We start from the raw sequence: 288,358 nt of genomic DNA on the forward strand, positions 1-288,358 counted from the left end.
ATCCTTGGGATGATTTATGACTGCAGAGCTATGTGCAAGAAATGTATTTGGAAGCGGAGCAAAGAAAGATGAGCTAGTGTCTCAATAAGTGCTTGTAATCCTCTGAGAAATAGCTAAGTCCTTTTAAAATTTATAACAAATATATGAACATTGCGGATCTTGTTTACCTTTTGGAAATGAGTACGTACTGTGACTGAAAAGATAGGATGGGGATACATGCAACCAGAATTATGGTGGTTTTCAATTAATAGCATTCCTTTGACAATTTATCTTTTATTTCTGAAACTTATTTGGCTAGGCATTATATCAACTAAGAACTCTACAAGTTGACTATATGGTATAATCACAGAACTACATTCTAATAACTATTCATCTGCACAGCAGTCAAAAGGGCTGCTTTGCACGTACGTGGCAAAAGAGATCAATATGAGAAAGAAGAAAAAGCAACAAAAGGGAAAGAAGAGTCAATGGGAGGAAGGAAGGGAGGGAGGAAGAAAGGGAGGGAGGAAGGGAGGAAGAAAAAAGTTTTTTAAGTTAAGCAAATTGTTAACTTATTCCATCTCCAAATTTGAAAAAGATCAGACAGTGACTAAAATAAACAATTTCTCCCCAACTCTATTTTGGTTCTTCTTTTTTGAATTTTTTTTCCTCTATTGCTTTAGTAAGTTGTACCTTTTGTTTCTATACTTTTAGTGGTTACCCTAGAAATATAATACCATACCCATGCTTATGAAAGACTAAAGTGAATGAAAATCTTTACCATGTTCTCTGATGATACAAAGCTTAAATTGTGCTAAATTAACAAAACCTATGAAAAGAGAGAAGGGAAGAAAATAAAGAAGGAAGAAAGGAAAGTGGGAGGAGGAGAACACAAGAATCGAGAGAGAAATTTTCTGAAAAGATGTTTTAAAGAATGGCCTTAAGAAGGCAGACATCAAAGTCCTACAGATAGGGCAGAATAAAATGGGAGCTCAAAAAGAGAAAGTGGTTTGCCCAACATCACACAGATAGGAACAGAGCCAGTACTTGAACAAAATCTAGTACCATTTCCCGTAATCTCATGCTGCATCACTAGAAACTGCTACTCAGTGCATGTGGCTTCCAAAGAAGTCCCAAAGGCAGGCTGGGCACGGTGGCTCACACCTATAATCCCAGCACTTTGGGAGGCCGAGGCAGGCGGATCACCTGAGATTGGGAGTTCGAGACCAGCCTGACCAACATGGAAAAACCCTGTCTCTACTAAAAATACAAAATTAGCCGGGTGTGGTGGTGCATACCTGTAATCCCAGTTACTTGGGAGCCTGAGGCAGGAGAACTGCTTGAACCGGGCGGCAGAGGTTGTGGTGAGCCGAGATCTCACCATTGCACTCCAGCCTGGGCAATAAGAGAGAAATTCCATCTCAAAAACAAAACAATAAAGAAGTCTCAAAAGCTACTGCTAAAACCCCTTTGCAGGTCAAGGTTTGCAACGTTTCCCCCCACTCCCACCTCCACTCCACCCCCAAAAGAATGACAGCATTGGCAAATTGATCAAATAGATGTATTTGCAACCAAACAGAACTAAGACTTTCATTCCTAAATAATAACCCTGGGGGAAAAGAGTCTACATGACTGATGGCCGTTTGGAAAACTTAGTTTTTCTTTTCTGTATAAATAAACATCATTAAGTATTTGCATGGTACATCCAGTGCAAATCGAACATAGGTGATGCCAATGAGCCCTCTTAAAAATGCCTTTTTCTGCTTTACCCATCCTTCTTTATATAATCAGCTCCTTGGGAAATCCAAGTATAATCCAGCTCCTTGGGATATGGCATAATGAGCCATACCTTGGCCTTCCACTTCATTTCTTTATCCCTAACATGAAATGCATGCTATCAATTTTAACAGTTCTAAAATTTTCCTACCTGTAAGATGTTATTGCATTACAGTTGTACATTGTACATTACAGTGAAATGTACATTACAGTGAAATAAAAAGGAGCTTTTGAAAATGTCTGGATGCTTTTATGGACATTGCTTCACGAGGATTTGAACTAATTTGGTCATGGGAGAAACTGTTTTAAGGTAATATGCAAAATATGTCTGTATTTTAAATATTAAATTTTACAAAAAATTGGCAGCATGTTTGCCTTGTAGTTTGGGTTTATTTTTCCATTAAATGTGTACAAGGAAACAGAGTAAATTAATCCTTTGAATTAAAAAAAAATTCATTTTGTTTCAAAATTGAGCCCAAAAAAAGATTCCAGAATCTGATTTATTAGCTAAAGTTTTAAGGGATTAGATACAGTTCTACTCAAAAATCAGGGGAAAAGTACCACCGTAATGAAATCACCTTGTATGAAATAATCTATATTACATAAAACTCTACCAGTGAATAAGCATCAGGAAAAACATTACACAGTCATTAGGGTCACAAAGCTAAGGGGAAATAATGGTAAATTCAAATGTTTTATAGTTTGAACTTAGTCACACTGGGATTCATGAAAAGTGCTAAGTAAAACAACTGAGCCCCCATGTCTGAGAGTCTAATAATAACTATTACGTTGCCATTTACAAAGTGCTTACTATGCTAAGTACCTTACACACATTATCCCATTTAATCTTCACAATAACTTATGAAGTGGGTAATATTTTTATTTCATTTTTATAGATGTCTAACTAAAGCTTAGAGAGATGGTCCACAGTCACTCAGATGATAAACAGAAAAACTCCTGCGTCAAACCACGTCTGACTCCAGGATATGAATTCTTCATTATTATACAATGTGAACTTTCTATTAAAGAAATCCATTGTTCATTCATTCAAACAAACACTTCTGTTGATCAAACAGCCAGCAGAAGTTTTAAAAAGTAATCAGATTTGTTTTTTATAAAGCTTTGCAATGGAGTAACAAATGGACTATGTGGAGGAAGAGATTGGTATCAGGGACACTGCTAGGATGCTACTGCAGAAGTCTGAGCAAAACGTGAGGAAAACCCCTACTTAAGCAGGGGCAGTGGAGATGGAAAAAAGGAATCAACTTTAAATATATTTTATAATAATATGAGTAAGTGTAGATGAGAAACTTCATAGTAAGGGGTGAAGGAAAAGGAGTTATTAAGGATGACCCTGTGTCTTCTGGCTTGGAGCCTGAGTGATGCCACTGATGGAAGGGAGAGTACAGGACGACAAAAAGGCTGAGAACAAGCTCTTGAGGCCAGTGGAGATGATGAATTCAGTTTTGGTGCCTGGGGTCAATCATTTATGTGCACAGCTAATGATAGTCGTAAGAGTCATTACCATGTGGATAGAGGTTAAAATCAAGGGAACAAGTGAAATCACTCAGGGAGGGTTTATAGAGTTAGAAGAGGAAAAAAAAAAATGTAGTAGCTGGAAGAACCCTGTGGAATACCAGCTTTTAAGGCCTGGGCAGAGAAAGAGGAGTAGGCAGCAGATTCATAGAAACAAGACTGAGTGGTGGGAGAAATGGAAAGTGCTATACTCAGGAAGCAAAAGGAGGCAGTTCAAGAAGGAAATGTACAGGGAAGCCAAGCAAAAGAGGATCCAATATAGCTCTTTGGATTTAGGCATTAAAAAGCCATTAGCAGAGTAGATACGGAACAATGGAAGTCAATGTCATCTCAGAGTCATCAGAGCCTGTTTGGGATTAGAAATAAACTACTTTTGTTCTGGAAGAAGGCTGTCAGAGTCTTACTATGGCTCTTAAAAATATATAGGCCAGACGTTTGGTGTTCCTACAAATTCAGAACTATGTGGTTAGCTGATTCCAGACACTGGCATTGCTTGATCTGTTTCTTTTTAAAATTTTAATTCAAAGTCTTAAAGTGAGACATCTTAGATAATAAATGCTTGATATCCCATAGTTGTTTTTATATAAGCCATAGGAGCATGTTATATACAAAGAATATATGTCCAGACACCTTGACTAATTTAGTACTCACATTAGGTCAAAAGCTCCATCATTCAGAACTAGTCCTGATGGGACAGAGAACGTATTTTTGTTTATCAGCTAAAATGAAGCCACCACATGCCATGAAAGAGTATCAATGACCCACTGGGTCTGCCAGTTTTTAAATCATGTGATTTGTGATTAATGTTTAATTTGGGGATTCTCATGATCTGAAATTTTGTGCATTAAAGAAAGTTTATTTTTATACCACACAATTTTAAATTGAAATAATTAAAATTCACATAAAATGCACCCATAGTGTTTAAATTCATGTTACTTTACATGTTAAATGCTTAGAAAGGCTTTTTAGAAGTTAGTATTTGACAAATTTAAGAGAGAACATATTTTTACTTTACTATATTACTTTAAAAATAAGATTTTTTGTTGTTGTTTTGGTTTGGGTTTTTTTTGTTTATTTGTTTGTTTTTTAGACAGAGTCTTGGCTGTTGTCGGCCGAGGCTGGAGTGCAATGGCGCAATCTCAGCTCACTGCAGCCTCGGCCTCCCAGGTTCCAGCAACTCTCCTGCCTCAACCTCCCAAGTAGCTGAGATTACAGGCACCCGCCACCATGCCAGGCTAATTTTTGTATTTTTTAGTAGAGACAAGGTTTCACCATGTGGGCCAGGCTGGTCTCCAACTCCTGACCTCAGATGATCCACCCGCCTCAGCCTCCCAAAGTACTGGGATTACAGGAGTGAGCCACTGCACCTGGCCAAAAACAAGTTTTATGCAAATGTAAGACGTATTAGTACTATCTTTAATCAAAATGTTGAAGTCACTTAATAACACCTTACTATTTGATATACTCTTTTAAGCTGATAGAACTTGGAAGGCGTTTGTGTTACTTTGAGCTAATCTTCACTTTGACTGAACTGCCTAGCCCGATCCTGTGTTTTATGTGAAGGACATAAATTATGCTGTTTTACAGTTGAGACACTCGGTCTCTGAGAAACTGAAAAGAACAACTTGAGTTATGGGCAAGTTAGAGATTAAATCAGACAAAGAATGGACAGATTTTTGTGCTTCCAGCTCTATTATTTCCTTCTTTGTTACGCCACAAATAGGCTGCTCTCTACCCATAACCAGCTCTACCAATTTGATGGAAATGAGTTGTTTATATATAAAAAGAAGTCCTCATTTTGTCATTTTCACTTGCAGCAACTAGGAAGATAACTATCTTACAAAATCTACATCTAGAAGTATCTATTACCTCAAAATTACATACACCAATGACGTGTAATAGGTCAATATTAACATGTTAATGAAGTTAACATTGATGTCAACTGGAAATAAAATGGCCACATGAAGCAAGTCCAGATGCTAACAATCTGTAGTCACACAAAATAGGAGGGCTCTTTAAAGCTGGAAAGCCATTTAGTTTGAAGGCCTCAGAGGAGATGACTTCAACAACAGCGTTGAAACAGAAGGAAAAAAAACCCTTTTCATTCACGTTCCAATTCTGCAAAGACTGAATTCTAACTGATTAGAGGGCATGTGACAGCCAAATGAGTTTGAACAATAGAACAGAGTGTGGTGGAGGGATTCAAGTTTAGGGCTAGAAAGCCGGAGTCTTGAATTTTCTTTAAGGCTTTGCCAATGACTTGCAGCCTGGCTTTACCCTAATTATTTATGCCCCCTCTTTCCCTCCAATGTTACAATCCCTTTGTCTATAGAAATCACAGGGAAAATTATTTGTAGCATGCTTTGTACAATGTATGCTGAGATAGCAAACTATGATAAAGAATTCTGTTCGTCCTAGCTGGAGACAAATGGACAGGCTAGACCACCCAGAGGTAACTTGGAACACTGGTAAATTTTTAACAAGTAATTATCTTCCTTCCCTGTTTTACATTTTATTGTGAAAAAATTGGAAAGTACAAAAAATAAAACTAGATAAATAGATAAAAATTCACCCATCATCCCTGCTGATATTTGGTATATGTCCCTTCAGTCTGTGTGCTGTGTGTGTGTGTGCATGTGCTTGTGACACACTATTAATACACTCTTAAAGAGAAAAAAATGTGTTTAGTAAATTACAATCATACTCCACATTGTACTTTCTAGCTTGTATTTTTCACTTAATAGATAATATCAACATTTAAAAAAAATAATCTTTCATGACTTTTTGGTGGCTGCCATATTAATATGCTAAATGTACATAATATTATTTAATCAATCCTATCTTGTTAGATATTTAGGTTTATTTTCAACTATTTGTTATTTTAAAAAAAAACCTGTATTAAATATCTTTAAATGTGAATCTGTGTTTCTAATTGATTACATGATTAAGAGAAGTTTTGGTTACTAAAATCACGGAATGAAAGGATATGAATATTCTGGGCTCTTAATATATATTATCTGATGGCTTTCCAGAAAGGTTATACCAAATTACATTTTAGTCAGTATTGTATGAGATTATACAATTCCCTAAACTTTCTCAAATAATGTTGTTTTCCTCTTTTTCATCTTTAATATTTGATAGGTGTTTTAAAGCATTTTTAAAAATTTATTTTATTATTACTGAGCAATCTTATTGAATTGGGAATTAGGATAAGTGTATGTGAATTTTTCACTGAAGCTCATATTTTTCAACCTAGAAGACAAGATCTTTTATCTCACCAAAAGAGTGTCTTGGAAGAGCAAACTTCTGGCTTATACTTAAAGAAGAAAACAGGAACTGAAAGCCCCTGAGGATACTCAGATTTCTGCCAATGGTCTGGAACAGGGATGGCAAGTTTATGCAAATATATAATGCCTTTGTTCTCCCTCCTTTCCCTCTGTTAACTGGCAGACATCACTAATTAATTATGACACTATTTTCTCAGTGAGCCTAGATGTATTCTCAGAATTCTTCCCCACACTACTACTGCTGATATTAGCTATTATCTCTCTTAGATGGCACTTAAGATGAAACCAATTTGCCTTCCTGGCCCAGAGAGCAACCTACATGTCCACAGGAAAAGATAAATGCAGGGAACAGTACAATGTTACATGGCTGCTAGTCTCTTCCTCTGATCTATTTCTCTCCCAAATATACATTATAAAAATGCAGTATTAGCTACACATAAATTTTTCCCATTGTGTATCTTCCATTAATGTATACAATGTGCTTAGGAAAGTTCTCACTCCTTTTCCATGTCCTCCTTAATTTCTGAGATACTACTCCTTGAAGATAATAAATACCTGTGGCTATTTAACAATGTAATTGTCAGGATTCTATGCTCTTATTAAGTCTAGTTCTCTTCAAAACCCATATAAATCTTTCCTCCAAAGTTTGCCCTCACTAGCCATCATTCAGTTATGCTTATTCTCCCTTCCAATCCCTTTCTATTTTAATGTCCCCTTTTATGCTTTGTTACCATTCCCTAAAAAGGTACAATTCCATGGGATTTGGAATGGCCATGCCTGAGGCAAGTCCATTAAATAAGCATGCAAGAGGGTGAGTGCTGCGTAAAGCATCTTTAGACAGAAATAAAATCATTCTTACATAGACTATCTATCTTGGAGAAATGGTGCTCTTTCATTTTGCTACAAAAGAAGAGAGCAGCTGGTAAATAGTAGATAATAAGAGCTGCACTTTCAATGAACAACAGAAAAGACCAAGGTCAGAGGAACTGATGAGGAACGGCTAGTCAGCCTTTCTTATAACAGAGCTTAGCCTGACTCCTATTCTTTGCCTCTCTCTTCTTCCAGTAGCCTGTGTTACCTATGACCAATCCTGAGCTTACGCAAGAAGAATTTTAAGATGTTTCTGTACCACTTGAAATTAGTGCATCTGGTTCTGACCTTGGGCATAACTGATCATGAAACTTCCCATGTATTCAATGTCATTCATGTACTTAACATTTTTGAGCACCCATTATGTGCCAGACACAGCAGTAAACAAGATAGACATAATGCCTGCTAGAGGCAATACAAGAGATAGTTTCGGGAGGCCTTAGACATACCATAATCTCCATTAGCCCCTTCCTCAACCCAAATAAACTCCTAGTCCTTCTTTGTCTCTGTTTCTGTTTTCTGAGACAGGGTCTCACTTTGTCACCCAGGCTGGAGTGCAGTGGCACGAACATAGCTCACTGCAGCCTTGACCTCCCCTGCCCAAGCGATCCTCCTGCCTCAAACCCCCAAGTAGCCAGGACTACAGATGTGTGCCACTATGCCTGGCTTATTTATGTCTTTTTTGTAGAGATGAGGTTTCACCATGTTGCCCAATCTGGTTTTGAACTCCTGAGCTCAAGCAGTCCACCTGCGTTGGGCTCCCAAAGTGCTGGAATTACAGGTGTGAGCCACCATGCCTGGCCACTCCTAGCCCTTCTTTTCACTAGATTGACACTCAAATTCTCTCCTGTAGAGACATTGGAACTACCACTGATCTCATTCTTGTACTCACGGAACTTAGATTTAGTGGGTCAAGCACCAACAAGTAAGCAGTCATGACAACCCCGTACTGCACAAGCTCTGACTATGGCATTACATGGCGCTGTGAATGCTCAAGAAGGACATCAAGTCCAAGTGTCGGAGAAATGACATCCAAAATGAGGCCCGTGTTGGTTAATTTTGTGCAACTCGGTTAGGTTAAGCAATGCCCAGATAGCTGGTAAAACATTATTTCTCAGTGCATCCTATCAGGGTGTTTCTGGAAGAGATTAGCATTTGAATCAGTAGAGTAAGTAAAGAAGAGCCGCCCTCATCCATGTGGGTGGATATCATCTGACCCAGTGAAGGCCTGAATAGAACAAGAAGGAAGTGGAAGAGTGAATTCTCTCTCTCTTCTTGAGCTGAGGAATCTATTTTCTCCTGCCCTTGAACATTAGATCACCTGGTTCTCAGGCCTTTGGATTCCAGAACTTGCAGCAGCAGCTCCCTCAGTTCCCTCCTTTGGCCTTGGATTTGGACTTACACCGTCAGCTTCTGTGTTTCTCAGGCCTTTGAACTTGGGCCAAATTACTCCATCAGCTTTCCTGGTTCTCCAACTTGGAGATGGAAGATGGTGGCACGTCTCAGCCTCCATAATTGCATGAACCAGTTCCCATAATAAATCTCCTCTTACAAATCTATCTCCTCTCTCCATCTCTCCATCCATCTAACCTATTGTTTGTTTATCTGGAAAGCACTGATAGATACAAGACCTAAAGCATGGTATGACTTACGTAGCAAAAGAGGCAGGGGAAAAGACTCCTAAGCAAGGTCAGAAGGAAAGAAAATATGACATATTCTAAAAACTGTCAGTTTTGGGGGGTAGAATGTGAGGAGTGAAGGGTAAGAGAAAGAGAGTAAATCTCAAGAGATGAGGATGGGGAAGTGGCAAGGGCCAGTCCAAAGAGAGCCATAAGCCATGCTATGCAGTTTGGACTCTATCCTAAGCTAGACAAATGGGAAGTGAAACCAAGTTTGAAACAAGCAAATAAACTGATCAGTTTGTGTTTAAAACACTACTCTGGCCACAGAAGTGAGAATGGAGAGGAGTCAGTCAGAGATTTTGGGGAGGAATTCATCAGGAAGCTGCCTCAGAAGGTCATATGACTGGAGCCAGGATAGTGGCAATGGGGAAGGGAAGAAGTACAGGGGTTGTATTGGTTTGCGAGGGCTGCAGTAACAAAGTGCCATAAATTGGGTGGCTTAAAACAACAGAAATGTACAATCTCACAGTTCTGGAGGCTGGGAGCTTGAAACTGAGATGTCGGCAGGGTTATGCATCCTCTGACAATTCTGGGGTGAACCTTTCCTTGCCTCTTCTGGCTTCCAGTGTTTGCCAGCCGTCCTTGTTTCTCCCGGGCTTGCAAGTGCACCACTCCATTCACACGGCTGTCTCCTCCCTATGTGTCTTCACCTCCACCTTCCCTCCATGTGTCTGTCTCTGTATCTAAATTTCTCCCTTTTATAAGGACACCAGTTATACTGAATTTGAGCTCACCCTAATGACCTCAGTTTAGCTTGATTACCACTGTAATCTTACGCTTACCTTCGAGGTCCTGGGGATTAGGACTCCAACATATCTCTTGGGGGGACAAAATTCAACCCATAACAGGAGTTCTTTTTTACTCCAAGCCCCATTTTTCCCCTGATGCTCTGGGTCAGATGGATGCTTTGTCGCCTGGGCCTGAGCCCTTGTCCTCCGTGATATGGCACTGCCTGGTTCTTCACAGCCCTTCTTCCAAAGGCTAGAGATGGGATCCTTGGGACTTTCCTACTTCACTGCTTGCCAGTTCAGCTCTCAAAATATTCTCTGTATCTGAAATCCTCAGCCAAGGCTCTGTCCAGCCCCCACAATGCCCCATTCCCAGGATGTGACATACCTGTTGCCAACTGATTTTCCTATCAACTGTCACCTATTTTGCAACCCACTAGATCAGTATTTCTCAAAGTGTGATCCAGAGACCGCCTGCAGCAGAATCACCCTGGAGTGCTGTTTATAATGTGGTTTATTTTGATCCACATAACCCCACTGAATCAGAATCTCTCTCTAGCTGTGGGGTCTGGGAATTCATGTTTGTAACATGCTGTGCTAGTGGTTTTCGTGAGCACTCCAGGTTATGCATTCTGTTTACCTGGCTTCCTCCCAGCACCGCTGCGGGGTCTGCCTCCCAGGGTTAGCACTGCATCTGGAAGTAAGGTTCATCCTAGGCCCACCTCCCTTTCTAGTCTTTCCCATGCTGTCCTGGTTAAGCTTAGCCATTCCAAATCACCAACGTGGATCTCACAACAAGAGGAGGAAGAATAGTCTTGAAATAAACTATTCTTATGAAGAAAAGACTCAAGTATTGGAATTTCACTTGGCCTGATGAGGGCAGGTAATTACACACAACTGATGAAAATTCAGTGAGAATAAAGTTATTTATTAATAGGCTCTAAGAATGCCCAGAAACACAGTGGCTCACGCCTGTAATCCCAGCACTTTGGTAGGCCAAGGCAGGCAGATCACAAGGTCAGGAGATCGAGACTATCCTGGCTAACACAGTGAAATCCCATCTCTACTAAAAATACAAAAAAATTAGCCGGGCGTGGTGGCAGGCACCTGTAGTTCCAGCTACTCGGGAGGCTGAGGCAGGAGAATGGTGTGAACCTGGGAGGTGGAGCTTGCAGTGAGCCGAGATCACACCACTGCACTCCAGCCTGGGTGACAGAGCGAGACTCCACCTCAAAAAAAAAAAAAGAATGCTCAGAAACATTTAAAACTCAATAAAGTATCAACAGCAGAGTCATATAATGATTATGTATATATAATATATATATAACATACTATGATATATAACATATATCGGCCGGGCACGATGGCTCACGCCTGTAATCCCAGCACTTTGGGAGGCTGAGGCGGGCGGATCACGAGGTCAGGAGATCGAGACCATCCTGGTGAACACAGTGAAACCCCATCTCTACTAAAAATACAAAAAAAATTAGCCGGGCATGGTGGCGGGCCCCTGTAGTCCCAGCTTCTCGGGAGGCTGAGGCAGGAGAATGGCGTGAACCTGGGAGGCAGCGGAGCTTTCAGTGAGCTGAGATCGTGCCATGGCACTCCAGCCTGGGCGACAGAACAAGACTCCGTCTCAAAAAAAAAAAAAAAAAATATATATATATATATATGTGTATACATATATACACACACATATCTTATACATGTATAAAAACATAAAATTGATAGTGGAGATAGACTATCCAGAGCCCTGATTGCTTCTGTCAACCCTGAACATTCATCACCACTCTAATTCAAAAGAATCATAGTCTGAAAATTCTCAATCATCTGATATTTAAACAAGGAAATCTACCTTCCGATGGTTTTAAGGATTTAGAGTTTTGAGTTTGACTCCAGTATAAGTGTGTGTATAATAGAAGTATGCAAAAATGCTCATTTTTAAAGCTCAGTTCACACATAAATTTTTAGTTTTTGTTTGAGGGATTGAAGTTTCAACTCTATTTAACCCCCAGAAGAGAGCAGGCAGCAATCCCAGTGCTGAAGCAGCACTCCTATGGGTGCCAATAAATATTTGATGATGTTGATCATTTTCTTGCCCAAGGCTGAGAGAGTATCATCAACGGAGATATAGGTGCACATCTCCTCAATGGTTTGCTCTTATTTATACATAAAACTCATCTCAGACTTTTACTTGTTAATAATGTTATATGTTGTAATGGTAGAGGGTTTTCTAAGTGCAGATGCCTACCAGTTGTATATAAGTGAATCCTTCAGTATGGAGAATAGAGTTGGGAAACTCCAGAACAATGCATGGGTTGACAGAATGATTGATTTCACATTTAAATCGATGGAAGAACTAATGTAATTATTCAAACGGATTAAGCCAAAATAAACCAATTTGGTCTACAATTATATGTCCTGAATACTTCAGTTAAATTGGGCTGTTATTCATTTCATTTGCCCATTTTATAAAGATGAACCCACCATAATTACACTGTTTAAAGAAAAAGATGCTTCCGTGCAATCTTAATTCACCAAACTTGCATTTCTAATAGCAGCAACCACCAACCTATATGCAAGCAGCATTTGCTATGCATTGTTAATCTGCTTTTAAACCTACCTTCATAATTTAAAACAAAACAAAACAAAACCTTTCTTGATGTTTATTCTGCCTTCTTTAAACAGTCAATGCTAAGGTGAAGGTGTTTTATAGTAACAGACAAAACCAGAGATTGTTGAACCTCTGATACCATCAGAGCCTTGGCAAAATTTACTGGAATAAGAGGAAGTTTGTCTTTCCTGCCTTCTCACCTCTTTTTTGACCCTGGGCCTACCATCTACACAACACTTTCTATACTGAGCTTCAAGTAATCCTCCATTGTACAAAACCTCTTATTGAAACCCCATTGAGGTTTCACACCCTACCACCCTCTCCAAGTATCCTATAAAATAATTTATATAAAATACTGCCATTCTCATTTTCCCTACTCCATTTCAAAAATATTTTCCTTAGCTAGAAATGAATAAAATCTAGCTGATGAAAGTCATCCACATTAATGTTATACTGTAAAAGAGTATTCGATTAAATACGGAAGAAAAAGAATAAAATAGGCTTCTCAGTGGTCCTCTCCATGGTAATCTACTTTTTCATGACAGATAAACAGGAAGAACAACTGTGCACCCCTCCTTTGAAAGAATGCCTCCCCACCTTCCTGTTTACTGCATACTTTGCAATACGCTTTCTAACTGGTTAATCTTAGCCTTTCTAATATAAATGTGACTGTGCTTTGATGATCTTATATGTAGACCTCAAAAAGAGTTGCTCTTTCATCTATTCCCATGAAATGGTCCCTCTGAAACCCAAACAGAATGTAAAAAAGCTTTGATTTTTTACTTCATTTTGTCTACTCTTATACATATAATAATCTTTCTGGTTTTAGATATTGTAGGTAATTTGGGAATCCCAAACTATGTAAATAACCACACCCTTCTCTAAGTTTAAAATATCCACAAATTACTTCCATAAAAGACCTTTTGGAAAGGAAAGGCCAGCACTGAAAATGTGTGCTGTTTTTTCATTGATCTCAATTTAAAAATAGCCCCATACCATGTTGTTAGTATTTGTTTTTCATGTGCAGCAATAAAATAATTAACTGGGGCAAACAAAAGTTGAGTTTTAAAAGACCAAGGCAAGGCTGGACCTGGTGGCTCATCTCTATAATACCAGCCCTTTGGGAGGCTGAGGCAGGAGGATCCCTCAGGCCCAGGAGTTTGAGGCTGCAGTGAGCTATGATGGTACCACTGGACTTCAACCTAGATGCAGAGTGAGACCCTGTCTCTAAAAAAAAAAAAAAAAGAAAAGAAAAAGAAAAGGTTGGGGAGGCAAGGTAATTCTTTTTTTTTTTTTCTTTTTTTTTAGTGTTGCAAACTTTATACATTTAAAAATTGTGCTGGTCAGGTGCGGTGGCTCACACCTGTAATCCCAGCACTTTGGGAGGCCAACACGTGTGGATCACCTGAGGTCAGGAGTTCAAGACCAGCCTGGCCAACATGGTAGAAAGCTGTCTCTACTAAAAATACAAAAAATTAGCTGGGCATGGTAACACATGTCTGTAATCCCAGCTACTCAGGAGGCTGAGGCAGGAGAACCACTTGAAGCCAGGAGGCAGAGGTTGCAGTGAGCTGAGATTGTGCCACTGCACTCCAGCCTGAGTGACAGAGCGAGATTCCATCTTAAAAAAAAAAACAAAAAACAAAATGTGATCTTGTGTCCTTTAGATTTCTTCTTTCTTTTTCAATGAGATACATTGGGTTAGGTCCTATTTTAAAGTGTGTCTATGTCTGAGCCTATACAAAAGAATTAAAAACAAAAGGCAAGGATACTGGTTGCAGGCAAATTTTAAACTCTAAGAGCAAAAGTTACCAAACTGGCTCAACTTAGTGTCAGGCCAAACTCAGTTTAGGGACAGGGCCATGATACAAAACAATAACTGCACAAATAATATTTAACAAAGTAGCATTTGAGTGTAAATCTGAATTACTGTGGGAAGAAAAGTTTATAGCCTTTTTTTCTCCATGTTGAGGTTTATCAGCAGAGTTTCACAATGGGAAAAAGAATGTAACTGTCATATGATAAACTGCATTTATACAGAAGAAATAAAGAATTTCATCCTGAAGATAAACAGTTCAATACATAAGCATTTCAAGCTGATAAAACAAGGGTAGATTAAGAGCAATCCACAGCTAAGCACTCAAGAGACCACAGGTAGGAATGCAGCCTGACCCCAATGCTGAAGAAGAAGAACATTTGAAGTATTCCCACTACTATGCAATGCTAGAAGCCTGTAGGAAGCCTTTATCTTAGTAGTTGTGGTAGTTAGAATAGAGCCCAAAATACTGTAACAAAGAGACCCCCAAATCCAGTGCCTTAAGTAAGATGGGAGTTTGCTTTTTTCACAGATTACTGCCCAGAGGTATAATAGTTGAGCATTCTGGGGCAAGTAGGTGGCTCTGTTTCAAGGACAGACAGGGAAACAGGTTTGCTTTTATTTTGTTGCTCCACCTTCTGTTAAGGTGTTGTCCTCAGCCTCATGACTGATGGTGGTTCATTAGCAGCACCAGACCAAGTTCCAGCTCTCAGAAGCAGGGAATGAAAAAGGAGAGGGCAACCAACCTCTTTTTCAAGGACATGCTCTGGAAACTGCATACATCGCATATGCTCACAGCTAGACACCAAGGAGCTGGGAAATGTCATTCTGACACTGAACAGTCAGGTGTCCATCTAAAATGTAAGCATTTCCCTGCTCAAAGGAGACTGGATTTGGGGATTTAGTTAGCATTCTCTCCCATAATAGTTAAGGATGACAAGCATCAGAATGTGTGTGTGTGTGTGTGTGTGTGTGTACATAGTCATACACAAACATTCTTAAGACATATTAGGGGCTTATATGTAAGGCAGTATTCCTTAATGGCTAAGATGGATCGAAGGTAGACTTTGAGGCTAGGAAGACTTGAGTTTGAGTTGATCCTGCATCTCTAACTAAGTCTATACATTTTGGAAGCATTCATTTTCTTACCTATAAAACAAAGATAATTCTTACCTCATAAACTGGTATGAGGGGCACATTAAATAATGTGTATTGTTGTACAATAAAGAATTTGTCCTAGATTCCTGGCAGGAAGCTCCTAAAATTCTTGGAATTTCCCCAGTGGTCATACTGTCTTTGTTATTTTCATGAGCCCCTCGGGTCACACCTGAGTTTATGCTAATGAGACAGAGAAGATCCAAGATGGGTACTGGTTATCAGAAAGACCAACCATGTAGTTAGATGCTTGGGGCTTTGAGCCCTGTGATATCAACCAGTCTCCTGATCTCTGGGGATAGGAGAGGGCTGGATATTGAGTTCAGTTGTGTGTCCAATGATTCAATATGTAATGAAACCTCAGTTAAAAAAAAAACTAGACACTGAAGCTCAGTGGATCTTCCTGGTTGATGAACACATGGATGTGCCAGGAGGGTGACACATCCTGATCCCAGAAGGAGAACGCATGGAAGCTCTGCATTCGAGACCCTCCCAGACCTTGCCCTGTGTGTCTTCTTTGAGCTAGTCTTGATTTCCATTCTTTATAATGAAACTCTAATCATAAGTGTAGTGCTTTTCTGAGTTGTGGGAGTTGTTCTCATGAATTATCAAACCTGAAGGGATTATGAGAATCTCTGAATTTGTAGCCAGTCAGTCAGAAGTGTGGGTATCCCAGGGACCCTTGAAGTGTGGCTGGCATCTGCAGTGAGGGTAGTCTTGTGGAGGGCTGAGCCCTCAACTTGTGGGGTCTGCATCAACTTTAGGAGGTTAATACCAGAACTGAATCTTGTTAATTCCTCTTTGACATAAAGCACATGCCTTGGCTAGCCAGGCAAAGGCAACTTTGTGAGTCCAGAGCCTACTCTTCTACTCTTCCTCATGGTGGCAGCCCTCAGAATATAGGCACAAGGTCACCTCTGGCTTGAATAGAACCCCTCCTTCTCCAGTCACTTCAGATTCAGAAGGGGTCATAAGCCTGTGTATTTTGTAAGGGCACTTGTGCAAGAGCCTTTAAATTGGAGGCAATAGACCAGATGATCTTGGAATATGTATACGATACTTAAAAAAGTACCTGATATGGCTGGGTGCGGTGGCTCACGCCTGTAATCCCAGCACTTTGGGAGGCCGAGGCGGGCGGATCACGAGGTCAGGAGATCGAGACCATCCTGGCTAACATGGTGAAACCCTGTCTCTACTAAAAATACAAAAAACTAGCCAGGTGCGGTGGCGGGCGCCTGTAGTCCCAGCTACTCGGGAGGCTGAGGCAGGAGAATGGCGTGAACCCGGGAGGCGGAGCTTGCAGTGAGCCGAGATCGCGCCACTGTACTCCAGCCTGGGTGCCAGAGCGAGACTCTGACTCAAAAAAAAAAAAAAAAAAAAAAAAAAAAAAAAAAGAGTACCTGACATGTGGTAAGAGTTCAATAAAAACTATGTGCGAATATTGCTTAAAAATATTTTTTAAATTTTGTTTAGAGGCAGGGTCTTGTTCTGCCCAGGCTGAAATGCAGCAGCACAATCATAGCTGACTGTAGCCTCCAACTTCTGGCCTCAAGCAATCCTCCCACCTCTGCCTCCCAAGTAGCTGGGATAACAGCTACTGCACATGGCTAATTGTTTTGTTTGTTTTTTTTAAGAAATGTAGTCTTGCTGTGTTACCCAGTCTGGTCTCGAACTCCTGGCTTTAAGCAATTCTCCTACCTCACCCTCCCAAAGTACTAGGATTACAGGCATGAGCCAGCATGCCCAGCCTATTGCTTTTAATTACTATTATTATTAGGGTTATCATTACTTGATTGAATTACTGAAATAAACCATTGAAATAATATTTAACTATTTTTCTGTAATCCTTTCATCAGAGTTTTGTAAGGGTCTTCCTCAACATGTGGCTATCTGTAAGCTTCTTTCTAGAAACAGAAAGTTGAAATGAGGGCCTTGTGTCTCTACCAAGTTAGCAAAGAAAACCCAGTACACCAGCAGGCCTTGCCTCAGATGAGTAACAACCATCAGCAGCCTCCAATTTAAAGGCTCCTACACAAGTGCCCTTACAAAATACACAGACTTATGACCCCTTCTGAATCTGAAGTGACTGGAGAAGGAGGGGTTCTATTCAAGCCAGAGGTGACCTTGTGCCTATATTCTGAGGGCTGCCACCATGAGGAAGCGTAGGCTCTGGATTCACAAAGTTGCCTTTGCCTGGCTAGCCAAGGCATGTGCTTTATGTCAAAGAGGAATTAACAAGATCTAGGCAAGAAAGTTATAGGGAAGATTTTTAAAACACATATGTATGATAGGAAAAACATGTGATTTACAGTTTGGCAGGACTGTGTTCAAATCTAGTCTTTGCCACCAACCAGCTTTATAACTTGAGGCACATTTTTTAATCTCTCTGAATGTGTTTCCCTCTTATATAAAACTGGATAATAATGAGGCACTCATGAGGTTGTTGGAGGGAAGCAATGAAATGATGCACGCAGAATGTTTACCATAGAGCCTGGCCTGGAGTAAGTGATTGAATGCATGTTACTTCCCATCCCTTTCCCTTCATGGGGGCACGGTGAGAGGAAAATCTGTCTACTCGCTTACTATTTAAAAAGCCCAGTACAGAAAGCTTTCTAAGATCAGATTACCAGTTACTCTTTTCCTGAAAGGCAAGTCTTAGGTTACAGTTTTACTGTAAACATCTCCAAAACACTGCAGGCAGAAAAATCAAGGAGATTTGCAGTTCCTAGAAGGATTCATGATATCCCATGAAAGTTCATATTTCAAGGCTGATCTACTACTGGTTGATGGGATTCTGTCATCAGGGGTTTTCTTTCTCCATGTGGCTTCTTAGAAGATAATCTGACCTTCACAGTTTATTCCCCACAATTTGTCCCTTTGCACAGATATTGTTTTCTATCACATGAGCATTTAGAGACTATTCCTGTTCAGTATTTGCTGCAGGGAATGGAATTGGACTCTTCCACTAATGAAAAATCTTTTTATTTAGTCAGAACTTTTAACTCTTCTTTCCTCCTCTCCCCAGTGCTAAAATCCTGCCTGCCAATATTACCAAGGTAGGAATGACTGCAAAGTTCAAAACTGCTTTCAACAGATACCTATTTGTATGGTGCCACGGAGAGGTAGGATACAGATCCTTCAAAGGCATGTGCTTTATGTCATGCATGGTCTGCAAGTTGCTGGGCGAGGAAACATCATTAGACTAATACTAATCAACCAAAAATTATGTATTTGTAATTAAGCATGGTTGCAAACAGTAACTATAAAAATGTTCACTCTAGTATTTTTTAGTGTTTCTACTTCATAAAAAAGGTAGAAACAAATTAATGCACAGCCCCTAAGGAATTGGTTAACTTAGTTACTGAATTTATGTGTAATAATAGATTGCTATTTAGCTATTAAAAATGAAGTTGTAGAAATACATTTATTAACATATTTACATATTAGCAGTCTAGATGTGCCGAAAAGAATAAAATTATGTTGTACAGTCTCATTTTTGTAAAAAAAGTTTATATATTATATATACACAATGAATATGCCAAGGAAAATATCTAAAAGGATATGCACTAAAATGCAAGTGATAGAATTACAGTCGAGTTTTATTTTCTTTTTTCTACAATATAATTTCAGTTATTTCTATCATGAATATGTATTATTTGCATATATTTTAAAAGCTATTATAAGAGTAATTAGTTCCTGATCACCTCACTAGGCTCAGTGAGATGTAAGAAAAGCATAATAAGGCTTCACAGTAAAAAGAGTTTACGTGCTAGAACAGGCAATATATTAGAAGCCTCAGCCAAATACTAGGATGCTTACCTCCATACTAAACTCTCTCATGTGCAAGATAACCATGGACAAGCCATATCCCATTTCTGTACCTCACTCTTTCCATATGGAAAAGCACAGTGACATTCCACACCTCGATATGATATCACTGAGATTGGGTGTATACCTCTTACATGCTCTGGGTCACAGGAAAAACCCACATACTGTCAGCACTCTGGATTTCCATTAGTGATATCTGCCATGGGTTTGTCGGCATATTTATTTAGTATTTCTATTTATTTTGCTATTATTAGATTATGTCCTGGAAATTTTTCCATGCATCATGGAGAGAGGCTTCTCGGTGGGAAATCTTAAATTGGTAATCATTTCCATCAGGAGCAAAGAAGATGTTTTGCTTTTTGCTTCTCTGTTAAGGTTGAGGAGATCTTTTATACATCTCTGTATTGTTTGGTTTTGCAGTGCAGGCTTTTCTAAAGCAAAATTTCACAGATAGTATGGCCTCTGATCAGAGAGCAGGGTAATTCAGCAAAAGGGAAATTAAGAGTTTGCAATGGCTATTTAGACAGTGTGCAGGCCACTAAAAAGAAAGTAGATTATAAAATAGAGAAATATCTAAAGTTGCAGGTTGATCTTCAGCTTTTATAAACAGTCTTTATAACTGCTACATGAGATTCCATGGTTCATACTCTTGAACCTTTGCAATGTCTAATGATACGGAAAAAAATGCTTATCTAATCATTTAAGAAGAGCAGAGAAAAGGGTGATCGCTACCAATTGTTTCTTGAAATTAACAGAATAAATCCGAAATTGGGTATTAAAAACTGAATAAATAACAATGTTAATAAGCTTTAAATGGGTTTCTGAGACTCTTCCTGATTAACTGTATCATGCACACTTCTACATCTGGCAGAAAACTGAAGTACTGAAAATCTTACTCTGAGGTTGTAGATGATCAGTGTCAGGTACTTAATTATGATTCATTTTCAATTCCAATTTACCCATTAATTAAAGTAGGTAGCCTTGACTTGACATTCAGTGCAAGAAAAGCTCAAAAAGCAAATGTATTACACAATTCTGAAAAGCCACTGCCTGGCTCCTTTATATGTGTTGCTCACGGTAGCTATAGTAACCGGCGTTTAAGACAAAAACACACAAAATCAAAGTCTTAGGCTGATGTGACAGTTCTCAAATGGCTTTGTTCTGTGTCTAAGATTTCCCTTCCTCCTCTTGCATCATATTTCACCCCAAAGCCTTGAATGACTAACACACCACTTGGGGATGGGCAGACCAATGTTCACAGGAACAAAGGGGAAAAGCGTGGGCTGGAGACAGGCTGTATTAGGACCACCTGTCCTTTCAGAGAAACTAAAATGTAGATGTCCAGGGCAGCTAGTGAGACTCAGTCCCCTCCGTGTTCTGCTGGGAAAGAAAGAGACTGTTCTGCAACAGCTGTTGCATTGTGTGGGCAGGGCCTGTCCATCCCCCTCCAGGAGCATAGATAGGGTCAGCCCCTGCATTGCTCAGCCACAAACTCACCGTAACCTTGCCTGGGCTGAGCATGGGGTGGGAGGGTGGTTTCTATTTCTAGACTAAAAAAGAACAGATGACTTTTCATGTTTAGTTCTAAGCAAATAAAGAGGAAGGGAACAGGGTGGGAGAGGGAGCTAGAATTAATACTCTGAGCATTTATAGAAAAGAAATTGGGGTAGTGATTTTTATTTGGGCGTAAACACTTTAGTGTATTTCATTTACTATTATAGCAGATGTGGGCCACACGTTCACACAGAAAAGTGGTAAATAGAAACTATTCCATTTGGGCATTCATGTTTTCAACATAAAGGGACATTGACTATTGTATCCAATACTAGCCTACAATGCTAAAGGCACACTTTTCTAATATTCTATTAATTGAGAAAAATTAGGCCACCTCCAAAATATGGGAAATTATAGACCCTGAATATCCCTTTTGGAAAACTACATCTGACATTACATTGCAGGGCATATTATCATGGTTGGAATATTTTTACACATGTAAGCCCTTAATTGAATGACAAACTAATAATTCTCAAGAATTTCTTTAAAGGAAGTTTAATATTTTGGTTGGCAAATGTGCCCAGAGGAAGTATTACATTAATAATACTTGCTTTTAACACAGTTCATTTCTTTATATAGTCAGAATGCTTTATGGTGGATTAAATCCACAAATTGAATAGAGAATGAATGCACTTGAGCTTTATGACTTATTCTGTCTAAAGAATACTCTTAAGAAGCGCAAAAATAAAACCTTGTCTCATGCCTGAGGGTAAGGTTAAATGATTAATGGCTTGAAAAAAATAGAGAAAGTTACAATATATGTAAGGAAACAATCCATTAATCAGCTATGAGGAGAATATACAATATGGTTTTGCTAATGAAGATCATAACTGTAGTCGAGCCTTGGACCTACTCAAATTAAGTCGGACCTACATTCAATGATGTGGGGATAAAAAAATATTAAAAATTATGATCCATAACACAAATGCTCCATTTCCTCGGGCTCCTGGGTTCAATCACATATGTTGGATGGGTTCTTTGACAATGCTAAGTGGAGAAATGGCTTGTAGAAAAGAGTTCTAGAATTTTCCTAGATGTCTGAAGTGCTGCACATGACATTTATGCCAGAAAAGTTTATTTATTAGCTTAGATCCATGTTCAGTGCCCATGTCAATAGCAGGTGAGGTGAGGGAACTATGAGTCTCATTCTGTTGATCTTACCTGCATTTTTAGTATCAAATCCAAAGGAAAAGCAGCAGCATTTTAAGAGATACAGCTTCTGGAAATGCTTTATTTCAGTCAATTGGCAGACAAGTATAATGTGATTACTTAATGCAAAGGGACAGATGCCTCTTAATGTAGCCATTAGCAAAAGAAGGGTGTATCTTATCAATTGCTATAGCTAATAATCATGCTGATAAATACAAAGTTGGCATTTATAAGGCATTATGCCTTGAGCAGTTCAGATATTCACAAGGGGGGAAACAGAACCAAATCAGGGTTTCCACTACAAGTGACTTAGGCTGCTTGCCTGGCTCTTCTGACAGAGTTGGTCTAGAAGCAGAGCAACATTCTAAATAAAAAGTACATAAGGGCACTAAGTGCAGGCACAAGGGACTTGGGTGAGCTGTTGGGGTACCAAAAGTCCCACCAAAATGAACGTCCTTCCTGTCTTGATCCACCGACAAGCATAGGCTTGGGGTCCAAAGAGATCTGATGTTAAAACATAATTGTGTGAACTGGCACAAATTACTCAATCTCTCTAAACCTCAACTTCTCATCTATAAATTAATGGATTTTTTGAGAAATAACAGATAAAGTATACAAATTGCTTACTTAGCACAGTGCCAAATACATATTAAGCCTTTTCTCTCTCTCATCAATTTAATTCCCTTGTTATTTACATCACTGTGTTTTGTTTTGTTTTGTTTTTTGTTTTTGTTTTTTGAGATGGAGTCTCACTCTGTTGCCCAGGCTGGAGTGCAGTGGAAAGATCTCAGCTCACTGCAACATCCGCCTCCCAGGTTCAAGCTATTCTCCTGCCTCAGCCTCCCCAGTAGCTGGGACTACAGGCGCCCGCCACCACACCTGGCTAATTTTCATATTTTTAGTAGAGAGGGGGTTTCACTGTGTTAGCCAGGATAGTCTGGATCTCCTGACCTCGTGATCCGCCCTCCTTGGCCTCCCAAAGTGCTGGGATTACAGGCATGAGCCACTGCACCCAGCCTACATCTCTGCTTTAGGTTTAAAGCAGAGATTACATGGCAATATAAAGGCTGTTCATTTGCATATCAATACATTCACTTACTCAACATTTCATCAGTTGTTTGTCTTTTCTTCCCATATTTCCACATTTGAAGGCAAACCATGAAAAAAGCAGAAAGGCATGGAGTTATTGTAAGGATAAAAATAGGTAATGCATATAAAGTGCATGGTGGAGGTGAGCATTCATACATCCATTTTCTCCACTAACAATTACTGAGTACTGGCAATATGTATGTGACTATGCCATACATAGTGGGGCACAAAGGAGAGCTAGAATTGGGTCCCTACATTCAAGCAGTTCACAATCTATGTGGAGCACTAATGGAGATATATTAAAGTATTGCAGCAGAGTAGGACACCAAAAACGCTATCCAAAAAGAGGCAATGCTCGAGTTGAATCTTGAGAGAAAGACCAATCAACCAGATTAGGAGTAGGGGAGAGTGGAAAGTGTGTTAAGGAGTTGGGTAGGGGTGGGAAGGGAAGAAGTGCCGGGTAAATACAACATACCTAGACCTTCTAAAGCACCTTTCAGTTCCCTGCTCTCAAACGTAAGCACCCAGGGATTGCCACCCTCTGGGGGAAGCTCCCAACATGAAAGACGGAGCCCCAAACATAGAAACATACCAAAAAAAAAAAAAAAAAAAACCAAAAACAAAACAAAACCAAAGAGCAAAAAACAACTTTAAGGAAATACAAATAGGACAAAGAGAACTCTTTAAAAATCATGATTAATATTATGATTGCGATTATGGAAGATACCATACCCATGAAACAAGAACAGAAGGCTATAAAAATTTTAGAGAATGGCCGGGCGTGGTGGCTCACACCTGTAACCCCAGTGCTTTGGGAGGCCGAGGCGGGTGGATCACAAGGTCAGAAAGATTGAGATCATCCTGGCTAACACGGTGAAACCCCGTCTCTACTAAAAATACAAAAAACTAGCCAGGTGCGGTGGTGGGCGCCTGTAGTCCCAGCTACTTGGGAGGCTGAGGCAGGAGAATGGCGTGAGCCCGGGAGGCGGAGCTTGCAGAGAGCTGAGGTTGCGCCACTGCACTCCAGCCTGGGTGACAGAGCGAAACTCTGTGTCAAAAACAAAACAAAACAAAACAAAAAAATTTAGAGAACAACAACAAAAGAGCCTTTGGAAATTAGAATCTTAAGAGCAAAGCCAAGAGAGTTGAGACATGAAGAGAAAAAAACTAAGGAGACAAAATAATCTTACTTTTAAGATGGACAAAACTGAAATATGTTACTATGTTAAAAATTTTAATTTCCCTTTTAAAGGTTTATAGACAGGAATTATTTCCAGTACCAAAAGTAGCTGATTGTGAGGTAATTAATTATCCCCTTCGGAAGAGGAGGTGCTGAAAAGAATGAAAAGATAAAAATGAATTTTTATTCTGCAGTTTACAAAAATTATTGTTTCCCATCCTGTGAGTGCTGTCAGTGCACAAAAATCATATGACATAAAGTGGGGAGACTCTATTCCTAGTGTTGTATGTGTTAAAGAATATGTATATATTGGAGACAGGGTCTTGCCCTCTCACTCAGGCTGGAGTACAGTGGTGCAATCATGGCTCACTCACCTCCCAGGCTCAAGCAATCCTCCCAGCTCAGCCTCCCAAGTAGCTAGGATTATAGGCACACATCATGACATCTGGCCATTTTTTTTTTTTTTTTTTTTTTAATAGAGATGGGATCTTACTATGTTGCCTAGGCTGGTGTCAAACAATCCATCCATCTCAGTCTTCCAGAGTGCTAAGATTATAGGCATGAGCCACAGCACCTGACCGAGAATAATTTTTGAAAGAAGATAAAGTCGGCTGGGTGCAGTGGCTTACACCTGTAATCTCAGCACTTTGGGAGGCCAAGGCAGGTGGATCACCTGAGGTCGAGAGTTCGAGATCAGCCTGACCAACATGGAGAAACCCCGTCTCTACTAAAAAGTACAAAATTAGCTGGGCGTGGTGGCACACGCCTGTCATCCCAGCTACTAGGGAGGCTGAGACATGAGAATCACTTGAACCCGGAAAGCAGAGGTCACAGTGAGCCAAGATCATGCCATTGCACTCCAGCCTGGGCAACAAGAGCGAAACTCCGTCAAAAAAAAAAAAAAAAGAAAAAGAAAAGAAAAGTAAAAACAAACAGAAAGAAAGAAGGAAAGGGGAGGGGAAGAAAAGGGAAGAGAAGGGAAGGGTGGAAGAAAGAAGGAAGATAAAAAATCATGACTTCCAAAGAACTATAAAATTAACACTTATTTTTTATTTATTTATTTATTTATTTTTATTGAGACCAAGTCTCGCTCTGTTGTCCAGGCTGGAGTGCAGTGGCGCCATCTCCGCTCACCACAAGCACTGCCTCCAGGATTCAAGCCATTCTCCTGCCTCAGGCTTCCGAGTAGCTGGGACTACTTTTTTTTTTTTTTTTTTTAGTAGAGACGGGGTTTCACCGTGTTAGCCGGGATAGTCTTGATTTCCTGACCTTGTAATCTGCCCGCCTCGGCCTCCCAAAGTGCTGGGATTACAGGCGTGAGCCACTGTGCCCAGCCTAAAAAATTGTATTCAACTCATTAAGAGTCAACCAATAAGTGAGTACAACTAATTCAGAGACAATTTAAAGTACCACACATTAACAGTGAGGTATGGAATGCTGAAATGATTTTGAAAAACAAAACTTGGCAAGTGGATTTTGTTTGCCTTGATTTATAACACCTGAATCTTAAATGAAGCTATAAAGTATGCTAAAATTGTATTAGTGTTTGGACTTACAATAGAGCTGTGATTCTTAATTGTATTACCTCTATGTTTATTTTTAAACTCATTATTGTCTGTATTAGTCAGGACTCATCAGAGAAACAGAACCAATAGGCTATATACACACATACACATCTGTATAGAAAGAGATTTATTATAAGGAGTTCGCTCACACAATTATAGAGGCTGAGAAGCCCCACAACCTGTGGTCTGCAAGCTAGAGACACAGGAGAGCTGCTGGTAGAGTTCGAGTCCAAATCCAAAGGTCTAAGAACTAGGAGAATCCACGGTGTAAGTTCCAGGCTGAGTGTAGGAGAAGATTAATGTCCTAGCTCAAAAACAGTCAGGCTGAAAGAATGAATTTGCCTTTACCCCACCTTTTATTTTATTCAGGTCTCCAATAAATTGAATGAGGCCCACCCACATTTGGGAAGGGAATTTGTTTTATTCAGTCTATCAATTCAAATGTTAATCTCATCCAAAAATATCTTCACAGACACACAAAATAATGTTTAACCAAGTACTTGGGCACCTCATGGCCTGCTCCAGTTGACACATACAATTAACCATCATATTCACTTCAATTAAGTAGATAATCAAGGGTTGTTTTTCAAGTATTCATGATCCCATCTTAATTGAAAAGCCAGGGCCAGGCACAGTGGCTCACACCTGTAATGCTAGCACTCTGGGAGGTTGAGGTGGCAGATCGCTTGAGCACAGGAGTTCAAGACCAGCCTGGGCAACATAACTCTACTAAAAATATGAAAATTAGTTGGATGTGGTGGTGCATGCCTATAGTTCCAGCTATTCGAGAGGCTGATATGGGAGGATCACCTGAGCCTGGGGAAGTCAAGGCTGCAGTGAGCCATGATTTCACCACTGCACTCCAGCTGGGTGACAGAGTAAGACGGAAAGAAGAAAGAAAGAAAGAAGGAAAGAAAGAAAGGAAGGAAGGAAGGAAAGAAAGAAAAGAAAGAAAGAAAGAAAGAAAGAAAGAAAGAAAGAAAGAAAGAAAGAAAGAAAGAAAGAAAGAAAGAAAGAAAGAAAGAAAGAAAAGAAAGAAAAGGCAAATCTCCTTCGACAACTTTCTGATTTTTGCCTTCCCCCAAAATGGATAAGCCCTTGATAAGGCTGTCAATTAGGTAAATTATTCTTCAGCTCCTTCTTGTCATATCCTAATTTGTATTTTTTTCTAGTGTCACAGCCCCTCTCAAAGACCCAACACCAGAACGTGCACTGCTAATTGCCCAAGGTATTCCTTTAGCCAAGCAAAACCAAATGCTAAAGATTTTCTTCTCATCCATCAAACCCATCTATCCTGTGTCTCCTTTCCTAGAATTTTTTATCTTTTAATCTGAAACCTATTTCATGTTACAGAATTATGTCCTTTCCCAGGTATCATTTGCATTTTAACAGTGAAAACATAAGATATATTTAAATATTGACTACGTATTGAGTACCATTTTATGTTCAGCATTATGCTATACCTCCGTCGTCATACATGGTCAATTTCTGGATTCAGAAAGCTTACATTCTATTATATTAATAATTGCTATGGTAACATTATATATATAAAGTCTCTTCAGGGTGTAGTGGCTCATATCTATAATCCCAGCACTTTGGGAGGTCAAGGCAAAAGGATTGCTTGAGGCCAGGAGTTCAAGACCAGCCTGGGCAGCATAGTGTGGCCCCTTCTCTACAAACAAAACAAAAAATGAAAATTAGCTGAGCATAGTGGTATGCACCTGTAGTCCTAGCTACTCGGGAGGCGGAGGTGGGAGGATCACTTGAGCTCAGGAGTTACAGGCTGCAGTGAGCCAAAATCATGCCACAGCACTCCAGCCTGGGCAACAGAGCAAGATCCTGTCTCTACAAAAAAAAAAAAAAAAAATTAAAGTCTCAGAACTCCTTGCTATTCAATTGATTTTAACAATGGTGTCAAGACAGTTCAATGGGGGAAATAATAGTGTTATCAATAAATGGTACTAGGACAACTGAATATTCACATTCAGAAGAATGAAATTGGACCCCTACCTCACACCACACACAAAAATTAACTAAAAATTAATCAAAGACCTAAATTAAGAGCTAACGCTATAAAACTCTTAGAAGAAACCATGAAGTAAATCTTAATTACCTTGTGTTATAGACTTAATTGTGTTCCCCTCTAACTTTGTATGTTGGAGCCTTGATTCCCAACATGACTATATTTGGAGATAGGGTCTTGAAGGAGGTAATTAAGGATAAATGAAGTCATGAAGGTAGGGCCCTTATCTAATACGACTGACGTCTTTATAAGAAGAAGAAAGGGCATGAGAGCTATCTCTCTCATCACACACACAGAGGAAAGGTCATATGAGAAGGTAGTCATCTGGAAGTCCAAAAGAGAGGTCTTACCAGAAAACAATTCTGCTGGCACTTTAGTCTTGGACTTTTAGCCTCCAGAACTGTGGAAAACATACATTTCTGTTGTTTAAGCCACAGAGTTTATAGTATTTTGTTGTGTCAGCCAGAGCAGAGTAATATATACCTTGGGTTAAGCAATGATTTCTTAGATATACAACAACAGAAGCATATGCAACCAAAGAAAAATAGGTAAATTGGACTTCACCAAAATTAAATATTTTTGTGCTTCAAAAAATGCCATCAGGAAAGTGAAAGATAACCCAAGCAATGGGAGGAAATATTTGAAAATCATGAATCTGAGAAGGGACTTGTATCCAGAATATATAAAGAACTTTTGAATAGACATTTCTCCAAAGAAGACATACAAATGGCCATTAAATATAAGAAAAGATGCTTAACCTTCTTAAACCATTAGGAAAATGCAAATCAAAACCCGAATGAGATACCTTATCACACAATCTAGGATAGCTACAATTTTAAAAATACAATTTAAAAAAATTGTTATTTAAAAATAATATAAACAACAACTGTTGGGGAGGATATGGAAAAATTAGAACCCTCATACACTGCTGATAGGAGTATAAAATGGTACAGTCACTTTGGAAAACAGTTTGACGCTTAAGCATAGAATGACTATATGACCCAGAAATTCCATCTTTAAAAGAATTGAAAACATATGTCTACACACAAACTTGTACATAAGTGTTCATACCAGCATTGTTTTTTGTTTGTTTGTTTGTTTTGTTTGAAACAGATCTTGCTCTGTTGCCCAAGCTGAAGTACAGTGGTGCAATTTCAGCTCACTGCAGCCTCTGCCTCCCAGATTCAAGCAATTCTCCTGCCTTAGCCTCTGGAGTAGCTGGGATTACAGGTGTGCATCACCATGCCCGGCTAATTTTTGTATTTTTAGTAGAGATGGGGTTTCCCTATATTGTCCAGGCTGATCTTGAACTCCTGACCTCAGGTGATCTTCCTGTCTCGGCCTCCCAAAGTGCTGGGATTATAGATGTGAGCCACTACGCCTGGCCCAAGCATTGTTCATAATAGTTAAAAAGTAGAAACCTCCCCAATGTCCAGCAACTGATGAGTGGATAAAAGTAATGTAGTATATCCATACAGCAGAATATTATTCAGCCATAAAAAGGGATAAAGTATTGATACATGCTAAAATATGGATGAACCTTGAAAACATTATACTAAATGAAAGAAGCCAGTCACAAAGACCACATATTGTATGTTTCCATTTATGTGAAATGTCCAGAAGAGCCAAAACTGTAGACAAAAAAAGTAAATTAGTAGTTGCCAGGGGTTAAGGGGAATGGAGAATGGGGACTGACTGCTAAGGGGTATAGGGTATTCTTTAGGAGTGATCAAATGTTCTAAAATTAGCTTGTGGTGAGAGCTGCATAACTAGGAATATACTAAAAGTCACTGAATGATACACTTTAAGTGGATGAGTTTTAAGGTATGCAAAATCTATCTCAATAAAGCTAAATATATGTACATACAACATGTATAATATGTGTGTATATATGTGTGTATATACATGTACATATACACACATACATATACACATATATAGAAACACACACATTTCTTTTTTCTTTTTTTTTTTTTTGAGACAGAGTCTCGCTCTGTCACCAGGCTGGAGTGTAGTGGCGCAATCTTGGCTCACTGCAACCTCCACCTCCTGGGTTCAAGTGATTCTCCTTCCTCAGCCTCCTGAGTAGCTGGGACTACAGGTGTGTGCCACCATGTCCAGCTAATTTTTGTATTTTTAGTAGAGATGGGGTTTCACCATGTTGGCCAGGCTGGTCTCGATCTCCTGACCTCGTGATCCACCCGTCTTGGCCTCCGAAAGTGCTAGGATTACAGGCATGAGCCACCACATCTGGCTTTTAACTTTTTATTTTCTTGAGACAGAGTCTCACTCTGTCACCTAGGCTGGAGTGCAGTGGTGTGATCTCAGCTCACTGCAACTCTGCCTCCCGGTTCACGCCATTCTCCTGCCTCAGCCTCCCGAGTAGCTAGGACTACAGGCGCCCGCCACCGCGCCCGGCTAATTTTTTGTATTTTTAGTAGAGACGGGGTTTCACCGTGTTAGCCAGGATGGTCTCGATCTCCTGACCTCGTGATCCACCTGCCTCGGCCTCCCAAAGTGCTGGGATTACAGGCGTGAGCCACCGCGCCGGCCTTTAACATTTTTTTATAATAAAAATGCACTTTGAGATAAGAAATAAAAGTTCTTTAAAATAAAAGAAAGCAGAAAATATTATGGAACTATATTAATATTTAAATACCTAAACATTAAAAAATATATAGATATAACAAAACTTCCAGAAACAAAGTTAAAAGAGGAGTCAAACTGGAAAGATATCCATAAATTATGTGTCAGTGGGTAAAAAGAAAAAGAATACCCCAATATAAAAGCTGGCTAAAGTAATGAACTGTGATATATAAAAGAAGAAATGTGAATGTATTTTTGAATAGAAAAAAATACTTAACCTTGCCAGTACTCAAAGACATGAAAAAATTAAAGTAATTTACACTTTGTACTTGTTGGATAAGCAAAGATTAAAGTGAATAATCCAGAGTTGTGTCAGAGTCTGGAAAATGGATTATTTATCATGGTTTTGACAAGATAAATACAGTATAACAGTTAGAAAATTTGGGGATGGAAATTTCCAACTATATTCTGAAACCCTTAAAATATAGCCTTTGACCAGTTGAGAATTTTTTTCTAAGAATATAATCAGATAATTGTATGTAGTGTATGTTTAGCTAACAAAGATTCAAAAGATGCTTCCCTACACTACTAATCTGAGAAACTCCAATCAAAACAATATGCTATCTTTCATCCATAAGACTGTCAAAAATTTTAAGTTTTTGCAATGTCAAGCACTGGCAAGATTCTGAAAACACAGATCTATTTTGGTGTTTGAAAGCTAAATTGGTATACAGTAGTCCCCCTTTATCTGTGAGGGATACGTTCCAAGACCCTCAGTGGATGCCTGAAACTTTTGATCACACCAAATCCTGTATATACTGCTTTTTCCTCTATGTACATACTATACAGCACAGATACACTGGACAAAAAGACGATTCATGTCCCAGGTGGGAAGGAGTGGAACAGTGCAAGATTTTATCATGCTACTCAGAACGATGCACAATTTAAAACTTAGGAATTATTTCTGGAATTTTCCATTTAATATTTTCAGACTGAGGTTGACTGTGGGTAACTGAAACCACAGAAAATGAAACCACAGATAAGGGGGGATGACTGTACTCACTTTGGAAGACAAATTTGACACTGCCTATTTAAAAAAATCCTAAATATACTCTATGACTCAATAATTGTACTTTTGGGTGTCTAACCTAGAAAAAATATACACATTCACAAAGAAAAACATATAAACACATGCATGTTCATGTATTATTTGTAATAGAAAAAAAACAGGGGGCAGCCTAAATTTCCACATGTAAGAGACAGATCAATAAGAGATACAAAGTCATACGATAAAGGAATGAATTACATATATGTATAACTACATGGGAATGGATCTCAAAAAAATTTCTGAACAAGAAAAGCAAATTGCAGAATCATATTTGCAGAACAACATTACTTATGTAAAAAACACAAGGCATTAGTAAATGTTTTTGATACATATATAATATAAATGTATAAAAGTGGGTTGCATTATGTGGCAACTCAGTTATTTCCTCTGAAGAGAGAAGGGAGGGGATGAGAATAGCAAGTGGTGGCCACAGGGAATTTTCATTTTACCTGGAACAGTCTCACCTTTTTAAAAAAAAAGAAAAAAGAAAAAATATTTGTATATTTTTGTATTTTTAAAAAGAAGGATATTTATATATTTATATATATGAAAATGCTGGGAAATGATGCATTGAAACATTAGCAGTCTATGAATTAGTAATTCTGGGTAGTGGAAATTGAGTGTTATTAGTTTCTGCTTCTGCATTTTTGTTTGTTAAAAATCCAAGCTCATCACCCAAAGAGATGCATATGAAAAATCTTTACCACAGCCTTGTTAATAAAAAGAAAATAAGGCCATATGCAGTGGCTCACACCTATAATTCCAGCACTTTTGCTTGAGCCCAGGGGTTCGAGACCTGTCTGGGCAACACAGCAAGAACCTGTCTGTATTTAAAAAAAAAAAAAAAAATAGAAAAATTTAAAACAACTTAAAAGTTCCAAAATAGTATGTTAATTAAATTATGTTATACCATAGAAGAAACTATTATTAAATATAATAGGCGAGGCGCAGTGGCTCATGCCTCTAATCCCTGCACTTTGGGAGACTGAGGTGGTGGATCACGAGGTCAGGAGATCGAGACCAGCCTGGCCAACATGGTGAAACCCTGTCTCTACTAAAATACAAAAAAATTAGCCTGGCATGGTGGTGCGCGCCTGTAGTCCCAGCTACATGGGAGGTTGAGGCCGGGAAATTGCTTGAACCCGGGAGGCGGAAGTTGCAGTGAGCCAAGATTGCACCTCTGCACTCCAGCCTGGGCGACAGAGCAAGACTCCGTCTCAAAAATAAATAAATAATAATAGGGATGCAGACATTTAAAAACTAAAGCAAAGTTTAACATAATTATAAGTTTTAAAAAGCAAGTGCAAACAGAATTTATGTTACAAATCCATTTTTGTGAAAAAGAAGCAAACATTTCCAAGTGATGAGTCCGTGGGTAACTTCCTTTTTGCACATACTTGCAGCACATCTCAGTTCAGACTAGCCACATTTCAAGTGCTTCTCTAAAGAGATCTTTACTAATTAAGTAATAAAGTTAATCAAAGAAATAAATAGTCTATTGAGAATAGGAGAAAAAAGATAAGTCAATATTAAACCTAGTATCACCCCAGGTGATATTCAATGTTTTAATTTAGCTTCTATAAATTCCTTTCATTATCATTTTAAAAACCTGTCTAGCAGTGGTGTTTCCCATGGAGACACAGAATTTCATGTTGCCAAATGAAACTTTCTAATGAGCAAAAATAATTTGAGACAAAATTTCCTACTAAAATGCAAGTGATTTGTTGTGCTACCTCCTCATATAAGACAACTGACAACACAGAGCAACAAGTTCCAGGTATAGGAACCTGAGTTCTGGTCCTCACCAGTTATTTCTAAATGATAGAGAGCCAGACCTCCTTCCCCGGAATGACCTAGAGTGCTTGTTAAAAATAAAGCTCCACCCGGGGCCTGACTCTTAGGATGTGCTAGGCCCTATTACGCACAGATTCCTATGCACACTAAAATTTGAAAATTTGTGCCAAAGACTCATCTCAAATTGCTGTGATTTTTTTTAAAGAAACTTTGATTCTTCACTAAAGTGCTGATCCTAACTAATTGTTATGAGGAGGATACACAGTAGAACCCTTGAGCTGGCTTTAAAAAATCCAACCACCAGTGGAAGCTATTGTTATCAGTCATACTGTTTCAGAGGTGGAATTTCATTTTAAAGAGGACCAGAGACTGAAGGAAATGCTTCCAGCGTGGATCATCTTTAAGTAGTCCTAGATAGGAAAGATAATATGGGTGAGGGGATTTCTCTGCATCCAAACCACAGAGGAGACTGTGTAAAAAGCCAGGCCCAGGCCCATCAAATGGTGATGAACATGCCAGGACATGGATCAAACTCCCTAGAATGCAGAGAATGCCTCTGATCCACCAAAAAGAAAGTCTGCTTCTGACACAGGACCCTCTTCAGTCTTATGCACCTTAAGATGATAACAAGCATTGCTCAACGGCCTTTATGAAGACGTTTTAAACAGTTTTCCTGGCCTGGCGTGGTGGCTCACAACTGTAACTCCAGCACTTTGGGAGGCCAAGACAGGTGGATCACCTGAGGTCAGGAGTTTAAGACCAGCCTGACCAATATGATGAAACCCCATCTCTACTAAAAATACAAAAATTAGCCAGGCATGGTGGTATGCGCCTGTAATCCCAGCTACTACGGAGGCTGAGACAGGAGAATGACTTGAACCCAGGAGGCCGAGGTTGCAGTTAGCCAAGATCGTGCCATTACACTCCAGTCTGGGTAACAAGAGTGAAACTCCATCTCAAAAAAAAAAAAAAAAAAGAGGTTTTCACTATCCCTTTCCTGCCTGCAGCCAATTTCTGGCTATAGGAGGTGGCAATAGAACAAGAAACCGAAGTGCTCCATCCTCAGTAAATGTGAGCAGTGGTACACATGGAGCACCCTCTGGGGTGGAATGTTCTAGACTTGCATTGCTCCCTCTGGTACTCATTGGCCACATGAAGTTATTGGGTACTTGAAATGTGGCTGGTCTGAACTGATATGTGCTACGAGTATAAAAAACAAACTGATGTTAAAGACTTAGTTAAAAAAAAAGTGTAAATGATTTCATTATTTTAAAATTGTGTGTTGAAGTAATATTTTTTATATATCTGGTTAAATATATTATTAAAATAGATTTCTTCTGTTTGTACTTTTTAAACATGACTACTAGAGAATCTTGACATACACATGTGGCGGCTTGTATTATATGTCTGACAACAATCCTCTCGACTGAAAAGTAAGCAGGTGCTGCCTAGCAAAAAAAATATAATAGACAGTGGCCACTCCATTGCCATTTAACTTAGCCCAAACAGAAACATGGTTTCCTTTTGAAAATGTCTCAGTCTGACTTGCACTGAAGTTGCTAAGAGATTTCCCTCCTTTTCTCTGCTGAAGTCTTCTGTGGTGAAATGAGAGATGCACTCTTGTTTTCAGTCTCTCAGTTCCTCAAGATCAGGGACCATGTTGTACTCTATGTGTTCGTTGCATGGCTGCTCAGCCACTATGCCTGCAAGATAAAGATCTGCCATACATCAGAGATGAACCACGTGATCACCATCAGTGCATACTCTCTTCTATTGGTTCCGCCAGATGGTTGCTCATCAGTATTTGTGGTTTTTCACTAGTGTTCACATTTGTAGATGAAGAATTATTGCTAGTTGATGAGCATTTATTACTAATGAGTAAATCTCATCTACAGATGGTACTAGAATTCTGGTTAATGCCGAACAATAATGCTCATGGCAATTCAAGCACCAAAAGACACCTGTTTTGTAGAAAACTTGGGGAATAAGAATATATATATATATTCGAGACAGAGTTTCGCTCTTGTTGCCCAAGCTGGAGTGCAATGGTGCAATCTTGGCTCACTGCAACCTCTGCCTCCCGGGTTCAAGCGATTCTCCTGCCTCAGCCTCACAAGTATCTGGGATTACAGGCACGTGCCACCACACCTGGCTAATTTTTTGTATTTTTAATAGAAACAGGGTTTCGCCATGTTAGCCAAGCTGGTTTCAAACTCCTGACCTCAGGTGATCTGCCTGCTTCAGCCTTTTAAAATGTTGGGATTACAGGCATAAGCCACTGCACCAGCCAGAATATATTTAACTAGAAAAAAAGAAGCAATGAGATTAGAACTATAAATAGAATATACATTCAGTAATCATAGAGGGAAGACCTTGATCTAGGAAAGTAATAGCTGGACAGAAAGAATTTCAGATGTGAGTATGGATTTTAGAGCTAAGACGTATCTTCCAAACTGGGGAAAGCCAGAAGCCATTGTAACTCTGTGTGTTTAATTATATATTGAGCACTTCTTATAAAATGATAAATAGCTTGCGCATGTATCCATACATCTGCAACATACCCCAGCACATACATGTGCACATGTGCACTCACACACACACACAGGTAGAGTTCACCTGACATCACCCTCCTTATATGGCTGGAGGCTTTACCATTTCCATAAGAACCCCTTATGGGAAATGTGAAGTTTTTCAAGTATGAATCTGAAAAAGTTTAGAGGATTGTAATGTTTAATCTTGAGACATTTGTTTTTCTGTGGCTGCTTGTACCAGTGAGCAATTATCAAAACAAGGATTAGCTAAAATCCAGCTTTTGCCAGTTCAGGAAAATCTGTAGGTCAAAGGGAGGAGTTTTTGAAAATCACAAACACTTTTTGAGGGATTAAGCAATTCATTACCAGTGTGCCTCTCTGTGGGACCTGCCCTGTTCTTCTGTATTCCAATATTCTTTGCTCCCAAACTCTTACTCTGTCTTGTGTGTGTGTGTTTTTTAATTTCATAATATACTGCCAATTGGAGATAACCTGAATTATAAGATTCCTAAAAATAAAAATTGTTCTGTGAATTTAGGGGCTATGCTATCAGTCCTTCACATAATTCTGTAAGTCTGTTCAATAACACCTGAGATGCTGTGTTGGAAAAATAAATGGATGGGCTGACTGCGGGGAGAAGGGAGCAAGTAATTTTTGGAATTTGTAGCACTTTAGGAGTTCAGACAGACCTGTAAAGGTGCCACGGTGGAGAATACAGAGTGCCAGGAGGGAATGAGGGCCTTGTGAGAAGTCATAGCCGCTGCTGAGAGCAAGGCATAAAGGGAGGTGAGGGGAATGTTGAGGACAAACTCCACCTGGTTCCAGTTTTCCTAGGGTACCATACATTGGCTTAGAAGAAGGATAATGTATGCTGTTTCCTCCCTCATGCCTCTCATTCCTGCAAGGACTTCTCCCTTCCCCAACCATTCAGACCTCAGGCAAACAAGATCAATGCTATGACTCAACTCTTTTCTGGGATGCATTTACTTTTGTTTTCTAGCCTGGGACCTTGATCACCATCTGTAACACTAATCTTTTTTTTAAGAAAAAAGAGATATTCCCTAATGCAAGTGGGGGAAGTGGGCATAAAATGGACTTTTAAGACAAAATAATTCTTAAGATATAAACAACCCATATACAGTCATAGATCATTTAACGACAATATATGTCCTGAGAAATACATTAGACGATTTCGTTGTGTGAACATCATAGAGTGTACTTATACAAACCTAGATGGTTTCACCCACTACACACCTAGGCTATGTGGTATAGCCTATTGCTTCTAGGCATTAGGAGCATGTGACTGTGCTGTGCAGCATGTTATGGTACTGAATACCACAGGCAATTGTAATACAACAGTATTTGTGTATCTAAACACATCTAAACAGAGAAGGTACAGTATTATAATCTTCTGGGATGGTATTATAATCTTATGTGATCACCATATATGGACTGTCATATAAAGTATGGTATTATAATCTTATGGGACCATCATATATGTGGTCCTTTGTTATGTGGCACATGGCTGTATATAATTTGCATCCTCTTAATAGCCTCAGGCTTCTAATAAAGTAGTTTTGTAAGTCTTGACATAATTAACCTATGATCCCAGAATATAGTTCTTTATATAAAAACATTTCATTTCATAAAAAAATTCTCTACATTGTCTTTTTAAGGTTATTTTCATCATTATTTTGCAGATTGATGAAAATGTTTTTAAGAATAGCATGTAGGGTGCTGTGTGGTCAGGCAGCCTCAGTGCTAGTGCCGCCATTCGGAATTTTCTCTGCTTTCCATCTGATACCTACACCAGTCCCAGGCTGACTTCCTTTTCTTCCTGGTTCAAAACCACTACCCACTGCAAAACCTATCACCAAATGCCTCTTTCCTGTTTGAGGGAAAATGCTCAGCTCCTGAACCCACTAAGGAACTGGGCTCCTCTCAGCTCATGATACAATGTCCCCCTTACTTTTGCCCAAGTTGAGTACAATGACACACACTTAGCATCTCCATTTCTAGAACCCAACAGCAAAATGAAATCACAAGGGAAAAATGCAGAGCATTGCATAGCAGTTAGAGGAGGGTTATTCTCTTCTATTACAAATGTAGCAAACCTGCACCTGTATCCCCTGCATCTAAAATAAAAGTTGAAATTATTTAAACAAACAAACAAACAAAAAACAAATACAAGGGGATGGGGATGCCAGTAAGTATTTAACAACTGGATCTGTGAGGGAAGCCCTAATTTGTAGCATTTGCAGATTTCTGTGTTGGAAATACTCCCATTATGATTGATGTCTTGCCACCAGTGTGACATCACTGAATGTGAGGTTGGGGAGAGATGTACAGCAGCACATCATGACAGTACTTCCAGCACCCAGATTCAGAGGGACCACAAGAACACAAACAATAGTAAAATGAGTAACAATTAACAAGTGATGAGCTTAGAGTATTTATTACCTTTGTTTTCAATATAATTTAATTATGTTTATACCATTTAATTTTTAATATCAGCTGTGTTTAACAACTGGCTCACAAAATTTCTGAAATTTGACAATGGGTTTTGTGAGGCAGGGCCATGGGTTCCCAGCACACCACCGATGTGCATCCACCTTGAGCAGGAAACTCTTCACCTGCACGTTAAGTAGGGATGTGCCTTGTGACAAGGCTTTCTGAAATGATGGCTGTAAGGATCTGCCACAAGTGAATTGGGACACAATCAAACACTTAAAATCCTATGTTCATCTCTGATACATCTGGGTTTTTGTTAGAGATTCCCACCCTAGCATTGACCTTACTCAAAGCTTCTCAACTTGCAAATTCTAGCGGGCTTGTATCCAGAGATAGTGTAGCTTCAAGTATAGTTAACTTACATGCATAAGTCAAGAGGGAGTTGACCCTGTTATTTCAGAATCACTGTTACACGTGTGTGAAAAGTAATGGGGTTATATTTTGCTTGCATTAACTATGTTTAGATTTAAATGAGTATAATTTTCTAAAACAATAACATAAATCCCAGAGAAGAAAACCTGTTACTTGCAGGAAAGCAAAGCCAGAAACAAGCATTCCACTATCTCCCTTTCCCCTTTAGCTGGGTGGTTAGTCTTCTGACAACCTAAAATATTATTTTAGGAGCTTGAGACACGGAGAGGGCACAGACAACCTGAGAGAAAAGGTTACAATCACAGTTTGGTGAAGAGAAAATACTCTCAAAGATAATATGCCGTGACATATTGTATTGAAGTGTGGCTTTCCATGAGAAATTCCACATCACAAGGTTCTCATGTAATACAGGACTAAAGTCGCCCCTAATCTTCAAATCCAGTGTCTAAGTGCTAGCACAACCTGCTGTGAAACAAGCCTCTTATGTAAATCCTACACGCTGTAATATTTCTGCCACGAAACAGAACACATTTGCCAGGATAATTCCCAGCAAAGAAAGTTACAGAAACCAAAAGAGTAAACAGAATTCCTTCTCTCCACTCACCCCATCTTTTACTTGTAGACAAGGTTTTGCCACACAGGGACTGCCCATTTTAGGGTTAAAGAGCCCATGCAGAGATTTGACCTTTAAAGAGAAAAAGAAAATGAAAATTGTATGACACCCTCAATAGGGGATATTTTGAAAGCTAACTTGGGATAGTTTGTCTAAAATGTACGACCAGGGAATTTTTACCAATGGAAGGTCGGTAGAGTCTTCATCTGAGAATTCCTGATCAAGAGTGACAGGGCTGGATACCTAGAGGCAAGACCTCAGCCGTCACACCCCAAAACAGCACCACAGCCTCCACATAACTCAGGAAGCACCCTCTGTTTTTTGTTTCCATTATTTTTGAAAAGGTTCAGGTTGCTATGTTCAGTTTTTTGATCCTACCTATATTTCCTAATGAGATGTTCAACAGCTTTAACATCTATGTGACTATGACATAGATGTTATGTCTAAAACACCGGTGCTGAGGCCTAGAAAGCCAGTTTTCCCTTATTTCTGTTAACCGAGTATTATGGGTTGAGGTGTATTCCCCCACACTCAATTCATATATTGACCCATATGCTAAAGTCTTAACCCCCGGGATCTGAGAGTGTATCTTTATTTGGAAATAGGGTCTCTACAGAGGCGGTCAAATTAAAGTGAGGTCATCAGGGTGGGTCTTTTGTTGTTTATTTGTTTTTTGTTTTTTGTTTTTTGTTTTAAGATGGGGTTTTACTGCGTCACCCAGGCTGGAGTGCAGTGGCATGATCTCAGCTCACTGCAGCCTCAACCTCCCAGGCTCAGGTGATCCTCCCATCTCAGTCTCCCAAATAGCTGGGACCACAGGCATGACCACCAAACCTGGCTAATTTTTGTATTTTTTGTAGAAATGGGATCTTGCTGTTGCCTAGGCTGGTCTTGAATTTCTGAACTCAAGCAATTCTTCTGCCTCAGCCTCGCAAAGCACTGGGACTACAGGCATGGACCACTGCCCCTGGACAGGATGGGTCTTAATCCAATATGACTGGTATCTTTATAAAAAGGGGAAATTTGGTCACAGAGATAGGCATGCATAGAAGGAGGATAATAGAAAGCAGATGGCCATCTATAAGCCAAGGAGAGAGGCCTGGAACACATCCTTCCTTGATAGCACTCAGAAGGAACCAACCCTGCAGACAGGGCTTGATTTTGGACTTGTAGCCCCCAGAACAGTGAGACAATACATTTCTGTGGTACTTTGTTATAGCAGCCCTAGCAAACCAATACACCTAACATATGCTATAGAGCCACATTGTTCTTCCACAGCACAGTGGATGGCAAGCCCTGGGGCCACATCTCCTTCCTTGAGCTGTTTGCAGACAGAGTTCCAAAGATAGCAGACAACTTTTGTACTCTGACTATTATGGGTCAAATTGTATTCCCCCACACCCAATTCATATGTTGACTCATATACTGGAGTCCTAACCCCCCAGATCTTTGAGCACTGGAGAGGAAAGAAGTATTCCTGCTTTCACAGAATTATTCCAGGGGTTTTATGCCAGCATGGTGACTTCACATGCCTTAGTGGTACTGACACAAGTTCATCTATGGGGAAAAATTTGAGGATGAGAACTTCATCCTAACACATACAGGTCCTGGCATCTTGTCCATAGCAAATTCTGAACCCAACATAAATGGTTCCAGTCTATCATCTGCACAGCTGGGCCTGAGTGATTGGATGGCAAGCATGTGGTTTTTTGGCAAGGTAAAGAGGGAAGGAATATCTTGGAAGGCACAGAGTGCTTTGGGTCCAGAAATGGCAAGACCAACAAGAAGATGGCCATTGCCAGCTGTGGACAAGTCTAATAAATTTGGCTTGTGTTTTATCTTAACCACCACACTGTTCTTTCTGTAGCTCAAGAGACGATCCCTCCATCCCATCTGCTTGCAATGTCCATTATCTTTGTGCTCTTGTTGCAATTCTTTGGGTTCCATATTTTCCTTATTCCCCTCTAAGTCTAGCTAGATCACAGAGTTAAGTTTATAATTATGAAATAAAAGCTAAATAACAAGAACAAACGCTTATCTCCCCAAAATAAAATATCACGAAGCAATCAAAATGCTAATGATGTAAAAACATCCAACGAGAGGGAAGATGGCGGGGAGTGGAGGGAGAAATGTTAATATTTCTCCCTCGTTTGTTGGCTCATGGGTGATTTTTATGGCCTTAAGTAGCAATATTTTCTAAATTCTTTACAAAAGACATGAATAACCATTATAATTAGAAAAATATTAAAAAAAAAAAAACTTGGGTACCAGAATACATGAAACAATTTCTTAAGGGAATGATCTTGAGATAATTTGGCCTAGTTTTTAATTCATATAAATATTTTATTTTAATAAGTATATATATAAGTGGACACAAATCTTAAGTGTACAGCATAAATTTTCGCAAAATAAAGTAGCCACATAAACAGCACCCAGATAAAAAATTGAGCAACACCAGCATCCCAGAGACCTCTCATGCTCTCTTCTATTACTATCCCCTAAAGATAACTGTTACTGTCTTCTAACGCTATCAATGGCTTTACCTTTTTAAAAAATGTTATGTAAGTGGAATCATACAGTATACACTCTTTTTACTCAATGTTTTTGGTGCGGTTCCTCCAAATTTTCACATGTAGACATAACTTGTTAATTCTCATAGCCAGATAGCATGGGTTGGCAAACTGTGGCTTACAGGCTTACAGGCCAGCTGACTATTTTGTAAATAAAGCTTTATTGGAACACAGCCATACTCATTCCTTTATGTCTACGACTGCTTTCATGCTACAATGGCAGCATTGAGTAATTGTAACAGAGATCATATGGCCCTCAAAGCCTAAAATATTTACTATCTGGCCCCTTACAGAAAACAGTTTGCCAACCCCTGCGATATAGTATTATGTGCCTATGCCACAATCTATTTATCCACTATACCGTTGATGAGCAACTGTGTTGATTTTAGTTTGGGGCTATCATGGAGTTGCCAGATTTAGCAAACAAAAATACCTAATGTCTGCTTAAATTTGAATTTAGACAAATAATAAATAATACTTTTAGTGTAAGTATATCCCAGATATTGCATGGCAACCCTAGGCTATGTGAATATATATATATAAATATATAAATAGCATAACTATGAACATTTGAATAGGTGTCTTTTGGTGAACGCGTATACACAACTCTGTTGGGTATATTGCTAGCAGTGAAATTGCTCAGCCATGAAGGATGTGTATGCTCATGCTTAGCAAATATTAACAAAGATTTTTCCAAAGCAGTTTTACCAGTTTACAGTTTCACTAGCAGTGTAAGACTTCTTATCTTTGGCAATCCTTAGTATAGTTGGTCCTTTTAATTTTAACCAACGTGACGGGTATGTAGTCGTATCCCATTATAGTCTTAATTTATATATTCCTGCTGACTCATGAATTTAAGCATTAGTTGGGCTGTCTTTTTCATGGTGACCAGTGATTTATTATATGTTCTAACTTCAGTCAGTGAACTAGAACAATTATATATCCTTTCTCTTTGTCTCTTCATTTTCTCTCTCTTTGGAATTTGACTTGGGGAAGAAGAGGAAAAGAAAGTGGGTTTCAGCATGAAAGAATCTAAACAGTCATTAGTGAAAGAGTGTGTAGCAGTGCTGTTCAATAGAACTTTCCGAAGAAGTAATGGGAATACTCTGTATCTGTGATGTCCTGTATGGTAGCCACTGGCCTCACACAGCCCTTGAGCACTTGAAATGTGGCTACTGTGACTGAGTAATTGAGTTTTAAATTTTTATTAATTTTAATTAATTGAAATGTAAGTAGCCACATGAGGCCAGTGACTACAGAATTGAACAGCACATGTCTCACAGATGGGCTGAGCAAAGTTATGAAGAAGCTGATACAGGAAGACTTGCTAAAATATGTCAACGGAGGGTTTCTCTTTCTGAACTCTGAGGAGCTGTTCAAAAAAGATTGATCTGGAGAGAGTTTTGGGGGGCTGGAGGTATTTTCACCCCTCCTCTTACTGTGCCTAACCTTACTATTGCTGTCATTCTCACATTTCTGTATTATTCCATCTCCCTTGTTCTGTTCCGATGCTGGTTTTTCAGTTTTTCTGAGCTCTCAATTAAACACAGTGAAATGAATCTCTTCCAAGTGCCTTTTTAGTGACTAAATTGAATAGTTGGCTCAGAATGCTACAAAGTCCTCTCCCTCAGGAAGAACCAAGTTTTACCGTTAAGATCCTGACAGATTTACCAGCTTTACCTGACACCTCTTGGGGTGGCCTCCAGGTTCACACCTTCTCCTTTTTGGGAAGACTCCCAGACACACGGGGATAGGTCCTGAGTGATCATATTTGAACCACACAATCTTGTTATGCTTGCTGTAGATCCGTGGTTCAAAAACTTTTAAGTGTGTCTGAATCAGTTGACGGACTTGTGAAGACACAGGTGGTGGGGACCCACCCCTAAAGCTTCTTTTCCAGTAGGTGTGTAGGTGTGGCCCAACTATCTGCATATCTAACAAGTTCTCAGGTGATACTGATGTTGCTGGTCTGGGGATTGTACTTTAAGAACCACAGCTGTAGATAATGAAGTCAGGGACTGTTGCCCGATATAGGACAATAAGCTTCTCTCAGGAATTTGAAATTTGGAACACAGAGCTCGGAGTCCAAGTGTTGTAGACCAGTGCTCTGGAGAGAAGGTCTGAAAACTACCACTGCTTAGGTTCCTAGTTTGTCAGGTTCCTGTTTGTCTTGAGCCTTGATTGTTTAATCCTTCCAATAAATCCCATTACATTCTTTGTTGTGCATAAACTGGCCATAGAAAGTTTTTGTTGTCTGCCCCTAAAAGAACTTTAAAGCATGAGTATGTCAGTTAAAATGTTCCACCAAAAAACCAGAAACGATCCTAAGAAGTATTTAAAACAGAGATAATGTGGTCCAGAGAACTGGCCATACTGTGATAGAAGATCTTCGAAGCCAAACACCCAACGCAGAGATTAGCAAGAGCAGGAAGCTATCTCTATTGCTAGGCAGGAGGGACAAAGGGAGAAGGTGGTGTTAGTAGGCCAGGGTGACCTGAAAGAAGCTGGAACCACAACAGACCAGTCCAACAAGGAAAATGCTGCCAGAAACATCACCCAATGCACCTCTGAGGAAGTGAAGAAATTCCCTAGCTTCTCCCTTCCTCCTGCCTCCAATCCCCCTAGCAGTGCCTCTCCATGCTGGGAAGCTTGGGAAAAGCTCCCTACGTTACTGAGGACGCAGGGGGATCCTGAAGAACAACATACAGATCTGAGAACAAGTCAAGGACTGGCACTGTTCAACCCTGAATTTCTCATTTTAGTCTACAAAGTACATTTTGCCTACTTACCAATTAGAGTGAGATAATATGTGCATGCTATATTCTTTCCAATAGTCTCTGTTAATAAGAATTTTTAATTTAAATGGGTTTTTATTACCTTGTCCCATAATTAGGCATGACATTTCTGAGATAATCTTTTAGGAAAAATTGCAAATGATATCAAGAACTAACATTTGTATAGTGCTTTTCAGTTTGAAAAATATTTTTACATGCCTCATTTAATTTAATCCTCAGAAACCTCATGAAATATATATTGTTAACCTTATTTTATAAATAAGGAAACAGTCTCAGACAGAATAAATAACACAAATATGCAAAGTAACATGGATCACAAATAATGGAATGGCACAATCCCAAACCTGGACTTAGCACACAACCTTGATTGTTGCAAAACACCAAGCTATTGCATGAAAGTACACGCAATGCTACAAACTTTCAATTCTTTCTCTCTGTTGATACCTCATTTCCTCCCTTATCTAAAATTCAATATCTAGAGTAAAACCTTGTAACCAGCACTGACAGAGGTGATTTTAAAAGATCATCGCTTCCTGGCGCCTTCTCCTCATCCTCTACCTGTATAGACTGTCAATTAAATCTATTCTTAGTGGTCTCACAGGTTCCTAATTAACAGGCCACGATTATGGGATGAGGCAGGGCTTTTCATAAGGTCTTCAGAACAGCAGCAGTTGTGTAAAATGAAAAGATAGAAAGTAAAGAAACCCATTTTGACTGATAATATCAATTAGCTAGACAGAGTGCGTGTCTTTGATGATTTATGAGACTACTTGGCCGCCTATAAAAAATTAAATGCAAACATATACAATGATTGTGTATGAAAGTGAGTGAGAGTGTGTGTGAGTTCCCTTCTGTCTCCATAGAAGTGGTTAAGCTTCCTCTGCTACTAGTTCTACAGACTGTATTTCTCATGTTAAAGAGCCGTCTTTGTTTCCCTTGGTTGCCAATGAAACTGTGCAGGGATCAGTTCAAATCTACCACCACTTGCAGAGAATTTTTCCAAACACAATGCCCTCTTTCTATATCTATTATCTATATTTATAGCTATTTGATAGGAAGAGCAGTTCACATGTGCACTTCTCCACATTTATGTGCTTACAGTCTATTGTGTATGCTGTCCTTTATACGCAGATGACTATGTCACATGGCACATCCCTATAATATTGTTAAAGAAAATGGAATTTTTGTTTTCAGACAGACTGCATCTTCTCTTTCATTACTGAAGAGCTAAGAGAACTTGTTGTAAGGTGATTTCTCCATTAAAATTACTCCTCAGAGTGTGCCTCAATAACATACTTTTATCTACAAGGATAAGCCCCGTCTTAACAGAAAGGCTCCACATTCAATTTATTGACTCAATAAATTTCAGGCTCACTGATTATGTTTCAATCTAAAAGCTTTACACAGTTATAAAACTGGAGGAGCCTTTAGAATCATCCCAGGTCAAGTTTCTCTCTGAATATTTTTCCACTATGAACTGCATTACATTAAGTCTACCCATTAGTTAGAATATCAGTGATTATACCCCTGATCTGATGGCCAGGGGAATATTTATATCGTCAGGGTTCATTTTAGATAATACTTGAAATGGACGAAATAGCTGAGGACAGAAGAGCAACATTCAAAGCTATCTGCTTTCAGGGGAGGAAAGTGGGTCTTGTCTATAAAGAACAGGCTTGTTAAAAGAAAATCAGAATTCATCACTAAACATCTCTGAGCAAAACAAAGCATTTCCTCTCCCCTGAGATCCTCAACTAGTTTCATAAATATTTTTTCACTTGAACCCAACTTAGTGTTGCAGAATGAAAAGAGAAAATGAGTAAGAAGAATTTCACCAACACTTCAGTAGGGAGTTGTCTGAAATCTTAATTGTGAACCTTTTTTTCACAAGATGCACAGTCTTCTACAGATATTGCTAGTGGAACGGGTATGTGAGCTGATCCTTATATGGAATTGAGAAACATCAAATGCCATTAAAATTTACATTTACAACTCGCGTAACCAAATGCATTGATTCTTTTCATATTAAAAGACACTTGGTATTCACTGAATAATGAAAAATGCCACGGAAAAAATTATTTATTTACAACCCGCCTAAAGTCAGAATTCTGCTACACACCTTTTGCTTACCTTTAAACAAACATTTAGTTGTGTTAAGAGCAGGGCAATTCTTGAACGGCACGATGCTGTTTGGTTTAATGTCTTTATAAAAATATTTGAAAAGAAAGGTATGGAAAATGAAGGGACAGTGTTGTGGATTTAAAAACATGTGTACACATAGATACACAATTTATTCAAACTTTAGACGTTTTCTTCCTGGGAGTGGAGAGTCACCAGGGCGGGAAGTCCGCTGCAGGGATGAACAAAAGCATGGCTGCGCGATAGTATTATCTTTGCAGCAGCAGCAGCAGCAGCGCCCTGACGGAGGGTTGCGGCGACTGTCTAGTCTATCACACCGCATTTCTGGTAGTGACAACCTCCGTTATTCTGTCAGCTCAGCCTACTAAGTGGTTCCCTGCGTTCTGACTGGTCACCTTGTCTCCGTTAAACGGGTAGGAGAAAAGATAAAGGTGAATTGAGCCAAGTGGGATACAAGGAGATTCCTCCGCTTTGGGACCGGCGTCGCCCCATCCTCTGGGAAGTGTTGAGCGGGGAGAATTCAAGGACCGTACTTAACCCAGAAAACACTAAGTCCTCTGAATTAGCTGCTACGCCTGGGGAAGGCAGAAAAGTCTTAATCGTCCCTTCCCAGCAGGGACCAAGAAAGACCAGTTAGAGCGAGCCTGGCCGGATCACGCGAGCCCCGGATCCCTCCGATCCTTCAGAGCCCGCGCCGGGCAGACTAGAGGTCAAGTCAACAGGCTCGACCGCAGGGCAGCCCTCCCACTCTCCCGTGCGGTCCGCAGTTCGGATTCGGAACGACCACCGCTAACACTGCAAGGCTGTAAGGCTGGGAGGGGGCGGGTCCTGAAGGGGGAGGGAAAAGGGGCGGGGCAGAAGAGCCGAGGAGTATGTCGGGAGGTGTAGCTCCACGAGTCCCAACAGCAAAGCTGTCCCGGCCCCGCTAATAGATTGGGACTACTACTCCCAGGAGTCTGCGCGCCCTACCGGAGCGTCCATGCGCAGTGGGAGCCACTTTGTAGCCTATCAGGCGAGGAGAGGGTGATGTCACCTGTGAGTTAGTAACCTACGAGCGGCTGTGAAGGAAACTGTTTAACCGGATCCCATTGTACCCAGAGTGCAGAGCCGCCTTTCCAGCATGCAGGGGCTGCTCAGGTAAGGGGGACGCGCCTCCTTGCCCGCCGCACTCATTCATTAAGTGGTACCGCTCAGTGGTGCGGGGGTGGGCGTGCTTCCGTGGGCCGGGCACTGAGTTCGCGGCGCGCTCTCCCGCTGCCTTCCCGGAGCTCCCGGGCCAGTAGGTAAATATTAAACCCGTCCTTCAGGTTGGGTCTGGGTGGGAACGGGACCGAGACAGCTCTCGGCTGCCTAGCTGGGGGTGGGAAAATGGCTGCAGCGCAACGCAAACCGAGGCGGCAGGGAGGAAGACGCCCCCAAGGACGGGGGTCCCTCCCTTCTTTCTTTCTAAGGCGTCCGGCTGGCCGGGGAGCCGGCGGGGTAACACTCGCTGCCTTGCTGCAGGCTCCCCGGGGCTGGGGCCGCGGGTACTGCAGCGGCGTCCAGGAGCTCCCGGCCCGGCGGCTCCGAGAGGGAGAACCCCGAGGCAGGTTTGGTGGACACGGCGGTGGCGACAGGGAAGGAGGGACTCGTGTAATCGTTCGCGTCCGAGCAGAGCCCCCAGTACCCCTGGCACCCTCACTTCCAGTCCCATTCGAAAGGGACGGAGCGCCTGTAATTCAGACTAAGTTGGACCTAAATGTTTCAAAACAGAGAGAAGGGCGATCGGGCTTTGCGGAGGGAGAGCGGGGTGTTGGCGGCCGGGGAAGCTGCGCCGCCTGCGAACCCGGTTGTGAGGCACCGCAGAGGACTCCTGCCGCCCGTCCCTCTCGAGAGGGCACATCTCAGTCTCCACGGTCCCTTGGCATAGAGCACCTGGGCTGGGGCGAAGCGCCTGCCCTGAAGCCCTGGGCCAGGAGGTAGTGGCGCGGGGGTGGGGGTGTCGGATAATCTAATGATTAGGCTCGCTGTGGAGCAGAAGGGCTGGATAATCGGGTTTACCCAGCTGGTGCTGAAAGCCAACTGCTTGTGATCGGCTTGCCCTCTGACTGGAGATGTGCACGAGGCCCAGAGCTCTCAGTCCTCTGGATGTTCTTTCCCTTTCCCTAGTACCTTCATTTGTTCGTTTACTCATTCATCAAACCCTGCTAAGGTCTCAAGTTGTTCACGGCCTGGCTTTGCGGAGCTACCTCTCGCCCCATAACATATTTAGTGATGCCTGAACTCCATATCCCTCTCCTTCATTTCCACTTTCTGGAGGGCATCAAGAGCAAATGCCACCCGTGACCGTTTTTGCTCTCGTAGAGCTGGTAGTTTCTTGAGATTCGAGCAGGACCTAGTGAATTGAAGCGGAGTTGCCTGCAAGATGAATCCCGTTGCCATGGCGACTCCTGCCTTCGGAATCTTAGCTGCTGCCACTGCTGTTTCGATTCGATGTGGCTCTGCGGGCAGCTGGGAGGGAGTGGCTAGTGGGTGTGGTCAAACGCTTGCCCTGGCCCAGCTGCTCTCTCTTCCTCGCCCCTTTCACAGCCTGGGACTCTCTCCTTTCTCTCCTAAATAGCTTGCACTCAGTTCTAGACCCCTTTCCCTTCCCCGTGCCACACCTCAGCACACCACCTCCCTCCCTGAAACTAATTGTTTGGCGCCTTTTTCCTGAGGCAAACTCTGAAAATTGTAATTTGAAAAATCTCTCCCCCCTTTCGGGCTAGCTCCATCATTTCCCCAATAAGGTAGTTTATGGTGTTGGAGGCAGCTTTGTCATGAAAGGCGCCCTTTCCTGTTCTGCATAAAGAGAGTTCCCTGGTCACCAGTAAAGGCTCTCAATTTGCTCTAGGTGCAGCTGATTGGAAGTGATTAGGGACAATTAATAACGGTTGGAAGTCACTGCAGTCCCTTGTGGTTCTCATAAAATCTAAAGCCAGGCTAGAGGGTGCAGGTCCTTGAGGGCGAAGCATGCAGGGCCATAACCAGGAGCCTTGGGTCCTACTCTGGCTCTTTCAGTCACTAGCTACTCCACGCTGGGGTTAACCCTTGACCTCCGGACCTCAGTCTTCTCTTTGGTAATGTGGGGAAAGGCTATAGAGGGTTTCCTAACGTTATTCTAGGTGCAATAGCCTATGATTCTAAGATAGACTTGGTCATTGTCCTTTTTCTTCCCCCTTTCTCCCCCTCAAAGTTATCTGAAGTTAAGGGTTTAAACCTAGCTTCTGATACTGTGCCATTGGGTTATATGGGCAAGGCAGCTATGTGACTATTTGTAATACTGTTTATACTACTACTACTATTATTCCAGTATCTGGACCCTTCTAATTATACTTTAGTATTATAAATAATTGTTTAGGTTTTGCCTTTTTATAGATTCCTAATGAATGCAGTTATTTCTAATTGCATTAAGTGTAATTGACTTATACAAGTATTTTGTTTCCCCTCTGCTTGCATTTTATACCAATGTGCATTATCACAGATGTTGCAATTCGGGGGGAAGGTGTGTATATGAGAGTGTCTATGCATGTGTATCTGTAGTCAGGTAAATGCTTGGGATTGCTGTGTGCTTGGTGGTTGACACTATCTTATTTTAAGTAGGTAGCTACATCCCCATGAGGAAACAGGATCAGAAGTTGTCACTTTTTTTTTCCTGGAACTTATCATTAAATGAAAATTTCCTTCATTCTTCTGCTTGTCTACCCTACTAGATTATAAGCTCCTTGAGGGTAGGGTCTTTGTTTTGTCCTTTTCTATCTCCCCAGCATGTTTAGAGCAGTTCGTGGATTTGTAGGTCTTTAATAAATATTTGTTAAGTAAATATTAACTAGCAGAACTATGATTGGAGATCCAAGGTGTGTATTATTTCCACTGATAGTTCTGTCATCTGTGGTAATATTCCCCTTAGCTTTCTATCAAGCAGTTTCATTTCATCATAAACCAAAACTTGTCAGCATAAAAGGCTTTCTGTGCATTTGAAATAGACATATTTCCTAATTATTTGCTTTTAGAATACATTCACTCACATAGACTGTTTCTTTCTAGTTACAATTTCTTATTACCCTTGAACTAGGCATTTCTAGATTTCTCTCAGTTGCACTATCCTTGGCCCAGATAATCTTCCCAGGAGGTGTATGACACGTGATTAAGGAGAGGCACCAAGAGAAAGATACCTAGAAGCTTTTGCCAGGCCACCAGTGTCTCTCAGCTCTTCTGGCAGACAATAGTCCTCTCACCTGAGGTGAAGCCGTTCTGTAAACAGGATCAGTTGTTTCAGGCTGGTTGATGTGAAAGAAATGCCAAAGAACATTTGCCTAATATTTGTAACATGTTATCATCCAGTAGTTGGATTCTATGGGTTTTCAGGAGCATAAATTAGTAAATTAGTGAGGAGATGTGATAATGAAGAGGGTGTGGTCGGTCACATCCTTGGGTGGTGCTTACAGGAGCACCATGAGTAGGTGCTAAGGAATTTGAATCCTGGTTTTCTTGTTTTGTGGACATGTTCTGCGTGTTAAGGGGTGTGTGTGTGTGTGGTTTTGAGCTACTTTGTTTAAAAGGCTGCTTTTAGTGTTGGCACTATGGTCCTTAAAACAAATAAGGTGTTTACAAACAAAACAGTTCTGATTGAAAGTGTTTCATTTTGTAAATGTTTGGGAGATGGCATAAAGAGAAGCTTGAGGTCTTCTGTGAAAACACTTTAAAGTTGCAGCTGTTGGACCAGAGGAAACATGCTTTTCCAACAAAGCTTGTTACCCTTGAGTGCCTTAGGTGTTTGGTTCAGGAAATAATCACAGAGCTTGTAACTGCTGTGGGGCCCTGCCTGGCTTCAAGCCGTGCTCTGGTATTTCCAGTGTTAAGTCTATCCTTATATTGCCCGAAACAAAGCAAGGTGTCCAACGTGGGTTAGCAAACTTGTTTTCTCTCTAGAGGGGACACCAGTCAAAATGAAAGTTCTATATTCTGTTGTGATTTTTTTCTCTTTGGATGAGGAATATGGTGACTTATTTTGGTATTACAATTTCTAACTTGGTGATAGAGGTAATCTTCTAAATGAATACCTATCTTAAATATGCACAGCATCTGTTGTGGTTTCAAGACCTCAAAGTTTAGAGAAAATTGATTGCACAGGTACTACTTAAGAAATTGGTACTGAGAGCATTTTCTGTATTTCTGTATGTGGCTTGGAGGTAATGTCTGGTTGACAGATCAGGCTAGGGTGGATGATACCCCTCTTGAAGATGCATTCACTTAGCAAGTGTACTGTCTTTTATGTAGATTGTATTATTTAGAGTGGCGGAGGCTGCTGATAGAGACCAGCGTTGAAGCGTGGATCTGAATCATACCCCCTTTCTCTGAGCTGTCACCTTGTTTGTAGCCCCACTGAAACAGGGACAGACGAGCATGAGATTGAAGTTGATTTTAGTGACCTGTATTTCACTCCAGCAGATTTTTTTTTTTTTTTTTTCAGAAATAAAAGGTTACCTTTTAATTTTTTAGTATCCTTTCCACTGTTCCAGGAGCAGGGGGAGAACAGAGCATTTCAGGGAGAGTTCGCGTTCATAGTCCACAAGTTTGCATACATAGAACATGTGTGTAAAAAGGAACTGAATGTGAAGTCCTAGAAGTACAGCAACAAGTGTACAGAGCCTTCCCCATCCCTCCCAATTAATCTGGGGTTGCCAAATACACCTTCAGCTTTGGGGAGCTTGTTTTCCTCATGGATGTTTAAGCGTTCCTGGTTTTTACTCTGTGACTTTCTACAGTAATGGCTGTCCACGTCTGCAGTGTGCATCCCTCTGAGTGTCTGGATTCTCTTGTGCTTTCATATCTAGCTCAGGTGCCACAGCTTCCAGGAAGCTTTCCCTGCCCTTCCTCCTTAACGCACTTAGCCTGACCACACAACACTTACAGCTAATTTGATACTGATATTGTATGTGGGGTGCCTACCTCATGCCAAGCCCTTTCTAATACTTTCCATGGGCTATGTTATTGACTCCACAAAATTATACAAGATAGATACTTTTATTGCCATGTTCTAGATGAGGAAACTGAGGCACAGAGAAGTTAAAGAACTTGCCCAGCTTAGGCCACACAGCCTGTAAGTGGCAGACCAGGTTAGGGACCCAAGCAGTCTAGTTCTTTGTACATCCTGATGTTGTCCGGTTTCTGACTTTCTGGCATGTTATTCTCTTCTCTGCAACTGGATTTTGGGGAATCACAGCTTCCTTTGAGTCTCTTAATTCTCAGACAGTGCTGGGTCAGTAAGTCCTGGGTTAATTGAGAGTACAATGACTTCTTCATGTCATGGGTTCTTACAGCCTGATTTTCTGGAACAGAAAATGTGTGAGATTAAAAATGTTGCTTTTGAGTATTTAAATGATAAAACTTTGGAGCTGTTTTTTGCTGTGCAAACGATAGACAAATTATTTGAAAAAGGAAATGCTCTTATATTACAGCTCTAAATCTGTTTGGAGCCTGTCCAGCATTAGACCCTATTTGTTAAGTGAGATAACTTTTCACTGGGTTGAATCCCTCATCTGATAAAAGATCTTCTCACTCAGAACAGGGCCACAGAAGCCTGCATTGAGAGTTAAGAGGGCCCATAATTTCTCAGCTTCCCTCTTCCCTGTAGTCTTTTAACATAAATTGTGAAAGCTCTTTTGAAAAGAAAATAATGAACACTTGAGCAGTAGTCAAACATGTAATCTAATATCGGATAGCCTTAGATATTAAAATAAACTTTCCCCCCCACCTCAGAAGAGATACTTTTATTTATTTTTACAGTGGAGCAAATTTGGTGCCAAATAAACAATTTCTATTCTTTTAAACCATAACCACAGTTGTGAATTAAATGGGGAAAACTAGGGAAGCAAGTTCAATTTCCAATGCAGTTGGTGCGATTTCCTGACTTACAATAGATCTTTTCCTTTTGGCTTAAAACTAGATATTGTGCCACTTAGACAATATTTAATGAAGACAATCGACTAAAACACAAGGAAATAATAGGAAAGCTATGCCTTAACAGCATATTGCCAGGAAGGGAAACATGAAAACAAAAGCCTTGTTAGCCATTAGGCTATACAATCATAAAATTTTTTGAACAGACATTGATTTCAGAAGATTTTTTTTTCTTAATCATTCATCTTGTTATACTTTTTTTTTTTCTTTGAGACAGAGTCTTGCTCTGTTGCCCAGGCTGGAGTGCAGTGGCACGATCTTGGCTCACTGCAAGCTCTGCCTCCAGGATTCACGCCATTCACCTGCCTCAGCCTTCCGAGTAGCTGGGACTACAGGCATCCGCCACCATGCCTGGCTAATTTTTTGTATTTTTAGTAGAGACCTCGTGATCCACCTGCCTCAGCCTCCTAAAGTGCTGGGATTATAGGCGTGAGCCACTGCGCCTGGCCTCATCTTGTTATACTTTTAAAGTATGTCATTCACCTTTAGTAATAACCTGGGTTTATTCTGTTCTATAAATTACGCCAGGATTGGGGTTTTAAGGCTACCTGTATTTCTGCTGGCACACAATTAAGGTCACCTATTAAACTGGTCTTTGTCATTTTTATGTCTAAAAAAATACCTGCAGTGTGATTGGAAAATGTTGCCCATCTGATAGACTTCCTGAATTTAGGGAGTAGATAGCCCAGATCCTAGCTTTGGGCATTGTTGGGGTAATACAGATGCCCATCTTTTATTTTCTGAGCTGGGGTCTTATATTCTGGCTTGTTGGCTAAGCTCAATTTGTTAGTGACATACAAACCAGGTCAAGGGCATGGGTTAGCTTTGCCTTGTTTTGGAGCCACAAACTGTACCTGTAATTCTAGTCAGATTTTTTCTGTTTCTTTTTTTTTTTTTTTAATGAATCATGCTTTTGGGGACTAGAGTGTACATTGTGGACATATCAGGGCACAGCTATCACTACGAAGGGCAAAAAAAAGTGCCATGTTTTAAAGTGAACTGGTAGAGAAATGCTGTAAGTGAGAGGCAAGACTGCCAGCAGCCTGCTAAGGAACCGTATGCTTCTGACAGTTGTCCCCCTGTGAAGATTAGGTCAGGACTAGGGGCAGCTTCCTAAAAATTTGCCAAAGCCAATGGCCTTGATCTTTTTCCTTTCTTGGCAGAATGACAGATGCCATCAATGTGTGTTTGGTGCTACTTGTGGGCTTACTCTTCGATAAAGTTCTGGATTTTTGTGCCCAAGAAGAAGAGTGGAGGATGGTGGTCAACATTATTCACTAGATGAGATAGATTGTTCATATGTGCCTAAGCTTAAATTTGTTATTAGTTTCATAGAGATTTGGTAAAACCAAACAGTGAAATGTTTAGACACAAGTTAGAACCCGCGGTTCTGTAACAAGAGGTTTAGATCAGAGACCCTTCTAAATCCCCAGAATTTATTACAAAATTAATTGTAAGAAATTGGCCAGGCATGGTGGCTCACGCCTGTAATCCCAGCACTTTGGGAGGCCAAGGTGGGTGGATCACGAGGTCAGGAGATCGAGACCATTCTGGCTAACACGGTGAAACCCCATCTCTACTAAAATTACAAAAAATTAGTCGGGCGTGGTGGCGGGCGCCTGTAGTCCCAGCTACTCGAGAGGCTGAGGCAGGAGAATGGTGTGAGCCTGGGAAGCAGAGCTTGCAGTTAGCCGAGATCGCTCCACTGCACTCCAGACTGGGTGACAGAGGGAGATTCTGTCTTAAAAAACAAAAACAAAAACAAACAAACAAAAAAACTAATTGTAAGAAATTAAAGGAAATGAAACAGACAACTTAAACTATTGGAAGAATATTGCTGCATTCTCTATTCTTGAAAGTTGGTGAAATTGTGAATATAGAGAATGTCATACATTTCTGTTCAAGGCAACCCATTTGGAGTTATTTTTTCAAATGCAGCTATGGTTAACCCATTATTAGTGGCTGCTATTTGATTTAGGCTGATGGTGGAAAAGAAAGAACAATGCCATTTCTGTTTGGTTTCCCCATCCTGTTTGTGTGGCAATCATTTCTGCGTTAGAGGTACTTTGCTCAGCACTGTCAGTAATGTGAACTAAAAGTCAGAGGACATGCGATAAATAAATGCTGGAATTGAAGCCAGGGGCTGAGACTGACTGCACCATGTTCTCAGAAGTTTCAGTGAACAGGCCTGCTATTATATTTTTCGTATTTTAAAAATCAAGAATAGAGATTGAACTGGAAATACTCTATGACCCATTTAGGGCTTGAGATTTTGTGAGTAGGTGACACTTCCAACTATAGAAGTTCTAGGAACTGTGGCAGGAAACTGCCTTGCCTATGATATTTTCTGCTAAGGGCTGGTTAAAATTTTTTTAAAAATGTATATAGTTTTACATTTAACCCAATTTCTTTTCAGGCTGTGACTGAAGTTACGTTTCTTCCATACCTTTCCTTTTCCTTCTCTACTCCCTGCATTGCAGCTTGACAGTTCTGCGCTTGTGGCTTCTCTGTGGGCAGGGTGAGATGGCTGTTTCCAGTCTGCCAAGTGCCATATCTTGGGAGCCCCATCACTGACCTTACAGAAAAGCATGTCTTCCCCCCTTAACCCTCTAACTTAGAATGAGAGCTGTGAGGCAGCTGGGAGAGGAAGGCTTAGATTGTAATTCTCTCAAGCTCAGATTGTTTTTCGGACGAACAAGTTGAGGGAAGTAGGTAGAGGGGAGGACAGAGAGAGTTACTGGCTTTCACCTCTCTTATCATTTGTTTCCTGCTGGATGGCCTTTGTTTATGCTGTCTCTTCAGGCCAGGAATTCCTCCAACAGAAAGTATGCGTACACTCGGGGACATTCATATCGGGGCTTCCTTCTTCTTGCATTTCCATTTGCTGATTGTCTGTCTTTTTTTTTAAGGCGTAGTCTTGCACTGTTGCCCAGACTGGAGTACAGTGGCGCAATCTCGGCTCACGGCAACCGCCTCCTGGGTTCAAATTATTTTCCTGCCTCAGCCTCCCGAGTAGCTGGGATTACAGGCACCTGCCACCATGCCCAGCTAGTAGAAACGGGGTTTCACCATGTTGATCAGGCTGGTCTCGAACTCCTGACCTCGTGATCCGCCTGCCTCGGCTTCCCAAAGTGCTAGGATTACAGGTGTGAGCCACCGTGCCTGGCACCATTTGCTGATTTGCCTTTCTTCTCTACAGCCTGATCTGAAAGGAGGGGTGGAGATACTTAACCTGCTTTTAATGCTTCTGTTAGGGGATAAAGAGATTTTAAAATAGTGATCTGGGACAAACGTGGATGACTTTTCTAATGAGGAAAGAGGATAATGCTGAGTAAATGTAGATTTAATTTACATGTAACTTCTGTTTGGTAGAGAGTTTAATCACACATGTTTGACACCTTGAATGAAATCTCTTCACCTGTCTCTTGGTGCTTTGCAATTGCACAGAGGGAAAAGACACACTGTTTGATTTTTAGGTTCAGTTTGGGTAATCGTGGCAATTCCTTTAAACTCTCTGGGCCTCTCTTTTCTCATTCACAGTGTATTCACATAGAATAAGCTATTTTCTGGATAAAATTTCTAAATTTTTGGAAAGACAGTATCCTCTTAAAATAATGACCTCACTTATGTGGCATTGTGTAATTGTCAAAGTAATATCCATTGAGTTTCCCTAAAATGGAGATCAGTGAGGGAGAACTCCGATTTTTCGCCTCCAGTTTTCAACCTTGGCCACCCCTGCCTTGGCACAGTGTCCTGAGATCCTGTTCTTGGCTGGAGCTAATCCCGCATGATCTGATCCCCAGTCTCTTCTCAACTGCACAGCTCAGGAGTTCTGTAGGATATAAGGGATGAAACTCAACAGGCTCTTTTGGTGATCATACAGTTCTGTTTAAATTGATCATCACTTTATTTTTTTGGTTTCTACTTAATTTTTTTAAAATTTGACATGAGGTCTTGAACTCCTGGCCTCAAGTAATCTTCGCGCTTCAGCCTCCCGAGTTGCTGGGATTACAGGCGTGTGCAACTGTGCCGGGCTGATCCTCTCTTTAAACTGGAGTCTGACCACCAGGGGGTCCACAGAGTGAATGTAGCCGGCTGTCCATGTTTTGCTAGGCCAGCACAGCATTATTTTTAAAAAGGAGTGATATTTTAGTGAGCGTTTATATTCTGATTTGTCACAGACCTTACCACCCTCTAGTGCCTAATGCACAGCCACTTAGTTTATGTGATATTTATCTCCTTGGCCCTTGAAGGCATTGACTTTGTGATTCCTATTTTCAACTAAATTAAATTGGGATAAATGTCTCTTCAAAGGTTTATCTAGCAGTGGGCTGGCAGATGACCCATTTTTGTATTCTAACCCAGAGTTTCCCAACATGAGCACTCTTGAAACTTGAAACTGGATAATTATTCGTTGTGAGGCAGATTGTGCTGTGCACTGTAGGATGTTTAACAGCGTCCCTGGCCTCTACCCACTAGATGCCAGTAACATCCTCTCCTCCAGTTGTGACAGCCCAAAATGTCTCCAGACATTGCCAAAATCACCCCTGGTTGAGAGCTGTTTGACAGAGTTTTGGATGGTCTGAAGACTTTAATCATTGAACCAAACCTGGATGTTTAGGGATAAATTGGAATTCATCTGGGAAACTGTGCCACCCTGCTGTTTTTATTTATTTGGGCAGTTGGTTAGAGCAAAGTAAAGGTCAGTGGATTAGACCCTTTAGGGTCACTTCTCCATTCTTCCATGACCACAGCCTGGGAGGCCAGCCACATTTTAAGGACGTGTCTTTGGTCACAACAGGAGACTTTGTGAGACACTGATGCTGGGTCAGGGTAAGCCCGGCAATTCTAGTAGGCAAACAGCTTTGAAGCCCATGGCCTGTGTTGGTAGGTCAGTAATGCTATCTGTGGGTAAGGAGGAAGAGGCTTTGGGGAAAGGGAAGGCCAACTCTGTCATTATTGTCAAACACCAAAATGCTTTAGAAAAAAAACCTTAAGCTTTAAAAATGACAGCTTATCTCAAGTCAGCAGTGTGGGAAGGGTTCTGAAGAGGTGATGTTCCATTCTTTTTCCTCCCTCAAACAAGAATGTTTTTTAAACTTGACTAAAACTTGGGCTTTGGTAACACTGAAACTTGCCTTGCCTTTCAGAAAAAAACCTTGATAAGATTTTCAGGATACAAAACGAAAATGTTATAAGGTTTTAAAAACCAACCCAAGTTCCTTTCTTGAGCAACTAATGCAAACATAATGCCTAAGGAAGCATATATTTTCATATAAAATGTAAAACAACGTTCCTTCGCAGTTGGATAGGTGGGACTTCTGAGGATATCCAAGCCTCTTCTGCTCTGTCTGGTCTTGTAGTTCTCGGCCCTGGATACACATCAGAATGTTCGCAGTTAATTTTAAAAAAGTTTAGGGATGCTGACTCAGTAAATGTGGAGTTGGGGCCCATTCTACAGGATTCTGAAAGATCTCCAGGTAGTCAGGGCGCGGTGGCTATGCACTTTGGGAGGTGGGCAGATCACGAGGTCAGGAGATCGAGATCATCCTGGCTAACACGGTGAAACCCCATCTCCACTAAAAATACAAAAAATTAGCCGAGCGTGGTGGCAGGCGCCTGTAGTCCCAGCTACTCGGGAGGCTGAAGCAGGAAAATGGCGTGAACCCGGGAGGCGGAGCTTGCAGTGAGCAGAGATTGCGCAACTGCACTGAGACTCCGTCTCAAAAAAGAAAAAGAAAAAAAAAATCCCCAGGTAATTCTGACATTCAACAAAAGGGGAAAATAGGTGAGAAGAGTGAAAGATCTTGGGTTCGGGAAATGGAGTTATAGTTGCAGATGTGGGCTGGGTCTGGCTGCCTAGCTGGTTAAGTGCACAGCTTTGTTTTTAAAAATTCCATGTCCGGCTGGGCATGGTGGCTCATGCCTGTAATCCCAGTACCTTGGGAGGCTGAGGTGGGTGGACTACCTGAGATCAGGAGCTGGAGAACAGCCTGGTCAACATGGTGAAACCCTGTCTCTACTAAAAATTAGTTGGGTGTGGTGGTGGGTGCCTGTAATCCCAGCTACTCGGGAGGCTGAGGCAGGAGAATTCGCTTGAACCCAGGAGGTGGAGGTTGCAGTGAGCCAAGATTGTGCTTCTGCACTCCAGCCTGGGCAACAGAGCAAGACTCCATCTCTGTGCTCTGCCCCCCTCCAAAAAAAAAAAGTAGCTGGGCTTGGTGGTACACATCTGTAGTCTCAGCTACTCAGGAGGCTGAGGCAAAAATCACTTGAACCCAGGAGGCGGAGGTTGCAGTGAGCCAAGATGGTATCACTGCACTCCAGCCTGGGCGACAGTGCCAGATTCTGTCTCAAAAAAAAAAAGAAAAAATCATGTCCATTTAGGTGTGACTATTTAAAAAGCATTTTTTAGAATTTTGAATTTGTGAAAAGGAAAGGTCTTCTACCTGTCATATAGTGTGCACTACCTAATACACTGAACCTAGTGCTTCTGATAATGTTGAAGCTCTATTATATTTTGGCAGGTTTAACTGAAAAACCTCTAAATCTGTAGATGAATCAATTTACATTTTAATCTACTGTGTAAAAGAAGGAAATAAACTACCCATTCACAAATAGTCAATACCATCAGCATCCTTGAGATAAAAATTGAGTGGGAGAGTAGTAGTAAATGCTCTTCTTAGCCTTCCTTCTAGAGAAGGATCTAAAATAATCTAGAAAGGATCTAGGTTCTTTCACAGCTACCTCTGTGAGCTTTCTGTGAGACCCTCCTCTGGCTTCATAGAAGTGGGCAGGTCTGTTTCAAGTTTCCCTCCTTCGTCTGTTCCATGTTGCCAGCACTACATCTCATGGAGGACCTTGTCTTTGGCCCAGAGTTATAATGACCCAAGCGGGTGGGAGATCAAATAAAATGGCTTTAAAAAACATTCAGACAGAATTTCAGATCCAGGCTTCTAGCAAGCATAGCAGAAGCAAGGAAAATGGCTGATTTTTAGGGGAAAATATACTTGGCAATTTATGGACTATCCCATAAACCATAAAAGCAACACCTTAAAACATCATTCATTTGTTAACTTGCTATTTAAAAAATGTTTTTAGTGTTGAGCATATACATTTCAGAATGCTGTATGTTCTTAGAAAAATCCCCAACTTTTTCCTTTGTAGTACAGGGGTCTTGTTTTACTTGACTAAAGCTCAGATCATCCTCTGTCTTCAGCTTCTGAAATAAACATTACCTGTGCAATAGGTGAAGAGTTTCCCCAATGAAATGCTCTTTGCTTTCCCTGGCAGGTGCTTTCTTGCTTTGCTTATTTGGGGCATGTTCATTTTTTTTTTTTTCCCAAAGGAATATTTACAGCATAAGTTATGGAAGTTCTACAATCCCAAATCAGTTTTTAAGATATTTGTTATGCCTATGGTCAAATCTTCTACCTCCTGTTCTTTTCTTTCCTAAATGTTGATTTTGAGTCTTGAATGCCCAAGGTTTTCTGCCACTAGGGAAATGTGTTAGCATGACATAGTATTAAAGAAAGAAGGACAGTTAAAGACAGAGCATGAGCTTTCTTTTTTTTTTTTTTTTTTTTGAGATGGAGCCTCGCTCTGTCACCCAGGCTGGAGTGCAGTGGTGTGATCTCTGCTCACTGCAAGCTCTGCCTCCCGGGTTCACACCATTCTCCTGCCTCAGCCTCCCAAGTAGCTGGGACTACAGGTGCCCGCCACCACTTCTGGGTAATTTTTTTTTTGTATTTTTAGGGGAGACGGAGTTTCACATTAGCCAGGATGGTCTCGATCTCCTGACCTCGTGATCCGCCCACCTCGGCCTCCCAAAGTGCTGGGATTACAGGCATGAATAGCTTTCTTTTGGAGATGATGAAGATGTTCTAAAAATAGTGGTAGTAGTGACACATTTATGAATCTCCTAAAACCCACCAAATTGTACAGTGTATATGGATGAATTTTATGGTACACAAACTATATCTCAAAATAAAGCTATTATTGAAAAACATTTAAAAGAATCAGACTAAGTAGAATCTTAGTTTTTTAGGCCTTAGGGATAATATTACTTTCCCATTTGTTATCTTCATGTACATCTCATTTTTTTTCCTGTAAATAAACAGTATGACATGCACCAAGGGTAGTTGTGGCAATTCCTTAATATTTATGGACCACTTGAGATATGGGAATCTTTGTTATAAAGAAATTTTTGTTATAGTGGAATCTGATCCATGTTTTTCTCATACATCCTAATCATGAGTGAGGGTATTAGAGGATAAAAAGCTTTGTTATACTTTATACCTGCTGTGATGACAAGCTAAGATTTTGGTGATGCCTTTGGCTTGGTCACAATGTGCTTTAAATGTGTTCATTTGATTATTTTGCAGCATGTTTCTGCTGTAGAAGTCTTCATATTGTAAAAAGCATTCAAGTATGAACTCTTGCCTATAAAACTAACTGTGTTGGATAAGAAATATTTTATTTAACAGGGATTATGTAGCTCAAGGTTTCTCAAATTTGGATTCACCATCCTCTGTGAAACACTGTATCAAAAATTAAATTGCCAAATGTTTGTGTACTCACTTGGTGTTGATGGGATCATAAACCCATGTGCAAAGGTAGGCCTTGAGATACTGTGGTGTTATTTGGTTATAAAATGCTTATGAAGGTCTATTAGTTTTATTACTGCGTAATAAATTACCACAAACTTAATGGCTTAGTAGTCTGTACATGCTATGGCTAGATTCTCTGCCCAGGGTCTTAGCAGGCAAAAATCCAGGTGTCAGCCAACACACTGTAGTCTTCAGCTGGGGCTCAGGGGCTTATTCCAAGCTCATGAATTGTCAGAATTTATTTCCTGTGACCATAGGACTGAGGACCACTAGCTGTGGGCCAGGGACTGCTTTTAGCTTCTAGAGGCCACCCATATTCCCTTCCACATGGCCCACATTGACAGTTCACAGTGTGGATGTTTGCTTTCTTCCAGGCCAGGTGGAGAACATCTCTGATTTTTTTCCGTGTAATCAGCTGGAGAAAAGACTGATATTAAAGGGCTCACCTGATTAGGCCAAGTCCACCCAGGGTAATCTACTTTTGACCATATAATGAAACATAATCATGAGAGTGGTATCTTGTCATAGTGACTGGTTCCATCCACATTTAAAGTGGGGAAGGAGATTATATGAGGGCAAGGGTAATGGGGTATCATTTAAAGTTCTGCCTGTCGTATCAGGTAACATACATTTATGCCATTATACTCTTGATGATTATTAAAATGAAAACACAAAATCTAAAAAATCATCAGAATGGGGCTGGTGCGGTGGCTCACACCTGTAATTCCAGCACTTTGGGAGGCCAAGGCAGGCGGATCACTTGAGGTCAGGAGTTCGAGACCAGCCTGGCCAATATGGTGAAACCTCTCTCTTAAAAATAAATAAATAAATAAATAAAAATAAAAATGAATGGCAACTCACAAATATGCTTCACAACTCCCTCTGTCTTCCTGAAATGATCCCCTCATCAGATTTATTGCTTCCTGTTGCTACTTTTTTTGTTTTATGTGGAGTGAAAATGAAGATTTTTAAAATGTTTTATTTTTATTTATTTATTTATTTATTTATTTATTTATTTTTGAGATGGAGTCTTGCTCTGTTGCCCAGGCTGGAGTGCAGTGGCACGATCTCTGCTCACTGCAAGCTCCGCCTCCTGGGTTCACGCCATTCTCCAGCCTCAGCCTCCTAAGTAACTGGGACTACGGGCGCCCGCCACCACGCCCGGCTAATTTTTTGTATTTTTACTAGAGACGGGGTTTCACCATGTTAGCCAGGATGGTCTCTATTTCCTGATCTTGTGATCCGCCCGCCTCGGCCTCCCAAAGTGCTGGGACTACAAGTGTGAGCCACTATGCCTGGCCACGTTTTATTATTGAATGCTTCCTACACATATACATAGAGAAACTAATATAACTAGTATGAGAATCCTCTGTGTTATTTTGTCCTGTAGAATTTTCCACAGTCTGGAACTCTTGTTACAGCATGATTTTCTGTTTCCTCTAGTTCCTATAAATTGGTTAAAGTGAAAGTAATTGATGTCTTATACTATCTGGTTACTAGAGGTAGAAAAACTATGTGATAAAAAACATAGTTTTTTTATCACAAAAAACTATGTGATAAAAAACATAGTTTTTTTATCACAAAAAACTATGTGATAAAAAACATAGTTTTTTTATCACAAAAAACTATGTGATAAACTATGTGATAAACATAGATAAACATTTAGCAGTAAAGCAAATGTCAGGTTTTCCAGATTCCTATTATTGAGAGCAGTTTAAATTTGTATATATTTACACTGTATTAGTTAGTTCAAAGTTCTTACAGAAAATAGATAACATATTGTAAGTATATTAAGTGATGTTTGGATTTGCTGAGATCTTTGACCTGAGTGTGTTTGTTGAGTCAGGTTTTAGCTTCTTTAAAAGAAAAAAAAAATTCTTAAAGGAGAAAGACATTTGAGTTTTGAGTTTTGGAAAATGACCAGATTTAAAAATTGAGGTCATGAAATAATTACTTTTTTACAGTGAGCCTTTGCTAGTTATTTCATATCTGTAGGCTCTCCAAAGACATGTCTTGTCCTTAAAGACATGATATGCTATATTTAAATTCTTTACCATTGGAATATTCTATTTTTAAAAATGCAACACTTTATATTGTGTTAAGAGAATAATTTTATATGGTTGTCACTAAAGGAAAATAGAAGACGTTATCTAACTTAAACTTCATTTTGTAGGAAAAGACAGCCTTGGGATGAGATAAACAATAATACAGTAGGTTAAAAGAGAGGATGACCAACTTTTTCTGTAAAGGATCAGGTATTTTTGTTTGTTTGTTTATTTGTTTTTGTTTTTTTGAGACAGGGTTCAGGGTAGACCTCCCTGAGCTCAGGTGATCCTCCCACCTCAGCCTCTGAGTAGCTGGGACTACTATGCCTGCCTAAATTTTGAAAATTTTTCATAAAGGCAGGATCTCACTATGTTGCCCAGACTGGTCTTGAACTCCTGGGCTCAAGCAGTTCTCCCACTGTGGCCTCCCAAAGTGCTGGGATTACCGGCATGAGCTACTGCACCTGGCCTTCAAAGTGTTCTAAACTATGTGCAAATGGAGAACCTGAAGAGATTTTTGCTTAACCTCTCTTGATACATGTAAGTGTAGTTCACTTGATCATTCTGGGGCTCAGGTATTTTTTTTTTTTTTTTTTTTTTTGAGACGGAGTCTTGCTCTGTCATTCAGCTTGGAGTGCAGTGGTGTGATCTTGGCTCACTGCAAGCTTCGCCTCCTGGGTTCGTGCCATTCTCCTGCCTCAGCCTCCTGAGTAGCTGGGACTACAGGCACGGCTAATGTTTTGTATTTTTAGTAGAGACAGGATTTCACTGTGTTAGCCAGGATGGTCTTGATCTCCTTACCTTGTGATCTGCCCGCCTCGGCCTCCCAAAGTGCTGGGATTACTGGCATAAGCCTCCGAGCCCAGCCAGATATTTCATCTATAAAATAAGATATATTTATCCCACTCTTATTCCAATATTTAAGATTAATTGGAGAAAAGATTAGAGCTCTAGAATGCAGGGTGTTAACAATAGAAACTCATTAGGATCAAACTACTTTGAGGAGAAAACTAGTAAGAAATACTGAAAATCAAGTCTACTTTTCCGAAGTTTTGACAAATCGGTTTGTATTATCTTCAGCTACATTTAGCAAAAAATACTGTAGTAGATTTAGGAAGTAAAGTAGAGTCTTGACTGAGTTTGTTTTGTTGAATTAGTAAAACTTATTTATCATAGCTTACATTTGTTTTAAAACATATTTTGATTAATTATTAGTTTATTTTTAATTAGTGTTGTGGCCTGTATGCAGGAACTGATCTATTGGTAGGTAGTTGGTGCTAAAGAATAATTCTCAAAGATTTAAAAAATAAGATTCTCAAAGTTATAAACACATGCCAACAATTTAAATTCATTAATTAATGAGGGAACCATTAAGATGTTAAGGGTCGTTCACAGGAGAATTTGAAGAACAGGTATCTATATGTCTGTCTGTGTATCTGTCGTCCATCCACAATCAGAAATGCTGAAATAAATTTGCTAGTCTATACAACACTGGTTAATATTTTCAAGGGCGGTAAAATGTAATGTTTGCTTATCTTTTCTATAGGCATGTAAGGCAATTGTAACACTCCCAGACAAAATTCATTTGCTTTGCTATGGACAAGAGGCATTACATTACTGTATGTTTTTTGCAAGTGAGTTTCTGCCTCTACAGAGCTGTGAGATAGACTGGTCCAACAGGTTGTCAAACTTTTCGATTTCAGGACCCTTTGACTCTGTTAAAAATTGAAGATCCCAAAGAGATTTTACTGTGTAATGTATTTATCATGTTAGAAATTAGAATTAAGAAGCTTTAAAACTATTCATTTCATTTAAAACATATCAATAATGAAACCTATTTCATGTTATGTGAATGATGACTTCATCATGGCTATTAAAGCTCCTAGAAAATTCTACTCTATGCTTGTTGAGAGAATAAGAGTGAAAATGACAACATCCTAGTGTTATAATGAAATTAGTTTTGAACTCACAAACACACTGAAAAGTTCTCTGGCTCTCCAGAACTCCTCAGATCATACTTTGAGAACCACTGACCTAATTACCAACCAAAAAATCAAAAATCATCCCTGGAGGGCCTCTTAGACCACAAATCGCACTCCATTGAGAGGATACCCAGTAATCTCTTGCCCACTTCCAAATCTTGGGTTTTTTCCTGACAGTACTCCCTTCTCTGAGAAATGTTGCCCTGCCCAGTATGGGGAATTTTCAAGGCCATTCTGAAACTATTAAGTCAGAAACTTATTTTTTGGTTATAATATTAATTTAGGTTCACTGTGGGGAAAAAATCAAAACATAGAAAACTACATAGAAATAGATAAAAATCTTAATGAAGTTTTAAAAATGCTTTTCATTATACATTACCTGCGTTCTTTTGCATTCTTCCCCCAATTAAATGTTGTCATAAGCATTTTTCACGTAATTAAAACTCTTAATAAAATTCTTAGATGGCTGCATTTATTTTCATTTTATACATGGTACTGAGAAATAAAAATAAAATCCTAAGCCTCCTAACTGACTGAACAGACACCCTGTTGGTCAAGGGGACTCCCAGAGAAACCTTAAAAATTGAATCCCTGGCCATGATGAATGGGAGGTTTGATGCATCTTAGTATGCCCTTTATGAGCCTTTAACCAGCATTCCTTCCTATGGAGTAAGCAGAAGCTAACTCTAGAAAACAAGAAACAAATGAGTCATAACTTTATCGCTTTCAGCCAATCATCTGAGGCCATGGCCGGACTTCCCATCTTTGCAGTTTCTATGTGGCAGCTCACCAGTTTCATGGTGCACCCCTTCCTAAAAACTGACCACCATCTCTAGGCAGGTTTTGGCCAACTCTCCCAGGAGGTCCAGTGAGGGTTTTCACGTCCTCTGCTTTGCCTTTTGACATCAGAGGGCCAAAAACTTAACCCTCAGATCATGCTAATGTCACCGTTTTTTGAACATATGACCCATGAATAGGCATCAGTATCGTTTGGGTGTTTGTCTGCTCCAGATCTCATGTTGAAATGTAATCCCCAATTTTGGATGTGGGGCCTGGTGGGAGGTGTTTGGGTCATGGGGGCAGATCCCTCATGAATGGCTCAGCACCATCCCCTTGGTGACGAGTGGGTTCTCGCTCAGTTCAGGCAAGATCTGGTTGGTTAAAAGAGTTTAGGACCTTCCCCATCTTTCTCTTGCTCCCTCTCTGGCCATGTGATGTCCCGGCTTCCCCCTTCACCTTCTGCCATGATTGTAAGCTTCCTGGGCCTCACCAGAAGTCCAGCACTGTTGGTGCCATGCATGTACAGCCTGCAGAACCATGAGCAAATTAAACCTCTCTTCTTTATACATTACCCAGCCTCAGATATTTCTTAATAAAGCATAAAAAAAGTGCCAATACAGGCATGAAGAATAGTTATGCATGTGCATGTTTCTCCTTTCATAAATATTCAGGACTCCTCCTATATATAATCTGTTAAATACTTACATTTGACCATTGCTCTCGGCATACATTTCTGTTCCCTTTACTCCTCCCTCCAAGTGCTTGCAGGATGGCCAGCCTGCAGGCTGTTATCTTTTATGAGAAATAAAGCTCTCCTTTCCAAATTTATGAACTTATGACTCTTCAGTTCACAGTACAAGATAATCATTTTCGCTTTTCCATTAAAATTATGAATATATTTTCCATGTTTTAGATTATTTTCTTAGGATAAATTCATAGAAATAAATGAGACAAAAGATATGTAATTTTTGTTTTTTTAAAAGGACAGATGGTCCCCGACTTACAATGGTTCCACTTGAAGTTTTTTGATATTACCACAGTGGGAAAGCCATATGCATTCAGTAGAAACTGTGCTTTGAATACCCATACAAATATTCTATTTTTCACTTTCAGTATAGTATCTAATAAATTCCATGAGATATCCCACACTTTATTATACAGTAGGCTTTGTGTTAGGTAATTTTGCCCAATTGTAGGGTAATGTAAGTGTTTTGAGCATGTTTAAGGTAGGCTAGGCTACGCTATAGTATTCAGCAGGTTGGTGTATTAAATGTATTTTCAACTTACAGTATTATCAACGTACAATGGCTTTATCAAGATGTAACCCTGTTGTAAGTCAAGGAACATCTGTACGACCAAATTATCCTCAAGGAAGATTTTGCAGGGGCCAGGCGCAGTGACTCATGTCTGTAATTACAACACTTTGGGAGGCCAAGTCAGGAGGATCACTTCAGCCCATGGTTTTAGACTAGCCTGGGCAACATAGGGAGACCCCCATCTCTACAAAAATTTTTTAAAAAATAGGAAAAAAAGTAAATGGACATGGTGGTACATGCCTGTAGTCCCAGCTATGTGGGGTGTGTGGGCTGAGGTGGGGGGATTGCTTGCGCCCAGGAATTTGAGGCTGCAGTGAGCTATGATACAGCCAGTGTGCTCCAGCACAAGGGTCTGAATGAGACCCTGTCTCTAAAACAAAAAGACAACCAAAACCAAAACAAAGTTTTGATGCTCTTGACAGTAAAAGAGCATTAAAGCATTTTTCACTTCACCATTGCCTACAATGAGTATTATTATATTACAGTTATCTGTGATTGGACAGCTAGCAAAAGCTATCACATTGTATTTTTGTATTTTAACAGTTCATTAAATATAACTTTCCTCCCTAAGTCATTTATATTTTTCCTTTCTTAAATGGCCTGTTTGCGAATTTATCTATTTAAATCTCAATATTTTTGGAATGACCAGAAATGGGAATAAGTAGCAATGCACATAAGCCAACACTTTCATAAATAAGCAATCATTAAACCCTTTGGAAGGAAGCTTATATCTCCAGGTACATTTTAAATGATCTAAAATATTTCTCTGTGATTAAGGGTCTCTGGCTTTAGTTTTGCATAATTTGCATAATCTTAACATACCCTCTCCTCATTATCTGGAGGGAAACCTCAGGCTAGGTTCTGTCATTTTATTGCCAATTTGCATTTCCTGGAGTTTGCCTTAGTGTTTTCTTAATCTTAGTAGTTTTCTGCTGATCGTGTGAATGCTACAAAGAAGGCTTTTCTGAAGGCATAAAAACCAGGGAAATGATACATAGTTTTTCCATTGGACTAAACTTGTTTGGAAAATAAGGAGGTAGAACAATGAAATAATCCAAATATTATGAGGAGAGAGGGAGAAGTTTATATTATAATGATTTATGTGATAAAAGAAATGTTATGCCCAGTACATTTTGTTTATACATGGTGTTGTAAAACAGGTTCAAATACTTGGCTAAAATATTTACAGCATTTCTTGTACAGCACCTAAATTTTACAAAATGCTGTACTTATGGTCCAATTGCCTTTTTGTCAATATATCATAAACCAATATTGTAGGAGAAATGGGTTTTCTTTTAAGTGCTTTAGGCTTGGTAAAGCACTTTAGGTTTGCTTTAGGTAATTTAAACAGAGAAATAAATCTTCTTCCAAGCATAGAGAGCTTCATGTTTAAAATTTTAGATGGTTATAATAATTCCAGTAATAGAATATAATGCAGTGTTTCCCAGCATACTTTAGAGAAGACATATTGAGTATTATGGTTCTGTTCAGATTTTATTTTCTGGGACTCTATTTTAAAGTGCTCCATCTGTCTTTAAGAAATAAAACACATGCACGCACATACATCCTGTGGAACTCTCTGGAAGGGCAGGTGTTGGTAGGTAGGTCCCTGTGCATTTGTTTGGGGAACATGTTTGACCGAGTGGTGCAATGGTTGTTAAAAGAGGATTCTCTGGAGTAAGGATGCTGCTGCAGAGGAAGAAGTCACGTTTGCCTTCTCCCAAAACATCAACTCATTGTCTTCCTAGCTTGCAAAAATGAATGTTTCTCCCCAGTTGATTTGTTCGTTTCTTGTATCCTTCAAATGCCAGATGGTTGAACTCTATACAATTGACCGAAGGAACAGAATTTCCAAGAGTGCCAGTCGCCTTTCTGAGTAAAATAATCAGACACTTCACTCATATTCTATGAATAAATAACACCGCCAGTGTAAAATGGATTATGAGATGTTTTATCTTAATTTTCTATATTTTCTTGACTTTGCACTGAAAAACATCTTGTGAAAAATCTTTAACACAGAATAATGATTTTAAACAGCTCTCCCCTGCTATGGATAGTAAAGTTGTGGACTAAAAATATTCAAACATATTTTTCTCATTAATGGTGAGGCGTTCCATATTATTTTATGAACTTCTCAAAGATAAATTTTAAGAAATACAAAACACTCCTGTTATTTTCTGATTTAGCCATTCCTTGTTAATTCTTATTTTAAGCGAAATATGTGATTGCTAGATTGACATTTTGGAACTTTCTTTATGTAGGTTTCATTTTTTAATGGGGCTGATCCTAAGTGGATAAAACTTTGATCCATAGTCTCTAAAATAAAGCATCATTCATTTTTACCACGACTGGTAGCTATTATTGGCTTGTGTTTACTGAGATTCTCATGTTTCTACTATTTAGGCTTAAAAATATATAACAAAGTATATGATTGTAATAATGCCATAATTCATTTAGTATAGTCAGCTGGTTGGGAGGTATAAACTTTTTTGAAGTCAGACTTATTTTTTTTTTTTAAATAGTATTAAATGGGAAGTTCTTATACTATCAGTTGTCACAAGGTGAACAAATATAAGTAATTAAGTCAAAGTTTCGAAGCACATATTATGGCTTATGCTGTTGAAAACTCTCCAGTGTTTTAGTGTAATGTCCGAGTCAAGTTAGAACTCAGGTCTCTGCTAATTGTCATATCTTAGATGATTGTCTGATAAAAATGATTGACGTAGCTTGGAGCACCAAGTACAGGAGACATGCCCTTCCCCCACTTCCTATTCCCTCCACTGCCATGCTAGACACTGCTTATCAAATGTGACATTCTTTCCTACCCAGCTTGGACATGCCTCATAATCCTGCTGAAGCAACATTCTAATAGCCACAGCTAGTAAACAAGGGATCTAACTAGTTTGTCAGTGTAGGTAGTAGAATCTTAAAAAAATTTTTTTAAAGGCCATTGTTTGTGTTTTTAAGAGATCAATTTACAACATTTATTTCAAATGGAATATTGTTTATTTCTCTGTAGCAGTGGCTCCCAATCTTTTAGAATGTTCCTTTTTAATAAAAAAGGATCAGATTCTCACTAGACCTTGAATTTATTTAACACTTTAAATGAATTTTACTTTTATCAATCGCAGCATATAAATTCATTGGAAAAATTGGCATATGTATATGTGCCAGACATTCATATGCTTATGAATGAAGGACCCCTTGTAATACTTCTGCCCCCGCCCCTGATTCCACACACCACCCCCTCCCCAGGAGTAGGGATTAGAAACCGTTAGTCTTTCCATTTTGTCTTCTGTGGTTTCAGTTAAAGTTCTAAAGAAGTGTTTTACTAAGACTGGAATTGAGTTTTTGTATTCAGGGGAACTTGTCAGTGGTTTTCATATTATGTGTGGTGGAGTCCCAGGATTCCAGAAGATGCCTCAAGGGAGACCCCTCCCTTCCCCCATATCCCTCCCAGCTTTAAGCAGCCTGTCTGCTTCAAGCTCTTATATATATTGAGATTTCCATGAGATTTCATTTGTATAAATGATTTCACAGCCTCCAAAAAAAAAAAAAAGGAAAGAGAAAACCACTTATAATCCCACCTTGTTTCACACATGATTAAATGTAATGCCTGGAGTATTTTGGGGTTATCCTGTTAGTTAACGTTGAAGCCAGGTTGAGGACTCTGATTGTCTGACTTGCAGGCCACTATCCCTCTACCCACTGCTATTCCTAAAACTAAAGGAGGATGTAAACTGACACCACCGCCAGCTGTGAGTGCAGCATGTACTTATATGGAAAGAAAAATTGTTTACGTTGTAATACCAGGGGACTCAAATCTGTTTCAGCCCTTAAATAAAGGGTTGCAGGGTATACATATATGTAAATGCTTGTCTTGCCTATGTGTGGCCTTCTCTCACTATTTACGGTGGGTGGAGGGAAGGTGAAGCTTACTTTTATAAATTTTATTTTAAAACACTGAAGAGCTGATGCTGCAGTCAGAAGACAGTTTATTTTTCTCCCAGAGCTGTACCCCTTCCCTGTTGTGTTTGTGACATACTTTGCCTTGTCCTGATATTAAGCATTGGGCAAGCAGAATCTGCCATCTTTCCTGGATTTCACCGTCTATCAAAGGGCAACCTCAGAGCTCATTTCTCAGCAGTGGTCACCTATTTCCATTATTAAATCAACTTGCTACCAAGATATCAGGCAGATATCACGCTTAACATACCTGGTTTGATTTGGCCTGCCTTTTTTCTTCTGAGGCATTAGCACAAAGCTAAATTTCCCTTTGAAGTTCACTGTGATTCCGAGGATCTTTGCTTCAGTTTACTTTGGAAGATTGGGGCTGTAGGTGATTCAAGATAACTGGAGCAGGTGTCTGGTGACAGTCTGCAAAGGGTGCTGTGTAGACCTCAGTTCTGTGCCTGGCCTGGGAAGCCTCTTTGTCTTTCTTGTATACATTGGTTTAAGTTCATGTGGATCACTATGAGGGATGTTAAATGTTTGGCATTTAGATTCTTCCAAGTTGGCAGGTGCAAAGCAGGCCTGGCTGCTACTGCAGACTCCTGACATGCTGCTTTCTTCCTTGCTCTCCTCAGGAAGGTCATCCTATTTGTAGATACTTTTCTGTTAACTGTGGAAAAGCCAGATATCTCACTTTAGACAATAGTTTCAACTTTGTTTCTTCCCATGTAGTTTAACAGATCAACTTCAGCCCTTATCCAGACAACCACTAATCTGCTTTCTGTCTGTATGGATCAACCAATTCTGGACATTTAATATAAATGAAGTCGTATAATATGTGGTCTTTTTTGACTGACTTCTCTCATGTAGTTTAATGTTTTCAAATCTTCATCCATGTCATGGCATGTATTGGTACTTCATTCTTTTTTATTGCAAAATAGTATTCCATTTTATAGATATACCACATTTTTAAAAAATTCATGGACATTTGGATTGTTTTCACTCTTCAGCTATCATGAATAATGCTGCCATCAACACTTGTGTTTAAATATTTGTGCGAACATGTGTTTTCACTTCTTTTGAGTAAATACCTAAATATGGAGTTGCTGGGTCATACGGAGGAGACTTGGTGTTTAACATTTTGAGGAAATGCCAAACAGTTTTCTAAAGTTGACTGCACTATTTTATATTTCCACCAACAATGAGTGAAAGTTCAGGTTTCTCCATATCTCATGTGTTTTTTAAACACTATATTCTGTTGTGTTTACAAAATGTTTCCTCTTGTCTTCATAGGTGAGGGAGTCAGGGACCTGAATGATAATTTTGGAGGAAATGAAACAGATGAAAGTGAAATGAATTATTTTCATGTTGGCTCAGTGTAGCTGTGGAAACCTTTCAGCCCTGAGCCTACAAACCTTCCTGTTTGACTGGATATGACATTACCAGGAGTTTTACTTTCCTGCCATTATTTTCCCTGGAGAGAAAAAAGAAATATGTCTTTTCCGCAGCTAGACATGGAAAGTTCAAACAAATATAAAGGACCCCTGAGTTATTAACAATTCCATGGGAACATGTGCTTGGTGTATGTCCAGAATAGTTCCTTTCAAATGATTCTCTTGGTGCTTCTGCACTGTTCTTCACCAGAGTGTAACATAAGAGCTGAATCAAGGCTTGTTCAGTCAGTGTTTGGAAAATAAGTGGTGGCTGGATGCTGGTCAATTGGCTTGGGGCTGTTGGCAAGCTCGCCACTGACCATGCTTTCTGCAGGCGGCAGCCGCTGCAGGCTTGTTAAAGGCCTGCACCAGGCCGAGGTGTTTGCATTTGTCCTGTTTGAGCTCAGGATAACAAGGCCTTTCATAATCCACCACAGTAGTAAGCAGGCAAGTCTGGTGGCTCTGAAAATGTCCCAGTACACCAGCCAAAGGCAAAATCCCAGCTCCTTTGCCCTGTGTCACAGCCGTGGGGAGTAGGCTAGGGTGGGAGTTGAGGTAGGTAAGGAAGGAACCACCAAGGAATGTCATTTGTGTTACATAAATTGATAACTCCAAGTGCCTTCTGGCTGCAATTGATTGCTTTGGGTCATATATTGACAGTAAGCAATTTCATTATTTGTCTGCTGAAATGACACTATAGCGTGAGAGGTCGGCCTCTTAGGACAGCCTTTCTCATGTTCCTCCCATTTTTATTCTTGCTGATCGGGACCATATGAATGACAGGCTTGTTTGCAAGGGTAGATTTCTTCCATTCGATTCACGCACGCTTGCAGACCCAGTCACTCTTCTTGTGGGTGGAGTTTGCTACACACAGGTGGGGTCTAGAAGGTGACCTCCCATCCCTGTTTGAGCTGATTTTCTCTTCTTTGAGTCTCGTCTGGCCATACCTCTTCTGACTTCCCAGGGTCCCTCCCTAAAATGCCTTACTCACATGAGGAGAGGACCCCACATTCTGACCTCCTCTCCATTAATGCTGCCTGTCTCAGGCACAGTTTTTCAATGTCCTGTGTTATTTCTGTATTTCTGTCAAGTCAATATCATGTTTTTATTAAAATGACTTTGTGTGCATGTGTGATATTTTTGGACAGCTGCCTGTTTATTATACTCATGCACATTGTCTGTATTCATAGAGTAGGCAAAAAAAGGATTCTAATCAATTTCAAGAGTCAATTTCAGGCTGGATGCAGTGGTTCATGCCTGTAATACCAGCACTTTGGGAGGCCGAAGCAGGCGAATCACTGGAAGTCAGGAGTTCGAAACCAGCCTGGCCAACATGGTGAAAGTCCTTTTCTACTAAAAGTCCAAAAACTAATTGGGCGTGGTGGCATGTGCCTGTAATCCCAGCTATTTGGGAGGCTGAGGCCAGAGAATAGCTTGAACCTGGTAGGCAGAGGTTGCAGTGAGCTGATATTGCGCCACTACACTCCAGCCTGAGGGACAGAGCGAGACACTGTCTCAAAAAAAAAAAAAAAAAAAAAAGTCAATTTCATATTACCATGAAGTATTGGAATTTTTTAAAATTAGAGTAACACTTGATGTGTTTCCTGTTGACTAATCCTTTGTGTGATTTCTGTCGTAATTAAGGTATTTGGCTTAGTGACTTCAATTGAAACTATAAAGAACTGAATTTTAAGTATATACTATATGTATGTATATATAGTTTTTTTTTTTACTTGTTTGTGGCCCAGCGATGCTTGAAAGTTGAGAGAGAATACCTCCCCAAACACCCCAACATAGGAGTTTCCAGCAGTTTTTAGTTTTTTAAAACAGATATTTGATCCACGTTTGTTTGTCTTGCATTGTGTTTGACCTGGTCTTGGGAGACAAAAAAAAAACAACTGTCTGAAATGGGCTGGTTTTCATGGAGGCGGGGGTGAGGTATAGTAAGCTGGTTCTTCCTAATCTGAATCTGGGCCTTTTTTGTTACTGACCACAGTGGGCTTGGAGAGGCAGCCTGCTTGTCCTGCCAAGCCTTAGGACTGCTCCTTCTGTGTCTGTGACTGATTCCTTAAGGGCAGTCAGGATTTAGAATTTATCAAGCACCATCACCATAACACTTCATGTACCCACCTTCAACCTGAGTACTGTGAATAGATTATCTGCATTACAGTTTTACTACTGAAGGTCTTCCTTTTGTGTCTTTTGAGATTTTCACTCTTGATGGACTTATGGTTATATCAGTGTGGTTTGTAACCAGAGTTGATAAAAGTTTGACATTTGATTTTTTAAAATTTAACATGTCCTATGCTGTTGTTATGGTATTGATTAGCCGTATATAGCTATTTAAATTATAATTAATTAAAGTTAAAGGCTAGGTATGGTGGCTCATGCCTGTAATCCCAGCACTTTGGGAGGCCGAGGAAGGAGGATTGCTTGAGGCCAGAAGTTTGAGAACAACCTGGGCAACATAGTGAGACCCTGTCTCTACAAAGAATACAAAAATGAGCCAGGCACAGTGGCTCATGCCTGTAATCCCAGCACTTTGGGAGGCCAAGGTGGGCGGATCACAAGGTCAGGAGTTTGAGACCAGCCTGGCCAATATGGTGAAACCCTGTCTCTACTAAAAAAAACAAAAACAGAAAACAAAAACAAAAAACAAAAACAAAAATTATCTGTGTGTGGTGGTGGGCACTTGTAGTCCCAGCTACTCGGGAGACTGAGGCAGGAAAATCACTTGAACCCAGGAGGCGGAGGTTGCGTGCCACTGCACTCCAGCCTGGGTGACACAGCAAGGTCCCGTCTCAAAATTTAAAAAAAAAAGAATCAGGTATACTGGCATGTGCATGTATTCCCAGGTATTCAGGAGGCTGAGGAAGGAGCATCACTGGAGCCCAGGAGTTGGAGGCTGCAGTGAGCTATGATTGGGCCACTGTACTTCAGCCTGGACAATTCTGACTATAAACTTTTTTCTGCCCCAGAGGGTCCAAGCAAGACATTAATCACAGCAAAATAGAAACTTTGCTTAGATGAGTTCAGGTACTGGAAAATTGCTGCTGCCTGTTCCTAGCCTAGAGAGAGATAAATAGATGTGCCATTTTGCTCGAATTTTCTCTGAGTAGTGTTTCCTTACTGTGATTTCATTTGTTTCTAAAGGACTGTGAATATTCAGTAATGAGACTTGCTCATATTCAAATGCAAGTTAAATAATCTGAAACCAGTATGTAAATAGTTATTATCTACCATTCCTTAACATTAGAACTGATACTTCCATGTCCAAGAGAGAAATCAAGATAAATTAAAATTACACTAAGATTAGATTATCACTGTTATTTGCTAATGGCACACACATGTATGAGTTTCATCTTATGTAGGCTTTGTCCTTTGGTAGAGCTAGAGTTTATTTTGGCTTTAATGTCTGTCCGTTGGTTTCTAATTCTTTGGAGATATTTTTAAGTCTCGGCATTTGTTAGCTATCTTTACCTTGAAATTTGAATTCACAAGTTATAAATTTATAAATAGAAGAATGGAGCACAAATATTCCCTTCCCCCAGCCCTCCACACGTGACTGCCAAGCTATTAATGTTCTTATATGACTGATATGCAAGGGCTGGGACTGTATTACAAGCCGTATGATGGACACATAACCTGTTAGTGCTCTAGGAAGTTTCAGGTGAAAGGACAGAGGAGTGGCAGTTATTGGAAAGACCCTTTCTAGTCTGTGTGAGCATTCTTTCTTTCATTTCCATTAACTTGAATAATTCTCAATGGCTTGGGAATGTTTACCTGTGTTCCTTCTAATGTTGGCATTTGATGGTGATGGTGTCTACACTGAAATTTCATCTAAGGTCTTCCCCAAACTTAAGCCTGTTGGACAACCAGTTTGTAATACCGAAGAGGAACTTGCTACCTTCCCACCACCACCCCATCACCAGCCTATCCTCAGAAACTTTGTAGGCTAAGTTGTGTGGGTTTTTTTCTTTTTTAAAAATAGTCTTTTCAGGAGGGCTAGGAAAACTTACTTTATGATAATTTTGTGCATAAGTCTTTGGGGGGACATCAGCATGCTGTAGTCAGTATCCTGATTCTTGTTCCCTGGTTTCTTCTGGGTATAACAAGAACACTTTTTATTCTTGGCATAGCACTTCAAGAGGTGGCTTATACATTCTTTCCTTTATATTATTTATTCGTTTGTTTAATACCTGCTTATAATTGGTGGTGCTTTTTTCTTAGTCCACGGTGAATTTGTATGTAGACTATTATATGGTACTCTTTCCTCCAAGAGTAAAGTCTAGAAAACTGGAATTTCTGCTTTCTAGAATTGGATCTTAGATATAGTCAAGACTTAGTGACAATGTCTTTCATATGTTCATAAACATCATATAAACATGCAATACTTGATTTGAACATGAGCTTGACCACCCTGTGTTCTGAGTCCTTCAGCCCTTCCTTACTCCTTGTCTTCTTACTGTAGAATCCTCCTTGTCTAATATCCCTTTGGTGTCAGCTCCTTTGCCTTGAGAACTTTGGTGCCATTCCTGGAAATGCCTTTATTCATTCTTAGCTGTGGTCCAACATCTTGCTTCAAAAGCTCACATTTACCTTGTTTGGGTGCCAGCTATAGATTGTGTTTGAATTCAAGAGTGGTTCCTGCTATGGAGCTATTTGTTTTGAAAAATACAGATTTTTTTTTTTTTTTTTTTTTTTTTTTTTCCAGGATGGCATCCATTGCCTGTCACTGAACTACAGTGAAAAGTGTTGTTTTGGCTTCAGTTCTTGATTTTAAGCATTTGACCACATTTCAAGGTCTCTCATCCTGAGATTTTGTTTTGCCAGAAGCTTCTGGCAGGAAATAGAATGATAAAGGAAGAGATACACAGAAGTCAGAGAATTGGCAGCTCCATTCTCAGGTGTAATGGATAACTTTAAGCTCCTAAAAGGCAAGGGTGATATATTTTACTTTGTTACCTACACTTAACCTATAAGTGGCACATTGATTAACTCTAGAGGAAACATGCTCAGTGTTTGCTGAGTGGATTGTTGTTTGGTCTTATTTTTGCCAACATTTAAGGGAGGTAGAAGTTAAATATTCTGTATTAGAAATAAGTTTTGCCTAGTTTTGAAGAAGGAACTGGCTTATGACATGGATTCCTCAATAGCCACAACTATTGCCCCAACAATACTTACTTTATTAGTCTTGGTTTTCTCAAGGAAACAGGACCAATAGGAAATCTATCAGGGGAATTTATTGTGGGAAAGCCAAGGAGTCCCACCATCTGCCATCTGCAAGCTGGAGAACCAGGGAAGGTGATGGTGTAATTTAGCCTGAGGCCAAAGGCCTGAGGACCAGGAGAGCCAATAGCTAATGGTGGTGCTGGCGGAGGGGGACAGGAATGACTTACTGCTGGTGTGAGTACCAGAGCCAAAGACCTAAGAACTAGGGGAGCTCCAATGTGCAATGGTAGGAGAAGATGGATGTTTCAGCTCTAGGAGAGTGAATTCACCCTTCCTCTGCCTTTTTGTTCTACCTGGGCCCTAAACAGATTGAATGATTCCCAAGCACATTGGTGAGACAGGATCCTTCCTGAATCTACAGATTAAATGCTAATCTCTTCTAGAAACACTCTCACAGACACATCCACAAATAATGTTTTACCAACTATCTGGGTGTCCTTTAACCCAGTCAAATTACACAAGTCTACCCCTTGTCAACTTAACATCCATACGCATCCCCTTAAACCATACTTAATCGCCAAATAAAGACAATGGCAAGGTCATAATTCCACCTAACAAGGTACAACGATCCTGTGTACAACTGAAAGTGTACTAATCCCTTCTCTAGAAGAGGAGGTAAAGTCCTTGAGTGATGTTTACTCCTCTCCCGAGACTGTAAGTTAAATAGTATAATAGAAAATTATCATTACTGAAATACTGACATAGTTGTTAATATCTTATATGATAAGGGAATAAGAGAGGAAGGAAAACAAAGATATTTACTTAATATAGGTCTATATACACACAAACGTATTCATAACAAAACAGGGAGGAAATATGGTAATTACAGTCTTCCTTCCTGTAACTGGTCGCACGGTCACAGCTGGTATTCATAACTAGCTTCTACTACCCATTCTGTATTCCCTTTGCCTTCAGCTGGTTATGATTCTTTATCTGGTCAAATGGCTTAAACCTTCATTTCTGAAGGGTCTGGATCATTGGCAGTTCTGCCTGGATTGGGTTGTTGTCATTTTTCATTGACCTTAGTTGCTGGGCATGGTAATACTAAGAAAAGTTCTAAATTATCTCTGGTATTCCAGACATACTTTTCCTTACCTCCACTGTGGAGTAGTAGTCCAACTTCTCCTTGGTAATCTGGATGGGTCACTCCTTTCTTGGCCTGCTGACTCAGAGGCATGAAGAGCCCAAAGTGGCCTGGTGTTCTTAACTTGCAGTTCAATGGAATCATTGTTGTGTCTCCTGCTGGAAGCATTCTTCCCTCCAGAATGAAGGCCAGCAGAGCATAAGTTGTGGGAATAGGAAGCCAAAATTTACCAGTGACCCACTAGGCATAATGGTGAGTGGTGCCACCCACTCCCATTTCTACCCCTGATTCCTGTACCTGTGAATCTTGGCTCTTGGAGAAACCGTACCATATAGCGGATGCTGACAGAGCATATACAGTCTTCTGGAGAACCTTGCTTCAAGCCCTGCAAGGTGTTGTCAGCTACGTAGCATGTAACTGAGTCTTCAGAAGGTTGTTCCATTGTACAATCAAATCAGCTACTTCAGGATGGTGCTTTATGATGGCAGGGAACATGATAAGACTAGTGAATTCCATGAGTTTGGGTCCATTTCCTCATTTTGTGGTCTGTGAAGTGAGTTGTTTGGTCAGAAGCAATGCTTCTTACTTACCATGATGGTGAATAAGGCATTCTGGAAGTCCATGGTTGGTAGTTTTGGCAGAAGCATTACATGCAGGAAAAGCAAGTAATTTACTCTGTAAATTGCTTTGTATTTACTCTGTAAATTACTTTGTATTTACTCTGGAGATTTGCTCATGTCCAGAGTAAATATCCATTCCAGTAAGGATAAAACACTGTGCCTTCCTTGATGGAAGAGGTCCAGTGTAATCAACCTGCCACCAGGTAGCTGGCTGATGACCCTGGGGATTGGTGCCATATTGGGGACTCAGTGTTGGTCTCTGCTGCTGGCAGATTGGGCACTCAGCAGTGGCTCTAGCCAGGTCAGCCTTGGTGAGTTGAAGTCTGTGTTGCTGAGCCCATGCCTAACCTCCATCCCTGCCACCATGGCCACTTTGTTCATGAGCCACTGGGTGATGACAGGTGGCTGGGAAAAGAGGCTGACTGGCATCCACAAAAGGGGTCATTCTGTCCACAAAATCCTCCTCTGCTGAGGTCACTCTTTGGTAAGCATTCACATGGGAAACTAATATCTTCATGTTTTTAGCCCATTCAGAATGGTCTGTCAACATACCTCTCCCCCAGATTTCTTTGTGACCGATTTTCCAATCATGTCTGTGGACATCCAGCCAAACCATTGGCTACAGCCCATGAATGGGTATATAATTGCATGTCTGGTTACTTCTTTCAAGCAAAGTGCACAACCAGGTGCACTGCTGAAGTTCTGCCCACTGGGAGGATTTCCCTCCACCACTGTCCTTTGAGGATGTCACAGGGAATGGCTGTAATACTGCAGCTGTTCACTTTCTGGTGGTGCCTGCATATAGTGCAGAATCATCTGCAAACTAGGCCCGAGTCTTCTCTTCCTGTGTCAACTGATTGTAGGGAATTGCCCATGAGGCCATAGGTGCAGGCTGGGACTAGAGAAGACGATGTGGCAGGAGTGGGGACTGTGGGCATTTGGGCCATGATGACATGTAACTTACTTGTGCCTTCAGGATCTGCTTTGGCCTGATCGTGTATATACCACTTCCATTTGATGATGGAGTGCTGCTGTGCATGCCCAACTTTGTGTCTTGGTTGATCATATAATACCCAATTTGTGATGGGCAGTTTGTGTCATATGGTAATTTGGTAGCCCATGATTAAGTGCTCAGTTTCTACCAAGGCCCAGCCCAAGAGCTGTCTCTCAGAAGGAGAGTAGTCATCTGTAGGTGATGGCAACAACTTATTGTAAAATCCTAAAGGCCAGTGCTGCAGTTCATTTGTAGGATCCTGCTGAAGAATCTAAATGGCATCTCTGTCTGCCACTGATAGTCACTTCAGGCAGTGTTGGAATCTGCTGGGTCATATGGCCCCAGTGGAAGAGCAACTTGCATGGAAGCCTGGATCTATTGCAGAGCCTTATCCCATTCTGGGCCTCATTCTTCAAAACTAGCAGCCCTTTGGGTCACTCAGTAAGTGAGCTAGAGTAACACACCCAAATGAGGAATATGTTGCTTCCAGAATCCAAATGGGTCCACTAGTCATTGCACTTCTTGATGGTAGGAGGGGCCAAATGTAACAACTTGTCCTTCATCTTGGAAGGGATATGTCAACATGCCCCACAGGCATTTCACTGAGGTGGAAGGCCCCTGCATTTTAGTCAGATTTGTTTCCCGCACTCTAACACATAAATGTCTTACCAGTAAGTCTGGAGTAGTTGCTGCTTCTCACTCACTAGATTCAGTCAGCATAATGTTGTCAACGTAACGGTCCAGTGTGATGTCTTGTGGAAGGGAAAGGTGACCAAGATCCCTGCACACTAAATTATGATGTGGGGCTGGAAAGTTGATGTACCCCTGAGGCAGGGTGGTAAAAGTTGTATTATTGGCCTTGTCAGGTGACAGCAAACTGATTTTGGCTGGCCTTATGGACAGGTATGGAGAAAAGGGCACTTGCTAGATCAATAGTGGCATACCAGGTACCAGGTGATATGCTGATTGGCTTAAGCAGAGACCCCATCTGATACAGCAGCTGCAGTTGGAATCACTGGTTTGTTAAGCTTATGATAGTCCACTGTCCTTCTCCAAGATCTGTTTGTCTTCTGCACAGGCCAAATGGGAGAGCTGAATTGGAAGATATGGTGGGAATCATCACTCTTGCAACTTTCAAATCCTTGATAGTGACACATCTCTGTAAACCCTCTAGGAATGCAGTATTGCTTTGGATTTACTGTTTTCCTAGGTAGAGGCAGTTCTAATGTCCATTTGGCCTTTCCCACTGTAATACTTTGGAAGCACATAACTTGTTTGATTTCACAGGCTCACAGCTGGAAGGGAATTTGCCTCAAACAAATCATACATTTGGGTCTTCCCTGTATCTGATTTAGATGGCATTTAGATGAGACTATGGACTTTAGACTTTTGAGTTGGTATTGGACTGAGTTAAGACTTTTGGGGCTATTGAGATGGAATTAATGTGTTTTGCACGTGAGAAAACATGAATTTTGGAGGGGGAGGGGCAGAATGCCATGGTCTGAATTTATTTTCCCAAATTTGTATGTTAAATCTTAATCAAGAAGGTGATGCTATTAGAAAGTGGTGTCTTTAGGAGGTAATTGGGCCCTCATGAATGGGATTAGTGTACTTCCTTGCCCCTTCCACTGTGTAAGGGGACAATGAGAAGGCACCATTTCCATGAACCAGAAAGCAGCCCCATACCAGATATCGAGTATACTGGCACCTTCAGCTCATACTTCTCAACCTCTACAACCTCTATAACTGTAAGAAATAAATCTGTGTTTTTTTTTTTTTTTTTTTTTTTTTGAGACGGAGTCTCCTCCTGTCACCTGGCTGGAGCGTGGTGGCATAATCTCGGCCCACTGCAACCTCTGCCTCCTGAATTCAAGTGATTCTCCTGCCTCAGCCTCCTGAGTAGCTGGGACTACAGGTGCTCCCCATGCCCAGCTGATTTTTGTATTTTTAGTAGAGACGGGGTTTCACCATGTTGGACAGGATGGTCTCGATCTCTTGACCTCGTGATCCGCCCACCTCTGCCTCCCAAAGTGCTGGGATTACAGGTGTGAACCACCGCGTCCAGCCATAAATTTGTGTTTTTTAAAAGTTACCCAGTCTAAGGTAATTTGTTGTAGCAGCCTTAATGGCCTAAGACTATGAATCTGTTGATGATATAGTTAATAGCTCTCACAATGAAGCCAAAAACAAATGTGATTAGTGAGGCAACACTGAAGAAAGTGTTTCTCCCTCTAAAGCAAGCTGGGACTTGAGCCTCCTCTTTCTGTGCCTTTGATTTGCCTCTCCTCCGACCTACTCCATGGATTTGTTTAGTACCACTTCTTCCATTAGCTGGAGAGGACGCCTGAGGCTAGGTACAACGTGGGCTCTGGGATTCTGGATTTGTCAGGGTGGTGCAGTAGTGTGCTCACAGAGATCTGGCAGACAGAGATCTTGATTTGAGGCTTTCCTTGGGCCAGCTTTAGCCCTGCTAGTACTAATTCTGGGCAAGGTTTGATCCAGTTTCCATTTTTGTAAAGTATTAAGATGCCTGTTGTCCTTGACTACTGAGAGGGTGCTTGTGTAGATAAAAGGAGAGATAGTAAATGGAATCACTTTGCATAGCACTATAAAATATAAGATCCTGCTATTAAAAATAGTAATATGTTGCCCATGTATATCTATGAATTGATATTTATGCTAATTGAACCCTGTTACTGATGTGGCAAGAAACTCAAGCCCCACAGCACTGGGGCAACTAAGAACAACTCTAAGGAGTTTAATGCAACATATGCTCAAAATGTGTTTCAGTTGCCTGATGATAATTTTCTTTTTTTTATATTTGAATAGTTAACCTGAGACTTCTTATTATTTTCAAGTAGTTTCAGACTGGAACTCAGGGTGCTTTTCACTGGAATGCATTTGGTAGAATGTCCCCTGGGACTTTCAGCTCGATGGAGGGGTATTGTAACAGATACCTGCTTCCTTAGTGTATTGCTCTCTTTGCTGACTTGATTTGTACCTCTGTAAGAACATAGAATAGGCACCAAGTAGCATCAAAGGGGATATTTCTTTGTTCTTTTCCTTTTAGTTGATATATCAGAATTATTTTGGTTGCAAGCAAGAGAAACTAAATTTCAGACAAACACACACACACACGTACATAGCAGAAGAATATGGGGTAGTCTTTGTATCCGTAAGGAAAACTGGAAAGCACAGGAGACTTTGGGCATTTAGGGTTCCAGGAAGAAAGTCCATTTCTCCCATCTTAGGTCTGCTCAACATCACATTTCTAGCAGGATTGGGGGTGGGATGGGCCTGACATGATACCAAGAGTGCAAGGAATGGAGGTGGGTCGTTCCTTGTAAAGTCAATCTCTGTGTGCTAGGCAGGGAAAAATAACAACAGATTTCAGTAGGATTCTCAGTTGTCTGAAACTAGAGGCAATTTAACATGCTTATTTACTAGCATGGGTTAAGCTGCCTTTTCATTTTTGCTTAAGTAGAAGTTCAGAAAGATGGAAGAGGGAAGGATCATCACTAGATTGGGAAGCATTTGCTCTTCAAATACAATAGGAGGGCCCTTTCATTAGAATCTGGGAATGGACTGGGACACTAAGTAGCATCCCTGTACTATTTAAAGTGCTGTGGATGGCTACATAGGCTGGCATTGCCCAATTCCAGTCACATAAAGTGCAGCATGAATAGTGCCCCTGGAGTTGTAGAAGTTATAGTTTCTCCCTTTCCGTGTCTCTGACTGTGTTTGTCAGATTTCCCCCCACCTTGTTTTGTACTTTAATTAAAATGCCTAGTATACATCTATAGAATTTCCAGTAAAACTAATGACTGTTTTGAATTAAAATATTGAGTTGCCCAGAATAAAATGATTATATGGTATACCTTTAAAGTACTTATTTTACATTCCAATTTAAGCTTCTGGTTCTTTACACAGACTCCCTTACAAATACTATTGGTGCTTTCATAAAGTGACTTGCTATACAGAAATGGGCTTACATGTGAACAAGGATGGTGTGAACAAGGATGGTGTGGTGTACCTTTTCATTGCCTTTTCTTTGCCCCTTACTCCTGAAAGTGTGCTTTCAGGGAAGAGGAAGGAAGAAGTCTCTGGTTCCCCATTACAGACTGACTATGTGGGTCACCTTCTTGTTATCTTACATAGTTTCACTGAGACAGCTGGCCATGAGATTGTGAGACCTGTATTTGTGTGAAGGTCCTGAAGGACTTGTTTGGGATGGCCAGGTACTAGAAGTATGATTTGCAAGTTGAATTTGTTCCAGCACCTAATATTCCTATAGTGTTCATCTTGTGCTGCATAAAATATGCAGAAAAATGGGAGGATTCACATATAGGCCTGGATTCTTCCCACGTCTCGTTATCTCGATTATCTGTAACCTCATGCTTGTTCCACTTTTTCCAGTTTTCCAGACCAGATGTGGTGCTCCAGAACATGATTAGGAGAAGCTGTTCACATTGTAAGCTCTTTCACGAAACTTGATTCTTTTGACGGTAGGGATAGGTTGTGTTTACATCAGTGCTGGGCACACAGAGGACGCGTAGTCCAAATGTGTTTGAGTTCAATAGAGCACCCATAGGGGCACCCAGGACTAATGAATGGATGGTACTCCCTGTTCCACAGGCATGCTGTCCCAGTGAGACCTGGGGACTTCTTACCCCTAATTGTTGCTACCAGTTTGTATCTCTGCCACATACTGAAACAGTTGAGGCAGGAATCTTCTAGAAAAGGTTTACCTGCAACTGAAGACAACTTGGAGCATAGAACTTGGTTACTAGTAGAAACCCTTTGAACTTTTTTGAAGAAGTGCAGGAATTACAACATGTTTCAACTCACAAGTTGTTTTTTCTTACCACTTTTTTTTTTTCTTCTAAATCTTAAGGGAAGAAAAAACCTCCTAGGCTGTAATAATGAAATCTTTTAAATTTGTGGCATGATGGGAAAATGTAATCACAGTGTCAACATTCTGTCATTCTCTATTCATCTTTCTTTATGGAAAAAAAATAATTATGCTGGTTTTCACTGACAAAGTTCCAAAGATCTAATGGTTTCCTATGACATAGTTAGATGTTAAAGATGTATAACCTACAGATAATATCAGCTTCTCAGAAAATTTAGAAATGATACTCTTGCCCAGTATTGTGTCTCCCTCCGCTCCCCAACTTCCAAGAAAAAAACTAAAGGAAGGGGAAATTGTATTTTTACTATTGGTTGAAAATGGTTCAGAGTATCACTTGACTTTTATCAAAATCTGGAAACTCACTTAACTCCAACTGCTTTGTCTTCCCACACATTTCGAATGAATGTTAAAAGGAAAATACCTCTGTAGAAACAGAGGGCTATTTTTAGATTTCACTCATATATTTGGGTTTCATCACTCAGATTCTTTTCCCTCAGGGCCAGAGAGTCATATTTGTGTGTTCTGTACTTGATGGCTTTTTCTTATTCTCTACTCAGAACCACCTGGAGGCCAGCACACTCAGTCCACATGTCCATTTATAATCTGAATAAATCATGTATTTTCCTTGCCTACCTTTTCCCTCTGCCTTTCCCCCAAGTGTTGTAGATCAAAAGGTTACTTTGTTTTGGACTTAGCTATGGTTTTAAATAATTTATTTCACCTAGATTCTAGTGGCAGTCCGTTGGTAGAATGAATACTGTTTCCATCTTTTCCCTGAGTTCTTCAATTTTTGATTGACTTTTAAAAGTTATATTATATTTAAAAAATGTTAGAGAAAGGCCGGGCGCGGTGGCTCACGCCTGTAATCCCAGCACTTTGGGAGGCCGAGGCGGGCGGATCACAAGGTCAGGAGATCGAGACCACGGTGAAACCCCGTCTCTACTAAAAATACAAAAAATTAGCCTGGCGCGGTGGTGGGTGCCTGTAGTCCCAGCTACTCAGGAAGCTGAAGCCGGAGAATGGCGTGAACCTGGGAGGCGGAGCTTGCAGTGAGCCGAGATCGCACCACTGCACTCCAGCCTGGGCGACAGAATTCCTTTTAATGACGATTTGGTTATCAATATTGTAGTTCTGATTAGCAAGCAAGTATTAAAACTAAAAAGCATTTAATGGGCTAATTTTGAAGACTCCTCACAGGGTGTTTCTTCCATGTGTGCCATTTTGCCCAGCCCTACATGTCAGCAGTGGAAGACATTGATTTAGTATGTTTTTACCAAAGACACTCCCACTTTTCATTGAGCGAATGATGCATTTTGTAGTGTGTTTTTCATTATGGTTAGAGGAGATCTTCTTTGAGGCCTGTTTGTCATTTGGCTTTTGATTTTTGTGAGTTGTTACCTCTTTAGTCCTAAACTGTAACTTCATCGTGCAAGCATTTAACCCTAAGCATCACCCTAAATGAGGTAGCATTGCATGTCAGGTATTTACTAATTTGTCTTTATGACATACTGATACCTTTTAAAAGCCTATATAATACCCTTGATTTATATATTCACTTCACATTGCTCTTTAGAGAAGGTGTAGATAGAACCAAGAATAAACATGCAAACAAGATTAAAATGAAGACCTACATTGACTTACTATCTGTCCTGTCCCTTTGTGTATTTGTTCTACTCTCATTTTTGCAGTAAATCCAGAAGAAAGATTTCTTCTTTCTTTACCTCCTAAGAGATGGCCAACAGTGGAGTCCTAAGTTCTAAAAACATGGTAAGAGTAAATAAAGTAGTGTAAAACCTGGTTGATTAAACTTATTGGTTGAAATTAAATGGAAGGAGGCTTAATCCCACCTTGTAGGTTAGTTTCTGCTTTTAGCAAGCCCTCAGAGGCACTTCAGTGAAGGCATGGCTCTGGCTGGTGGTTTCCATCCTGATAGGTGGCCATGGCTATTTTCCTGTCTATAAATAACTGTTCACTGGGTTGAAATGAATGTCAAATAAGCTCCCACCACCACCCATCTTAATAGTAGAATGTTTGAGATAATGGAACAGTGATAAGGGTAAATAAATTTAGCACTGTCAACCTACCAGCATAAACCTTAGCTGATGTTAAATTTAAGTCCCACTATTAACTCTCTTACCCTTGCAAATGGAATTTCAGCTATGATGTAATTGAGACAAACTGCACAACAGATCCATCATTTCTCTTTGTGAAACAGCAGGTACCTGGGTGTGCTTCTTACCACTTCCTTACAAATGGGTCCCCTCAGGTGGCTGCAGTGGAACTAGACTTCCAGGAACCTTTGTTACTTGGAAGTCTGATTGGGGAAACACAGAGACTCCTGTAACTGGAAGCAAACACTGCAGCGGAGGGGGTGATGCTTAGAGGCTTTTCTGACAAGCTAGGATTCACTTACCCAGGAGGCAGTGGTGTGCCGTGGGGGTAACATGGAGCTGCTTCCTGGGCTGGGTTTCTTTCTATCCAAACAAATTAAATACTTAAAAAATATAACAGATATTAATTAAATTCACCAGAGACTACTAAGTTATGTGAATGTAAAAAGCATTATTCATTGCAAGTTCTCACTTATTTGTGGGATCTAAAAATCAAAACAGTTGAACTCATGGACTTAGAAAGTAGTAGAAGGATGATTACCAGAGGCTGGGAAGGGTAGTCGGGGGGCTTGGTGGGAGTGGAGAAAGTTAATGGGTACAGAAAAACTCAGAATGAATGAGACCTACTATTTGACAGCATAACAGGGTGACTGTAGTCAATAATAACTTAATTGTACATTTTAAAATAACTGAAAGAATGTAATTGGATTGTTTGTAACACAAAGGATAAATGGTTGAGGGGAGGGGTACTCCATCTTCATGATGTGATTATTTCACAGTGCATGCCTGTATCAAAATATCTAATGCACCTCACAAATATGTACACCTGTGTACCCGCAAAAATTAAAAATAAAAAGTTTGTAAGCATTATTATATGGCATGTGGGATTCCTTCCATTATCCTTGTTGCCAGAATTTAAAGTGTTCTCTGTTGAACAACTGTGCACTTGCTGTCAGTGTCTTTTGCTGCTTAAAATTATGTAGACACTAAGACAGATCAAATTCAGATATTTCAAGCAGGCAGGTGATGTACTGAGCATGGGAAGGAAAGTACATATCACTTTGTCTGTTAAACACACAAGAATATATTCATTTCCACTTCCTTTCTCTTCAAACATATGGCACAGCATATTATTTTCCCACTTAAATTAATATTTTTAATTGACAAATCCTAATTGTATATACTTATGGGGTACAGTGTGATGTTTTGATATATGTATACAATGTAGAATGATTATATCAAATTAACATGTGGCATACCATCTTTTATTTCCCCACCTTTGATACAAATGCAAGCACAATAAATATTTTACTTCTAATTTTTCTAAGTAGGAGAAGTGCAAGCAATAATGATGAAAAATGGTGAATGACCTCTAGCCTTGAGGTTAAGAAAGGGTAAGGAGTAGTGGGGACCATGGCAAACTCAGCATCAGATTTGTTGATGCTTGGGAATGAAAGTCTAGCTATTTGGCAATCAATAAAACCACATTTAAAAACACATTATTATTTTTTAAGGGAAGTGTTTTGTCTAGTGATTAAGAGGTTGACTCTAGAGTCAGACAGTCAGGGTTCAGATCTCAGTTGTACAATTTATTATCTGTGCAACCTTGGCAGTATACTTAATTTTGGGCCTCAGATCCTCACTGTATAACATGCCAGTAATACAAATCACATCACTGGCTTGTAGTTAGAACTTGATGAGGTAATCCATTAGAAGATCTCAGTGCCTGGCATATAGTACACGCTTAACAAACTTTAGCTACTGTATTGTTGGTCAACACCGAGCAAGTCTACCAAAGCATGTAAATGGACCTCTGCAGTGGACTAAATGTGTCCTTTCAAAATGCCTGTGTCAAAATCCTAATCCCAGTGTGATGGTATTTGGAGGTGGAGTCTTCGGGAGGTAATTTTATGAGGACTCAGCATGTGATGTGGTGGGTGCCTTTGAGAAATATACTATTTATTGAGAACTTAGTAAAGTATGCTCCGGCCTGAGGGGTAGTACTATTTTATCCCCACTTTACAGAGAGAAAACAGATAGCAAGTTAATTCTCTTGGGAAGTTGTGTGCTGGATTTCTCCAGCAGTGCTGCTGCTTAAAGGTTGGCACTTCAGCATATTTCTCACATTGTTTTTCTATAGCCTGTTCAAGTCTGGTTATAAACACCCATACCTATCACCACACAGCATTTACCGTGAGGAGAGCTTGTTCTGCAGACCCAAGCATTGTCAAGTCTTAGTGAAGGCCAGTTTAATGTCACACCTCCAGAGAATATCGTAACTACTGCTTCTTCCTAAATGTATGCTGGTCACTGAGCGTCATGGTTTTATCAGAGAACCTCTGTCTTCGCCTTCCTGCAGAAGACCTTTGACTTCCTTTATTCTTGAATCTAAAAATGTAAAGTTGTCTTTTCAGACTTGTAAATCCCCTAAAACCTCAGAGGGGTAAGGACATTAACAAAGGAGATGGATATGGTGGCTGTTACCAACATGTTGAAAATCTGTACCCTGAAACAGTCCCCTGTTTAGTTTGGAATGATAAAATAAGCCACGTAGTATATCTCTACAGGCTTTAGAGGAATATATTGCATTTTTTTCTTTTTTCAAAATATTCTTTTCTTTTCTTTTTTTTTTTTTAAGTTCTGGGATGCATGTGCAGAATGTACAGGCTTGTTACATAGGTATACATGTGCCATGGTGGTTTACTGCACCTATCAACCCATCATCTAGGTGTTGAGTTCTGCATGCACTAGTATTTGTCCAAATGCTCTCCCTCCCCTTACCCCTCACCCCACAACAGGCCCTGGTGTATGTTGTTCCCCTCCCCGTGTCATGTGTTCTCATTGTTCAGTTCCCACTTATGAGTGAGAACATGTGGTGGTCGGTTTTCTGTTCCTGTGTTAGTTTGTTGAGGATGATGGCTTCTGGCTTCATCCATGTCCCTGCAAAGGACATGAGCTCATTCATTTTTACGGCTGCATGGTATTCCATGGTGTGTATGTACCACATTTTCTTTATCCAGTCTATTATTGATGGGCAATAGGGTTGGTTCCATGCCTTTGGTACTGTAAATGGTGCTGCAGTAAACATATGTGTGCATGTGTCTTTATAGTAGAATGATTTATATTCCTTTGGGTATATACCCATTAATGAGATTGCTGGGTCAAATGGTATTTCTGGTTCTAGATCCTTGAGGAATCGCCATGCTGTATTCCACAATGGTTGAACTAATTTATATTCCCACCAATAGTGTAAAAGCGTTCCTATTTCTCCTCAGCCTTGCCAGCATCTATTTGTTTCCTGATTTTTTAATAATCGCCATTTTAACTGGCATGAGGTGGTATCTCATTGTGGGTTTGATTTGCATTTCTCTAATGATCAGTGATGATGAGATTTTTTTCCTATGTTTGTTGGCTGCATCAATGTCTTCTTTTGAGAAGTGTCTGTTCATATCCTTTGCCGACTTTTTGATGGGGTCATTTGTGTTTTTCTTGTAAATTTGTTTAAGTTCCTTGTAGATTCTGGATATTAGACCTTTGTCAAATGGGTAGATTGCAAACATTTTCTCCCATTCTGTAGGTTGCCAGTTCATTCTGAGGCTAGTTTCTTTTGCTATGCAGAAACTCTTTAGTTTAATTAGATCCCATTTATCAATTTTGGCTTTTGTTGCAATTGCTTTGGGTGTTTTAGTCATGAAGTCTGCTCATGCCTATGTCCTGAATGATATTGCCTAGGTTTTCTTCTAGGGTTTTTATGGTTTTGAGTTTTACAGTTAAGTCTTTTCTCCATCTTAATTTTTGTATAAGATGTAAGAAAGGGATCTAGTTTCAGTTTTCTGCATATGGCTAGCCATTTTTCCCAGCACAATTTATTAAATAGAGAATCCTTTTCCCATTGCTTGTTTTTGTCAGGTTTGTTGAAGATCAGATGGTTGTAGATGTGTGGCATTATTTCTGAGGTCTGTTCTGTTCCATTGGTCTATATGTCTGCTTTGGTACCAGTACCGTGCTGTTTTGGTTACTGTAGCCTTGAAATATAGTTTGAGGTCAGGTAGTGTGATGCCTCTAGCTTTGTTCTTCTTGCTTAGGATTGTCTTGGCTATATGGGCTCTTTTTTGGTTCCGTATGAAATTTAAATTAGTTTTCTTCTAATTCTGTGAAGAATGTCAATGGTAGTTTGATGGGAATAGCATTGAATCTGTAAATTACTTTTTCATGATACTGATTCTTCCTATCCATGAGCCTGGAATGTTTTCCCAGTTGTTTGTGTCCTCTTATTTCCTTGAGCAGTGGTTTGTAGTTCTCCTTGAAGAAGTCCTTCACGTCCTTTGTAAGCTGTATTCCTAGGTATTTTATTCTATTTGTAGCAGTTTTGAATGGCAGTTTATTCATGATTTGGCTCTCTGTTTGTCTATTGGTGAATAGGAATGCTTGTGATTTTTGCACATTGATTTTGTATCCTGAGGCTTTGCTGAAGTTGCTTATCAGCTTGAGGAGTTTTTGGGCTGAGGTGGTGGGGTTTTCTAAATATACAATCCTGTCATCTGCAAACAGAGACAATTTGACTTCCTATCTTCCCATTTGAATACCCTTTATTTCTTTCTCTTGCCTGATTGCCGTGGCCAGAACTTCCAATACTGTGTTAAATGATGAGAGAGGGCATCCTTGTCTTGTGCCAGTTTTCAAAGGGATGCTTCCAGCTTTTGCCCATTGGGTATGATATTGGTATGGGTTTGTCATAAATAGCTGTTATTATTTTGAGATCTGTTCCATCAATACCTAGTTTATTGAGAGTTTTTAGCTTTATTGAGAGTTTTTAGCATGAATGGATGTTGAATTTTATCAGAGGCCTTTTCTGCATCTATTGAGATAATCATGTGGTTTTTTTAAATTGGTTCTGTTTATGAGATGAGTTACATTTATTGATTTGTGTATGTTGAACCAACCTTGCATCCCAGGGATGAAGTCAACTTGATCATGATGGATAAGCTTTTTGATGTGCTGCTGGATTCAGTCTGCCAGTATTTTATTGAGGATTTTTGTATCAATGCTCATCAGGGATATTGGCCTGAAGTTTTCTTTTTTTGTGTCTCTGCCAGGTTTTGGTATCAGGATGATGTGGGCCTCATAGAATGAGTTAGGGAGGAGTCCCTCCTTTTCAGTTGTTTGGAATAGTTTCAGAGGAATGACACCAGCTCCTCTTTGTACCTCTGGTAGAATTCAGCTGTGAATCCATCTGGTCCTGGGCTTTTTTTGGTTGGTAGGCTATTAATTACTACCTCAATTTCAGAACTTGTTACTGGTCTATTCAGGGATTTCCCTTCTTCCTGGTTTAGTCTTGGGAGGGTGTATGTCCAGGAATTTATCCATTTCTTCTAGGTTTTCCAGTTTATTTGCGTAGAGGTGTTTATAGTATTCTCTAATGGTAGTTTGTATTTCTGTGGGATCAGTGGTGATATCCCCTTTATCACTTTTTGTGTGTATTTGATTCTTCTCTCTTCTTTATTAGTCTAGCTAGTGGTCTATCTATATTTTTATTTTTTTCAAAAAACCAGCTCCTGGGTTCATTGATGTTTTTTGAAGGGTTTTTCATGTCTCTGTCTCCTTCAGTTTTGCTTTGATCTTAGTTATTTCTTGTTTTCTGCTAGTTTTTGAATTTCTTTGCTCTTGCTTCTCTAGTTCTTTTAATTGTGATGTTAGGGTGTTGATTTGAGATTTTTCCAGCTTTCTGATGTGAACATTTAGTTATGTAAATTTCCCTTTTAACACTGCTTTAGCTGAGTCCCAAAGATTCTGGTATGTGAATATATTGCATTTCATCCAAACCAGCCAACTGCTTTGAAAGTGTTATGATGGAACACGCACGCAGCTGGTGCACAGAGGTGGAGCGGAGACAGACCTCACTTTGTCAAATGAATAGTTTGGTATACTTAGGAAAATAGGCTTGATAGGCTTAATAATGGTAAATTCCCTTTCTTAAAAAAAAAATCCCATTTTAAATGATTACTCCATGGCTTTATAATGAGAAGAGCCCTAACTTTTGTTCCCCTGAACCCACTTTATTTATTTATTTATTTATTTGTTTGTTTATTTATTTATTTATTTATTTTTGGAGAATTGCCTCTTTAGTATGAGGTGTCATTTAACAGTGTTCTTTCTTGAGCTGCTAGGCTTTTGAAGCTTCAGGTAGTTTTTAGTAGATCAAAGGGAAGAAGTTGTAGCAAAGTGACTAGTTTTCTATCTTGTAGGTGTAATGTTTTGTTTTTTTTAATAACTAAGGACCTGAAGATGGGAAATCATTAGAATTATAATGCTCTCTGCTACTTATCACACATGGTCTGGCTCTTGTTAGCCTTGTGACCTGGCTTCTTGCCTCTTCCTCTTGTCCACTCTGCTTCAGGTACATTCGCCACCTTTTTGTTTTTGAGCATACCTCACCTTTTCTCCCTTCAAGCATTTGCTGTCTGGCTGGAACACTCTTTTCTTAGATTTTTGCATGGCTGTCTTCTTGTTGTCATTTAAATATTATTTCAGTGGCATCTTCCCAGATGTTATCTTCATGACTTTGCATTTTCTAAAGAATCACTCCTCCTTTAGCATCTCTGGCCAATCTCTCTAAATATCCTGTTTTATCCATCTGAAATTAAGAGTGATTATCTTTGTCTCCTCTCACTAAACTGTGACCTCTGTGATGACTCAGGGTGGGGGACGCTCATCTGTCTGGTTCATTACTGGGCCTCCAACACCTAGAACAGTGCCCAAAGGTGTTTGGTGTATGTTTGTAGAATAAATAAATTTATTTGTAATGTAAGTGGTTTTGAAAACTTTCCCAAACTTCTCTTGTTTCATGTACTTAGTGGAGAGCAGGGATCAGCAATTTTTTTCTGTAAGGGGCTATAAAGTACATTTATTAGGCTTTGGGGGCTAAAAGATCTCTGAGACAACTACTCGGAAAGCAGCCACAGACAATATGTAAACAGGAGGCTAGCTGTTATCCAATAAAACTGTATTTACAAAAACTGTTGGTGAGGGGGCACTTGGCATTTAGCCCTTGGGCCACAATTTGCACACCCCTAGTGTAGAGTCAGTTTTAACCTACACATCGTGGAATATATGTGGAAAGGGTGGATTGGAAGAGTGGTTATCTTGATTACAAGCTCAGTTCATTTAGTTTTCAGCTAGGGAAATGTGAACATCTATTCTTGTTCTGTCAGAAGAGAATGTGTAGTGAAAACTATTTGTAGCATGATGGAGATAGAAACATTCCAAAAGAGAGACATCCCGCAGGTGGTGGAATACATATTAGGGGCTGTTGAAAAATTAAATACTGATCAAGCACTTAAGTCCTGTAGGATTGTGGAAATACCAATGAGAAATAGTTTTAAGAACTGAAAAATTGAAAAAGTGTATTTTGATCACCCCTGAGCAAGCTAAGCAAGGTCAGCCTCTTCTTATCTTCTTGATTTTTGAAAGGCACACAGTATAGCTTATTCAATTTTGTATTCCTGATCCTTCACGTATAACCCCTGACATATAGTGGTTTACTGACTGTTCGGATGAACAGAGTGAGTAAAGCTGTAACTGACCTAATGAAACACTATAATATTACTTTTGAATGATTTTTGTTTTGCTTCTCTAGACACCTCCTGGAAGTATAATGTATTGTTCTTAAAACCATTAAATGTATTGCTGACACATGGTAATCATTTATTTCAAACATACTTTGAATGGTATTCTTACATCAGAGACTTTCAGAGAAGGAGCCTAAGGCTAACCTTTATTAGATAATTCTAAGATGGGCTGGCTGTCAGGCAATGCAGAATATCAAAAAAAGGACAGCATGAATTTGTCCCTGCTCTGCTGCTTAGGAGTGGGTGATCCTATGGAGGTCACATAAGTGCTCAGATAGTTACTCAGCTGTAAAGTAGAAATAAAAGCAATATCTGATTGCCTGTGCCTGTCTCTTTTTCTCTCAGGGTTGTTGGGAAAATAAAATGATACTGTGCATACAAAAGTACTTAGAAACCCATAAATTACTTTATGAAGGTAATATACTATTATGCTGTTGTGAAATAGGGTAATGCCCTATGGTGCTAACACTTACTTTTTTTGTGGTTATGTAAAATAAGTAATCCAAGCTATAATTAGGACAATTGGCTGTTACCCAAATAGGGCCTCAAGTTCCACCTGTCACACCCAAATCTTGCAAAAAATGATTATAATGCTTAAACACAGTCTCTTTATTGTCACGCTAGTTTTTTTCTAGATGGAAAAAGAGAGAGGTGTAGCTAGTGAATTTTAAGTCAAGAGCATTATACTCAGTTTTATTTGCCACGCTCTTACCTAGTCCAGGTTCTCCATCGGTTTCTTCCATCCCTGCCCCAGCTAGCCTGATTGTTTTACCTGTGCCCTTTTTCTTTGACAGGTTCAATGGTAGAATTTTTAGATTCTTGACATTTTCTTACATTGTGTTTTGTTGTATGCTTCCCCTCTGCGCCCCCACCCCCATTCTTGTTATATTCCTTCCCTACCACAGAGCCTGTCTCCCTCAAATTCTGCTGTGGATGGAGTTGGACATGAATGGCTGAAGTTTCAGATTATGGCCATCTTTGAGAAAATGACGGGGGGTCGGGGGGGCCAGGATGGGTAGTAATGTTATTTCTGAAAGCTCCCTGCTCAGCAACAATAATGACTTTTACATTCTAGCAACTTCTTTATCTTTTTAGCACCATACATACCGAGACTTGAATTACTTCCAAGCTCCAAGGAATGATTCCCCCATAGGCTTATTTAAGACTCCTGGAAAGTCAGTCTGGCAAAATTTGTTTCCAAAGTGGGAACTCTTTGAGAAAGGAGGTGTTACATTACTCGTGTCAATTTGTGAACAGTAAAACCAATACAGCCTTCTGTAAAACAAGACATTTGTGTTTGGATTTATGGCTCGATTTTTCAGTTCACTGTTAATTTGATTCTTAGAAAATAATAATGCTGTAGCTTGAAAGATGTGAGATTGTGGCCAGAGGGGGGTATGGCTTGAGATGAGACAGGTAGGGTTTATGTCCTTGCTGACTGCTCCTAGTGCTATGGATTTTTGTTATGACTTCATCTCTCGTGATGTTTCTTTGTTGTGAAACTATAGTGTCTTCCTAGCATGAGTATGCAAATTAGCGGAAATGATGTTGGTGGAAGGCCCCACATAGTCTCTGACCTTTGAGAGGTACTTAGTCAGTGTTAGTTCCCATCTCATTTAGTCGAGTGGACCATGAATCAGGGTTCTTCAAATCTGTATGGGACAGAAATCCCACTGAAATTGGCTTAAAGGGGAAAAAAGTTCATTGAATCACTCAATGGAAAGTTCAAGGGGTATTTGACCGAGGCCCAGTATATCTAGTAGTTAAATGATGTCGTCAAAACCTCCTCACCTCCCCATCTCCCTTGTCCCATCTCTCAGTTCTGCTTTTATCTATGCTGGCTTCATTTTGGGGTAGCCTCTAACACATGGTGGAAAAAGCAACTATTGTAAATTTCTGGTGTTGTATGGTGCTTATATGTCATGATTCCAGGCAAAAAAGAGGCACCCTCTCATCTGTAGCATCCAGCCACATAAAGACCTCTGGTTGTCTCTGTGTTGTGTGCCATCCCTAGATCAGTCTCTGTCCAGGGGATGGAGTGACTTGACTGGCGAAGCCAATGCCATGTGCCCCTCTCTAGATGGAGAGGAAGAACCACCTGGTTAACCACTTTATTAGAATCACATGGTGAAGGAGATGGACTAGTTCCCATAGGTATGTGAAGTAGGCAACTAGGTAAGAGACATGTCCATTAGAGCTAGTGATCGGAGTTCCCAAAGACAGATACAGCTGGCTGTAACATTTTACTGTGTGTGTGTATATGTGTGTACATGCATATGTACTTCAAGGACGTCTTCAGTATGTTATGGTTATGTATTACTTTAATCTCAGTGTGCTTCTGCTGAGGCCTGTGGTGTATTGCAGGGGAAATGAGAACTTCCTGAAATCATATACAGCATTTTGTATGTATGTACGGGAAAGAATTTTTTTGAGTTAATGTTATACAACATGTTCTCTCCAATAAAATTACTAGGGGATTTTTACTTTATAAAATTCTGCAAGGTCTGGCTTGTCTTCTGCAAAGTGTTGGGAAAACTTTAGAAAAGGTCCTTTCACAACTGTTTTTGGAACATCAGCCGTATGGTTCAGATATTTTCTATTTCTTCCGGTGGGACCTCTTGAACTAAGTAGAGTGAAAAGGAAAACATTGGTTTTTGAGACTTGGCTAAAATTGTCTGTGTTTTTTAAAGTTTGAACTAATTACTTTTGTGGGAGCTTTTGTGTTTGTAGTTGATAGCTTACCAGTTGTGGTGCGTGCTAGTATAAACAAAGGGTAGGAGAAACTAGCTGTTCTCATATTTCCTGTTATTTCTTCTGCATAAGGAACTTCTACTGTGTACTGCCATTTTGCCCCTTAGTTCTGCTTTACTGCATCCAATTCAAACATCAGAAGCAGAAGGAAGAGCTTCCCTATGTCTTCTAATTATATTATTTAACTTATCAAGGATCAAAATGGTTTACTCAGCAGTGGATAGAAACAATTGGGCTATGGCATTCTTTGTTTTAAGAGGGATAAGTCATGTGACCTTCATTCTAGACTTGGGAATTACATGTAGACTTTTATACTAATCTTAGATCTGAGGCTTATTTCTTCTGGCTTTCTTAAATCACAAACTCTCTCTCTCTCTCTCTTTTCCCCCTCTTCCTCAAAATTAATTGTTATTTATACAAGGATTTGATGCTGTAAGGATGAAATTGCTCAAATCAAGGCAGGAACAATATGCTTCTAAAATGGATTATCTTTTATTTCATTAGGTGTTAGAACTGGAAGAGACCTTGAAGATTCTCATCCTGCCTCTTTAAGGATAAATAGGTTCAAACAGGCTATGTATCTTAACTAAAGTCACAGAGCTACTAAGAGGAACAGAGTTGGGACTAGAGCCTAGGTTTCCCTTTAGACTAGTAATATTTTTTTTCCAGCTATCCCACATTTTCTTGGGAAAAAATTTAACATATTATCCCAAAAGCTTTCTTTTCTTTATGATAGATCTCAAATATAATCTCTCTGAAGGCAAGAACCAAATTGGTCTTTTCCATTATTATATGCCCAGTAGCAGTGTTAGAAGCAGCAGCAGGAGTAGAGTAATAATAGTAACAACAACAACAGACACTTATAGAAGAGCTTACTATGGCCAGACATTATTATTTGTACTTTACAGAGATTTATTTAATCTGAACAAAAACCCTGTGTGCAGGGTACTATTATTATTTTCATTTTATAGATGAGAAAATTGGGCTGCCAGAATATAGAACCTAGAAATATATGTAGAAGGTACTCAGTAAATATTTGGCAAAAGAATGAATCCGTGAAGTTCAGAGCACTTTCATATTCATTATATAATGTGATGACAATAAGGGATGGTATTTTCCTGAGGAAACCACAGCTCAGAGAGCTTAAGGAGACTCACCAAGGTTAGGGGGATAGTTAGTGGTAGGGCTGGGAGCTACTTTGATCCTGGGCTCTGACCCAGTTAGTGTCATCGGTGGATTCCTATAAAAGCACATCCAAAAGGTGAGTGGCTAGGGAAATTCAGAGGCCAGGCAGTATCTGATTTTGTATTTACCCACAGATCAGTCATTCCAGCCTTCTTCACTGCTTTCTGTAGGTCCAGATTTCTGTTTGGTCTTTATTTCTTTCTGCCTAAAGAACTTTAAAGAGTGTTGAACTTTGTTCTGGTGCACAGATCCTTTTGAGGCTGCTTTTAAGCTTTTTCTAGAGCAGCCTGAGTCTAGGACCCTTTTGAATACTCTTCCTGATGTTTATGTATTACAAGGTTCTTCTACTCAGGCTGGTGGGAATGCCAGTCATTTCCAGCCCTGTGTGAGCCCCACATCCAATGTGCAGATCAGTACTCAGCCTATAATTTGAGGCGACTCCTTTACAGATATCAAGAGCTATGGCTGCCTCTGATTCTTGAACTTTTATCTCTGATCCCTCAATTCAACAAGACCCTTGAACTTGGTTTGGATTTCCTTTTTCTGCACAACAGCCTGGTGTAAGGGCAATCCTAAGGCTTGCCTTACTGGATGTTTCCTTTCTCTCAGCAATCACTGGTCTGTAATACCTTTGTCCAGTGACTGAATACAGCTGTTTCATATATTTTGCCTATTTATTAATTATTTGTAGTGGGAGAGCAATTCCTATAGTAATTAATCCTTCATGGACTGGAAATGGAAGTCTGGCATCTTGCTTAAAGTTCCACACATTAGTATCCCAGGGATACCTCTATGTCCCTGTTTCTCAAGAGCACAAATATCACCCTCTGCTTCCTTTTACTTCTTTCTATTTGATGCTCCCTATTTAAGGGAACATGGAAGTTACTGGTAGACTAAATTGCTATTTGATATGGTTTGGCTGTGTCCCCACTCAAATCTCATCTTGAATTGTAGCTCCCATAGTTCCCATGTGTTGGGGGAGGGTCCTGATGGGAGATAGTTGAATCATGGGGGTGGTTTCCCCTTTCGCTTGGCTCTCTAATTCTCTCTTGCCTGCCACCATGTAAGATATGCCTTTCGTCTTCTGCCCTGATTGTGAGGCCTCCCCAGCCATGTGGAATTGTGAGTCCATTAAACCTCTTTTTTTTTTTTTAAATATATTGCCCAGTCTTGGTTATATCTTTATCAGCAGCCAGAAGACAGACTAGTACAGTATTTGAAGCAAGCAGAATATTTGCTCTTGCTTGTTGAAGATGAGATGGAAAAACAGACCACCCCCTTTACAACATACAATCATTCCTACACTGTTTCTTTTCTCACATAGCACCTGGAATGCTGAGATGACTTGAGAAGCCAAGGGTGTATGTGGATGTGAACTCATTATAAGCTCTGTGAGGGCAAAGCACACATCTCTTTTGTTTATCCTTATATCCCAAGAATGAACAGGGGAGTGGACACCACTGGCTTCTTCAATGAATGGATGGAAATATACAAATTAGTACACACATGCAGAATTGTGAATCTGGGAGTGTGTGTTGGGGGCAGGAAGAGATTCTTAGCTGCCTGCCAACGCTTTGAGGAAAAACCAGTTTGACAGCTGTGTGAATGTGTACGTGTGGTGTGTGTGTGTATTTAGGTTGGTGAAGTATCTGGCATCACTGTCCTGGTTGCTTTTCCAGTATGAGCAAGTACAGTTGTAAACAGCATGTTTTTCCACAAAGGGACTGGCTTTTATGTAACACTACCCAGTGAGGTGGGGCAGTGTTTTTAAGAGGAGTATCCATAAAGGCTAATAGCCAGGTTAGCAAGAACATTTATCACAGCTCTGCTTGCTGGTGATGAGTAGGAGAAGACCCAGTGAAGAACAACTGTCCTGGTTGATGATTTTTGTGGAAAGGAAAGTGGCACCTGTAAGATAACTGATGATCTCGGAAGGGAAAAGGACAGGGTACCCAGGGGAAAGGTGATGTATGTAGAAATCATGAAATGAATGTGTAGGAGTTAAGCATTTTTTCTACTGTGACTTCATGCAGGTCAAATGCATCCTTGAAATGCAAAGACTAATTTTCCTCCCTTTGTTATTTTGAGATCTCTTTTAATGTCATATCACCTCTTATTAACTTTCATGTCCTTTGCCTTCATTGTTTGTGATCAGCTGCTGTGTTTCCATTTGGTGCCCTTTTGTAATTTATACTTTCATTACTGTATTGCTTACTTGTTTAAGTTTGGGTCAGAAGCCATGAATGTGACAGGATACAATGTGTTGCTATTTCAGTAGCTTTAGAATCTGCCTTTAGAAAACAGGACCTTGAGATTACCAAGTGAATTTATTCCTGTGGAGTCAAACTTTCTAATAAATATCCAACAAAATATTCCCTAATTAGACACTTTCAGTCTTTTATATAATATTCCTGGGGCCACCACCCAGAAAGTAGATGTTCTAAGGATAAAGATAATAATATCTACTTCTGTAGCAAAAAAAATTACAATGGATTTAAGAAAATTCTAAATTATACCATTTAGGTGAAAGTGAGCAGCTAGCATTCTGTCACTAAGCAATGAATTGGGGTGACACTGATGTACAGAATTGTCTCTAGTGAATGGTTTGGTAGCTTTTCCCCCATCACCCCATTGTAAATTGATGACAAATTTAAAAGAAGAAAGTCATTGCTCGTATTAGTGTTGTACAGTTGAACAGATTGTTTTCATTTTGAGGACTAACAATTGGAGAGTTGAGTGTAGTAAACTGGAAAATTGCAGAAATGAAAGCATTCTATAAACCATTCTTTAATTACTTTCAGAGCGTAGCTATTCATTGACAGTGGTCCGTGTTTCTAGAAAGACAAAATGAGACGCTGAAGAACTCATTGCTTATCTCTGATTAATTGAGATAATTAATGGACTTAAAGTGCATTGAAAGTGCCTAGAATGTTGAAGAGGGTTGATAAATTAAAGTTATTTAAATTATTTTTCAAATTTACCATTTAGCCATTTTTATGTGTACAGTTCAAAGCATATTCACATTGTTGTGAAACATACCTTGAGAATTTTTCATCTTGCAGAACTGAAACTACATACCCACTAAACAAAAACTCCCTATTTCCTGCTCCCCGATCCCCTGGTAACCACCACTCTGCTTTGTTTCTATGAATTTGACTACTTTAGATACCTCATATAAATGGAGTCATACAGTATTTGTCTTTTTGTGTCTGGCTTATTTCACTCAGCATAATGTCTTCAACATTTACCCATGTAGCATGTGACAAGATTTCCTTCCTTTTTAAGGCTGAATAATATCCCATTGTATGTATATACCACATTTTATTTATTTATCTATTGATGACATTTGGGTTCCTTTCACCTCTCTGCTGTTGTGAATAATGCTGTAATAAACATGGCCATGCAAATATCTCTTCAAAACCCTGCTTTTAATTCTTTTGGATATATTCCCAGAAGTATGATTGCTGGACCATGCAGAATTATATTTTTAATTTTTTGAGAAACCACCATACTGTTTTCCATAATGGTTGTTCCACTTCATAATCCCACCAACCGTACAGGGTTCCAGTTTCTCCACATCCTTGCCAACGCTTGTTATTTTCTGTTTTTTTGTTTTGATAGTAGTCATCTTAATGGATGTGAGATGATGTATTATTGTGGTTTTGATTTGCATTGCTGTAATGATTAGTAATGCTGAGTATCTTTTTATATGCATGTTGGTCATTTGTATGTCATCTTTGGAGAAATGTCTATTCAAGTCCTTTGCCCATTTTTTAATGGAGTTATTTGTTTTTTTGTTGTTGGATTGTAAGAGTTCTGGATATTAATTTCGTAGCAGAAATAATTTTCAAATCCAATGTCATAAAATTTTTATTTATATTTTCTTCCGTAAGTTTTATAGTTTGGGGTCTTATGTTTAAGTCTTTAATCCATTTTAAGTTAATTTTTATGTATGGTATAAGATAAGGGTCCAGCCTCATTCTTTTGCATGCGGATATTCAGGTTTCCCAGTCATTCGTTTAAGAGACCCCTTTCCCCATTAAATGGTCTAGGCTCCCTTAATCATATATTTGAGAGTTTATTTCTGGGCTGTCTGTTCTATTCCATTGGTCTCTGTGTCTGTCTTTATGCTAGTACCATGCTGTTTTGATTACTGTACTTTTGTACTGTTTTGAAATCAGAAAGTACAAGACCTCCAGCTTTGTTCTTCTTTTTCAAGATTGTTTTGGCTATTCAAAATCCTTGAGATTCCATATGGCTTCTTGGATGGATTTTTCTATATCTGCCAAAGATGCCATTGGGATTTTGATAGGGATTGCTTTCAGTCTGTAGATTGCTTTAGATAGTGTTGTCATCATAACAATATTGTTTTCCAGTCTGTGAACATGGGATGTTATTTGTGTCTTCTTTAATTACTTTCAGAAATGTTTTTTAGTTTTCAGTGTACAAGCTTTTCACCCTCTTGGTCGAAAGTTAATTTTTAAAAAGAGTAGTTTACAAACAAATATTAGCTAAACCACTCAACTTTCAGAGACAGGTTGATAATTAAGGAGAAAAAATGTAATCCAAGCTCACGTTAAAAAAAAAACAACGGAATTACAATGAAAGCAATCTCCATTTCCTTCTCTAGAAGGAGCCACTCTTAATGGGTTTTGGTGTCTTATTTTATCACATGCTAAATAATGTCTTTGCATGTTTAAATAAGTCTATACATTTTACATTTATCATATACCATGTTATGCAACTTGGACTGTTTTTTAATATTGTTACTCCTCTAACATACCAGAAAAGATTTTTTAATTGAGTGTACCCTAAATCATTTAAGCAGTACTGTATTGAAAGCTTCCCGTATTTAGCCACTGACGACTTTTGTCTGTTTAACAATATTCCTCAGAATCTGAAGTCTAAATATTAACTTCTATCCAAATACTCCGGCTTGGTAAGTGAGTAGGAGTAATAATTTAAAATGGAACTTTCCATGTTATTTCACTTAGAAAAAATTTTGCAAGAGAGGCAGTCTCTTTAGTGTTTAGTTGTCTCGAATTATCCAATAAAGCAATTAGTGTTCACACCTAATTATTTAGAAAATTACAGTTGGGTGGAGAGGACACATTGGGTAGTATCAACTTCCTTCACATTTCCCTCTTGATGACTATGGAATGACTTTTTGTTTTGTTTTGTTTTGTTTTGTTTGACTCAGGCTTAAATAAAGAGTGTGGTAATCCACTTACAGTAATTAAAATTCAGTAAAGATCTTTCTTTGCTTATTGTTTGGCTCCTGCAGCTCCAGAAGTGTTTGTTTAGCTATGTGAATAACTTCCCAAGGATATTTAGCACATGGAGAGGAATCCCCAGTGAGAAAACACACTCTTTCTTGCTGCTGCTGGTAATTTCTATTTTGGTTGATGATTAGCTTTGTTTAATGAAAAGAGATTATATATGTGACCAGTTTACCCACTCAACACATGTGCTTTTGTGTTCTTGGCTGCTAGTCTTATAACTTTCCTCTACCCCTTCTCCATCCTCAAGGTCTGTGTGTTATTTTTATTTTGTATAGAGTAGGCAGGTTTAAAGTGAATATTAAAAGGAAACGCCTTTGTTTTCCTGAAAGTACATCCCTCATTTGTTTTGTTTTGTTTGTTTTGTTTTGTTTTGTTTTGAGATGGAGTCTCACTCTTTTGCCAGGCTGGAGTGCAGTGGCATAGTCTCTGCTCACTGCAACCTCCGCCTGCCTCCTGGGTTCACGCCATTCTCCTGCCTCAGCCTCCCAAGTAGCTGGGACTATAGGCGCCCGCCACCTTGCCCGGCTAATTTTTTGTATTTTTAGTAGAGATAGGGTTTCACCATGTTAGCCAGGATGGTCTCGATCTCCTGACCTCGTGACCGCCCGCCTTGGCCTCCCAAAGTGCTGGGATTACAGGCCTGAGCAACCACGCCTGGCCCATCCCTCAGTTTTGTATTTCTTCAAGGATCTGCTTTCGTGTGACTTCCTTCTACCTGGAAATGACATCATTACTCAGTTCTTCCTAGGTCATTCCAGAAGTCACTTGGAATTCAATTGCCAAAGGAGCCTATTAACACAGCAGAACAAATTCCTGGCATCTTAGGCATTTTCCCAAAGCTTGGTAGACATGTTCCATTGGCATCCTTGTCCTGGGAGCCCTGTGTACTTATGTTCTAGAAGTTTGTAACAGTTTCAGAAAACTCCATTGTTCTTTTTCAGTGGATATTTGCTTCCAAAATAATGTCAATTTTATTTCACTGGGACTGATACCATGAAACTGCTAATATTTTGCTGTTCTCAAAATCATTGATTTCCTTTCCAACTGTCTGTAATGAATATTAAGTGCCCATATTTGAGGGAATTAGGTTGCAACTACATAAAGTTGGAAAGTGTATTCAGGAGGTAATTAGAGATCTTATAGGACTATTGTTAGCATTCAGACCTCAATTTCATATTTCTTGATAAAAATCATAAGTTCCTTCTCATTCTCAAATACCATCTCTTTCCCCTTGTAAATTCAGTTACCATTTTTCATTTTATTCTATAAACAGTGTGATGACTTTTTTATTCATTGATAAGGAGAACTTCAAACATTTTACCCTTTAAAGATAGAACTTTAGGAGCATGTACTTGAGAAAATTACTGGGAACCCGCTTTAAAATTGCTGCAGCCACACATTCAGTGTCTAAGTAGGATAAAATGTGGCTTATATGCACTCTTTTTTACAGTACCTGGAAGTAGAGGAGAGTTTTGGAAATTATACTGAATTCAGTCCTATAAAAATATAAATTTTAAATACATTTGATTGCATCTTTAAAATGTGCCAGGTAGTAAGTTTCATTCGTTTATGAACATACTAAAATCTCTTATTCTTGGGTATATTTGTGATACCCTTGTGATTTCTGATCCACAAATAGAACTATAATTGAAACAAAGTCCAATAAAAGGAAAAAATTAGTAGAACTCCCCATGTTCTCTTCTAACTGGCCCTGAGACTGTTTGAAGAACTTCTGACATAATGGCTTTAGTGAACCAGAGAGTCTCTTAAAATTACATCTTGGAACATACAGAATTTAAAACAAAACAAATCATTGTTTAAAAGTCTGTCCCATTGTTATCCCTGTAGCTGGTGCCTGCAACCTTGGGAACATTCTTCCTCTCTGTATTTCCTCAAGTTTGCATCTAACATTACATTGAAGTGTTTAAATTTGTTGGCTAACATAGAAAAACTTTTAAATGGACCATTTTGGTGGATTTACAAATGAGTAAAATACTGACAGTGAAACTGTCTGCATTTATGGGCATGGGTTTCAAGTATGCACAAAAAGCAAGCTGTAATTTTAAACAAAAGAGTCAATATAACAACTAAGGAGTTGTTGAGGTGTATACTTAGAGTTTTAATGGGGTTATTGAGAAGGCTTGCAAATACCCTTTTTTCAGTAGGATGCTGTCACCTGCATTATGCACTCAGGAGAGTTCCTTAGCCACTTGAAACTCCATATAGATTCCACAGAGACAAACTTAGGTACACATGGAAATAATAGCCAACATTTATTGAGCATCTTGTGTGTGGGGGCTAAGCACTTGGTTAAATACTTTAGTTGTCTTTCAGTTAATACTTGAAACAGTTCTGGAACTATATACATCCTATATATAGGTATGTACATACATATTGCTGCAAATACAGTTTTTAAACATAATGGTGCTACATATATATTGTTATAAACCTTTCTTTCTTCTTCTCTGTCTTTTCTTCTGAATATGTTCATTTTTTTCATGTCAGTCCTGTGGACCTAGTATGTTCTTTGTAACCCTGGGCATAGGGTTCTTTAGCACTATTTCTCAAACTTTGCTGCACATTGGAATCACCTGTGGGGCTTGGAAAAACACTCATGCCTGGGCCCCAACACCAGAGATTCCAATTTTATTGGTGTGTGGTACAGCATTGTTGTTGAAGAATGAGATAACATTTATTAAAACATTCCCCTACTAAAAGACACGTGATTCTCTATTACAAGTTAGGAAACCTGTTTTCTATTTCAAGGTTGTAATGAACACCTTTGTTGATACGTCTTGGTGCCTGTGTATGAATATATCTGTAGGTCAACTTCTTAGATAAGCAATCTAGAAAGTTTGCTTTCATGTAGCTAGAAAGTGTAAGATGTGGATCAAAGGGCCAGTGCATTAACATAATAACAGACACTGTCAGGTTGCCTTCCACTGAGGTGATACAATTGACTTTCCCATCCACAGTTACGAGATTGCCTACTGTGGGTCTGAGGTTCTTCCCTCTTTCACTCTGTAGCGTTTTGTTTTTTTTTTCCTTTAAGTTTGTTGTATATTTGGAGGGTTGTATATCTAAATGCTTATGAAAGTTCCCAACATGAAGGGAGGTTGGGGAAGTTCTGTGTCAAGGCGTTATTTCTCTAAGTCTTTTTAATGTTGTGTCTTTGGAATGAAATTTTATAGGCTGACATACCAACTTAATGCCTTTACTTTAATCATCAGAGAAGATGTGTAGCAATACCTCCCAGAGCCACACAACACCTGAAACAGGACAGCATTAGAGGCAGCTGTCCTCTCCACTGCCTTATTTCTATACTTCATCTTGCATACAGTTGAAGCGTTCATCATCTTTCCATATGCCTCTTATGAACATCCATTATGTAAAATTTGGAAGTAGGATTTTTACGAAGAGCAGGGTGCTGTTTTTGAAGGGAGTTCCAGTTTTTATAATGTGACTCTGTCATTGTTTCTGGGTGGCTTCTCCTTGCCGCATCATCAGCAGGATGCATTAAGAAAAGCTGGAACCGAGGTGTGGTATAGTGCTGGCCATGATGCAAAGCTCAGCGCGCTGCCCCAAATGAGCCCCTCTGAGCAGCAGGCATTGTGGAGAGACTCAAGCTCTAATAAACAGCTTGCCACACTGTGATTTTCAACTCAGGAATCACCATATACTTAGCTCTCTCTAAACATTTTTTACATTTGTAATGGCAAATTGTGGCAGTGTCCACATGTGTTCAGAATGATCTTTCTGAGGAAAAAGTGTGAAAGCCAGTGGCCCTGGGTGCTTATATCTTGAGGGTTTGCGGTAGATTTTCTATCTTGGTAATCAGTTCACAATCGCTTCTTGGCCAGAGAAGATACCTTCAGACTTAGAAAGTAGAAGGATAAGTAGATGTGATCAGTGACTCAGGATATCAAGGGGAATCATATCAATATTGCAAATATCAATGTCCTTGCAGTAACTAAATTGGGTATGCAAATGTGAGAATTTTTGTACAATTGGTTGGATTGGAATATTAAACCTGCTGAATTCTTCAAAATATATAGGAAAACTTTTTAAAAAAAATGCCTTTTCCATCCTGCTCCAGAAACCCTGAGAGAATTTCCCACAATTTGAAGATAAGCTGACCAACCTGCAGAGCCCTTGATTTAGTGATGACAACTGCCCTATAGAGATTAAACCAGTCCCATGCCAAGAATTTACTCTGCTGATACACACAGGAATGTCAGAGAAAGGAATCTGGTTAACATATTTCCACCAAACAGTAGTTAACAAATAAATCCTTGTCCCCAACTTTTTAATGTAGTTCCCACTTCCCTTTATAGTGTCCACTTAAAAGCCATCAGACATTTCTTGAGTACTTCGGGGTGCTAGATGGTGTGAGGAGACAGAGCATCTCATTTAGCTTTTAGACTACGCCTGTGAATAGTTTCTGCCTGGGCTAAGAAGTAATCTTCCCCTTGGCATGAAACATGAATTGGCATGTTTAATTAGTGGGTAAGAGCTACATGATCCATCCATTTTCTTTTTTTGCATGGGTTGCTTGGAAGCTCACACCAAAGTGTTGTGCTCTAGCTTTCCTACTCTTAGATTTTTTTCATGTACAGCCCCCTGGGTTTCTCCCACCTTGACTTTCTGTGTTTCATTCTGTGTTAAAAGTTTGGTCTCATTGTGTTTTCATTGTAAACCATCTTAAATTCACTTTCTTACAACAGAGGGGAGGCAAAAATATGTACAACTTCATTTTTACAGATGATAAAACTGAGTTTCAGAGGATGTAAGTCTGTTTCCTAAAGTCATTCCAAGAAAGAAGTGGTGGAGCTGTTATTTGAACCTGTGTTGCAATTCTGCGGCTGCCCATGTGATATTGTGTCTATCAGTTTTTCCCTAACTGGAAAGCACAGGCATCTGCATGAGAAAGTTGGAGGTTTCTTAATTGTTACCAGAGAGTGAGGCTAATTTTAAGCAAGAGTCTTTGTTCTTTGTGATGTTTCATTTTCTCCTGTTGCAATTGTATTAAAGTAATCTTGGCATAAAAGTAGAAGAACATAAAAAGAGGAAGGTAATTAGTGAGTTTTAAAATTTGCTTTCAGTATAAACATGAACATATAAAGTCCCCTGGGCAAAATTTTATTTCTTTATTTTCAGTTCAGTAAACTGTCATTTACCAAGTATGCCAAGAGCCATTTTTCTCCACAGAAGCCTATGCAGAAATAAAAATTATACCTTCTTGGCAATAAAATGCCTCCATGATAAAATATAGTTACAATGTTTGAGAAGGAACAAGATTGAACAGCATCTGGTTTGGGGCTGTGAGGACTGGGAGCAGTACTCACTTCCCCAGGGGACCCTGTCTAGGCCTCACCAGGGAGAGAGACTTAGTGTGACTATGATCCCTCAGCCCAGAGTACCTCCAGTATCTTCTTTAATCCATAGTAAACTTTGCTTCAAGTTATGGTAAACATAATTGTTGAAATTAAGTATACGTACGTTCAACTTCGCATCTCAAAATTCGCCTGCATTATTTCAGTTGTGAGGAAGTTAAAAAATGCCTAATAATATATTTCTTTTTGAAACAATGTCTTTTAACATTATTTGCGTTTTCTATGTGGATGGCATCAAAGGGTTGACTGCTTGTTTGGGAAGATCTGAAGCCTTAAATACCAAAAGTGTGGTCATTGTGGTGGGGGGACATTTTCAGAGGCAGCCACATTCACCTATATTTGTGAAGACTGACTTTAGGGATCATGCACTTGGAGCAGTGTGTGTAGAGTACAGGTGACTGCCGGTATCTTGCAACATACAAGTATTCTTTTCCATGACTGATGGCCTTACTCTCAGATTTTTGAAAGAGCTGCTGGTGATTCAGGAAAGTTGCATTCTTTTGTACATTTGTAAAGAACAAAACTTGGCCTCTTAGATCAGAGGGAGAGCTTTGATATGACAAAGCTGGCAGTGGAGTTGTAATGTTTTATGTTTTTGTAGCCCCCACAATTTAAATTTGTCTTTGTACAGTATCTGAGCGGATCCCTTAGAGGCAGATTGGAACCCAGAGGGAGAAAATTATTTGCATTTCTTTTGACTTCAGCTTACAGTTGTTTATTGACTTAACTCACAGACTAGCAACAGGTCAGCAGGGGGAGGGCACAGCTCTCTGTGAGCTGTGATGTCTTCAGGGTGCTCCAAGGACACTTTGGATTTGGCTCCTCTCCCAGATGATCTAGACGAGATGTCTTGGCTTCCACACTCTGGTTTCTGTCACGTGAACAGCACAAACTTCCTAACTCAAGAACCTTGTTATATTGGCTTTAGGGATTTATACCCTAAACCCATGGTTATGGTATTACGTGACACAGAACAGTTGTTGCCAGCTTTTTAGGATCAAAACTTGGAGGTCCTCTTCTTTGCTGTTTACATGCGGGGTTGGGCATAGTGTTTCTGGTAGGGCTTGGAAAAGGACTGTTAATTACATGCTGGTTGAGGCTTGGTCTGGCCTGAGGGTATGCATGGACTTCACCTGGGTGCCCTCCTCCCTTATCTAGGGAGAAAGTGGGGAAGGGAGTGGGCAGTTCTGGCTTCCACTCTGTGTCCCCTGCCTATGCTGAGGCAGAGAGAGCAGACAGAAGTAGAAAGTGTTTTCAGGGTGCTAATGGCTTTTTTGAACATTTGCATATTGGTTTCCCTGTCCATAGATGCTCTCATTGTTTTCTTCTTGCCTCAGAAAAGTTACTGGGTCTAGAGGATCGACTGCTGGGTGAAGTTCCAGGAGCCACTCCAAGAAGTGCCCTATTAGAACATCCTTTTGGGACCAAGTGTATGGGCAGGGCTGTCCCTCCACTGACACACTGACTGAGAAACGCCCTTTCCGTTTCCTGATGGAGAGGATGTTGAAACCTGCAGGGAAAACACAATTCCCTTTCAGACGTTTCTCCTATAAGCTTTAGACTACAACTCGTGATTTTTTTTTTTTAAGCTCCAAATAGTATTTGGCATCTGGTGTATTTGCAAAATGAAACCAGACATGAGGAATGTGAGAGAGGAGAGGGATGGCCAAGGAGAGAAGCAAAGCAATTTTTTTCCTTTCACATTTTTCTTGATAAGACAATTTGGGTTAACATTATTGTGTTGTTGCAACGCAAATTACACATCAGGGCCCTTTGGAAAACTGCAAAATGTGAGGTAAACTGCAGTTCTGAAAACATGGGTGTGGCAACTAACGTGGAGGGTCCCCCAACCTTTCTCTTTAAAGTTGCTCTTATTGCATAACTCTGTTTTCTTGTCCTTCTTTTTATGGTTGTGACATGAATTCTATTGTTTCAGAAATTCCAGAGACCATTTATAGTACCAGAACAATGACTATATTTTAGTGTTGGCATTATAATTCTTAGGAAAATTCAATGTCAGATGCTGTCCATCTTGATTCATGTAATAGAAGTGGGGAAGAACAATTATGGTTCCCACTGCCCTTTGCAAGTGGATGTAAAAACTCTCACAACTTCAACCAAGCTGGTGGCTCTCAGGAACTCATTGTCCCTCCCTCCCTTCCTCCAGCATATCTTGACTGCCATTTCCCCTAAACCCCTCCAGCTAGAGGAAAACCTTGGCAATTGGATTCCTCAGTCTGGACAGTCATCTTATAAATGTGTGGCAGAAGTCCTGATGAACCAATTAAGAGTCTGCATATCAGCGAAAATCTGTTTTGTTATGACAACCTTAACATTTCACTCATGTATTAAATACTGATTGTGTCTTGCTTTGTGGAAAACAAACTTTACATATCACATATATTATGACTTGGCATTATCAAAGGAAAGTGTTAGGGAGGGTTTTCTTGTGGACTATAGGTTGTTTTCCAATGTTTTACCGTCATAATTATCATCATCCACATTCCCTAAAATTTGGCCTCAGTTTTTGACTGTTGCTACATTGAGAGTCTTGCTTGTTTTGTTAAAGAGCAGTACAAATGACTCTGACTTCTAGCTAGGCCACAGATGGATTGGATTTCTTGCTCTTTGCTAAGGAAAATGCACCTGCTCCAGAATCTTAAGAAGCTTTTTTAATTGTTTCCTTGTGCACAGCATAGCAATAGTCATCTGTAATGTTACAGATGGATTGCAGTTTGGATGTCCCAGAGGTGACTTCTTCCTCTGCAGCAATGCCAGAAGCTGAGATTAGAAGATGTGCTCTGGTTCAGGGCCCAGCTGTCATGGTGGAATTAGTCCTCTTCCTCAGGCTGATCTGATTAAAAAGAGACCGATGTGGAAACCTAGGTCCCTAGTTTCAGGAACTATGCATTTCCTCTTCATCGGACAGGAAAAGGACCAACTCCCCTCCCTGCTGTATGTCTGCACTAGTCTATTATCTCCCCAAATGGCATTTTGAGTTTTCTTAATCTGTGTCTCCAGTACCTAACACTCTGTGGGTATATTGAGGAAGTTCAGATCATGATGGCTGAGTAAGTGAATGTTTTCTTGGGCAAAATGTTGACTGAATATAAGATATTGGGGAAATGTCTAAAAGATTTTATCAGTGAGTCTCTTTTCAATGGCACTTACTTGGGAATGAGTTGAAAAACTACGCACCAGCTAGTTTGGCCAGAAACTCCTCACTCTTGGGAAGCTGGAAAGCTGCAAATATCCCAAGGATGGAATTCGTTTATGAGACTTCTGTCAGCATGAGAAAGCTTGACAAGTGCCTAAGGAGAACTCAACGATCGGATTGGCTTCAAATGTCTTGGTGGGTTTGAAAACAGATCTGCAGACAACTATGGGAAGAACACCCAGTCACATTTCTCTGACATTCAGAGGTAAGACCATCTGTTCACTTAGGCATTTATACTTTTGCATTCAACAAACATTTGTTGAGAATATACTACGTGCCAGGGATTGACTAAAACTTAGTCCCTGCCTTCAGGATCTCATAGACTAGTAGGGGAAATGGACATTTAAAAAAAAAAAAAAAAAAAAAAAGACACTGAAGTATGTATATCATGCTAGATGTGTAGAAAGAAATGTGTAACAGTTCTGGGAAACTGAAGGCCTACAAAGCAGCAGTATTTGAGCAGAATCTTGAATGCTGAGTGGAAGAGTCAGATAAGGAAGACACCCCAGGCTGAGGACACTGTAGATGTGTGGGCTAAGAAGTGCGACCATTGCCGAGGTCTGATGAGGGCATGCGGATGCCTGCGTATGAGGCATGTTTAGGGTATTGGGAGATGTTGGCTGGAAAATAAAGTTGGCAAGGGCCAGGGCAGAGACCACCTTCTAGCATGTGGCTCCTCTGGTCTGGGCCCCGCCATCTTCAGCCTCTTCCTTCCTAGCACCCCCACGACTCAGCATCCACCATGGCTCATTAGGCTTCAGCCACATTGGTCTTCCCTAGTGACTGAAATGTGCCAGCTCCCCACCTGCCCTGGTCTTCACACATACCTCCTTTAACCTGGAATCGTCTTCCCCAGCACTTTGCAAGACTGGTCCCATTTTATCCATCAGGTCTCCGCTTAAATGCCTGTGATCAGGAGAGGCCCTCCCTGATCATACTATCTGAAGGAGCTGCCCTCCCACCACTACCACCATTGCCCTTCACTTTCTTCTTTGCATCCCCTGTAACATGAGCCAACTTCAGAAATAACGTTTTAGTTTTCTTGATTTTTTTTTCCTGCCTTCCCCAAAGCACACAGGCATCTTTTTCTCATTTTCATCTCTTTTCCCTTAGTGCCCAGCACAGTGTTTGGAATATTTGGCTCATAATTTTTACTTGATAAACATTTGACTTAATGATGAAATGGATGGATATGATGGGCTAGGGAAGCTGTTGTTACTTTTATGATGTATGGGCTTCTCTGCATAAACATCTCTACCAGCAAATCAAGTGTGTAAGGGCATGGGCAGCATTCAGGGTATTGGGAGATGGGGGCTGGAAAATCAAGTTGTTAAGGGCCAGTGCAGAGACCTCTCTCCAGTGTGTGGCCCCTCAAACTTCTGTCTTCCTGATGGCCTACCTCCTTCCATCTTAAGTCTCACCTGTGAAATGGGGATGATGAAATGAAGTGATGGGTGCAAATATGCGTATTAAATCATATATACAGGGCAGTTGTTGGGATCACTCGTCAGTGAAGTGCTAGGGCAGTTAAGGTGGGCAGGTGCTTCTGAGGGGTCCAGTGGAATGATTCCTTTTGTTTCCTGTTTTGGTCTATATCTAAGAGACTAGGCTCGGAATAGTGGAGCTCCATATATGGGGAAAAGTGGATGCCTGTTGAAAATCTCCAACACATGCCATCATCTAGAGTTTAGGGATGAGTTTAGGAAAGGACTTTGTATTTGGGGATCCGTGGAGGAGTCAGCATAAAAACTTGGCCTTTGGGTTTCACTGAGGCTTCCATATACAAATTACCATCAAAGGCAGTATTTTGGTGCTTATTGAAAGGATTTCAATTAGGTTCTTAAATGTAGTAGACCCTGTGTCTTACTACCCATCTTTGAAACTAGCCAAGAACTTCATATTCTTTTGTTTATAAAACTGTTGGGATTTTCTTTTTAAGACTTGAAAATGCTTTGGACTGATTTTTAGATCTTAACATTACCCACTACTTCTCGCCCCTCCTCAGTACAGCCAGAATGTACTATAACTTGGGTTTAAGTGAAACTTGTAACATGCAAAAGGAAAACTGTTGCTATGTTTGTTTATTCTGTAAATACTTTGATTGTACCCCTATGTGCAAAACACTAAATGACATGTGCCATGTCACTTTTCCTCATGAGTTGATTCTTCAGTGAGGAAATAAAGACCCAGACCTCTATTTGCAGTAACTGTTGGCTGTACATGATGGAGGTCACAAAATGCTAAGAGAGCCCAGACCATATCTAGTTAAGCAGATTAGCAAGACTGCCTGAAAGAGATGGCTGGAAATGAGCTTTGAAGTCTGAATGTGGGCCATAGGACCCTCCATGAGCTGGCCCTTGCCTATTTTAGCCTACTTTATTTTCTTGCCCTCATTTTCCAGTAGCCTGAACACTGCCTTCCTGCCCTGTCTTCCTGGGCAACACTTCCCCATCTCCCACAGTCATACAGACCTTGTTGGTAGTCCCAGAATGATCTCTCTTTAGTTTACCGAGGATAAGATATGTGACACTGGCCTGGCTTCCGAGTGGGTTGTAGGCCCAGCTCTGAGGACACATACCAGAGACAAATATTAACAGTTATATTTTAATGAGATAGGTCATGACTCCCATGTCCTAATGTACATCAGCACTGCTGTTGCCTACCTGTGTTGGGTACAATAATTGAGATTAGGTTGGGCACAGTGGCTCACGCCTGTAATCCTAGCACTTTGGGAAGCCAAGGCCGGTGGATCACGAGGTCGGGAGACCGAGACCATCCTGGCTAACATGGTGAAACCCCATCTCTACTAAAAATACAAAAAATTAGCTGGACGTGGCAGCGGGCGCCTGTGGTCCCAGCCACTCGGGAGGCCGAGGCAGGAGAATGGCATGAACCTGGGAGACAGAGGTTGCAGTGAGCCGAGATCACACCACTGTACTCCAGTCTGGGCAACAGAGTGAGACTCTGTCTCAAAAAAAAAAAAAAAAAAAAAAAAAGAATTGAGATTAAGCATGTAAACTTTTATAGCAATTTGACATTGCTGAGATCTTTCAGTTTATAACAGATTGGATGAAAACAACTAGTTCTTTACCACAGATAGTTTGAAAGCTGGTATGTAGATTAACCTAACTTGGATATTTTTGATAGGAACATTTTTGCATACTCATACTCATCTCCGTCTCTAATGTAAGCAGATAATCATATCAATGGGTTTTTAAAATCTCACTTTATTTATTGTGAAAGTAGTATGTCTTCAATATGCCAACTTAGGAAGTGCAGAAGAATCTTTTTGTTTGTTAAAACAAACAAGGTAATCTCTACATTTGTCACAGAACTAACTGCTGCCTGCATTTTATTTATTTTGTCCTTTTTGCCTGCTCATATATGTAAATTTTTTCTCACAAAAATGGGACACTGTATTGTTTATTCTTTACGTGTTTGCATGTCATTAAATATTCTTTTACGAAGGGCTGCTTGGTAGTCTGTTATCTAGTTGTACCATAATTTATTTACCTTTTCTGTATGGTTCTTCATTACAAGCACTTATCCTGTGCCCTTATTTGCTCTTATAGATAATGCTTTGGAAACTGCTGTGAAAACATTTTTGATAATGTCTCTGAATATTTCCTAAGCATACATTTTCAGAAGTAGAAATACTAGGTCAAAATGTGTGACCACTTTAAGACTTTGATAAATTGCCCTTCGGAAATGCAGAACTGAATTTCAGCTATCAGCAGCAGTGGGTGTACTCTCAGGATTGGTACTTTCAGGGTGGGAGGATGTTGCTAGACAAAGGCAAGAGCGAGAAGGAATGAGTGGTCTACTTGGGTGGAAGGTGAGAGGAGTGCAAGATGTTTACAGGGCATCGAAAATGCCTGTTGAGTAACGTGTGGGATATTTTTGAGGAATTAGGAAAGACAAAAGTTGAGCTGAAATCCACTGAAAGCCAATTTAGAATGGTATTGGGGAGCCATTGGCAGATTTTCAGCAGGGAGATGAGAGCCAGAGCTCTGCTCTGAGAAGATGGTGGTATATACAGCACAGTCTGTACCATACCACTCATTCCCTGTATCCTTCATGCTTCTTCCTACCCCATGCCTTTGCTTGTACTCTTCCCTCTGCCTAAAGACCCTGTTTTCCATATTCTGTCAAAACTCCACTCATCCGTCAGGGACCACCCCCAGATTCTTAGGTAATTCCTGCTCAGTTTACATGGCACTTACTGGCATATTACCTTTATTATAACTATCTGGTGAACTACTGTCTCTCACTAGATTATGAGCTTCTAGTGAGTGACCTGTTCATTTCCATATGCTTAGGCGACTACTGTCATTCCTGGTACATAGTAGGTATTAATGCACATTTGCCAAAGGAATCCCAATTATGACATATGTCTCAGTGTGACCTTGCACGAGTACACCCTAGGCCAGAAGACATATGCTTCCAGAGAACAGGACATTGGATGTTTGACTTAGTCTTTGTTTAAGAGCCACTTACAGCATCATTGTGGACTCTGTGATAGACACACTGCTTTTGTCCTTTCCCTCCCTCTCCATCACAGACCCTCCCAGTTCCTAACGGTAGAGACCACTTTCACTTCAAGTCAGCTAAGGACTAGACTGTAGAAGTCTCTGGAAATTATAGTTGTTTATGAGTGCTTTTACTTATTTACATAGTAGTATTAATTACAAAATCAAGAAATTGGCTACACATTTTGGAGTTGGATTATCTGATTTGGAAGATGCCGTAAGTCAATGGGTTGGAGTTTACTTTTAAAACTTAAGAACAAAAAAAAAAATTCAAAGAAGGCATCTGTTTTCTCACTGTCCAGATTTGTTAAATGTTGACAAACTTGACCCTAGTCTTTCTTCTATGTGTATACTTCTATATTTAAGTGTATAAATAATGCATTCACAGCCTTGTTCTATCACCTTCCCTGACCAAGATACGTTTCTCCTCCCCTGCCCTTCCATCTCTTGAAGGACCAATTCTCATCCTACCTTTTTTTTTTTCTTTTAACCTCATCTCTTTTTAAACATTGAAGACTTATAACAGTTATACATCTAAATGTGTCCACTATTCTTGAAAAAGCATGAAAAGAACATTCTTTTTATTGCCTTCTAATCTTAGTCCACTCTCAGAAGAGAGGAATTAGGGATTTGTTGTCTATCCTTTTGGACCATTTGGTGGAAATAAATGTATATGTATGGCTTTTTGTATGACGTTTTTAAAAAGACACAATGGCATCATGCTATGCCTATTGTTCTTCTTTGACGTGGTTTTTTTCAATAGACAGTATCAACTGGAAATCTTTCCAAGGCAATATATACAGTTGTAACTTAAAACATACCGTCTATCATCATTAAAAACATATTTTTGTCGTGAAAATTTGGATTCAAAAGGGTAAAAGTGAAAATAAGTAGTTCTCCAACCCTCTGTTTTTATTTTGAGATCTTCTAGGGGGCAAGGAAGAGAAGGTCATTCTTTCAAGAAGAGTAACAAGAACAAATTAGGTCGGCAGGAAAGGGAATGTGATGTACAAAGAACAGACAGTAGCTCAGTGTAATTAGAGTGTATGTTGTCGGGAGAGTGGCTGGAGTTGTCCTGTTTGCTCAGCAGTTATTGCAGGAAACAGTCAACAAATGAATAGAAGGGTGTGTGTTCTCTGCCCAGGTGGACTCTAAACCCACTCGGTGTTGTTCTTTCTGTGCCCTGCAGGGTGCACACAATGTCGCCAGCACACGGAGCTCTTTCTTGAGTTGGTCTGGGCTTTTAAAAACCATTTTGTCTGTTCCTGTACTCTTAACCAAGTCATATCCTCTTTTTGCAGAGTTTAGTCACATCAAGAAATAGAACAGAATTCAACCATGGCCCCACGAAAGAGAGGTGGACGAGGTATTTCATTCATCTTTTGCTGTTTCCGAAATAATGATCACCCAGAAATCACGTATCGGCTGCGAAACGATAGCAACTTTGCGCTTCAGACCATGGAGCCAGCATTGCCCATGCCCCCTGTGGAGGAGCTGGATGTCATGTTCAGTGAACTGGTGGTGAGTCCTAATTTTCTATCCTGGCATTGGTGGGGAGCCAGGGAAGGAGAAGAGGAGAGGATGTGAATGAGTTGGTTTGGTTTGACACGGACTTTTCCTTTTCAGTGAAATGGCCCCCATTCACCTTTATGTTTTGCACCCTCACGTCAGCACTAAATCTGTGGAGAAGGAAGAGTTAGAAGAGGGTAGTATTACCACATCCAAGTGCTTTGCTGGCGCTTTAAGTGGGTGGAGGGATTTAGACCTTCAGTTCTTCAAATATGTGGCAGTACTGCATCTTAAGTTGCCCTTCTTAATTTGTCTCCATCCCAATCCTTAGTCTATACATGTATGCATATCCTTCGTTTACTTCACACCTATCGGGATTCCCTAGTGCTCCCCTACCCCCACACCGAATATACAGTATTAATGTATTTTTTAAAATAGTCATACTTCCCATCCTGTTGTTGATCCTTTGGTGAAAGACATTATTACTTAAGTACAGCATCGTTATTTAGCCTAGTGATAGGATTAGAATAATAACTGTTGTGGGAATCTTTTTATAGATACTATCATATTTTAGAATCAAGAGTACTGAAATGAAGGATGTATCTAGTGCAGGACCCATTCGTCAAGAGATGTATGTACATTCTCCAGCTTAGCTTTTCAAGCATCAGTTGGTGTTTCTATTCTGTATTTCAGAAGATATTATGGCATAGTTTAAAGGAAGTTAGCATAGGAATTAGGAAGACTTCGGTTCAAATCACTGCTCTGACTTTATTTTCATAATTGTAAAAAATCATGTTATTTTTCTGATCCTGTTTTCTGAAGGAAGAAAACATCATCTTCTAGGTTTGATATAAGGTTTCAGTGAGAACAGTACACACTGGGAGTGGCCCAGTGCCTGGCCTTTAAACTTGCTTAATAAATGTTACATGAATACTGTATCCTGCCTTGATCACCACTGGCATTTTGTAATGGAGTTAGTTCTTCTTTCTTTCTTTTCTTCAACTTTTATTTTAAGTTCTGGGGTACATGTGCAGGATGTGCAGGTTTGTTACACAGGTGAACATGTGCCATGGTGGTTTGCTGCACAGATCATCCATCCTGTCACCTAGGTATTAAGCCCGCTATCCATTAGCTGTTCTTCCTGATACTCTCCCCACTCCACCATCCTCCTGCCCCCTGCCACATGCCCCAGTGTGTGTTGTCCCCCTATGTGTCCATGTGTTCTCACCATTCAGCTCCCACTTATTAGTGAGAACATGTGGTGTTTGGTGTTCTGTTCATGCATTAGTTTGCTGAGGATAACAGCTTCCAGTTCCATCCATGTTCCTGTAAAGGATGTGATCTCATTTGTAATGGAGTTAGTTCGAAACGGACCATTTATATTGTTCAACAGACACTAGAGAATACTATTCATTTTGCATGATTCTTTGGTCAAGAACATACTGTAGGCTGCTTTAGTGTTCTCCTTGGGTAATATCTGAACTGACCATGTCACTCCAACTCTTACAACCAGAATTCACTTATAAAGCAGAAAGATAAACCAATATGAGATTGGTTATGAAGCTGATGTTTGATTTCTGGTCTGCATGGAGCGATGGGCCTATTGCCAACCAGAGTTGGTCGGGAAAAAGAAAAGATGACTCCTACCAGTGTACTTGCATTTTATGATCTTGAATATTTTCCATGTTTAAGGAATCTCTCCCTTCTCTGAATCTCCACTGCATGAATAATTCTGTTGCAGGTGTGAACAAGGAAGTTTGAAATAGAAAGCCAGAACCTGCCCCCCCAAAGATCTGACAGTAGTAAAAGGAGATCCATTATGAAGAAGATATGATGGCACCAAAAGAATAATCACAAATTACCTGGGTGTGTAATATGTGTTGTGTGGTGTAAGTCAAGGAGGTGAGGAAGGTGGTTAGGGAAGACTTTCTGGAGGAAGTGAGCTGTCAGCAGGAATTGAAGGTGAGAAGAAAAGTTGGGGGGATTCATGTTAATGACTGTCTCAGTCATCTTAAACTAGGTTATGCTGTGATAGCAAAACCCCAGTGGTTACAACAGCAGAGGCTTATTGCTTGCTGTGCTGTGTGTCCACTGTGGGTCTGCTGTAGTTTTGCTCCTTCCTGTTTTCTGTCCAATACCCAGGCAGGGTAGAAGAGGAAAGGCAAACCTGGCAAACCACTCATAGGCTCTGAGCTTATGCTTGGAAATAACAGATGTCACTTGTGCCCACATTTCACTGGCCAGTGCAGATCACATGGCCACATCTGAGTTTGCATGTGAGGAGGCATCATTCTTCTGTAGAGACTGGCACCACAAGTCATGTGGCCAAGCCTGAGGTCATGGGGCAGGCAGATGACACACAGTCCTCTTCTAGGGAGGGCAGTGAATCATCTACCAAGATAGCAATCAAGAAGGGCAATAATGATGCACTGACAGGCAGGGTTTTATTTCCCACTTAAAATGTTTTAAAACTGAAAGTCTCTGGTTCAAGTTGGTGTTTGGATTAAAAAAAGGGAAAAAAAAGTCAACCAAAGGACGTAGGTGTTGCTGATAGCTAACGACTGCCCTCAGTGGTAGTGGAGCTGGTAGGCAGAGCTGGCATCCTCAAAGCATTCCAGGTCTACAGTCCTTTCAGTCATATTCTGTCAGTCTCCCAAAATGAGAGCGAGGAGCCCATGTGGTGGCAGCTTCATGTACATCTTGAAGACAGCTCATTGTTCTGTGTTCATAAGGGAGAAAATTCCACTCTCTGCCTTATTGATGTCTCTATTCTGTGTGAAAATTGCCTACAGCTGCTAGTTGTGAGAAAGCCAATTCCAAACCAGAACTTTAAGCTGAAACCATTGGAAAACAAATTATCTTGAGGTTTGTATCTGTCCTGGTGAGTGAAGGATGAATTTTTGTCTACTCTTGACTTCAGGGACTAAGACCACAAATCTATCCAATTGTCAGGGGTGGCCTGGCCAGGAGAGGTAGGCTCAAAGCTGCAGCAAGCCTCTGCCCCAGGTTCTCTTGAGTAGTAGCTGAAGCAGTTCTGCCTCTGGTCTGGTACAGCAGAGGGAGGCCACATGTGGTGGTGGACAGTGCCCGGACTCTGGAGTCAAACACTTTCCCCAAATGCCCACTCTGTAGCCTAGGAAATCTTTTAAGATGATTTCTGTTTGAATTTTAATTGTTTACTTACCTATAAAATGGAGATAATACCATCTTGCTGTTAGGGTTGGTGTAGAGGTGAAAGAAGATAACCTTTAAAAAGTCTGGAACCTAATAAGTGCTTTACACCCCACAGACTAATACTGCAAGAGGGATGAGAGAGAATTCTAGTGTCTTCTAGACACAACACTCTAAGCAAATATTTCAGCTTCTTCTTTTCTTGAAAGTAAATCTGCCCTGGTGTGAGCGGGCCAATGTGGATCTAACCTATCTGTTAGAAAGCATGTCATCAGAGTTGGTTGTTGTAAGCTAGTTTCCTTTGCCTCATCTGATGAGTCACTCATTTGATGTTTTTAAAAGTGATACCAAGTAGAGTTCTTTCAGAATTGCTTACTGAAACCGTATCACCTCATTAATAAAGCAAGCCTCAATAGGAGGTCAGCTGTATGAATCTTTGAAGAAGGTGGGCAGCATGGAGCACCTTGTTCTGTAGTAGGCTCCCTGCTGTAGCCAGGGGAATCAGAATTAGTCCTACCTCAGGACTTAGCATTGTCTTCCTAGTCTCATCCTGCTTAACTTAAAAAAACAAAACAAAACAGGTTTATTGAGAAATAATTCACTTATGTAAAGTGTGCAATTCAGTGGCTTTCAGCATATTAATAGAATTGTGCATCCATTGCCAAAATCACTTTTAGCAATCACCCTAGCATGTAACCTTGAAATCCATAAATCATCACTCCTCATTCATGCCTAATCCCAGCATCCCCTAACAAACATTAATCTTCTTTGTGTCTCTGAGAATTTGCCCACTCTGGATAGCTCATATAAATGGAATTATACAATATGTGGTCCTCTGTGACTTGCTTCTTTGACTTCACGTAGTGTTTTCAAGATTCACCTTATAGCATGTACCAGTACCTCATTCCTTTTACTTGTCTAATAACATTCCATTATGTGGATATACCACTTTTTTTTTTTTTTTTTTGAGACAGAGTCTCATTCTGTTACCCAGTCTGGAGTGCAGTGGTGCAATCTCAGCTCACTGCAACCTCCACTTCCTGGGTTCAAGCAATTCTTTTGCATCAGCCTCCCAAGTAGCCGGGATTACAAGCATGCACCACTGCGCCCAGCTATTTTTGCATTTTTTTTAGGAGATGGGGTTTCATCATGTTGGTCAGGCTGGTCTCGAACTCCTGACCTCGTGATCCGCCCGCTTCAGCCTCCCAAAGTGCTGGGATGACTGGTGTGAGCCACCGCGCCTGGCCCCTACCACATTTTTTATATCCATTCATCATTGATGGACATTTGGGCTGTTGCCAATTTTTGGCCCTTGTGAATAAAGCTACTATAAATATCCATATGTAAGTTTTTGCATAGATACATGTTTTAATTCTTGTGAGTATATATGTAGGAGCGGGATTAACTGGGTCATATGGTAACACTGTGTTGAACTTTTGAGAAACTTTCAGACTGTTTCAAAGGGACTGCACCATTTTACATCTCCACCAGCAATGTATGCGGGTTCCAGTTTCTCCAGATCTTTGCCAACACTTGTTCTTATTCACCCCCTACCAACTGATAAGCCAACTGCTTTTAAAGCTGTTCTGTAGCTCCTAAAGAACTGAGGACAAAATAACTCAGGAATTGTGTGTGTGAGAGTTGTCAAATAGAATTAAAGTCTCCCTGCTCACAGTTTTTAAGTTATTTGGGATATTTACAAATAAAACTAAGAGTCTGTTTAATCTCTGCTAACCATACATTTTATACCTTTTGAGAATCAATTCTTTTTTACTTTTTCCTCTCCCTCTCACCTCTACCTCCTCCCCTCTCCCAGTCCTCCTCTTTGCTCTCTGCCTCAGTCAAAATAAAGAAATATAACCAGTATGAGGTTTAACACTCACCTATTAAAATAAGATTCAGTGATATTCTTTTCTACAGATTTTTAAAGGTCTTAAATTATCTCAAGCAACCTATCCGAAGAGTCGTAAGTGTGACAACTCTATAAATCATCCTTATTCAAGTAACTTTTTTCATCTCAATATTAGCAATAGACCATTTACCTTGGAGTGAACAGAAGAATGAGTCATTAGTCGACTGATGGTTTATTTTGATGTGTGCATCAAAATTAAGAGACAGTTAAGAGACTGTCTCTGCTGATCCTGAGGTAACTGGTGAGCAAAAGACACATGGTCCTATCCTTGATGTTGTAGAGCTGAAGGTCTAGCAGAAGAGAAAGGCAGCTAAATGTGCAATCTTTTCAAAGTGATCAAGTGCTATGGGAGTGCTGCTCAAGCAGTACATTTTGTCTGGGAGGAAGCTTTATTCCCTTGCTGGGGAAGGAGGGTGCTGTTGACTCACACCTACCCCCATGATTACCTAACCCAGTGTGAAGAGTCTTGGAAGGCTTCCTGGGGAAAGTGACTTAATGTGAGGTGTGAAAAACAAGAAGGAATCATTCAGGCACAGAGGAAAGAAAAGAGTGTTACAGACAGTGAGAACAGCATGTGTAAGTGCTAGAGAGTGAGAGAAGGCATGGAAGGCTCAGGTAACTGAAAGAAGTTCAGTTTGGATGGCACATAAAAAACAGGAAGCTACAGGGTTTGGAGATTCTGAGAGACAAGCCTGGGAAAGGTGTGTTGGGGATGATTATATTGTTGACTTAAACATATATATCAAATTCTTCCTGGAACCAGAGAAAAATGCCTCTGTTTGCTTACAGATTTTTTCAGTGAACCAAATATAATGAGGTACATCAAAATATTTTGCTGTCTGGTTAAATTTACAAAAATAACCATGGTTCTGTTTGGTATTTGTGAGGTGTTGGTAAGTTTAATGATAGGTGTCATGTATCCCTGGGTAGATTCTTATCTTAATCCATTTTATGTTGCTATAAAGAGAATACCTCAGGCTGGGTAATTTATAAAGAAAAAAAATTATGACTCATGGTTCTCATGGTTAGAAGGCTCAAGATTGAGCATCTGCATCTGGTGAGGGCCTCAGCCTGTTTCCACTCATGGTGGAGGCGAAGAAGAGCCTGCATGTGCAGATATCAGGTGGCCAGAGAAGCAATGGGGGTGGGGTAGCAGGTGCTAGGCTCCTTTTAACAACTAGCTCTCCAGGGAATTAATGGAGCTAGAACTCAGTAACCCTGAGGGAGGAAATTAATCTATTCATGAAGGATCCTCTCCCATGACCCAAACACTTCCCATTAGGCCCCACTTCCAACATTGGGGATCAGATTTCAATATGAGATTTGGAGGGGAACAAACATCCAAACCATAGCAATTCTGAATATGTTTTCCTTTGAGCTCAATAGTTGACGTGAGGTGCCTCTTTGTTACAACACGCACCTCCTTTGGCTACTTTAATTTTGAAGTAGAAAAGGACAAAGAGAATTACCAGGAGTCCCCCTGCAATAGACTTCTGCATACCCCAAGAATAAGGGTTTCCTACAGAATATTTCATAGCAACAGTAGTATTGGAATTGGGGTGTCTTTCTCACAGTTTGTTTCTGTGACCCTCAGCTTTTTTAATGAGTGAAACATGCAAAATGTCCAACTGCTTTTCCTGTGTGAGATTTTAGGTAAGAAATCCAGGTTTAAAACAAGTCTGGTTATTATTCTTGAAGTGTATTGTAGTCAGTCTCACCTCTTACAACACACATATTTGGAATCCATTTCATAGTTTTAGAGGAGAGCTTTCATTTCTAATAGACTACATCACTGTAAATTTATGGCTAGTTGGAAATAATATGCAGTATGAACCCAAGTTTTTCTAAGCCTGAAATGTTTCCAATTCCATTTTATACTATTTTCTGGTTAATCTGCCTTCTTTCAAATCCAATTCTTAGACTTCCATTTATTAGGCCAGTGGGTCTGATGTTTGAGGATAATAGAGTGCTGTGCCTTCCAGGAAATGTAAAATATTTTAAACTTGTTGTGAAATTCATCACTGGTCACAAAACCACCATTTATACTACCAAGAAAATTTAAAAGGAAAACTGAAATCGCAATGAGAAGGTAGTGATGGTGGATACTGTAGGATGATGATAAGATGTGTTCCATCAAAATATAATCATAAATATAATTACTATAGGCCTATGTTATTAAGTACTGAGGACATTCTCAGGATTAGTCATCAGCATAGAATTTGAGAAATGAAGATAGTAGAAATGAAAGAATTTAGATGATATTATCAGATTTAGATAAATTCACAGTCAAGGTAAGTTGTGCCAAATGAATTCACTTGGGAGCCTACATCAGTAATCTTTTCATTTTTCATATATTCTGAAGTCACTTTGGTATGAAAGGAGCTACAGGAACCCAAGTTAGTCCTAAGGATTTACCAGGGTACACATTTTGTTCTTCTACCAGCCTTGTGAATTGTTACTCCTTTTCTCAGGCTGTCAGCATAATTTCTGTTATGACTGAGGCTTATTTTAAGCTCTCTTAAATAATAAAGTACTTCTATTGTTACCAAAATCAATGAAAATTTCAACATTTTTTATCTTTTTATTTTTAAAACTTGCCTTATATGTGAAGACCATGACTAACAATAGAAAGTAACCTATAGGAGCTATTCAGTTCCCAGTCCCCAAGAAAGATGAAAAAAATTGCATGGTAGGAACATTCCATTTTAAACTGATAGAAGGAAAAAGAAATTGGTTGTAAAGAGTCATAGTTTTAATCTATTGTTTCTTTATTAGAGTGTAAAGGATGGCTCTGTAATTATGCAGAGAAAATCTGACCATATAAGACTTCAAAGATATATGTCTACAATAGCGTCAAAGTATTCAGTTATCTGGAAGCCAAAATTCAGAATCTAATGAGGGAATTGATATTAAAATTGTTCTGTTTCCATGAGATTAAAAGTTGATTTTATTTGACAAACCTATAAAGCTTAAAAAGAGAAAATTTTTGTTTAGCTAAAGGAAATAATCAGTTGACAGAGAATTAAAATATATTGGCCGGGTGCAGTGACTCGGGGGGTACAGTGACTGGCGGGGCACAGTGGCTCACACCTGTAATCCCAGCACTTTGGGAGACTGAGGCAGGCAGATCACTTGAGGCCAGGAGTTCGAGACCAGCCTGGCCAACATGGTGAAACCCCATCTTTACTGTTAATAAAATTAGCCAGACATGGTGGCGCATGCTTGTAACCCCAGCTACTCAGGAGGCTGAGGCATGAGAATTGTTTGAACCTTGGGAGTCGGAGGTTGCAGTGATCCGAGATTGGGCCACTGCACTCCAGCCTGGGCAGCAGAGCAAGACTGCCTCAAAAAAAAAAAAAAATATATATATATATATGTATGTATATACACACACACACATATATATGTATGTATATATGTATATGTGTGTGTATATATGTATGTATATATGTAGAAGAGAGAGAGGGAGGGAGGGAGAGAGATCTTCCTTTGACAGTGGGGCATTTCTTGGTGACTTTGGTTCCATAGGAAAATGCTCAGAATAGTATGAAGATATGCTGTATGTCACAAACAGAAGTTGGAATGTAGATATGGGCTTAAATGTGTACAGTGCTAAAATTCCTATGGAGTAAATGTGAACTGCTGCCAAGATACAGTCAATTTAAAGGTGATGGAAAATGATCTCATATCTAGGACTTGATCAGTTATTTTGGCCCTGAGAACAACTGATGGTTTATGATATAGGCTGATGTTGACATAAGTGGTTTTGCTTGCTGATATCTGCTGTACTTCTGAATAGAACATTGCTTTGTTCGTAAAACAGTAGGGTTGGCAGTAGACTCTCATTTCAGTGGCATTATACGTTTCTTTGTACTGGTTGAAGTCCTCTCTGCTTAGAGACAGTAAGATGGTCAAAATGATTTCTTAAGTTTCCTTCTAATCCTCTGATTCATTAAACACATCCACTAAAGCTTAAGGTACAACCTTAAAACCATTTTATTCCTTCTAATTCTAAATTTATATTTTATCTTACCAAGATCATTCCAAATATCCTTTCCCACAAGCTGTTAAATTTGGACTTCGACTTCATATTATTTTGTTACCATTTCAATTATTTATTTATGGATGCTTCTTCTATCTTAATATTAGATCAAGGAGACTGAAGTGAGTGGGCATGAAGAGATGGAGGAAAGAAACATGAAAACGTTGTATTTAAATAGAAATACGGTACTATAAAACCATCTCTGAATTAATAATGCTGTTGACAAAATGGCTATGGATCCTCTTGGTCCTGATGATTTTCATTAAAATGAATCCCAAAGAGACCCTGAATAGTATGGACCTACTTAGCTTTTGGCTACAATTTAAAATCTGACTATTTAACTTAGTCCTTATACTACCATGTGCAAATTATACAAAGTTGATATAGTATACTGACATTCTCATTCTCTATATGTCCTCATATAAGCCAATATAAGTGTCAAAAGGCTGAAAGAATAATTTGATCTTCACAAGTAGTGTGGTTTAGGTAAGCTTTTAAACGTAATTTTAAAAATGTGTTTCAGTAATGGCTAGAAGGATCTGGTAGTTTGTGCAATTAACTGTACATAAGAATATATCTTGATGCTCTGGGAATTATCTAGTCACCATCGTTTGCTCTCAGAAAACACATGTGACATGGCCTTTGGGAGGTAATTGCTCAATACCATGGATGGTGTTTTTCAGGTCTGAACTGTCCTTGAATATTTTTACTCGCTGTGTCTGGAATCCTCCCCACCCCAACCTTCAATTCCCAGAATTCTTCTGGAATTTCAAGCTGTTCTTGGTTCATGTTACAAGAGCTCATTGACCAGCTATATCTTTTAGTTATGATTTTCTGGCTTATGGGTGAAGAACTAGAAGTTTTGTTCCTTGGCAAACCAGATTCCTAAAAAAGTTGCAATATTTTTTCTTGTGTTCAGTTTTAAATGAATTTGTTGGCAAGATCTGAAAGCTGCTAGCTGTTTATTTCATTACTCAGTGCAATATTTAAGAACTAAATTAAACCAATAACTGAAAACTCAGAATATATATATGACATGTATATATATATATTTGATATATATATTTATGTTATATATATAATATGTATATGACTTGTTTTCAGGAAAAATGGGCATTTCTTGGATTAGAAGGAAAAGTCAGAATTTTTTGCCATCTTTTCAACAATCAGATAGTTTTTTTTTTTATATGAATAACTCATTGTATTAATCCACTATATATATGCACCTTTGCACCTTCAGAGAGCAGAATGGATTGGGTGTTATATCTGACTTTTTCATGCTCAGGATCCTGGGGACCTAGGGCAGTGCTTGGTTCAGAGTAGGTGCTCAATGAATGTTTTGGGCCTGAATGAATGGACGCATAACTAATTATGGAAACATAACACATGAGATGCACAATAAGTATTTGAGTGAATGTATGCATGCATGCATGAATTAATAACTGCTAAATCCTGCAGCAGTTGGGTTTGTATTTTAATATTCTCATAGTGGTGATAAGTTTGGGCTGGTGTTATACTCTGCCTGCACCCTATCCACCTGCTGTCATCCTGTTTTACACTTCCTCCTCATTAAAATGTTAGTTACAATGGGGACACCAAAGTGGCTGGCATGAAAGTTAGCAGATTAAAAGGATAAGGATGATAATGTTTAAGAAACATTCTTTCTCTTTAAAAGTCTCTCTACTGTATATTACGTGGTAAAATAAATAGCTCCAATGTGGGAAGACTTCTTGTGCTAGATTGTCTTTTGACTCAATTAAAGCTTTAAAGTGTCAGATGAGCAGCCAAACAAGCCTCTTGAGGGTGTGGGAGGGCCCTGGGCCGGCAAGAGCAGTGTTGGTGCTATCAAAGGAGGTGGCCATGTGTGGAACTTGGCTTCATGGCTGGTTGCCCACAGGGACTTAGGGTACCTTTCTTGTCTGTCACTCACTTTACAGCTGGTACTATATCCCCAGAGATGAAGTACTTCCATTCAATTAGGAAAACACTGCTTAGAAATTCTCTCTTTCAGGAACAACAGACACTGGGGCCCATCAGAGGGTCGAGGGTAGGAGGAGGGAGAGGATCAGAAAAAATAACTATGGGTACTAGGTTTAATAGCTGGGTGATGAAATAATCTGCACAGCAAACCCCTGTAACACAAGTTTACCTATACAACAAACCTGCATATGTACCCCTGAACTTAAAAGTTTTAAAAAAATTTAGTAAGACTTGTCAACTGAAGTTGTACTAGATTATAAGTGTAAATACTGGAAATTTGGGTGGATATTGGGAGATGATTCTAACATGTTTAGAAGCAAGTTTATTTTAGATTACCAGAAAACTGCTGATGATGCAGACTATTAAAACTTAAAGTCACTCTAATGAGTTTCTAGTTGAACAGTAAAAAAGCTGAACAAAAAGCCTATGTGTTTAGCTGCAGACTTTGTCTAGCCAACTGAATATAGTTTGCATTGCTTGCTATTAAGAGAAAAAAGGAAATAGTGTAAAACACTTAACCCCTGGTAGTAAGAAACTGGAAATTATTTCTATTAGTCAGCCTTTGCTTGCGGTGTTTCTCACTTCTTATTTTTATGTATCGAATGAAAACATGTCTATCAGACACAGAGACTATTACTGTGTAGGTGGTGGTGAGTCATATTGTGGTATTTCATATAATGACTAAGAATATTGGCAGAAATTTTGCAGGCTGAAAACCTCCAAGGTTTGTTCTCTGTGTTTACCAATCCCTTTTAGAGCTTAAAGCTCTCTCTTGTTTTCCATTTCTGTTTTTCCTGACTGATTAGGAGCAGGTAATAATTCACTGAATGCACCTCTATGGAAACTGACAAAAATCTTATCTAGCTTTCAGATTTCTAACCACCATCATACTAAAATATTATTCTCAAGGTCATTGTGGTTAAATTTTAAGTGCTTCGTTGGCAATTCATGACTCCCAGATGAGATGGTCATTTGCTGTAATGGGGCTGGATGTGTATATATTTAATGAATTATCATAGCTTTATAGTACATTTTCTCCATGCATTTTATAAAAATGTTTTCTGTTTGTTTGCTGCCAAAGCATCACCCTTCAATCTGCCATTAGCTTCTTCCTCTTGAGGTTGTACTTATCACCATGTCATGTGTCTTTAGGTCACAGCTTCTTCCCCTTGATGATGTATTATCACCATGTCATGTGTCTTTAGGTCACAGCTTCTTCCCCTTGATGATGTACTATCACCACGTCATGTGACTTGAGGTCTGCCCAGGTGCCTCTCCAGGAGCTTAACTTATTTCTGGTAGTGTTGAGTTGTGGGGTGGGAGGAGAGGGTTAAACTCAGAAAAGGCACTGCTAATGTTGAGTGTATCCATGAAATGAACAGTAGGCTTGCAGCCTGCTGGGCTTGTGGGAAACCCTTTCTGGGTGGAGTTGGGATAGGTGAATTGGGCCTGTTTATTCTGGACAAATATCTGAGGTATCTAATTTGAAAAGTACAAGTTAGACCTATCTGAGTAAGAAAATGGTTGGTAATTCTGTGAACTCTGTACATTGAGTCAGATGGACAGGTGCCTTATCAAGGACCATTAAAAAGCAAAACAAAAGAAAAAACAAAAAACAAAACCCCCAAACACAACTACATACAAATAATGAGTTGATTGGCAGGCTAACCTCAAGGGCCTGTCTTAGCTTCTTTCTCTCGTTTTTCTTAGTCCTCCCGCCCATTCCCCCACCTCAAGCATTATTTGAATGTCCTCAGACCTTCTCTAAATGTATATTTATATGTATGTAAAGAGTTAGTTAACTTATTAGAAATAGATATCCTGAATTTCTTGGTGACTTCTCTTATTAGCCAAAAACTTGTATGTTATCTCATTGAAATCTAATGATTAGGTAGGTTTTCAAATAATAAATGCTTTAGATATTGCTTTAGAGATTTTATAAATGATCCCATATTTCAGTTTAGCTAAAATCTCTGAAAAGAGCTTTTTGTTCCAGAGTATTAGTCTTTCAACTCATTCAAGACCCTTATTGTATATTATTTCAAAATTCCTTCCCTTGCTTTATCTAGCAAATCAATCCATTTCCTTCGATTGATTTGTACCATGCCAATTGTTTTCTGATTTATGTAGGTTTCTCTATAGAACTGCCTGCTTATTCTACAGTGTGGAATTGGTGAGGTTTCTTTGTACAGAATCTCTTAGAAGTGGGGCTTAATAATGCACTTTGTTACGGATGAAGCCTAGAACTTTAGTTCCCACAGCTGGGCTTCCCTCAGAGGTCCTTTCTTCTTAATAATAAAAAAAAAAATCTTTTCTCCAAAATATTATAAATATGTAAAACATATAAATATATAAAAGCACAATTAATATCATCTCCAAGAAGAAAAGCCTTTTAATCTGTTGGTTTTAGTTTTTGAGAAACTAAAACTTTCTCTGGAGATGCATGATGTTTGATGCAAAGGCTTCTCCTTTTACCACTTGCTAAATCATTTTCCTTTGACTTTTAAAACTCTATCCATAGAGCATAACATGAAAAAAAAATTCTGTGACCAATGAAAGGAGCTAGGCCACCCAAGTCTAAGATATAGTAAGATCTAGATTCTATACTCAACGAAGGTGCTTCCTGGGGTTTGAGTAGTTATATCTGTTTGTAGTCATAGTGAAAAACCTGGCTGTTAACTCACAGATGATCTGGTACAGTAGTCCTCCCTTACCAGCAGGGGATATGGTCCATCTAAAACCCTCCCCTCCCCCGTGGATGCCTGAAACCACACATAGTACTGAACTCTATATATACTATGTTTTTTCCTATACATACATATCTATGTTAAACTTTAATTTATACATTAGGCATAGTAAGGGATTAACAACAATAACTAATAATAAAATAGAACAGTTGTAACAATAGGTTGTAATAAACGTTAATGTGAATGTAGTCTCCTCCTCTCTTAAAATATCTTACTGTACTCACCCTTCTTTGGGTGATGATGTGAAGTGATAAAATGCCTGTGTGATCAGATGAAGTGAGGTGAATGACATAGGCATCAAGAGGTAGTGTTAGCCTACTACTGACCTTGAGATGAAATGTCAGGAGGAGGATCATCTGCTGCGGTGAACCTGGATCTTCGAACCATGAGGATGCTAATGGTTAGATATTCATGACTAACGAGCAAGGATTGTATGCAGCCTGAATATGCTGGATGAAAGGTGATTCATGGCCTGTGCAGGACCACGTGAGATTTCATCACAATACCCAGAATGGCACACAGTTTTAAACCTAGGAATTTTTTATTTCTGGAATTTTTTTTTTTTTTTTTTTTAAGAATTCTTAATTTATACTTTTGGACCACAGTTGGCTGGAGGTAACTGAAATGGCAGAAAGCGAATTCAGAATTTAGAGAATAAGAAAGCACTACTATACTCTTCTGTAGTGCCAGTATTAGGGGGGAAAACAGAAAAAACTGAAAAGGTTCTTAAGGACTTCTTGTTAATATTAACATCACTTAATTACTAAGGGACCTTGGGGGAAACATTGCCTGTTGCTTGGCCTAAATGGAATACACACTAATAGAATTTATGTAACTTTCAAATAAAGGATAAGGATATTTTAAGGAAGTGATCTTTGATTTCAAAGGAATGCTGTGTCTGAAATTGTAACATTTCCCAGATTGAGCTACTTACTTTAAAAGGGGTACACAGTTTTCTTTCCTCCTTCTTCATATGCTTCTTTCCAAATCAGTTTCTCTTTTAAACCAACTCCTTGGTTTATCTAATGTTCAAACAGAGTTTTCTTTTGTTACTATCTATACAAGGCTGTATTTTTTCTACTTTGTCTACATAGAATTTTTTGTTTGTTTTCCTGGGGCTCCAACAAGCAGGCCTGAATTTTTTTTTTTTTTTTTTTGACAGCTTTATTGAGGGATAATTTATATGTTATAGAATTCACCTCTTGTAATTGTACAGTTTGAGTTTTAATAAATGTTTATAGTTGTTAACCATCACCACCATAGTTTAGAACACTTCCAGCACCCCATCTCCCCTTGTGCCTGTTTGCTGTCATCCTTGCCTTTGCCGTAGCCCTAATCATCTGCTTTCTGCCTCTATACATCTACTTTTTCTAAGAAATTCATGTAAAGAGATACTGTTGAGATATAGTGATACTAATTGCTTTATTTTTCATGAATGCTTCCTTTAGTATTTAATTATCAAAATGTAAAATCTCCTGAAATATTACCTTGAAGTAATTTGAAGAATGATTTTCAAATTGTTTCGTATCTGTTATTTTTTTCTTCTCCCATCAACTTTGCTTTCATTGCCCTCCTTGCCTGGCAACCTATCTAAATAAATATGCATAGTTAGAAGAGACAAGGCAAAAACAATCCAGCTGTTTTGTAACTAAAGAAATACTGGGTGTTATCCAGAAGAAGGGTCTGTGAGAGGGACTGGAGATTCAAACATAGAAGCTAAAACTAAAACCGTACAGCTTCCAGAAAAAAACATACAATTTTTTTTTTAACCTGTAAGGTGTAGAATTTCTTAGAGAAGATTTACAATCATTAACTATATTTTAAAAATGGATAAATTAGACTTCATTAAAATTAAAAAAAAACACGTGGTGATCAAAATACATCATTAACAAAATGAGAAGGCAAGCCACAGGCTAGGAGAAATATTCTCAATATATACCTCTAACAAAGGACATGTTTCCAGGATATATAAAGACTTCCTTTAAATCAGTAAAAATAAGACAGGCAACTCAATAAAAATGGCCAAAAGATTCAAACAGATATTTCACAAAGAACATGTATGAATGGCCAGTAAACATGTGAAAAGTTATGTTTAGCACCAGTTGTCATTAGGAAAATGTAAACTGAAAGTACATTGAGATCATACTTAACAGAAACTAGAAGAGCTAAAATTTAAAAAAAAAAAAAAACAGCACCAAATGTTGATGAGAATGTGGAGTATCTGGAACTGCCATGTATTGTTGACATGAGTATAAGATGGTACCACTAGATTCTGAGATGTTAAGTGTTACAACCGCTTCAACGTATACCTTTGCCAAACTCAGAAACTGTATACTTAACATTTGTACATTTCATTGTATGTGCATTTTACTTCAAATAATAGGCTTTAATCTTTAAAATGCACTGGGCGTGTGCCGTGGCCCATGACTGTAATCTCAGCACTTTGGGAGACTGAGGCTGGAGGATGGCTTGAGCACAGGAGGTCAAGGGTACAGTGAACTATGATCACACCACTGCACTCCAGCCTGGATGACAGAGAGAGACCCTATCTCTAAACAATAAAGTAATCAAGTAATCATCATCACTATATCTTACAATATCCCTTCCCTTCCTCCCTCCCAGCTTCCCCATGTTCTCTACTTTCTGCACACCTTCCTTTTTTTTTTTTTTTTTTTTTCCCCCCATTTCTGCTACATCAGATTACTTTAGGTACTGGCAACTAATGCAAAGATTAATAGAACAAATTGAGTTTGTGTCTGTTGGGAATGAATTCACAATGAGAGTCAGATATACCAATAACATAGCTATAGCACTGTGATAATGCCACAAAGCACAGAGGAGCTGCTCATCCCCAGAAAGGCAGGATAGGCTACCTGGAGGGAATAACTGATGCCCTGTAAAAGCTTGGATGAATGGGATTGCCTCTTAGACATGGTGGGAAGGGCTCCTTGGAAAAGGGGAACAGCATGTGCAAACTTTCAGAAGTTGGTAACTTGTGATCAGAGGTACTAGTTTTAAGTGCTATCATGTTTTTCTAAGAAAAAGGGAATGAGTTACGTTTTTTTTTTTTCTCTCCTCCTCTCCTCTTTCCCTCTCTTCCCTGTTTCCTATTAGCCATTCAGAATGCAAATATAACCTGTCACCTTCCCCTCACCAGATATTTCCTGCAGGACGAGTTCTTCTTACTTTCTGTCCCAAGACAGATTTCTCCGCAAGAGTTGACAGTTGACTTGCAAACCAAAACACACCCGCTATGGAATGTTCACCTCTAGGGAATAGCCTTAGATCTTTCACCCTCTGGGGATTGCCTCAGGACTTTCATCTACCAGGAGGACATATCAAAAGCATGCCAGCTTGGCCACTTTTACAACTTAATTCTGCTCAGAAAGGCACCAACTCAACTGTTCAGTAGATAAGACACCAGCCTAGCAGGGGGACCCCTTGCCCTTGCTCACTACCCCTTTACCTTATAAAGGTGTCCGCTTTCTGCTCCAAAGGTGAAGTGGCATATTTAAAGGCAGGATGCTTTGTGCCCCTTCCCCAAGCTAGCTATGGAGTAAATTCACTTGCCTTCTATGAGACCTCACTCTTGTTAATTGGACTTTACATGCAGTGAGCAATTAACCTGCTTTTCAGATACACTAGAAGGTGCTGCTGTTGGAGGAGGAGGGGAGGTGGGAAGTTCAGCAAAAGCCCTGAAGCGGCCTTTACCTGCTAAGGAATTTGGACTTTATCTTGAAAAGAATGGGAACCTGTAAAGCTTTCTATCATCGTGTCTTCCTAACTAGATTATAAATTCCTTGAAATCAGGGATCTGTTATTCATCTTTGTGTTCTTTATAATGTCTGGCCCTGGTCCTGGAATGGGTAGGACAGTGAGTAAGTGTTGATTGATCTCATAAGGCTGTGATAGTCTCTTAAAGTGTTGCATGCTTGATTCAGCCATATTATGAAATCAAAATGAGTCAAAGCAGAGATACTTTTGGAATGGAGGGGTAGGGGTCTTATTATTACATCCTGGTCATTGTGCCTAGGTTCTTCCAGTTATTGTCGAATTTAATCTGTGTCACTCTCCTCACTTAGAATCCACCAATCCAGATTGCTCTTAGGATAAAATTAAGTCCACAGTGGCTTTCAAGGCTGCTGTTCATTGTCTGCAGTGCTTTCTACCTCTTTACTTCCTATTTACCTCTAAGCTCTGTACATTTCCTGGGGAAACTCTTCACTGTCCCACCTTTCCCCATAACAAGTGGGTTCTCAGAACTAAACTTAGTGTGTAACATGTTCCCTCATAATGGAATTTTCTGTAAAAAACCCTCATGGCTTCCCTGATTGTTCATTGTGTTGATCATTCTTGAGTTAGTGTGACTATTTGCTTTCCCCTCTGTCTGAATGAGGATTGAACTCCATGATACTTTCTTGAACCCTGCACCTATCACAATGCCTGGAATTTAATAGATAGATACCCAACAACTTTTTTTTTGATAGATGACTATCAGGAATATATGACTATTCTGTCTTTAGATGAAGAAATTGAAGTTCAGAGGCTGAGTCACTTGTGCAAGGTTACATAAGCCATAAAGCCAGATGTGGAACTCAGGGATATCTGACAACAAACCCCCACTCTTTTTGCTAAGAGACACTCAGTAGATGGATGCATTTTCATGTTTGTATCAGTGTCATGATTTTACCTACCTGTGTTGACAGAATGAACGGTGTGGTGGTTAAGAACACAGGCTGTGTAACCAGACAGTCTAGACTCAAGTTCTTCCTCCACTGTTTACCAGTTTTGTTGCCTTGAGCAAGCTACTTAATCCACTCTGACTCAGTTTTCTAGAAAATCGTATAATAATATGACCTACTTCATAGGATTGTTATAAGGATACAGTATATTAATCAATATAAAACACTACTATTTAGAAAATAGAAAGTGCTCAATAATTGTTAGCTATTACTATTAGCAGTACCCATTTATTCCTTTCCATTTTCTTACGTAATCAAAAATTATATGCAGAGACCCTACAGTAATTTTTTTTTTTTGCTCAATGAAAATTATCTTCTTGCATGAAATCACCTGCCCCTAATTCCTAGTTTGTATGTGTTCTTTCAATTCACAATTGGTCATTTCTGCATCTCAGCAGAAGCAGAAGTTATCTACCTGTAACAGCAAAACATAGTTACATTAAAACCCTTCGCTTTGAGAGGCCGAGACGGGCAGATCACGAGGTCAGGAGATTGAGACCATCCCGGCTGACATGGTGAAACCCCGTCTCTACTAAAAAATACAAAAAAACTAGCCGGGCGAGGTGGCAGGCGCCTGTAGTCCCAGCTACTCGGGAGGCTGAGGCAGGAGAATGGCGTAAACCCTGGAGGCGGAGCTTGCAGTGAGCCGACATCCGGCCACTGCACTGCAGCCTGGGCGACAGAGCGAGACTCTGTCTCAAAAAAAAAAAAAAAAAAAACCTTTGCTTTGAATTTCTAGGTTTTAGGAATCACATGTTTCTTCACACCTCTGCTCAGTTAACAAAAACTGTGCTGTAGTGTAGTAAAGGATGCACTATTAATAGTACAGTTCCCTCTCACACAAACCAAACGTTACCCCCAAACTAAGCAAGTTACTATTAGCTGTTTGAATAATTGACCTGATTGTTGAGAAGTGATTTATGTCACCATTATTTTCCCTTTCATCAATAGTTAAGAGCAGGTATGAATAACAGGAAATTAAAAAGGAAGAAAAATAATTACTTCACATATATAATAGCTGTATGCCAAAATTCTAACATTTTTAACATGTTCCCTCATAATGGAATTTTCTGTAAAAATCCCTCATTACTTCTCTGGTTGTTCATTGTGTTTAAATTCTTAATAGCTAGTTTTTGTGGTTAGGGAGTAATACTGTCTGTGTGTGTTTTAGTGACATAACTGTTTACCTTGCCCTTGAAAGTAGCAATTGATTTGTGTTTAAATGATGAAATAACAGCAGTACAGTTGCCACCTCTGTGTCAGGCATTACTGCATGCTTAGTTGATTTTGCCAATCCTCACAACAGCCTTGCAAGAGAAATTATGTACCTCTCCTGGAGATGAGGATGTAGAGGCTTAAAAAGATCATGAACTTCCCAAGGTAACTAGCATATTTTAGGCCATAGGTAGGCACTGGAGGTGTGGGTGTTAACAAGATACTGTGTAAGGTGATAACTAGAAGCAAGCCTGGCAAAGTCAGTTGGGGTTGTAAATGGAAGACTTCAAAGGCAGGCTGAGGAGTGGAGAATTAATTTGGTAGGCAATGTGGAACTAATAAAGTTTTTTGAACTGGGAGCTCAAAACAGCACAGGTGCTCCATTTTTAAGGCTGTGGTTCTAAAATGTGGTCTTAGGACCAGCAGCAACACCTGGAAACTTACTGAAAATGCAGTTTCTTGTACCTTTTCCTCCCTTTTCAATCCTAAGTGCTGGATGATAAGTGATTTAAGGAACCTTTCTGATGATTCTGATGCTTGCTCATGTTTGAAAACCACTTCTTTAGGAGAAATCTGGCCATGTTCAGCAGGAAGGATTGGAAAGACAAAGAGGAACACCGGGAGGCTGTAGCCAGAAGCCAAGGAGAGGTTATTAGGACATAAGTGTTGGTGGTTTCCGTGAGAATGAAACAAAGGGAAAATCAAAGGGGAAAAAAATGAGGTTTTTCAAGGAAGGAATAACAGGACTTGATGACTAAATAGCGGTAGGAATATAAGATGTGAAGTCAGTATCCTAAGCCTACATGTCCATGAGTATTATAGAACTGCAGATATATACAAGAGCCATTCAGAGGGGGACTTTTAAAATATTCCTTGGAGATCTAAATCTTCCTGTTTCATTTACATACTTTATTGAAATGGCTAAAATGTAGACTTTCAGAATCTGATGGCAGGGAAGCTCATTTGGATATAAGAGAAGGTTGAAACCCAATCCAAGGAAAATAGTCAAATGATCCTGGAGTTGAAAGATGAAATAACCATTTTTAAGAAAGAACCAAACTGAACTTCTGGAAATGAAAAAATCACTACAGGAATTTCAAAATACAATTGGAAGCATTAACAACAGAATAGACCAATTTGAGGAAGGAATCTCAGAGCTTGAATACCATTCCTTCCAAGTAACACAGGCAGACAAAAATAAAAAAGAATGAAAGAATGTAAAAAAAAGAATGAAACCTCAAAGATATGGGATTATGTGAATGCCTATATTTATTGGCATTTCAGAAAGAAAGAGAGATCAAGCTACTTGGAAAATATATTTGAGGATATAGGCAACAAAAATTTCCCCAGACTCACTAGAGGGGTTGACATGCAAATTCAAGAAATTCAGAGAACTCCTATGAGAAACTGCAAAGTAACCATCCCTAAGACACATAGTCATCAGATTCTCCAAGGTCAATGCAAAAGAAAAAATCTTAAAGGCAGCAAGAGAGAAGGGGAAGGTCACTTACAAAGAGAACCCCATCAGGCTAACAGTGGACCTTTCAGCAGAAACTTTATAAGCCAGAAGAGATTCAGGGACTATTTTCAATATCCTTAAAGAAAAGAAATTCCAACTAAAAATTTCATATCCTGCCAAACTAAGCTTCATAAAGTGAAGGAGAAACAAAATCCTTTTCAGACAGGCAAATGCTAAGGGAACTCATTACAATTAGACCTGCCTTACAAGATCTCCTAAAGGGAGTGCTAAATATGGAAATAAAAGAACAATACCTGCCATGATAATGAAGTCTATATATGCACATACAATCAAGTCTACATAACAACCATCTAACAACACAATGAAAGGATAAAATCCTCACATATTAATATGGATTCTGAATGTAGACAGGCTAAATGTCCCACTCAAAAGGCATGGAATAGCACTTTGGATAAAGAAGCAAGACCCACTGTCTGCTGCCTTCAAGAGACCCATCTCACAAGTAATGGTGCTGATAGGCTCAAAGTAAAAGAAGTGTCAGGAAAGTGGAAAACAAAAAAGAACAGGGGTTGCTATTCTTGTATCTGATAAAACAGATTTTAAAGCAACAATGACCAAAAAGGACAAAGAAAGGCATTAACATAGTGATAAAGGGCCCAATCCAACAAGAAGACTTAACTATCCTGAATATATACATACCTAATATTGGAGCACCCAGATTCATAAAACAGGATTTTAGAGACCTACAAAGAGATTTAGAGAACCAAACAGTGATACTAGGGGACTTCAACACCCTACCAACAGTGTTAAACAGATCATTGAGGCAGAAAACTAACAGATATTCTAGACTTAAACTCAATGCTTGGCCAATTGGACCTAATAGACATCTACAGAACACTCCACCCAGCAACAACAGAATATATATTCTGCTCATCTCACATGGCACATACTCTTTAGATGAATGGCATGTTCAGCTATAAAACAAATCTCAGCAAATTCAGAAAAATCAAAATCATACCAATCACACTCTTTGACCACAGTGGAATAAAAATGGAAATCAATACCAACAAGATTTATCGAAACCATAAAAACACATGGAAGTTAAACAACCTGCTCCTGAAAGACTTTTTGATAAAGAATGAAATTAAGGCAAAAATTTTAAAAAATCCTTGAAATTAATGACAACGAAGACAAAATATACTAGAATTTTTGGGACAGAGCTAAAGCAGTGTTAAGAAGAAAATGTGTTGTGCTAAATGCCTACATCAAAAAGTTAGATCTCAAGTTAACCTAATAATGCACCTACAGGAACTAGAAAAACAAGAGCAAGCCAACTCCAAAGCTAGCAGAAGAAAAGAAATAACCAAAATCAGAGCTGAACTGAATGAAATTGAGATGTGAAAATTCATACAAAAAATCAACAAAGTCAAAAGTTGATTCTTGGAAAGATTAAACGAGATTTATAGACTGCTAGCTAGATGAATAAAGGAAGAGGCAGAGAAAATCCAAATAAACACAATCAGAAACAACAAAGGTAACATTACAACTGACCCCCATGGAAACAAACAAAAAAATCCTTAGAGACTGTTACAGACACCTCTGTGCACAAAGAAATGGATACATTCCTAGAAACACACAGCCTCCCAAGATTGAACCAGGAAGAAATTTAAATCATGAACAGACCAATAATGAGTTCTGAAATTAAATCAGTAATACAAAAAAATACCTACTGACCAAAAAAAAAAAAAAAGCCCCGGACTAGATAGATTCATAGCTGAATTCTACCAGCTATATGAAGAAGAGCTAGTACCAATCCTACTGAAATTATTCCAAAAATTCAAGGAGGAGGGACTCCTCCCTGACTCTCTGAAACCAGCATCACCCTAATACCAAAGACTGGCAGAGACTCAAGAAAAAAAAAGAAAACTTCAGGTTCATATCTCTGATGAACATAGATGCAAGAATCCTCAGCAAAGTACTAGCAAACCAAATCCAGCAGCACATCAAAAAGTTAATTCACCACAATCAAGTAGGCTTTATTCCTGGTATGCAAAGTTGGTCTAACATATGCCAGTCAATAAATGTGATTCACCACATAAACAATAATAAAAACTTTATGATCATCTCTATAGATGCAGAAGAGGCCTTTGATAAAATTCAGCATCCCTTCATGTTAAAAAATCCTCAACAAATTAGGCTTCAAAGGAATATACCTCAAAATAGCAAGAGCCATCTATGACACACCCACAGCCAGCATCATACTGAATGGACAAAAGCTAGAAGCCTTCCATTTGAGAACTGGAATAAGACAAGAATGCCCATTCTCACCACTTCTATGCAACATGCTACTGGAATTGCTAGCCAGAGCAAATAAACAAGAGAAAGAAATAAAAGGCATCAAAATAAGAGAGGAAGTCAAACTGTCTCTCTTTATGATATGTTTCTATACCTAGAAAACCCCATAGACTCTGCCAGAAGGTTTCTAGAACTGATAAACAACTTTAGTACAGTTACAGGATGCAAAACCAATGTGAAAAAATCAGTAGCATTTCTATACACCAATAACATTCAAGTTCAGATCTGCATACGGAACAAAATTCCACATACAATAGCTTCGAAAAGAATAAAATGCCTAGGAATATGCTTATCAAGGGAGTGAAAGATCTCTACAATGAGAATTACACTGCAGGAAAAAATCAGAGCCAACATAAACAAATGGAAAAACATTCCATGCTCATGGATAGGAAGAATCAATATTGTTAAAATGACCATACTGCCCAAAGCAATTTACAGAGTCAATGCTATTCCTGTCAAACTGCCAATGTCATTTTTCACAGAATTAGAAAAAAGTAACCTAAAATTCGTATAGAACCAGAAAGGAGCATGGACCATCAAAGCAATCCTAAGCAAAAAGAACAAAGCCAGAGACATCACACCAGCCAACTTCAAACTATACAGCAAGGCTACAAAAACCAAAACATCATGGTACTGGTACAAAAACAGACACATAAACCAATGGAACAGCATGGAGAACCCCAGAAATGAAGCCCCACACCTGCAACCACCTGAGCTCTAACGAAGTTGACAATAACAAACAGTAGAGAAAAGACATCCTGTTCAATAAACGGTGGTAGGATAACTGGCTAGCCATAGGCAGAAGATTGAAACTGGGCCCCTTTCTTTCACATAAGGAAAAATTAACTCAAGATAGATTAAAGACTTAACTCTAAGACCTAAAACAATAAAAACCCTAGAGGAAAACCTAGGAAATATGATTCTGCACATCAGCTTTGGCAGAGAATTTCTGACTAAGTCTCTAAAAAAAAGGGGAACAAAAGCAGAAATTGACAAGTGGGACTTGATTAAACAGTTTCTCCACAGCAAAAGAAACTATCAAGAGAGTAAATAGACACCCTACAGAATGAGAGAAAATATTTGCAAAGTATGCATCTGACAAAGGTCTAATATCCAGAATCTATAAGAAATCGGCAAGCAAAAAACAACCCAATGAAAAAATGGGCAAAAGACATTAAGAGACACTTCTGAAAAGAAGACATGCATGCAGCCAATATGAAAAAATGCTAATCACTGTACTACTCTGTTTTCACACTGCTGCAAAGAACTACCTGAGACTGGGCAATTTACTAAGAAAAGAGGTTTAATTGACTCACAGTTCTGCAGGCTTAACAGGAAGCGTGACTGGGAGGCCTCAGGAAACTTACAATCACGGCAGAAGGGGAAGCAAGCATGTTTTCCTATGGTAGCAGGAGAGACAGAGAGAGAGCACGCACAAAGCGGGGAGTACCACACACTGTTTTTTTTTTCTTTTTCTTTTTCTTTTTCTTTTGAGATGGAGCCTTGCTCTGTCACACAGGCTGGAGTGCAGTGGCACGATCTCGGCTCACTGCAACCTCCATCTCCCGGGTTCAAGTGATTCTCCTGCCTCAGCCTCCTGAGTAGCTGGGACTACAGGCATATGCCACCACACCCGGCTAATCTTTTGTATTTTTAGTAGAGACAGAGTTTCACCATGTTGTCCAGGTTGGTCTCGATCTCCTGACCCCATGATCTGCCCGCCTTGGCCTCCTAAAGTGCTGGGATTGAGCCACCACGTCTGGCCCAACCACATACTTTTAAACCATCAAATCTAATAGGAACTCACTCGCTAATCACAAAAACAGTGAGGGGGAATCTGCCCTCATAATCCAATAACCTCCCACCAGGCCCCTTCCCTGACACATGGAGATTACAATTCAACATGAGATTTGGGTGGGGATGCAGAGCCCAATCATATCAGTTACTAATTATTAGAGAAATGCCAATCAAAACCACAATGAGATATTATACCAGTCAGAATGGCTATTATTTAAGTCAAAGAACATCATATGCTGGTGAGGTTACAGAGAAGAGGAAACAGTTATATGCTGCTGGTAAAAATGTAAATTAGTTCAGCTACTGTGGAAAGCAGTGTGAAGATTTCTCAAAGAATTTAAAATAGAACTAGCATTTGACCCAACAATCCCACTATTGGATATATATATGAAGCAAAATAAATTGTTCTCCCAAAAAGACATATGCACTTCTTTGTTCACTGCAGCACTGTTCACAATAGCAAAGACATGGAATCAACCAAGATGTTCATCAACAGTGGACTGGATCAAGAAAATGTAGTGTATATAATGGAATACTATGCAACCATAAAAAGAACAAGAGCATGTCGCTTGTAGCAACGCGTATGCTGCTGGAGGCCAGCATCCTTAGTGAACCATCCCAGGAACAGAAAACTAAATATCACATGTTTTGACTTATAAGTAGGAGCTAAACTTTGAAGACACATGGACACAAAGATGGGAACAATAGAACCTGGAGACTTGAACGGGAAGGTGGTGGGGGTGTTGGCAGGAATGCTACCTTTCAGGTACTGTGCTCACCACCTTGGTGATGGGATCATTTGTACACAAAGCCTCAGTGACATACAAGTTACCTATGTAACCTGCACGTGTACTGCTGGACCTAAAGTAAAAGTAGAAAAAAAATAACAGACTGTGGGTCAAGTTCTTATTAAACACCAATAACTTTTTTCTAAGCTCTTCATATTCATGATTCCGTTATTGTTATCCATTACTTATTAACATTTATAAATTGCCTTCCTTTAGGGTTCAGTCTAAGCAGTACATAACTATAAAGTTAATGTTTCCAAACACTGATCTGAAAGGCTAAACATCTGGACTCTGGAGTTAAACAGTTCTAAGCTTAAAACACAACTCCACTATTTGCTAGGTGTGCAGTCTTGAATAACTGGTGTGGCCAATCTTCAGCCTAAACTTTTGCAAGCTATATCAGTGTGGATGTAGCAATGAGTGGACCACTTGGGGTGGTTGTGAGAACTACAGTAAATGAGAACATGCCTGCACATAATGTACTGAGTAAATATCAGTTGGTGTTTATGCAATGAGGGAGTCACTGCCTCGTCCAAAACTTCATTGTCTCAATTCATTCAAGAAAATAACCTCCTTAGTCTGGCATTTAAAGCTTTCCGCTATTCACTCCCTACCTCTCCAACCTTTAAACTGCTGATCCTTTGCAGAAACCCAGTACTTCCGTTAAACTGACCATTGTCCCACATACACACTGTCTGTTACCACACCCAGCCTTTGTCTGTTTCTCCCCTCCTCATGTCCAAGTCCTTCAGGGCCCAGCCTGTTAGTGTTTGTGAAGCCATCCCAGCAAACCTTCATCTTTAACGTGACCAATATTTCTAAACTCTGGAAGTTTGACACCTTTTGCTGCTCAATGGACATAGTCAGCAGTAGACAGTAGCTCAGGATAATTCTGCCCATGCTTGGTCCACTCTCCCCTGACCTTTGGTGACTGTAGGGCTTTGCCTTATCCCTCTTGCTGTGCCACATGCCTAGCCCCCTGCCAGAGACATGCTTTCTTCATGATGGAAAAACATACCTAACTTAGCTTCTTGATCTTTTTCAAGTTCATTTAAATATGTGTTAGTGTTTTCGATTTTTTTTCTTCTTTGATGATACTGATAACATTCCCTACAGGAATAACGTTTAACCTATGAAACACTAATTATTTTCTTTCTTCTCAGGATGAACTGGACCTCACAGACAAACACAGAGAAGCCATGTTTGCACTTCCAGCTGAGAAAAAATGGCAAATATACTGTAGCAAGAAAAAGGTAAGATTTTCATTGTGATTATGGTTAATTGGAAAATAATCATTGATTCCATTTGCTTTTCCATTTCACCACTAGAATTGGACAACTCTTTGTAATGTGAAAACCAGATTGAATGTGTTATGTTGTGGCTATGGTGCTACATGTAGCCAGTGTCAATTCTCTGGATGTTGTTTTTGTCAACACTTCATTGGACTCTTTTCCACCTGTAACCATCATTCATAGTCATATGTAACTGAGACCCAAAATGATGTTTCCTTACACAAGGCAAATTCCCCCCACCCCTGCTCTTAACACAGCAGTCTGTATACAGGTGGTCTAGGACCAGGTATGGGGGTCACAGCCTCTACATCCACCTTCTGACAACTTTCCATTTCATCATCTCTCTGGTGTGGCCCCATCCCATGCGCCAAGGTGACTCTCCAGCCCCTTCATGTTCCAAACCAATGATGGAAGGAAGGAAAGGAGGCACAGGCTCCCCCGCTCCCTTTTGAGGGACACATTCCTGGAGTTATACGCCTAACTCTCTCGTATCCCACTGCTAGTTGCATGGCCACATCCACTGAAAGGACCAAAGTCTTTATTCTGGGCAGTCACTTCCCATTTAAGATCTGGGGGTTCTATTACCTCAAGAGATGGGGAGAATGGGTATAGGGGACAGTGAAACACCAAAACTCTTCTTAATTCCCTAGTATCTGTGGCACCAGGCATCACTCCATGGTGACTGTATCTCCTGAAATAGAGTGCACTTTGCCATCTTTTAAACCCTGTAGCAGATTCTGAGGATATCCCTATACCCATTTTTGGGACTAATTCTGTTCATGGCCACCTTTTGCCATTTTCCCTTCTGTTCCAACAGAGACTTAAACCAGGATGGGGTAGTGGGAAGGGCAGGGCTAGCACCTAACTCTCCAACAGGCGTTGGACACTTTGATGACTCACTCCCGACCCAGGGAAACAGGAACAAACTATACAATAATCCAATATTTTTTTCAAGACACCACTGTCAGGGAAACCTTGGGACCTCCATTGTCCCATGTGGCATCTATCAGCACGCCTGCCCCCTTTGCTACCTTGTGTAACTGCCCTGTGCCACTCTCCTGGGAGCATCTTACATTACTCAATAAAGGGATTCTCTCTCTAGCAGTGAGCCTATGTGAATGGCTCTCCACCTGACTTTATGCCTCTGATGAAAAGGCACCATGTCTTATCCATCTTTGTAACTCCAGCATCTGACACTTTGAAATGAATGCATGATGACTGAACCACTGCATTGTCGTTAGTTATACTGAATACTGTCAAAAAATGTAAAGCACATTAATTTTCCACCTGAGCAATTGTAATTGGTAGAATTGTGTGTCAGATTCAGTTCTGGTGGCCTTTTCTGAGAACTGTGGTCAGCCATGACCCCTCAGTATGATCTCTGAACCTCTATCAGGTTATTTCCAAACTGAAGCCTTAAGAGTTCTTAATCCAGTAGTAACCAGTAAAATGTCATTGTGAAATAAATGTCTTCCTCTCCTCTTCTGCTGTTTCTCTTTATATACATTGAACCAACTAGAAAACCTCTTTTTTTATTGAACTGATTGTCATGGCTCAAGAAACATATAATACACTGAGAAAGAATTTTAAAATGGAATAAAATGTGCTCAGTTCTGAAACTGGTATTATATAGCCTTTGGAAACAAGGGAACTTTTCGCACTGTCATCTTAAAAACCTGCTGCTATTCCGTGGTGTGTATGTGCCACATTTTCTTCATCCAGTCTGTCATTGATGGAAATTTGGGTTGGTTCCAAGTCTTTGCTATTGTGAATAGTGCCGCAGTAAACATACGTGTGCATGTGTCTTTATAGCAGCATGATTTATAATCCTTTGGGTATATAGCCAGTAATGGGATGGCTGGGTCAAATGGTATTTCTAGTTCTAGATCCTTGAGGAATCGCCATACTGTCTTCCACAATGGTTGAACTAATTTACAGTCCCACCAACAGTGTGAAAGTGTTCCTATTTCTTCATATCCTATCCAGCACCTGTTGTTTCCTGACTTTTTAATGATTGACGTTCTAACTGGTGTAGGAACATGGATGAAGCTGGAAACCATCATTCTCAGCAAACTGTTGCCAGGACGAAAAAGCAAACACCACATATTCTCACTCATAGGTGGGAATTGAACAATGAGCACACTTGGACACAGGAAGGGGAATATCACACGCCGGGGCCTGTCGTGGGGTGAGGGGAGGAGGGGAGGGATAGCATTAGGAAATATACCTAATATAAATGACGAGTTAATGTGTGCAGCACACCAACATGGCACGTGTATACATATGTAACAAACCTGCACGTTGTGCACATGTACCCTAGAACTGAAAGTATAATAAAAAATAAATAAATAAATAACCTGCTGCTAGAACTGAGAAAGATAAATCCTCAAGTTGCGGGTATACACAGAGGACATTGTCTATTTTGGCTCATTCTAGTGTAGATTTTTTCTGAAAATTAGGAAACAATACAAAGGAGGGATTGAGAATGTTCATTAGAGGAAAGAAAAGGGCAGGAAAATGGGAGCAGCTTACTGAGGGGAAAGTTTTCTTCTTTCCCAGATTTTATTACACCCTTGACAGCAATAGAAAGTTAATCATGGAAACTACTGCCCCTTAGATTAGAAAAGGCAAACCCTGGAGAATATAATGACCTTAGGCTTGCAGCTGCTGCTCATTTTTCAATTTCCACACCTATCGAATCCCCTTGAAAACCTCATCTCAAGTGTGCATGATGGGGGGGTTTGCTTCTTGTAGGAGGATGGATATGGATGTGGCCACTGGCCTCAGAATCCCACTTTTTGACAGATGGGCCTTTCTTATTAGTACCTGGCTGGATTGCACAAACCTTTGAGAATGCACTTCTACTAGCTTCATTCCAACAGCTTGGCTTCCTTATATGACTTAGCAACCAGTGGGAAAGCCATTTTAACTCTTTAGGGAATCCCATGGGTTCTAGATTTGCCTCACTTTAAAATGGATGATAGCATTGCTTGACTAAAGATTTTCTTAATTTGAGCTTCTAACACTGTTAAAACTCTACTGTGCCTTTGGTCTGAAACTGAACTTTTTGGGCACTGCAATAAATTGGGAAATACACAATGAATATGAGAACATGAAAACTGAACCAGGAGAAGGATATTATGTTTACCTCTCTTCAGAGAATGTAATTTCCTGAAGGACAGGTTGCCCATTCTCAGAATAGAGCCCCGTGGTGGCCATCCTTAATATTAAGAACAGATTATTTTCCTTGGAACATCTCTCGCATAGCCTTTTCAAATCAGGCTTATCACCAGCAAGCCAAGCCACATCCATTTCTCAGACTGGAGGAAGGCTACACTCCCGGGGCTCTGTCACATTTCCCATCTTTCAAGATTAGAACACAGGGCATTACAGACATTCTCACACATAGTAAAGTCATAGAGTAAGGGGCCTCTGAAGCCAACCGAAACAGATGGCGTGAGTTGGTGAAAAGCAAACTTTCCATGTAAAAATGAACAGAAGTTGTGAAGGCCAATGAGCCTGGGACCTAAAGACAGGGCCAACCTTGGCTCAGCCAAGTGTCTGTTTCCCTGTCCAACAGTGACTTGAGTCCCGGCAGCAGCTATCTGCTTATCAAGCTCAGTGTTCATTTATGAAACTTCTCTATCTATGTCTCTGGTTGAAAACCTATTTCCAGAGCCAAAATCAAAGCAGAAAATATTTCTCAGACTAAAACAATTCAAAAGAAGTTAATTGGAATTTTGTCTAATTGAGTAATCTGGGGGAGCATAAGAGATGGATGTTGAGGCCTTGTTGAAAGTCCAAACAAATCTAAAATGTACCACACTGGTTCGTCATCCTTGCTTTGTCATAGACTCAAATCCACTGTCTTTTTTTTTTTTAACTTTCATGAAAGGTCCAAAAAGGGTTCTGTTAGTTGGGATGGGGTATTTTCAAATAGGAAATGTTTGTGTTTCTTATCTTTAAAGGTAATTCCCTTTTTAGTTCCAATCACAACATACTCTTTTGTTTAAATGAGGTTTTTCTCGGTCTCTAGCCAGAAACTGCATCTGTTAACAATCTTTTGGATTTTAAACTGAAGCTTTTTAAACAATGAACCATCTGACCACAAAAGGCATCTGGCCATGCTGTATTTGCTTATTGTTAACATGATTTTTAAATCCTGGGAACAGTAAGGAATAAGTCTTCAGAGAGGAGAAAATAAAGTGGGTGTATACATGTATTATGCTGACAGCAATCTTATCAGCACAGGAAGAAATCATCTTTAATTGCTATTCTGCCCAGAAGCAAATGTACAAGTTGTATCACTTAACCAGTCCTTATTAGTATCCAGAAAATGCTTGTACCCCTTCTTGGGCTTCAGAGTTTGCCAAGTAAGTAAATGGGGATGTAGACACTGCTAGCTGTGATGACAGCAGATATTTGAGGCAAAGATCAAGATTTGATGATTGTGCCTAATTTTTCCTGCTTTATTTCTGATCTCTAAAGCCAAGGCCTAAGTAAATGGTATTAGATTGGTCATATTACATTTCTGTATGTTTTGAGGTCTACTTTGGGGAAGGTGAATTTTTACTCTGCTGCCGAGTGTGTGTTTGATTCTAGCCTAATTAAATCCTTCAGTAATCTTGCCTATCCTGGCTGCAGCTCAGCTATCATGATTTCTGCAAACTGTTGATCTGGTTCTAGGTACATACTGAAGACATCTAGGGAAAGTGGCTGAAAGTTCAGCTAGTACTTTTCATTTATTCCTTAATTTGGTTTGTATACCCTGACTGGATCAATTCCTGACTCTTAACCACAAAAAGGAATTCGTTCACCACATGCACAAAAAGATTAAAGTTGTATTGTATGTGGCCATTGGGATGCAGTTCTTTCAGTTCCTGGAGAGCTGAAGCCCTCCTGGTGTTTGCAGTGCTAGAGAGGCAGTAGCTTGATCAAAACACAGATTTACACAGATTTAAAGAGACATATGTTAAAGTAGTGGAATTAAAGACAAAAGAAACCATCCGTTTTCTACACAAAGTAGCTGGAAAATGAGGAGACGAGATGAGACATTGGTCTTCTAGTTCTTTGCAATATCCTAATGAGAAAAGGGGTAAACTGGGAAGGGAGGCAATGGCTGGGCACTGGGCCTAAAGATGTGAGAGGAAAGATAAGTTAGATGTCCTCTTTTTTCTTTTACTGTGGTTGATTAAATATACAGTAGAGTGAGCATAGGATTTCTAGGTGCCCATTTTGCTAGGTGTTAAGATTTGGGAGAGGGAACCAGTAAAAGGGAAAAAACTAGACTTCAGTGACAATATTACTAGACTTATTCAGAAGTACCTGGTTTGGTCTTCTGCAATTGCGTTTTTAACTCCAGTGATGGGTTCAAACTGGCATTTGTACTCTTACGTGATAAGAGCTTATAGAAAGTGGCAGAAGTAGCAGTGATTAGAAAGAAATTTGTCTGCCTTTTCTCCCTACCTCTCTAAAGACTATATAAGGGAAGCACAGTAGCTGCAGGACAACCAGCATTCTAAACTCTACAGGCTCTGAAATTCTCTGTCTTATCTACATAGTCCCTGGCATTGAGAGATGAGGATTTGTGTATAAGCCCAGATTGAAACAGTAAGAAGTAACAAGTTTCGAGTATCTGGTGTTTACTCACCGAAGCAATGCAGTTGGTAAAGGGTAAGGCAAATTTGTGTGTGATTTGTTTGATGTGTATTGAGTATCTTTTCTGGGGCGGAGAAAACTAGACAGAGAATCTAGACTCTTGGCTAGATTTTGAGGATTATTTAAAAAAATAATAAGCCAAATTTCTTGGAGTGGATGGTCTTGGTAGGAGAAGCAGATAGAATCAAATAATAAAGTGTTGTCATAAGCTCCATAAAAGGGTAAGCAGACAGGCTCTGGGGCACAGAGGAAGGAGAAACCAACCTCTAGGGGTGTGTGTGACTAAGACAACCATTCCTTTACCACTTTGACCCATTGGTTACAGCAGTGAGAGTTGATGTTGTGCTTTGATCCCATCATCTAGAAACCGGCTCCTTTTTCAACATTTGAGCTGTGTTCACATGTACTGCACACTTTCCCTTTTGATTTCTATCTTGTTCTCTGTCCCTTTTGCCATTGCTTCAAAGGTCAAATTTGGACTATTGACCGAATCTAATATTTACTAAACACAATTTGTAGAGCCGGTTAGGAAATCTGTAAAAGGCTTGAACTTTTGAACAATGAAGTCAGTGCAGGGGAAGACTAAAATAATTGAAGCTTGTTTATTCTGAGAAAGAGAGAGTCAGATGGAAACTCCATCCACTGGTTTAGTGGATATGCTCCAGTGAAACTGTATTATTGGTCAAAATATTACCAAATTCCACTTGGTCAACAGGAGCTGCCCCAAGCCCTCCCAGTAAAAAACACCTTGCCAATCTGGCCCTTCTCCCAAGGGCCCACCAGTCTTCCCCCAGGATTCTAAGGACTGAAGGGCTAACTCCCAGCATGGCATAGCCGGGAACTTCGCTGCCCTGTTCCCACACAGCATCACTGGTCTTATTATTCATGGATCCCCTTGTTATACTGGTTGACCAACATTTTGAATATTGACCTGCAGATGTTGGCCAAAGACATTTGGTAATGTGTGTCCAGAGCTTGGGACATTCCTCTTCTAGAAAGTGATAAGAGATGCAGAAAAGGAATTATGTATGAGAAAGTTTTTGGCAATGTTGTCTCTAAAAGCCAATGACTGTAAGCAACTTAGAGAAGTATAGCTACACTATAGCCATAGTCATACTATGCATGCAGACAGCAGAGTATCTTGTAGCCAGTGAAAAGTCATGTTTCTAAAGAAATTTTAATGACATGGGAATCTGCTCAGTGTATAATGGCAAGATTTTTAAAAAGATACAGTAGTCTCATCCCCTCCCATCTGTGGTTTTGCTTTCCATAGTTTCACTTACCTGCAATCAACTGAGGTCCAAAAATAGGTGACTACAGGACAGTAAGATATTTTGACAAAGAGAAAGGGAGACCACACTCACATAACTTTTGTTACAGTCTATTGTCATTGTTGTTCTCTTTTATTATTATTCTTGATAATCTCTTACTGTGCCTAATTTACAAATTAAGCTTTATCATAGGTATGTATGTATGGAAAAAAGTGTATATAGGGTTCATATCCAATATGAAGTTTCAGGCATCTACTGGGGGTCTTAGAATGTGTCCCCCACAGATAAGGGGGGACTAATGTGTAAAACTTTGTAATTAGTATAATCAAATGTCTGCCAAAGTGTATATAAAGAGGTAGGTGGACAGAAAAATAATTGTGAGCTTAGATTATGGGTGATTCCAAATTTTATGAAACATATGATTCTCCTTCTTACCTTAAAGTAGTTTTTCCTGGTTGCAAAAAATAAAATTTCTCTGTTTAAAAATGTATGCAATGTATTTTATGTTAGGTTTTAGCCAGAGAAGTGGGACCACTGGGACATGGTCTGTTTCTCTCTGTCTCAATGGATGTGTTTCAGCTTAGCCAGCTTGATCCTTACAAAGCCACCACATATTTCCATTAAAATTAGGAGGAAAAAATAAATATTTAAAATGCAGCCAATGCTTGTGTTGTCAAGACAATGTTGGCATATTTTTTCTTTGTCCAGTTCAATCTCTCTCTCTCATTGTCTCTCACTTTTTACTCTTCCCCAGAGAGAGTAAAACAAAGATTAATCCATAAACCACCCAGTTTTTTAGCACCATTTACCTATTTAGGCAGTGACTCTGAAAACGTAGTGATGTGGTCCTAATGAGATGCCCTCGGTTTTCTGCCCAGAAACCCATTGAGGCCATGTTTCTCATTGCCCTTGCATTCCTAAGTGCTATAATCTCAAAGCTAGTGACCCATTTCCTTTATTCCCTCTTTATTGCAAAAGTCAGCACTATTAAAATGAACACCAAATTTTAGATATGAAGTGTGAAATACTGTTCAAAGATTCTCTGCCTCTGACAGTCAAAAGAGTAAAAAGTTATAGTCTAACAAAAGGCAATTGGTTTTTGAATATTTATTTGCCTCCTTCCTCTAATTCCTTTGTTTAATGATACCAGTGTTGGGCATTATTTTTGTTTTCCTGTCGGCTTTACCACTTGTGTCATTCCAGCTGTGTCCCTACAACCACCCCTGCCTTGTGTATCCAGAATGGTCCTGGGCTCACAATGTGTGCATTTTCATAAATGTTGCTTCTCAGTAGATGCTCATTCTCCTTAACAAAGCAGCAGTAAGTGAATGTACTCATAGGCTGAACCAATAGATTAGCTGTCTTTTCTCTTTGGTGCATGGAGAATTGAATAAATCTGCAAAATTGTGGACAAACTTTTGGAGCCATCTGTTGGGGTATAATATTCTGGTTCTGTAACGTCCTTTTTGGGGATGGATCTTCTCCAAAAACCTTTCAATCCAGGGATCCTCATGTAGCTTTCCTGAATTACATTTGTCCCTCATAATTATTCCAAACTATAGTATGATGTATGTGTAATACAATTTTTTCTTTTTTTTTTTTTTTTTTTTTTTTTTTGGAGACGGGGTCTCGCTTTGTCGCCCAGGCTGGAGTGCAGTGGCGCGATCTGGGCTCACTGCAAGCTCCGCCTCCCGGGTTCACGCCATTCTCCTGCCTCAGCCTCCAAGTAGCTGGGACTACAGGCGCCCGCCACCTCGCCCGGTTAGGTTTTTTGTTGTATTTTTAGTAGAGACGGGGTTTCACCGTGTTAGCCAGGATGGTCTCAATCTCCCGACCTCGTGATCCACCCGCCTTGGCCTCCCAAAGTGCTGGGATTACAGGAGTGAGCCACCGCGCCGGCCAATACAATTTTTTCTAAGATAAATAGAAGCCAAATAAATACTTCACATAGTTAAAAGCCTTCTAAAAAGTAATCTTTGAAGGGAGGATACATCCATTTACTAGTTGCATGACCTGGGGCATGTTAACCTCTCTAATTTCTCACTCCTCTGTAAAATGAGATTAACTTTACGGGATTGTAGTGAAAATTAAATGAGATAATATGATTTAGTACTTATCAGAGAGCTTGGAGGCATGGTAACATTAGCTATTGTCATAGTCAATGGTAACAATGATGACTATGCTTGTAATAGTAGTATGAACTGAGTTTCTGCTTATTCACCCATATACTGACCTGGGATTAATCTCCATTTTCTTGAGTGATGTTGATGTCTGGTTTTCTCAGAACAATAGTGATAATTTCAAAAGTGTTAAACTGCAGGATATTTCAGAGGCAGAAATAGTAAGTTAGGAGGTTCTGTTATAGATGAGGGAAGAGACCGAGCAAGTCACTATGCTCAGCACCAGAAGTTGGTAAAAGGAGGACTCATTTGGCAAAAGTTCTAGGGCAGTGGTGAACAAAATGCAGTCCGTTGGCTTTTGGGTGGGACCCTGGACCTGATTTCCAGAATTAAGGAACACCCTTAATTTGTGTTAGGGAAGTCTCCGGTCCAGAGAAAGTCAGCTTGCACTGAATTTTTTTTCCTCTTAGCCACGTGCCCTCCACAGTTCTTCAGCATACTACTTTTTTTTTTTTTTTTTTTGAGACGGAGTCTCGCTCTGTCGCCCAGGCTGGAGTGCAGTGGCGCAATCTCGGCTCACTGCAAGCTCCGCCTCCCGGGTTCACGCCATTCTCCTCAGCATACTACTGACCAGGTGTAGCCCATGGAGGAACTCACATGAGTGGGTTTGCTTGGCAGGCAGTTGTCAACACCAACTGAAGTCAAGTCTGGAAAGTGGGTATGTGTGAGTTTGGCTACTTTTTAAATAAAATTTAAATTCCACTCTGCTGTCTAGAAAAGGTAGGTGGTTGATGAATATCTTCAGTTTTGAAATAAAAGTATTTTTTGATGAAAACATTGCTGCTGCTGCTGTTTGCAATGGGGGAAAATCCCTTTATAGGACCGACACAAAAATATTTCATTAAGTAAGCCAATTTTTACACATAAGTTATTAGGTTGGAGTGAGCCAGATTTACAAATGCCCTGTTAAGCCACAAAATTTGCTCAGAGTTGCAGCATTGTAATTCAATAGTACATTCTAGCTGTGTTATTTCTGAAGTGAACAAAACAAAACTTCAGTGTTGGGAAGATAATAAAATAAAATTTCAGCACATTTGGAGATAATGTTGTTATTAGAAGTCTTAAACCTAATTACCAGAGCAACTAATCAAGGTTCCAATAAATTGACACTCTGAAAATTTCTAAAAGAAAAAACTAACCTCTGATAATTTTCCTCTCAATTCATGAGATAAACTATTGCTTTCTGTTTATTTTTTATTGTGAAAACGTTAAATGTACAAAAAAGTACAGAATATAATAAATACCCATATTTAACAAATACTAATCATATTTTACCATATTCACCTCAGATTTTTTTTAAAAAAGAAATAAAACATAAATATAGTTGAAGCCCAAAGGTGACTGCTCTTCTGAAGGTGGTTTTTGTTTCTGTCTTTTACTTATCCATATATTTATAGCCTAACTCCATGTGCATTTATTCCTAAACAATATATGCTATTTCTCCATTTTAACTGCTGTATAGTATTCCATTTTATGAACATGCCACAGTTTAATTATTTTTATCCCCATTAGACCATGCTTGTTTTCAGTTTTTCTTACTATTTAAAAAATACTGTGATGAACATGTTTGTGCATATGTTCAAGAGTTTATCTGGAATAGACACTTAAACATGTAGTTACTGAGTTGTTTGATATGAACATTTTCACCTTTAATTGCTCTTCAAAATGGCTATAACTTACACCTGCAGTGAATTAGTTGTCAGCCATGTGAAGAGTTGATACTGTCTGAGGGAAGGAAACTAATATCTCATTGCTCTGATCAATCATTTTATGAAAGTTTAAATGTTTCCAGTATAAGAAACTATCATTAAAGTTTTTCAGTTTTTCCCCATAAGTCTCACAAATCAAATTGATGTAAAAATTACTGTAATATAAAGTGCTCATTAAAAACAAAAACTCAAGGTTTAGAAAATGACAAGTATTCTATTCAAATACGTACAAAGCCATACAAAAGTACAAAATATTAGAAGTATATTGAGGTCTAGACGAGTGAACCCTACACAGAGCAAACCAAATAAATATTGAGCGAATTGTTCATATTGTTCAAATGAACAATTCGCTCAATATTTATTTGGTTTGTTCTGTGTACAGTTTACTCTTCCTTTCATCTAGACCTCTTTGCACCCTGATTTCCAGACCAGGCAAATTGTGTTTCCATCTTTAGCAAGCTCTTGACTGATATTTGCCATCACTGAACACAGGAAGTTCCTCTGAGGCATTTGCCACTTCCCTGGTTGGTGACTAAAGTGCAGGTGCAGAATCAGCACATCTGCACAAGCAAGCAGATGGACTGTTGCTGGACTCACGTAATCGGCCCCTTCTTCCTCTAGCCAGAGCAACTTTATGTTGAGCATTTCTTTATAAAAATTTTGAGACTCTCTCCTCTTCCTTGATTCCTTTGGATATTCAGAAGTTGAGAGGTCTAACTTGCTGTCTATCCCCCATTCCTAAATTTTGAGCTCATTTCTACAGACAAGTCAATTTGTGGATTTGGGGGTTGTTGATTCCTTAGCCTGTAAATACTTTGTTCTTCACAGAATTGTAAAACGAGTGAAAATGTGTCTGCTTTCTGGATCCATCTCTCCTTGTGCTTTCTACTACAGGTTGAGTATCCCATATCTGAAACTTTAAAATCTAAAACATTTAAAGAGAGTGCCAACATGACTCTCAAAAGAAATGCTCATTGGAGCATTTTGGATTTAAGATTTTCAGATTTTTGGATTAGGAAAGATGAACAGGTAGGTATACTGCAAATACTCCAAAATCTGAAAGAAAAAAATCCAAAATTTGAAACAATTCCAAAATATCCAAGCACTTTAGTTAACCCAAACTTGCATTTCTTTAGTGAGTAACACCCCTTCACTCAAGGTCTTGCATTCCCTGTAACTGAGGAACACCAGGCTGGAAGAGAATGGAAGAGAATGTCCTTGTGTTTGTGTTCACTTGTAGTCCAACCATAACAAAAATAAGTTAGCAATATACAGCTGAGAAAAAGTAAGACAGATTGGTTGGACAACCCAATTAATGGGGAGTCATGGGGAGCATGAGGGTAGTTTGTCCTGTGGAGCTCTCCTTTTCCCTCTCAAGTGGGGGCTAGAGAAGCCACTCCCTCAGCATTCACTCAGGGCTTGTCACTCATGCCCGCACTGGTATTGTACCGTGGGAAGAATGCTCCTGTCTTGGCTCCAATTCCTGGAGGAGACTTGGAACATAAGCTCTGAATGGCAGTCCTGGAGGACAGTGGTTCTTGACTGCCACAGAACAGCAATCTTTGGCCCCCAAGTTATTCTTTTTTTTTTTTTTTTTTTGAGATGGAGTCTCACTCTGTCACCCATGCTGGAGTGCAATGGCGCAATCTTGGCTCACTGGAAACTCTGCCTTCTGGGTTCATGTAGTTATCCTGCCTCAGCCTCCTGAGTAGTTGGGATTACAGGTGTCCACCACCATGCCTGGCAAATTTTTATATTTTTAGTAGATATAGGGTTTCACCATGTTGGTCAGGCTGGTCTCAAACTCCTGACCTCAGGTGATCCACCCACCTTGGCCTCCCAAAGTGCTAGGACTACAGGCGTGAGCCACCATGCCCAGCCAGCCCCTAAGTTATTCTTAAGCAGGTTCCTTTTAACAGCTCTGGTGCAGGACAAATTTGGCTGTGTGTCAGTTGCCGAGGTAGGAGTCCGTGACTGTCTTGGAACCATCCATGGTTGTCACAGAATGCTTATCAACAGTGCTCTGGTGGAACCAAAATTCTAAATGTGACTGTGCAAGGCCCTTTGAACACCTTGCCTGTGCGTGTTGAGGAACAAGGGCATAGCTCCATCTTATTTCCAAAATTCTTCAATCTGCAAGTGCAGAATTTCACTAGGCATGAAAATGAACTCCTGTAGTGTCCTGTGGAACTCAGAGTGAGTTTCTTTAGAGAGTCTGAGCAAATAGTTTCAGTCATCTGAGTAAATAGTCTCTGATGTATATCTCACATCTGAGAACCCACAAGTAGCTGTTCATTCTGGTTACCACCACCCCAGTGGTCCCTCGAGGGACATACAGCACAGTAGACGTGCTAGATTGATGCACACCTTTTGTTACAGCATTCCTTAGAACTGTGGCTTCCTGCCCTGGTTAGCAATGGAGTACTAATAACCTCAAGCAAAACTGGCATAAAGGTTTATTTTGATTGCTAGCTCTGAACAACTGGGGGTGGATGCCTGGAGCACTTTGGGAAGCATTCAGAGGTTATGAATGATCTCAGTAAGAATACCGCCAGGTGTGATGGCTCACGTCTGTAATCCCAGCACTTTGGGAGGCTGAGGCGGGTGGATCAGTTGAGGTCAGGAGTTCGAAACCAGCCTGGCCAATCTCTACTAAAAATACAAAAATTAGCTGGGCATGGTGGCGTGTGCCTGTAATCCCAGCTACTCGTGAGGCTGAGGCACGGGAATTGCTTGAACCCAGGAGGCGGAGGAGGTTGAAGTGAGCCAAAATTGCACCACTGTACTCCAGCCTAGGTGACAGAGTGAAACTGTGTCTCTAAAATAAAATGAAATAAATAGCAGCATCTGCCATGACAGATGGTGGAGAATGTGGCTTATGTGGGAAATATTTGCTATCCCTGTCCTTGAAAGCTCCTCTTGCCACTAGATTATAATCAGATTCAAGTAGCATATTCCATGCTGTCTTTCCTTTGAGCTTCTCTCTGGTTCTCAGCTGACTCTCCAAGTGGTATGGCCCATACTTTCACAGAAAGACTGCCCCAAGGCTGCCTAACTTCACCAACTCCAATTCTAGGAGATAGGATTATGAAAGACATCAATATGGAAAGAAATAGCCCCTTTAGAAGGTATATCAAAGAGGAACAAAAACACTTTTCCTGTATCTTTCCTATATATATTTATTTTTTCACTAATAGCTCCAGCACGCCTAATACTATTGAATCATTTCATTCTTGATGCATTTCAGAATTTCTTCTCTTTGTAGAGTAGGGAGGAGCTTTGAGCTTCTTGTATATTAGAATGTGCCACTAATAATTTGGGATTCTCAAAATTCCTTATACTTTAGGAACCTGGTAACTTGTGGCACTAGAAATGGTTACAGTAGCGTTTACCAAAGAATAACCACCCTTAAGTTACAGTCTTAAATTCTGTTATTCTTCAGTGTGGTACAGAGCAACATTGAGTTGTGCAGTATCGTTTTATCTGTCCCCATACATAAGGAAAAGCATTTTGTTTTATCAATTTCTAAGAGGTACTTCCCTATGTCTCCATATTGAGATGTTTCTGATACAGTGGTATCTTCTAACTAGTGCTTTTCTTTCTTTCTTTTGCCACAAATGCTATCATTAATTCAGGAGTACATTGTAGAGTTTACAGTGGTCTAAAATCAGAAATACCATTCTGGGGCCGGGCGCGGTGGCTCAAGCCTGTAATCCTAGCACTTTGGGAGGCCGAGACGAGTGGATCACTAGGTCAGGAGATCGAGACCATCCTGGCTAACACGGTGAAACCCCGTCTCTACTAAAAATACAAAAAACTCGCCGGGCGAGGTGGCGGGCGCCTGTAGTCCCAGCTACTCGGGAGGCTGAGGCAGGAGAATGGCGTGAACCCGGGAGGCGGAGCTTGCAGTGAGCGGAGATCCGGCCACTGCACTCCAGCCTGGGCGACAGAGCGAGACTCTGTCTCAAAAAAAAAAAAAAAAAAAAAGAAATACCATTCTGACTGTCCTCGGGGTTTGCATCAGCACTTTTTTCTCATTCTGAGGATGCATCCCTGAATGGAATATGCCCTTATGTGCTTACTGTTAACCCCTTATTCTCCTTTTAGCTTAATTACTCTTTTCCAAAGGGTTCTCTCTTGTTATAGCCTTGTGTTAAACATTATATTGCAAATCATAAACACACTTTGATTGTTTTCCCATGGGCTGGTTCCAGAACATCAAAACCTGCTTTATGACATTCTGAAAGGTGGGTTTGGTAGCTACAAATGTGGTAGCAAGATGTGAGGCAGCAAAGGCCATTGACACCACTGATTGAATTTGCACACTACATAAGGGTTTAGCAATGTGTGTCCAAATACGTTAATTTACAAACCAACTGGACCACATTGTACCTGGGTCTGTAGCACTCCATGGTGACACATGTGGATCAAAGATTTGGCTCTTAAGCTATGTAGGAATAATTTGTTTTATGTCATTGCACACTGTTGTGTCATAGGCACAGTGCCTGCCTGCAGGGAAATGTGGGGTTGTATCATTTCTGAAAATAATAATTGGAGAATATTTCTTTTTCTTTGCCATGAAACTGAGGGGGAGTTGTCATACAAATTGGTTTCAGATGTTGGAGTTGTACTGATTGAGAATTTTAGGCTTCAGTCATATGCCATGCTGTGAAGTGCTTTGCCAAAGTAATGACTTGTTAAAATAAATAAAGTAAGTGTCTCATAGTTTGGGAAGTGGACTGTAAAATCTCAGTTCTTAGTTCTAGGTAAGGCTTGTGGCTGCTTTCTTAGATGTACCAGGTGCACATAAAATGTATTCCCCCACATCCCCTCTAACCACCCCGCAACTCCTTGTAAAATCAGCTGAGGCTTGTTCAGGAAAGAAGGTGTTGGAGCAGAGGGCTCCTGAACTCTTACAGAAATGCGGTGATATTGTTGCTCTTCTGTTTGCTGCTTTTCCCCACAGGGTGACTAGGTCTCTGTAAAGTGGCACTCTTTTCTTTCTTTTCTGGGTGTGTGATTTTGGGGAGAACAAAAATAATAGCTATGTGCTATTTCATTCAGGCCATTCAGAAACTCCGATGATTTTTACCAGTGTAAATAAAGTTTGTGATATATGGAAAATATTAATGTGACATTTTGTGCTATCAGGGAAATGTCTCAAAGGATTTTTCCCAGGGGAGTTCAGGAATGCTTGCACTGTATCTTTACTTTGAAGTTAGAAGATCCATTGGTAAAAACCAGGGCTTAGTAAAAAGACAGGAGAGTTAACAAACACTTTACTGTTTTTTGTTTTTTGTTTTTTTTAACATGATGACCAGAGAGAGTGAAGTATTTAAATAGGCATACTTTTTTGTAGCTATACTTGCAAAGACTTAGAATCTATTGTCGGAGTCAACTTGGAATCTTCTCAGAACCTCTCAACTCTAGAGTTCAGAAATGTGTAAGTCTAGGAACTGCTAAGTCTGTCTCAGGGATCACTCACAAGGAAAGCAGGGAACTTTGTTCTTTTATTCATGTATTCCAACACCCAGAATAGTGCTTAGCTCATTATATAATAGAATTCAATAAATATTTGTTAGATGAGTAAAGGAATGAGAAGGAAAGCAAATACCATTTTAGATTCCACTCAGCATTGTAGATATGAGCTTAGTGAAAACAGTTCTGCTCCTATCCTGCCCTTGAGAAGCCCTATGTTTAGCAGTATAGTATTAATGCTGCCACAGAGTTTGGCTGTCTACACAAGTATTTAGATTTTAAAATTCTGCCATGTCTTTGGGAGGTTTAGTAGACTGTGTGTTACTCTAACGTGGCATCCAGCTCTAGACCAAACTGTTAGGGAGCAGCAGTTGAGTACAGCCTCTTTTCTGGCTGGAGGGTCTAACCTCACTGAGTTCACAGCCTTTTTTTTTTTTTTTTTTAAAAGGAAGACTTAGTAATACCCCAAATACTTAACCAACAAATTCCTGAGGAGGATAGAGGACCAAGTGCTCCCTTCCAAGGGAGATGGAATGGAATGGTCAGGAGCTCAGTGGTCTCAAGTTTGAGACTCAGTGATGCACAGATAGAAACCATACCATGCAGCCTAGGCAGGGCAACAGAAATAGACAGAATTGACGTGTAATGGTCAGAATGGGATAGATGTTCTTGAGCAAGAGCTTTGGGCAAGCCTGGGCATTTAGGTAATTTAGATGCGAGGAGTCTAGAGCAGAGTGTTAGTTATGCAGTGTGGCCTCTACATTATACCTTTATAGATTGTGTTTTCTTCAACCAGGAAGTACTAGTCATGCATCTTTTATTTTGCTAAGCTGCAGTTATAGTGAAATGGAGTAAATATCAGACAGACGAAATATCCTGTCTATAGCACTCTTCAGAGTCATCTCTACTTTTGTCTCAAGCTTATTTCACAAGTCTGTCAATTATTGTTTAAAAACCTGATAGCACTTCCAATGGTTCTTATCCATGATAGGCAAATTGAGTCTGATACAATTGACTGTTGCCCTCTTGGCCAGTTTTGCATCTGTTTGTAAACTCTTTCAAATATCATGATGCTTATCATAAGTCTACTCTTTGGGTTCTCCTTTGAACCAGTAGTAACATCTTCCTAGTTCTCTCATTTATTAGCAAGTTTAGTAAAATATTTGACATGGATTCATGCTATGCTTTAAAAAAATTATTCTTTACCAATACAGAATTTTAAACTTAGAGAATTGATAAAGAGGGAGCTAACTGATTCTAAGTGATCTGAAATCCTCAAGTATATTTTATTTTTGAATATGTGATATGGTATCAAGAGGCTTTCTCTGGGCAAACATGGCATTTTTTATTGGCTCAACTAGTCTTTCTACGTGCATAAACCAAAAAAAAGGAAGGAGCAGAGCCCTGAGGGTCAGAGGAAGTATCAGGTTTCATATGCATACGTGGAAGAAATTCCTATGACATGTGAACGGATGGTTATACAGGAGAATAGCGGAGATAGCAAAAGTCATCCAGAGGTGTTAAAAACAATGCTCTAAAGGGACTTAAACGTCCCTCCAAATTTCTTGACAGCTGGTGAGTCAAGGTCTTAGTCATGTAGTTTCAATTTTGTTAACTTAGATTTATATTTTAGAGGTAAAGCATCCTCAGTCTTATAATGAGAAAACCCATTTTGCTATTTAGTTTATGGCCAACTTTGTTAAAATATGTATACTTAATAAAGCAAGGACTATACATGTTTCCCTCCACTTAATATGACGTGTCTTTTATTCTAAATCATAAATGTTGTCTGTGAGGATTATCAGGAGAGTGAGAGCTTGTTCTGTTCTTCTTGGAGAGACATTTTGGATAGAAATCTTCCCTCTCAGTAGAGTTTGTATAGAACTGTGAATACTATACAAATATGTGAAAATAGTCCTTTTATAGGAGCTTAGTTATATTTGTTAAAGTTATCCCTGCAAATAATGGACATGAGGGTATGATGAATTCATGGAAATTTTGAGATTTGTTTATGAATTGAGGAAGATAAACTTGTGTTATACAGCCAGTAGAGAATTTCTGGCTTGTAAAAGGGAAGATTTGGGAAGGATATAATCACTTTATTCAAATTGTTTAAGTATTTGCTGGGTCATTGTTCATAGGAGAGATTAGACTTATTCCATGCAGTTCCCAAGGACCAAACTAAGGCCAACAAGTGCTTGAAGTTACAAGGAGACATCTGTCAATTCAGTGTCGGGTGAATTTTTTCACAGTTCATGCGAGTGCTAGTCCCAGAAGATTGTGGACCTCTGGAAGCCTTCTCAAGAGCAGATGATGGATCACCTGCTGGTAACCTTATAAGGGACCCCTGTGAGAGGAAACTCAGCCCAGGTTGTCTCTAAGGTCAAAGACCAGTTGTATAATCCTATGATGGCTTTGCTTAAAAACATGCATATGTTTTATTAAAACATTAGGAATAATGGAGAAGGTTTACTCTTTCTTCCATGATTTCTCCTGCTACACATGAAAGCCACTGTTATTGCAAGTCATCATTCAGTCTTTCCAGAAAAATGACTGACATTCTGAGGCTTAGGAGGAGGTGTTGGATTTCCTGGCAGATGAAGAAGCCACTGTTCTGTAATCATTCTTTGTGTGGGCCCAACCGGATTTTGGCAACAGACGTACTTGATATATAATTGTGGCAGTAGCCAAAAAATGTAACCAGGATTGGCAGTCCCAGGGACCACATGGCTATCTTGGAATGTGACAACACAGGAATTATTTTCTGAAACCAATTGCCCTTCTTTTGGCGAACTCCAGATATAGAATATAGTGTTGCCCACTACCAGGGGTTAAAGTTAGGTATTGAAGGGAGTGAGGAAAGCAACAGTCTCCAAACTCCAAGTTTTAAATCTCCTACTACTTTTTTGCCCCAAAAAGGAAGAGTAAGATGGAAAGAGTTGGGGGCAAATGTCAGGATTTAAAGAACCTAATGATGCTATACTGTTTTCAAAAAGTAGGATTAAATATAGATTCAAGGAGCAGTGAGCTTGGCAAGAAGGTATTGCACTTCACAGGCATTGTAGCTCACTGCTTCTCTAGAAAAAGTTCAGGTTACTGGGCAAATTCCAAACACTTTATGAGCTTATCTTAATTTATAGCTGCAGCTTGATGCATGAAAAATAGTTGGTGACCAAGTTAGGATTTTGATATAATCCAGCCCTCTTGAGAGCCAAGCTTAATCTAGCTCACAGGGGTTGACAGACTATGGCCCATGGGGTTATTTGGCCAGTTACTTGTTTTTGTAAAGAAAGTGTTATTGAAATGTGGCATTGCCTGTTCATTCAAGTGTTCTCTGTGGCTGATTTCGTACTACACAATGGCAGAGTTGAATAGTTACAACAGGCTGTGTGGTCTGCAAAGCCTAAAATATTTCCCGTCTGGCTCTTTACAGGAAAAGTTTGCGACCCTTGGTTGTTTCAGATTGTTCCACACTTTATCATAGCCATCTTCGAGAAGATGCTGTTTATACTGTTATGAGCCAGAGGGGGAAGTTAGCAGAAATTATTAGCAAGGCCTCCCACAAATATTTTTACATCTTTCATCCTCTCTGCTCCTCTTTCCCTGTTGCTTAGACCTGGTCTCATGTTGGCACCTGTTCTCTAACATAAGAGTTCTTTTAGATGCCACACATCATGGAGACATAACCTAACAGAATAAACTATTTTGGCCTATCTGCTCTTTTCTGCCTAGGTTTCTTTATAAGTTTTAGGGGTAGAGTGAATTTATTTAATGTTTGTTGTATTCATTAGTGTATGGAATTGGACTGGTGTTACCTAGAATAATAGCGAGATGTTTTTTCTTTCTTTTTTTTTTTTTTGAAACAGGGTCTCGCTCTGTTGCCCAGGCTGGAGTACAGTGGTGCGATCTCGGCTCACTGCAACCTCCGCCTCCCACTTCAAGCGATTCTCATGCCTCAGCCTCCTGAGTAGCTGGGATTACAGGCATGTGCCGCCATGCCCAGCTAATTTTGGTTTGTTTGTTTGTTTAGTAGAGACGGGGTTTCACCATTTGGCCAGGCTTGTATTGAACTCCTGGCCTCAAGTGATCCACCCACCTCAGTCTCCCAAAGTGCTGGGATTACAGGTGTGAGCCACCGTGCCTGACCAGTAGTGACTAATTAATGAACAAGGTGACTATTTTGCTTATTAACAATGGATAGAATTTTTTCATTCTATGTATGATTACAGTTCACTTGAAATTTCTAAAAGCATGTTCTTTGCAAAGAGAACAGGTTTTTATTAGCAATTATTTGCCTTTCCCCTGTAATGAAAATGATCACAATAATATTTACTTTGTGTCATACCGAAACAATACTCCTGCTATTGACATTTGTTTGGTTAAGCCTTGAGCCTTAGTATATCTCCACTATATTTGAGATGATGGTATTGTTATACATTGCTAGAAGAATTTCAGCCAGTCTAGACAGTTAAAGAGTGTGTCTTTCTTCCTTGGCAGATATTATCTAAGAACCTCCTCGATTCGTAACAGCACACATAGAGATTTATGGCTTTAGCTGGCCAAATGAATGTTGCTTCAACCTGTGATTTGTGGTCTGGTGAACAACCGCAGAGCATGTCCTTTACAATTGATTGACCTTTTGCATAGCTTATTTCGGGCCTTACTAAGAGCATCTTAAACTGGAAAAAAAAAAAATCTCTGACATACTTTTATATTATTATTTGGGAAATGACCCTATTAAGAAAGTAGCCTGTGCTAACTTCAGAAGAAGTTATTCTTCTTTAAAGACTTAATTTTCTAACTGTATTTTGAGTCTCACTTATATCAATGGAAGACTTCAGCTGCTACCAAGAAATTGTCACACAAATTTCTAAGTATATGAGTGTAGATATTTTGAACATTTTAGCATGCTTTGGGTATACAAATCTTGTCCCAAATCAGAGATTGTCTCTCTGCATAAACAGCTGATATTGAGGTTATGGTGAGTTTTAAAAATAGAAATCCAGTAAGAGAAGACAATTAGTAGAGAAATGGTTTAAATTATTTGCTGTGGGAGGTGGAGGGGTGCCCCAGGAGTGGAGGACAGAGACATTCCAGATGCCAAAGGGTCTTGATGCATTCCATGTCACCCTGAACATCAGACAGACGAAAGCTGTTGTCCTGACAGTGCATAATGCTTTAGAACTTAACTTCGATTTTAATTGTAAAAATAGTGTATGTTCTAGGTAAAATAAAAATTTACATTATATAGAAGTTTACAAGTTTGAAAGAAAAAAAAAACCCTTCCCTTCTGCTATCCAGAGGTAGCCATTGTTAAGTTTTATTTATATTTTTGGAAATGGTTGTGTGTGATGTATACATATTTTTCCCTATAGATGGGAAAGATGATATTCTGAAACATTCTCTCCCCAACAACATATTTGCTTGTCTTTTCTTTATTGTGTGTGAGGATAGGATCTTGCTATGTCACCCTGGCTGGTGAACTCCTAAGCTCAAGCAGTTCTCCCGCCTCAGCCTCCTGAGTAGCTAGGGCTACAGGCATGTGTCAACAAGCCTGGCTAATTGTTTTATTTATTTATTTATTTTGGAGAGATGGAGTCTTGCTATGTTGCCCAGGCTGATCTTGAACTCCTGGCCTCAAGTGATCCTCCCACATTGGCCTCCCAAAGTGCCGGGATTACAGGTGTGAGCCACTGCACCTAGCCCCTCTCTATATATATTTGTTCCCCTTTGTATCGTTTGTTAATTCAAACAGTGCTATAGTGAAAAATGTTCATGATTATATATCTGTGCAAGTGTGAACATGTAATTATAGGCTAAATTCCTGAAAGTAAACTTACAGGGGCAAAGGCTATATGGATTTTAAATGTGAACAATTACTAGCAAAATTTACTTTCAAACTGGTTGCTGTAATTTTTACAGTCCCAGTTACAAGGACACTGAATGGCCATAACTGGAGACTCTGGAACAGTATCATTATCGTCAGAGGTAGCATTTATTGAGCGTGTTTTGTGTGTACTCTTCCCAGTGCTTGCTTTATTTGTAGTAACTTTTTAAGTTCTCACAAAGATGCTATGAGGAGGCAGGCACCTATTTCACAGGTAAGGAAACTAAAACTGAGTCACAAAGAGGTTACTTAAGAGTCACACAGCTAGTGAGTGACTAAGGGTTCAAATGCTATTGGTGGTGAGAGAAGTGTATCACAGTCATCTTGGAGGTGATAGAGATGATAGTGAAGTCCCAGAAATAGCTGTGAATGTCTACCTCAGTAAGAAGGAGAACTAAGAGACAATGTAAAATTTATTCTTATGGGCAAAGTGATGTTGAGAAAAATAAATGCATCCTTGTACATTTAAAGAGGATGAGAGAGGATCTCTTAGAATTTTTTACTAGCCACTGACCAGAAATTTGGAATGAAAAATGTGCTATTTGGAAATGAGGTGAAACTAGAAGGACTGTGTGTTTCTTTATCTTTTAAAAGAGTTGGATGTTTAAAAAAACAAAAGTCAGTGTTCTTTAAGGCGCTTTGTACTGTACAAGTTCTCTTTTCTGGTGAAGGGCTCTCCCATCCACAGAATTTGGGATAATAGGAGCAAAGTATACAATCTAGAACAGAAGTTAGAACAGTAGTTAGCGCAGGCTGAGAGCAAAAGTGTCAAGGTGAATTGCATCCAGCAGGAAATCTTGTCCATGAATATTCTCTTATAGGTGTCTATCAACCTCCTAAGGTAAAAAGAAGAGTTGGATTAGAGAAATAATAAAATTAATGTTCAGATCCCCCCTCTCCTCTCCTCCTACCAGAGAACAATTGCATTCATCTCCTTCTGGCCTATGTTTCTACAGAGCTACAGACTCTTAACGCCTCACGAAGGAGGAGGAGAGAGTTTTGGTTCAGAGATGGGAGTTTCACATGGCTCCTGCAGCACACATCTGTATGCAGGGACCAGTATTGCACAGTGGAAACTGGAGATACATTGCCCAAATTCAGAACTCTGAGGATCACGTTAGTACATTTACAAGAAACATTCACATACTTTAGCTTGTTTGGTTTTCTCAGCACTGAGGCATGTGAAATAAAAATGAAGCCTTCTTCCCCTTATTTTGATGACAGTATCTACGTGCACTGTTAATCTATTTGCATTATTAAAACATTTCCAAACTGTAGACTTCTGTCTATGTACCAATCTTCAATTTCAAGAATGATCTCTCTTCTGTAACTGTTAAATATTAAGCTTACAACAGACAGGCTCTTGTGGGACCTCAGACATGCAACTTGATTTTGTTTTAGTTTTGGAAATTCGCCCTACTTTGGGGGAATGGAGAGATCTGGCACCTTCTACTTCGTTTTATAGGTTCAAATACCATTGAATATCACTGTGAGTTCTGGCTTGTTAAATACATTGGTAAGAGTGGGATTTTGCTAATTTTAATACTCCCTTTTAAGAGGAAAGAAGGGTTTAGCATTTATACTACCACTATAGCTATTTTATTAACATGTTAAAGTATAATCAAGGCCTGATTCTAAAAACTCATCAGATTTCCTAAACGTTTTGAAACTATGGGAGTGTAATCCAGTCTAACTTCAAAGCCTCTGCTGTAGCCTTAGTCCCCATCATCTGGCTTGTTCAATCTCCAGATGAAATTCACACAACTGCCTGAGTTGAGGTATCAGTTACTGCCGGCTTTTAAGGCACTGTAAGCAATAGTTACTTTGCCCCCTTGTTGTGACTACTTAAAAAATAGTTTTGAAATTACATTTCTTTTATTCCACCTGTGTAGACCTGTCTGGAAAGATTTGCTTACAGAAAGTGTTTTTTCAAGGCACAGTATAGGACTGAAATTAAATGCCCCACCTTGAAACCACTCTCCTGAGGGTTGGGATTCTGACATCAGGATATAGAACGCTACTAAAAAAGATGTTAAAACATAGGAGGTAGTCACTACTTCATTATGAGACAGCAGCTGCATGTACATGGCACAGCCTCTTCTCCACTGGGATGGGATATCGATTGTCCTCAGGTGCTTTTTAAAGGTGAAGTTAAAGAACCAAAATTTTCCTTTTCGGGTCTGTTTGATCACACAAGTGACTCACAGCCACATAGATGTGCAAACATGCATAGAAATCCCCGACTGCAGTGCCATCTTCTGCTGGGCTCAGTGTTCAGGTGGAGCAGAGGCCACAGCCAACTGATAACTGATTTTTTTTTTTTTTTTTTTTTTTTGAGATTTGGCTTCAGATTGGCATAGATCTCCCATCCACAGAAGCCCTGGGGAGCTTAGGGACCGGCTCCAGGTCACCCTGCTCTGTAAGAGGCAAGGCTAGCTGGGACAGTTTAGGAATTGGTGCCTGAATTCTTTGGGTTTCAGGTCTTTTCCACTCAGAGGCACTACCTTTTCTATCAAAACTCCTAAGCTGTCACAGCATGAGGGCTGCGCCTCGGACTAATGTGAGTTCATTTTACTACCTTCCATTCAGCGTCAGGCTTTCTTCTTCTACCTCTTCATCTGAAGCAGTACTTACTTTTTGCCACATCAAATGAAACTCTTCTTCAAGTTTTTACTGCCTGCTGGAGTCTGAATACACTAACGGGAAAAGTTTGGTTAGTAACTGGCTGAATCCTATGGTCACCTTTAAGGCAAGTTTCCTTCTCTCATGGATTCCATCCAGGTGTGTAGTCTAACAGTACTGTCCAGTGTGACATAGCCCCTGAAGGAAAACAACTTTACACCACTTAAATTCTTCTTGATCCATGCTTCAGAAAACATCCCCTTGTTACACCTAACTCACACTTCAGCATTCTTTGTGGAAATTGAGGTGGGAAGACCACCCTAGTCAAGTAGGCAGTCCGATAATTTAAAGCCAACATTTAAAAATAAATATGTCCTACCTTTGTGTCTTCTCAAGGCTCGAGTGGGTCATTGTCTGGGTGCTCTGGAAGTCGGATGTGTTTCTAGGTGCTGTGTGTGTATGTTGGGTGGTATGTCACTTTTTTTCCCCCTTTTTAGGACCAAGAAGAAAACAAGGGAGCTACAAGTTGGCCTGAATTCTACATTGATCAGCTCAATTCCATGGCTGCTGTAAGTAGACTTTTATGTTCTTTGACACACCATTTAAAATGCAAGTATAGTACAAAGTACACAGTTGCACAATAAATTCGATTGAGTATGACCTACCAAATGTCAGTACCTTTCCAAACTCCATCCTAAACATTCAATGTTGGGGAAAGGAAAGAGGGTAGGAGGGATACTTGGCAAAGTGATTTTTCCAGTATGTTTTAAATAAAATCAGCACACACTAAAATATAATTGAGTTTAATGTTGTAAGTGAAAATGTAGTCTGAAATCTGGCTTGTATTCAACTTTAACTTGCAATTGCTCTTACCAGTCACTTGCAGCTTGGTTATGGCAACACTATTTTAAAAGTTAATACCATTTTAAAATAATATGATTAAGCGATTTTTTTTACTATATTCCTCCCATTCTCTTTCTTACTGAGAACTTGGTTATTTCCTGGCTTCTTGATTTTACAGGGGACCAAGCACTCTTTTACTCATATAATAGGTCAGGAATTCATGAAGTAAGTGGTTTAATGAAAAGGCATCATAATGGTAGTGCTGAGATGTCCTTGGAAAGTCTTTAGTACATGGATTGTTGGTTTAGTAATTGCTTAATATGTATTCTCAATGCCTAAAATATGAATTCTAAGTGCATGGATGTCTGTGATGTCAGCATTGCCAGCAGCTTGAGGGACACCTATTCATCATAGCTAAAATTCACAGCAGAAAATAAGTCATCAACCTTTGAGCCTTAGTAGCTTAAATCCCATCCCTGTTGATAAGATTTAGAGGTTGCCCACAGTAGAATGCAGTCTTTGTCTCAGTGGGCACACTCATGATTCTAAGAGTCAATCTGTTATATTCATGTTTATAACATGCAAGTAGATGATAGCTTCGAGAATACTTTCTTCTGCCTCCTTCCTGCCTTCCCTTTTTATGGAGAATAAATTTCTTATCACTCAAAACAAGCATTTTAAATGGTCTCATAACATTTTCCTGCTGCTGGAATAGTTAAAAACTGATTAGAATATGTGAGTCATTCACATGCTTCCTAAACTTTTAGAGGTCTTGACTTTTAGTAACTTCCTCTTTTTTAGCTTTTTTCTTAGAAGATGCTTCTTCTGTTGTCATACAATGAATAATAAACAGCCTGGTTAATATATATATGTATATATAAAAATTGTAGAAGAAACTACATAAGTTTTTCCCCAAGGGTTTCTAGTCTAAAAGCGTAGCAGAAATGGACAGAAAATAACCACCAAATCCTTCTTATTCAAGGCATGTCACACAATGCCAAAGATGAGAAAAGGGTGATCTCAGCATTTGTGTGAATATGCCAACAGAACATGAGATTTGTGATGACCACCAGGGATTTTCTGTGCATCTGCCTAAGCAATAATAATTTGGAGCCATTTATATTTCCTGCATATAAAGGCTATTTTCTGAATTCTTGCTCCTGGCTGTTAGGAAAAAAAGAATTGTTTCTCTTTCTAATTAAATCTGCATTGTTTGTTATCTAACAAGAGAAGTTGCTTATTTGTTAATGAATTCCCTTCTATAAATTGGGAAATACTAAGAACTATGTGGATTTTTCCTTTCTTCATGTATAGGACAGTTAGATTAATTTGTCCTTCAGTGACTTAATCCCTGCCTTGTCTGGAGTAGACTTGGCTCATTTGTGTGCTACAGGGTCCGTGATGTGCCAACATGTGGCCCTTCTTTAAGAGCCTCCTCTCTCCTCCATCCAGCTCCTTGGACAATTCTTTGCCACATTCTTGAGTGCTCTACATTTTAACTGCTGTGTGTTTGGTTCCTAATCCAAAATCCTTCCCAAGAGCACCACAAGTCTATTAAATTGTCAGTGACTTTGTTACACTTTTTGTGTCAAACACCTAAGAAAGCTTTCTAATGTTCCTTTTAGGACTGAGCCAGCATCTTTCCAGGGTCAAAGGTAAAAGGCATTAATGGTCCATGAATTAATGAGGCCTCAAAATTCCTGCATACTTCAGGAAATAAGGAGATCTGATGAGCCCAGAAACCCTGTGCTGGGTTTTCTGTTTTTCTCAACATTCTGATTGCCACCACCGCCTTGCATAGTTCTGGCTAATCACTATGATGTCTGTACTGGAGAATTCTTGATAACACACAGCAGAAGTCCTGAAATATTGTACCTGAGGCCATGGAAAGGCACACAAGTCCTCCAAATCCTTTCACAAAGGTACACAAGTCCTGAAATATTGTACCTGGGGCCATGGAAAGGCCCACAAGTCCTCCAAATCCTTTCATGGCCCAGCAGCTAGACTCTTTGGTTCTCCGCTTAGGGCATTCTTAAAGGAGTGTTTGTCCACATTGTCATGACCCATTGTCTGCAGAATCAGCAGCAACTACTACATGACAAGCAGGGTAACAGGCACTTTATATGTTGTTTGAGGTCCCATCAGCATCCTATGCTGTAAATGCTATTTATAAATAAGGAGTCTGAGACTCCAGAAAGGTTACCTTGCCCAAGATTATCTAATTAGGAGGTGGTCATCTAATTGGGAATTTAAACCTACCTGTCTGAGCCCAAAGACTTCTTTCCAATTTGCTCTCACTAATTCAGTTTTTGAAACCCTGTGGCATGTGAAAGAGGCCTGGTTATCCCACCTTGTCCCCACCCCCAGGCCTAGCAAGGCTGACTTTTCTGAGATGGTATAGGCATCTGTTTTCTTTAATGCCTTAAGAGTCTGATAAACAGTCCAGGTTAAAAACAGCAGCACTTACTAGTCTGTGAAGCCAGCCTTTTGTGGAACAAGTTCAATTACTTTATGTAAGCCTCATTACAAGAATGCTTTGTTCTTTAAAGGACCCTTGAGTGATCTGTTGTCTTTTAAAGAGTGAAAAATAGTGTAATAAAGGAGTGTGGCCTAACATCTAGGAGGACCTGGGCTTTTTTATATGTGGCTTCTCCATGCTTTCTCAAGAAAGAAGACTGTGAGGTGAAGTTCAGTATGCTTAGTGGCTTGGCTTATTGATTTCCCACCAAAGAAACTATTCAAATGGGAGCTAAGTTCCAGACTCCCAGCAGGAATGACTTCTGGGCCACATTTGTGCATCTCTGTCAGACCCGCGTGTTCCAATGTACACCTCAGCAGCTTTGACAGAAAGACCCTCTGCAAGGATGCACTTTATCCTTTGTCTGCTTCTCATGTGAGCACGTGTTTAGTAAGTGCATAGAGCATTCAAAGAAGCCTCCACAAGGCCTGTACATACTAGATATTTGGCATAGTAGTCATCTTCAGAAATGTAGGCGTCTCCCTTATCTACTAAAAGCTGCAAGTTAAACCTTCTTCCTAAATGTGAGGCTTGAAAGCTTTAAATTTTGTGTAAATTATTTTATTTTGAAAAGTCACATTTAGAACGTCAACTTCAGCTACATATCCTGAGTTGTCTCAGCACAATAAATATAACCTCAGAACCAAATCTGAACATAGAAAATGTATCACACACAGAAAATGTTGTAGTTTCTTCTGTTTTGAGAGAAAGGTTATGTTCCTTACACAGTATTGGGAAAGGAAGTTCCAATTTAATTTTCTTTGACACTTCATAAATCTCCCAACTCTAGTATGGAGAAGCTTAATATAGACTGCTGCTATTCATATGTTCCGCCCTCTCCAAGATTTTTAAAAGGATAAATACATGCAGTTTTATTTGTACTAGTGACCCACAGTAAAATGTGTAGTCATTAATTTGGTGATAGTTTTGTGTCATTAAGCTTAGGAACAAGGAATGATCTTCATAAAAGGTTTGGTTCTCAGCTACAGATTCAAAGTGATTTCATAAGAGTCCAAATGAGTTCAGTTGTATCATTGGAGATTAAATGTTCTTGGCTGGATTTGTGTGAATTTTCCAGGGGATGGGTCTCTGGGAGCTTTGGGAGAATTCATTGGCTGTCTCTGCACCCAGCTTCCTTCCTCACCATCCCCTGGTTACAGCTGTCCATGAGCATCACCAGCAAGAGGACAACTTTACAGAAACAATAACAAGATTTTGAAAACTGAAAAATTACTAGGTTTTATTTCAGTTGCCATAAATGATACTGGTGTATTATATTTATTTTGCTTTGACCTTTACCCTTCTCATTATGAAATCATATTTAGGTTTTAGTTAACATTTAGTTACTTAATGCTGATACTATTGATTGTCACCCTTGATGATTTATGGTCCTGAAAGAAAGGCTAAGACTGGGTCATTGGGACCCATGGATATGAATCAAGCTTTTCTTTTTTCGATACAGTCACCCCAATCTGTTTCCCAGCCAAGCATTTCTATCAGAATTTTTAATAGGTAAAAAGATTAAAATAGACAAGCATGTGTTCAAAATAGGATGAAGAAAAGGACTGGGAGCTCCATGAGTGGAGGATCCTGGAGTCATAAGACTGGGGGTACTTTAGTACAAACGGGTGATCAGAGAGTCAAAGGGAATGGAAAGGACTTGACACCTTACTGGCATTCACACTTTTATAATAACCACAGTCTTACATAGAACCTTGCTCCTGCGGCATCAGCATTGCCTAGAAATTTGTCAGGAATGCAACTTCTCAGACCTCACCCCAGACATACAAAACCGGGCTCCACAGTTTAACATTATCCTCAGGTGATTTTCATGTACACATTAAAGTCTGAGAAGCACTGCTCTAGCAGATCCCTGGGTAGAAACACACACACACACTCCATATCCTGATTTCTAAATGATATTGAATAATTTCTAGAAGTTAAGCATTTACTCTGAAGGAATTGTCTATCCTAGTAATAGCTCCAAATAAATTGTTCTTCTTAAAATTAATTTGATGTAACAAAATCCCTTTGGTCTTGATCACAGTTTTTGGCTGAGGAATAGGAATGGTAGCGTGGGAGGACTGCTGCCCACCTCCTGTTTTTAATAATGTGATGGTATTATCTTTAATTGCCAGAATGTTGTATTCAACTACAGGTTCAGTCTTATTTCTATCAAATACAAATAGTAGTATCTACATCAAAGGGTAATTATAGAATAGTTATACAAACATTTGGGCAACATCATCTCTACTAAGATTTCTAAACTTTTCCCTAAAGCTTTATTTAAAATTTGAAGGACTTAACTTACTTACTCATAGATTTATTGTTTATATTTAAAGTGATAGTAGCAAATAATCTGTAGGTTTGTCTTGTTTGCACTGTAATTAAAAAATAGAATTTGAAGAAGTAACTTCTGTTTTCTTCACATAGAGAAAATCTCTGCTGGCTTTAGAGAAGGAAGAAGAAGAAGAGAGAAGTAAAACTATAGAGAGTTTAAAGACAGCACTGAGGACAAAACCAATGAGGTAATTTTCCCCTGGAGGGCACTTTTTTTTTTTCTCTCCGTCCTTCCTTTTTTTGCAATAGTCAAACCTTCTAGGAAGTCTTAAGTTAAAACCATAAAATTAAACCATGAATAACATACTTTAATCATTAACATTTAATAGTTATTTTCTTCTGTGAAAAGGTATGCAGGCAGCCACTAGGATGGCTTAAAAAAAAAGAGAGACTTTAGCAATGGCAAGTTAGTAGGCAAGAATGTAGAAAAATTGGGACCCTCATTCATTGCTGCTAGGAATGTAAAATTGTGAAGCCATTTTGGAAAAGGGTTTTAACAGTTTCTCAGAATGTTAAATATAGTGTTGCCATATGACTCAATAATTCTACTCCTAGGAATATAGCCAAGGGAAATGAAGACATGTCTCCCAAAAACGTGTATGCAAATGTTCATATCAGCATTATTCAGATAGCCAAGAGTGGAAATAACCCGTGTATTGATCAGCTGATGAATGGATAAATGAAATGTTACATATCCACATAATAGAAAATAATTTGGCTACAAAAAAAGGAATGAAGTACTGATACATGCTACAACATGAAATGACCTTGAAATGTGATAAGTGGAAGAAACCAGTAACAAAAGAGACCACATACTGTATGATTCTATTTATATGAAATTTCCAAAATAGGCCAATCCATAGAAACAGAAAGTAGATTAGTGGTTGCCAGGAGCTGAGGAAGTGGGGAAAATGTTCTCTTTGGGTGATTAAACTGTTCTAAAATTAGCTAGTGTTGTTGGTCACACAGCTCTGTGAATATACTAAAAACTACTGAATTGTTCACTTTAAAAGGGTGAATTTTATGGCATGTGAATTATTTCTCAATACAACTATTATTTTTTTTTAAAGATGGGTAGACTTTCTCGCTATAGTGATTCATTTCCTCTCTAATAATCAGCTTCTATGTTGTGCCTCCTGCACTTTCATTCCTTTAATGGCACTAGGATTTGGTGAGGTGTTGGGATTCTTATAAGTACGTTTCATGAGCACAGGTACTATGAATGAAGCCAACTGGTTTAACGAGCTTGGCTATATCTGGGTCATGTGGTTGGGTGAAAAGGCTAGAAAATAAAGATTCCCTTTTTTTTATTTGACTATAAAATGCAAACTAAGAAAAGTCTGATTCATGAAAAATACTGTGTAGTTGTGTGACAGAGATCTAGACTATCCTAACTGTATCAGCATTCGTCTCAATTGTGTTCTGCACTCTCAGATGTCAATCGATATCCAAGCCTAAATACGTTTGGAAAATTATGACATAAACAGGTTATGTTACTTCTGAACTTTTCGATAGCTTTAATATATACATGTGCATTGTGAGTTAGTCTCATTGATTAACATTAAGTGTAAGAAATATTAATAATGTTAATATGCAACAATAAAGTATTGCTTTATTATTGTATTCAGTGTATACAGAATATTGGGATTTCATGCAGCATGTCATATAAGAGAATAGTTTTGTTACAGAATCTTTGGGATGTAGATTATCATTTGTTCAACAAGCAAATATCCTGGAATTTAAGGAAGCTTTTGACTTTCATTGATAGGGTATTTGGATCAGTGATCAGCACTTAAAAGTGCGTCAGCAGTCAACCTATAAAAGCACATGGGCCAGACACGGTCACTCACTATCCCAGCTACTTGGGAGGTTGAGACAGGAGATTTGCTTGAGGCCAGGAGTTCAAGACCAGTCTGGGCAACATAGCAAGTCTCCATCTCTTAAAAAAAAAAAAAAAAAAGTTTAAAAAAAATTGACTGGGAATGGTGGCATGCACCTGTAGTCCTGGCTACTTGGGAGGCTGGGGTGGAAGGATCACTCGAGCCCTGGAGTTCAAGGCTGCAGTGAGCTATGACAGAGCAAGACCCTGTCTCTCTTAAAAAAAAAAAAAAAAAAAAGGATGGGGGGAGGGGGCATAAGAACTGTATACTAAATAACACAGGAGCAGCAGATGATTTTAATCTAAGACAAGATATGTTTTCTGAGTATTCTCTTGCTTCTGATTTTTTTTTTTTGAGGCGGAGTCTCGCTCTGTCGCCCAGGCTGAAGTGCAGTGGCGCGATCTCGGCTCACTGCATTGCTTCTGATTTTTTATGAATATACGATCTGTTGTTTGGTTCTTTGTACCCATTGAGATATGTTTATCACAAATGGAGGGGTTTTTTTCTTCACACTTTTGGTTAGACCTGACCATTGGGTCTGTGCCAAGGAAGAGGCATAGAATTAAAAAGGCTTCATCAATGTAGGGCTTTTGGCACGTTAGGAACTAAATCTTTCCCCCACCCTCCAGACTTTTCTATTAGGGGCTATTATAAAACCCCAAAGGCACTTAAGTGTGGTGCACTTCTCTTCGTGACAGGTTTGTAACCAGATTCATCGACTTGGATGGCCTGTCGTGTATCCTCAACTTTCTAAAGACCATGGACTATGAGACCTCAGAGTCTCGAATACATACTTCTCTCATTGGCTGTATAAAGGCGTTAATGAACAACTCTCAAGGCCGGGCTCATGTCCTGGCTCATTCTGAGAGTATTAATGTAATTGCTCAGAGTCTGAGCACAGAGAACATTAAAACAAAGGTGGCCGTGCTGGAAATCTTGGGCGCCGTGTGCCTGGTTCCCGGGGGCCACAAGAAGGTTCTGCAGGCCATGCTGCACTACCAGAAGTATGCCAGCGAAAGGACCCGCTTTCAGGTGGGTGTTCCCTCAGCCTTCTTCACTCACCCCTTCTTTAAAGTCTGCTCAAACACGTGCTTTTCCTGTCCCTGAAGGGGGAACATTACTTGAGATGTCCCCTTGTGGTGATTACTCACAGTGTGATTTAAACATTCCCTTCTTCTTAGGTTTAAGAACCAGAGAATAGAGTATACTTTCAATAGTTGTTCAATCTGGGCCTTTAGATTTGCAGAACTTGAAAATGTGGCCTTTCATCCTACATGTCATACAGCACACATCTTTTGAACCCACCAAACTGAGTGTTTCCTGAAAATTTTATAGCTTGCCATTCTTGAATTAGGATCAATACGAATAATTTTTCATATTTCACTATATTACTCAGATGTAAAAAGCAAGCAGAGGTAATGAAGCAAAGGCTTTTGTATACATGTATGTATGATGTAATAATTTTGAAATTAGAGTTTTTAGGACTGTTCTTAAGGAGAAAAAGGGTGGCTTTCTATGGGTCAGTGTAATCCTGACTAAACATAAGATTTTAAAAGTTAATTTTTGAGTATAAAAAAGTTCATAAAATGAGCATAAGGTTAGTAATGTTTCAGTCCTTTGTTTTTATATTTGTATTTTTGATAGACATTAATTAACGACTTGGATAAAAGCACTGGGCGGTATCGAGATGAAGTGAGTCTCAAGACTGCCATCATGTCCTTCATTAATGCAGTGCTCAGCCAAGGTGCAGGAGTGGTAAGAACCTTCTACAAATTAAAAATATATTAGTAAAGAATAATTTATAAAAAGTGATTATTATGTAGTCTAAAAACCACAAATACATATTTTATTGCCCTTTTATTTTCAGGAGAGTTTGGACTTTAGACTTCATCTTCGCTATGAATTTCTGATGTTAGGAATTCAACCTGTAATAGATAAATTAAGGGAACACGAAAATTCAACATTAGATAGGTAAGTCAGACTGTTAGGATGTGAGAAAGTTTCGGTGTTTTCCATCTGTGTAATGCAGTGCCTCATCAAGTGCTGGCCTGTGGTTACTTGTGCCCTGTCTGTAACATAAAGAGCTTGTATCAGAATGTTAGTTCAGCTAATGACGTCTTTATAGTAAGACTTTGTTGATGAGGGAAGCAGCACATTATGTAGAGAACTAATGTGGGTTTTAGCGTTAGACCTGAATTCATATCCTATCCTAGTCCTGCCTCTTACTCCTGTGTATCCTGGTGAAGTTACCCAATGTTTCTGAATTTTGCTGTTTTTATAACTGCAAAAAAATAGTGCTGGTGGTGATGATGATAATGACAATTATTTTCCAAGACTGTTGTAAGAACTGACTATAAAACCTATGGAATCACTTAGCCCCTTTGATAGGCATTCTGTGAATGTTAATTTCCACTACCTTGTTTGCTTGTTTCCTTGTTTGCTATCATTTCACTATGTCTAAGCTATCCCAGCTTGCTTTCAGAGCTTTTCTCTACCACGTCTCTCCTCTCCTGTATATTCATATACTCCAGCATGCTCTTCTCCTTGATATTCTGTGAACATGTCAAAAACACTCTTGCATCAGGGCCTTTGCACTTGCTATTTCCTCAGCTTCGAAAGATCTTTTGCAGATGTCCAAATTGTTTGTTTCCTAGTTCCCTGGAGAGAGACCTGTTCTAACCACTGTATGTACATTATTCACCTCACCTGCCATCATTTTCTATTTACTTTACATAAAATGTATCCTGGGTGTGTAGAATACATAATAGGAGTTCACTAAATATGTGACTGAATAAATGAATGGCATGATCATTTCTTTTGTGAGCTTTAATTCAGCTGGAAGTTAAGTATAGGTATATGGGCATGTTTTTCTATAAAGGGAATCCATAGTGGAATCTGAACTTGATTGCTTTTAAATTTAGTTTTAATAATTGCCTACTATATGCTAGGCATCCTAGACTTTTAAATTTTTCTCATATTGTGATCTGTTTCACTCAGGTGATGTCTTTTTTTCTTAGAAAGAACATAGTTAAGTTGAAGCATTCAAATTTTATTACATTGTTTCTTTTGCGATATCTCTGAAAAGTCAGGAAGAACCATGGTATTAATGTCCTCGGTCTTATGCACCTGTGTTTGTAGGATGTTCTACTTAATAACTTTTCTTTCATTATTTTTCAGGCATTTAGACTTTTTTGAAATGCTCCGAAATGAAGATGAACTAGAATTTGCCAAAAGATTTGAACTGGTTCGTATGCTTACAATTATTCTGGTTTGACTCATCAGTTCACATTATTTCTCTTTGTGTGTTGTAGAGTCCACATGGACCAATTCCACCTAAAAGCAAAATCAAAGCTGTTTTGTTTCCTAAGTGGCAGGATTAGCTTCTGTTTGCTTTGAGTTTACTTTACACTGGGGGAATTGAGGAACTTAGATGTTTGATTTGATTTCTTTTTCCTATAAAATAGGTTCACATAGACACAAAAAGTGCAACTCAGATGTTTGAGCTGACCAGGAAGAGGCTGACACATAGTGAAGCTTACCCACATTTCATGTCCATCCTGCACCACTGCCTCCAAATGCCTTGTAAGTGTGTTTGTGACTCACATGTGTGCTTCTGAATGTTTGGACATTGGCCAAAGGGTCTGGCTCCTACACAGTGCTGATTACATTGGATGCACACCAAGGATTCCAAGCCTTGGTTTTATGACAGCCCAGTATGTGTGTCTACATGGCTTAAGGGTTGTTACAAAATTTTTTCAATGAAACAAATTAAAATTTTGATTTTAAAAATAAAAAGTATGCCTTACAATCCGTTTAGAAAGGGGTAGAGGGTGCCTCTCAATCAAATAAATGATCATTGCATATCAAAATTCCATACTTTGGGAAGCATTGGTGCAGATGTTATAAACATCTCTCTGGTTCGGTGGCTCTAAAGGGTGACCACCACTGACAAATATTTGTCCTAGCTTAGAAACAACTGGAAGATTTTTTTCACTGTTCTTTTCTTTTTTAGACAAGAGGAGTGGCAACACTGTTCAGTACTGGTTACTACTAGATAGAATTATACAGCAGATAGTTATCCAGAATGACAAAGGACAGGACCCTGACTCCACACCTTTGGAAAACTTTAATATTAAGAATGTCGTACGAATGTAAGTCTTCTCTTATTCTGCTGCCTGTGAGATAATGGTGACAATGTAAGATATTTATTTTATCCTACTTCAGAGTAACAGCTGGGAGAGCCGAAATGTTCTAGGGGTCAAATATGAGTTACTGTACGCCTGCACTATATCTAAGTAACGTCTGGTCTTAAATGGGTTTCAAGCATGCACTGAGGATGTTCTCTGCAGTAGACTATTTTTGTGCCTAGGGAGAATGCAGTTAGCAGTGGACCTTTTATATTTTTTGTAATAAATGCTCCTTGAACTCTTACACAGGTTGGTTAATGAAAACGAAGTTAAGCAGTGGAAAGAACAAGCGGAAAAAATGAGAAAAGGTAAATAATAAGGGCCTGATAAGAGAAGATGCTGTGTTATTGGTTATTGGGTGACCTTGATTTCCAGATATTTTGAAAATTTACATTGATGTTTCTTGACTTGATGCAAGCAGCCTTTCTTTTTCCATCTTTTAAGGGAATTTTGCACTGGGCTTCTTAAATTGAGCTATTTTAGTTGTCATACTGATTCTCAAATGTCTTATCCTTTTATTATAATCATGTAAATATTTTGAAAAGCTTATAGCATTTGCTGTTCAGTATTCCTTAAATCAAATTTTCTTAACTACTAGTAATACAAACCCTTCCCCTACTCTGTCGTGGCTCTTTAAATCATACTGGGTTTTAAGAAATATAATAAGGGACTTGAGGGATTATCCAAAATTTTAAAAGAGAAGAACAGGTCACTTGGTTTCAGTAATCCAATTCTGTCCATGACCTTGATTTGGTACCAGTTATAAAAAGGGAAGTCATTCAGAAAATCAGTGACCATTGCTGAGATATGTGTTATGAAACATTAGCTGGCCAGCTATTAGTGTGTATTTGAGTATGTCTTTGATATTATCTGTCAGTGTCAAATGATAGGAGAGACATTTATGTCCATCAGTGTGCCAGCCATACAGAGAAATGTATGTAATTTTCCTTTCTGTTTTAAAATATTAGCAAATTGAAGTTGGCGCCTTTGTGGAAACAGTCATACTGCCAGCCACCACGCTCTCACCATACTGGTTAACTGACTTCCTTTTCCTTTTCCAAGTTATTCACTCACAGCCAATGAAATACAATAGTGTTCACCCCAATATTTAATGTGCTGAAAAGCAGGTCCAAGAGATGCCTAAGCATTTCCTTTTCTTTCATCACATTTCCATTGAGCAGAAATGCAGGGCCATAACTGATGTCAGAAAATACCAAATGTGAACTAACTGCTGTTATGTTACGAGTTCCTCATATGTATTCAGATTGCTCTCAAATAAGTGATACTGCACATGCATTTTTTAAAATAAATTTCAGAAACGGCTACAAAAATAATAGAAACATTGACTAAAAATCAGGGTAAAGGGATTAAATGAAAAAGAAAATAGCCAATGAGTGGATATTTTAGGAGTACACTCTAGAGCATGGAGACTCAAGTGTGCAAGTTGAGGAGAGCACTTAGGATGTAAGCTTTCGAGTCATTCATTCATTCGTTCATTCGGTGAATACTTGTTGAATGCGTGTACGTGTCAGACACTGTGCTGAGCTCTGGGTTGGAGTCTCAACTCTCCCCCTTACTAACTGTGTAGATGGGCTAAGTCGTTTCCTCTCTTCTCCCCCAGTCTCCACCTTTGCAACCTGAGGATTAATCCTGACTCGCAGCATGGTTGTGAAGATTAAATGGCAAAACAAATACAAGAACATTAGCATAGTGTCTGGCACATACTAGTTGCACAATAAATGATAGCCACTGTTGAAGGATTTAGGTGGCTGAGATGGTGCAAAAGAAAATCACCAATGTCAGTGGGAGGAACAGGTTGTTTTAATGTTTTAAAGTGAAATCATGGGTAGAGTCTAAAAGAGGAAAGATTATAGTTAAACGTTAGTTTTTTTTTTTCTAGAAGCTTCAGGTGACAAAATTGTATTAAAGAGGGCATATTTTGATAAAGTAGTCCAAGTGTAGAAGCGATAAGGAGACAGAAGTTCTGTGGACCTAAAAGGTAGAGAATATTTGGGGAGAATTCTCTTTAGGGCAGCACACCCAGGAAGTGCTCAATAAAAGCTTAGTGACTGAGTGGTAAATAGATACCATTTGTGGAGAGAGTCATTTAGGCTGGAGCTTCCCAAACCTGGCATACATCAGGATCATCTAAGCCCTATCATCTACATACAAAATAGACTTCTTGGAATAGTGTCTGGGGGGTCTTGAAATGTTGAAACTTCTCAGGTAATTCAGAAATACAGCCAGCTTCATCAAAAGCTAATGACCAGTGAGAGGAAGGCAAGTTTCTAGTCCTAAAATTGTGAAAGAAGAATGAAATGGAGATAAAAGAAGGAAAATGGGATCTAGAGAGGTCATTTTTAGATGTATTTCTAGAAAAGTTAAGGAAGCAGCAACAGAGTGGTAGAAGTGGATTGTTGGCAAAATCCAAGGATTTTAGTGGGTTGAACTCCTCTCTGTAAACTCTAATTTGTGGGAACTCAGGAGAGAGAAGGTCAGAGACAGAGAAAACAAGAATTTAAATGTGTTACCAAATTTCAGAAATAGAGACCAGCTCTATTAGTGTAGCTCTGCCCCAGTGGGTTATACCTCTAGTGGATTTATTGATATAAAAAGAATAGGAATTGGGGCCATGTATTTGAAATAAAAATCCGCAGCCTAAACTTTGTTAGTTCTCTTTTCCAAAATTCATCACGCCTTTCAGTAAGCTTATATTCATTGGCAATGTGAATATGCATTATGCTGAATTGGATGCCCTGTTTTATTATAGCAGGATTGAGGAAGTCAGTAAAACTATAGCTGAGAGTCCATGTTTTTCTCCCCCATGTTACCATGATTCTCGCGTTCTACTGACACCACTCCCCTTAAGATATTTAATACTGAGATAACATTTGCTTTCATATGTCTTAATAATTGTTTACTGAAAGCATAAAATACTTCAAGTAGCCTTCTGAGGGGAGATGGGAGAAGTGACTCCCTCTGGGTACAAACCCTGGGTCTGAAGGCAGCTCTTCCTCACAAGTAAGATCCTCCCTTCCAGCCTTTCTGCTGGTTGGACGTGAGCTGGCAGACCTAACTCATAAAAGCCAAACTACTCTTTGTCTCATTTCTAATTTGTGAAAAGAGGCCATTTGAATATTTATTTTTTTTCCTCGTATTGCTAAAGAACCGTATTAATGACAAGATTCTGAATCAACTACCAAACATGTACCATTCTCCTCCACAAGTAGTCACTCAGACTTTTGTTTTGTATTTAGAACTGTTGAGTGTAGACTCTCTTCTTCAGTCTCTTTACAGAACGTAGCTAGTAACATTGTTCATCCGAAGCCTACTCAAAGTACAAACATCATTTCGCCTTGAGTTGCTCCCTTTGATGGAGAAGAGGAATAATATTTACCTAATAAAGATCCTCATAATCTCTGCCATCATCCTCAGTCAATTTTTTTTTTAGAGAAAATGCTTCAGCTTTGAAGACTCCCCTGTTTTCTTGTCCAATTGTTTTCACGTGTAGAGCACAATGAGCTACAACAGAAACTGGAAAAGAAAGAACGAGAATGTGATGCCAAGACTCAAGAGAAGGAAGAGATGATGCAGACCTTAAATAAAATGAAAGAGAAACTTGAAAAGGAGACTACTGAGCATAAGCAAGTCAAGCAGCAGGTGGCGGACCTCACAGCACAGCTCCATGAGCTCAGCAGGGTGAGGTCTTCCGCTCAGCTCACGGGCAGCTGCCAAGGCCTCACTGACCCTAGAGCCCCTCACCCTTAAGTAGACAGTTTCATACTGGGGGAATAAAATTTGAAATGACTCATGATTAATCACAATTAGGAGACTCACTCCCTCTGCTATCATGTAGGCAGTGGAGGCGGTTTGGGGGGTGCATTTTAAAATACTATACAAATCTAAGTGCAAAGGAAATTGTACTAGCTTCTTAAAATGAAAACTGACTTCATGAAAACCAGACTGTCTGTGATGGTGCAAGAAGTGAGAGAGATATGAATGCATCCCAGACAAGTACTTGAGTGTCAGATACAAAAGGTTGACGCAGTGGAGTCCATGAAGGCCCAAAAGAGTCCATTCGACTTTACCGATCCTTTAAACATTCTCAGAAGGGTGAATTTCTCTATAATATACATTTCAGGCAAAGTTACAGACTCTCAAATCATTCAATGAATTTACTTCTTCCATTGATCTTTTCTTTTCCTATTTTTATCTTTTCAGAGGGCCATCTGTGCTTCAGTCCCAGGTGGACCCTCGCCTGGAGCACCCGGAGGGCCCTTTCCTTCCTCTGTGCCTGGATCTCTCCTTCCTCCCCCGCCACCCCCCACCTCTACTAAGTGGGATTCTTCCCCCTCCACCGCCTCCCCTCCCTCCAGGTGGCCCTCCTCCTCCCCCAGGGCCTCCTCCCTTAGGGGCAGTCATGCCACCTCCTGGTGCTCCAGTGGGCCTGGCACTCAAGAAGAAAAGCATTCCTCAGCCCACAAATGCCCTGAAATCCTTCAACTGGTCTAAACTGCCTGAGGTAAGCCGTTTGTTCCAATTTTCCCTCTAATGGATAGCATTAGCAGCTCACTGTGTTGTCACTGAAAGGAAAAACAGCCCTGGCTGTTCAATGATTTCATTTTCTAGTGTGGACCCAGGGTTCTCACTAGCTCAGATATTTAAGTGATAAAGCTTCTGAAATAAATGACACATTGTTTGAAACCCACTCACTTTGAGTGTCTGGTAGACTGAAAAATTTGGGATAGAAGCACTTTTTAAATAACCATGCCTGTTCTTTTTATGTATAACTGTAAACTATAGCACTTATTACATTGATGTTTCTAGAACAAACTGGAAGGAACAGTATGGACCGAAATTGATGATACAAAAGTCTTCAAAATTCTAGATCTTGAAGACCTGGAAAGAACCTTCTCTGCCTATCAAAGACAGCAGGTAACAGCATATGCCCTCCAGACACCAAAAAGGTAGAAAAATCATGTCTTATGCATGATCCCTGGCCCATCAGCCATGGCCATGATGTGACAGGCATATGAATTCTAGGCTGTTGGATCTATCCTGTGCATGTCCATGTCTCCGTCCAAGTGCCTGTCAGTTGTATGTGAACAGTTGAAGGTATATAAGCTCCTTGTTAGGGAGTTTCATATCTGGTATATGTCTAAGACCTCGTCTCTATTGGTGTAAAGAGTTTTGTATGCTGTCACTTGTATTTAGTCAAAATGGTTCACCAGGGGAAAGTAGAAGAGTTAAATAACTTAAATTGTCACCCCACAGTGTTTGTATCTAAAGCTATTTTGGTTCATCTGAATTTTTAAAAAATACATATCAAATGGTTACCATTTGAAGCAGAATGCTTTGTGAAATGGATGGAATCTTGAGAAGTACAAAGATTTTTAAATGACTATAATTTGGCCAGTAGATGGAATTTTTACTATATGTCATGAACAGAAGTGGGGTTGTAAAGGCTGAGCAAGTGGGGAGATGGCAGTGGTGCAAATAGGACCAGAGACACTACTGAAAAGTGAGCAAAGCTTTTGTAATAGTAGCAAAAACATGTGATTTGGTGCCTGCTGGTGCTCCACATTGACAGGCATCACTGTGTGAGCCCCGGTCATATCTGTGTAGTGCCTCTTGCTCTTCAAGAGGGCATCATGATAGAGCCTCTTAAAGTTAGACCAGAAGAGAACGCAGCAGGGTGGCCAGGCCTGGAGAGTTTCAGAAGAAAAAAGAAAAGGTAGAGTAGGATCCCAAATCATCAAAGTCTTGAGAAGAGAAAACTTGAGTCCAGTAGTGTGAGAAGAAAGATTCTTAAGTATGACTGAAGAAGAGGAATGATGGGGAGAGCAGAGTTCATCCTAAACAGGAACACATGAATGCTGGGCCTCTTACGGGGCTTTCCTTGGGCTTTACTGAGAGGCCCTTAACTCCCAGTTGAATCATGGGTGGAGCATCCTTAAACAAGCAGCAGACTTCCTAGTTGGTTTCCTTGGCTTAGTCCCCAAGAAAGAGTGTATCAGAAAAGAAGTACTGAGCACCAAAAGAGTAGATGGACTCAGGCTAGGGGGAGAAACAAAAACTAAGGGTTTTTTCTTTCATTTTGTTTTGTTTTTCAAAATGGCCTTTGATACATCTGAAATGGGCAGGGGTGGGGGGAGGAAGCCAATATTTAAGTGAATATTTTCCCTTAAGAAAAGGAGAGCTTTTCTGCAATGCGTTTTATGCTAGTTTAATAAAATACAAAAATAGAGGCTGTTGCCTGCCATAGTGACATGAACCCTTAAAACAGGAGCCCTCAGCTGCCCATCCCTACTGTAAGTAGAAAGGCAAACTTGGGCAATGTTATACACACCAAATAAGGGAAAATGAAAAAAAACACAATGAAGATAAGGCATTGGCCAATAGAAAGCAAAACAATTTATCTTTCAAAGGACAAAAGTTGTCTTTAGAGTCCTCATGTGGCAGGGACTGTGACCAGACTCATTCCTGATTGGCTGCAACATGCCGCCTCTTTCTCTGTCTGCTGTCCTGAGAAGGTGTCTCCTTGGCCTTGACATGGAATCTTGAGCCATTGTAGCAAATTTCCTGATAATTCAAATAATCTTCTAACCTAGCTACATGTCCCATTGCTTTCCCACTTCAGTTTTGATCACTGATACTGTTCCGTGCTGGTTGCCTAATATGAAGATTTAAGAACGTTCAGAAGTAAATTAAAGGAACGAAAAGCAACAGTTGTTCCAAATGATGCTATTCAAGTCTGAGCATGTGGGTTGCATTTATTATAAAGGCAGGTGGTTGAAAGACCTAAGTTTACAAGACTCATAATTAACTGGCTTTCAGCAGAAGGTGCAGAAGGATACTGCCAAAATGCTCTGGGACAAATATGTGGACAGTTCTCAAGAGCTCTGGGAGACAAGATTGCAGAAAGCCTAGCAATTGGGTAATTGTCTCCTAGCAACCAACAATGTTTAAGTAATCAGTAGGCATTCCAGTTAGGAGAGTCCAGAACATTTCAGTTATACTTAACACTAAGTAGACCAGTAAGTAGAATCAGTGGTGACCATATTTTCAATAGCACTTCCTGGAGAAAAATTTCAGTATACCTGATCAGTTTGAGTAATTCAAGTAGGTTTTCCCTTTTGGTGCAAGAATTTGAAATGAGAATTTTTAAACTATAAATATATTTTCTAAATAAGGATAATTTGGATAATTTGAGCCATTTTACTGAATTTACTGAATTCTGATAGAAAATCCAAAGATGTGGACACTGTAGTTGGAATATATAGGACACAGTAAAGGAAATGGGGCACCTGTCATTGAATGTCCCCTTATCTCATGACCAATGGGAATATTCAAGACCTATGCATTTTCATCTCAGTCTTGGCAGTGCATTGTATAATTCACTTGAACTGCTCTCTTTTCTACTCCCAAATGAATACTGTAGATCTGTTTTTTTTCCATGATGTCTCCTCTTTCCTCCCTCCAGAGTCATAATACCCTGTTCAAACTCTCTGGACTTCAGCCAGTTTTTGGCTAGATACAATTCCCAGAGAGGCAAAGGAACATTACAAAGGTAATGGCATGAATACCATTACCTGTATGCATGCAACAGGAACCCTGCACAGAGTAAGATTTTGGAAAAATCTCAGTAATATCGGATTAGTATAATTTAGATGAATACTGAGAAATGACACTTATGGGATATATACAAACACACATGTATATGCACACACATATACATATACGCTTACACATATCTGCATAAAATATATCCAGTTGATTTGAGGAATCATTAAAATCAGAACTTATATTGTCTGCTTTGTATACAAAGTAATTCAAAGAATGAAAGTGTGTTAAATTTTTGCACAGGCCCACAGTGTAACTTATAGTATAAAAGCAGAGATGAGGAAAAGCTATAAATAACTATAATATGGACTACAAGATGATAATATTCAGCATCTACTACATTCCTGATGCCAAATATGATATATACAGTTCCCAATCTCATCAACCTTAAGATTTAGTTCTCAAGGAGTTCTTATACTTATTTTCTTCCTTAATGCTCACCCCCAACTCTATGAGTAGATATTCATATTTTATAGATAATAAAAATATGGCTTGGTGTGTATTTAGTGACTCCAAAGGGACATAATTCTCAGTTTCACTTTGTTCTTCCCCATGGTTTTTATTCATTATAAATGTCAGACTTTGTATAGGATTTTCTTTAACTCCAGCTTTAAGAACAAGACTATTCCTATTCAGAATTTTTTTTCAGTGCAAATATCAGAGGTGTGCAGAGCTGATGATGTAAACTTATGTGCCACATAAAATGGGATCTAATAGCAGGCAGTTATTTCTCCACTCACATTCCAAAAGTTCATTTGAAAATCAATGTCTTGAATCTCAGGTCCTCTTTTCCTCATTGAAACTACATTATACATGATTTCCAGGTCAGCCACAAAAGACTGATTTAAATGGTAGCACATTGCATAGCAGTACTTTTCAGATACAATTAAACAATATTCATCTCCATTTTGTGGGAAATCTTCATCCCTAGATGCTATAAATTCATTTCTCTCTATCCATACAATTGAATAGAGGGGAAATGAGCTAAAGGCACTACATTTACCTAAAGGGAGTCGTATCTCTGTAGCAACAAATTAACAACTCACTATCTCTTCCTTCCCCCTGGTCTTTGCTTGAGGACAGCCCTTCCTTAAGGATCCTATTGTCATCACACTGTAAAACTTTTCAAAGCCTCTGCTCTGGGTTAGGAACAAAGAATAACTGTGGTCCCAGGCTCCAGAATCCAACCTCTCCTGCTTATATGTAATACACAAGACATTTTGGGGGCTCCAGTTAGAGCGTTCAATGATATCTTCTGATTTTTTATAAATTATCATTTTCCTTTTTTATTCCCTTTACAATTTTTATTCTATAGATATAATTTTCACATTGAAAAAATTTATGATTTAAGATATTTATTTCAATAGGCTTGATCCTTAGCCATGGCACATGAAAACAGAAGAGAGAATTATAAATAGTGGTGTTTTTTTTTTCTTTTTTTTTTCTTGAAACCAAATGTAAGTTCTATAACTGGGCTTCATGGTAAGAGTTAATCAGATGCAGGGTTTTATATAAATATAGTGTATTAATTTTTCTGGATAGAGATTCCTAATTTTTACCAGATTTACAAAATTCTCAAAAAGATTTAAAACCATTCACATAAAAATTATGATCATCTGTAAAGTGTTGAGTCATTATCCCATTGTGGAATTCAATCTATAGCAGTATCAGCACTGCTTCCTGAAAATGCAAGTCCCAACTTCCTATTTATACTCCAAGCCCTAAGCTTTATGCCAGAAATTGCCTGGAAAAATCAGACATCCTGTTAGGTGAAGCCAAATATAAGTGATTCTACCACATTTGACCCAAGCCAATTAGAAGTATCTTTTGTTATTTCCCTCTGATTTTTCAGTGAATAAGCTTTCAAAAAGAATGTTAACTTACTTGAAACAGGCCTGGAAGCATCATTATTTCTAACATGCCCCTTTCAATGAAACTCATAAGCTTTATGATTTTATTTCTAATGTGCCAAGTAAAGGACTTCTAAAGAAGTGGAATCTTTACGGTAATAATTGAGGAAACTCTGGCTTGGTATTCTTCATCCTCACCTCTAGAAAGAAAATATATTACGTAGTTATTAACTATTATACTTATTGCTGATGGTGGTCACAAATGGGAGATCTTGACCAGCTGTTTTTTCAGCTCAACTGAAAGCAGAGCGAAAGGGGAATAAGTAGACTTGATCATCAGCTTGAAAGATGAAATAATTGTATTATTGTAGCTTTCAAGTACTGAGCTCATACGTACGTGTCAGGTACCTATGTGTCAGGTACTCTACACAACGCATTACATGATTGTCATGTTTAATCTTCACACCAATCAGTTGTTAATTAACCACATTTTACAGACAGACAGACTGAACCCCAAGCCACACACCCGGTAAATAACAGTTGCCTGATTCCACAGGCCTCTAAACTAGAGGTCAGAAGTCTTAATTTCCTGACACTGGGAACTTATAAAATAGGATGAGTTGCCAGTGAACTTCAAAAAAGTTTCTTCTTTGAGGGTCAGACAGTAAGAGCAGAATCTAAGTTCAACTAGCAACTCTCTCTTTAAGAGAAAAAAAATAGGTTAAGATGACTTCATGGAGTTCACTTCACCATAGTCTTTTTTGCCCTTGAAAGGAAACTGTTTTTACAGGAAGAGTCCTAAGGAGCTTCAGAGTAGACAACTTGGCAGTTATAACAGAGACAAAAGAGAACTGGGATATCAGAGGAGTATCCATTGTTTTTCAAATACCATTCTAGAAAAGCAGTCCCCCCTTGTATGGCTAGAGCGAGGGGAGGACACATTCTGTTTCCCACTAGAGGAATTATGTGAAACAGCTCATCTGTGTAAAATTGGCCTTGGCAGTGCTGCTGAGACCAATGAGACCTTAAGGAATCTGCTGAGCAAATGCTGGTTGTGCAAGCTGTTGGCCCGAAAACTGGGGCGTGTTTTGCACACCAAAGCCTTATTCATTTCAGCATTGCAAAAATATGCGACGTATGCTGTAACTTTCTCACAGCATGTCAGTTACATCTTCCTCATCCCCTTTTTCACTCCAAGTCTTTTCTAAAAACTATTTCCAGAAGAGACTGTTGACCTTGTATGCTTGAACAGCCCTGGGCAGTTAGGACAGGGCCACCAATGGCTGCAGAACACATGTATCACTGATTTTCTCTTAATTGCATGTTCTTTTTCCTCATACCTAACTGTAGCACCTACAGGCATTATTTGCACTTTATAGGGGTGCTGAGGGTTAATATTACTGACTTGAGTTGTTCAACCTGTCTTTTCTCAATCCATCCTTATAACATAAGATGACAGGAGATTATTTCCATCAAAAAAAATTTATTTATTTATTTATTTTTGGTTTTCCTATTAACAGTAGGAGTAGTTTCCTCAAGTTGATGGGATTGATTGACATTCTCCTGCTTCAAGTAAAATCGTCATGTTGAATAAATGGAGCCAGTGGTCATTTCAAAGAGGATTTGTTCCTTTCCCAGCTTGGGTCTTTCTTAGGTGTTTTAAGCCCTGTCTTTTCTGCATTTGATTTTCCACCATTGAAAACGGTACAGCAAATGTCATCGTCTTTCTCTACCCTGAATGCTTAGTATTGTGCTCTTCATGGTATTCAGCCAAACTTTCTCATCTTCATCAACTTTCATTGATGATCCCAGGAGCATAAATCATCTCTTACCCTACATCACTTGTTTCCTTGACTGCTTTGACTTTCCCCCATTTGTTGCTGTGACTTCTGAACTGCATATATCTGATTTGCCTTTTCCATGCCTCTGCCATGGCTGTAGGATTTCTTTGTGAACAGTAACTCCAAGCAGGTAAGTGAGCTACTACCTAAAGCTTGCTTAATATAACTCCTTGGCTCACTGTAAGCTTGAAATCTATTCGTTATCCAGGGTTTTGTTTTTGCTTTTGTTTTTTACATAGTGTAATCTCATGCCTAGGTAACTCCACTTTGGGTTTCAACTCTTAAATGAATATCTAGAGATTCGCCTGAAATTTTAGCATGAGACAGTTGACATTCGATCACATTGTGCCTCATATGATAAATTCCATGGTGCCTTTGTTTTCTGAACCGGTACACAGTTCTAGAGCTCTTTGGTTTCCTTATTTTGTTTAATGCTACTGTTATTGTTATAATAATTTATATAATTGTTTGTTTTTTTCCTCCTAATTCCTGAGTGGGAAATATTTGAAAAAGGCTTGATGGTGTATATAAGACTTGGACTATTGTCTTCTGATAGGAATCAAGTACTTTTTGTAGATCGCATAGGCTGTAGTTGAATTTCGATGCTTGATAGGCGTAGTGTCTGAGCAAGCCAGATTGCAGTCACGTCACTACAAATTCATTTTCTTTTTAAACTGCAAAAATTTAAACAGTAGTACAGACTCATGTTAAAAACAGCAGTCTGATCCAAGATTTTGTAGTTTGTAGAACTGATAATGTTTGCTGTTCTCCATAAATTCACGCTGCTTAGTAGGAAAGTACATCGAATTTTTAGAACTTAAACAGACTTTAGAGATACTACTTTAATTCAGCCTCCTCATCAAATGAGGAAACTCTGTAGGTAAATTGAATGAAGAATTCAGCTAAGATTCTTTCTTTGTGTAAAATATAGGTACAACTTTGTAAAAGAAAGAGCTACTTAATAATCAGTTTTCTTACATGTTTAAAACACTGTAACTTTTTAATTTATTCTCACTGCTAATGAAATCAAACTTGTTATTTATCAAGTTAGCCTTGAACTTTTTATAATTACCAATACCCCTGAAGCTCAGTTTATTCTAACAGTATATTATACATATTTTTTGTCTGTTCCACCTGAAATTATAACTGGCCATCATAGCTTACAGATTTCTGTACAGCAACAGAATATGCAAGTAGTGTTTTATTGTTAGTTCAGGTAACTGAACTCATGCCTCAAACTGCCCCTTCCCATTGTCCATCAGGCTCCTGAGTAATGAAAGGTACCATCTGGCTTTGGGAGCTTCCTGTTGTACATGAAGATGTTTGGGAGGTTTTATCGTTTAGCTTTTTTGAGTGCTCAGGACGCAAATGGTTCTGGGGTGAATGGGCCTTGCAAGTGGCTGGATGGGCAATGGCAAACCTCAGCTGAGCCTGATTCATAGTGACAGTTCTTCTGTCTGCAGTCCATAGGAATTTGGGGGACAAAAGGAGGGCACCACTCACTGATAATTTATGCACACTTAGCATCTTCAACTTAGAAGCACTTTGTTCTTCCAAATAATGCTTTTTCAAATGTGGGTGGTCAGCTTTTCTTATTATTTCCCTTTACCAACTAGACTGTAGCCTTTGTTTCAGTTCCACCATCTCTCCACACTCCCCACCTCACCACCTCAGCTTTGCCCATGTGTGTATGTGTAGAGTGTGTGTATGTGTGTGTGAACAAAAATGGAAAGTGTGTGTCTGAAGTCTGAATGTCCCTGTTGGACTTTGATGGATTTCTTTCGTGCTCTTTACAGAAAGAAGCAGATGCCATTGATGACACTCTGAGTTCCAAACTTAAAGTCAAAGAGCTTTCGGTGATTGATGGTCGGAGAGCTCAGAATTGCAACATCCTTCTATCGAGGTATTGTTGATGTTGAATAAACATTTCTAGTAGGACCAACATTTCCATTCTGTGGCTCAAAACCACATGTTAGTGATTTTGTTTTAATTGTACTCTGCTGAGGTACAGTTCTTTGGATCCCCTTCTGTTAACATGAGAACAGCTCTTGGTGCTTACTTTTCCTAGTGGAACATATCAGAGCTGGATGCCTTCTTTCTCAAAGTTTAATTTCCACAGACCTCTAAATTTAAAGGCAGAACATCCTAAGTCAATCTTTTCTTCCCAGAAAGCCTGTAAAATGGACTTGACTTTTATTTACACTTCTTGGCCTTAGAGATATTTTGGTCATTTAGTAGCATTGTCACAGAATCAGGACCAACAGATGAAGGCTCTTTGTTTTATTTTGCTTTCTAATGTCACCGTTTTACATTTCAAGGTTATATGATTTCATGCTCTTTTTGAGCATTTTTATAGCTAAAAGGATATGTAAATCTCAAACCTCCATGAAATGCTAATTTATCCAGTTCAGCCCTGTTCAGAAATCTTTCTCATAATTAGTGAACCATCACAGCCTTGGAACTTGAAAAGAAGAAAGGAAATTTGGGAGCCTGGAATCTGATTGCAGCTTCGGGCAATGTTGTCAGGTTGTTCTGGGCATTTCAAATAGCTTTTCTGTATCTAGTTTCTTCTTTTCTCTAAAAGGAACTTTCACATTAGGCAAAGACACCAAATGCTTATGGAGTGAGTGAAGATGTAAAAATCCTGAATGTTGAGGCTTTAAAGATGAGTTACATTCTGGAAGGAATGTTGTGTATGCACTGAGGCTGGTATAAGGCGACTTCTTTTTCAGGGAGAATGAAGAGAGGAAACGTAGTAGTCCTTATTATTTAGATGTTCTTAGAATGAATTTCTTTTAACACAAAGAGCTGCTGCTTGGTTTTCATGGAAGTTGATTCTTAGCCAGATATGTATTACTTCAGGGAGCAAATGTTTCTTTCAGTGAAGAGAAATTTAACCTTAGTGAGAGCTTTGAATTTTAATGCAACTAGTAACGTAACCTGAACCATCCTGTTAGCATTTTATTTCTGCCTCTGGCTGAAAGCTGTGTAAATGGCCATACCCTGTATTTATTCTGACTTTTATTCCATGAACTATGCTCAGGTTAGATAAAATATCTATCTGCCTCAGGAAGACACCACTGAAAACAACTTGAAGGTCTGCTTCTTTTTCTTCTACAGTAGTCCCCGCCTTATCCACAGTTTCACTTTCTGCAGTGTCAGTTACTCACGGTCCAGTACAATAAGATATTTGGAGATAAACTGCATTCACATAACTTTTTATTATAATATATTGTTGTAGTTGTTCTATTTTATTTTTAGTTATTGTTGATCTCTCACTGTGCCTGATTTCTAAATTAAACTTTACCATAGGTATGTAAGTATAGAAAAAAAACATAGTCTACATAAAGATCAATACTATCTACAGTTTCAGGCATCCACTGGGAGGTCGTGGGACATATTCTTCTCCAATGAGGGAAGACTGCTGTACAGTGTAAACAATTTGTTTTGTTACCTTTTTATAAATAGTATTCCTAGTAGCAAAATTAAATTAACTGGGAAAGTTGTGGAGTTGTTTTACATCCTAGAATTTCTCTCTGTATTTTATGCTTGTGCCATCCGGATGAATGCTTTAAAACGCTTGGCAAAGGGAGCTGTCACAGAATTTCTCTTCTCTTCTCTTCTCTTCTCTTCTCTTCTCTTCTCTTCTCTTCTCTTCTCTTCTCTTCTCTTCTCTTCTCTTTTCTCTTCCCTTCCCTTCCCCTCCCCTCCCCTCTCCTCTCCTCTCTTTTTTCTTTTCTTTTCTTTTCTTTTCTTTTCTTTTCTTTTCTTTTCTTTTCTTTTCGAGACAGAGTCTCGCTCTGTCACCCAGGTTGGAGTGCAGTGGCACGGTCTCAGCTCACTACAAGCTCTGCCTCCCGGGTTCACGCCATTCTCCTGCCTCAGCCTCCTGAGTAACTGGGACTACAGGCGCCCACCACCACGCCCAGCTAATTTTTTGTAATTTTTTTTTTAGTAGAGACCGGGTTTCACCATGTTAGCCAGGATGGTCTCGATCTCCTGACCTCATGATCCATCTGCCTCGGCCTCCCAAAGTGCTGGGATTACAGGCGTGAGCCACTGCGCCTGGCCCAGAATTTCTGTAGTGTTGAAATGCCTTTAGAGTAAAAACAGTGACTTTGTTCCTTATTGACAGATTATTCAGTAGTACTAAGTACCAACCAGGGTAATTACACAAGCTATAGATAAGGTTACATCTCTTTCTGGCAGATTTTCCATTCTGTTATTGAGGGAATTCGTTCATATTTGTGGTATGTAAATTCCCTTGTTGCCTTAGGCGCTGACACTTTTGAGATGACTTAGAACTTGAATGTTTTTAAGCTCTTTTAAGACAGTTTTAAGAACTGACCTCATGTCTGTCAGATTATCAATTAAAATCCAGTTTGGTGTATAAGTGTTATTACAGTGAGCACAATTAAAAAGTGTGTGTGACAAAGTAATTTTGAGTCCGATTTGACCTGTTGGCCATTGGGCTGTATTGATCAGGATCTGAAGCCCTCTCTCCCATGGATGGTTCAGAGCCCCATCCTTTTGTGTTCAGTGGTCAGTTGTTTTACTCTCTCATCAGGAAAGCACAGAACGACAAGTTAAATGTTGTGGTAAAAGTGAAAAAATTAAGCAGATTTAATTATAATTTGTATTTTATTTAGTTTTTTAACCAATTAGCAGAAAGTTTACTTTTCATTCTTCCCTTTTTGTTGGCAATTTATTACTATGCAGAAAAGGAGCTGGGGACATAAAAGGAGAAAGAAATATGAAAACGTGTTTAATACTTATTCTGTTAGTCACCACTTTGGAGCATTTTTTTGCCCAGCACTGTGCTGAGTGTCACAGGACATACCAAAAGTTAAGATAACGTTGCTGCCTTTGAAACTAATTGGAGAAGGAAAATGACACCTGTGAGATTTGTGTGCAGTTCAGGGCTTACACTGGTCTGACTGAAGGACACGGAGCTCAGCCATGTAGGAGGGGCACTAGCAGGGCTTATTGTAGAAAGTGGGCCTCAAAGGCAAAGACCATTACATAACGAGAGGTGGGGCCAGGAAGGCAGTGTCAAGGAGGCGTGGAGCAGCAAGGATGTGGGAGGGACATAAGCACAGCTAGTAAAGAGAGCCCTGCAATCCTGGCAGAGAATTATCAATTGGGTTGAATGAAACCAGGCAGGAGAGCCCGAGATTCAGGCATTGTGCATTTCTAAGAGCATAAGTCAGCCCAGGATCACATCATAACCTCCTCATCTATAAAATGAAGGTCATGAAGGTAGCAGCCCTGCAGCGGCTTGTGAGAATTCCTCCAGCATGTGTGCAGCCCTGGGAAGGGTGCCTGCATAGGAGCTGCCCAGTGTCCTGTTTATGTATCCATGGGATCAGAACTGGTGCCGTTTGTTCAGGAGGAGGACACTGTGTGTTTAATAAGGTTTTTTGGTTTGGTCTTTCGGTTTCGCAGGACAGGTTAGAAGGGGTTAATAGCTGGACCAGGGCAGCCATCAGATAAGGGTCTCTGTTGTCCAGGTGAGACCTGATGACTGACAGACAACCTCGAAGGAGATGAAGAAGCCCTTGAAGGCTGATTTTGTGCTTAGGGACAATGAATAGGAATGTTTCAAAGATTATGTCAGCATTTCCCACCTTGCCACACTTACTATCTTTCTTTCCTGATTATTTCATTCCCAAAAGCTGGTGAACTTCCCTATTTCTTATCTTGCTGTCTAGGGATTTATTTCCTGGCAATGCCATCATTACACCAAAGTTCACCACAGTGAAAGCCTGTGGCATATTCCATGGGCTATATTTTAATGAGCGCTTGTGTTCACAGTATTTAAGATTATACCTTAAAGGTCTTCCTCATATTTTACAAATGTCAGTGGACCTTTTGGTCAGGGGCACCTGCCACAGCTTTGTCTGGAGCCAAGCAGGCAGCTGGAAAGAGGCCAAGGCAGGGAGGAGGTGCCGGCACTCCCCATGACTGAGTGAGTAGGATATTTGCAGCATGAGTGACCAAATCATTCGAAGCTCTCAGAAAGAGATGGCCTAAAAGGTGTGCATTTGAATGGGGAGCTATAGGCACGAGGGACCGTACCTTTCATGGGAAGAGAGTAGAATGGGCACATCTTAGAGAATTTGTTCCTCAGGTCCTCAGGGAATAAGCAACTTTTCTACTGTCTATGTGTGTATGGGTGACATGTAGCAATTTAAAATTTACTCTGTTTTATTCAGTAAAACAGACCTCTCTCCGCCAAAGGCTGGGGGGTGGCGGGTGGGAGACAGCAACTTGGAAGCAGGTTTATATTGCAAAATGAACCCACCTAAAACACAATTTTATGAAGTGTTCTGCCGTTCTTTTTTTCCAGATGCTCACTTAGCACGGCAGCCTGGGTGTAGTAAACCACAAAAAGCTACTCTAAAGTAGGGGGATTTGGCCTAAATCCACTGAAGCGGAGCTAAGGCTGATCTAGCCATCCATCCTTAACTTATTTTAATTACGCCTGGATGTTCCAATTCTCTTGGCAAATTTTTGAAATACTTGAGTAGAGCAACCTAGAGTTGAATACTGTTTTAAGATGGCTGGTTTGTTTCCTGCCTTGTAAAGAAAGTTAGAGTACATGTCTCAAAAGTTGCCACCCTTCAGCACTTCAGAACACTGCCAAGCTTTAAAAGCAATTAATTACAGAGATTAGAGACTGATTCTGTGGATGACAGATGATACTAAGAACTCTGCAACCTATAGAACCATCCCTGAGGGCGGGGTACTTTTCTTCCCTTTCCCTTAAGGTAGGGTTTCTTTGATCCAACAGGCGGCATGCATGGGGTTACGTTGACAGGTAGATTTTCTTAAGTACTAGCCATTAAAGTCTCCAGTCTCTTTGTGGGCCACATTAAGAGAAACTAAAATTGTTTTGAATTAGAGCTAGTGTTTAGTCCAGACAGCCTCTGGGGGCTGAGGAGCATAAATATATACAATTTCAAAAGCAAGAAGTTCTGTGCTCCATATGGGGAGCTAATGAAATGCAAATCTGATACTTCAAGTATTGTTCTCACTCTGATTTTCAACTCCTTTTCTTTTAAATGCAAAACAGAAGGACTCAGCAGAACTACACCATAAAATGGTTTCTTCAACCCCATGTGAAAAGGACACAGAACTAATTTACTTTTTTTCTTATAAGCAGAGCTCTCCTCGTGATTATAGATGTTTTCACAGCCAGTTGGTTTTCATTAGTGGCAATTTCAGCCCTCCCTATTGTTACTATTCCTTGGCCTTGCATGGCCGCACAATGGTGTTTGGACTTAAATTGACTCAAGGGCTTCTAGTGTCCTGGAGTCTAGGGCTACCCAGTTGAGGCCCTGATGCTGCGAGTCGGTTTTTCCCTGTTGTGTACTTTACGCATGCCAATTTAGCTAAATTGTTCCATTTAAGCAGGGGGAATTTCCTAACACGATATTCTGGGGAACATGTTCATGAGAAAATGGTTGTCCCAACAATGACAAAAACCATCTGAAGAAGTCTGCCAGGGCGAGGGCTCCTGTAACGGCGTAGGGGTTATAACGACACCACAGCTCAGATGAGGTGACAGAATGGGCCTTGTCACCTTAAACAATTTTGCATTTTGCCTAGATGCTTTATTTGGGTTTGAGAACATGAAATAGAAGAGAATGGTATTAGTACAGTAGGATTCCCAAATTTTTTCCTTCTCTTCCCTACTTAATGGCACATGAAATAACATTCAGTTTAAATAGCAAGGTGGATGGTTTTAACATAATCAGGTCCCAAATCTAGAGAAAAAGACAAGCCAGAGGCATCCTTGGTGGGGTGCCTCATCCAGCTTCACCTGGGGCTTCTCTTCTCCTTCACTGCCTTTGAGTGCATGCTTTCACTTATTCAGCCCTCTTCTTGATCTGCATGTGTCTTGAGAATTTCGGCTTATCATCTGGTTCTCCCAATGACTATAATCACTGTTAAAATAAGGACCTCATCTTCTATTCCTTCTTAACACTCTCAGGCCTCATGGGTGTCATACACAGAGAGGAAACACTGGTGAAATAATGGGTATGACAGTGCTTTGGAAAGTGATCATAATTACCATTATACTAAGCACTGTTTAATGGATTCTTAGCTGCATATGAACATTAAGGATACAAAGGTACTGCTGCTTTGTTTTTCTAGTGTAAAAAATTCTGCCTTGTAGAACGTACATATAGTTTATTTCATTCTTTCTATGGCCAGGAACTTTGCTAAGCACTTTATGTGCATTCATTTGCTTAATCCTCATGTGCACACATACAAACACAAACCCTTTCTGGGGGGAGGCAGGGGGGATGCAGTTATGTAGTTATTACTGTCCTTGTTTTACAGATGAGGAAACTGAGGCTTAATAAAAATTTTTTGCTCTAGTCACACTGACCAGGAAGTATCGGAGACAGGACTGGGACCCAGGATGTCTCACACCAAAGCCCCTACCTTCAAAAGTTGCATGTGACATGTGTACATCTTGCTCTATATTTGTGTGTTTACGTCTTTATCTCCAGTCCTAAATATGATGATGCTTTTTTAAGAGCATAGACTCAAAGAACAAATCAAGTCATGTTAATATGCCACATTAGTTATAGGTTGTAAGGAAGTAAGATTTTAAAAATAAGCCTAGACCATGCATGGTCGCTCACGCCTGTAATCCCAGTGCTTTGGGAGGCCAACGTAGGAGGATTGTTTGAGGCCAGGAATTCAAGACCAACCTGGGCAACATAGTGAGACCCCATTTCTATCAAAAAAAAAAAGGAAAAGTCTGGGTCTAATGCTTACAAATTAAACAAAGGAGTGATTCTCTTGTTGCAGCTAATAATGTGATCAAGATTTTTTGCCCTGGGTAAGACTATTGTTATATCTAATAAAAATACATTTTAACATTATGTTTTATATTTTACAGTCAATACTTTGTTGTTCTGACAATCAAGACACAGATTCCTGATTAAATTAGTAAATCATTTAAGCTGATGGTAGACAGAAAATGAGGAAACAGATTTGTGTTTTTGCTTAAATCCTTCCCTATGAAACATTAACTAGATAAGCGATATTTGTATAAAGAGTTTGAGATTAGCAGTCAAGAGTTGTGAGTTTGTGGTTACTGTCGTTTTTTATGTTTGACCTTGGACAAATCACTTGACCATTCTGGGCCCCAATTTCTCCGTCTATTAAAAAAATGCCTTAACTATGAAGTACTTATACATTTTATTTTGCATATTATCTGTTGCTCAACTTTTTAATAATAACATGTAGTTTCTAACCTTCTCAAAACCCATTTTTTACCTGATAGCAAACTTGAAACACTCCTGACTTATAAACAGGTCAGAAACTTAGTTCTGTCCTCCCCCTTGCAATTCATGGATCCTAAATGTAAAAGAAAACAATTGTGTATGGGTATTTTCCCTAGTTCTAATCTTCCAATCCTTTGCTTAGGGAAACGAAATCATAGAACATAGCAGCTTTGTCCTCTGTGTCAGCAGAGCATTACAAAGCCCTGAAAGAATGTTAAAGCAGTTTTAAAATCCTATTTTTAGGTGCAATATTGTCAGGAAATAAGCTTTCACTGAGAGATTTTGAGAAAAAAGTACTTGAAAATCAGCAGCTGGCGTAGCAAAATGAATTATGTTAAATTTTAATACTCAAACCAATATGGTTAATAACAATATTCTTTCTCCAGGTTGAAATTATCCAATGATGAAATCAAACGGGCAATTCTAACAATGGACGAACAGGAAGATCTGCCCAAGGACATGTTGGAACAGGTGAGCTACCAGATATATCTCAGAGCAGAAGTGAAAAGCGACCATCAACAGGGAGAGGGATGTTGAGAACATCTGGTTGTTGCTAGTGGATCATTTCCTCATCTATGAATGAGGTGGCTGAACCAACTTCCCATGTGACTGTGTTAGGAAACTTAATGACCTTATTCTCTCATTGCCTCCCAAACTGATGGGTGAGAAGGAAGATCAAGTTTGTCAAATGCCTGGGACCCACAGCATCCCTCAAGCTGCAATTACGTCATTATACCTCAGTAAATCATATAAATCTAGCTCTAGAAGAAAGTCTGTGTTTCACAGGAATACTGAGAATCTCACTAGCACTGTGAGATTGCAAACCATACTACAAAAGCTGATTCATTACTAAATTCTAAATCTAAGTTGTGTCTTGGTCACCAGACCCACCACCATGAAAATGAACTTTAAACCCCTCACACTGTCATCTGTATCTAAACACACATGTGTGTCACAAGGCAGTTGTAAATGTCTTGGGGCTAAGTTTTCACCTCTGTACATTGTACAGCACCCTCTTGTGTCATAAATAGCAGTAAATTTAAATGCCAGGGGTAGCAAGAATGGGATTTACACCCAGTCAGTATACATCTTTGCCCATAGTATCTTGATATAATTTTTGTTATCCATGACCAAGCAGCCAGTATTTTTATAGCATTTCTTTGTAGCCACTCCAACTGGGTCATGGACTGTTTGGCTTCTTTGTCTACTTGTCCCCAAATAACAATGTTGTTGATCTCGCACATATTCTAGGGATTTTCACCTGTCTCTGCCCCCTGCCCCCTGGTCTGGGCCTTAACTTTTCTGTGCTCTGTGATGACAGTCTCAGAATGCTGTAAGACTGTTCCATCCTTCTGTCTCATTGTTTTGGGGATGGGCTCACATTTTGAATGGTTTTGGTCAAGAAGTCCACATTTGTTAGAGCCAGGTCTACCTAAGGTCAACTGTGGGCACAAGCAACTAGGATTCTAGACCGAACTCCAGTTGCATCTGTAGGCGTGCCTTGCTCCAAGAGCAGAGAATAAGGGTATTTTATATTGTTAACAGTAATCCTGAGTGGCGAAGTTGCTCTGGGTAGAGCACCTGTCTATCTGCACGTGTGTTTTCCATGGTTCTCACTGATGTCTCGAAGGTCTCAGACACCATGCAGGGAGGAATGATGTTTGCAGAGTCACTCCCTAATGGACCTGCCTGCTCCTTGCAACCTCTGCAGCTGGAATAGTCCTGGGGGAAAACCCTCACATTTGCTGTGGAAAAACTCTTCATACTGTCCTTTAAAGGTTTTACTTAATTATCAAAATAGTTAATGATTATGTTCTCAAGTCTCTTGGGGTGCTCTGTGTATGAATGGTTTAAAAGTATCCCCTGAACCCAAAATTTATTTTGAGAGCATTTTCTAGCTCCTCCATACACCCTTCCCTCCCTCGCTGTAGACCAGTCACACAGAGTCTTTGCTCTGGGACAGTGAAGCCTAGCTCCCCCTGCCCCTCCCAGGTAACCCTGCCTTCAAGTTGCTGCACCCAATGTGCTAACCCAGAGTGAAGGACTATGTGTAAAGCCACTGTAGTCCTCCTGCCTTCAGCTCCTATTGACAAGGTCGTATGTTTTAAAATTCCACAAGATCTGTTTACTATGGAATTGCATCCAGCAAAATTCCTCCTTGAGGGAAAGGATTTCAAAATCTTGCCAAAAGGGCCTGCAGTGCAAATAGAATGTACTTCAAATAAATGCAAGAAAGAAAACCAGTCTACTGAAGCAGAATCTGGCCAAGTAGGATATTTTTTGACCTGGCCTCTCCTGATAATTCTGTGTGTGTCTTGCTCTCTGGTCATCTCCCACGCTCTTTCTTTTCCTCCCCATTTTACTGTTTGTTCTTTACTTCCGTTTCCTCTATACAACACTCTTCCCAGACAAGTGTTGATGCCAGCATTTCCTTACTTCTATTTAGGATGTGCCTGGTGGATGCTTTCATCCCCTCCTCTCTTGCTGCTTGCAGCTGCTGAGCTCTGATCTCAGATGAGAGCTATACTCTCTTCTTTCTTGGAACACATATCTTTATCCTTATTCCCAGATATTTGCCTGACTACCCATCCTCTCTTAAAACTACCCACATACAGTCCTTTACACAACTCTCCTTTGAGAGGGGACTGAGTTTTAGTGTGGCTCCTGTGCGCTTTTAGGTAACAAAGGAGATGTAGTGACTGTGTTATTCTGACAGGGGACAAGTGGGCTCAGCACAACAAGTTTGCAGGGAGAGAGGGGACTGTGCAAATTAGTGAAAGGATCCCTGAGGCTAGAACTCAGTTTCCTTGCCCAGTGGGTAAAAATCCAAGCTGAGGGAGGCTGAGGTGATGCTTTCCTCTCTCTTTTTCTTCCCTTCTTCTTGCCTTCCTCCCTTCCTTCCCTGCACTGAGAAAGAACAAGATACATCCTGAATAGTGTCACCGTTTGAACTCAGGAGCAGAAATGCCTAGAAGCTATCAGGCTCCCAGACCTATGAACTTCCTGGCATCTACTTCCATCTTCCCCCACTTCCATCCCATTAGGAAGGAGGGGATATCCCTTCCCTTTGCTCTGGCCCCATTCCTTCCTTCTAGTCAGGACCCCAGCTGGATTGACTGCCCCCTCCTCTAGGTCTGCAGCCCCACCCTCTCTACTCTTAGCTCATTCAAGTGTCAGCCTTTAGCACATAAACACACCCCTACATACAGTCTCTACACACATATACCACACATACACACCCTACACACACACCCCTACACACCCCTACACACACACTGTGCACACACACCCCCATGCACACATCCATTACACACACACACACACCCCTTATACACGTGCCCCTCTCAAGACTCCCCATCCCCATCTAGCTACTGTCTTCTCTCTGACACTGCCAGAGTCTTGAAAGCCATCCACACTCTCTTTCTACCCACTCTGCTGCACTGTCCTCCCCTCCCTAGAGCTCTTCTCAGGGGCACTTGCAACTTCCCTGTTGCCGGAGCCAGGGGATACTGCAGGGTCCTCATTTTTCTTAGTTTCTTGGGGGTGTTGGCACCCATGGCCACTTGCTGCATGCTGAAATGCTGCCTTCCCGTGGCCCTGTGAGCCATGCAGGCCTCTCTGGCTGCATGTCCGTGGCCTCCTTTTAAAGGTTTTTCCTTTTCTTGTCCTGGCCCCTTGAATACTGGTTCTCTCCAGCCCTGCTTTTTTTCTCTTGACGGCACCTCTCCTAATCTCACTGACACCCGCACCTTCAGTAACCTACCTGTTAAAACCAATGCCATGCTTCAGCTTCCAAACGCATCTTCCTAGGGCTTCAGACCCATTTGTCCAACTGCCTAATAGAAATCATGACTTGGTTCCATGCAATCATTTTGAACATTAAACTCACCTTCTCCTCCCCATTCTGGCCCACCCTACCTCCAGCCTTCTCTTCCTGGGTTCCCTGTTACGTTATTGCCTAAGCCAGAAGCCCAGGCATCATCTTTGACTCTTTCTCCCTCATATACTACAATCCATCAAGTCAGGACAATTCCATTCAAGTCTCATAAATAGCTCTATAATCTGTCCACTAGCTCCACCCTATCCAGGCCACTATCATCTCTCACCCAGATTACTTAGATTACTTACTGTACCACTATCTAATCATGACCCCCTCTCATTTTTAATCTCTTCTAATTCTTTTTCCATCCCTCAAGCACAGTGATTTTTTAAAAAAATGTAAACTCACTCTCCTACATGAGATTTTCAAGGTATGTCCCAGTGCTTTCAAAGTAAAGACAGAACTTCTTATAAGGCCTTGCTACTCCCTGCCCTTGCCTACCCTGCCCTCTCCCACTGACATTACCACTGCCCTTCTACCTGCGTAAGTGCTGTGCTGCCCATTCCAGGCCCCGGCACACAGTATACACTCTGCCTGGAATGTATTCTAGCCTCACAGAACACTTGCCTGTAATTCCAATTCTCCCTCTCTGCTGATGACACCCAGACTAACTGACTTTTCTGAGGTCCCTCAGTTAAATCCAGCAAACATTTGAAGCCCTACTAAATGGATCATCTAATTCCAGCATCAAATTCTGGGGAGAGCCTCAAAGTCAAGAAGGTCATGTTTTAAAAAAAAAAAAAAAAAGCTAAGGGCATTTGATCTCCAAAACAGCATGAGTCCACAGGTCTTGCATACACATCCAAAACATGTGTACCTTGAAAGGAAATAAGACACATACAGAAGCACTGTTTCAGTTTTAAATATTGTTACTATTTCTTCCACATCCCATGCTCATTTCTTCCTTCAAAATAAACTACGAAATTAAAAACATCAAATCCCACTGTGTTCCTCTCACCCAGCTCTACATGGAAGGGGAAAAAAAAGATTGAATTAGATAAACCAGAAAAATAAGAAAATGGAATGGAAACTACAAATGGAATTATTCATTCCAGCATGATGTAACAGAAAAAGGCATAGAGCTGGGAGTCAAGAGACCTAGGTTCTATTTCTAATCACTACACAAACTTGCTTTGTAATCTTGGGTGAATGGGTTACTCTCTCTGGATCTCAGTTGTATCATCTTCTGATGAGAGCATTGACTCTCTGAGGTCCTTCTAGTGGTCTGTGAAAAAGAGGTTCCAGTAGAGAACTCCCACAATTCTGATTTGAGAGCAGAAGAGTGCCAGGGATGAATCTTATACCCATTTAACTACTTTCAAGTAAAAATGAAAAGATTTCATCATTTCTATTGTATCTTAACCTGTGAGCAGAGCTTATAAATTCAACAAGAGTTAACATTTTATCTTTGGACAAATTAACTGAAAGGGTGAAAAATTACTACATGGATTTAAGTGATAAACCCGGTTTTAATATTCGTGTGTACTTTTCAGCTCTTGAAATTTGTTCCTGAAAAAAGTGACATTGACCTGTTGGAGGAACATAAACACGAACTAGATCGGATGGCCAAGGCTGATAGATTTCTTTTTGAGATGAGCCGGTGAGTTTGAAAATGCTTAGAATGTGAAGATGTCCCTTCCCTTTCTAAGCTTCATGAATTTTCAATTCATGTTGAATTGTTTGGGCTAATTAACCTGGCTTAACTTGAAAGCTTTTTCATTCTAAAAATCTTCTCAAGTCTGAGTGATGTGGAATTTCATTGTTCTGTTTATGTCAGTTCTTGCCTATGGGTGAGCCAGGGTGAGGGTTTTTTCACAATTATCTCTATTTCTGGGCCCCTTTGGCCTTATCAAGTAATAACTTTTCTTGATTCTAGTCAGTATCATTCTCCGCACCAGTTTGATTTCTTGGGATATTGTCTCATACTTCCAAGTAGCTTAGGATGGCAAGGTGGTTGTAAAATAGAAAAAAAAAAAGGAAAAATATATATATATATGGACAGATTCTGACAATGTCAGTCTGAAGCCCACGTAATTGGACAACCAGGGTCTAGATGTCAAATTGTGACACATGCAGACATCACTAATCGATCATGGCACTCTTCCCACGGAGCCTTGGCAAGCTCTCTGAACCCTTCTCCAGAAAGCCCTGAGGCAGCCACAGCTTCATAATTAGGTTTGGCATATGAGCTAAGTCGATCTGCTATCTCAGGCCTAGAAAATTGATTCCGCATTAGAGAAGGACCAGTGGTCCTGAAACTCTCAGTGAACCTCAGGGCACAGCTTTCTCCTTTAGGGAAGCAGAGAGGGTCCTCACTGTGAAGACAGAGGGAGGTTTGCAGATGGGAGTGAGGAGAGGACAATGTGGGAAGAGGATACTGGAAACCAGTTTTTACTTTGGAAAGTAAAATGGAAAGTTAAGAAATTTGGAATTTCGGAGAAGTGTAGGGAACTGTCCTTTATTTGCAGTAGGATGTTCTTTACGTTTTCATTCCCTTTTATCTCTTCTACGCTCAAAAGAGTTCCTGGGACTCTGAGGGAGGAGAGAGGGGCTTTAGTCAACAGCAGCAGCAGCAGGCTCCCACTTTCTTTTAGCAGTTGCCTTGATTGGAGCTAAGGACTCTGCTGCAGTTGGCCGAATAGCCCCTGTAGGTCAAACCAAAATGGGCTCTCCAGGCAAAGCTGGCTTTATGTCCTGTGTTCCTGTCCATGAGAGCAACTAATGTATGTGTGTGGGTGGGTGTTGGGGGAGGTGCTTCTAGGTACCTCCACCTCCATATGTCACTAAGTGAACCTAGATATATTAAATGAATATCAATTAGTACATGCTTGCTCTTACAGAATTAATCACTATCAGCAAAGGTTGCAATCGCTGTACTTCAAAAAGAAGTTTGCAGAGCGTGTGGCAGAAGTGAAGCCTAAAGTGGAAGGTAAAGTCAAGCTGCCTAGATTGGAAATTATGTTCATCATTACAACGCATTTAAAAGTGCAATCCAAGTGCGTGTAGTAAACAAGATGCCCTTGGTGATTTTTTATTTTATTTTTTGGCTCAAAACCTTTTAAAATTCTGAGGGATGTTTACTTAAGGTCAATGCTTGATGCACTGCCCTAATCTTGGGAGCTCACAGCACACCTCCTGGTCTCCTCTACAGGGCTGAGCTTTTGACTACAAGGATGTGAGGAATTAATCTCACTGCTATTAGCATTAAACCTATAATTAGCTTCCTTACAACAGAGCCTGAGTAGATTTGTCAAAGGGAAGATTTGAGGATGTTGTGTGGTTTGATTTTTAAAATTTTTAAATGTTTGAAATGTGGGCAAGGCCACTGAAGAGCACAGCCACAGAATGCAGGCTGGAATCATGCATCAACCTAAGCGCTGATCCCTGTTATGACACCTGTAAGCTATAACATGTAACACATTTGACCAGTTTTCTGTCAGTGGAATTGATCAATACTCCTGCTAACCTGACTCACACCAGACAAGTAAGTGTTTGTAAAGAAATACTGGAGATGGGATTGCTATTCTAGATATTCCTCAGTGCTTATGACTGATGAGTCAGCCAAGAAAGGCCTGAGAAAGGATAGGATTTTGCAGCTGTCTATGGGTGTTGGTAACAACTTGAGTTGGTTTTCCCTGTCCTTGTTGTTTGCTTCTGGTTTAAGCATTTTGAAAGTGCCCTGGGTAACCCAACAACTCAGTCTTACATCTTCAATATCTGTTATTAGGTGTGTGAATTTAGAATGGGTATCACTGAAACGTCTTGATTTCAAACAACGAAACACTTGGTAATCGTTGTGTTTTTATGTGTTTTGTTTTGAAGCAATTCGTTCTGGCTCAGAAGAGGTGTTTAGGAGCAGTGCCCTCAAGCAGTTGCTGGAGGTGGTTTTGGCATTTGGAAATTATATGAATAAAGGTCAAAGAGGGAATGCATATGGTTTCAAGATATCCAGCCTAAACAAAATTGCTGACACAAAATCCAGCATCGACAAGTAAGTATGGGATCTTCCAACACTTGGGGGAGCCAGGTGTGTAGGTCCAGGCTCAGATTTGTGCCCCTCTGGTCCTCCTCAGCCTTCATGGCATTGCAGTCTTCAGTTGGAACTTCTCTTTCTCACTGCTTTCTTCCCTTCTCTGACATTGACTCTTCTCTAACCTCTCTCATGACTGCAGGCATCTCCCATATTCCTGTTGGACCAATTATCCTTCATCCATTTTTGGTCCACAGGGACATCATCTGTTCTAAGTTTTGCTGTTGTTTTTGTTTTGTCCTCCCTTTTTTAAAAATTAGTTTTTTGTAAACTTTTTATTATAGTATAATATACTAAGAAGGGGTCAGTCATCACAAATGTTGGGCTTGATGATTTTTCACAAATTAAACACACCTGTGTAACCAGCGCCCAGCTCAAGGACAGAATGTTACCAGCACTCGACATCTCCCCATGACCCCTCTATAGAAAACCGTGTTCCACAGAAAAGAAAAAAACTGATAGTTGGTGCTAGAATATGAAGCTTTTGGGGTTTTTACGTTATGTTTTTCCTTATACAGTGGAGCTGGCAACTATATTAAAAACGTATGTATAAATGCATTTTGGCTATTAATACTCAGTTGCTCATTGCAGGTCTCATTAAAATGCTTCCTAGAAAGTGTTCAATGCTGCATTTTAGGTGAACAGATTCTCATTAAAGATGTGAAAACGTTCTTGTGTCATTAACAGGGTAGGGTCATTAGGCATATTAACTCAAGTTTCCCTGAGAGCTTTGTTTCTCTGAGGTTCTCACTGACTTCAAAGGAACTTGCACAATTGTTTCTAAGGTAAGCTTCTCCATACCCAAATTCTTTTTAGAAACATGGGCTGTTCACCCTAATTATTTCTAACTAATAAGGGCTTTTACCCTATATTTTCTATAGGGTTCGTGAAGCATAGTACTCTGGCAACCCTAAATCCATCCTAGAAGAAATAAGCAATGTGTTAATTTGTTGGTTTTGCATCATGTAGAGATAGATTAATGAAGAGCAGCTGTTGTTATAGCCCTGTCACTTTATTTTTAATGTAAACACTTGATCCTTTTCAGAGCACTTTCACATTTGATTGTCCCACTAACCTGTGAAGTACATAAGCCAAATACTGTTGTCACCTGTTGTCAGGTAAGAAACTGACTCAGGGTCAGGTGGCTCATTCAGCTTGCCTGTGGTTACAACAAGCAAGGTATTCGGCCTTACAGGTATTTGACACCTGTGTTGTTGGTCCATTCACAGCTCTATTAGCAACAGAAGGATCTTATCTGGAGGTTGTAGTAGGGAATAGCAGATCTTATTTGTGTCTAAAGAGCCAGCTACCTTTTTAAGGAGGGGCATTCTCTTCAACTGTACACACACAAAAGCAATCACCCACCTTCAGTACTTACCAATCACCTGGCACTTACATGATTCTCTGCTTATTTACTGAGGTTACTACAGAATTGATATCATGTACAAGCCTTTTCAAAAGAACAATCTACAACTATTTCTGATCTTTCCTTTTCCTCTTTTTTTCTGCCTTTAGTATTTGGTCCCCAAATGCAGCGCCCATGCCTTATACACCTGCATGCCTAGCAAAGTACTTTGCCTGTAAGCAGTCACCCATGAACGATGTTCCATTGAATCTAATCAGATAGTGTAGGTGCTGGGACAGTCAGCAGGAAGGGTGCATTCACTCAGCATGGAATGCTCAGTTACTGGTAATGACCAGGGTGGAATCAAATGTGTAGCTGTTGTTGTTCCTTCCTTAAGAATTTGCATTTAGTCAAAGAGGTATTATTTGGATCGCAAACAAATATGGAAGATCGGATGTCGTTTTAAACCTTTCTATAGCAAGAAAGGTGTGTATGGTTAAGGAAATTAATTGAAATGTCTCTCAATAGCAAAGCATTTCTTTTAAAAAATGAAAAAAATAGCCTCACTCTTTCTTGTGATGGTGGCTGGCATTTTGCTCGCTCCATGTGCCCCTTAGGTAAGAATCACATGGGCAGACAGGTAGGTTCTGTGAAGAGCAAAATTGGAATGAAGGCTGGGCGCACTGGCTCACACCTGTAATCCCGGAACTTTGGGAGGCCAAGCCGGAGGATCATGAGGTCAGGAGATGGAGACCCTCCTGGCTAACACAGTGAAACCTCGTCTCTACTAAAAATACAAAAAGTTATCCGGGCGTTGTGGCACGCGCTTGTAGTCCCAGCTACTCAGGAGGCTGAAGCAGGAGAATCGCTTGAACCCAGAAGGCTGAGGCTGCAGTGAGCCAAGATCGCCACCACTGCACTCCAGCCTTGGCAACAAAGCGAGACTCCATCTCAGAAAAAAAAAAAAATGAAATGGAAGGATGCACATGAACATATGAAAATAAGTGGCCAAAATCATTGGCCACTGTTTTGCTTTGGTGGGCAATTGTTTTCTAATTATTGAGAGACTGAGAGTGAGAAAAATGAGGATTTATAGGATTGCATTGTCTCTATGAAAGGCAAGGGTAATCAGAAATGGTTTTCATTGTTATAGAAAGGAAAATTGTTTGAAAACTCTGATTCCTTTGGTTAAAGGTGAGTGGGAGTACTGGGGTTTGCACTGTGAATTAGCAAACTGCCTAAATTATGGAAATGTTTTTTAAAGGAATGTATTTTTACCCTCCTAATTCTAACCTCAACAGACAAGTAGTTCTTGATCCTGGCTGCTTGATAAAATCAACAGGGAGTTTTAAAGAATGCCCATGCCTGCCTCCACCTCATTCCAGTTAAATGAATCTCTGGGGTTAGCCCAGCATCTGGAGTCCAGGTGATAGCAATGTGTAGCAGTCAGTGACAGTGGGATCAGAGGAACACAGTGTTGCCTAATAGATACTGTTTCTTACGTGCTTGTCTTTTCAATCCAGGTCAATCAGAGTTCAGCCCTGTCACCACCAGAGAGGGAGCTGGCACAACCAACTGTTTTAACTACTAAGAGTTATGCAGTTAGGAGTTGAAGTGTTGCTAAATTAGGAAGTGGATTCAGGGCTGTGAGGATATCACATGGTGACAGTTATGGCCCACTTCCAGGTTCAGCCCCGAGAAAGGGGGCTTTCTAACTTTCTGACCACCCTTTGGGTGAAACCTTATTAAAAACTATCAATAGGTCAGACACGGTGGCTCACACCTGTAATCCCAGCACTTTGGGAGGCAGAGGCCGGTGTATCACCTGAGGTCAGGAGTTGGAGACCAGCCTGACCAACATGGTGAAACCCTGTCTCTACTGAAAATAACGAAAATTAGCCAGATGTGGTGGCTGGCACCTGTAATCCCAGCTACTCGGGAGGCTGAGGCAGGAGAATCACTTGAACCCAGGAGGCGGAGGTTGCAGTGAGCCCAGATTGCACCACTGCACTCCAGCCTGGGCAACAGAGACTCCGTCTCAAAAAAAAAAAAAAAAAAAAAAAAAATCAATAATTGTCATCAGTGAGTTGCTGCTCTGTACTTTAGACTCAAGAATAGCTGCCCTTTTCAGTGGAATAAACATCCCTCACTCTCCATCCCATCCCACTCCACTCCACCGCCTACTAGTTATAAACCTGCAGGGCACACCCCATTTTAGGGTGAATCCAGTGGGAAGGTAAACTTGAGCTTATCTCCACTGGCAGTGGTTCAGATTCACTTAGATCACCCATCCCATTACCCAGATTTTGAAAGATGCTCATTATGGGCCCAAAATGTAATTCTTATCCTCTTTTTAGAAACTGTGTGCTTCTTTTTGACATCTATCTATGTAATCCCCATGGAGGCTCTCCCATTATTCCCATCTCTTGAGAATCCCTGCCTTACATGAACCTCCAAATTTTAACATTAATGCAGGTAATATAGCATTATTGTGGGTTCTACCATTTGAGCATATAAATCATATGCAGATATTAACTCTTCATATATTTATGTACTTTAAATGAAAATAATTTAAATGTTTAATACTCTTCTTCAATTGTAGAAACATTACCCTTTTGCACTATCTCATCACTATTGTGGAAAATAAGTACCCCAGTGTTCTCAATCTAAATGAAGAATTGCAGGATATTCCTCAAGCTGCGAAAGTAAAGTAAGTACTTACAGTGAATGTTAGTTTCTTAAATCACTTGGACTGTGTGTTAGCCATTGAGGTAGTCAGCACTGCATGAAGTCAGTCTTTCTATTTGTTTTCCCCTGAACATTGTATGAAATAAAGTTTGAATCTCATCCAAATCACTCAAATGTGTTACAAAGTTTTGAATATATGTTTGTTCTAGCTTCTTTGGAATACTGCATGAAATTTTTAACTTTCGTACTTTTAAAGGGCAGGTGTTTTAAACACAGGTAAGAGCACCCTTAGTTAAATAAAGATGCATGACTAAGCAAATAGAAGACCTAAGTGTCAGGGCGTTGCTAATAATTTTCACATGTGCACACATACTCCCAGAAACCAAGGCGGCTCTTTAATGGGAAGCAGTCTTTATGCAAATGAAGCTAAAAATAAAATGGAAAGTTGCCAAATTTTTACCACAAACTTCACACCACGTTTCAGAGACTGAGAAGCAGGCAATTTTCCTTGCTGTTTTTCCCTCCCTCTTTTGGCTCTTTTTTTAAAACATAAACTGCATCTTTTTGCAGTGAATTTGAAAAGTATAATGAGCAGGCTCATTTTTTCCCTCTGTTCATGGAATCTGGTGGAAATATACTATATAAGGCATGAAATTAACTGAAGTACTGGTGAGTTTCTTTATATGTTGTAAATTATCTGGGAGAATTCAGTTTCAAGCTCTGATGTTTAAAAGCCGTGAAATACAAAGTGTTATGTATGGGAGAAGCCCAAGAACCTTTCTCTATTAAAAAAAAAAAAAAAAGATGAAAATAAAAACTAGTTAATACAACTTTATGAAAAATCATTGTTGATTACAACTTAAGCCATTACCTTGTAATATTTATATTATTGGGGCCTTAGTGAAAAGCAGAACACTGATTATACAGACTACAATGTGAACATGATTGCAGATGAACTTATTTTTGTTTTATTTTCAAAGGGAGCCAAGTATGGCAAGAGATTTATTTCTACATGGAGTAATTTGCTGAAGTGAGATTTTTTTGAGTTTGAAACATAAAATATTCTTGTACAGATGGCAGATATTTCTATTCTGCTATTTTTGACCTATAAAATATACCTGCTGGCTACAGAAAACAAGAAACATAATTTTATACCTACATTTCATGAGTTTAAAATACTGTTGTCTTTCTTTGAGATCTGAGCATGGAAGGGAATTTTAAACATTTAAATTAAACTAGTATGGACTTCCAAGCGTGAAATATTTAAACCCATCTTATATTTAGTATGTGTAAGTCACATGTTGATTGCTAAAACATTGCTATTTACAACAGCATGACTGAGCTGGACAAAGAAATAAGTACCTTGAGAAGTGGCTTGAAAGCAGTAGAGACAGTGAGTATTTGTTTTTTGTTCTAATTCCCAGTTTCTTCACTATCTCTAGTGCTGGTGGTTTCCAGCAGATGAGTTGCTGGTTGTCTTGGCATGTGGTATACCCGGAATAAACATTTATTGATTAAAAAATAAGAACCACCACCACAAGAAGCAAAGGCAGGTTATGTTCAGCCTGGCAACTTGATTGCAGGCAGCAGGGGTCATGGGTGAGTCACTGCAGGAGGAACTGAAAACTGGACCTAGCGTGCCACCAATTTATCGGTGAGGCAGGATTCATCAGGATGAGTGGGTTGGGCTAGATGATCTTCAGGGACCCTCTCAGTTTCCAAGTGCTGCTAATATATGGTGTTCACTTTTGGTAGAGCAATAGAACTTCTCTGTTGTTTTTGTCTTGGTCCTTTGGGGAGTATTTACTAAGCAGACACTGTAGTACATGCTCTAGCCGAGGGTCACGATGACTCAGAATCCTTGTCCTCCAGGTGTTGCAATAATCTGAGCAGCCACTTCCCTCAGCCTGGCCATGTCCAGATAGCAGAGTGATTACAGAGGTGCCTTAAGGAAGGCAGCAGGTTGAGGGTACTTTGGAGACATGTGGAACAATTGGCCCCTATTAGAGGAAACTTCTCTTTTGGAAAAGAAGTTGAGCTGTGGCTTCGGAGGGTGGGGTAAACTTAGGTGCATAGAGGGAGGTTATCCCAGGCATACAAGACAACCTGGGCCCAGGCCTTTGAGGAAGGAAAACCGGTCAGGCTGGCAGACTGGAGCTGGTAGGATGAAATGTGCCTTTTGGCACAGTGCCCTGTGGGTACTGTGCAGATGTAGCTGCCAGCGAGAGAGGGGGCAAGGATGAGAACAGGCTGGCAGAGCAGCGTCCCTGTGACCGTGCTCGAAGCAGACATAGCTCGGGCCTGCTCTGGGTGAAGGAGATGGACATGCAGGCAGCTTGGACAGGTGCCTCTCATAAGTATCTCAGATCATTTATCGGTAATGCTGTGAGAACTCTCCCTTCTTTTCTTTTTTTAATCATAAAACTGCCATAGAAAGTAGTTGAACTAATTAAAGACATATCTCTAATAAAAATTAAAGTCACAATGTCTAATTTTTTGTTTTCAATAAATTAAGGAACATGTGAGGTTTTTTTTCCTTTTTTTTTTTTTTAATGTAGGGAGTGGGGGGCAGTATTAAAAAAAAAATAAACTGATTGAACTTTTTCTCCCAGCCCCAGAGAGTCCATGGTCATTATGATGACCCTGAAGCCTGGCTCTGACCCCTGCTTCTGAGCCAGGTCAGAGCAAGGCCTGGGGTGGGGGCTTCTGGGGAAATTTTGTGTTGCTGCTTTGTTAAAGGATAGTTTTGCTGAAATCACTCTACCCCTTGGGTCATATACACTGTATCACACTTTTTATAGGAAAGGGGATATAGAAGCCTCCCCTACCCCTGGAGGTGGGTGTGGTATTGTCAGAAAATAGCAGGCGGCAGAGCTTGGCCTGGCCAAATAGCTATGTCTTCTAATTGTGCTTTACACAAATTAATTATATTGTTTGAAGGTATCAGAGATGAATATTTATGAAATTATACATTAATGAAACACTTTCAAATGCCTTTCCTGTCCCCACATTGAACACAGATACACTTACTTTCCAGGCTAAAGTGCTAGAATTATGGCAGTTTCTTCCAATCAGCGCCAGCTCCCTAATTGATGAGTTTTCACTTCTGTTATTTCATTTGAGTCTAGTGATGATGTGGATATTGCCCCCTTAAAAAAAAAAATCAATAAACTGAGGCCCAGAGCAACATGCCATGGTTAAGAACCAAATCAGTGGTAGAGCTGAGTCAGAACCCATAAACTGTGACGACTACACTCCTGCTTGTGAAGATCTCTGCCAATGCAAGAAAATAAGGGAGCATCCAGTTTAAGTCAATTGGTATACAACATAGTTATTACCAAGACTCTGGAGTCAGGCAGGCCTGAGTTCAAATTGGCTCTGTCACTGGTCAGCACTACTTCAGGGCAAGTAATATATATCCCTTCAAACCTTAATGTATGTGTCTGTATAATGGGACTAGTGATCCCTCACTTATAGGGATGTTGTGAACTTTAAATAAGAATGTGCATCTGGCAATGATTAACTTAACTAATAACATTAGATTTGGATCATCTGTGTTCATTGCTGTGGTAATGGGGAATATGGATAATTAACAAGAGACTAATTCCCCTACAAGCCTATTCACAAAAACCAATATGGTATGGACAAGAGAAAAATGGTAGAAGATTATGGTGCCAAATGCTACAGCCAAAATTCTACTGACCTATATCCCACAGTTTAAGAAGTAAATAGACTTGGCTGAGAGGGAAAGAAGAAAAAAATCAAGACACCAGAATTCTAAGCATGGAATATTGACAAGCAGAGTCTCTTGTTTTCACTCACAAGCCCTTAGAGTTCAGTTTGCCCCCACTATTTGTTTAACTTCTATTAATTTTATCCAAATGCAAATCTGCTTGCTTTCTAAAGTCTGAAAGAGTAATAGATCAAGTACTTAGGTTGTTGGTAAATTGCTATTTGCAAATATGCGTGTGCATATGGGATGGCTCTGGCATGGTGGGAGGAAGGGCAGGGGCACTAGAGTATAACAAAATGTTTTAGAACAAGTTTTGATGTGTTTGCCATTCTCATTTATTAAATTTAAGGCATGTGAAATATGAGACAAGGTGTGTCTCATGTCTGTATTTGAAGCCTGCATTGACATTATTCATTTCCTGTGTTTAAGGAGCTGGAATATCAGAAGTCTCAGCCCCCACAGCCTGGAGATAAGTTTGTGTCTGTTGTCAGCCAGTTCATCACAGTAGCCAGCTTCAGCTTCTCTGATGTTGAAGATCTTCTAGCAGAAGCTAAAGACCTGGTAAGTTTCCCCCTTGTGCACTGACTGTTGTTTGAGTGGACTGGGCTTCATTGTGATACTTTCAGTTATTATTCTGTACAGGAAATAGCAGGAGTGAGATCCAAACTTCATGGTGCAGGAAATAAAGTAGTAGATAATTACTTTCCAGATTCCATTGTTTTGTATGACATAGGTGTGTTTTCATTTCCAAGACTGTGATTAATCTGAACACACCGTTTTTGTCTGACTGGCCTATGTTGCAAGACCTTGAAGGCTTTGAATGGTATGAGACCAGCAAATACTTTGACAGTTTTCTCTTGGTTGAAATTGGCTTGAAGTACTTATCTCTGGGAGCCAGAAAAGAGTAGATGATGAAAACCAGGGGTAGAATCAAATGTGCAATTTGATGTTACTAAAACCATGTGCCTAATTATGTAATATGCTCATCTGAGATACAGCCTTGGAGGACAGGATGCTACCTGTATAAATCTCCAGCAGAACTTGCTAAAAGAGATACATTTTAATTCACAGTCTCATTGCAAGAGTTATTTTTTTTTTTAGTAAGACATTTATTTTTATGATTTCTGCTATTTCACTTTTTGTGTTCCCTTAGAAGAGAAATTTTTGTTGGTTGATAACCACGACCTTTAGCTCCTCAGCTTCACCTCACTCCTCTCTATCTCAGGTTGTTTCCTCTTCCAAAATGCATTCACATTCATATACAAGATATGTACAGCGTCTCTCATTTTCTCTCCTCTTCTCATTCTTTATAAAGTATATTAACACCCTTCCCGCCCTCCCCCACAATTGGTTCTTTTACTCCACCCATCTCTCAGTTGCCACAACACTCTTGCTTTTACTTGAGTCTTGTGTTTCAAAACTTCGGTAAATGGATGTTATTTTTCTCTGGTCACCTGTTTGGTTGTAGATATGGATGATTGTTTATGTAAATGTACACACATACCAATTAAAGTACAGAAGTAGGCTGTTCACATGCGTTAGCTAATCTCAACATTAAACCTCCTCTCTAACCTTATTAAATAAATGACAATATATGTTCAAATGGCTGCTGTCAGAGGTCCAACCTCTGATATCCCACAGTGGAAATCAGTCAACTGATGTCAGCAACCACCATTCAGACCTCCACTGTGAAAGCCCCCAGCCATGTTTTATGTATGCCTCACCACTTTAGAGTTTGTGCTTCATAAAGGAAGAGATTCCCCCTGTCCTGATATCCCACCTGAGCAATATAGCACCTACTTCATCAAGGGGCTCAAACATTTTTGTGTGTGAACTGGCTGTTGTCAGCTTGTTCATCACAGTAGCCAGCGTCAAGCTTCTCTGATGTTGAAGATCGTCTAGCAGAACATAAAGACCTGGTAAATTTCCCCCTCGCACACTGACTGGGGTGTGTGTGTGTGTATAGGGGGTGGAACTTTAATCTGGGCCTGGTTTTCTTTAGATTTCTAAGATTTCAATATACATGACATCATGATCACTAGAATTCCTTGATAAAAAGATCACTCGGGATGGCCTGAAGTACGTGAACTTGAATGTTTTAGAAATCCGGTTGTAGACTGTCTATTGCTATTTTGTTCATACCAGAACTTTTATAAATTAGCATATAAAACCATGGAACAAGCTAGAGCACTATATATGGTGTCTGAAGAATGTTATGTTTTTGCCCGAAGAACTCTTTTCTAATAGAGTATTTCCAAATAAGTAAAACATTGAAAACTCCTCAGTAAGACAGAAATGGTAAAAAGGACACTTTTATTACAAATTTAAAGATATAGTAACTGTAAAATATATATAAATATAAGCCAAAACTTGTTTTATTTAAAAATAAATGTTGAAAATATTTTAGGTAGATAGTATCACTGAAATATCAGAAGAACCTAACAATGTAACAAAGACAAAGCAATAAAAATAAAACCAATTATAAACTGTTTGGGGGCACTGCATAAACACAGCATGGTCTAAATATGAAGAAAACTTAAAATCTGGAAAATGTTAAGTAGTTGATTGGGCATGGGGAAAAATGTATTTGACTTTGAAGCTAGGAACAGTATCCTTAGTAGCTTAGGAGTAATAGCATTAGATCCTTACAGAAGGAAGTATAATTTTAACAAACAATTTGACATTGAATATTATTTGGGTAGTTGTAATGCTAAGACTATTGAAAACATACTGTCTTGAGTTATGAAGATAACCTCTGGAAGAACTAAAACGAGACTGGATATACTATTGTTACTGTATACATATATTTTTATCTAACTTCATAAATTTCTTCCTTGGTATGTTGCATTTTGGCCATTTAAAAAGATTGACACTGGGGCATATTGCATGTACCCATAGTCCCAGCTAACTTGTGCCTAGGAGTTTGAGTCCAGCCTGGGCAATGTAACATTGCAATACCCCATATCTTTTTTTAAAAAACTTTTTTTAAAAAAGATTGGCATTGAAAGGGGTTCTAAAACAAAGAATTTGGAATAAAATTGTATTCTCAGTCATATACTGGGTTGCATTAAAGATTCCATACTCAGTTACTGTTTTCTCATTGAGACCCTGAAAATATCCCAACAATAGCAGCATTATTTATGATTGGGAAAAGCAGCTAAGAGACACTGGCTCCCATTTGCTTTCTATGTTGACCATATGGCACCAGTAAATGATTTTAAACTACTTCAAAGAAAAGTTAAAAGTACAAGTTTCTCTCCCCCTGCCGAGTTTGCTGTTAGTTTTATGTCTGGGGTGCTGTGCTCTACAATATTTTGTTTTTACTACTGTTTAGTTAATAAAAAGTCATAGGAGGTCATCATACATGTTAAGCTCAAATGAGGTAGACAGGAATAAATGGTTTCAAAAGCTAAGGAGTATTAAAATTTTTACTTAGAAATGATTAATAGACATGTTCAGCAGCTGAAGATAAATATAGGCTCACTAGAATCCATCAGTTATGTTTGACTTAGCCGGGTGCAGTGGCACATGCCTATAGTCCCAGCTACTTGTGAGGCTTAAGGGGAAAGATTGCCCAGGAGTTTGAGGCTGTAGTTTGCTGTGATCATACCTTTGAATAGCCACTAAACTCCAGCCTGGGTAACATGTAAGACTCCATAAATTTGGGGGGGAAAAAAAAAAACCAATAACATATGCATTCCAGCCTGGGCAACATGTAAGACCCCATCTCTTAAAAACAAAAACAAAACAAAACAAGAAAAACTGCCGGGCATGGTGGCTCACGCCTGTAATCCCAGCACTTTGGGAGGCCAAGGTGGGTGGATCACCTGAGGTTAGGAGTTTGAGACCAGTCTGGCCAACATGGTAAAACCCCTACTCTACTAAAACTACAAAAATTAGCCAAGCGTGGTGGTATGTGCCTGTAATCCCAGCTACTTGGGAGGTTGAGGCTGGAGAATCACTTGAACCCGAGAGGCAGAGGTTGCAGTGAGCTGGGATCATGCCACTGCACTCCAGCCTGGGTGATGGCGAAACTCCATCTCCAAAAAAAATAAATAAATAAAAATAAATGAGCAAACAAAACTTATGCTTGACTCAATCTGGGCTTTAGTCTTTCTAAAGTTATTTATATTTGATTATGGAATTCTCATGAAACATTGACTTCTTAAAACCATCTTTTTTCAAGTTCACTAAAGCAGTGAAGCACTTTGGGGAAGAGGCTGGCAAAATACAACCAGATGAGTTCTTTGGCATTTTTGATCAGTTTCTTCAAGCTGTTTCAGAAGCCAAACAAGAAAATGAAAATATGAGAAAGAAAAAGGAGGAAGAAGAACGTCGAGCTCGCATGGAAGCTCAGGTGAGAGGATGATTAATTGACCAATTCCACCTCCTAGAAGTCCTATGGCTGCAGCCCAGTCAAAAGTATTTAGAGAGGCTTCAGTGTACTCTCTAGAATGCTGTGGTATTTTAATTGGTGTTGTTTCTCTTGGGCTATTTAACAGTGTATTTCAAAGCCTTAAAAAATATATATCTATCCACATCCTTTGCTCTGGAATTCCATTTTTTAGCATTTATTTTAAAGAAATAATCATAAATTTACACAAAAAAGGGCAGCATTCTTTATAATAGCCCCAAGCTAAAGACAACCTAAATGTTTACCAATAGGGCTTGAGTTCTAAATGATATAACGGCTATATAATGGTATATTTACACAGTCCTTAAAAGACTTTTAATGTATTTAAAGAGTAATGATACCGAAAAGTTTACAAAGTGATTTCTACATGAAATCTTTTTCTGTTTTGTTTCTTAAGATGTGTTAATACATATAGAACATAATAGTGGTGAGATAAACCTCTAAAAAGTTCACAGTAGTAGAATTAAAGATGCTTCCCCCACCTTCCTTTTATCTGAATTATCCAAATTGTCTACAATGTGCATGTATTAGTTGGCTTTTAATAACAGTAACTGTTGTGTATCAGGTTTCAGGCTTCCACAGTAGATGCAAGCTAAGCCTTTGATATAAGGAAAATGGCCTGCTGACCATTTGCTTTAGTTATTTGGGGTCTATGTAATAGTGATACCTTTTTTTTTTTTTTTTTTTTTCCATTAGCAAAAACACAAATTGCCTCAATTGCTCTTATTTTAACTAGAATATCATGCAGTTTACCTAGAATCTAGGTGGTGAGGGTCTAACCACAAGACAGTGGTTATTTTTTGTTGTTGTCCATTGCTTCCACAATGGAGACTCCATGTTCCAATTACCCTTTCTTGTGATATCCAAAGGGGTTATAGGATGAGCACAGCTTGGTGTCTGGAGCATTACCATATTTCACAGAATTCATCTCTACTGAAAACAAAATGCAACATTTTGACATGTTTCTAAGAGGTTATTTCTTTCTATTTGCAGCTCAAAGAACAACGTGAAAGGGAACGTAAAATGAGAAAAGCTAAAGAGAATAGTGAAGAAAGCGGAGAGTTTGATGACCTTGTTTCAGCTTTACGCTCAGGAGAAGTGTTTGACAAAGACCTTTCTAAATTGAAACGGAATCGCAAACGCATTACCAACCAGATGACTGACAGCAGCAGAGAGAGACCAATCACAAAACTTAATTTCTAATCTTCCATGAATACTTTCTTTTAGAAAGCTCATTAGCGGCCCTCTAAAGTGACTAGAACGTTTCATTACACTGCCTTGCAATCCAAACAGTGGCAATTTTTTCCTTCATCTGTGAGTGAATGTGTGAATGTGTGTGTATGTAAATGTATGTGTGTATATATTAAAAAATGTATATAGATGTCTGAGTGTTGTCTGGAGACCTCTGCGTATGGTTAAAAAGATTTATGTTAATGTATGTGCTCCGAAACCCTTCGTGTATGCATTCACCTTGAGTGTGGCTCATTTTCTTTCCCCGAACGCCATGACTGTTCAGAAGCACAATACTATCTCCTGAAAGAGATGACAGAGACATTTCCTAGATTCAAAGACAAAACAGGAGAAAAAAACAAAAACAAAAAAACCTTGCAAAATATTGTATTGTTTCCAAGCTTGATATCCTTTGAAATTATTTTCATTGATGGAACTGGAGTTGGAAAACTACAGATTTAAAATGGTTTTCGATAGCTGACATTGTGACGTAGATGCATCAGTGATAGGACCAGCTTCGGATTTCTGACATCGGTGTGAGGATACAGTCTGTAAATGTTTATTGAGAACATCTTGCCCACAATTTGAATTATGTAGAATGTCAGAATTTTTTGTATATTTAAAAGTTGGACATCAATTTTTTCCCCTAATTTCATCAAGTTATCTCTGCCAAGTGCTCTTGATAATTTCTTCAGATTTTTGGAAAAAACACTATCTAAATGCAATCCATGCTTTTTAAAAGAACAACATTGCCAGAGTGTGCTTGTTCGAACACTATAGATATATAAACCTTAAAAATAAAATATCTCACCCAAGACTTAAAGGAAGAATTCTCTGAAGGGATAAAGATGACTAAAAAAAAAAAAATTTAATGGGGTGCCTTTTTGTTAGTTTCTATCTTCTGTTTTGTAGGACAAGCTGCATTTTCTGTAAATATAGGTCTGGACTAAAGGACACATAAAGAATGCACAAAATGTCAACATCAGCAGAGATGCCCAGATCTATTTATCTCTAAGTATATTTGAAGTGATTGCTGTTTATATGTTGTCATTTTAAAATTGTGTGTCAGTAAAGCTACCTGTAAAATTTCAGTCCAAAAAAATAAAGCTCTCAGGGAGACATGAATAAAAACAATGAACATTAGAAAATAAAATATAGATGCTTACCATTAACCTACCAACTCTTAATATCCTTAAATTATGTGATATATAAAGAGGACTGTTACTATTTTTTTTTTTTTTTTTTTTGCTTTGCTTTATTTATTGGTAGTCGGGGATGAGGGCTAACGTTTTCTCTTTTCTTTCTATCGATCCTGTTGTGGTTGAGTTTCCTGTGGAGAGAGTAGTTTGTCCTGTTGCACTAGAACATTATTTACTCACTAAATTGAGTTTTCCATCAATTAACAAATATTTATTAAGTTCCTACTATGTACCAGGCATAGTAAGGCTACAATGGTAAGCAAGACAGAGTCCCTGCCCCCAAAGGCTTAAATTCTAATGGGGATATTAAGGGATGAATAGAATACCAATGTGTGCACTGTACAGGAATCATACTATTTAAAAATAGTTTGTATAAACTATAACGCTTAGCACAGATGGCAAGGTATCTGCGCTATGTGAAAGCTGTGAAATAGTGCTCTAAGAGTTGTCAAGAGCTGTGGTTTTACATCTTTTCCTCATTGCAAATTTAGTGACTTTCTACACATCAAATGGAAAGAAATGACTAGCAAATAAAACAGTCATAAATACAGAGCAGAGGTTGCACTCCCCCAGTCCCGAGTTAACCCAAGTCTGCAATAACACCGTGTTGAAGGTGCAGATAGAGTCTTGACTGAGAAAGGCTTGGAGATGAAGATTGGAATATAACGATGGTTTTGTCTGTTCCTTAACTAAAGTGCCTCTATGTATATTCTTTTCTATTTGTAGCAGGAGAAATTTGGTCTGGCTCAATTTTGGAACTGTATTTTGAAAATGGCTTTGTCTTACAGTTTAAGGAATAGACAGGTGGAGGGAAAGTCACATAAAGGAGCAAGTTTGTGTAGCATGTCCCTCTTGCCCCTTTTAATCATCCTCCTTTGATATGGCCATCCTGGTGGGCCTCCTTTGCCATTTCCATTTTTGGTTTCTTTCCCCAAAAACTGTGTGCAGGTAATTCCATGTGCCATTGTTGAAAAGAAAAACAAAAAAAAAAAAAACTACTTTCTACTTTTTAGACTGGTGCTGGTGTAAGTAGCCACTTTTCTCTCTTGGGTGTGTATTTTGAACTTTTTTTGTTTGTTTTTTTAAATTAATGCCAAAAAGAAAATGCATAATTTGTGAAATTAATTATATGTCTTGTATCTTATTAGCTTAGTAGTTGGAACCACTTAGTCTTTAGGTGCAAGACTGTCGTTAGATAGTACTGAGAAAAAAAATGTATGTGTTATGAGACTGTACATTTTTTTTTAAATAGCAATATGCAATAAAGAGATAAATTCATTGGGTGTACATATGTCTTTCTATGAATTATTAAAACAGCGTCATCAAACTTCTTCACAGTTTCCACCACTGAATTTCAATTTTGCAAACTGTTCACTGAATCAGAAATATATACGTGTTTTTAAACTTGTACTTACTGGACCTAGAAGAATATAGTTTTCTATTATGGCAGCATTCAGTATGTTCAGGTTATCATATGCCACCTCTTTCTACACTTGGTTTATGTATGAGTTACACAATTTCTTGTTATAACTTATGTATGGTAGGGCTACTGGTGAAATTACTCAACTGGAGTAGAGAAAATAATCTCTGGTCTATAGAATCAAAAGCTTTTCTGTTTTGAGACTTTTTTTCTTATTAAAAATTAATTTGATATGGGTCAGTTTGGGAAATGGCACCCATACAGATCAAGAAATTTGTTTTATCAGTACCCTCTGAAAGTCGAAGCTTTCCCTTTGTCCTACATCACATTTGCTGCCTCGCCACCCTTAACTCAATTTAAGGTCAAGTTGGAAACAAACTGCCCCAGTGGTTGATAGAATACCCAAGCAGGCCAAACACTAATTCTTCTTATCCTTGGAATGAACTCATGATGTTCTTGTAATAGCTGACCATCTTGTATTTTATCAACTCACTGCATAACTTCATAGTAACAACGTTCTGTGGAGCTGACACTCTGATAGGAGAGACCCTTCTGCATGTTAGACAAATGTTCTATTCCAACCCACAAACTCAGCCCCAGCCTATTTGTATATTTGGGTATGGAATTACGTACAGAATCACCTAGATCCTCAGTTGACCTTGGTGTATTAATAGAAAGGGGGGAAATGTGAAATTTTCAGATCATATGCTTCAGTGTCTTCAGTTTCCCCAAAACAACTATCACTGAAGGAAATGTGCTTCTGACAGAGGGGTGAAGTTATGTGATCCATCCAGAACTTTGCCCCTTTTCTATAATGTGAGTTTTTTGTTAGGCAAGGGATAACCTTTATTAAAATGCTGTAGTTTAGACACAATTACAGTCATGTGTCATTTAACAAGGACACATTCTGAGAAATCGTGCCAATAGGTGATTTCATTGCCATGCATACATCATAGAGTATACTTACACCAATCTAGACAGCATAGCCTACTACACACCTAGGCTATATGGTGGAGCCTATTGCTCCTAGGCTACAAACCTGCACGGCATGTTACTGCACTGAATAGTGTAGGCAATTGTAACAATGGTATTTGTGTATCTAAACATATATATAGAAAAATATATATATAGTAAAAATACCATATAAAACATTGAAGATGGTACATCTGTATGGGGCACTTACCATGAATGGAGCTTGCAGAACTGGAAGTTGCTCCAGGTTAGTCAGTGAGTGGTGAGTGAATGTGAAGGCCTAGGACATACACTACTGTAGGCTTTATCAACATTGTACATCTATGCTACACTAAATTTATTTTTTAAATTCTTTAATAAAACTTAGCTTACTATAACTTTTACTTTATTATTTAGTGTTTTGATATGTAATAACTTTAAAGCACAGCTGTACAAAAGTATTAGTATTTTCTTCACATCCTTAGTCTATTCGCTTTTTTTGGTTTTTAACTTTTGTTTAACTTTTTAAACTTTTTTTGTTAAAAACTAAGACACATTAGCCTATGCTTACATGGGGTCAGGATCATCAATGTGACTCTCTTCACCTACACATCTTGTCCCACTGGAAGGCTTCAGGAGCAGTAGTCCATATGGAGCTGTCATCCGTTATAACAATGCCTTCTGGAGTACCTCCTGAAGGACCTGCCTGAGGCTGTTTTACAGTTAACTTTAAAAAAAAATAAAATGAGTATACTTTGAAATAACACATTTGTAGTAAATAAACTAGTAACACATATCATTGTCAAGTATTATGTACTGTTCATGTGGATGTGCTATAGTTTTATAAAACAGGCAGCTTAGTAGCTTGCTTTATGCCAGCATCACCTCAAATACATGAGTAATGCATTGCATTATAGTGTTACTAGGTGATAGGGAATTTTTCAGCTCCATTATAATTTTATGAGACTACCGCCATATATGCGGTTCATGGTTGATAAAACGTCATTATGTGATGCATTACTGTGTTCAAAAGGCTGAGCTGTGGAAGGTAAAATTTTCTGTGAGTTTGTTTTTTAATAACATCAGCTGTTTCCTATCAAGTGGAAAACCCAGATTAGCAACTTTCAAGGCTTAACAGCTACTTGATACCATTTAATTCCATAAACAATATCTTTGAGAACCACTGAACTATATGGAGAGAATTAAAGTCAGGGGTCTAGGGCTTCTCACATGGGGTGTTTATAAACCATCACTCCATCGAGTTATGTGCTTATTTTTTGTGTGGTCTATATACTGTTTTAAGTCTCTAAATCCCTGTTGCCCCTATTGATAATAACTGAAGTCTAAAAACCTCTTGAGTCTATAATTAAGAGATGACTTAAAATCTGACTTCTTTTTTATCATTGTTTTTATTTTTAAAATGTTTTTAGAGACAGTGCCTCACTATATTGCCCAGGCTGTTCTCAGACTCCTGGCTTCAAGCGATCCTCCCACCTTGGCCTCCCAAAGTGCTGGAATTACAAACGTAAGTCATCGTGTCCCGCCTATGAATTATTTATGTTTGAGAAAGTTTGGGGCCCATGGTGGAACAAGTTTCTTGTTTATAAGGATTTTGTGTTTTCCATAGCAAATACCAATCAGAATTATTTTTTATCTGAATCCTATGGAAAATCTCAGACCTGCCCTTTGGTCTCTTCCCTAACATGCTTTTATCTACTGCAATCAACTGCATGTTTCCATGGTATTAAACAAACAAATGAGCACAGGACTGCGCCCCAGGGTTTTCAGACAAAGAAGATCTGTATTTGTATCAAACTTTAATATGTTTTCATTTTTCATGGGAAAAAGAAATATGTATCATTTTTTTCTATTTTGTTTGAAAAAAGCATTTTTCTGATTCTCTTGCTTCTTTTGCTGGGAGAAGGAAGAAAGGAAATGGTTTAATGGTACTGATTTCAGTAACATTATCTCATCTCATTCACACCCATTATGGTCATGTGAGGACATTCCTGTGGCAAAGGAATCTGCAATCCTTCATATAATCATGAACATTTCTTGTTAATATCCTCACCGTCACTTCCAGTGTAGCGAACCTTTCCTAAGTCTAATTAAGTTGAGGGCTACGCTGACCTTTCCAGGATGGGAGGAGGTGTCTGAAGAGGAGATGACTGTGATGCTGAGCAATGACATAGGAAGACAAAAACAGGGGAGGAAAGGAGTGACTACCAGCAGCTTAGGAAAATTAGTTTGCGGGATACAAAGTTAATACATAAAAGTCTATTGTTTTCCTATTTACCAGCAAAGAAAAAGCAGAATTGAAAATTAAACATACAGTACCATTCTTATGAGCACACCCCCAAGATGAAATACTTAGGTATAAATCTAACAAAATATATACAAAATCTATATGAGGAAAACAACAAACTTCTGACGGGAGAAATCAAGGAAGAGCCAAGTAAATGGTGAGATAGTTCATATTCATGGATAGGAAGATTCGATAGTGTCAAGATCTTTTCAACTTAATCTACAGATTCAATGCAATTCCAATAAAATCCCAGCAAGTTACTTTGTTTTTATTGACAAACTGATTCTAAAATTTGTATAAATAGACAAAAGATACAGAAAAGCCAACACAATATCGAAGGAAAAGAACAAAGTTGGGGAACAAATTCTACCCTACTTCAAGACATAGTATAAAGCTACAGTAATCAAGACTGTGGTAATTGTGAAAAAATAGACTAATAATATAACCCACAAATAGAACCACATGAATATAGTTAATTGCTTTTTTTTTTACAAAGGAGCAACGGTAAGACAATGGAGCAAATATAGTCTTTTCAAACAATAATGCTGGAAAAACAGCATCCATATGCAAACACAATAATGCTAGACAAAGACCTCACATTCTTTATAAAAAATTAACTCAAAATGGATCACAGACTTAAACAAAATGATAAAACTCCTGGAGATTGGAGAAAATTGAAAATTTAGATGACATTGGTAATGTCATCTATGTTTGACAATGACTTTTTAGATGCAATGTCAAATGCACAATCCATGAAAGAATTGATAAGCTGGACTTCATTAAACTTTTGTGACCTGCAAAAGACACAGTCAAGAAAATGATAAAACGAGCCATAGACTGTGAAAAAAAAACATTTGCTAAAGACATACCAGGTAAAGGACTGTCATCCAAAATACACAAAAGACTCTTGAAACTCAATGAGAACACAACTCAATTATTAAAAATGGGCCAAAGATCTGAACAGCCTCCTCACCAAAGAAGATATGTAGATGGCAAATAAGCATATGAAGAAAATGTTCCACATTATATGTCATCAAGGAAAGGCAAATTAAAACAACAACAAGATATCACTACACACTCATTTGAGTGGCCAGAACCCAGTACCCTGACAACACCAAACGCCAGCGAGGATGTGCAGCAACAGGAACTCACATTCATTACTAGTAAGAATGCAAAATGGCACAGCTACTTTAAAAGACAGTTTGGAAGTTTCTTATCAAACTAAACATACTCACTATACAATCCAGCTATCTATTCAAATGGGTTGAAAATTCATGTCAACACAAACATGTGCACTAGATGTTTATAGCAGCTTAATAATTGCCAAAACTTGGAAGCAATCAAAATGTCTTTCACTAGGCGAATTGATAAATTGTGGTACATCTAGACAATGGAATATTACTCAGTGCTAAAAAGAAATGACCTATCAAACCATGAAAAGACATGGAGGAGTCTTAATGCATATTACCAAGTGAAAGAAGCCAATATGGAAAGGCTACATAGTGTATGATTCCACTCACATGCCACTCTGGAAAAGGTAAAACTAGGGAGGCAAGGAAAAGATTCGTGGTTACCAGGGGTCAGGAGGAGGAAGGGATGAGTATGAAGAGCACAGAGGACTCTCAGGGCAGTGAAAATACTCTCTACATGTCATCTTACATTCGTCCAAACCCATAAAATATGTAACACCAAGAGTGAACCCTGATGTAAACTATGAACTCTGAGTGATCATGAGGTGTTGGTGTCGGTCCATCAATTGTAACAAATAGACTGCTGTGGTTGGGGATATTGACAATAGGGGAGGCTGCACATGTACAGGGGCGGGAGGTATGTGGGAAATCTCTATACCGTCTGTTCAGTTTGGCTATGACCCTAAACCTGCTCTAAAATGTAAAGTCTACTTAAGAAAGAAAAGTCCCTATATACTTAGCCAAGAAACCTTCCCACCCAATCAGGCCAAGTCATCCTACTCCTTTGCACATACCGGCTGCCTCAGGTAAACTCCCTCTGGTAACTTTTCATGCTCCTTAGACTTTTCCAGTTTATTCACATCTGGATATATCTTGATAAAACAGCTCGATGGGATGGTTTTTCACAATACTTCCTTGGACTTCCATGCAGACTGCCACCATTCAAGACTTCAGCCCTGTCCCTAAAACGTTCTGATTAACTCTTAGACTAATAGGACCTTAATATTCATATCTTAACTGTTGAGAATCCAGAAGGCAGAAATAATAAGGAGGGCATGTCACTAGTGAGCTAGTCACTGTCAGGCAGTTCAGATTATAAGCCTTTTGGATTTCCAGTTTAAGATAATTTTTGCAAGTTGACTGTCATTAGAAGGCTCACAGGAAAAGACTTTGCTCCCTCCTTCTCGGCCTCCTTCCTTCCCAACCTCCCCTTCTTCCTTCCCTCAAACCACCTTCATTAGTTACTCTCCCATCAGAAGACCTCATTATTAGGAATTCTCTTAAAATGCCTTTTACAGAAAACAATCCTCTCTTTCTGCCTTGAATATGAGCTATTTGACCCCGAAGAGCAGCAGCTGTTCAGTGACCTGACATTTTTACGGCTGGTGAGTTCACACTAAAAGCTGGCTTCCAATGTCTGCTAGAGGCACTGCTGGGGGCAGGTCATGCAGGCCCTACTATCTTACCCGGCTCACTGCTAAAGAATTAATGCAATGGGGAGAGAATCCTCTAGCACACAATGCTTGTAGGATAATTGGCATTGACTTCTCCCCCACTGGACTGTGTAAAGGAGACCCTGACCAATCCGGAAACTATCTACAGCCATTAAAGTACACTCCACAGAAGCTGACTCCCAAATTCCCATCTGCCTATTCTGTTGTCTTGCACCAACAGCTAAGTAACACACTAGGACCCAAGTTCCAGAGTTGTCTGTATTGCTATCAGACATGAGCTGTGACCCTTGGTCAGTCTCCCACACACCCTTGCTTCACACTTTAGAAGCTGGACAGAGCAGCCCTAAAACTTCCCATTGAAGGATGCTGTAGCCCTGCCTCTGAGGTTCTCAGTCCTTAGTTGCTGGGAATTTACTGCAGCCAACTCATTAACAAGAATTAAACAAACTGTTCTCATCACACTGTTTATCAGCTACAGCCAAGAACTCGGGCTTCTTGCCCTGGCTGTTTGGGAAGGGGAAAGGTGGAAGGGCAATTGCTTAGAGCACATTACATTACAACAGTAATGAGGCTCATTCCAGGGTTTCCTTTTACTAGGTAGCTGTGGTAACGCTGATCCTCGGGGACTCATCTGGGCTGCACTAAAACCACAATGCATTGATTTTGTCATAAAATCAATGTATGACATTAATATGGCTTTACCCTGTAGAGGCCATTGTGGTGACCTAGGAAGAGTGTGGTTGGAAGCAGAGGAACAAATCAAACTAAATGGATGGGCCCACGGCTGTCCTCACTGGTGTGAACACAGCTGGAGTGCTGTGTTCTCATGGATACTGTGTTCTAAGAGCAGCGCTGACAAATGAAAGTGCATCCTGGTGAGGATGCTTATAGACAGACTCAGAAGAAGCCACTGACAAGAAACTTTTAGCCTGCAAAATAAATTATTACAAACATATAGCAGCTCTTCTCAAATATTTGAAAAGAAAGAAAACGTATTCTGTATTTCACCAGAAGCCAGGATGAGAATCAATGGTTAAAAGTCACCAACCAATGGTTTCATTTTTTTAACCCATAGAGAAATTTCAAACTCCTAAAATTAATCAGCGATTGAACAGGCTGCCTAATAAGATACTGAGTACCCTTTCCTTAGAGACGTCCACATCTCTAGACTGGATACCCAATACGGGGTGACCATCTATCACATCAGGGATGTTGTCCAAAGTTCAGGGCTATGTAGAAGTTTGAATACACAATTTAAAAAAAAAAAAAAAAAAAACCCTTTTAATTTGTAAACAATTTCAAACTCACAAAAAGTTTCAAAAACAAAAACAGCACAACAAACACGTTTTACTTTCCCAGATACACTTTTTTGTTCTATAGATAAAACTGATTTTTAAACTCGTATTCATTTACTTCATCATTTGTTCTCTTGCTCTTCCTTTGTGTGTACGTGTACACATAATTTTTTTTGGAACCATTTGAGAGTAAGTTACGTACATCACGGCTCTTAATTCCTAAATACGCCAGTGTACACTTCCTAAGAATAAAGATATGCTCTTACACAACTTCAGTGCATGTATCAACTTCATAAACTTATATTGATACATTTATCTAATCATACCATCCATGTTCCAATTATGTCCATTGATATAATAATGCATATTCTTTATAGTGTTTCCTCTGCTCCAGAAAAAGATCTAATCAAAATCAGATATTGCATTTAGTTGTCATATTTCTGTAGCCTCTCATGCTCTCTAGGCTTTCTCTGTCTTTCATGATATTGACATTTTTGAATTATAGTCCAATGGTAGGCAGAATAATGGCCCCCCAAAAATGTTCATGTCCTAAACCCCAGAACCTGTGAATATATTACCTTATACGGCAAAGAGGACTTTACAGATGTGACAAAGTTCAGGATTTTGAGAAAGGAAGATTAATTATCCTGGATTATCCAGGTGGGCCCAGTGTAATCGCAAGGAGCCTTATGAGAAAGAGACAGGAGAGTCAGAGGGAGAGAAGGAGACGTGAGGATGGAAACAGAGGTGAGAGTAATGTGAGTGCTGTCTTTGAAGATGCAAAGGGGACCACGAGCCAAGGAATACAAGTCCTCCCTGCCATCTTTTTTTAAACTCTAATTTTCCTTGTTTAGTGCTTGTCTGATGCTTCTTTTTATTCGTTTGAAGTTATGCATTCTCAGCTGGAATACAGCAGAGGTGGTATCAGGGTGTCCTATCTTGGGACACACAATTTTCATCCATCTCCCATAGGTGACATAAATTTTGATCACTCAGTTAAGGTGTTGCCCAATTCTTTTGTGTAGATTTACATGATTTTTTTTTTCCCTCTCTTACAATTAACATGTGGTCTGCTCCTCGTCTAAAATTTTTCCTAGATTTAGCATCCACTGATGATTCTTGTCCAAACCAATCTTTACTATGATGGCTGCAAATGATGATTGTTCAGCTCCAACACTCTCTCCACAATTACCGAGTGGTCCTTGGCATTCTACAGTAAGCGAGTACCCGCTCACCTCATCTATTAATTAATTTACCTATTATGAGTATGGGCTCATGAATTTCTCCCCCAGGAGTTTATAATTCATTCATGTTCTTAATTATTTTATGCTCAAATGGTTCCAGATTTTACTAGGCAGAGCCCTCTCAAGCTTTCTCCTGTGTCTTCATAATAAGCCCCCATCTTTAGAAAAGCATTTTCTCACTGTCTGGCATAACAAAAGGTTCCAGGTTTATCTTATACCTACCCTGCCACAGGGTAGTGGAGTCAGCCACTTCTCCAAGGAACTCTGATGCCTTTTAGTGGAAAATGGTATTAAAGATCAAGATTAACTTTGCTTCTAACATTTTCCACAGAGGGAGAAAATCTATATATGTAGATATACACATAACATACATACAAATATAAACACATACATATATACATGCACATACACATACATACATGTTTTAGGAATGATGAGTTCACATCGATACCTCAAATTCTACCCCATCCCTACAGCACTCTTCCTTGCCTTACCCCATTCCATATTTGTATGTTCCTTCTTTCACAGCAAGAATCCTAACTCCCAACACATGGACACATGTACTCATTTGCTCAGTTCTATATTAATCTAAAAGAGTTTCAAAATCGTTTCTTGTGTAACACTACTAAAAACTAACCTACTAAAAAAAGTTCAGGATTTGTTCATACTTCTTCCCCCTTCTACATCCCCTCCCCACATCCCACTCTGGTCCAGAACAAGGATTATATAATTAAAAACTGTTCGTAAGTTACTTGGATTTGTTCTTTCTTCTTTGTCCTCCTTCTTCGGTATGGTTATAGTAACCATAAAAAATGCCCTTAGATTAATTTGCTTCCATTTTTCTTTCAGATTTAGTCAGGTTTTGCCTCCTAATCCTTACTTATTTTTTTAATTTTTAATTTTTGCAGGCACATGGTAGGTGTATGTATTTATGGGGTACTTGAGATATTATGATACAGGCATACAATACATAATAATCACATCAGGGTAAATGAGGTATCCATCAACTGAAGCATGTACCCTTCCTTTGAGTTACAAACAATCCAATTATGCTTTTAATTATTTTTAAATGTACAATTAAATTATTGTTGATGGTAATCACCCTGTTGTCCTATCAAATACTAGATCTTATTCATTCTATCTAATTATATTTTTGTATCCATTAACCATCCCCACTCTCCTCCCCTCAGATTACCCTCCCCAACCTCTGGTGACCAGCGTACTACTTTCTATCTCCAAAATATGGCTACCTTGTTTTACTTAACATAATGACCTCCAGTTCATCCATGTCATTGCAAATGACATGGCCATTTTATGGCTGAATAGTACTCCAACGTGTATATGTACCAAATTTTTTTTTTTTTTTTTTTTGAGATGGAGTCTTGCTCTGTCACCCAGGCTAGAGTGCAGTGGCACAATCTCAGCTTACTGCAACCTCCACCTCCCGGGTTCAAGCGATTCTCCTGCCTCAGCCTCCCAGGTAGCTGGTTACAGGCGCCCGCCATCGCGCCTGGCTTATTTTTATATTTTTAGTAGAAACGGAGTTTCACCATCTTGGCCAGGCTGGTCTCGAACTCCTGACCTCGTGATCCACTAGCCTCAGCCTCCCAAAGTGCTGGGATTATGGGTGTGAGCCACCGTGCCTGGCCACCACATTTTCTTTATCCATCAATTTATTGATGGATACTTAGGTTGACTCCAAGTCTTGGCTATTATGAACAATGCTGCAATAAACATGGAAGTGCAGATATCTCTTTGATATATTGATTTCCCTCCTCTTGGGTATATATCTTGCAGTGGGATTGCTGGATCATATAGTGGTTCAATTTTTGGTTTTTTGAGGAAGCTCTATACTGTTTACCATAGTGACTGTGCTAATTTTCATTCCCACCAACAGTATATGAGGGTTCCCTTCTCTCCAAATTCTCACCAGCATTCATTATTGCATGTCTTTTGGATGTAAGCCATTTTAACTGGGGCGAGATGATATCTCTTTGCAGTTTTGATTTGCATTTTTCTTATGATCAATGATGTTCAGCACTTTTCCATGTACCTGTTTGCCATTTGTATGCCTTCTTTTGAGAAATGTCTATTCAGATCTTTTGCCCATGTTTTAATCAGATTATTCGATTTTTCCCTATGGAGTTGTTTGAGCTTCTTATATATTTTGTTTATAAATCCCTTGTCAGATGGATAGTTTGCAAATATTTTCTCCCATTCTGTGGGTTGTTACTTCATTTTGTTGATTATTTCCTTTGCTGTGCAGAAGCTTTTTAACTTGATGTGATTGATCCTATTTGTCCATTTTTGCTTTGCTTGCCTGTGCTTGTGGGGTATTACTCAAGAAATCTTTGCTCAGACCAATATGCTGGAAAGTTTTCCCAATGTTTTATTTTAGTAGTTTCATAGTTTGAGGCCTTAGATTTAAGTATTTAATCAATTTTGATTTGATTTGTGTATATGACAAGAGATAAGAGTCTAGTTTTATTCTTCTGCATATGAATATCCAGTTTTCCCAGCACCGCTGATTGACGAGATGGTCCTTTCCCTAATGTATGTTCTTGGTATCTTTGATGAAAATGTGTTCAATGTAGATGTATGTATTTGTTTCTGGAGTCTCTATTCTGTTCTGTTTTTGCGTGTCTGTGTTTATGTCAGTACCATGCTGTTTTGGTTACCTGAGCTCTGTAGTATAATTTGAAGTCAGGGAAAGTGATTCCTCCAGTTTTGTTCTTTTTATTCAAGATAGCTTTGGCTATTCTGGGTCTTCTGTGGTTCCATATAAATTTTAGGATTATTTTTTCCATTTCTGTGAGGAATGCCATTGGTATTTTCAAAGGGATTGCATTGAGTCTGTAGATTGCTTAGGGTAGTTTGGACATTTTAACAATATGATTCTTCCAATTCATGAACATGGAATATCTTTCCTTTTGTGTGTGTGTGCACACTCTTCAATTTCTTCATCAATGTTTTACAGTTTTCACTGTAGAGATCTTTAATTTATTTGGTTAATTGTATTTGTAGCTATTGTAAATGGGATTATTTTCTTGATATCTTTTCAGATTGTTTGCTGTTAGCATATGTAAACACTAGTGATTTTGTATGTTGATTTATATCCTGCAACTTTACTGGGTCTGTCAGTTCTAATAGTCTTTTGATTGTATCTTTAGGTTTTTCCAAATATAAGGTCATATAACCTGCAAAAAGGATGATTTGACTTCTTCCTTTCCAATTTGGATGCCCTTTATTTCTTTTTTGTTGTCATTGGATTGCTCTAGCTAGAACTTCCAATACTATGCTGAATAACAATGGTTAAAGTAGGCATTCTTGTCATGTTCCAGATCTTAGAGAAAAGGGTTTCAATGTTTCCCTGTTCTATATGATACTATCTGTGGGTCTGTCATACATGGCTTTTATTATGTTGAGGTGTATTCTTTCTGTACCCACTTTTCTGAGGGCTTTTACAATGAAGGGATGTTGAATTTTATCAAATTCTTTTTCAGCATCAGTTGAAATGATCATATGGTTTTGTTTGTTTGTTTGAGACGGAATCTCACTCTGTAACCCAGGCTAGACCAGTGGCACAACCAATTCCCGATTTTAAGCGATTCTCCCAAGTAACTAGCATTATAGGTGTGCACCACCACACCCAGCTAATTTTTGTATTTTTAGTAGAGACAGCATTTCGCCATGTTAGCCAGGTTGGTCTCAAACTCCTGACCTCAGGTGATCCACCTGCCTCGGCCTCCCAAAGTGTGGGATTACAGGCGTGAACCATCATGCCTGGTCCTTTTTCCTTCCTGTCTTCTTTCTTTCCTTCCTTCCTTCCTTCCTTCCTTCCTTCCTTCCTTCCTTCCTTCCTTCCTTCCTTCCTTCCTTCCTTCCCTCCTTCCTTCCTTCCTTCCTTCCTTCCTTCCTTCCTTCCTTTTCTCTCTCTCGCGCGTTTGCTTGCTTCTTTCTTTCTTTCTTTCTTTCTTTCTTTCTTTCTTTCTTTCTTTCTTTCTTTCTTTCTTTCTTTCTATCTTTTCTTTCTTTCTCTCTTTCGTGTGTCTTTGTTTGGTTTTGGTGTCAGGGTAATACTAAGTTTGGAAATATCTCACCTCCTCTATTTTTCAGAATAGTTTGACTAGAATTGGTATTAATTATTCTTTAAATGTTTGGTAAAATTCAGCAGTGAAGCATCAGGTCCTGGACTTTGCCTTTCTGGGAGACTTTTTATTATGACTTCAATCTCCTTACTTGTTATTGGTCTGTTTATGTTTTGTATTTCTTCATCTTGATAAGTTACATGTGTCTAGAAACTTACCCATTTTCTTCTAGGTTTTCCAATTTATTGGCATATAGTTGCTCATAGTAGCCTCTAAACTCAATGGTCCTTTGAATTTCTGCAGCATCAGTTTTAATGTTTCCTTTGTCATCTCTGATTTTACTTACTTGGGTCTTCTCTCTTTTTTTTAGTCTCACAAACGATTTGTGAATTTTGTTTATCTTTTCAAAACACCATTTTTTTTTTGTCTCATTGACCTTTTGTATTCTTTTTTTCACTTCAATTTTATTTATTTCTGTTCTAGATTTTATTATGTCTTTTCTTCTATTAAGATTGAGTTTGATTTCCTCTTGCTTTTCTAGTTCTTTAAGATGCACTGTTAGGTTGTTTATTTGAAGTTTTTCTACTTTTTGGATGTAGGTGCTTATTGCTAAAAACTTTCCTCTTAGTACTGCTTTCATTGCATTCCATTGGTTTTGGTGTGTTGTGTTTCTATTATCATTTGTTTCAAGAAATTTTTAAATTTCCTTCTTAATTTGTTCATTAACCCACTGGTCATTTGGGAACATATTGTTTAATTTCCATGTGTTTGCATAGTTTCCAAAGTTTCTCCTGTTACTGATTTCTAGTTTTATTCCATTGTGGTCAGATAAGACATTTGATATAATTTAAATTAAAAAACTGTAAGATGTGTTTTGTGGCCTAACATATTGTCTGTCCTTCAGAATGATCCATGCTTTGAGGAGAGGAATGTGTATTCTAGAGCCATTGAATGAAATGTTCTGTAAATATCTATTAGGTTCATTTGATCTACAGTGCAGATTAAATTCAATGATTCTTTGCTGATTTTCTGTATGGATGATCTGTCCAATGATGAAAGTGAGGAGTTGAACTCTCCAGCTATTATTATTATTATTATTATTTTGAGATGAAGTCTTGCTCTGTTGCCCAGGCTGGAGTGCAGTAGTGTAATCTCAACTCACTGCAACTTCTGCCTCCTGGGTTCAAGCATTCTTATACCTCAGCCTCCTCAGTACCTGGGACTACAGGTGCGCACCACCACGCTTGGCTAATTTTTGCATTTTTGGTAGACCCAGGTTTTGCCATGTTGGCCAAGCTGGTCTCAAACTTCTGGCCTCAAGTGACCCGCCCACCTTGGCATCCCAAAATGCTGGGATTACAGGCATAAGCCACCATACCCGGCCTCCAGCTATTATTGTATTGGGGTCTCTCTCTCTCCCTTTAATTCTAGTAATATTTGCTTTATATATCTGGGTGCTTCAGTGTTGGGTACATATATATATTTACAATTGTTATATCCTCTTGCTGAATTGACCTCGTTGTGATTATAACTTTCTTTGTCTCTTTTTATAGTTTTGTCTTAAAATCTATTTTGTCTGATATAAGTATAGCTGCTACTGCTGGTTCTATTTGCATGGAATATCTTTTTCCCTTCCTTCATTTTCAGTCTATGTGTGTCTTTATAGGTAAAGTGTGCTTCTTGTAGGCAACAAATTGTTGGGTCTTGTTTTGTTTTGTTTCTTTCTTTTCATTCAGTCACTCTGTCTTTTTATTGGAGAATTTAGTCCATTTACATTCAACGTTATTATTGATAAGTAACGACTTGCTCCTTCCTTTTTGTTATTTGTTTTCTGGTTGTTTTGCAGTCTTCTTTTTCTACTTTCCTCTCTTCTTATCTTCCTTTTAGTGAAGGTGATTATCTCTGATGGTATGTTTTAATTTTTTGCTTTTTATTTTTTGTGTATCTATTGTATTTTTTTTTATTTGAGAGTACCACAAGACTTGCAAATAATATAACCTATTATTTTAAACTGATGACAATGTAATACTGATTGCATAAAGAAATAAACAAGCAAAGAGAAAACTAATAAAAACTGTACACTTTAACTTTGTACCCCTGCTTTTTAACTTTTTGTTGTTTCTATTTGCATGCCTATGTCTTGAAAAGTTGTTGTAATTATTATTTTTTATTCGTTCATCTTTTAGTCCTTCTACTCAAGATAAGGGTAATTTGCCCACCACAATTACAGTGTTATAATATTCTGTGTACTGGTATATACTAATACCAGTGAGTTGTGTACCTTCAGATGATTTCTTATTGCTCATCAATGTCCTTTTCTTTCAGATTGCAGAACTCCATTTAGCATTTTTGTAGGACAAGTCTTTTGTATGTCTGGGAAAGTCTTTATTCTCCTTTATGTTTGAAGGATATTTTTGCTGGATATACTATTCTAGGATTAAAGGGTTTCTTTTCCAGCACTTTAAATAGGTCATGCTACTATCCTATCTTGGCCTATAAGGTCTCTACTAAACAGTCTGCTGCCAAACATATTGGAGCTCCATTATATGTTATGTGTTTCTTTTATCTTTCTTCTTATAAGATTCTTTCTTTATTGTTGGCTTTTTGGGAGTTTGATTATTAAATGTCTTGAGGTAGTCTTATTCAGGTTAATTCTGCTTGATGTTCTATAACCTTCTTTGCTTGAATATTGATATTTGTCTCTAGATTTGAGAAATTCTCTGTTATTATCCCTTTGAATAAACTTTCCACCCCTATCTCTCTCTGTACCTGCTCTTTAAGGCCAATAACTCTTCGGTTTGCCCATTTGAGGCTACGCTCTATACCTTGTAGGAATGCTTCATTCTTTTTTATTTTTTCTTTTGTCTCATCTGACTCATTTTCAAATAGCCTATCTTCAAGCTCAGTAATTATTTCTTCTATTTGATCAATTCTGCTGTTAAGAGACACTGATACATTCTTCAGGATGTCAATTGCATTTTTCAATTTTAGAATTTCTGCCTTATTCTTTTAAATTATTTTCAATGTCAAACTTTTCTGATAGGATTCTGAACTCCTTCCCTGTGTTATCATAAATTTCATTGAGCTTCCTTAAAACAGTCCCTTTGAATTCTCTGTCTGAGAGGTTATACTTCTCTGTCTCTTCAGGATTGGTCACTGATGCCTTACTTAGTTTGTTAAGTGAGGTCATGTTTTCCTGGATGGTCTTGATGGCTGTGCATGTTCGTCAGTGTCTGGACATTGGAGAGTTAGGCATTTTTGTACACTTCAGTCTGGGCTTTTTTATTCCTGTCCTTCTTGGAAAGGCTTTCCAGTTATTCAAAGGGAAGTGAGTGTTGTGATCTAAGTCTAAGCGTAATATAAGTGCCCCTCAGGGGGCACCGTATCCGTATCCATATATGCCTCAGGGGGCACCCCAAGCCCAGTAATTCTGTGGCTCTTATAAATTTGTAGAGGCACCACCTTGATGGTCTTGGATAAGGTCTGGAAGAATTCTCTGGATTACCAGGCAGAGACCCTTGCTCTCTTTCCTTCCATTCTCCCAAACAACAAATGGAGTCTCTCTCTCTCTCTGTGTGTGTGTGTGTGTGTGTGTGTGTGTGTGTGTGCGCGCGCGCACGTGTGTGCTGACCTGCCTGGAACTGGGGGAGGAATGACACAAGCACCTCTGTAGTCCACCACCACTGGGACTGTGCTGAGTCAGACCTGCAGCCAGCCTATATCACCCAAGGCTTATAGTAACCATTACCTGGTCATCACCTATGTTCATTCAAGGCCCTAAGGCTCTACAATCAGCAGGTGATGAAGCCAGCCAGGCTTGTGTCCTTCCTTTTTGTGCAGTTAGTTTCCCCTGCTCCCAGGTGGATCCAGAGATGCCATCCCAGAGCCAGAGCCTGAAGTTGGGAAACTTGGGAATCTATCTGGTGCTTTATTATACTATGGCTGAGTTGGCACCCAAGCCAGAAGAGGAAGTCCTTACTCTGCTTTCATAAGCAGAGGAGTCTCTCCCTGTGGCCAGTACTATTCCAGGCCCATGGCAAGTACTGCCTAGCTACCACCAATGTTCATTCAAGGTCCAAGAGCTCTTTAGCCAGCTTGCGATAAATGCTACAAGGCCAAGGACTCTCCCTTCAGGACAGTGAGCTTCCCTTTTGCCCAGGGCAGGTCTAGAATTGCTGTCCAGGAGCTAAGGCCTGGAATTGGGTACCCCAAGAGCCCACTTGGTACTCTGTCCAACTGTGGCCCAGCTGGTACCTATGCTGCAAGACAAATTCTCCTTTACTCTTACCTCTCCTTTTCTTCACAGAAGGAGTCCCTCCTCAAAGTCATCATAGCTGGGAATGTACAGTGTCACACCTGAAGCCAGTACCTCTCTGAATCTTGCCCAAGGTCCACAGCAAGTACCGCCTGGGTACCAGTGCTGATTATTCAGAGCCCAAGGCCTCCTTAATAAGCAGATAATCCTGCCAGGCCTAGGTCCTTCCCTTCAAGGTAGCAGGTTCCCTTTCAGCCCAAGTGTGTCTAGAAATGTCACCTGGCAGCTAGGGCCTGGAATGGGGGCCTCAGGACTCTACCTAGTGCTCTATCCTACTGTGGCTGAGGTGATACCCAAGTTGCAAGACAAAGTCCTTTTTACTCTTCCTTCTCTTCTCCTCAAGCAGAAGGAAGGAGTCTCTCTCGGAGCTGTGAGCTGCACTGCCTGCAGTTGGGGAAGGGGTGGAGCAAGCACCCTCTTGGTGCCTCCTCTGTTGTCCTACTAGTTCATGTGCCCTCCAAGTCCACTGGCTCCAGGCCCAGCACAGCACCAACACTTAACCAGGAATTGCAGTCCTTGTGGGCCTACATTGCCTTTCAAGTTTATTTAGGATCCCAGAGCCCTTTAGCCCACAGTGGTAAGGCTTGCTGGAACTCAGGTTCCGACCATTGGGATGGGAGATTCCCCTCTGGCTAGCGGTGGTCTAAATGCTTCCTCCATGGGTGCCAGCTGAGTTCTGCCTTGTGTTGCTTTCTGCTGAGACAGCGCAGCACTAAGTTGAAATACAATGCCCCACAACCACTGCACTCTTTCTCCCCTGGTGCACAGATTCTCTCTCTGCACCATGCAAATGCTGCTAAGGGATGGGGGAGAGATGGCATTAGCAATTCACAGCTGTCTTTCCTACCCTTTTCAGTGCCTCTTTCAGTGATATGAAATTAGAATCAGGTACTATGATTGCCTACCTGGGTTTTGGTTCTTTTTGTTGTTGTTGTTGTTTGGTTTTGGTTCTTATGAAGATGCTTTCCTGTGTGGATAGTCATTCAATTTGGTGTCCCTGTGGGGAGGACAATTGGTGGAGGCTTCTATTTGGCCATATTGTTCCACCTCCTCCCATTCTTATTGATTGATTTGATTTTTTTAAATAGGTAGGCTGGTAACATACAGTCATGCATCCCTTAATGACAGAGACACATTCTGAGAAATGGGTCTTTAAGTGATTTCATCATTGTGCAAACACCATAGCATACACTTACACACACCTAGGTGGTGTAATCTACCATACACCTAGGCTATAGGCTATATGGCATAATCTATTGTTCCTAGGCTACAAACCTGTACAGCATGTACAATATTGAGTATTGTCAGCAACTGTAACACAATGATAAGTATTTGTGTATCTAAACATAGAAAAGGTACAGTAAAAAATATGCTATACAAGATAATTGGGATCAGCACAGTGGCTCATATCTATAATCCCAGTGCTTTGTGGGGCTGAGGCAGGAAAATTGCTTGAGGCTGAGGGTTCCAGATCAGCGTGGGAAACAGAGTGAGACCATGAATTGAGCTTGCAGGACAGGAAATTGCTCTGGGCAAGTCAGTGAGTAAGTGGTGAGTGAATGTGAAGGCCTAAAACACTACTGTACACTACTGTAGAGTTTACAAACACTGTATATCTAGCCTAGATTACATTTATAAAAAATAAAGTAACTGCACTACTATGTTACAACAGCTATAACATCACTAGGTAATAGCAGTTTTTCAGCGTCATTGTAAACTTATGAGACCACCATTGTATATGCATTGATTGAAATGTCATTATGCAGCACATGATTGTATTTCAAAGTCAAAACTGTATGAAAAGGTATACTCAAAGAACTGTCATTCTTTCTTGTCTTTCTTCGTCTCCATTATCCCCATCCCCACTCTACCATCCTGCCTTGTAAGTATCCAACCTCAGTGTTTTCTGGTTTTTTTCTTCCGCTGTTTCTCGTGTAACGATGAATACATGTATGTATGTATGCATATGTTCATAATATAAATGAATATATATGTTTTCTTAGCTTTCCTTTGCTTTTGCACAAAAGGTAGCATATTACATATATTCTTTTGCAGTGAGTTTTTATATTTTATAATATCTGCTGGAAATCAGCCCACATTCAATCATAGAGATCTTCATCCTCATTCTTCTTTAGGTTGCATAGTACTTCATAGTATTTTCATAGTCTATTCAATTATTCCTCAATATTTTCCAATTACATACAACTTCACAATGAGCAACCTTGTGCATATCTATTTATTATAGGTGGAGGTATGTTTCCAGTATAAATTTCTAGAGGTGAGATCACTAGGTCAAAGAGTAGATGTGTACACATGTCCTCTTGTTAAATATTGCTACATTCTCCTCATAGGTACCATTGTACAATTTTGCATTCCCACTATCAATGTATAAGTGTTGATAGTGTTGATATCAAGGTATAAGCTTTTCTCATAGCCTTGCTAAGCTTGTGAATTTTTGTCAATTTGATGGATAAGATATATCTCAATGAAGTTTTAATTTGCAATTCTTTTTTTAGTAAGCAAATTAAGTATCTTCTTATGTTTAAGGACCATTTTTAACATCTCTTAATTTAAAAAGTGTCTCTTCGTACCTGTTTCCTACTTTTCTATGGGAGGTTTGGTAATTTTTTTCAATTTTTAAGAGTTCTTTATAGATAATATATTAGATCTTTTACTTTAATATATATAGTGAAGACTTTTTTCTCAGTTTTTCATTTGCCTTTGACTTTGTTTAGGTTGTTTTTTCCCATATAAAAGTTTGGTGATTTTGTGTAGTCAGGTTTGTCAACCTTTTTTTTTTTTTTTTGTCACCTCAAAAAGAGTTTACCAATTTCTTTTGCTGTACTTAGAAAGCTGTTTCTTATACTGAGGTTAAAGAGGAATTCACCCAGGTTTTCTTCTAGTTATTATATGGTTCTATTTTTCAAATGTATATATGTAATTCATTTGGAGTTTATTTATTTATTTATTGAGATGAAGTCTTGCTCTGTCATCCAGACTGGAGTGCAGTGGCACTATCTTTGCTTACTGTAACCTCTGCCTCCTGGATTAAAGTGATTCTCTTGCCTCAGCCTCCCTAGTAACTGGGATCACAGATGCCTTCCACCATGCCAAGCTAGTTTTTTGTTTTGTTTTGTTTTGTTTTTAGTAGAAACATGATTTCATCTTGTTGGCCAGGCGGGTCTTGAACTCCTGACTTCAAGTGATCCACCCGCCTCGACCTCCCGAAGTGCTGGGATTACAAGCATGAGCCACCGTGCCCAGGCTGGAGTTTATTCTTGAGGAAGGCCTGTGGGATGTGCCTAATTTTATATTTTTCAGAAAAATATACAACAAACTAAGACTGTTTACTAAAAACATAATTTTTGTTCCAGTGATTTGAGAGACCACTTTTATCATATATTAGATTTTTATATATAGTTGGATCTATTTCTGGATTTTCTGTTCTATTCCATTGATCTGTTTGTGCTCCAGTATCATACTGTTGTACTTAAAGACATTTTGCAATATGTTGTAATATCTGGTGACCACCTCTCTTAAGTGTATTCCTAGTTATCCTTATGTGTTTACTTTTCCATATAGACCTTAGAATCAGCTTGTCTACCTATATTAAAAAGCTTACTAGCATTTGTATTGAGATCTTGTTAGATTTATAAGTTAACTTATGACTAAATAATGGTGAGACATCCTAACCAAGAATAAGAGACATCTTTTCAATTGTTCAGTTCTTCTTTTCTGTCTTTCACAAGTCTTATATAGTTTTCTTCATAGAGGTTTTGAAAATTCTTTGTCAACTTTATTCCTATGTGTGTTATTTTTGTTGCTATTATAAAAGTTGTCTCATTCATTATATCTCCTACCTGGTCATTGTTTGAATATATGAGAGCTTGATTTTTGCACGTTAATTTTATATCCTGATACCTTGCTGGGTTTTGTTATTATCTGAATTAATTTTGTCATTTCTCTTCTAGGCTGGGGTTGACAAACTTTTTATATAATAGACTAGATAGAACATATTTTGCTTTGAGTGCTAAGGAGTCTCTGTCACAATTATTCACGCTGTCATTTATGCACAAAAGCAGTCATAGTCAATATTTAAGTGATTGGGTATGACTGTGTTCCAATATAAATTTACTTATAAAAGCAAGAAGTAGGCCAGATTTGGGCTGCAGGTCATAGTCTGCTGACCCCAGTTCTAGAGTTTTCCAGGTATATGATTGTATCATCTGCAAATACAATTTTTTTAACCCAGCTACTCAACATGGTACAAATCATTTAATTTTTTTCCTATTCTTTTGCCTCTAATTTTTCCTAGTCTTATTGCTATTTGACAATGTTAAATAGTAGTGGAGACAGGTGGGATCCTTGCCTTGTTCCTGGCCTTGGTGAATGCTTTCAGTATTACCCTATCATATAAGATTTTGGATTGAAATATGCATATTATTATATTAAAGAAATAACCATTCATTCCTATTTTCCAAGAGTTCTTACCAAGGATAGGTGTAAATTTTTTGTCAAAGTCTTTTTTACTATATATGAAAATAGACATGTGATTGTTCTCCATAACCTATTAATGCAGTAAATTATGTTAATACATTTCCTAACATTGAACCATCTTTGTATTCCTGTTATAAATTTCCCTTGATTGTGGTATACTATTCTCATAACGTAGTACTGGGACCTAGACAAATATTCTGTGTACCACAAACTAGTGGGAGTATTATAACTGAGATGCAAAGGGAAAGCCCATCTCTTGAAGAGGGTCTGCCATAGGAAATAGATGTAAATTTTAGGAGGCTTCTATGTTGCATTCTTTCTGAAATTCAAGTAAACATGATCTCTATAAAATTAGATGAAACGTCAAGTAATCAGATGAAAAAAAATGGATCTGGATGAAAGATAACTAAAAATAAAAGCTGCTGGTAAAAAGAAGAAAATTTGTGACGAGTTTAAAAATCCAAATAATGGAATTAAATTCTGCTTTGGAAGTGGTAAAGAGTATAACTAAGCAGCTTAAAGAAAGTATAAATCACAATGTGAGCCATGAGCCCTCCTCACATTGCATCTCTCTGACCCTTCTTCCATGGTCATCTCTCTCTCTGATTACATGTAAAAAAGCTCTCCACTTTTAAGGACTCATCTCATCAGAGCAAATCCATTCAAATAATCTGTTATACAAAAATCTCCCCATCTCAAGGTCATAACCTTAACCGCATCTGCAAAGCCCCTTTTGCCATATAAAATAACACTCACAGGTCCCAGGGATTAGGGCATGGTTATCTTTAGAAGGCCATTATTCCTCCTATTAGTGAGTCAAAGACCTAAGTTTGTAAATAAAAGAAAATATCTCTGTTACAGGTAAAATTAGTAAAAAGAAACCAAGACCTAGATATTTGGAGGAAACATTTTCGTATCAAATGTAAACTTTAAAACAAATTTAGTAACCAGATTGAATTATGTTTATTATACCAAAAACTCCCAGCATACATGGTTTTGACCATTCTAGCATCTCAGGGACTCTGACTCAAACCCAAGCAGAGATGGCTTATCACATCTATTTGATAAGGCTTAGAGGTGGCAATCAGGTTGCAAGAGGGAAAGGGGTAGGGGGAAGGAGAGAGAGAGAAAAAAAAAAGAGAGAGAAAGTCACTGGCCTTAGAGGATTTATCTTTATTATGTGCTGATATAGCAATCAAAGATTCCCATTTCATCAATCAATAGTCCCCATTTACTTCAGAGTAAAAGCAAAAGGCTTTACAATAAACAAGACCCTATGTGAGCTACCCCCTGTTCTATGGCTCTCTCAAGTCATCCCTGAGTCATTTCTGCTGATTGATGCCAGCCATGTGGCCTTCTTGCTTTTCTTTCTTTTGTTTTTTTTTTTTGTTGTTGTTGTTGTTGTTGTTGTTGTTGTTTTTGAGACGGAGTAGCTGGGATTACTGGTGGCTCCCAATATGCCCAGCTAAATTTTGTAATTTTAGTAGAGATAGGATTTCACCATGTTGGCCAGGCTGGTCTTAAACTCCTGACCTCAAGTGATCTGCCCACCTTGGCCTCCCAAAGTGCTGGAATTACAGGTGTGAGCCACTGAGCCTAGCCTTCCTTGCTTTCTCTCGTAGGTGTGTACCTCGGAGCCTTTGAACAGCATCTCCCTCGGACTAGAATGCTTTTCCCCTCATTTTCCATGGGATTCTCATTCTTGCTTTCATCAGGTCTTTATTCAAAAGACCCCTTCTCAGTAAGGCCTACCCTGCTCTGAGCACCCTAGTTAAAATTCCCCTGACCCCAAAATCCCAATCTCAATTATACAGCTCTATTTTCCTATAGGACTTGCTTTCTAACACACACATCTAATTTATATACTTTGTGTATTATCTGTCCTCCCATCCCATACTAGAATATAAGATTCACAAAGGCAGGGGTTTTTTTTGTTTTTTTTTTTTTTTTTTTTTTTACCTATTTTGTTTATTGGAATATTCAGTATTTGGAAAAAGTACCCAGTACATTTGGGTGCCTCAGCCCATGTGTGTGGAATGAATGGATGGATACCTGAATAAACGAAGAGCAAGCATGCTAGTTGTACTTAAATCATGTCATACTTGGGGTGGCTTCTAGAAATTAAGAAGATTTGGGGGTGGCAAAGTAAAGTCCCCAAACTACCTCTTGATTTTTTTATTACAACAAGACATTTACAGGAGATGGACTCCAAAAGAGAAGGATGAGGAGTGGGAGAGAGGGAGAGAGGAACCCAGGGAAAGAATGAGTGATGGGAGAGTGAGAGAGAAGAGAAAGGGAAGAAGGATGAGACTTAGCTGACAACAGAAAGATGAATGATGATTGATGGAAACAAGTGTACTCTAAGGGGCCCTTATGGCTTAGTATTTATGCCCTAATAAACTACCATTTGAACGAGTATTATACTCCTCAGGACCTAACGCTTTATAAATAAGTTCCCTAAACTGTTATGCCCTAAAGGGATTTAAAACGCCCTGCCAGCCCTCTCCCCAGTTTCCTTCCCCTTGGAAGAAGAAAAGAAGTTGGAGCCCACCAGGAAGTGCCAAACCCTTTTGACTTTGTCCTCTATCACACACACACAAGAGCTCAGAAAGCACACACGTTTTTAGAGGGAGAATTCTTTCCCTCCTCCCGGTTCCCATGAGGACTGAGTTTTCTTCTGGCCTCTCCCTACCCATTTACTCACTCTACCCTAGGGATTGGTAAATTTCAGAATAACAACGGGTTACTCTAATCTCATTCTGACCATTTTTCTCTTGAGAACAAGATGCCCAGAGGGGCTCTGCCTCATGGACAGGCCTGCTGTGAGCCCATGATCCCTTGCACTGGATGGGCTGCTTTTTTCTAGGGCACAGTTAGCAGGCTTAGTTGTTCTCATTTTAAGCTACATCCTCCAACCAGAAAGCCAAATAAAAGTACAATTTAAAAAAAGTCTTCTATATTAGTCTGCTGTCTGCCATAACAAAATGACACACACTAGGCAGCTTAAACAACAGAAATGTACTTCCTCACAGTTCTAGATGTTAGCAGTTGAAGGTCAAGGTATCAGAGTGGTTTCTAGTGCGGACTGTCTTCCTCGCTTGCAGGCTGCCACCTTCTTGCTGCCTTCACCTGGCCTTTTCTCTGTGCACTCAGAAACAGAGAGAGTGCACTCCGGTGTCTCTTCCTCTTCTTATTAGGATGCCCGTCCTGTTGGATTAGGCTCCACCCTTTTGACTTCATTTAACCTTAATTATCTCCTAAAAGACTCTCTCTTCAAATATAGTTATATTGGCTTTTAGGGCTTCCATATATGAATTTTGGGAGGAAAAAAATCAGTCCATAACATTTCCCATCTGTCTGTCTTCAATTTTTTCAAAACCCAGAAGAGAAAGCGAGAAAGAGAGGGGTTACTTATTGGGGATCCCCTTAGAGACACTAGCATCCTTCATATGCCCTTTCCTCCTAAGTTTCTTTTTCTTTCTTTCTTTTTTTTTTTCTTTGAGACCAAGTCTAACTCCATTGCCCAGGCTGGAGTTCAGTGGCGCAATCTGAGCTCACTGCAACTTCTGCCTCCCTCGATTCTCCTGCCTTGGCCTCCCGAGTAGCTGGGATTACAGGCACATACCACCACACCCGGCTAATTTTTGTGTTTTTAGTAGAGACAGGGTTTCACCATGTTGCCCAGGCTGGTCTTGAACTCTTGACCTCAGGTGATCCACCCACCTCAGCCTCCCAAAGTGCTGGGATTACAGACGTGAGACACAGTGCCTGGCCCCTTTCCTCCTAAGTTTCTTAAACATATACTCCATATATTCTGGACAACCAAAACATTAATAAAATTTAAGAATTCTGAAATGGATAAATACAGGTACTTTCAAGGAATAAATCTTGAAGTAAATGCAAGACAATTTCCCAATTTTTTTATAAGGCATAATTTGGGGATATGTTGTCATTTTTTTAATTTTTTTTTTTTCTTTTTTGAGACAGGGTCTTGCTCTGTCATCAGTGCTGGAGTGCAGTGGCAGGATCATGGTTCACTGCAGCCTCAACCACTCAGGCTCAAGCCATCTTCCTGTCTCAGTGTCCTTTGTAGCTGGGACCACAGGTGCATGTCACCACGCCCAGCTCATTTCTGCATTTTTTGTAGAGAGAGAATTTTGCCATGTTGCTGTGGCTGATCTTGAACTCCTGGGCTCAAGTGATCCACCTGCCTTAGCCTCCCAAGGTTCTGGGATTACAGGCATGAGCCACCACACCTGGCTTTGTTTTCATTTTGAAATCAGAAAAACTGAGTTTCAAATATTTTTATTTAAAGTTTTCATATTAGTAGAGTAAACAATGATACGTAGGAGGTTTTAAATCTCATACGTATACTCACAACTCACATATTTGCATATCCAGTCCAGGCCTCTGGATTTATATATCCAACTTCCTACTCAATTTCTGAAGTAGAAAGTCTAGTGGATGTCTCAAACCCAACACATTCAAAATCAAACTGATCTGTCTTAAACTTGCTCCTATTCTAGTCTACTAGATTTCGAATGATAGCAACTCCGTCTTTCTACTCCCTTTGGTCAAAAATCTTGAGGTCATCACTAACTCTTTCTGTCTTCACACAGCCCAGACACATTCCTATAGCAAATTCCTGTGGCTCTACCTACACTCCAGAATTCGATCTGTCCTCACAGTCTCCACTGTTACTGCCCTTATTAAAGTATCATCATCTCTGTTTTGGGTTATTGCAGTGGCCTCCTAACTGGCCTCTCTGCTTCAGCCTTGCCCTCCGGTCTCCTGCCAGTGGTCTATTCTCAACACAACAGTCAAAGTGAGGCTTTCAAAATGTATACAAAACCATATTACTCTGAACTGTCCAGTGGCTTCTTATCTCACATAGAAGCAAATGCCACAGTTCTCACAATGGCCTCCTCCGCCCTAAATGATCTGAACACCAGTGCAGCACCATCAACCCTCTGACCTTGTCCCCACCACTTCCCCTCTTCCTCCCTTTTCTTCAGCCGCACTGGCTTCCTCTTCTTCCTAGAACATACCAAGCACCAACCCACATCAGAGGCTTGGCATTTTTGTTTCCTTTGCCTGAAACATACTCTTAAATATCACATCACTTTCTCTGTCATCTCCTCCAGGTCTTTGCTCTAATGTGACCTCAGTAATAACTTTCCCACGACCCAATTTATAATTACAATTCATGTCCCCATCCCAGAGTCCATCCCTATTTTCTGCTCTGTTCTGCTGTGTAACACTTATCATCATATATTTTGCCTATAATTTGTTTATTACATCTCCTGATCCTACCCCACACACTAGAATATAAGCTCCATGAATTCAGAAATGTTTGTCTGTTTCATTTACTGAGTATTCCCAGTTAGAATAAGGTCTGACATACTGGGGTATTTCAATATATGTTTATTAAATTGAATGAATGACTTCAGTATGTCATTCTTTTTCTTTGATAGGTCAAAAATGAAAAAAATAGAGAAGATATGCATAAAACAATTGATGAGATGGATTTAATAAATCTATTTTAAACAGATATATTTGAAAAGATAAACCCCTATTTTCAAATGTTTATGGCAGGGTTTCTCAACAGCAACTATTATATTTTATGTCAAAGAATTCCTTGTTGTGGGGGCTTTCATATTACAGTGTACATTAATATGTTTAGCAGCATCACTGGCCTCTACCAATTAGATGCTAGTACAATCAATATTCTTCCATTCTCAAGTCAGGACAACCAAAAATGCCTCCAGACATTGTCTAGTGGAGACTAGCGCTCTATGGTAATTCCTAAAGTTGAGCCACATATACACACCAAAAATACATAATTTAATAAGAAAAGTTTCAACAAAAAATATCACAATCAATTGGAAAAAAATTCTCCAAAAATATTGGGTCAAAAGTTAACTGAAACAACATCTAAGATCTATTTTTTATAAGGTTGCCAGATAAAATATAGGAACCCAGTTAAATTCAAATTTCAGATAAACAATGAGTAATTTTTTTAGTCTAAGTATGTCTTATGCAACATTTGGGACATACTTACACCAGACATTTATCTGTTGTTTATCTGAAATTCTAATTTAACAGGAGAATTGCCATAATTGCTGAATCTGGCAATTCCAATTTATAAAATAATGAGCATAAGATTGCTACTTATAAAACTATAGCCACTACCTATAGAACACAGCCAAAACTGTACTGAGACAAAGGTATGTTTGTCAATGCCTTCATTTCTTAAAAAGAGAAATGACTAAAAATGAACTAAAGTTTAACTGAAAAATTAGAAAATGATAAAATAAAATGAAAGAAAACAAATATAAATAATCTAAAGGACTCTCCCATAGTTAAATTAATTTGCAGAAGAAACCCTTGCCCATTCTAGTAATAGCCTTGCTGATGGGACTGTAATATTCCAAGTTCTTTGATCCTTGGACAGTGATGGATACAGTCTAATAAAGCTTAACATTTACTCACCACTCTAGATGCTCCATCAATGTCTTCTGTTGATGTCTTTTTCCTTTAGATATATAACTGCACATCATCATCACGCTGTGTTACGTCAGATTTTTTTTTTTTTTTTGAGATGGAGTCTCACTCTGTCGCCCAGGCTGAAGTGCAGTGGCACAATCTCGGCTCACTGCAAGCTCCACCTCCCAGGTTCACGCCATTCTCCTGCCTCAGCCTCCCAAGTAGCTGGGACTACAGGCACCCACCACCACACCCGGCTAATTTTTGCATTTTTAGTAGAGACGGGGTTTCACTGTGTTAGCCAGAATGGTCTCGATCTCCTGACCTCGTGATCCGCCTGCCTTGGCCTCCCAAAGTGCTGGGATTATAGGCGTGAGCCACTGCGCCCGGCCACATCAGTCAGATTTTGGGTACAGTCACTCATCTTTTGACTAAGGGAAGCTATTTAATCACCATTATAGCTGGGCACAGTGGCTCACACCTGTAATCCCAGCACTTTGGGATATATATATATATAGGTTCTGGAGTACATGTACAGAATGTGCAGGTTTATTACATAGGCATACATGTGCCGTAGTGGTTTGCTGCACCCATCAACCTGTCATCTACATTAGGTATTTCTTCTAATGCTATCCCTCCTCTTCCCCCTACACCCTGACATGCCCCAGTGTGTGATGTTCCCCTCCCTGTGTCCATGTGTTCTCACTGTTCAACTCCCACTCATGAGGGAGAACATGCAGTGGTTTGGTTTTCTGTTCCTGTGTTAGTTTGCTGAGAATGGTTTCCAGCTTCATCCATGTCCCTGCAAAGGACATGAATTCATCCTTTTTTATGGTTGCATAGTATTGCATGGTGTATATGTGCTACATTTTCTTGATCCAGTCTATCACTGGCCTTTGGGTTGGTTCCAAGTCTTTGCTATTGTGAATAGTGCTGCAATAAATATACATGTGCATGTGTTTTTATAGTAGAATAATTTATAATCCTTTAGGTCTATACCCAGTGATGGGATTGCTGGGTCAAATGGTATTTATGGTTCTAGATCCTTTAGGAATCGCCACACTGTCTTCCACAATGGTTGAACTAATTTACACTACCACCAACAGTATAAAAGCATTACTATTTCTCCACATCCTCTATAGCATCTGTTATTTCCTGACTTTTCAATGATTGACATTCCAACTGGCATGAGATGGTATCTCATTATGGTTTTGATTTGCATTTCTCTAATCCCCAGTGATGATGAGCTTTTTTTTTTTCATAGGTGTGTGGGCTGCATGAATGTCTTCTTTTGAGAAGTGTCTGTTCATATCCATCACCCACTTTTTGATTGAGTTGTTTGTTTTTATCTTGTAAATTTGTTTAAGTTCCTTGTAGATTATGGATATTAGCCCTTTGTCAGATGGATAGATTGCAAACATTTTCTTCCATTCTGCAGGTTGCCTGTTCATTCTGATGATAGTTTCTTTTGCTGTGCAGAAGCTCTTTAGTTTAATTACATCCAATTTGTCAATTTCGGCTTTTGTTGCCATTGCTTTTGATGTTTTATTCATGAAGTCTTTGCCCATGCCTATACCCTGAATGATATTGCCTAGTTTTACTTCTAGGGTTTTTATGGTTTTATGTTTTATGTTTAAGACTTTAATCCATCTTGAATTAATTTTTGTATAAGGTGTAAGGAAGGGCTCCAGTTTCAGTTTTCTGCACATGGCTAGCCAGTTTTCCCAACACCATTTGTTAAATAGGGAGTCCTTTCCCCATTGCTTGTTTTTGTCAGGTTTGTCAAAAATCAGATGATTGTAGATGTCTGGCATTATTTCTGAGGCCTCTGTTCTGTTCCATTGGTCTATATCTCTGTTTTGGTACCAGTGCCATGCTGTTTTGGTTACTGTAGCCTTGTAATATAGTTTGAAGTCAGGTAGCATGATGCTTCCAGCGTTGTTCTTTTTGCTTAGGATTGTCTTGGCTATATGGGCTCTTTTTTGGTTCCATATGAAATTTAAGGTAGTTTTTTTTCTAATTCTGTGAAGAAAGTCATTGGTAGCTTGATGGGGATAGCATTGAATCTATAAATTACTTTGGGCAGTATGGTCATTTTCACAATATTGGTTCTTCCTATCCATGAGCATGGAATTTTTTTCCATTTGTTTTCTCTCTCATTTCCTTGAGCAGTGATTTGTAGTTCTCCTTGAAGAGGTTCTTCACATCCCTTCAGACTTTGCTGAAGTTACTAATCAGCTTAAGGAGATTTGGGGCTGAAATGATGGGGTTTTCTAAATATACAATCATGTAATCTGCAAACAGAGACAATTTGACTTCCTCTCTACCTATTTGAATATGCTTTATTTCTTTCTCTTGCTTCATTGCTGTGGCCAGAACTTCCAATACTATGTTGAATAGGAGTGGTGAGAGAGGGCATCCTTGTCTTGTGCCAATTTTCAAAGGGAATGCTTCCAGCTTTTGCCCATTCAAAATGATATTGGCTGTGGGTTTGTCTAAAATAGCTCTTATCATTTTGAGATATATTCCATCAATACCTAGTTTACTGAGAGTTTTCAGCATGAAGGGGTGTTGAATTTTATCAAAAGCCTTTTCTGCACCTATTGAGATAATTATGTAGTTTTTGTCATTGGTTCTGTTTATGTGACGGTTTATGTTTATTGGTTTGCATATGTTGAGCCAGTCTTGCATCCCAGGGATGAAATCAACTTGATCGTGGTGGGTAAGCTTTTTTATTTATTATTATTACACTTTAAGTTCTAGGGTACATGTGCACAACGTGCAGATTTATTACATAATTATACATGTGCAATGTTAGTTTGCTGCACCCATTAACTTGTCATTTACATTAGGTGTATCTCTTAATGCTATCCTTCTCACAGCCCCCCACCCCACACCAGGCCATGGTGTGTGATGTTCTCCCCCCTATGTCCAAGTGTTCTCATAGTTCAATTCCCACCTGTGAGTGAGAACATGCAGTGTTTGGTTGTCAGTTCTTGTGATAATTTGCTCAGAATGATGGTTTCCAGCCTCATCCATGTACCTACAAAGGACAGAACTCATCCTTGTTTATGGCTGCTTAGTACTCCATGGTGTATATGTGCCACATTTTCTTCATCCAGTCTATCATTGATGGGCATTTGGGTTGGTTCCAAGTCTTTGCTATTGTGAATAGCGCTGCAATAAACATACATGTGCATGTGTCTTCATAGTACAATGATTTATAATCCTTTGAGTAGATACCCAGTAATGGGATGGCTGGGTCAAACAGTATTTCTAGTTCTAGATCCTTGAGGAATCGCTGCACTGTCTTCCACAATGGTTGAACTAGTTTATAGTCCCACAAAAAGTATAAAGGTGGGCCGGGCGCGGTGGCTCAAGCCTGTAATCCCAGCACTTTGGGAGGCCGAGACGGGCGGATCACGAGGTCAGGAGATCGAGACCATCCTGGCTAACACAGTGAAACCCCGTCTCTACTAAAAACACAAAAAACTAGCTGGGCGAGGTGGCGGGCGCCTGTAGTCCCCGCTACTCGGGAGGCTGAGGCAGGAGAATGGCGTAAACCCGGGAGGCGGAGCTTGCAGTGAGCTGAGATCCGGCCACTGCACTCCAGCCCGGGCGACAGAGCAAGACTCCGTCTCAAAAAAAAAAAAAAAAAAAAAAAAAAAAAAAAAAAAAAAAAAGTGTAAAGGTGTTCCTATTTCTCCACATCCTCTCTAACACCTGTTGTTTCCTGACTTTTTAATGATCACCATTCTAATTGGTGTGAGGTGGTATCTCATTGTGGTTTTGATTTGCATTTCTCTGATGGCCAGTGATGACAAGCAGTTTTTCATGTGTTTTTTGGCTGCATAAATGTCTTCTTTTGAGAAGTGTCTGTTCATATCCTTTGCCCACTTTTTAATGGGATTGTTTGTTTTTTTCTTGTAAATTTAAGTTCTTTGTAGATTCTGGATATTAGCCCTTTGTCAGATGGGTAGATTGCAAAAATTTTCGTCCATTCTGTAGGTTGCCTGCTCACTCCGATGGTAGTTTTGTTTTGCTGTGCAGAAGCTCTTTAGTTTAATTAGATCCCATTTGTCAATTTTGGTTTTTGTTGCCATTGCTTTTGGTGTTTTAGTCATGAAGTCCTTGCCCATGCCTATGTCCTAAATGGTATTGCCAATGTTTTCTTCTAGGGTTTTTATGGTTTTAGGTCTAACATTTAAGTCTTTAATCCATCTTGAATTAATTTTTGTATAAGGTATAAGGAAGGGATCCAGTTTCAGCTTTCTACATATGGCTAGCCAGTTTTCCCAGCACCATTTATTAAAGAGGGAATCATTTTCCCATTGCTTGTTTTTGTTAGGTTTGTCAAAGATCAGATGGTTGTAGATGTGTGGTGTTATTTCTGAGGCCTCTGTTCTGTTCCATTGGTCTATATCTCTGTTTTGGTACCAGTACCATGCTGTTTTGGTGACTGTAGCCTTGCAGTATAGTTTGAAGTCAGGTAGCGTGATGCCTCCAGCTTTGTTATTTCGGCTTAAGATTGTCTTGGCAATGCGGGCTCTTTTTTTGGTTCCATATGAACTTTAAAGTAGTTTTTTCCAATTCTGTGAAGAAAGTCATTGGTAGCTGATGGGGATTGCACTGAATCTATAAATTACCTTGGGCAGTATGGCCATTTTTACTATATTGATTCTTCCTATCCATGAGCATGGAATGTTCTTCAATTTGTTTGTGTCCTCCTTTATTTCATCCAGCAGTAGTTTGTAGTTCTCCTTGAAGAGATCCTTCACATCTCTTGTAAGTTGGATTCCTAAGTATTTTATTCTCTTTGTAGGAATTGTGAATGGGAGTTCACTCATGATTTGGCTCTCTGTTTGTCTGCTATTGGTGTATAAGAATGCTTTGATTTTTGCAAATTGATTTTGTATCCTGAGACTGTGCTGAAGTTGCTTATCAGCTTAAGGAGATTTGGGGCTGAGACGATGGGGTTTTCTAAACATACAATCATGTCATCTGCAAACAGGGACATTTTGACTTCCTCTTTTCCTAACTGGATACCCTTATTTCTTTCTCTTGCCTGATTGTCCTGGCCAGAACTTCCACCACTATGTTGAATAGGAGTGGTGAGAGAGGGCATCCCGGTCTTATGCCAGTTTTCAAAGAGAATGCTTCCAGTTTTTGCCCAGTCAGTATGATATTGGCTGTGGGTTTTTCATAAATAGCTCTTATTATTTTGAGATACATCCCATCGATACCTAGTTTATTGAGAGTTTTTAGCATGAAGGGCTGTTGAATTTTGTTGAAGGCCTTTTCTGCATCTATTGAGATAATCATGTGTTTTTTTTGTTGGTTCTGTTTATGTGATGGATTACGTTTATTGATTTGCGTGTGTTGAACCAGCCTTGCATCCCAGGGATGAAGCAAACTTGATCGTGGTGGATAAACTTTTTGATGTGCTGCTGGATTCAATTTGCCAGTATTTTATTAAGGATTTTTGCATTGATGTTCATCAGGGATATTGGTCTAAAATTATCTTTTCTTGTTGTGTCTTTGCCAGGCTTTGGTATCAGGATGATGCTGGCCTCATAAAATGAGTAGGGAGGATTCCCTCTTTTTGTATTGATAGGAATAGTTTCAGAAGGAATCGTATCAGCTCCTCTTTGTACCTCTGGTAGAATTTGGCTGGGAACCCGTCTGGTCCTGGACTTTTCTTGGTTGGTAGGCTATTAATTATTGCCTCAATTTCAGAGCCAGTTATTGGTCTATTCAGAGATTCAACTTCTTCCTGGCTTAATCTTGGGAGTTTGTATGTGTCCAGGAATTTGTCCATTTATTCTAGATTCTCTAGTTTATTTGCATAGAGGTGTTTATAGTATTCTCTGATGGTAGTTTGTATTCATGTGGAATCAGTGGTGATATACCCTTTATCGTTTTTTATTGCATCTATGTGATTCTTCTCTCTTTTCTTCTTTATTAGTCTTGCCAGCAGTCTATCAATTTTGTTGATCTTTACACAAAACCAGCTCCTGAATTCATTAATTTTTTGAAGGGTTTTCTTTGTCTGTATCTCCTTCAGTTCTGCTCTGATCTTAGTTATTTCTTGCCTTCTGCTAGCTGTTGAATGTGTTTGCTCTTGCTTCTCTAGTTCTTTTAATTGTAATGTTAGGGTGTTGATTTTAGATCTCTCCGCTTTCTCTTGTGGGCATTTAGTGCTATAAATTTCCCTGAACACACTGCTTTAAATGTGTCCCAAAGATTCTGGTACATTATGTCTTTGTTCTCATTGGTTTCAAAGAGCATCTTTATTTCTACCTTCATTTTGTTATGTACCCAGTAGTAATTCAGGAGCAGATTGTTCAGTTTCCACGTAGTTGTTCAATTTTGAGTGAGTTTTTTAATCCTGAATTCTAATTTGATTGCACTGTGGTCTGAGAGACAGTTCGTTGTGATTTCCGTTATTTTACATTTGCTGAGGAGTGCTTTATTTCCAACAATGTGGTCAATTTTGGAATAAGTGTGATGTGATGCTGAGAAGAATGTATATTTTGTTGATTTGGGGTGGAGAGTTCTGTAGATGTCTATTAGGTCCACTTTGTGCAGAGTTGAGTTCAAGTCCTGCATATCCTTGTTAACCTTCTGTCTTGTTGATCTGTCTAATATTCACAGTGGGGTGTTAAAGTCTCCCATTATTATTGTGTGGGAGTTTCAGTCTCTTTGTCGGTCTCTAAGGACTTGCTTTATGAATCTGGGTGCTCCTGTATTGAGTGCATATATATTTAAGATAGTTAGCTCTGCTTGTTCAGTTGATCCCTTTACCACTATGTAATGGCCTTCTTTGTCTCTTTTGATCTTTGTTGGTTTAAAGTGTGTTTTATCAGAGACTAGGATTGCAACCTCTGCTTTTTTTTTTTTTTTTTTTTTTCCATTTGCTTGGTAGATCTTCCTTCATCCCGTTATTTTGAACCTATGTGTGTCTCTGCATGTGAGATGGGTCTCCTGAATACAGCACACTGATGGGTCTTGACTCTTTATCCAATTTGCCAGTCTGTGTCTTTTAATTGGGGCATTTATCCCATTTACATTTAAGATTAATATTTTTATGTGCGAATTTGATCCCCTCATTATGATGCTAGCTGGTTATTTCACCCATTAGTTGATGCAGTTTCTTCCTAGCATCGATGGTCTTTACAATTTGCATATTTTTGCAGTGGCTGGTACTGGTTGTTCCTTTCCATGTTTAGTGCTTCCTTCAGGAGTTCTTGTAAGGCAGGCCTGGTGGTGACAAAATCTCTCAGCATTTGCTTGTCTGTAAAGGATATTATTTCTCTTTCACTTATGAAACTTAGTTTGGTTGGATATGAAATTCTGGGTTGAAAATTATTTTCTTTAAGAATGTTGAATATTGGCCCCCACTCTTTTCTGGCTTATAGAGCTTCTGCTGAGAAGATTAATCCACTGTTAATCTGATGGGCTTCCCTTTGTGGGTAACCTGACCTTTCTCTCTGGCTGCCCTTAACATTTTTTCCTTCATTTCAACTTTGGTGAATCTGACAATTATGTGTCTTGGAGTTACTCTTCTTGAGGAGTATCTTTGTGGCATCCTGCATACTTACTGAATTTGAATGTTGGCCTATCTCACTAGGTTGGGGAAGTTCTCCTGGATAATATCCTGAAGGGCGTTTTCCAACTTGGTTCCATTCTCCCCATCACTTTCAGCACACCAATTAAAAGTAGATTTGGTCTTTTCACATAGTCCCATATTTCTTGGAGGCTTTGTTCATTTCTTTTTACTCTTTTTTATCTAAACTTGTCTTCTCACTTTATTTCATTAATTTGCTCTTCAATCACTGATACCTTTCTTCCACTGGATCAAATCGGCTACTGAAGTTTGTGCATGCGTCACGTAGTTCTCATGCCATGGTTTTCAGCTCCATCAGGTCATTTAAAGTCTTCTCTACACTGTTTATTCTAGTTAGCCATTCATCTAATTGTATTTTCAAGGTTTTTAGCTTCCTTGCAATGGCTTCAAACATCTTCCTTTAGCTCAGAGAAGTTTGTTATTACCAACCTTCTGAAGCCTACCTCTGTCAACTTGTCAAAGTCATTCTCTGTCCAGCTTTATTCCATTGCTTGCAAGGAGCTGTGATCCTGTGGAGGAGTAGAGGCACTCTGATATTTAGAATTTTCAGCTTTTCTGCTCTGGTTTCTCGCCATCTTTGTGGTTTTATCTACCTTTGGTCTTTGACCTTGGTGACCTATGGATGGGGTTTTGGTGTGGATGTCCTTTTTGTTGATGTTGATGCTATTCTTTTCTGTTTGTTAGTTTTCCTTCCAACAGTCAAGTCCCTCAGCTGCAGGTTTGTTGGAGTTTGTTGGAGGTCCACTCCAGACCCTGTTTGCCTGGGTATCACCAGCGGAGGCTGCAGAACAACAAAGATTGCAAAACAGCAAATATTGCTGCCTGATCCTCCTTCTGGAAGCTTCGTCTCAGAAGAGCACACAGAGTATGAGGTGTCAGTTGGCCCCTACTGGGAGCTGTCTCCAAGTTAGGCTACTCAGGGGTCAGGACCCACTTGAGGAGGCAGTCTGTCCATTCTCAGAGCTCAAACACCATGCTGGGAGAACCACTCCTCTTTTCAGAACTGACAGACAGGGAGGTTTAAGTCTGCAGATGTTTCTGCTGTCTTTTGTTCTGCTATGCCCTGCCCCCAGAGGTGGAGTCTACAGAGGCAGCCAGTGTTGGTGAGCTGCAGTGGGCTCCACTCAGTTCAAACTTCCCCAGCTGCTTTGTTTACCTGCTCAAGCCTCAGCAGTGGTGGATGCCCCTCCCCCTGCCAGGCTGCTGCCTCACAGGTCAATCTCAGACTGCTGCACTAACAGTGAGCAAGTCTCCATGGGCATGGGACCCGCTGAGCCAGGTGTGGGATATAATCTCCTGGTGTGCCATTTGTTAAAACCATTGGAAAAGCACAGTATTTAGGCAGGAGTGTCCCGTTTTTCCAGGTACAGTCTGTCACAGCTTCCCTTGGCTAAGAAAGGGAAATCCCCCGATCCTTTGTGCTTCCCGGGTGAGGCGATGCCCTGCCCAGCTTCAACTTGCCCTCTGTGGGCTGCACCCACTGTCCAAGCAGTCCCAGTGAGATGAACCGGGTACCTCAGTTGGAAATGCAGAAATCACCCATCTTCTGCATTGATCACGCTGGGAGCTGCAGACCAGAGCTTTTCCTATTTGGCCGTCTTGGAATGGGAATCCTGGATAAACTTTTTGATGTGCTGCTGGATTCAATTTGCCAGTATTTTATTGAGGATTTTTGCATCAATGTTCATCAGGGATACTGGCATGAAATTTTCTTTTTTTCTGTGTCTCTGCCAGGTTTTGGTATCAGGATGATGCTGGCCTCATAAAATGAATTAGGGAGGAGTTCTTCTTTTTCTATTGTTTAGAATAGTTTCAGAAGGAATGGTACCAGCTCCTCTTTGTACCTCTGGTAGAATTTGACTGTGCATCCATCTGGACATGGGCTTTTTTTGGTTGGTAGGCTATTAATTATTGCCTCAATCTCAGAAATTGTTATTAGTCTATTCAGGGATTCAACTTCTTCCTAGTTTAGTCTTGGGAGGGTGTATGTGGCCAGGAATTCATCCATTTATTCTAGATTTCCTAGTTTATTTGCATAGAGGTGTTTATAGTATTCCCTGATGGTAGTTTGTATTTCTGTGGGATCAGTGGTGATATACCCTTTATCATTTTTTATTGTGTCTATTTGATTCTTCTCTCTTTTCTTCTTCATTAGTCTGGCTAACAGTCTATCTATTTTGCTTATCTTTTCAAAACCCAGTTCCTGGATTCATTGATTTTTTTTTAAAAGGTTTTTGTGTCTCTGTCTCCTTCAGTTCTGCTCTGATCTTAGTTATTTCCTGTTTTCTGCTAGTTTTTGAATTTCTTTGCTCTTGCTTCTGTAGTTCTTTTAATTGTGATGTTAGGGTTTTGATTTTAGATCTTTCCTGCTTTCTCCTATGGACATTTAGTGCTATAAATTTCCCTCTAAACACTGCTTTATCTGTGTCCCAAAGATTCTGGTACATTATGTCTTTGTTCTCACTGGTTTCAAAGAACTTATTTATTCTGCCTTCATTTCATTATTTACCCAGTAGTAATTCAGGAGCAGGTTGTTCAGTTTCCATATAGTTGTTCAATTCTGAGTGAGTTTCTTAATCCTGAGTTCTAATTTGATTGCACTGTGGTCTGAGAGACTGCTTGTTATGATTTTTGTTCTTTTGCATTTGCTGTGGAGAATTTTATTTGCAATTATGTGGTCAGTTTTAGAATAAGTGCGATGTGATGCTGAGAAGAATGTATATTCTGTTGATTTGGGGTGCAGAGTTCTGTAGATGACTATTAGGTCCACTTGTTCCAGAGCTGAGTTCAAGTCCTGAATACCCTTGTTAATTTTCTGTCTCATTGATCTAATATTGACAGTGAGGTGTTAAAGTCCCCCACTATTATTGTGTGGGAGTCTAAATCTCTTTGTAGGTCTCCAGGAACTTGCTTTATGAATCTGGGTGCTCCTGTATTGGGTGCATATATATGTAGGATAGTTAGCTCTTCTTGTTGTATGGATCCCTTTACCATTATGTAATGCCCTTCTTTGTCTTTTTTTACTTTTGTTGGTTTAAAGTCTGTTTTATCAGAGATTGGGAATGCAACTCCCCTGATTTTTTTTCTTTCCATTTGCTTGGTAAATATTCCTCCACCCCTCAGTAATGGCAGATGCCCCTCCCTCGACCAAGCTCAAGCATCCCAGATCAACTTCAGACAGCTATGCTGACAGCAAGAATTTCTTTTTTTATTTTTTATTTTTATTTTTTATTATACTTTAAGTTCTAGGGCATTTCAAGCCAGTGGATCTTAGCTTGCTGGACTCCATGAGGGTGGGATCTGCTGAGCTAGACCACTTGGCTCCTTGGCTTCAGCCCCCTTTCCAGAGGAGTGAATGGTTCTGTCTTGCTCGTGTTCCAGGCACCACTGGGGAATAAAAAATAAACTCCTGCAACTAGCTTGGTGTCTGCCCAAATGGCCGCCCAGTTTTGTGCTCGAAACCCAGGGCCCTGGTGATGTAGGCAGTTGAGGGAATCTCCTGGTCTGCGGGTTGTGAAGACCATGGGCAAAGTGTAGTATCTGAGCCAGAATGCACCATTCTTCATGGCACAGTCCCTCATGGCTTCCCTTGGCTAGGGGAGGGAGTTTCCCGACCTTTTGCACTTCCTGGGTGAGGTGACCCCCCCGCACCCTGCTTTGGGTCACCCTCTGTGGGATGAACCCAGTTTCTAACCAGTCCCAATGAGATGAGCCAGGTACCTCACTTGGAAATGCAGAAATCACCCACCTTTTGCATTGATCTTGCTGGGAGCGGCAGACCAGAGCTGTTCCTGTTCGGCCATCTTGCCAGCAACCCCAAGACATTTCTTTATGTCCTTGAGACATTTTCAGGGAGACAGCAATGCCTCTCAGAAGCATTAGTGCTAGAGATATGGGCTTAGAATGAACCTGGGAGTGTCTGGATTCCCTGATGGATTCAAGTCTATCAACTATCTTTGAGAACCAGAGTGAAAACAAAGAAGCAAGGTCTATTGTGTATGATCTTCTATCACTGTGTTGTCATTTCCTGAGCCATGTTCCTATCAGCAGTGGCTCTGTTGCCAAATTTCAATTCAAAAGAGCATTACAAGGAGAAAAAAAATCCAAATTTTTATGTAGTATTTCCTAGGTAGTAAACACAGGATTTCCTGCATCCGAAATGACTTCAACAAATTGCCTGTTCCTTCAAACGTGGTCTGTTGACAAATTTGGACTCTGTTCCATTAGGTACAGAAAAGCCTGCTGATTGAAAACTCCTCCAGCTGAGCAACGGATTTTTGCCAGTTATCCTGCTCTAACGGGCCTGAGAGCCACAGGAATGAGTTTTCGTTTCAAATGGATTTCTACTTGGCCTTAATATTTTGTGTGTTTACATCTTGTCTCCCCATGTAGAATATGCAATCCGTAAGTGTTGGAATCTCTCTTCTCCTCTGAGAGCTCAGGCAGGCAGCATGGTGATGAATAAACAGGTAGGTAAGTGGTCAATAAATGCTTTTGGTTCATTGGTTTAAGAAATAATGAGATGGAAGACTTCTGAAGGATTGACTCAATTTCTGAATACCAGCATTTGTTTCTGGTAGGGAAGGATAGACTTTTCTACTCACAATCTCCACAGGAAGGATGTTCTGTTGACAAAGGGGCAGGAATCTCCCCCTCTCAGATATAATTCTGGTAACACCAGGATAATTTGTAAATCTGCATTAGAAACAGCTCTTTTCCCCATTTCCCATTCTTAATAAAGTGCTTGTGATGAAGTGAGTAAAATTCTCTCCCCAGACTTCAGTCACTCTTTGTTTTAAAATCTTCCTTTAGTGTGTTCTTGTAGAAGCATGTGGTTTCACAATTCCCAGTACACATTTTTCCCTGAAACTCATTTTTACTTTAGTCATCACAATGATGTACCAGGGAGTCATAGCAACCGCTCCAGTTTGCCAAAGGACAGAGGATAGACAGAATATAATCAAAACTCTACAGAAATATAGTATTCATTGCCATTATATGGAAGTCACCAGGGAGGAAACCCTTTCAGAAAAAGCTGGGGTAAATTTTCAGAGTGAGTTTTGTAATGCACCTTCTATAATGCTGCCCCATTTGCTGTCAAATATATATACTAATTACAATCCTGGACACATCCCTGTGATATGCCTTTGGGTTCACGGAGCACAAATCTGTAGCTTCATTGAATTTTCACCATTCATTTTGCTAGTCTCCTGGGCTTGGTTGTTGAGAATCCAAGAATATATACCTGTTCCCATGCCTCCAAGCTTCAGTGAATTAATGAAAATGAACTCATTAAAATATGACCATATAAATTTCCATGACTAACATTCGAGTGGGAATTCCCTTACAGAAAAATAGTAATAACTGCCACTTATTAAGGCCAGGCACTGAAACAAGCATTTCCCACACAACAACCCAATAAAACCGCCAATGAAGTATTTTTGGTCAGATTTTGCAGATGAGGAAGCAGAAGCTCAGGAAAATTAAGATATTTAATCGACGTCATACATAATTTAATTGTGATCTAACTGAAACTCTGGGCTCTTAACAAATACTGAATAAAAAAAAAAGAACCACAAAAGAAACTGCCATTATCTCCTTAATTTTTTTTGTCTTCTGTGTTGATGCTGCTATTTCACAAGTTTAAACCTTGAAATGAGAACAGAGCCTGCAGCGAGTTCTTTGGAGCCAAGGCATCACTTTGGTTCTCAAATGGGAATTCTTTAATGATGGAACAGTAGAAGTATGGAACAGCCATGGAATCCTGGGCTTGGAGGGGACCTCAAAGGCACTATAGCAGACACTTGTTTTTTTATTCTCCTAACATCCCCCTTTTCTGCTAAGCATCCCCTGCCGGATCAGTTGAGCAATCAAAACGTCCCACACCCCCAGACCACGGGATAGACATGTGACCCAAGCAAGGCAATCAGCACTAAGGAACACCAAGTCTGGTCCTGATGACAATTCCTGAAGAGACTGCCCTTTAGTTCCTGTGTCTCTGAACCCAGGAGCTTCTCTGATTCTGGTTTCCTTTCTGAAGCTTAATTCTTCAGCTTTCCTAGCAATTTTGAAAACTGGCCGAAGTCAGATTCCATTGTTTGCAAGTGAAGGTTCTAACTGATGCAAATAACTAATCTGGGGTCTTCATAGGGCTGATGGGCCAGATAAGCAAGGCACTGGGCCCCCATTTCTGCTTAAGCAAAAGTGATCTGTTTGAACCAAACGTTTTATTATCAAAGAAAAACTTGAAATGTCACTAATCTAATTCAAGCACCCTCAGTCTTCGGTAGCTCAAATTGTGATCATCCAGCCCAGCTCTTAGATCCTTTAATTTTGTTTTTTTTAACTAATTTATTTTGAAAATTAACTAAAATGCCTAGAATGAGAAAATGGCACTAAGGAGTCCCTTTAATTATCCAACAATTTGTACCCAATCAAGAGACAGACTGGGAAATAATTGCCATCTCAACTCACCTTCAATGATGTTTTCAAACCTGCTTCCAAATCACATCTGAACTTTCCTTTAAATAATTTATTTGTTTATTTATTTATTTTTGAGACAGATTGTTGCTCTTGTCACCCAGGTTGGAGTGCAATGGCATGATCTTGGCTCACTGCAACCTCTCTGCCCCTCGGGTTAAAGCGATTCTCCTGCCTCAGCTTTCTGAGTAGCTGGGATTACAGGCACCCACCACCACACCTGGCTAATTTTTGTATTTTTAGTAGAGACGGGGTTTTGCCACGTAGGCCAGGTTGGCCTCGAAATCCTGACCTCGTGATCCACTCACCTCAGCCTCCCAAAGTGCCAGGATTACAGGCATGAGACACTGTGCCCGGCCTAGATAACTTATTATTGTCACAAAGTTGTAAATGTACAATGGCACATTTGCTTGTCCATATTTAATGTTAGTAAATTTTATTATTTTCTATTCCATGCCTGTCAAAAGAGGTTTGTTCAACTCAATTTATTCTTTAAGTTTGTTGAATTTGAAGTTTATAAAATTTGAAGAGACCATTCCAAATTCAAAACTAAATCTAAAGAGGCTGACCAAAATGGATAAATTCCCTACTTCTCATACTATCCTTCTTTCAAAAAGCAAGAATCCAAATGTCTTTATGAAAAGAAGTAGAGGCTTAAACTGATATGTGAACCTTTGGGCTTGAGATGCAATGTAATCCACTATTTAACAGCAGACCACTGTCCTCTCTTCTCAAAACCAGGTTTCTCTTTCTATTTTATTTTAATACATGAGCTAATGTCATCTGAAAATTGAAGGATTCCCAAATAGAGTCAGTTACATCAGAGCTGGAGTGGTTGCCCATGTTCCAGCTCGGAGTCTTACAGCTAGGTGGACATAGCAGATAGGAACACACTGCATTTCAAAAGTTTACAAGATAGTTATTTAAAACTTGAAGTATAATTTCCATTGGAATTCATGTTCAAATTAATAGCCATGTCTTCAAATTTAGCCTACAAAAGGCTTTCAGATGGTACTGTTCAGTCCTAATAAACGTATAAAGAAAGATTTTGAAATTTGACACCCCTGTCTTTGCCCCTCACCCCAGCTTCCTAGAGCCCTTTGTTTCCCTTGGTATCCCCTGGGGTTCTCTCTCTGACTGTGCTTCCCTCAGATACTACTATCTTCAGGCCACCTGCAGCTGAGTCGGTGGTATCCAGGAACTTATTAAAATGAAGACTACTAAGCCCAATCTCATAAATATAAATTTCTAGAAGTGGGGACAAGAAATCTACATTTTAACCCATTCCCCCAGGTGATTCTTTTACACATTGAGGTTTGAGAGTCACTGTCCCAAGAATTTTAGTTTCTAATTGCATACTTTGACCTCCACCCCAAATCCAAATTCCTATTCACTCCAGCTGGCTAAGCAACAGATTAATGTGATTTTACTGAAGATTTGGGTCGTGACATCCTCCTGGTTCTTGCCCTTTCCTCTGTGGAAACCCATGACTGGTAATGGTGATTTTTAATGACTAGGTACATTTCTCTTCAGAGAGAAATAATTTTTTTTAAAATTAAAATTATTATATATAGACTGTTAACCTTTTTTAAAGCTTAATAAACTGTATTTTTCCACCTGCTAGGTAATTTGTGACAACCTAGATGACTTCCTAATATCTTAATTTTTTTAATTTGACCAGTTGCATGTCTGTTGAACATGTCTCACCATTATAAATGAGGCTCTGATGAATATTCTGAATGTAAATCTTCAATCGAATCTTTTGTTTTTCCCTTGTGGTTCACTTCTAGAAATAGAATTCATAGTTTCTCACTATAGATTACCAAAATGCCTTCTGGAAAGTATCATCCCAGTTTATACTCCCAGCAGTTGGGTGTGAGAGTTCCCTTCTACTAACCACACCATCATCAATGTTGAGTAATATCAGAATTAAACAACTTTTAGGCACTTCTTTTTTTTTTTAAATGAGGGATCATCCAAGGTGTGACTTCAAAGGACCAAGGGAGGAGAGAGAAAATGGAGCTGTGGGCAGATCTCTGGAGTGAATCAGGAGCTGAGTCGGTGGCACCTGCCTACCAGTCACTGGCCTCGTGGCTGAGTCTCTCAGAGTCTTAGCGAGCCACATCCATGGGAAGTCTGGTGGATCAGGTAGAACTACTCACATGGTGGTGCCCCTCCTACACTTCCAGTAGTTACTGAATCAGTGGCTCACACATGTTAGTATGCACAGGAATTATCTGAGACAAGAATAGAAGATTCCTAGGTCCACCTAGAGATTCTGACTCAGTCGGCACAAGGTAGGGCAGAACAGAAATTTACATTTTGATTAATAACCCCATGTGAGTCCCACACAGGTGACCTAGTACCTCACTTAGAGAAATAGTAAACTAAGGGAGGGGAAGAACACCTCCAGAGTGTCAACCTTATAAACCTAAATTTATTTTATTTCAGGAAATTATTCCAGTTGCTCTTTCCATGAGGAATCTACTCTGAATAGTTTCAGAACAGTATGATGATTCTTTTTTTCCATGTGGAAATGAACATCTGCACTTGGAGTCAGAACTCCTTGAATGATGTGCTGCTGCCATCAGCCTAGCTTTCAGTCCAGCGCTGGGGATGGAATCCTTTAGCTGAGCATGACTCTAGTTTTGTAAGGATGGTGCAGAGACTATAGTGGGTCCTCTCTCTCTCTCTCTCTCTCTCTCGGCTTATGGTTTGGTGCTGTGTGCCGCTGAACAGAGAGCCGTGATAGCAAATGCTGGCATAGAACGTTCCAAGGCATATTCATTTGTGGTACAAAAGCAGCCCACACAGACTGCAGCTTGTAAAATCAGGGACTGTGTACCTACCTTTTGACATCCTGGTAAAGGCCCCCCAGGCTAGGTCTCTCCGTCAAATGCAGCACTGAGAAAAGCTGGAGTCTGTGTTAACATCCGGCTCCGCATTTGCCAGTTCCAATTACATCGAATCGTGTGCTTACAGGGGCCCTGTCAACATTGCTTAGATTTCAAGATCAAGTCCGAGGAAGGTACGAGTGTGCAGAGTTGATCCACGAGGCAGGCCTTAACTTCAGGCAAAGTAGTTACCCAGTGTTACCGGCTGAATTGAAGCCGCCTCCAAAATTTATGTTAAAGTCCTCACCTTCAGTACCCCAGAACATGACTGTGTTTTGTGGCAATAGGTCCTTTAAAGAGATGCTTGAGATTAAATGAGGTGACTGGGGTGGGTCCTAATCCAGTATGATTGGCACCCTAAGAAGAAGAGGAGATTAGGACACAGACACACAGAGACCAAGGTATGACCGTGTGAAGACAGGAACAGAGAAGACTTCCAGGTACAAACCTAGGAGTGTGGCCTCAGAATGAAACCAGCCCTGCCAACAGACAGGTCTTGAATTTGTATGTAGCCTCCAGAATTGTGAGAAAATGAATTTGTGCTGTTTAAGCCACCCATTCTAAGGTACTTAGTTATGACAATCCTAGCAAACTAGTACATCCACTATCGTATGATTTGAAACAACCTCTCTTCTCTGGGTGCCTAGAATTACTCTCATTAAAGAGAGTCGGTCTTTTGTCTCTGGCTACTCAATTTAACACTATCTTACCTAATCTCTCTCTCTCTCTCTCTCTCTCTCTCTCTCTCTCTCTCTCTCTCTCTGTCTTATTGCTCCTTCTAGGCCAGGCAGCAGCTGGTTTACTCACCTTTGTATTCTTAGGCTGCTTATCGGGATCTCAATCTAGTAGAATTTACAAACATTTATTAACTTACTATTTGTCAGACGTGCTAAGCAATAGAGATTTTAACAAATAAGATGTAATCTTTGTGTCTGAGACATTCATCCTCTGGGGAGGGAGAATCATGCATAATTTCTGGGCTATGATGGAGATTGCTTTAGGAATATATAGGTGGAGATGGCTAATTTTGCCTAAGGGAACTGCGAGTCTTCACAGAAAAGGTAAGTTTAAAAGGATGAGTTGGAGGTTACCAGACGAAGAAGAGGAAAATTCCAACTAAAAGGAATAATATGTGCCAAAAGACGGAAGTATCAAACGAGGTATGTTTGGAAATGATGAGAACTTCAGTGGGGGAGAAACTCAAGCCGCCTTGCGCACCATCCTAAGAAGCAGATGGCAGGGCAGGATGAAAATTCCCTGCTGGAAGAACATCAGCCAGGAGGGCTCTCCAGGTTCCCCAGACTCTTTCAGCATCTCTGAAGTAAGTGGATGGTCCCGTAACCAGAACCGTGCCAACCCCATTCCTATGTGTTGGCTTTTTTTTTTTTTTTTTTTGAGACGGAGTTTCGCTCTTGTTACCCAGGCTGGAGTGCAATGGCACAATCTTGGCTCACCGCAACCTCCACCTCCCATGTTCAAGCGATTCTCCTGCCTCAGCCTAGCTGGGATTATAGGCATGCGCCACCACGCCCCGCTAATTTTTGTATTTTTAGTAGAGATGGGGTTTCTCCATGCTGGTCAGTCTGGTCTCGAACTCCTGACCTCAGGTGATCTACCCACCTCGGTCTCCCAATGTGTTGGGTTTTAAGAGAACCCAGGAAACCCTACTCAAGAGTCAAAGTCCTCCTCACCCACTGATGAGCAGCCAGGATTTCCAGGCCCTGCTTTCCCCTCTCAAGAGCTGGAAAGTAACCAAATGAAGAGATGAGGTTTAAGCTAGTCCCTAACATCTGCTCAGGAGAAAATAACATTTCCACTGCTGTCTTCATGTCCAAGGTTCAGTCAGCTTGTCAGAAATCTTGATAGCGTTCCTACTCCTGTGTGGTCACACCAGAATCTGTGTGTTTTGGCGAATAACCGATATTCTTCCTATTTATAGACTGTTTCCTATATTATTCACTTATAGGGTTTCTGTGCTTCAGTGTTCTGTCAAGTCCCAGCTGGCCAGGGTGCGTAATAGTCATTAACACCACAGCTGCTTGTTTTATAGTCTCAGTGTACAGCCCAGTTGTTAAGTGCTCTTAGATAAGTTTTAAACTGTTTGTGTTAAAAAAAAAAAAAAAAAAAAAAAAGTATCTAGCTGAGAAAAGTGCTCATTTGGGCTAAGTGCCTTTCAAATTTAACACAAAAGCTAAAAATAAAAGTTCCCCATTGTCCAAACAATAAAATAGTCATTTTTGCCTTTTTAAGATATAGGAGAGTAAAAAAGATGTTGGAAAAAAAGTATTTCCTGACTGATCTAAACCAAAGTATAATCTTTGATAAAAGTAAAATGTCCCAGGGAACTGAGCAAAAAACAAAATACCTTTTTCTTCCCAGGTCTTCTGCTTCCTTAGCATCTGTTCTGAGAAGGAGATGGTTTGATGGGTGCCTGCTCAAATGCTGACTTTCTTCTTTCAAGCAGAATTGTTAGCATCTTAGGTCACTGCTGACTAGCATAGCTCCTCATCTCATAGTAATCCTGGCTATCATTTCAATTGCTTTTGAAAAATAGCAACTTTATTAAGATATAGTTCACATCCCATCTAATTTACTCATTTAAAATGTACAATTCATTGGCTTTTAGTACATTCACAAAACTGTGCAACCATCACCACAATCAATTTTAGAACATTTGCATCACTCCAAAAAGAATACCCATTAGCAGTCACTCCTCAATTTCCCCATTCCCCTTCCCTCCAGCCCTAGACAACCACCAATCTACTTCTGTGTCTATGGATTTGTCTATTCTGGACACTTCATGTAAACGAAATCATATATTCTGCCATTTTTTGTGACTTTCTTCGTTCCCTTAGCATAATGTTTTCACAGTGTACCAATGCTGCAGTATGTATTAACATTTCATTCCTTTTTACTACTGAATAATACCCCACTTTTGTTTATCCATTGTCAGTTAATGGACATTTAGGTTGTTTCCACTTTTTGATTGTTATGAATAATGCTGCACACATTTTTGTGTGGACATGTGTTCTCATATGTTCCATATGGTGTAGACCTGCTGGGTCATATCATGTCGACTGTTTTTCAATGTTGAACAAGGATACCTCCAGATTTTACAACTGATGAACACAGGAAAATGTATGGACTTAGAGAAGAGTCCGTTCTGCGGACAACATGACAACATTACTACATAATTATTTTGCTCAAAACAAAAACTGGGTAACAACCTATCACTTATAGAAGAAAAATCAATCAGCCAGCAACTGAGTCCATTAATTATCTAAGGAAGCCTCTATGTTATGCAGATGTACGAACCACACAGACAAGGTATTTGATGTCAAAAGTCAATCTTTAGCAAGACACTCTCACCTGTTTTGTGTTATATTAATTGTTTCATTGCTATATACAATGCCATGGTTTTCAGGGAATACAGACTGCAGTATAGTGTTTGCCATTATTTTGACATTAATGTTGCACCTCATCTGTTTAAGAGACAATTTATTTCAATGCTGAGCATCTAGGATTTGATTAGTGCAGCGGGTAAAAATATCACTCAAACATGGTTACTTTCCTTACAAAGCCCACAGCCCAGTGATGAGGGTGAGACTGGACGAGCTCACCAATCACTAATGCCAGGCACGCATTCACGCATGGCCGCTCAGGTGAAGGACAAAGCGCCATCAGCTGGAGACATGAAGAGAGACCTCAAGGAAAAAGTGGCATTTGACATGTGTGTTGGCAGATGAGTAAGATTTTGATAATGTAAATGTATGTGGAGAGAACATTGGAAACTGAAAGAAAATAGCATGAATAAAGGCAGATATGCAAAGCAAAGGGTCTATTACGGGTAGTTCAGATTTCACTTCCCTCGATACTGCTTACTAGCCATAATATTTACCTGAATTCTAATCTGTAATTTACTTGAATTCACCGAGTAACTGTTTCCTCATTTCAAAAATGGGCAAAATAATGCCATCATATGCTGTGAGGACTAAACAATAATATACTTTAAATGTTCATTACAGTGTCTAAGACATAGTAAATGCTCAATAAAAGTTAGTTTCTAGGTAATTGGTTGGAATTCTAGGTAGATGTAAGAGAGTAGAAAGTAAGTTGGACCCATATTGCAGAGAACCTTGATGTGGGATGAGAGGTTGGAAATTCCACCGTAAGCAGGAAGGAATTATGGAGATTTTACAGTAAGAAAGCGACCTCATTAGAGTTCCACTGGGCAGGAGCATATAGAATGGGATAAAATTGGATGAGTCTTCAGAAGGCCATGGGTTTAGTCCTAGGGAAAGGTAATGAGGATCTGAGATAAGGCAGGAAGTATAGAAATTAAAATGAGGAGTCACTTCAAAAGGCTTTATAAAGGTGGGCGATGCAGAATATAGCGACTGCTTACATTTTGGAGGCAAAAGAGAAGGCAAACTTTTGAGCCTGCATAGCTGGGAGAATAATAATGTCATTAGCCAGGAAGAATGAGCCAAGAGGAGAGATAATGAGATAATACTTTGGCTCCGAAGAGTTTGGGGTACCTGTGAGGCATTTGTGTGAGGGTGTCTCGTGGACAGAAAGGACAATAGAGCACGGAAGAAGGGTCCTGGCTAGAAACTCTGGAGTCACCCGCCAAGAACTATTGGTGGAAGCAAGGGGTGGGTGACACAGATCCTACAAGAGCATTGAGACTGCTGTAAAGAGGAAGAGAAACAGGAACTGAGACATGCATGAGACCAGTCCTGCGTATCTAAAGAGGTTACTAAGAGGAAAGCCCTTCATAAACTGTCATGTACTGCAGAGACTCAAGCTGATGAGAAGCAGAGGAATGAACAGCTGCTGTGGAGAAGGCCACAGGGAGCCCTTTCCTGAACCAACGGTACCACTGTAATTTTTTGATAGTTCTCATAAACAGTCAAATGGATTAATCACACTGCTAGTCCCTTGGGTAGGATGTGATGGCAAAGGAGTCATGAAGACAAACTTTTTTGGCAACAACATTTGCTCTTGAATGCTTCAAATAACTTGCTGGTCATTCCAATGTTCTTGATTATGTCAACTGCTTTTTGAGTCTGTACATTCAGCCATTTATCCAAATTAAGTAATGATCCCTGGGGGCTTTGATGGCAAGGCGTTGGTATGGGAATCAATGGTGCCATCTACTGTCCTTTTCTTTGATAGAAACAACTTCGGGAATAAACTCCTTTTCTCCCATCACACATTTTGCATCAGGGCTTTTCAAGTATAAATAGTTCCACATTTTAAAGTTTGTAACCAGTCAAAGGATGGTTAGTAGCACTGGCCCCTAAGTGCTAGCCAGATTTTTCTGATATCTCCCTAGATGGTTATTTGGGAGGTCAGAACGTGAGGCCCAGAAGTCAGGGACCATAAGGGAAGGAGGTCACCGTAAGGGAAGGAGGTTACAAGTGTCAGGCGCTGGCACCAAGCTTTCCAGGTGCCAGTACCTGACACTTGTAATCCCAGCAGTTTCCCACAAGGGCTGTAAGACTTCGTTACTTTATCTCCAATTTTCAGACAAGGACTAAGAAAAGTTAACTGACGTCAAATGCTAGCAAGTGGCTGAGCTAGAAGTTGAATCTTGATTTGCCGAATTCCTGTGTTTTTTCTACTAAATAACTTCTTTCTGTCGGATTTGTGACAATTCTTGCAAATGTTTACCATGACAGTTCCCGAGCATCAATCCTCAGACTACAGCTAGTGGGGAAACTGCACTTCATGGCATTGGATCTTTTATTTTTTTCTTAAACCATTTAGCACTTCACCATTTATACTAAATTCATCATTCCATATATTGTTCTGGATGTATTTATTTTCAAATGCCTCTATGATTGAATTAAAGAAATCAACTCCTATTTCAGTGTGACTATTTTTCCTATACTCTTCTTAGATGAATCTGTGACAAGAGAAGGGTTAAAATCAATTTCATGTCAGTAAGCAGGTACATCGTTATTAGTACTTTTTAAGTACTTTGATATAACTTTGTTTTTTTTAGAAATGGCATCTTGCTCTGTTGCCCAGGCTGGAATGCAGTGGCATGATCATGACTCACTGCATCCTCAAACTCCTGGGTTCAAGAGATCCTCCTGCCTCAGCCTCCTGAGTTGTTAGAATTACACTCATGAGCCACTATGCTCAGCTCTATGTATATTATTACAGAATATTATTTCATAATCAAAATTACAAACATGAAAAAATTAAATTTGAAAGTGCTTAGCAATAATAAACTCTATTCTAGAAAGATAGAAATTATTTAAAATTGTATATTTTAGTTATTCATGGATAATGCAAATAAAACAGCCATTTTGTGCAAAATATATGATAAATCAGAGTAAACTAAGAATGTACATGTACATTAATTTAATAGTTTTCATGCTTTCCCCAAACAGTATGCTGAACAGGTCTCCTTGCCCTCGGGAAGTACATACACATAAAGCATGCCTTAGTGAGGTCTGCAATTTTGCTAAAATAAATCACTACTTTTCAACATTAAGGGGAAACAGTAATTTATAGGACTGCAGTGAATACAGGTTTTTAAAATTATGGTCTGTCCTAGGGGAAAACTACCGCTATACAAATGTATTTACAAAAAATAGTTGGAAAAGTTTGGAAGCCTGGGTACTGTGGCATAATCTTTTATTACCGTGATTATTTGCCTAAGTTAAGGTGCTTATCAGACTTGATGTTAGCCCTAAGAAAATTTGAAGTAGAAAACAGCATTCAAAGAAGACCTACATCATTACAGCAATATCCTTGATTCTTCAGATTTGAGGAGCACTAAAGTTTTCTGAGTTCTTTTATCACGCTGCCTCTCCAATGAGATTCCTTACCTAGAATAAAAAGAAATTAAAATATACTGATTTACAAGCCATTTGACAAGAGTAATTTGTAAAATAGGTTGGACCTAAGGAGGAACTACGATGGTTTTATTGAGAAGATTAAAACTAGTGTCCAGTCTCTGTGGGGAATATTTTTCTCTCTAGCCAGAGCACATTTGAAAACTTTTCCTTTTATGGCGTTAGTTAAAGAAGAGAGTTGACCTCTACACAAACTCTCATGAACACACATAGAGTTGTGTGGGGTTTTTCTTTTCTATCACCCCCCATCACTTCATATTTTAGACAACCTAGGCCCAGGGTCCCCCATGTTCATCCCTTTCCTGCTGAGACCTGGGTCTCTTTGGAGCAGATTCCTTCCCTAGATTAATCCCATTGTCTGACTTTTCAACATACCACAAAGGACCGCTATGTCCTAATCAAACAAACAAACAAACAAAGAAAAAAAACACACAGTCACATGGATTGGAGCCACTTCAAGTTCATGTTCTCGGACTTCTCCCCTCCCCTTGCCCTAGAGCTGTCCCACGGGATGCCCTTGGCAGCCTTCTCTTCCATCCTCTTCAAAGTCTCCCCGTCCCTCAGACCCAACCACCTCCCTCCATCCCTATTCTCGACCAACGACCTCCCTGCTCACAAGCTAATCTACTCCTCACCCACCTTCATTCCTTTTTTCTTTTCCTTTCATTCCAGGGGACAATGCTACTCCTTCCACCTCCCTCAGGAATCTTGTTCCATTAACTATTATCTCTCTGGCATGAATGTTCTGTCTCTCCTTGATTGATTCTTTCCCTTAGCAGACACAGACTCTCCTGGATTTCCTGCCACCTCTCTGGTCCACATCCTGGGCTGATGGTCCTTAAATGTAGGTGGTCCCAGTTGTTTTCAAAGCTCTCTTCTTTTATTATTCTCTATACTTTTGTTTGATATCTCCATATTTACCCTGTAACAGTCAGGGTTTAGTCAAGAGCTGGAACCACACCAGTTACATTAACTGAGATAAATTAATACAAAGAATTGTTAACTAGGTATAAACTTGTTAACTAAGTAACCCAAAGAGTGAAAAGAAAACTCTAAGATATGGCAAAAGTAGCATCTGCAGGAAGGAACTCCACCTCTGGGGCTGAAAGGACAAAGGAAGAAGCTGGCATTACTAAAACTAGAATGTAGAAAACAGACTGCCTAGGGTGGGACCCAGACGTTGGAAGAGGGGATGTAGTTCATCACTGCTAGTGTCTCTAAGCAGGGGTAAGAGGAAGCTGGTTTTGCAAATGTTAGAAAAACTATACACTGGCCCCAACAGCTGTTATTAGAATGATCTGCAACTGCTAGAGGGAAGCAGTGAGGTTGTGGGGAGAATCACATCCCATCTTCCCTCCAGCCATGCAGCTTCCCTTTATTGTCAGAGCCTAAGAAAAAGCCAAATGGTCAAGCAGAAATGTAGTTTGCAGAGTCCCAGCTCCAGCATCAGAAAGCATGTATGGAGAGTACATTTGGAGGAAAAGATAAAAATGGGCACAACTCCATAGCCTCAAATACCACTGGAAGGGGCCGGGCACGGTGGCTCATGCCTTTAATCCCAGCACTTTGGGAGGCCGAGGTCAGGAGTTTGAGACCAGCCTGGCCAACATGGTGAAACCCCATCTCTACTAAAAATACAAATATTAGCTGGATGTGTAATCCCAGCTACTCAGGAGGCTAAGGCAGGAGAATCACTTGAACCCAGGAGGTGGATGTTGCATTGAACCGAGATTGTGCCTTTTCACTCCAGCCTGGGCAACAGAGCGAGACTGTCTCAAAAATAAATAAATACATACATACATACATACATACATACATACATACATACACTGGATGATTCAACAACCTGTTTCTCTAGCCCAAGTTTCTCTCTTGAACCCCAGGTTTTTTTAACCAATCCCCTGTTGGAATATTTCTTTGCATGCCCTATGATTACTTCAGACTCAATATGTTCTAAATTGCTCTCACTACCTTTCTCCTTCCCAACCTGTCCTCTTCTTCCACCCTGCTCTCGCCATATGTATGAGTACCACCATTATGTCTATATGAAATGCATAAATGTTATTTCATCAGTACACCTCTGGCCCTTTGTGTTCACATTGAATCAATCATTAGAGCCCTTTCACGTCCCTTAATATCTCTCAAATCCGTTCCCTCCTCTTCAGTCCCATTGCTACTCTCTTAGTCTCTACCCTTGTCATTTCCTACCAGATTAAAACATTGTCTACTAACTGGTCTTGCTGTCTCACATTTTACTGTGTTGCCACGTCCTAGGCTCTAATTTCCCGACAGTGATCTCCTATACACGCAGAATGATCTTTCTTAAATGCAAATCTTGTAACCCTGCTCTCTGCCTAAAATCCTTTACTGGCTTCTCTTAGTCTTCAAAATTCCTTTCTCTTTGGTATGACTTAGAAAGTTGTCCAGCGTTGGCACTACCAGAGAGGTTCCAAGATGGCCGAATAGGAATAGCTCCAGTCTGAAGCTCCCAGTGTGAGCGACGTAGAAGAGGGGTGGTTTCTGCATTTCCAACTGAGGTACCAGGTTCATCTCACTGGGTCTTGTCAGACAGTGGGTGCAGCCCACGGAGCTGGGTGGGGCATCATCTCACCTGGGAAGTGCAAGGGGTCAGGGAATTCCCTTTCCTAGCAAAAGGAAGCCCTGACAGATGGTACCGGGAAATTCGGGACACTCCCACCCTAATACTGTGCTTTTCCAACAGCCTTAGCAAACGGCACACCAGAAGATTATATCCCGCGCCTGGCTGAGAGGGTCCTACGTCCACTGAGTCTCGCTCACTGCTAGTGCAGCAGTCTGAAATTGAACTACAAGGCAGCAGTGAGGCTTGGGGAGGGGGGTGTGCCATTGCTGAGGCTTGAGTAGGTAAACAAAGCAGCCAGGAAGCTCAAGCTGGGTGGAGCCCACCACAGCTCAAAGAGGCCTGCCTGCTTCTGTAGACTCCACCTCTGGGAGCAGGGCATAGCTGAACAAAAGGCAGCAGAACCTTCTGCAAACTTAAACGTCCCTGTCTGACAGCTTTGAAGAGAGTAATGGTTCTCCCAGCATGGAGTCTGAAATCTGAGAACGGACAGACTGCCTCCTCAAGTGGGTCCCTGACCTCTGAGTAGCCTAACTGGGAGACACCTCCCAGTAGGGGCCGACTGACACCTCATACATCTGGGTGCCCCTCTGAGATGAAGCTTCCAAAGGAAGGATCAGGCAGCAACATCTGCCATTCTGCAATATTTGCTGTTCTGCAGCCTCCACTGGTGATACCCAGGCAAACAGGGTCTGGAGTGGACCTCCAGCAAACTCCATCAGACCTGCAGCTGAGGGTCCTGACTGTTAGAAGGAAAATTAACAAACAGAAAGGACATCCACACCAAAACCCCATCTGCACATCACCATCATCAAAGACCAAAGGTAGATAAAACCACAAAGATGGGAAGAAACCAGAGCAGAAAAGCTGAAAATTCTAAAAAGCAGAGTGCCTCTTCTCCTCCAAAGGAATGCAGCTCCTTGCCAGCAATGGAACAAAGCTGGACAGAGAGTGGCTTTGACGAGTTGAGAGAAGAAGGCTTCAGATGATCGGTAATAACAAATTGCTCTGAACTAAAGGAGGATGTTCGAACCCATTGCAAAGAAGCTAAAAACCTTGAAAACAGATTAGACGAATGGTTAACTAAAATAAACAGTGTAGAGAAGTCCTTAAATGACCTAATGGAGATGAAAACCATGGCACGAGAACTACACGATGCATGTACAAGCTTCAGTAGCCGATTTGATCAAATGGAAGAAAGGGTATCAGTGATTGAAGATCAAATGAATGAAATGAAGCAAGAAGAGAAGTTTAGAGAAAAAAGAGTAAAAAGAAACAAAGCCTCCAAAAAATATGGGACTATGTGAAAAGACCAAATCTATGTCTGATTGGTGTACCTGAAAGTGATGGGGAGAATGGAATCAAGTTAGAAAACACTCTTCAGGATATTATCCAGGAGAACTGCCCCAACATAGCGAGGCAGGTCAACATTCAAGTTCAGGAAATACAGAGAAGACCACATAGATACTCCTCGAGAAGAGCAACTCCAAGACACATAATTGTCAGATTAACCAAAGTTGAAATGAAGCAAAAAATGTTAAGGGCAGCCAGAGAGAAAGGTCAGGTTAGCCACAAAGGGAAGCCCATCAGACTAACAGTGGATGTCTCAGCAGAAACTCTCCAAGCCAGAAGAGAGTGGGGGCCAATATTCAACATTCTTAAAGAAAAGAATTTTCAACCCAGAGTTTCATATCCAGCCAAACTAAGCTTCATAAGTGAAGGAGAAATAAAATCCTTTACAGACAAAAAAATGCTGAGAGATTTTGTTACCACCAGGCCTGCCTTAAAGAGCTCCTGAAGGAAGCACTAAACATGGAAAGGAACAACTGGTACCAGCCACTGCAAAAATAGGTCAAATTGTAAAGACCAACAATGCTAGGAAGAAACTACATCAATTAATGAGCAAAATAATCAGCTAATATCATAATGAGAGGATCAAATTCACACATAACAATATTAACCTTAAATGTAAATGGGCTAAATATTCCAATAAAAAGACACGGACTGGCAAATTGGATAAAGAGTCGAGACCCATCAGTGTGCTGTATTCAGGAGACCCATCTCACATGTAGAGACACACATAGGCTCAAAATAAAGGGATGGAGGAAGATCTACCAAGCAAATGGCAAACAAAATAAAAAACAAAGGTTGCAATCCTAGTATCTGATAAAACAGACTTTAAACCAACAAAGATCAAAAGAGACAAAGAAGGCCATTACATAATGGTAAAGGGATCAATTCATCAGGAGGAGCTAACTATCCTAAATATATATGCACCCAATACAGGGGCACCCAGATTCATAAAGCAAGTCTTTAGAGACCTACAAAGAGACTGAGACTCCCACACAATAATAATAGGAGACTTTAACACCCCACTGTCAACATTAGACAGACCAATGAGACAGAAAGTTAACAAGGATATCCAGGAATTGAACTCAGCTGTGCACCAAGTGGACCTAGTAGACATCTACAGAACTCTCCACTCCAAATCAACAGAATATACATTCTTCTCAGCACCACATCACACTTACTCCAAAATTGACCACATAGTTGCAAGTAAAGCACTTTTCAGCTAATGTAAAAGAACAGAAATTGTAACAAACTGTCTCTCAGATCACAGTGCAATCAAACTAGAACTCAACTGAGAAACTCACTCAAAAGTACTCAGCTACATGGAAACTGAACAACCTTCTCCTGAGTGACTACTGGGAAATAACGAAATGAAGACAGAATAAAGGTGTTCTTTGAAAGCAATGAGAACAAAGATACAACATACCAGAATCTTTGGGACACATTTAAAGCAGTGTGTTCAGGGAAATTTATAGCACTAAATGCCCACAACAGAAAGCAGGAAAGATCTAAAATTGACACCCTAAAATCACAACTACAAAAGCAAGAGCAAACACATTAAAAAGCTAGCAGAAGGCAAGAAATAACTAAGGTCAGAGCAGAACTGAACGAGATAGAGATAAAAAAAAACCCTTCAAAAAATCAATGAATCCAGGAGCTGGTTTTTTTGAAAGATCAACAAAATTGATAGACCACTAGCAAGATTAATAAAGAAGAAAAGAGAGAAGAGTCAAACAGATGCAGTAAAAAATGATAAAGGGGATACCACCACCGATCCCACAGAAATACAAACTACCATCAGAGAATACTATAAACATCTCTATGCAAATAAACTAGAGAATCTAGAAGAAATGGATAAATTCCTGGAAACATACACCCTCCCAAGACTAAACCAGGAAGAAGTTGAATCCCTGAATAGACGAATAACAGGTTCTGAAATTGAGGCAATAATGAATAGTCTACCAACCAAGAAAAGTCCAAGACCAGATGGAATCCCAGTCGAATTCTACCAGAGGTACAAAGAGGAGCTGGTACCATTCCTTCTGAAACTATTCCTGTCAATAGAAAAAGAGGGAATCCTTCCTAACTCATTTTACAAGGCCAGCATCATCCTGATACCAAAGCCTGGCAGAGACACAACAAGAAAAGATAGTATCCCTGATGAACATCAATGTGAAAATCCTCAATAAAATACTGGCAAACCGAATCCAGCAGCACATCAAAAAGCTTATCCACCACGATCAAGTGGGCTTCATCCCTGGGATGCAAGGCTGGTTCAACATATGCAAATCAATAAACATAATCCATCACATAAACAGAACCAACAAAAAAACAACATTATTATCTCAATAGATGCAGAAAAGGCCTTCAACAAAATTCAACAGCCCTTCATGCTAAAAATGCTCAATAAACTAGGTACTGGTGGGACGTATCTCAAAATAATAAGAGCTATTTATGACAAATCCACAGCCAATATCGTACTGAATGGGCAAAAACTGGAAGCATTCCCTTTGAAAACTGGCACAAGACAGGGATGCCCTGTCTCATCACTCCTATTCAACATAGTGTTGGAAGTTCTGGCCAGGTCAATCAGGCAAGAGAAAGAAATAAAGGGTATTCAATTAGGAAAGGAGGAAGTCAAATTGTCCCTGTTTGCAGATGACATGATTGTATATTAGAAAATCCCATCGTCTCAGCTCAAAATCTCCTTAAGCTGTTAAGCAACTTCAGCACAGTCTCAGGATACAAAATCAATGTGCAAAAATCACAAGCTTTCCTATACACCAATAACAGAAAAACAGAGAGCCAAATAATGAGTGAACTCCCATTCACAATTGCTTCAAAGAGAATAAAATACCTAGGAATCCAACTTACAAGGGATGTGAAGGACCTCTATAAGGAGAACTACAAACCACTGCTCAACGAAATAAAAGAAGACACAGGCCAGGTGTGGTGGCTCAAGCCTGGAATCCCAGCACTTTGGGAGGCCGAGACGGGTGGATCATGAGGTCAGGAGATAGAGACCATCCTGGCTAACACGGTGAAACCCCGTCTCTACTAAAAAATACAAAAAACTAGCAGGTGATGTGGCGGGGGCCTGTAGTCCCAGCTACTTGGGAGGCTGAGGCAGGAGAATGGCGTGAACCCGGGAGGCAGAGCTTGCAGTGAGCTGAGATCCAGCCACTGCACTCCAGCCTGGGCGACAGAGCAAGACTCCATCTCAAAAAATAATAATAAAATAAAAAATAAAAAAATAAAAGTGTACACAAATTGAAGAACATTTCATGCTCATGGATAGGAAGAATCAATATTGTGAAAATGGCCATACTGCCCAAAGTAATTTATAGATTCAGTGCCATCCCCATTAAGCTACCAATGACATTCTTCACAGAATTGGAAAAAAAAAATACTTTAAAGTTCATATGGAACCAAAAAAGATCCCGCATTGCCATGGCAATCCTAAGCAAAAAGAACAAAGCTGGAGGCATCACGCTACCTGACTTCAAACTATACTACAAGGCTACAGTAGCCAAAACAGCATGGTACTGGTACCAAAACAGAGATATAGACGAATGGAACAGAACAGAGCCCTCAGAAATAATACCACTCATCTACAACCATCTGATCTTTGACAACCCTGACAAAAACAAGCAATGGGGAAAGGA

The 288,358-nt window shown here is 39.6% G+C and overlaps 1 protein-coding gene across 1 annotated transcript; it reads left to right on the plus strand.

Moving 5' to 3' along the window:
- Window positions 1-47,885: 47,885 nt before the first annotated feature.
- On the plus strand, window positions 47,886-228,913 carry DAAM1 (dishevelled associated activator of morphogenesis 1). The gene is given in 26 exon segments (XM_007986822.3): window positions 47,886-47,987; window positions 120,187-120,406; window positions 147,787-147,876; window positions 173,218-173,289; window positions 178,515-178,609; window positions 181,000-181,333; window positions 181,946-182,056; window positions 182,169-182,272; window positions 183,479-183,545; window positions 183,766-183,883; window positions 184,314-184,452; window positions 184,738-184,796; window positions 188,000-188,187; window positions 188,710-188,820; window positions 188,822-189,010; window positions 189,316-189,423; window positions 197,599-197,705; window positions 205,494-205,578; window positions 210,481-210,587; window positions 211,828-211,916; window positions 212,810-212,978; window positions 216,965-217,072; window positions 218,383-218,443; window positions 221,213-221,344; window positions 224,970-225,140; window positions 226,191-228,913. Coding segments are annotated over 25 exon segments (3,207 nt in total). The 5' UTR covers window positions 47,886-47,987; window positions 120,187-120,223; the 3' UTR covers window positions 226,401-228,913.
- Window positions 228,914-288,358: the final 59,445 nt, after the last annotated feature.

The sequence above is a fragment of the Chlorocebus sabaeus genome, chromosome 24, assembly GCF_047675955.1.
Source record: "Chlorocebus sabaeus isolate Y175 chromosome 24, mChlSab1.0.hap1, whole genome shotgun sequence".
NCBI classification, from domain to species: Eukaryota; Metazoa; Chordata; class Mammalia; order Primates; family Cercopithecidae; genus Chlorocebus; species Chlorocebus sabaeus.